Genomic DNA, 248,769 nt, shown 5'->3' with positions numbered 1-248,769 from the left:
ATTAGCAATATTGATAAATCTTGGGCACATTTTCCAATAATTATAAAAGTAATTGATAGACAGAGTGCAATACTATCGGAACAAGAAAAAAATACAGCATTTTTCTATGTAGAAAAGGTGCTACAAGGATTCATGATATCAGTGACATAAAATGCTCAGAATACCCACTAGTTCTGTGATGTCCTTGACCATCTCTCTTACATCCTTCTTCTAGTAGACATCAACATCTTCTCTGACATCAACAGAAGCAACCAGCAAAGTGAGTCTATCAACTTTCAGCACTCAAAAAACCCAAAATGAATTACCTTAAAGAAGCCCAGTAATTGTGGCAGAAACAAGAGGGATTGATTCCTCCTGGTCCTCCTGCTACCCTCATGACAGAGCTGCTTGGCAGCCTTAAATAGGACATGACATGTTGTCATCTTTCCTCCCCTATCCCTTTCAGGTCCTTCAGGGAATCTCAACACAAATGCCTTATTTTAAGAAAATAATTTTTTCTGCCTCTGGCAATTCTCTTTGCCTTTCATCTACTCATTGTTATTGTCACTTTTGCTCTTTTCATTGCGCTTGGGCAACGACATCTGTATTTCACACTACAGAGAACCTTCTCCAAACACATGGGGAAAAAGGGAAAAAAAGAAACCCTAGAGAACAGTCATTCCACTTGATGTAATGAATTTTTTCACCCATCACAGCTGAAATGATGAAAAAAGTGTCCTAGAAGACAGAACAATTTGTGTATGTTCCAGATATTCACACGTCTGTCTTGCACAGGAGTATTAAGAATGCAATATGACAGCAAAAAGTGACCCATGCAGAGTGTAGCAATAAACAATACATGACCTCATTAAAAATCATGGACTTGAAATAGCCAGTGTAACCTGGACCATGGCATATGGTGCTCTGTGCTCAGTGTTTTCTGCTGTAATAACACTGCCTACACTATGGAAGTTTACCCCAGATATGTCAGTTTTTGCCACTTATTAACAATGCCAACCTTCTTTTTCTTAGCAAGCTGTTAAAACAATGACAGAAGACCAGTTAAAAACATGACTCCTCTCACAGAACACTTCACTGCCACAGACCTGAGCAAGAAAACAACAGATACACAGCATTCATCTTCTCAAACTCCAGATCTAGGAGATGACATATGTGAGAACTTTCATTATGATTAATGTAGCTCTCACAGAAAACAGATACCCAGTTGGAATGCTTATTTATAGAGGATCAAAACCTTAGGGATTTGCAATGTCCTTCTTTGTTGTTCTTGTTTGGATTTGTTATTCTGCGACATTCAAATGTGTACAAACAAAATGGGAGATTAAAAGCCTAAAGACACAGTTTCTCACTTTCTGGCTCAGAGGTTATCTTTGATCTAACCCACGACAGATTACAAGGTTTAGGGACGCACACCACCTTAATTCATGCATACAGTGGTGAACAAATGATTTTTTTTCGTAGTCTAAAAGCTTGTTTTCTGATGTTATGTGCTAAGATTAGCATATGCTCTATAATTTCTCTATGTGCATTAATTCAGTCCAGGCAGCTCTGAATTGTGTCCACAACTTTCTATCTTGCAAAAAAAGACATGAACAAAAGCAACAGCCTTGAACTACACCATCTGTATTCTTCTTTGTCTGCTGGATCTGATGCACAGCTTCTTGCTTCTGGACAAAACAAAGGAGGTGTCAAATTCATCCTGTAGAATCTTTCCATGGCAGTTTCCATTTCTGCCAAGAGTGCCATTATCTGTGATATAATATCAAAGGTCCAAGGGAATCAGTGAATGCACTTGAGTCCTTCCTGATGGAAGACATTAACATAATATCAGTTGGTAAAATGCACACATGCACTTCCTCTATCATGTCTGGTTGTTTTTTGGATTTTTTTTTTATTGGGTTTTTTTTTAAAAACCCAGATTTCTTAATATTTTTTAATATTTAACATGCAAGCATAATCCAAACTGAAATACAATTGAGATGCACTGTCTACAAATATGGGTACATATTTCTGTTGCCAAGATGATATAGCAGAGGATGAAGACAAATTACAGACAAAATGGATATTGACTAGAAGATTTTAAAAAAGCAAAGTCTGCAATTGCAATATAATCTACTTTATCACAGAAGGTTCAGATGTGAATTGATCAGTCTGGTTCATATTTAGCAATATTTCTGTTTTATTTGTAAGATCACATCTATTACTGCTGTCCATCTTCCCCCTTTACCTAGATTTCCTGTTGCAGTGGACAATGACGTGGCAAGAGTTACTGCTCACACTGCCTCTTGGCTGAACTAGAGGAATGAATATAATTGGACATAAATCTTCCAGCACTTAGAAAAAATTAAATGCCATAAAACACTGCAGGCCTCTCCTCAAAAATACAGACAGCACATTTTCTGTAGTAAAACCCACCAAACCCACTATTAATGTTTACTTTGCAGAGAATTAAAAAATATAATTCAAGAACAGCCTGGCCTAGGAACCAAAATACCTAACTGCCCACATGAAAACTGATATCTGCAGTTGTTGTCCTCTGATACACAGTAACTTTTTTTAAAACCAGATCTCTACTAAAAAACCCTGTAGTGATAAAACAGACTGCATATATGTGGCTTTCTGAAGAAAAGGTGTTTAAGCTTGAACAGTGGTCATATTCAATGTACCACCCACAGAACACTGCAGATTTTGTGATGTTAAGATGATCAAGAAGATGATTCACATGCTAAGTATGCAAGCACTGGCTACTGATTGTTGGGAAAAAAATCTATAAATTCAAAATTCTCAAGATGCATTTTTCTTTGGACATAGTATAGGGCAATATTAATACTCTTACAGTTCCCTGATTAAAAAAAACAAACAAACCAAACCAAACCAAACAAAACAAAACAAACCAAAAAGAAAAAAAAAAACACAACAAAACAAAACAAAACAAAACAAAACAAAAAAAAAAAAACAAAAAAAAAACCCACAAAAAAAAACAAAAAAAAAAACCAAAAACAAGAGAAAAGGCCAAATCACTAAAGAAATAAATTTGCAACCCAATTCTAATAGGGTGTTCAAATAATGCTTGTAGCTCAGATCTGTGATTTGTAAAGAAACACTTTCTGTTCCTATATTGTAGCAATTTTTTTTGTGTGAATAGAGGACTTTTGAACAGCAGAAATTACTGTCACTGAGTATTCCCAGACCAGTTGAATTTCAGATTAATTTAAAAGCTTAACATCTTCTTTGTTAAATAAGTTCCTTCTTCTTCACTGAACAATGTCACTTATACAGTAGAAAAGAATGCACATGTCTAGAAATACTCAAATCAGTGTGAGAACTCAAATTTTGAAAATAAAAATATCAAGCTTAACTCTCAATGGCATGCATCAAGGCATGAAAGCTTGCTATTCAGAATAAAATTTACTTTGGTTCCAGTCTAAGGTAAGGTAGGAAGTAGGCTGAGGTAGATAAAGATATTAGAAATGGAGAGACTCTAAAAATATATAAATTAGTGTGCAAATACATATCAATATCACATGTAGAGATGCTGTGAAATGCCACTTAAAAAACAACCCTTTGTTTTGTTTGGTTCTGGACACAAACATGTATGAAATAATAACATTGGACCAGACAGCAATGTATAGTATGTGAAATGGTCAAATGTAGACAGGAGAACCAGATTTTGATGTTTAACAGAATTCTTCTGGTTCAATGCTGATATTTTTGATAATCAATTGCCTACCATTGGAATAGAGCTATATCCTAGCAATGCAAAGACAAAAAAAGAAGAAATACTAGTGAAAGGAATTCACAATACACTTTACAGTGCAAATTTAAAATGCAACTACTCATGCTTGCTTAAAATCAGTATATCGATTTAGGATTCTATTAATCCTACTGAAGCAATGTAAAACACACAATGTGCTATTGATTTGAACGAACTGTGCTTTTTAATTTTCAATGACCTAAAATGCGATTAATGAACATTACTTCCATGTCAATGGTGCCTTGAAATCTCAACTCCTATACACAAGTTCAGAGGTATATCATCTGGGATTGGCACACACAGTAAGATAAAGTGAAAATATGATAGGATACACTTTCCTTAAGTTACACTAACAACTATTTGCAATTCTCTCCCAGGATATTTACCATATAATAAAAAAAAGCTCAACTTTTGAATATTTGTATTCATAATGTATTTCTGAAAACTGGTAATAGCTTATATGAGAATTCTTTTGGGAAACTAATTTCTCTAATCTTCAGAGGAAACACAGTTTAGGAACTGCTTGTGTAAATCAGGTAGTAACCTTGAATTCCTAAGCTTTCTTATTTCAGGAATTCACAAAATTACTCATGCAGCTTTTTCTCCAGGTCCCCATACGTAATGCATATCACTTCCCGGCTCAGAATAATGAAAAGAGATAAGCAAACTGTTCTTCTTTTATGGTAAAGCAGAACTTGGCTCAGTTACACAGATATTGGAAGGAAAAAAAAAAAATCATGGTTTTATTTTTTTATATATTTTCTTCAATTTATTAATAATCTTTTATATTTGTTTATTTATGGCTTTGAGCAAAGACAAAAAAAATCTAACTCATCCCTGATCATACAATTATTGTAAGAACCAGATCTATAGTCTTCCCAGCAGCAGTAAGATCCAACCTTTTTCATGAATACATTTCATCTTGTACAGATGTGAGATTTCATACTTATGGGCCTACTTATGTACAGAGAAAATAGGTCACTTCTGAAACTAGCAATGGACCTTTATATTACAGGAATGTGAGTCATTTGTTTCTTAATCTAAGTATATATACATTCATACATACATATATATATATACGTATATAATTTTATACCCTGTACCATTTTTTTAAATTAACATACAAATCCTAGATATTGTCCACTCTATTACAAAGTCATTAAAAATTATTTATGGTTTCACTGAAAGACCATGTGAATTAATATTTCTTCATAGTGCTTAAAATAAAATAAAAATATATATAAAAATATTTTGCTACTAACCCCATTTCTCCTATTAAATGTAAACCTTAAACAGTTTTCAAGATCAGTATATGATCTTAATTAACTGACAGAATTTGTTAGCATTAAAATAATATAAGGGGTATTGTACTCATAAATAAATGGTCTTGCAGCGTATCCATAATGTTTGAGACACTTTTTTAAACAATCATTTCCCCATTTCCACTCCAGGTCACTTAAATTAATGGCAGCAGCATGTTAGTGGGTTAATTACATCAATCTTTACTGGTGAATGTGAGTCAGCAAAAAAAATGGAAGATTTTTAAAAATTTTATTTGATATACCACTTTAGTAAAAGGTATAACAGGCAGCACGGGTTCAAGCTCTGTTAGCTTTAGAGTATTTACTTGGCTCTCAAGTACATCTGGATTCACTGCATTACATAGTTTGTGATGTTATTTAATTTTTCCATGCATCATTAAACTCAGCATTGATGGGAAGAGAAGAACTCCTTTGCATCCACTTCCTTAACAGAGTCAGCTGGGTTTTAAGGAACAGAATATATGCTTGTATCATATCCATAATGCTGATTTTTCAGTGAGTTAAATTATGACACATTTAGTTTCAATCTCTATTTAATGTGACAAATCAGGCACAAAAGATTATGAATTTTTTTCTTTTTTCTTTTTTTTTTTTTTTTTTTTTTTTTTTGTGGATAAGATAATGTGAAGGTTTGAGCAAACAAAACGAAATGTTCACAAAACAGTATGCTTTAACCCTGCTTTCTGTCACCATTTCCTTTCTGTTTTGGAGACATAAAAAATAATAAACTTCATACCTATGGGCTATGTTTGACACTACATGCCTTAGGATATACTAACCATTTAATTACAATATACACAGAGCAAATCGTGCATTTCCAGACAAACTTGATGCTATATTATATTTATTTTTGTAAATTAACACCACAGTCAACTACAAAACTACAGTGAAGACACAGAAAGCACCTGAAGGTCTAAATCAAGCTGTGGTTTACAAATAATCCTTTAAATGAAAAACCTCACTTCTAGACTTAAACCAGAGATTCAAAGTCAGCATTATAGGAATTTTAAGGTAGACACAATTAATGAATGGTTATTATTTTCTAAGATACCGTAAAGCCTTTTCCTACTGACCAAACCTATTTTTATTGTCTTTTTTTTTTTTCCAAAGCATGCATGGAATATTCTCAGATGCTATTGAGGGCAAGAAGAAGAAAAGTGATGGTATTGGTGAAGTACAAGCGGTTTGCAGGATCAAGCGTACAATTTTGCATAAAACATTGCATGTAAAAGTAACACTGTAGGTTTAAGCCATTGCATTACAATTTAACAGTTGTGTTGCACTTAGCTTTAACAAATTTTAAAACTGTAAATTTTGAAGTGAAAAGCGGAACCTAAATTCCTAAACAAAGACCTTGCAATGGTACACCACACAGCAGCTATTTTTGCTTGGGTCTAAAAAGTTATTTACAATGGCAATATTTAGTCTTTGAAAAGTCTTTAGCAGTGTGAAGATCAAAGTCCACCCAATTCTCTTAGACAACAGAAGGGCTGACGTGCCATGAGGTTACAACCTATCCGGAGGAGTGCTAGTGCCTCCCTTTACACTGCAGGTGTTTGCAATATAATTCTTTCCCAATCTAAATTCCAATGGATGGTGCTAACATATGAAATGCAACGTGAAACAACAATCGAATTGTTCATGAGAAATTAAAAATGTACACGCAATAAATGAAGTAACAAAGGTTTCAGAATATCACTCAGTCAGTGCTATGTGTTAGTTAAACTGACGCTTTTTTTCTCTTTTTTTAAAATATACTTGTTTGAAGTTTGTTGTTGTGTTGACAATTTCCCCATGAAAACAGCCAATCTCATAAACAGAGAAATCTGTTAGGCTGATTTTAAAGTCAACACATTAAAATAGTAATATTAGCACTAAATTTAATCTTCTGTAATGGTTGTGAAAAAGGAAGACATGAACTCAAACAAGTTTTATTAGTTGATTATATATATATATATTTAGATATATATATATATATATATATATATAAAACTTTTACATTCGTTACATAGGGCAAAGCTGTCTAAATTATTTTTCTCATAGTAGACTGCTGGGGCACATTAGGAAACAGGCTAAAACAGTTCGGGGGATGGTGCTCGGTTTGTTGCAAGTCTGTTGCTCACAGTCACCAGGGATCATAAGTTTGAGGCGAACCGCGGTTTGTCTCCCTCGGGCTCTGTGCTTAAGACTGTGGAAGAATCCCTTTGGAGCGGGGCGGCGGGCGGCGCGGCCGCGCGGTGCGGGGGGATGGCTCCCGAGGACATCTGCCGGAACAGCGAGACCCGCTGCGGCACGCCGGCCCGCCCGCCCGGGGGCACGCCGGGGCCCGGCGCGGGCTGCGGCAGGGAGGCCAGCGACTCGCCCACCGTGGGGTGAGGCCTGGCGATCAGCGTGGAGATCTCGTGGGGCAGCGAGGGCTGCGAGGCGGAGAGCGGCCGCACCTCCCGCGTCAGGTTGGTGTTGTGGAGGGCCTGGGTGCTCTTGTGCACCTCGTTCTTCTGCGCGGCTCCCGGCGGCTGCTGCGCTGCCTGCGGCTGCTGCTGCTGCTGCTGCTGCTGCATGAGGGAGAGCTGCGAGGCGGTCGGCGAGGCGTACTGGAAAGTTCGGCCGGCCAGCGGGCTCTGCACCGGCGGGCTGCAGACGGCCGTGGTGTAGGAGCAGGGCGACAGGATGACGGCCTGCTGGGGCGGCTGCGTGCTGGGCGAGGGCGAGTGCAGGTTGGTGTGCGAGAGGCTGCTGGTGCTGTACACGGGCGGGGACTGCGTCCTGCCGCGCGACGAGGCCGCGGTGCTGGAGTTGAGGGCTGGCATCTGCTGCAGGCTCACCGGGGCGATGGTCTGCACCATCTCCCTGTCGTGCTTCACGATCTGCTTCAGGATCTCGTTCTCCTGGTTGTTGAAAACGCCGGTGTTGAGGTCTTTCTGGAACTTCTGCAGCAGGATCGAGTTCTTCTTCCCTTCAGAGAGAGGCAGAAGCGTTAGTGAGGGCGAAGCTCAGGGACAGAGCCCGCTCTAGCTCTGTGTTTCAGCACCCGTGGTTGACGATTGTGCTGGGAAAGCGTCAGCAGGCCCCGGGTGGCTGAGCGGGCACGGCCCGGCCTCCAGCCCGGGACTCGGGGGCTGTGCCCTATGGCCCTGCCGCAGCTCCCCTCGGCCGTGTCCGCACAGCCAGCCCGGGCTGTACCCTGCGGCCCTGCCGCAGCTCCCCTCGGCCGTGGCTGCACAGCCAGCCCGGGCTGTACCCTGTGGCCCTGCCTTAGCTCCCCTCGGCCGTGGCTGCACAGCCAGCCCGGGGCTCAGGGGCTGTGCCCTTATGGCCCTGCCGCAGCTCCCCTCGGCTGTGGCTGCACAGCCAGCCCGGGGCTCAGGGGCTGTGCCCTTATGGTCCTGCCGCAGCTCCCCTCGGCCGTGTCCGCACCGCGGTCCCCCCAGCACTGCCGCGCTCCGGCACCTGGCCTTTCCCTGCCTCTTCACTTGCAGTTCACTGCTATTACTACAATTACGTGTAACAACTGTAATTTCCTGTACAACTGTCAGAAAAAGGTTGTGCTCTGCATCTACATCATCTTTCTCTCGCAGTTGCAAAACTGTCTGAATTTCCACTAAACAGTTACGTGTTTTAAAAGTACACTTGCCATCTTGCACATTTCTGGGAACTAGTTACTAGGCACTAGTAACCAGTGTCTGTGAACTAGTAGGAATTCATGGATAGTGTGACACCTGCTTGCACAGTGAAGAGTGCTGTACATTGTGACCTGATGTCTGCTTGATGGCTCAGTGTCTCTAAGATGTAGACACTATTCTGTCTGAGTCATCAGATGCTCAGGAACACAATGGCACTCAACCGCTCTTTTTATTTTTTATTTTTTTTCCCCAATAAAACACTGCACTTCAGATGAGGTTGCTAGTCCAAGAACAGACCGGAATTTTACTGCTAATATTTTTGGAGCACATATTAGAGTTGGACTGCATTTCCAGAGAGTTTTGTGGGACAAACTGTAGGAGTTTAATGCATTGAGTTGATGTGGAGAAGTCCTCAGACTCAAATTTTCTTGTGAAGCTGAGGAAACACCACCAAGCAGGACAAGTGATTTTTTTTTTTTTTCCAGCTGTTTTTTAAAATTAGTAGTGATGATCAGGATGCAGTTCCCCTGACTGAAGACTTTATGCTTTGCCTACTATTGTTGGGAGGTCCCAAATACTGGAGCAGCAAGTTTACACCTCTTGTTTTGATAATCTGCCCTACCCTTCTGCCTTTTACTTGCATATTATTGGACTGCTTTTCTGATTGCAGGCAAATCTGAGCCAGTGTGCAGCCATCAAGGCTAACACCATGTTGTGAGGAAAATGAGAGCCCTGCTGCAAAGGATTAATTCACTTCAACAAACAACGGGTTTGTGAGTGCTGAGAGGCTTCAGCTTTTCTCAGCATTATGGATGTCATCTGTAAGCAATTTATTTTGGAAAATGTCATCTACTGCTCGTGACACAGCATAAATCCTATCAAGTGCTGAAGGCAGCAAAAGAAATCTGTAGGATTAATAAATAATACTAATTATAATTAAAGTATGAAAAAATAATCCTCAGAGGAGTACAAGAGCTTTCTAAAGCTCGGTGTTTTTTATTATTTAAAAGTAAGATTGCAAAATTCTTGTCTGCACACATGTGTTATTTATAGATCAAGAAAACATTTACTGCAGCATAACAGAAAAAAACTTTTAAAGTGGGGTATTTTATCATGCAGCTCAAGGGAAAGAAAATGCAGAAGGATTTTAAGAATTAATCATATGCAAAAAAATGAAATAAATACCTATCCTGTCAAGTCTATCAATCGCCACCGTTTCGAAGGCCCTTCTCATCATGGGGTACTCCTCCAGGACCTCGTTGAAGTTGTCCACTGAGAGGGAGTACAGGCGACAGTACGTGTCTGCTCGTACACTGGCAGTTCGACGGCCCTTGGTCAACAGGCAGATCTCTGGGGAGAGAAAAATTCAGCACACTGAAAACAAAGAAGTTACTCAACCATGTGAAACTTTAAAGTTAGAAATTGACTCCGCTCTAACAAGTAATAATTTAGTACTCAGCAGCAATTTTCCTATTTCTGCTTACATAAGGTTGCAGGGACAATTCTGAAGGTAGCTGATTCTATTTTTACTACTCTGAAAAAATAATTAATGTCCTTTAAGAGCCCTGCCTATAGGTTTTCTCCATATGAACTCTTGATTTTATCAAGCCTTTTTAAAATAGTGCTTCAAGTTCTAAGAAATGATCCATCAGCTGTCAAACACAGCTTGATGACTTTGATTAACCCAAGTGCTGAATTAACCCAAGTGATTCTATTGATTTTCTTTTAAATATACAGCTGCCATAGAAGACCAATCCCTTTAATCATTCACCAGATTTATTAAATTAATGAATACATGATATCATGATGTAATGATATTTGAATATAACAACTGTTCTGAAAAAGAAAAAAAACTCGAAGCATGAACATGCCTTCTCTTTCCTTGGTTCTAGGTAATTTGGGAGAGAAAACTTAAAACTTTTGACCTTTTTACTCATTAGATTAAAAAATGGGATTCATATGATTAGTCTAGTAGCCTTTCTCTGCAAAGTGCCCGCAACAAGAACTTGTTATTCTGGAACAGTGGAAACTGAAGCTATGTGCAGAGTCCAAAGAAACAGCCCCAAACTTCTGACTTCTAATTCTCCAGTCCATAGTATCAGAGTGACTGCACAGAGTCAATGTCTGAGCCTTGTAACAGCAAAATGTGGGTAGAATATATACATGTGGGGTAGATTAAAATACAGAAAATTAGGAAGCAATTTGCAAAAAGTACTATTTGAGTTGATCCCATTTTCAAACCAGGGACTAAGAACATGCTTAGAAATATCAAGAATTCTCGAGTTCAGGTAGGTGAGGGATAGTTTCCCTACTCAGTTCTAGCAGTCAAGGGTTACAAGTTCATGTATTTAAATACAAAAGTAGGAAACTGTCTCCTACCTTGTTTTTTTGTCCATTACATGCTCAATTTCAATCAAACTATCATTTTCAAGTATGGAAAATTAAATAACAAATAATTCTGAAGACTTCAATTCTACAGAGTACCAACCTGGTTCTTGGTTTGGTGGTTTTTTGCAGTATGCCTTTAAGAAATATATATTTTATTAATCTAGAATATGAAGAACCTTGATTTATTTTTTTTATCTCATACTTCTGTTGAGAAATTTCCACATGCTACCTAACCCTGAAGGCTTAGGGGCAAGATGCTTCAATTACAGTGGATAAATCAAAGTAAATGAACATTGGACCAGTACTAGCACAGAATGTACTTAAACCCCAACAGCTCTGGGGAGAATTTAAAGAGACTACAGGGAGAGCAGAGTAGAGAATTTATGGAGAATACAGGTAAGAGACTTGACCTAAAGTCCCTTGCAGAACTTGATGCCCATGAAATAAGGACAGTTTACTGTAAAGAACCAGCCAGGTATAACTGAAGTCAGTCCTTTCCTTTTGTCACTGCCTGACCTCTTCTCTTTAGATTGAACCCACTGCATTTTAGTTACAAGAGAAGGACATTTTGCCCAAAAGGAGCAGTTAAATGCAGTTAATACCTTTTCCATGTCCTAAGATAATCTTTAAGTCTCACAAAGAATAAAGTTTTACAATACGTTGTTGAATTTAGAGGAAACTATCTGGAAAGTGTGTATGACTAATGATCACCTCTTGATTTTCAGGTCTCTTCAATTAAAATTGCTGCAAACAATACAAGACATATAAATAGGTGTCTTCTGCTACTCTCAACAAACTTGAGTTTAAAAAGCATCAAATGGCCCCTCCCCCCCCAAAAAAAGAAGCATTTCCTAAATTCCCTAATTCCTAAATCTTCATTCTGAAGAGTGCAGAAAAAATAAGAGGAAGTACAGTTTTCATAATAATCTTGCTCACTGTTTTGTAGATTACTTAAAAAAGAAGGGTGGGAAGAAGCCATAAGAGACAGCATTAAGTTTCATCACAGGACAGTGGGACCGTAGAATTAATGGATGTTACTGTAACAAACAGAATTACTTTTTCTTCTTCTTTCATCTTCTATTATTTTTTGTCAAGTTAGGTGAAAGGAAAAAAATCAATGAAAACTATGATGTGCAGACTCTGTCAACCCACAGCTTCTGGTTGAAGAATACATGTCTGAACGGCTTTTAATATCTATAATTCTGCTAGTTAGATAATGTAATAAACAGTGGGTAAGAAAAAATACTACAAATGTGCCAGTGCCCAGAAACTGGTCAGGGAGTGGTGCTGTGGAGCCTGCCTGCTCAGTAAGCAAGGACAGCTTTGTGTTCTCAACTCCAGGTGAACGGTGTCATTGAAAAGATGAACTACAGTTTTCTTACAGAAAAAAATACTGTGAATGAATATCCACATACTGCATTTTCAGTGGTGTTTCTTGACTGATTAGAACTGTATTATAGTCACTGACACATCATCTATATTAGCTTGTTATGTGTATCAATTGTTATCTGTTCATAAAAGTAAAGTGTTTGCTAATTGTATGTGCTAATCTATCAAGTATTTCTTTGGATAGACCCTCAAGCATAATGAGAAATAATATATGAAGTCTTCCTTACCTGGACCAGAGAGGAAGAACACAGGATATTGAAATGTGTTCCCATTACAAACTTGTGTTTATTTAAATAAACTAAAGTGTTTGTTTTTCATGAAAAGAATAAAGTAATTAAAGTTGCCATGACATATTTAAAATGAGCCTTAGTGGCATCAAGTACACCAGGTGCCCTTAACAATTGTGCTTTTCTTGATGTTCAATTGATGTAAATAGACTAGGAAATACAGTAATAGCATAGGAGTGTGTAGTGAAACACAAAAGGCATAGACAATTTTAAAACAGCTTGGATAAACAGGGTTCCTTATTACCATAAAAATAAAGTGTTGGCAGCATATTACAAATATTACCATGTGCATTTGGCATTGCCTTCATGCTGACACTTCCAGTGTGTCAAATACTACTATCTTTCCTTTCCAAACAAAATAATATCTTCAGTTCCAATTAAGAGTTATGTATTAGGCTACAGTAACCTGTAATTCAGTTCTGAATGCAAATTTTACTTGAATTATTTAATTTTTGTGGACAGTTGTTACCTAGAACATTATGAAACAGATTTCAATCATTGCCCTAATTAAAAGTTACTGTTTTATTTGTTCTTACAGTCCATATTTAATGCAAATGTAATCAGTTCAATGGTGAAAATCATAATCTGTGGTCTGCTAGGATCAGGTTTTTCCCGCAGAAAAATAGAGCCCTCAAAAGAATATGGAAATGGGCTCAAATACAATGTACTTGCTGTGAAAACTCTAACTAAAAGTCAATGATAAAAGTTTAAAGCTAACCTTGTTCTGAAAGTTGCAATAACCAAAACCAATCACCAGCATACCAGTTGCACACATACGTAGGATGTGGCTTAGGGATGGAGTTGTTAGTGCTGGGTTAACAGTCGGACTCAATGATCTGAAGGTCTTTTCAGTCTGATTGGTTCTATCATTCTATGGAAGGATTTCAGCAAAAGCTGGATCAGGTTCAGTTTTTGGAACACTATGAATTTCTAAAGGAGCTTGCCCATATTGATTTCTCGTAAAACAGGGAATGCATATGTTGTATTTTACTATTGCATTAATGTGGCACAGAACTCTTCATAGAAAATTCTACATATCTGAAAGACAGCAATAAGGAAGGCTGACTTCAAGAAAATCTGAATGTGGTAAGGGGAGTGACATAGCCCACAGGATGAATTTTAAAGAATAGGATTAATAGGCCTTTTGTGAGGATCAAGTTTTGATCCCAGCTGAGACCAGGTTCATTGTTCTTATTAACTGTACTGACACTCCACTGTTAGTGATACTTTTTTCCCTCTCCTGTTGCTACATGATGCCTAAACACTTTTTTTCTTTGAGAAAATAAGTGCTGTGTATGGATGTGGTAGAGATTAATCACTAGTAGCATGTATGACGTTCATCTCTTCTTTAGTCTTTGCTGGATGGGTATGTATCTACTGGCCATTCTAGCAATAATTTCTGGTTTCCATTTTATACAGAAAATTTTTATATAGGAAAATTCCTTTTTTACTCTGAGAAGCAGTACAGTTTATGTGAGAGAGTATGCTTGTCCATTCATCATCTGTTCATTTTACATATAAATTATATTCCAGATGTAATTACTCAACCTTATATGTCACATTAACATCTGACTAGAGATTAAAGTCTGCAGAAATTTGAATATCAATATAAAGTTGCCTTACAGACAAAATATGCCCGACAAAATATGCCCAACAAAATATGCCAAACACAAAAGTGTGTTGATAAAGGTACAAGTTCAGTAGTTAGCAAGTTCACTGAAGGACACTAAACCAGTCCTGTCTTCATGGACCGTATTCCTTAGCTTAGGATGTGATATTGTATAAACAGAAGATTCATACAATGAATTATTATATGTGCATCTTTGTCTTGCAAGGACACAAGTTCACTCTACTAGGTGAAGAAATTTGTGTAGTAATGAATAAATTCTACTGTATTATAGTTATATAATGTGTATATTAAAAGTAATTAAAAACAACTAGCATTTTTTATTAATTTCTGTTCCCTTCCAAAGCTGTGTGGTTTCTCATCATCTGTTAGATGAAACATTACAGGATCTAGTGAGCTGTCTTTCCAGCTGACTACTGAGACAGCTGACTATGCTTCAGTTCCTCAACAGGAAACTTGTTCTTATTGTGGGCATATAGGTTGCTGTGCGTGTTGTCATCTGTTCAGGCTGATTACTTCCAGCAGCAGAAGAAAGATGGAAAATCAAAGCAATTCAAGAGCTTGGGTCAGTCAGCCTAACAGACTTGAGAATGTTACTTGAGAAGGGGACAGTGGATTAGAATATTGTGAATATGGTATATGGTTTATTTTATAGAGAACAATGAGTTACTAAACTACCATAGAAAAAACTTAAATGTCCAAGTGCTCTTTCAATCTACCCATCTTGTAAGACTTCAGAATAAACTTTCCATGTTTCCATGTTTAGGCTATTCTTATTTTCTGACAGCAACTCCTTGGCATGGTACAAAGATCAGTAGTTCTTTATTTCTTTCAAGTGGCTGAAGTTGTCCACTGAGGAGAAACTAGCTAATGGGCACTTTCTTGGTGTGGTAGTCACAGCAAGGGACATTCAGCTTGGGGCACTCTGTTCTCAGCTTTACAACACAGGACTTTTTCCCCTTAGGAAAGGGCTATATAAACTTAAAGCAATTAAAAAAAAAAAAAAAATCAGTAAGCTTCTAGGCATCCCATTCTTTCAGAAACTGAGTGATTTTCCAGTTCCATGTTGACTTAAGCATCTCCAGTACATAAAAGAGGGTGCAGCTGTTTCATATAATAACATGTTACTTTAACAGAAGCATCTGCACTTCTGTTTTCTTTATTTATCTCTGGAAAACATGAAATGCATTTATCTATAATTTTTCCTCATTTTTATGTTTCAGTATATTATTACTACTGTACACAATGGTAAACCCAGACATATGCTGCCTTTTTTACAGTTACTAAAATAACTACTACAGGTCTTACAATTACTCAGAATGTAGTTTCATGCAATTAAATGAATTTCAGTAATCTGTGTTCCAAAAAATTCAGTCCTATATTTAAGAAATCCTAAAATCTAGTCACTGCTTAAGAGGAACATCTCTGCAGCAAGGGAGAGAATTTAAGGAGAAAGAAAAAGGGAGCTAATGCCTGCCTTTTTGCAGGCAGATTTGTAATCTGGTCTATCCAAAATGAAGCTATGCAAAAATGGCAGCTTTTGCCACCATGTTTACACTAAACACAGAATTGCAGACAAGTCAGTCTGAGTTATGAGATACTGGCTGCACAACCTCTTCATTTAAGATATGACAGCAATAATTGTTTCTTGAGTTTCTTTCAGATATCTGGGTTCATCAGCTGGAGAGATGGGTCATAAAGCAGCCTTGATACATAACCAACCAAGTAGTTATTGTTTTGAAGAGAGACTGAAAATGGTTGATTAGAATTGAAAGCAACTTCTGTAATATCCCATCTCCAGTCTTTTGTATTTTTAAACTATTTATCTGAACGCATTTTAAATATATCTATTTGTAATTTGTGATAGCTGTTGCCCTTATTAGTAATCTTATTAAAAAATCCAACCAAACAAATAACAAAAAGTCCCCAAACCCACCAAACAAAAACTCACTCCATAGGTTAGATTAGCTAACATTTTTATTGCCTGTTTGTAATAATTTGAAGTTTCTTTCTCTGAAGACCAACACCTGAACTCGCCGCTTGTTCATTATTTAATTTATGGTATTTTGTTTAATTTAATGTAACAATAGCAAAAGAGAGAGCAAAAATTTACATTGGGAAAATCAGGCATTTGAAAAGAGCGGCCTACATTTAATTGACCCAAACTTTGATAGAATTTATAGACAAATAGTTGTTTAAAAAACCATTTTATTTCTTTAGGGTTTGCCAGCAACCCTGAAAGTATGTTCCTTTCTTTACCTATCTCCAGATGTGTCTTTTATGCTACATAGCTAGGAGAAACCACTTTCTCATCCTAATAAAAAGTGGCAAGTTATGTGAGCAGGGACTTGTTATTTTTCATCTTGACCTCTCTTTGCTTTTTTCCGTGTGCAGGTACTGAAAATAGCTGTGGCCAAGTTTTCTTGACTAGAGCAGACAAAAGCCAGTAACAGAAACACAGAATCGTTGAGGTTGGAAAAGACCTCTGAGATCATCAAGTCCAACCTTTAACTGAACACCACCCTGTCAGGCAGACCCTGGTACTGTGCCACATCTAGACTTGTGAACATTTCTTACATCCTGACTATTTTCCAGTGTTCAATCAAATTCTTCTAAGAAAGCTCTGTATGACAGGACAAAAGTTTAGGATAATTTTATAAAATAGAAATATTTTATCTTTAATGCTATTTATAACTGAACATCCATACATTTTTCTTCTAATTTATTAAAGTGTTCTTTCTACAAAGAGTGATCAAGATAGTCTATTTATTATCTTGTAAAAGCTCACAGCTTTACTGATAGTAATTTCATATGCCTTAATAATTAAAATTAGATTCTAAGATAATAAGCCTAAATACAGATTAAGTTTTCATACTTGTGTCAAAGGCCAAAAGTGATTTCATGTAATTCATTTACTCCTACCTTTATTCAGATGGATGCTTACAGCCTATTGAAAAAAGCCAGTTAGTTCCTTCTGTATTCAGTGGTGTGCACTTGTAATCTTGAGTTTGGCAAACAATAACAGTTACAAATTAAACTATTCAACTTGAGTTAAGGTTGGCTATAAAAATATTGTACTTCTTTTCTTTCCATTAAATTATTAAAAAAATTATCAGAGACTGTCAGTTCTGAATTAAATATTTAGATTAAATATTTAATCTAAACTCAAATATTTAGTTAAAATTCTACTGTGTGAAATTGAAGGTGCTTGGAATATCTTCTTCTGCTTTATCTGTGTTGACCACATTTGATTTTCAAGGCATATTATGTGATATTTTACTTCTTATATATTTATGTAAAGTTTAAATTAAAATTGTATACTGTTAATGAATTAGCAGAATTATAATTTATTTATGCTTTTAGATTACAAGAATTATTACTTGTGTTATTATTACTATTACATTTATATTTTTGTTTGCTAATTAATAAAACTTCTAAACCCAAATGAACTTCTACCTTTTAGCAGAAAAGAGTAAGTTATTTTAATTGTATATTCCTAAAAATTCTCTTGCACTTTAAAAAAAAATTACTGAGTTTGAATAGCAAGAAGTCCTTCTGACTGATTGTTATTTTCCATATAAAATATGGTGTCAAAACAACAACAACAATTTCTTGTCAACAAGAAATTATGCAATATTATGAGGACTATTGCATATTATGTTGCCTCAAAATGGCAGATTAGTCTGTGCCAAAAAAGCATTTAATTTTTAGACCCTCTTGCAGACAATATTTTTAGAAAAATGTTCTATACTGTTCGGCTGAAAAATGTTTTACAAACCAGTTGGCATGGAGATGGGGAGATCCTGCTCCCTTAAAGTATTTAATTATGTCCCTGCCATTAAGAATAGGAATAATCACACCTCAGTAGGGCTACTTATAATTAACTATCTGGATTATAGTATGAATATTGAAAGACCTAATCCACCACTACCTTGAATAAGGAATAGCCATATTCAGTATTTTTGCAAAATGTAAAATTATGTATCATATCATATCGTATTGTCCATGTGTAAAGCACTTCAACAGATTTTTTTTCTATTTATAATCAGTAGTATACTGCAAATCTTTTAAAAGGAAGCACCTAGAGTGTAACCAGAAAAAAATAAGTGGCAAAATATAATCTAAACTGACTCAACATTTCCCATGGTATTATTTTCCACTGCACTGGTCTAAAATATACTGACAGTTACTGTTCCGAAAGGGGGAAAAGCTCCATAAATAATAGGTAGGTCAAAGAAGTTCTGCCTAATTGGCCTTCTACAAGCTGAAGTAAATGCAAGTTAGAGTTTATTAGAATTTCAAGTGCAGAAGGATAAATGTTAAAACTGCATTAAATAATTTAAGTAAAATAAAACATTTAAAATTGGAAGTATTCCATGAACTACATGTTACAAAAAATAAACCAAAAAATACAAGATGCTATAATATGTCTCTGGGACATTGTCTGGGAAGATGGCAGTGAGAATCTGGTTTCTAGATAGATTTGCTAGATTAATGATGGCATGAAGCACAGATAGTGATATCTGCCTTTGAGTAAGTAAAATAAAACATGTATTTGTCTCTTATTACATTGCAAGAGGTAGGCCAATACAGTTTCATATTCACACACAGTAACTATCATATATACACATAAAATTTTTTTTTTTAAAAATCGCATTTATTTCTTCATGTTCAACATACATGAAGTTGATAGAATAAAAAATAGCAGTATGAGTTTTAATTAGTCTAAAAACTGATTTATCTACTGACTTCAAGTGGCATTGGTATTTTCAGTGGGGGGAAAACAATGGTGAGTGGGATCTGCAAAGGATACCTAAAAAATTGGACAGCATGAATTACTGCAGACTTATCTACTGGAATTAGGAAACTTCTTCAACTAACAAAACCCCAGGCCTAATTAATAAAAAAATACCTGCACTTCCTAAACAGTAAGATTGGATTTCCCTAGAAATGCTGGCATTCCTTCAGGTCTAACACAGTGTCTGTTAAAAACAGAAAAAAGGGGTTAAATTTCCTGGAGCATATGTCTGGGCTGCTGCATGAAGGAAAGCCTGTGTAAACACAGGTGGGAAAACAGATGGAGAAAGGAAAAGATAGCAGGGAGACCAGTCTTATCTTGTGTCCTTTGTGGTTGAGAGGAATTTTGCCAGTGACTACAGAAAAGAGGATGAGACCACAGTGAACAATCAGGCCTCTGTCCACCAGCGAGAAAGCAAATGAAGTAACAGCAGAGTCCTGGAACATGCTCCCAGAAAGGTTTATTCCTTCCTCCTCCTCTCTGTAGGCATGCCAGCCACACTCTAACACACCAGTTCATGGAGGCAGCTCAGCCACGGCTCACCTGAACCAGGAGTACCTGTCCTGAGTCCACAGGTAATCCTCTGATTCCACAGGGCAGGTGGCAGGAGAGGCACAGCACCTCGTGAAACCACTCCTGCTCGTCACAGTCCTCTGCCCTAGCTTTGGTGCAGCTTAAAACTTTTATTTTTGCAGGGGTAACAATGTCAGGTAAGTTATCAATGGTTGAAAGCTGCATTTCCACTTTGCTCTGCAAGCAGGAGCCTGCTGTCTGTAGCTGAGCACATGGGAACACCATCTGATTGAGTCTGGGGTGAGGGGTATGCAGAGAAGTGCAGGTCACAAGGTACCAGGGACAAAAAGGACTCTCCAGAAGGGAAGGAGAAGCTGCAGGGCCTGATCTTACTGTGATGACTGAAGCAGCCCTAAGACCTACCCACACATCTGAGTAAGTGGAGGGAGAAAATTGGAAAGGATTTATTTTATTGAAGCAAGAATCTCTTTAGTTTATTACACTACTGCATGTTTGATGTGATTAATTATCACAGATTCTGAATTACCAACTTCTGTAATATTTATATGGAGTGATTCTGAAACAATTTACCACAGCAAAAATCAGAATATTCACACAGCAGTAATAGTAGATCAGTTTCTATCAATATGTATTGTTATAGGTTAATTAAAAGTATTAGCCTCATTATATACGTTAATAATTCTGCTCTGAAAAGCCCCAGTAACTGATGAACTAATCTCTTCTATAAGCAAAAGATTCATTCTTGTGCTTCATCTCTAAAGATGTCAAAATCTTTGCATTTTGCTGATTTTGTAAGTATAGTGAAGAATTAATACTCAATCTGTTCAGTAATTCCTCCTATCACAAGAAGAGCAATTTCTAATTAAATCACCTGGTATTGAAAGGAGAAGGTTCAATAGGATTGAAACCTGGCAATTTCCTTCCTACCATTTATTACCGGGATGATATCATAAATGAGTTTGAACTACCAAGATATTAAAGAGAAAGACAAATATGCACTGAGACAGAGAAAAAAAAAAATGGGGGAGCTGTCGTTATCCACTGCTGTGTACTTCATATTTTCAATATTGTAAACTGTAGATACTGAGGACCAGGTACATGATCTCAAAAAAGTTAAGCCACTTCATAATCACAGCATCCTCAAAAGACAACTGCTTACATTTTTCACCTGCCTTCTGATTTTTATTCTCTATCCCAGGAAGCTGAGTCCAAGTGTGCTGATCTCAAGCTTTAAATTCAGCTTAACTGCCAACACGTGTGCAGTCAGGTTTTCCAACTCGCTATCCCAAAGGGATAGGTGTGAGCACCTTCCCATCTTTTCCTGCTTCTGGAAGTTGTTCAGATCTGTGCTTGCCACTTGCATTTTCTTCCCTTTCCCATCTGTCTCATGCCCATGATGTTCCTGCACTGTCAGCTGCCCTGTCTCCCATTTATTTGCACCTCTCACAACCTGGCTCCTACCCACAGAGTCCTCTCTCTGTTCATATCTATCTCGTTCCCCACACTCTTCCCTACAGTTTTGTCCTATGTGTTAACATAGTCCACATCATCCATTCATTCTCTCCTGACCTACATTCACATGTCACTAACCCTACAGAGGCATCCAGAAGGAGATCACAATTTCTTGGATAAAGAATTGGTTGTATGGTCACATCCAGAGGGTACTAGTCAATGGCTCAGAGTCCTGATGGATGTCATGACATGGATCCATACTAGGACTAGTCTTGTGTAGTGTCTTCATTAATGAAATAAATGAAGGAATTGAGTGCACCCTCAGCAAATTAGCAGATGACACCAAGCTGGGTGGTGCTGTTGACAGCATATGTCATTTTGGGATGCCATCCAAAGGGACCTGGGCAAGCTGGAGAAGTGTGTCCATGGGAATCTGATGAGGTTTAACAAGGCCGAGTGTGGTGCTGCCCCTGGGTCAGATCAACCCCTGATATCAGCACAGGCTGGGCATGAACAGCCCCAGCCCAGCCCTGCCCAGAAGGACTTGGGGGTGCTGTGGGTGAGAGGCTGGACATGCCCCAGCCATGGCACTCACAGGCCAGAGAGCCAAACGTGTCCTGGGCTGCATCCAGAGCCCCGTGGGCAGCAGGGCAGGGAGGGGATTCTGCCCCTCTGCTCTGCTCTGTGAGACCCACCTGGAGCACTGCAGCCAGAGCTGGGGTCTCCAAGAAAGGAACGGCTTGGACCTACTGGAACAAATCCAGAGGAGGCCAAGATGATCAAAAGGCTGGAGCACCTCTCCTATAAGGCAAGGCTGAGAGAATTGTGTTTTTCAGCCTGGAAAAGAGAAGGCTTAGAGGTGACCCAGTTGAAATCCTCTGGTACTTGAAGGGAGTCTCCAAGAAAGAGAGACTTTAGAAGAGCATGTGGTGAAAGGACAAGGAAGAATTGGCTTCAAACTGAAACAGGCTATATTTACATTAGATACTAGGAAAAATTCCTAACTGTGAGAGTGGTCAGGCAATGGCACGGGCTGCCCACAGAGGTTGTAGATGCCCTATCCCTGGAAGTGCTCAAGGATGAAGACTTGGATGGGGCTCTTAGCAACCTGGTCTAGTGAAAGGTGTCCCTGACCGTGGTGGGGGGAGCAGAACTAGATGATGTTAAACATCTCTTTCAACCCAAGCCATTTAATGTTTCTACGATTCTATGGTAATTTCTATTGAGGGCAACCTTATTTCCTCCCATATGAAAGCTGTGTGAGAGTCAGTGTGGGAAGTTTCTTTTGTACTTGTAAAAGATGTATCTATGACTATGCTGGTAGTGGCAGCAATTCCATTTCTAATAATATGGAACTAGGAGCAAAATTTCTAATAATGGGGAACTATTAGCAAACAGAGAGTAAAAATGAGGGAGGATATAAAAACAGCCACTGATGTTTCAAAGAAATAAGATAGATACAGTTCAATTAAAAATAAATATAATAAAAGCTGCTATAGAGTATTAAAATCCCAAGATTCTTCACTGGTAACTGTGGCTTACACCATTTCACTGATGTTGACTATATAACTGCACAGTATAATGGAAATTAGTTTTAGGTGTTCTTCCTTGTCTAATTCCTGTCCCTTTGATAAAAAATCATTTGAACTTACAATGTGAGTAGTGATTCTAAGGTGAGGCAGTAAAAAGTTACTGTTCTCTGCAAATGCCAGCAAAATGGTAGGGGGAATAAGGCCTATTGAAAAGGATAGCACCAGAAACTGCTTTCAAATTCCTACTGCACGTGGAGGAGATAGGTAGGATGGTAATGTCCTTCAACCAGCAGTCTGGAAAAAACCCACTTATTGGGATGGGCCTAAAAAATGCTCCTGCGTACAAAGTTCAAGAAGATTACATTTATGAACACACATCAAGGTCAAGGGACACAATGCTCTTCCCACAGAAATACCAAGGAATAAACCACAAGATCTTTGTGGTTACAATATTGCATTTCCTCCTTCTCTCCCAAAAGGAAAAACCAGTGTGCACAGTCAAGGAAGGAGGCACTCAGTACTCAAGCCCTGATCTTTCTGTTGTCACCACTTTGCATGTCCCTCAAAAATGAACAGAAAGTGTACTGCAGAGATATAGTCTGATTCATCTAGTCCACTGGTGGTTATCCAGGCATATTTTTTTTTGAGAAGAATTACCAACCAATTGTAAGGTTTATTTAGCTTCCTATTAGACCAGATCTAAGCATGTTTTTAATTAAAAATAAATATTAACAAGAGAATTTAAATGTCCAACATCAGTGCTCAAACCTCAAGATACTTCCTCTTTTTTACTGCAACTTTTGGTTTTGCAGGTTTTCATTCTCCCAGCAATCTCCATTCAGATCACTCCCAGAGAGACTGCTTTGCTTCCTCTTAAATCTTAGCTTTCACATTAATCTCTAGTTCTCCCAAACTTAAGGGACTTTTTTTATACTGGTAAGGCTTTTTACCTATATTTTTTTCCCTGATATAATGCTGGGACAGAAGTATTTTACATGTTAGGAGTGGTTTTCCAATCCAAGGTAGGATGCTGGTGAAACCTCCACTGTTCTGGAGGTGAGCCTACAAATCTCTCCAGAGCCAAGGTCCCCAGATAATTCAGCTCTGGAACACACCTGACAGATGTTAGCATCTCTGAGCCAGGACGAGGAACTTTCAAAACATAAGACATTTAAAAATTGAAAAATGATCTGTTTAAGCATGGCACCCTGTCACCTGTGTGACCTTTGTTTTGGGAGCACCGGTGTTTATATTGATGTATTTTGTCAGACCTGGGAGCTATACTGGTCTCTTGTTACAAGTAGCATCTTAAATATAGTGTCAAACTTCAGATTTATCATGCATCCATTAAACAACAAAAGGGTTATTTGTCCTAGGATTTGAATGCAGCCTTGATCTTCCAGTTTATTCTTTTATCACTATGCAATATTCCTTGTGCGTGCTTTGGTCAGGAAGCTTTACTCAGATTCTGATATGTGCTCCACAGAAAGCAGGCGCTCTCCAGAGAGATGAGAATTTTAGACCGCTGTTTTATTTTCTGCTTTGATAATCCAGACCTTTTCAATTCACAGATACCTGATTTGCAGTTTGTTTTCTCTCTTTTCAGCTGCAGTCATAGAATTATAAAGTCACAGAATGGTTTGAGTTATAATGGAGCTTAAGGATCACCTAGTTCCAAGCCCCTTGCCATAGGCTGGGATGCCATTCACTAGATCAGGTAGCCCAGGGCTCAGCCCAGACTGGCCTTGAACCTGTCTGTGGATAGGGCATCCACAGCTCCTCTGATCCAGACAGGTCTTTGTTCTCCCAGCTGGAAATACACTTCTGGAAATTCACAATGTTTTGCTACAGCAGATCTGAGCCACGCCACTCTGGGGCTTGGGGCATTTCCTCTCTCCAGTTCTCTCTCCCTGTGCACTTGCCTTTTTTCACCTCTCCTCACCCCTCCATGCTACAGCAGAAGTTATTTACCTTCTGTTTTCCCCAGCAGGCATTAACACCCATTTTTGCAACACCTGTCTCATCCCAGCTGCAGTTTGGATGAGCAAAAGTGCTTTGGTTTGCAGTGTAGTAAATTCCCGTAGTGTCTGGATATTGCAAGTAGCTTATTTTTTTTGTCTGCATTCCTGTTAAGAAGGGTAGCAGTTGAACAGGATGGGCTAAATAGTTGTTTGCACTGCAACAACAGGCTGACAGTTATGTAAAATACTTTCATGTGCAATCTCCTCTGATCCTCTGCTGGTTCAGAGGAGTATTATGGCCAGATTCAGCACGCAGGCTCTTGCAAACTCATTTTCATAAACTAGGGCACTGCTAAGCATAGAGGAGACCAAGAGCAAGGTTGCTCTGTTTCCTCATCCTCAGCATTTACCTTTTCTTTCTGCTTAATCTCCTGTCTTCAGCATCTACAGTTTAATCCTGTGGGATAAGCACAAGACCTCTTTACCCAAGTGCTTCTACAAATACTGGTGATACAAATCACCTTGCAGAGGCTACTTCAGAGTGACAAGGTCTTCTGGTCAATCAGTAGGAGTTGCTTTAGGGTATTATTCTAAAATGGGATTAGTTAAGTAACTCTACAGCCTAATTGAAACGCTGAGCCCAATTCACTTTTCTTAGCTTCCCCCTTCCGTGGCACTGATTAGGCACTCAATGGAGCATTTTCTGAAAGCCATTCAGGTCAGTTATGGGATCATTCATGGAATTCAACAGCAAATTAATACAATGTCCAGAAACCAAAACTCTCATGGGCAGCAGTGGTACACACACAAATATTCAAGCAGCTTCTGAAAACCAGCCTTTCTGCTGCTTGTGGAAGCAGACTCCAATTCTATTGCACAGAGATAATTTACAGTCACAGGCAGCAACTATTGTATATCATCAATTATTAATTATTATTGTAAGAAAAGCAATTGCTTTCATCAAAATATAGATACTCAGATGCCTTCATCTAAGCAAATAACTATTTTTCATTAGTATTACCAGATTAATTTAATTAGGATTAAAATTAATGCCTGATTTTTATTAATATACATCAGTTAGAGAGCTACCTAGTCAGACAGGAAGTCCCATTTCTTATAGTATATATTGGAAGGATAAACATTGATGTGTGCTAACATTCAGTGACAAAGCACTAATAACACCTTGAAGTATTAATGAACTACAAAATACCCCATGTAAAATAATGCCCCTTCTATTCATAGCTATTGTTGCAATTCTTACTGTGATTTTTACCTTTAGATTTTTGACTCAAAAAAGTGTATATTTTTTAATTATTAATTTTGCCTTTAAAAAGCTGTAAGTTTGCTACGCAAATTATTATATTTCTATTTAAATATTTTCTGCTAAATAACAGCAATCTTAATTTAAAATAACTTCAAAATTCTGGAGGGTCATACTGCATTTGTAATAGCTGTCCTCACAACAGTAAGCAGTTTTTTTCAGAAAAATTTTGCACACTTTTCACTGCATTTGAATTGTCTAGATAAGTGACTCTTAGGTAATTTATTCAGAAGTTTCTTTTTGTGTGTTATCTGTATGTGTTTTGTTCTACTGCATTCACTCCAGTGTTACCATTCATTTTTTTCCCACTCACCTCCAAAGTAAGAGCCATCTGTCAGCTTCAGCTCCTTGTTGGACTTGGTGATAACACCAGCAACACCATGTTGAATGAAATACATCTTCTTACCCACAGCCCCTTCTCGGATAATATAATCTCCAGGTTGGAACACCTCAAATCTCAGTTTGCTTAGCATGGCAGTCACAAAATTTGGGTCTGCATTAGCAAAAAGAGGCATTGTAGCCACCAGCTTCCGACAGTTGAAGTTGACAATCTCCTAAATGGAAAGGAGACAATAATAATAATAATAATGATCAACAAATATGTTCCATATAATTGGCATTGAAAAAAAGATGCTGTACTTTCTTAACAAAGAATTTCTTAGTGCTCATACTGGACTTTTCTCTGTCTCTGTGCTTGCTTTATAACATATTTTCATCAGTTTCTAGTGAAGTGATTGAAACAAAAGTGCAGTCTGACTTGTATTTCTAAGGTTAAAGGTTTTCTTCTTCTGGTGACTTTTCACATTTATTATTCCCATTGGAGTTTAAGGCAACAATGTGACAGAAAGGTAAAAATTAAATAGGATTAAATTAAATCAGATTGGCTGTTGCAATAACTATATGAAGTGATGAAATTATGCAAGTCCTGTGTTTCCAAGTATTACACCGGTAACATCTTTCTGTTTTGAACATAACCAGTGGTAATATAAATACATATTACAGTTAGCTAGTTGAAATCAATAGAAAAATTCCCAGCACAGTTTCTAATTAATTTCATTAACACAGAGACATACATTACTGCCCTTTAAAGAGCGTAGACTCCTATATGAAGAAAGCAGTGCTATTTTCCTAGGGCCTTAAGGATTTGTCCTCCCTGCATTCATATTTACAGAGAACACTATGAGCACATCTACATAAAAAGATTAGTACCAAAAAAAAATCTGTAAATGTCCTACTTGCTTTAAATTAAAAAAAAAAAACACCTAAAAAAACCCAAAACAAAACCCTATGAACAATTTATGAAATATTTTCAAGCTTATTCTTGCAGACCTTACATTATATTGAGACATCAACATGGTCAGTTGCCATTACAGATTTAACATTGTATTGAAAAACTGAGACTAATCAGTATTATACGTGGAGAGGGGCTCAGGCAGACAACATCTACTGAAGTAGCAAACCCAACATGACAGGAAGAGCAAATATAATCATCTGTATATAAATGCAAACAGAGCAAATACAAGAAAAATACAGCCAGCAGTCACTTAACTGCTTTGCCTTTATTGTCAGTGGAGTACCCCTAGCATTTCTTACACTAATCTAAGGTCTCAAGATTGATATAAAGGAGACATTCCACCTACCAGCGCTCTCCTTCCCATGACTGCATTCCTTCTGGAAGCAGATCTTTCAATTCCCTTTGCATCTGCTGTCTCATATATCTCATATGTGCCATGCAGACAACTCTGAGCATGAAGCTCAGATATCCAGAAGCTCAGATAATCCACTGATCAGACAAATTATTTTCCTCTCCTAGTCCTACAATGTAATGTCCTGCTTGTAGACATGTAGGGAAGTTCAGGTCATTTCACACCATAAGCAACAAAACCATAGTGTGTTCTTCAAATCAGTTCCCTTGCATCTTGGAAAGGTGTGGGAATGCCCCTCTGAAGGGAAGACATTTGCTACTGAACTAACAGGCAAGTGCATTAAGAGTGAGGAGAGTGAAGAAACAACCACCTTTCCCTGAGCAATCACAACAAATAAATCTAGTGGGATTTAGAAAAGTAAATTGGAACAAAATGTCTCACCAGGCACCCTATGAACTATGCAAAAAACATGGTGGATTTGATGCAAGATATCTTCTGTTTGCCTGAATCCATTATCTCAAGTTTGTGAACTGCCAGATAGGTGACATACAAATCTAGGAATACTGCTGAGTCAGTAGAGGGGTAATGCCAAGATACCCCTAAGTATATTTTTATGAGGCAGTAAGTATCATAATGAGATTCCAACTTTCTAAAGCATGAAGAGAAGTTTGTTTTCCTTCTTGTTTAAACTCCACATTTCCTAGTAAAGCTCCAGCCATCACCTCCCTCCCAAAGGAAAATTATTTGCTTCTCCCACTGCTAGCAGTATGGTGGGATCCCGGAGGAGCCCAGACTACATCCTCTGCTCCCTGTGAGACTGCCTTGCTGCCATCTCCACTGATGCTGGCAACAGCTATTACTTGTCTTGTCTTGCTGAGGGACTTTTCAGTAGGCTTGCTGCTTGTTTTCTGCTTCTGAGAGTCAATAGCTTGTCTCGCATGCCCAGGAGGCAGAGAAAGGAAATTACTAAAGAAAACAAAAATTGACTGGAAATTATATAGAAGCTGGTGGGGAAGCACAGAAAAGGCTGGGAGAGTAGAAAGCTCAGCTCCAGTCAAGATTAGGAAGAAAGAGTAGAATAGACTTAGGTGGAGTAGTACTACGAAAGAGAGAATGGGAGGAAAACAAAAAGAAGGAACACAAAGACCTAGAAAAAATAAACAGAAAAAAAAAAAAAAAAAAAAAAAAAAAAAAAAAAAAAAAAAAGGCAAGAAGCTTGACTTTAAAAACAGGTTGAGAAATGGAAATTGCTGAGAAGTGAGAACACAGGAACACAAAACCTAGAGAATAGGTGTCTGGAGTGAAAGCTGAGAAGTAGGACATATGAAATAAACAAAAGGGAAATTGGAAAAAAAAGAGAAGTTATCTGAAACATATCTTTAACAGTATGATAGGAGAGATTATGATATATAGAGAGGGGAGAATTGAGACCTGCATGACTCCTTTGTGCAGACTCAGTCCTACCCACCCAGAAAGAAATTAATCTCATCTTGGGAATCCCAACAAAACATACCCTTGAAAGAGGATTTCACCCTTGGAATCTCGTGTCCTCTTATGGCTCAATCTTCTGCCCACTTTTCTCTCACATTATGTAATCTGTATCTGGATATACCCATGTATACACACACATTATCCTGCTCAGCCTGAGCTGCCTAATGAAGGTACCAACATAGCTACAAAACCACCCTGCTGAGGTAATTTCAGCTGTTATTCCTAGTAATGCATTCATTTTGTTGATTAGTTTTCTGTGAAAGTTTGTGCTAAAGTACAAACTTCCCTTATTTAAGATGTTAGAAGGTGGAAAATTACCAAGGGAGAAAGAAATGTGTCATTTTTAAGTGCTTTGTTTTTCTTTAAAGTGTTCTTTTATTTAAATATGAGATCATTCAAAGCAAGTAAAATACATTTCCCTGAGTCTTAATCACAGGCAGTTCTGCAATTTCAGGTTCTTGTGTATTACTTTAAATATCATCCTGGGGAGAAAGAAACAGTAAAGATTATGAAAGTGTTTTATATAACTCAGAAAGTACTAGGAGAAAAAGTTCTGTGTTTTGAAAGAGAGGTAACACAAGAACACACTGACAAATTAAGGGTTGACATTTTGTACAGAGAAAAATCTTTCACTCATATTTTTCTTTTAATTCTTTGGAGCTAGACTGGAAACAGTCTATGCTGCCCAATATGATATCTTCATTAAATGAGATTTTGCCTCACCTCTATTTGAAGAAAATAACAAATGAAGCTTGAAGAAGGGATTAGGAGCACGTTATATAGCTGAAATGCTTAAAGAGCAAGAATGAATCAGACCTAGATTGAGCAAGTGTTGATATATTCCAATTGCTGGTCACTTACACAAGAATTAAGTCAGAGATGCAATGGTCTGCTATATACAAGAGATTGGTTAGGTAATTACACTGGCTTCTGCTCCTTTGTAGTATATTGGATTTATTACTCATCTCGAATTTCCTGGATTTTTTTTTCAAATTGATGTTAAAGCATCAGATATTATCATTTTGTGTGGGTTCAGTATTTCTTGATGGTTTCTCTGAAGCATCTCAAGATGTTACAGAAGCAGTCATAAGGCTGTCCCAGCTGTGACTGGAATTCTCTGATGGCATCTCTAAAAGTTTTTAGGACCACATTTCCAGAAGATTTTTAGACGGATTGTAGTGCTTTTAGTTAGACTGACTGGAAAATCCTGTTGCCACAAAAAAGGAAAAGTTATTGAATGATCTGTTTGCCTGAAAAGTTGTTTACTTTTTCTCAGTAACCCAGTTGAACTAATAAAAGGTACTACTTCCATCTACAAACTATGTTCTTCTTATGTGTAGGCCATTTAGAAAAATAGCTTAGCTTTTTAGGAGACTTCTACAAACTATTGCAAAAATCTTGCGTGCAACTGTAACAGAGCATTTTTTTTCAGTGTTCCTTTACGTTTTGCTTTCAAAGGACACAAAACTAAATCAGTCCTAATTTCTTGATCATTGGAAGGAGGAAATCACTTTACTGAGAAAATTATTTTTTTCTCTTAGAAATAACGTGCAAATGAAAAGTTACTGACCCATCATTAAGAGAGAACTACAGGAAAAGGCATTATGTTTATGGATTTGGGGTTGTTTGAGCAGGATAGATATATTTAAACCTGGTTTTAAGGAAATATATTCTGTATGTGTTCATGTTTTCCTGTAATTTTTTAACCCATTGGTCAATTATAGTCAAGTTTGGCAGAAAAGAGGCATCTCACTGATACTAAGTTCTCACAGGTTTTATGACAGCAGGCAGTCAGGAGGACTAGGATTAGTACCCCACTGAGGGAATGACTACATCATTATCTAACAACTTGTTAAATGCCAGAAAATCTACATGTGGCAATGGATGCAATATTCTTCATTTCTGGTGCACCTGAAATTGTTCAAATTGCTTTGACACATTCTGTTTAATCATTTTACTCAGTGTATGACGTAAAAAATAAATTTTGCTCAGAAGCCTTTCATTTAAGTAACAACAACTATGTATATTTTTCTCCTTGAATGGGATTGCCACAATTTTCCATTTTTCAATTACATTGATCAGTTTCAACGTAGAGAGCTCTGCTTAAGTTTTGCTTAGAACATGGTAACTCTTCCATAGTATGTCTAGAAATGTGTCAAGAATCATTATTCTTTTTCCTTCAGGACTTGGTGTTTTGTCATTTTGGCAATATAACTGGATATTCCTTGTGTCTGTTTTAGAAAAGCTCTTGTGTAGCCCCTTTGGTTATATATTTTAAAGGCCAAGAATGTCCTGGTTTGAGGTAACCAACATATCTGACCTACAGACAAAGCCAAAACCTGAATAAAGCCTCTGCTCTCTAAGGCAAAGAGAGTCCATGGAATCTCAATTGCCTTGAAAACCAGTGACCAGCTTGTCTATTTACATTTTCAAAGCCATCCAGTTCCCAAGATCCCCAGTAGACCTGGATAAAGTGTATCCACGTGCAGAAAATTTGCCATCCAGCTGTGAGATAAGCCTAGGCAAAATGAGGGAAGCAATACATAGGCTTTGCAGCAAGACAATGAATGAAATTCCAAGTCCACCAGCACTGACAGGACTGAATTAAAGAAGGGGTTTTTTTCTGTCTAGCTCTGCTCAACTCAGATTAAGACAAGTCAACCCTAAACAGAGCACGTTACTTGGTATTGCTGCCTTCTAAGAGAAAGCAATTTTTTTCATGCATTTGCAGTCAGGAGGGATGAAGATTTGACCAATTATATTTTCTTGGCATAGTTGACTAAATGTTGGCCTTCTGCATACTTTTGTGTCATTCCTTTCATGATTAGAATTTTCTATTCAACTCCTTATATGCATTTTTCATGCTTCAGTACTATTATTGCATTAAATTCAAATGCAGACAGAATAATCCTTTTGAGGCAATATGGTTCAACCAAACCTCCAATAAAGGTGAAAGATATCCATCTTCTTCACAGCTTGTTAATTGATTTAATGGAGCTTAAGAGAAACCAGTTCTGTGCATCTCAGGCTCCTCTTTGGATTGTCCATTATATTTGGAGATAAAAAAAGAGAAAAGGAAAGAAAAAAAATACACTATCCACTTGTCCATTCATCCAACTCTTATACATTTTCTAACTATTTTAAAAAGGAATTTAGCTTTCATCTCCTTCAATGTTCTGAAATGTTAAATGCTACTTAAGCTTGTTTTCCAGAGGGAAAAAGGATGAGAGGCTTTAAAATGGGAGCAGCAATACAGCCAATGTCTTAGGACAGTCTGTAAAAGAGAGATAGCCAGTCTAACTTCAAAACCCTGAGAAGTCCTGATAATTCAGAGAAGTACTTAAAGTTTGGGACATCTGAACAGTCTCTACTTCTTCAAGGTTTTACCTTTTGAGCCAGAACCCTTTGAATTCCACTGAACAAATTTTCTCTGTGTATGCTGTTTGGAAAAAACACCCACAGTTTATTACAGAAGGTAATGTAGAATTAGTGCTGTACCATAACACCAGTTGCTGTAGAGACTGTTCTGTCTTATTAACTGAATAAATAAACTGCAATTTTAAAAAGTATTTAACAATCACTATTTCAGTTTTCTGCCCCTGAGTAACTAAATATCTTCATTCCCATTTGTGTGTGTATACACTGGAATGTTAAAATTCTTAATCCTATACAGTTTTTTAAAAATAATATCTTGGGGGTGTAATTAGGGCTGAAATCTTTGTTTAGCAGGCATTTTAAATATTTCAGTCCATTATGTCAATGAGAATACAGATTTAAACACATGTACTTTAAAACTGTAGCAGAAAATGAATCCTAAGAGACATGAAGTTGAAAAAAATCTTATCAGCATCAATATCCTATTGGTATGCATATGATTATCCATAATTTGTGTTAGTGCATGGAAAAGTGGAACGAGTTAGACTTCATGTTTGCTTGATAATGAATGAAGAACCTCTCATGTTTTTCTAAATATCACTTTCAGTGATTAAGAAAGAGGAGAATGTTTTGCTAATAATCACAAAACTTTGTCCAGCCTGCTTGCTCACAGGTTAGTCTGTGAGGCAGCACTGCTTTTCCACTGCCTTTGGAGACTCCAGTCACCTCCTCCAGCTGGTGATCTGCTGCTTCTGGAAACTATTTTCACTATTATGCATTTGTACTGAAACTCCACTTGCCATCACCAATCAATATGTGGTTGACCTTGTATATCACCTGTGTGGCAGCTACTATTTTTTAATACTATATACTTCAAAATAACCAGTTCAATTGTGACTTACATCTTAGTTCAATAAAGGTTCTTATATCCACTAAAGTCAGTAAGTTTTAACCTGATCATCACAAGAAAAAGGGTTTTGTTTTAGAATAGTGCTGGAGAGAGTGCTGTTCTCAGGACAGTGCTTGATTCACCTGATAGCAAGGGATAGTAATTGTTCTTGAGAGAAAGAGAGAGAATGGAGCTTCACAAAGGCAGCCTGAGTTACATTTGTGTGAATTATTGGGTAAAATATATTGATTAGTGTGCTTTATTGTTTAAAACACACAGTTAGAATGCAGGACAACCTAAAGAGTTTCACTTGAGAAAGGGAAGACCATGAATAGGATAACTTGTAGATAAAAGCAGGGAGGAAGAAATCTGTGTTTGAAGCTGTCTGGGGTGACTGTCTGGGGCTAAAACAAAGTTTGAAGCAAAGAACTAGGTGGTGGGAAAACATAAACATACCTTAGAAGAAATGGAAAGCTATGGTTAGGATACAAATTTTTTGTGTTATTTCTGATTTGCACTTGTTTGATCAAGATCAGAAACTGAAGCTGTGAATGTTTTCATGGAAAGTTTATTGTGTGCTCTGAAACAGGAAAGGAATTCCTTCTGCCTTTCCAACTCTCCCTCTTTTTTCTCTCCACCCCTCTCCTGTCCCCCATGTACTGCAACCCAAATGGCCAAAACTGAGGAAGAACTGAGTTCTCAAGAGAATGTGCTTTATCTACACCCTTATGTGTATGGTTTAGTTGACACAGTAGCAACAACAACCAGGAAAACAGTTATTTAAAAATCAGTGGTGATTTGTTCACCGAGCTATTTTACAGCTCTTGAGCAGCTCTGAAATACTGTTATCCTGTTAATTGCTAGGTTAACACTTACTCTTCTTATAATGAATTAAAAGCCCATTGGTTCAAAGGCTCTCTCTATAAATTTATTAAGTGGCTTAAATTAAATCTTACTGATTATACTGGATAAATCCAGGTTAGCTGAACTTGAAATATCTGCACTGAAATTATGTTTAGTGTTTTTAAGTACAGTTAAGTTTGCATCTAATTTGATTTGTAACTATTCAATGAAGGCCTCCTCTACATTATGTGCAAGAAACATCAACCTCTTAACTCTACCTAAAACACAAAATTTAGACATTGTTAGACAATGTATATTCCACATTTTAAAGTGGAAAAAAAGAGCTTTTATAATGAATGAGAATTACTTATATTTCATAGGTAAATGTGTGACAGGACCCTGAATGCCTATATGTGTATGTGCTGGAATATTTACAATGCCAGCTATAGAGGTACAGATCTATATATAACAGAAGGATATAAAAAGAAAGATAAGGAGGATGCACAATCCCTTTCTAATTCTGAACTCGGCCTTCGTCACTGCTTTGCAATGGGAACTGGGACAAGATAATTGTAATACCATTTGAATTTGCCTTCTAAAGGAAACTACTGACGAGGGTGCTGGAGTGGGATCAGGTGCAACGGCTCAGTGATCATATGTTGTGAGTAGCAACTTGCAATATAGGTGTAAGAAGCCCATGACCCACATTCAGGCCCCTGCACCAGAGCCCAGGCAGGCAGAAGTAGAAAAATACTGAAAGTGCTGATTCTAGAGCCCTGGTTTACAGTGAAACATGAGGATGATGCTCAGTTGTAAGGGTGAGACATGGAGAGCTGGCTCCAGAAAAGTTAACAGCAGGTCATAAAAATGAAGATGAAGTTTCTGGGAATAATTTAGTAGAGTGTCAGCCAGACAGCCCTCAAGACAGAATTTTCTTGAGAGTACCACTTTGGCTAATATTGGTAGCTGCAGGGAAAATAGATTAATAGATGGCAAGGGAGTTGTGAAGAGTGGAAAAAATTCTGAGGAGGGCAAATGTTGACAGCAAAAACAGCCTCAATAGCAGATCATGTGGAGCAAAGAGAAGGCAATCTGGCAGGAGTAGACTAGTCAACGTGTATTAGTAATAACACTAGAGCAAAAGTCAGACTTTAAACATGTAATAGTCAGACACACTAAATAATGCCATGGCATTGGAGTAACCAGGAGCCAAATCATGGTCAAGACTTGACAGATCAAGGATGCACCAGGACATCCTCACAATTTCTACATCCTGAAAACTTATTCTATAGAACATGGAGAAGAGGCAGCTATGTAAATAATACACAAGAAGCCAGGGGGGATACCTATAGCCTTATGCTGTCTACATTTACTACTGTTGCTCTGTTTGTTCTTTGAATGCCACCACTGAGGCCTTAGATACTTGTACTTGTGCTTCCACTCCAGGACTGGACATGCACTAAAAGCAAAGGGGCCTGACGACAGCAGGGCACTCAGAAACCACCATGAGCATCTGTGCATGAACCCAGGCAGCCATGGGATTCAGTTCTTTACACAATTTTAATATTCTTTTTCAAAACAATTTCAATTCATCTGCTTGCCCAAAGTTCAAAATATATTTAATATTAGTAGCATTTAATTACATTATATACATATATATATATATATAATTTAATTGCACTCTTAGTGAATTAAATATAGACTGAGGTTTATTTCCATATGAAATATATTCCTCTAATTTATTCAGAAAGTTCTTCAAATTCTCTTTAGACTATATCTTAATCTCTACCTTTATGAATAAATTTATCTATATTGATTTTATATCATAGGAGGAACCCTAAACCCCTTGTAAGTACAATTCATTTTAAGGTACTATATTATAAATATAGTCTGGTGGTGTAGGACATATGTACTGAGAAATATGTAGAAAAAGAGAGACCATATCAGAGTACCTAATGCAATATATGCACTTAGTACTTTGCAAAGATATCAACAGAGTTTTACACAGCATTCTTCTCACACAGACATCCTGGACATGTGTTTGCATGTATGTGTCAGAATATATGTGTGTATGTATATGTATGTATGTATATATATACACACATATATATAAATGTATATAATATATACACATATGCATATATATGCTCTCCCACACATGTATTTATATGTGTACATGAACATACCTGTATGTCTACAGATGTACGTATTTGTACATAAAATGAAAAAAAAATTCAAAGTGTAACTAATTTATGTGTCCCGTTAGAACTGTATTTCAAATTAGATTTAGTTATCTAATTCAGAGGTTGATACAACTCACGTAAGAGTTTGTGCTTGTATAACCCAAGTTATAATCTCCAAGCAAAGAGGTGAGAGGAAAGAAGATTCTGCTCCAAGTCCCAATTATGTTCTTTGGAAATGAAATGTCCTGATGTTCTATATTCTTCAAGGACACATGATCTGAATCTATTTTCAGCGAACATCTTCTCACATGGTGGCCTAAAAATAGGCCAGCCATGAACTTTAAATAATGGCTCAGGAAGGGTATTAACCTCTTTCTCACATTCTAAGTTTGTCCCATTGCTCTAAGTATCAATATTATGAAGAACATATCTGGTGTTAGAGAATGACAAAGCAAGCTACGTACACTCCATTTCTGCTTCTCTGCAGATGTCTTTGCCTCTTAATTCCCTTCAAGGTCTGTTATATAAATTAAGCTGTCCACACACAATACTGACAGCATTTCTCTTTCTGTAAGTAGTGAATCTGTTTTCTGGCAGGTGTTGAAAAGCACAAACTATTTCATTTCCAACCATGCAGGGTGGGAGACTTACTAGTCTTGGTGAAATATGGATGATTGTGGAAACTCATATTTTCATAAATACACAAGTGTTTATTCAATGTATGGCAATGATTTGTACATTGAGTTACTCAGTTTTTGTTTTTGAACTGTGGATATTTGTATCAACTGCATTTCCCAAATAATCTATTAAAGCTCCCATAGCATAATGCAAATTTTTCAAATTTTTCTCAATAATTCTGCTCTTTTCTTACTTTTCTAAATAGAACACCAATACGTTGTTGCTTCCTGATTTTCAATTTAGTAAAAGAAAAAATCCTCACAATGAAGTAAACTTAAGTTTTTAATACATGTAAGGGATACTCATGAGATCACAAAAATAATAGTTTTCAGTTGCCTAGTGATCTAATGACAGCCATACAGGCTCAAGTGAAAACTGCTAATTACAAAGAATGTAGCTTTTCTTTAAACTGATATATTTATCACACAGGTATTAATTTTATCCACAAAATATTTTAGCGGCCTAGCAAAGCACCATCCAGTGCTTCAGTGAGTGCACAAACATGCAATGATCAGTTCATAAACTTGCAACTGTCCATGTTTTAGGGCACCTCATTTGTATCCTTTCAACCAACCACAGAGTTTTTTTTCTTTTCACAAGTGAGAGAAAAGAATAATGGATTTATTGAGAAGAAAATTAACATAGACTCCACAGAACAAGCTAGGAGATTAAAACCCTTTTCAGGGAACTCCTTGTCTACTTCTACCAAGGCTGGATCAGGACCCAGGGCTAGTCTGAGCCAGGACTGTGCAAAGGTATTGTGAAAATGGAGGTGGGGACAGATAAAAATATTGCCTTGATCTCGGGCCAGGAGCTACCAGGAAGTCTGTACCTGTACTCACAGTGTCAGACTCCACATTTTCCTCCAGCTTTTAATTTCACTCCTCTCTGAGACCCTCATTAATCACTAGAAGTATCACATATTAAGTTCTTTCAGTGTTCGACACTTATCTTTAAATGAAACAAGTGTAATTCAACACCTTGTGCATCCATATCTGTGCTATATTTCATTATCTGTCCATTTATAATAATTTCAGAATTTTTAATTCAATTTCCATTTCCATTTAATCCCTTACATAAAAATTAATAATCAAAAGAGATTAGATTTTAAAAATACTATTTTGGAGCTGTAGAGGAGACTACAGATTTTTCAGGTACAAAAAAAAATCAGTATTTCAAATTTGACTTATTGGCAATAAAATTTCTGGAGAAAAGTTATTCATTATTTGCCTACTGCATTGTCTAGGTAACAGTAACAATACAAAAATACAGATTAAGCAGTTTCCTGCAGGTTTCAAAGTAATGTACAACTTTTGTTTTTTTGTTTTTTTTTGTTTTTTTGTTTTTTTTTTTTTTCTCAAGTAGCACTAGAATGAAAGTAAAACAATGATTTAGCATTACCTTGAGGTGCAAAATTTAACTTGGATTATCTCCCACAGCTTTAACTAGGTTAACCATCCCAAATCATTGGTGGGAAATTAAGTTCATAAATGTGCGTTCAGGACAGATCTTGTGCTCTGTTGGTTTTTGGTCTCCTTGTCTTTGCCTTTGAGATCACATGCTTTTAAAGGCAACTACAGATTTATGCATGGGAAGTGCTGTGTACCCTTCTGTATGCTGTTACTACCATAATGTGCAACTGAGTGCATAAAAATAGGCACATGCATTTGCTTCTGCATCAAACAGTTCATGGCATATTTATTTCCTCTTGCTGGAGGTGAGTCACAACTGATCTTTATTTGTGGTGACTTTCATGGACAGTGGCACATTTAAAGGGTACCCCCTTCAACACAGAACCTTTTGTATTGCACCCCTGCCACAGCATTTTTACTGGTTTCAAACCAATGTGCTTCAAAAGCCTTTAACCTGCTTTCTGAATTTAAATTCCACAGTGCAAACTCAAGGAAAATATGTTCACTCTCACCCACCTCCATTAATGAGATTTACAGGAAAAGGATCTAGACATGTCTATACTGTGCATCCCTGTCTTGTCTGAAATATGTTTTCTACTGGAGTCTTGGCTGCATCCTGCCCTCTGCTTCTCCCTCCCCCGTCCCATGCTTTCATTATGGAATGCCATGACTTTTTATTGCAGAAGTCAATTAAGAAGAAATGGGGAACCCTGGTAGGTACCAGGGTGCCAGATCCTGCATCTCCTAATCTTGATTTAAGAGAGACAATGTAATTTCCAGGTCTGCATCAATAATTTTAATTTACTTATTTTTTCATTTACCTTCAGTTATTCTCTAAAGAGTTCAGAGGAACATATTTTAAATTCTGCTGTTTTATTGTAATGGATCCATAGTCGCAATTCAAGGATTAGAGCCAATTGTAGCTAAATAAAGCAAAATTTTCCACTACCAAAAAGGATGTGTTTACCTAAGAAGAACTATCTCAGGAGTTATTTGAAGTATGTTACTATTACTATTTTGACCTCAAATAGCAATACTATCTCTAATTGCAATAGCATATTCAGACCTTAGAGAAATGAACATGTTGTGGCAGGCACCAATTTATAGCAACCTCTTTTGGCTTTCACCAGAAACTACATGGAGATTTCAAAAAAGTGCTTGCTTCTTTCCATTCACTGCCCTAAGCAGCACCTTGGCATCAAGCAGCTGAGCAATTCCTTGGTCTGTTAAAAACTGAGACATGACAGACACTTGGAAGTGTGATCTTGGGATCTTGGGCAGAATAAAGCAATGGGTGAATTTTGTCTCTGCAGGACTGCTGCTATTCTCTCATTGTACTGGACCTGGTGCAGTACAATGATACAAAAATGTTTCTGATTCTGCTCTTCAGATGCCTGCCTGAACAGCACTTCCAACAGGAGCAGGCACAGACTGGATTTACAGAATCACAGAATCACTCAGTTGCAAGAGACCTTTAAGACCATCAAGTCCAACCCATGCCCTAAATCTCAACAGGACCATGGCCCCAAGAACCACATTCAGTCTATTTTTAAACACATCCAGGGATGGTGACTTCACCACCTCCCTGGGCAGACAATTCCTGTACCCAATCACTCTTTCTGTAAAACACTTTCTCCTAACATGCAACCTATATTTCCCTTGACGTGGCTTAAGACTGTGTCCTCTCGTGTTATCAGTTGCTGCTTGGTGAAAGAGACCAGGCAGTTGTGGAGAGTGATAAGGTCACCCCTGAGTCTCTTCTTCTCCAGGCTAAACATCCCCAGCTCCCTCAGTCATTCCTCACAGCGTTTGTGTTCCAAGCCCCTCACCAGCCTTGTTGCCTCCTCTGGACACACTCAAGTGGCTCAATGTCCTTCCTAATCTGAGGGGCCCAGAACTGGACACAGCAGTCAAGGTGTGGCCTCACCAGTGCTGAGAACAGGGCAATAATGACCTCCCTGCTCCTGCTGGTCACACTGTTCCTGATCCAGGCCAGGGCCATTGGCCTTTTTGGCCACCAAGGCACTCTGCTGGCTCATGTTCAGTCAGCTGCTGAGCAGCACCCCCAGGTCCCTTTCTTCCTGGGCACTGTCCAGCCACACCATCCCCAGCCCGTAACACTGCAGGGGGTTATTGGCTAAAATGCAGAACTCAACACTTGGACTTATTAAACTTCATCCTATTGGACTCTGCCCAGGCATCCAACCAGTCCAGGTCTCTGCAGAGCCCTCCCACCTTCCAACAGACTGACACATGCTCCCAGCTTAGTGTCATCTGCAAATTTACTGATGAAGGACTCAGCACCCTCATCCATGTCATCAAAGAAAATATTGAACAGGACTGGCCCCAGCACAGACCCCTGAGGGATAGCACTGGTGACTGATCCCAGCTGGATGCAGCACTGGTCACCTCCACTCTCTGGGCTTGGCCATCCAGCCAGTTCTTAACCCAGCATAGAGTGCTCCTGTCCAAGCCACGGGCTGCCAGCTTTTCCAGGAGTGTGCTGTGGGAGACAGTGTCAAAAACCTTATTTTTCTGTAACATGATTTCACCTCTCTCACGACATACAGTTTGCACCTAAATAGCTTGGAACTTTCATCAAATAACTTGCCTTGCTTTATATGAAAGACAACTACTGCACAAAGAATTGGGCATTTATTTGGATTAGTATATTTGAATAGCTCATGAAAGAACTGTCATGTCTGAAATATTTATTTAACAATTACAACAAAAGAATCTTGTAGGTGCAGTAACATGACTATTCAAAATCATAACTACTGAGAAGTACTGGTGTATAATTATCTGTATTGTTGGAAGCAGTTAGATCTGGGACTTGTCAAAGCATGTCTCAGCTCGGGGTAGATTTCCTAATAAAGCATGTCAAACACAGAAAGGACTGTGATCAAAGTTTCTTGAACATGTGGAACAGCAATGGAAGTGGTTGACAATTCCGCCGCAGCACGTAGCCTGTGAATGTGCACACATCAAAGGGCAAACACACTCCCCAGAGCTCAGCAAATCAAACCACATTGTCTCAGGGAAACAGCCTTGAGTGTGCACACCGTTTGTTATCATGTCACATCTGTGGTGGAAAGTCATTTTAAAGCACAATAATCAATTCACCTGGTGATTGTCTGCCACTTGCTACTATTTTCAATTTTAAAAACTTCATTGTAGTTGCTTCTAAGAACTTTTCTTTCAGCCTTGTATAATTGGACTGCAACTTAAACATAATTTACTCAGATATTTGAAAACCACCGATTTTCTTTTTCAGCATTAGTCAAGTAAATCATGCTGCAGTATATCAGCATTTATTCTACAAGACGGACATACTCCATAATTCATTTATAACTCAGTACTCCAGAATATAACAGTTATATTTTTTCTGTGCCTCTGAGAAAAACAAACGAACAAAAAACCCCTTTAATTCACTAGTTAAAGACAAGGAGATATTTAAGTGACTTCCAATGTGACTACATCTATAATAAGTTCCTCTCTTTAAGCTTCACACTAAGGATCACTGCATATTAAAATGTCAAAAAGTACAGTGGATTGCAATGAACTGGTTACCTGTCTTTCATGAGACAAATTTATGAACATAAGTTGTTAAGGAATCAAAATCTCCAAATATTTATATGATATTTTATTGTGTTTTAATTTTTAAAAAATTATTTTCTACCATTATTTTACTGTTTGAAAGTCCATAGCCCCAAATCATGATGACTACACTGTTAAAAAGGATCAAAGCATTCTGTAATCTAATCACACCCCATTTTGGCCTTATATTTTTACTCTGGAGATGATTAGTCTTTTGTGCATAGGACTGTAGTATTGTCTAAATAAGAATAAATTGCTTTGTGATTTATTGCTTTGTGATTTCTAAAGATAAATACTAAATAAAAATAAAGTTATTAAAAAAGGAGATAAATTTTATTAGAGAAAAGGAGAAGGTCAACAATTAGGAAAGAACACAAAGGTTACCAAATTGATAATTTTAAAACTGACTTTAAAAACACAAAATATTTCTATACAAAAATACCTAATTTGTCTAAAAATACCAAACCATCTGGTTTAGGTCCAATTTTCACTCATACAAAATATAAATTATAAATCCAGTAATGGGGGCTTTCCTGCACTTTATTATGAGAGTACTTTCTTACAAGAGCTGTCACAAAATGCCACTCCTGATGCAACACTAAGTACTGTGCATGGTGCTTCTTGGAACCTTACACCTGACTCATTAAGCTGTAAAAGGTACCACAATGTACCTACATTCACTATCCCTATGGGAACAACAAAGGTCAAGGACTTCACACAGATCTGCTCAGTTCCAGAAACAGCACCACGTAAAGGTGGAAAAGCTTGTTAAAAAGAAACTAAAAGAAGCTTCTTATGGTCTGAATGGAAGTTACTGGTGGGGAGAAATAATAAGTGATACCTAAATAAATACATGAAATAATGTATTCATTACCACTTAGAGTTAGGTTTTACCATTACAACTTAAAATAAAAAGAAAACTCAATGGTTGGCAGTGATTAACAAGCAAATTAACATTAAGAACTATTTGCAATATTATAGCACCAGTATTCTTGCTGCAGACCTGGTGCTTTCACCTCTAAAAGGCTGTAGTAGATCCAGGGAAAAAGAAAGAAAATGGAAAGAAGAATGATCTAGCTTCCAAGCAAAAAGAATTAATGAGAATATGCCTATTTATCATTAAAAAAATACAGTTTAAGGATGTTATCATGTAACTACATAAAATTGTAACTGGCATGCAAAGAGTCAGTAAAAATTGCCTGTACTATATAGTTTTTGCTACAAGAATTATGGCCATCAAAACCAAAAAACATTTGGAGCTGTGTTCACTCCCAAAAGAAGGTGGTGGTTTCTCATGCAGGAGGGGTCAGGTCTGTGCCCTTTGACAAAGGATGATGTGGTTGCAGAGAGTACCTTGAATAAAGAATGCAAATAAGTAATTGGAAGAAATGTGTATTAAGGATCACCCAGTAGTCAAATCACATCAGTCTCAGAGCATCCCTTGACCTGAAAATATTGTGAGTCTAAAGAGTCATTAAGGGCCACATCATACTTTCCCTGTTCTTGTTCTTCCATGGGCATCCACCCACAGCCACTGCAGGCAAGACTGATGGCTTAAACAAAGGTCAGACCTGAGTCACTTTGACTTATACTCAGTTACAAGATGGAATGAGCAATGTACATGAATTTCAACTTTTAAAACTCAGGTGTTCTTCTGGAATATATTTCTCTTAGGTGCATGTGGGTTTTGTCATGTTTGGGTTTTTTTAACTTTTTATCTGTAGTGTCTCCATTTCATGTCACGACAGTTACAGAGACCACTTTTGGGATTAAGGTCTTCTGAGGCCTAAGGATGTTCAAGCCTTGTAGGTGGTAAGAATTACAAGTTTAAAAATGTGAAGTTTAATATCTCTGTCTGCTGAAGAACTAGAGATGATATTTATATATTTATTTATATTTATATTAGAAACATGCTAATTGTTTCTAATCACCACCCCAAGAAATGAGGGAAAGAGACAATTAATTGCAAATCCTATTAAAGACAGAATTTATTTCACATATAAACTGCTGTTATAAGATGCAGCCTTTTTTCTAAGCTAGCCACTATGTTTTCTTTACTGTGAGAGCATGTGTGTGGGGGTGGTGTGTGCAGAGGGAGCCTGGTGATTATCTTAGACTTGTTGCAGAACTTGCATGGAGCTACAGATAGGTTTGATGAATCCACCCCTGCACGGCCTCTAAGAAACAATTTCAAATCTTTCTTCTCTACCAGAATTGTAACTGCCAGGAGTCTCTTGATTATCCTGTTCTTGAGAAGATCAGACACTTATTATCAGATAAGTCTAACTGTGAAAAAGGGGATATGCTTTCCGTTCAAGTGAAATTTCTAAATTCAATGAAAAAGAAAAACCCTTACCCTTTACTGTTGTCAGAGAGCATGTGTCCTTACAATCAGGTATGCACATAACATATTGCAACTTATGGTTAATTCACTTTGCGTGTGTAGAGCTAAGAGTATCCAATTAATTGCATTACTACTGGACTAATACACCCAAATTATGCAATTAACTGGGAGAATATAGAGCTTTTCAGTCTCATAAATGTTGCCTTAGTGCCTAGTCACCAAATGCAATCTCTGTTAATGCCAGATTATCCTTCAAGGATACAGGTCAGCCATTAGTTGCTTTACTCAGCTTTGAAGCACTTAGACAGAGCCTTGTACAGTTTAAAAAAGTTCAGGATACCTTTTTCCTTTTTTTTTTTTTTTTTAATGAAGTCTTATTTAATTCCCCACAATAAACATGACTCTATTTTTATTATCCAACCAAGTTAGGCATTCATACACATGCAACAAATCTTTTCTCATATTTTCATTACTTTAATTATCCAGTCTATGAACATTCCATAAATAATGTTCAGAAGCTCATTAAAATGAAAAACCATCTTCTTTTACAAAGAAAGTCTTAACCTCTGCTATCAAAGCAGATGTCCTGCTCTGCACTGGTGTGACCTCAGCTGGAGTCCTGTGTGCAGTTTTGGGTGCCACAGTATAAAAAAGACATTAAACTGTTAAAGTGAGGGTCACAAGGATGATGAAGGGCCTTAAGAGGAAGCCAAATCAGGAGTGGCTGAGGGCACTTGGTCTGTTCAGCCTGGAGGAGACTGAGGGGACACTCACTGCAGTTACAATTTCCTTGTGAGGGGAAGAGGGGCAGGCACTGATCTCTGTGTGACCAGTGACAGGACCCAAGGGAATGCCTGGAGTTATGTCAGGGGAGGGTTAGAAAAAGTTTGGCTATTAGAAAAAAGGTTTTCACCCAGAGGGTGATTGGGCACTGAACAGGCTCCCCAGGGCAGTGGTCACAGCACCAGCCTGACAGAGTTTAAGAAGCATTTGGACAATGCTCTCAGGCACATGGTGTGACATGGGGATGGTGCTGTGCAGGGCCAGGAGCTGGACTTGATGACCCTAATGAGTCCCTTCCAACTCAGCATATTCTATGATTCTATGATTCTATAAGCATATATAGCTTTATTACTAGTTTATTACTATACTAATGTATCATGTAAGAATTATACTAGATTTTATACTAGATTTTTGCTGCTAATTCTATGTACTTTAGCTATTTTAAATGGTTGAATGATCATTTATATAATGCATAATTATTTTCCTTCCTAAAAAAAACCCAAAATTTTAAAACCTGGACAAAAAAGGTCATCACTCTAAAGGAAAGCAAAGCTGTGGAAAATTTCAGCCCATACAGTAAATTTGAATGGCTGAGAACAAGAAGTAGTGAAAGATCTGCAATGTTTTTCATAACATTTCACAATGCTATAATTACGCAGCAGTTAGTATGGTTTCTTTTGTTCTGCTTACTACAAGTGAGGAAATAATGGTTTCAGATTAGTATCTTTGTCAGAAGCTAGTTTCATCAAGCTAAATATGTCCTGTAGAGACTCTGAATGTTTATTTTATGCTAAATTCCAAGTCTAATCAAATGCAGGATTAGTTAAAAACTTAAGAAATGCAGTAAATATTTATTCTGAAGTGATGCAACCAGGGTATCTGTGTTATTACCCATTATAGACATGTGCAGTTATTGGCATGTAAAATGGTAAAGTCCATCCAATATATGAACAGCTGTGTTCCACCTTGAAAAGACTCCAATTTATTATCCATTATTTACATCAAAAAGACACTACCTGCACTACTAAACTGCACATACTGAAGTGGTAGCTAAAACAGAATCTGAAACTATTAACTAAGCAAAATACCTAAGTGAAGTTTTCAGGCCACAGTGCATAAACCAGTTATCAGTTCTTCATTTTTCTCTTTCTTTTTTTTTGACCTTTCTCTGGAACACTTTTGTGTTTTTAGCAGGGCAGTGTGCAACTGGATTGTAGCTAATTTTTTGTTATATAATAGAAAGAACAAAGAAGACCTGCTAAGTACAGCATAACCACAGCAAAATCAGAAGCCACTCCTTCCATGAAATTTTATTCTTCCTTCATGTTTTTAGGCACTCATTAATTTTTGACATTTTGCATGCTTGATCTCTCACCAAAAGTGCTTTTTGTTTTTTATGGTTGACCAAATTTGCCTTTCTACTTCTAAGCTGTATGAAAAAAAAGGAGGGAAAGGGGACAGGGCAAGGGGAAGGAGGGTGGAAGGAATGAAACAAAAAGAGAGGCAGTGAAAGTGGAAAACACAATTAATTAGGGAGCTGCAATTGCAAATTGTTAGCAAAATAGTGTTCTGCAATGGAACAGTATTAGGGTTTACTTTTGGAGAAATGCTTTCTTTAGAAGTGGAAACAGATGAAACTGTGTCTGATCTCAGTGACTGATGTGTCTCTACATGCTTCTGTTCTCTTAACAAAACACAAACTCCACACTGGCCAAGATTCATATCTTGACTGCCACTGTAGCCTAGGGATAATTCCCATACTTTTCTTGTCCCACAAAGCAGATTTTTGAGATTTTTGTAGTACATTCTCCTCTTGACATTTCAAAACTTAGAGAGGGGAGCCACAGTGTAAACAAGGAAGAAGCCAGGGCTCTCTACCTGCATTCCAAAGCACAAACTCAAAATATAGGGAAAGGCCTCAGACTACACCTTTGTGGGGGAATTAAGTAAGTCCAGGATCTGGAACTCAGTCATGGGCTATTAAATTGTTAGAACAATCATGGTTTGGCCTGATTTTGACTTGAAGCATCTCGCATAGACCAACAATTTTGGGCAGCACTCACCATTGCCACTTGGGAGTTTGTAGGAGGGATGCCAATATGGGACTTTCACTACAGAGATGTGGATAAACTGTGACTTGGCAAGGCTTTGTGTCTTTATGACTATTTTAAATATGGAACTTGATTGATTTTGGCAATGGATTGTATGACATGTTTTCCCTTCCCAGCAAAGCACAGCATTCAGTAGTACAGACAATTTACCACAGACCTGCTTTCTCTTTATGCCTCAAAACTTGAACAAAACCTGACCAGCCATCACCTATCTTTCCAAAAGTCCAGATGTCATGCTGCTGGATGTTATGTACACGTTATACATAGCCACATCTATATATACACATATAGACACATAATCAGCACCACTCCTCCAAAACCAGAGGATATTAAAAGGCATTACTTGGTAGCACTGAAAATTACACGGATTTCATCACTGCTCCACCCTTACTCTTCTTGTTTCTTTTCTGTTTTCCCGGTTTATGCTCTCTTCTCTCTGAGTTTTTCAGCTTGGTTCTTGTCTGGGCTTTTTCCTCTCCTTTCACTCAAGGATATCAGCCAACATCCTTGAGCAGGTCAGGCATGAGCACAACCCAACAGAAGACATTTGGTTTATATTCCCATTAAGCAGCTACTTCTGCCACCCAAGATGAACATTGTCCTCATCCCATACTAGCAAAGAAAATTCCAAATGCTTCCACACATCACATAGCACAGCACAGCATAACCCCTGAAACTGAAATACAGACTGCAGTTTCAACAAAAAGAGATTTTTTTTAATGGCTTGTATATATAACATTCCAGCTTCCTCATCTCAAGTAAGACCACCTTTACCAATGATGCTACTTTACAAAATGGAAGAAAGTAATTCTCCCTTTGTGGTGACTTTTGGTGGTTTTATCTGGATAGATGTGTGGCTAGCAAGTAGGGAGAGTAGAAAAAGAATTTAATCCAGGATCATTTTAGTCCAGCCACTCTGTTTTAAAAAATGGCAGGAAAACAGGATTTTCAGACAACAGTAAGTGTGTGGTTTTACTCTTTGACAGGATTTTACCCCCTGATATCCTTATGCAGCAGTGATTGACAGACTGGTCCTGAATAGACAGTAGATCTGCTTATTTCTTTGTGCCAACCTAGTATAAATTTAATTATCCTGGTCATTCATTGACTATGGTAAAGAACATGAAATGTTATAGAATGGAAAGAGCATTTAAGCACAAGAACAGCAAAGACAATATTTTTTTTTTCACAGCTTGAAGAGCTATTCAAATACTTTAATCTTACCTCCCTGAGAGGATCATTGAGCTCATTCAAAATATTTTCTTCATCAAAGATCTTGCCTTGGTAGCGATGCTCATAGTAATCATGGATCTTCTGACGCATTTCAGCAGGCAACTTGTGGAATGACATGTACTGTTCCACTTGTTTGTACTGTCAGGATAAAAAAAATAAGGAAAAAAGCCTCAAATTTTTGCTGTCTAAAAGCACCTACAAAATACAAATTCATTCTTGTGTCCACTTAAGTTTTACATATTTTATAAAGATAGCATTTTTTCACATGTCAGAAAACCTCACACAAATATTAATTAATGTAATATTACTCACATGACAGCACCTCTATAAATTACAGAAACTACCTTTAGCAGAAATGCTAATATCCACATTAATATATAAGGTTTAGAAGCCAAACCCTCATACTTCTCATACATTTCTAAATTCCCAGCTGTACAGGAGCTGCAAAACTACACCAACACAATTTTTAGCTCATACAGTAGACAGGAAAGCTGTACACAGTTCTTAGTCTGTAGCACTGCATTTGGGGAGAGCTGAAGGTGTGAAATTTTAGAAACTGGCTATGTTCTATTACTAAGCAACATATTAATGTTGAGTATGCTTATGGAGTTAAAACCTGTGGAGATAATGAAGTAGAAAACACTCCTCAAGAGAGATGAAGGGAAGAGAAAGATAAACTAGAAAAATAGGTGTGGGATCAGAAAATATAAAATGAGGGAAGAAAAAGATACCAGGATCCAGAAGACTAAGAAGAGCTCACTTCATTTACCCTGTACATTTTGTTTTTTTGTTTTTACTAGTCCTCTGTCCTATATATTCTTGGAGTTTGTTGTTTGTTTTGCTGGGGTTTTTTTTGTTTGGTTTTTTTTTGTTTGGTTGTTTTTTTGTTTTTTTTTTTTTTTTTGATGTTGTTTCCCTTTTACAGAACCGTTTTTTCGTATAGTATAATTTTCAGAAAATAAATAAAGTCCCAAATCAACATAGTCATAGTTGTACTGTACTAAACTACATGATAATCTGAGACCCAAAATGGACAAGTTGTCTAAAGTGCAAAAGGACAAATCCACCAGAATAAGATTTTTGCCCCTCACAGCCCCATCCTTGTCTCAGCTGAAAAGGATAAGCACTAAGGCAGAGAAAGGTAAATCCAACCTCAGGCTAAAAGGTGAGTTAAAACTTGGCAGAAAGTTGATTCACGTAGGTAAACAGTCTTAATTTATTTTTTGTTAGTTATTTCATGCTTAATTAAGAAATTTAAACTGCTTTCAATGGAAAAGCCAATGAAGTCCTAATTAGGATTGGCACCTCTGTAGAACAATTAATCAAATGTACAATGTACATGCCCTCTTTGTGAACTGCAGCACATATCCTTTAACTTTTATAGCTGAAGACTGTTCTGTCTTCTGGAATTGAAATCAGCTTTAGCTTTGCAAAGTGGCAAAAGATTAGATGAGGCCATGTGTATAACACACATTCCAAAAACACGAGGAAAGTAATTTTGCGTGGGACTATTTAACAATCTATTATGACTATATTAGAGTGATTCAGCTCCTGCACAGTCATTTTGCCCCTCTGCAGTAACAATTCTTCACCCACATCCTTTAGGTCTGTGATTTAAATTTGCATGTTTGCCATTGGCTTCTTTTCTGATATGAAGAAATTTTTCCATACCTTGTGGGTTAGAGCCAGACATCACCATGGCCCCTAGGACAGAGGCTGCTCCCTCTACACAATCTTATTCACACACAAATGTGCTTAAGTAACACTAATAATGAATAATCCTTGCTAATAAAAGAAATGCATTCATTCTGATGCATATTGCAAGCAAGCTGCAAAGGACTTTTATACCAGAATGACCTTGAAATAGAGAAAATTCAAGCTACAAGGAAATTGCTTGGGCAGCAATTTCCACTGCTGCCTTTCATTAGTGCTGGTACTTGAATGGGGGCTTTCTCCTGCACCAGCAAGCTCTTTTCTTTAACAAGATTTATGCTTACACATGAGAATTTTAGGGAAAAAGAAAAAAATAAAACTAGCAGGGATGTACTGCTTGTCACTGGTGTGTCTCAAAGTATTTTCAAATTAGTAATACATGGAATAATAGGCACAGCTGAATATTAGCATCCTTTTCTTTAAAAATCTATGAAGAAATTAAAAGTAGTCCACAATTCCCAGAAGTTTTTAACCATCCAATATAAAATCAAGGTTTTACATATCTAAATATCTGAATCTGTGAGTGGGTAGTATACTATCACTAGCTCTTTAATCAATATTTTCCTAATATTTCTCAGTGTGTGATTTTGGCTCATTTTCTGCATCATTCACTGTTCTGCTACTCCCTTCTTGATGCTCTGTTCACATTACCTCAAAACAATTTTAAGTTGCCCTCTTGTTCAGTAACTGATATCTTTCATTAACTCAGCACAAGAAATAATTACTTTCTCAATTCCTCAGAATAATGTGGGCATTCTACATTAGTTGCCACTGTGGTGTGCCACATGCCAATTGCAAAAAACCCGTGCTGAAATGAAGATACAAAGAATGCAAGATTAATATGGTCTTGTTAATTTTATGTAATAAACCAGGAATTTGTCTAAATTAATTTTGAAGAGTATTTTCTTTGTGGATACTACAGATGCCAATAATGGTTAGAAATAAAGGTATTTTTCACTTTATGTAATTATACCAGATTTTGTTCCTGCGACTTCTTTATGCACTACAAAAATGCAAATAGCTCAAGAGAACTGAAATATTTTCTGGAAAAGATAAAAGGTAAAAAAGATTTAAAATTTTTTATTAGTGTTTCCAGTCTCTTAAAATATATGATAATTCAGTAGCTTCTTGATTTTTCTAAATATAATTGTAGATCTCAAGTGGATAAAATTGTCATTTAATTTAAATTTTGGTAATAAATGATCTTTAATCATATTAAAAATGGCTGTAACCAATCCTGAGCTACACGTATTTGAACCTGCACTTTAATATGCAAAAAAAAAATTGCTTTCTAATAACTCTTCTCGTTACATTGCATTCTCTATCTTTTCCACTTCAGACTTAAAATTTTGTTTTCCTTGATGTTTGTTTTGGGGTGGGATTTTTGCTATTTTATTTTGTTTTCTTCCTTGTTTGTTTTGGTTTATTCAGAAGGTAGATGTCTTATTCCCATATTCATAAAAACACCTCTGGTAATTATTACATTTATGCAAAAAAACTTTCATAATAAAGTCCCCTCAAGTTTCAGTAAGTCCTCTCAAGATTGACTTTCTTTTTTTTTTTTCTTTTATTTCTGGATTTTTGTATCTCATATGAGAAGCATCAGGCTACATTCAAACACAAAAGACTCTGCTAGCCCCCCGCTTTGCAATTTCTAATTGTCTTTTCATCCTTGCTCCTGCAGGTAGCACTTGATTTTCCAGGAAGGACTGTTTTAGTGAGGGACTCCACATGTGCACATCTAAAGGGATGTGCCATAACTGTTACAAGTATTTATCCTGGTATTTTCAATACCATTGAATGGAGTAAATAATGTGTTGTGACCACTCAACAACTATGTTTTTTTAAATTAATATTGAATTGTTTGTCCTAAAATGAATATGTATATCAATGTGATTTATATATTGCATTGCCATAATTTATATCTGTTTTATATTCATCAGGGAAATGGAAATGCCCACATATGCTACAAAATTATTGAAATAGGTAACAGTGAAGTGGATTTCAAAGTTTCCAAGTAACATTCCACATATTTTAATGCAAAACACCACCCAGTAATAATTGAATCTTGTTGTTTCAGACATAATCTTATTCACGGGCTCCTTGTATGTAGCAAAATTCTGCTAATGGGCTCCTCCAGCAAAAGGTGAAGAGTATGATATCAGTTATATGGGGTCCATAATGGAATTAGTTAGGAAATACATTTACCCTTAAAAAAAATAGGTATGGATAAAGGCAAAGGAGAGGAAGGACAATTTGCAACTGAAGCAGAGAAAATATTTTAAAATTAATATAAAGTTAAGTCACAATAGAGAAAAAATCCCAATGAAACCAGTAAAACAGAAACCTGAATGTTGTTCTTTCACAACGTATTTTAGTATATATGTTGAGGCCACCAGATCCTTTCTTGATAAAATTTTATAACTAACTAGTTGACGTTTTTAGCTGAAAAATTTCCTGGACTCCTAATAATCTTTACAGCTCAGCATTCTGTCTGTCATACAATAAGTGATATAAATATTTGAAAGGCATGAATAGTATCAGTTAAAAAACATGAAACAAATTACCTTCATGTACCTGGAACTGGTGCCACCTCAACTACCTGAATACTTTTCAAGCACAAGTGCCAGTCAGATTTTTCCAAAATATCAACTCAACAACTTCCATAACTGGCTAGTTTTTCAAAGAACCTAGGTCTCTGCACCATCAGTTGAAAGTCCAGCTTGAACAATAGGCCTTTTGCACTTCATACAATAATTTTGTCCTCAGCAATAGAGCCTCACTTCTAAGAAAGTTTCCTAAAAAAACTAAGCAACTATAAACAGCATTTTATTGAAATATATAGCCAGTCAAAGCCATATCCTTACAAATAAAAAGTTCAATGAAATGTGGGGGAAAAAAAAATTCTATATAATGATTGCAAATGTAAAAGAAAGTAAAGATCATTTGTGAAATCCTTCTACTGAATCAAGGAAGTTCTGTCCCACAATTTAGATGCAACAGATCTCTCAGTACTCTTCAAATGGATTGAAAATACTCGTGTTCCATGTACGAAAGAAGAATCTACGCAGCATTAAAATATGCAGAAGATTTAACTCACTGAGAAGAAGTAGAAAGACAAGAAGGGGAATTTGATAAGAAAAAGCCTTTCTAAATAACAAACTTACTGTTTCAAGTTCAGCAGTAGTAAATATAGTTCTGAACCTTATTTTAAATTTTGGTCTAAATATATTCAGATGCAGTTTAAAACAACTAATGTTAGTAAAAAATTATCTGTCAGTTTCAAAAGATTTTGTCTCTTACTATATCTTTCTGGAGTGTTTATAGTGAATTGTGTCTCTTCCCAGCCTCATGCAGGTAGTCAATTCTGCTTTTTGTTCAGACCACAGCAATTTTATTCAGAGCTGTTCTGGCCCTCTTCTCTTTCATCTGCTCATTTTTATCCAACTGCAATTACTAGAGTAGTACATAGTATTTTAGAGGAAGTATCACCTGTTTGTAGTTCATACTGATTTCTTTCCCACCTATTGGAAAACCAAGGCACATTGAAAATGTTGTTTGCAGCTATTTTATGAGCAGCTTCAGCACTCAGATTTCTCATTTTCTCCTTGCCACTTACACTTGCTGTGCTTTTCAGCTCCCAATCTGTAAGAGCAGCTTGTACTAGTACCTGAGTCCTTGGATTTTGAGTTTCTGAATTTCATCTTACTATTACTTCATTTACTATTACTTCAATTACTTCATCTCTTCGTTCTATTTTGATCTTTCTGTAATATTAGCATCTAAAGCTTTTTGCCATCCTAACCAACCTTTATACCTACCAAATCATTGTTCAGCACAAGCCTAATGGCAACATCATGCCTTTAGGTATTTTTCTACCACACAATCACAAATCAATTAGGTTGGAAAAGATCTCTGGGATCATCAAGTCCAACCTATGACTGAACACCACAGTGTCAACCAGACCATGGCACTGAGTGCCACATCCTTAAACACCACCAGGGACAGTGACTCCACCAACTTATTGGGCACCAGCCCATTCCAATGTTTAATCACCTCTTCTATGGAGAAATTTCTCCCAACGTCCAACCTGAAACTCCTGTGGCAAAGGTTGAGACTACATCCTCTCACTCCACCTTGGTATCTCAGAAACTTGCAATTGAGCCAAAATAACCAAACTGGGGTGTAGACTGGCAGTAGCACACGAGATAGCAAAGAGAATTTCTGTCCTTCACCAGATTTGCTTGTGGGAGAAGAATGAGGTCTACATAACCTAAAGCAAATCAGTTTTGTGTAGGTGGCATGTTATGATCTACATGGCAAACATCTACAGAGAAGAGATCCCAGAAACCTCCTGTGCATCCTAACACATAAATTATTTTCATTTTTTTAAATTTTCATCAACTACTATGTTCAAAAAACCAAGTGAATCTAAAGGCAACAAATTTGACTATCACCAAAAGTGGACTTTGAACAGAATATTTCAGAATTATAAAACTAAGACTATTCTCTTTCTCTGCTAAACAGCCTTTAAAACTGTGACTGACCACAAAAACTGAATACCTTGTTTAGCTTTCTCTAATTCCCTATTTTAAACCAGTTATCCTTACTGTCTCTAATATCCCAAGGGGTTATTAACCCCATTCAAAAACTCATTTATTTAAATTAATTTTTCTATAGCTATTCATGTAAATGGTCCAACAGATCCAGCTGAACTTTCAGGTTCCATTATTATTCTACAATTTTAGCCTTAAAGGAAGAAAGTGAATGTTACAGGGAGGCACTGCTGAATCTTTAGTTACAAAATGCCAGGTGAGGATTTTTATAGACTCGCAGAATGGTTTAGGTTGGAAGGGATCTTAAAGATTGTCTAGTTCCAACCCCTTCTGCCATGTATTTGAGATTTCTAATAGAAAAAAGGCAAGTGAGTGCTCTGTATTGAAGGGCAATAAATGAGGCTGGCCCTGGGTTGAAGTATGGGAAAGGTAATTGGTATGCCAACACATCAGTGAATAAAACTGACAAAATGCACAAAACTACAGAATGGTCTGATGTATAAAGGACTGCATTCTAATTAAAAAAAAAAAAATTAGAAAATTTCTGCCTTTAGAAGCTTTTAGTACTGATTGAACCCAGGATTCAGGTGACTGACAGTTACCAAACATTTTAAGAAACAACTGATCTTAACAGATTTTTCAAACAAACATTGAATAAAATGGACAGCCCAAATACTTTCACAGTATTCTAAGATCTTTTTAGTGGTATATTGTTTCTATAAACACAGTTTAAAATATTAAAAAACAATTTTCCAGTGTTTTTAATGCCTATGACAGCTTACTGATTTACACCTCAGAAACTATTCATATCAAAGTCCTTTTTCTCTGTGCTATTGTGCTATAAAGCCTTGAAACAAACTGAAGGAACTGAGGAGATTTGACTTGTCTCTTGTCCTTCACTTTGCTGAGCTCAAGGTTTTATTTTCTGATTACAGATTTTTATTTATTTTCCAGTGAAGGAAAGGGAGAAAATCTTTCTGAAGTAGTTCAGAAGGACTGGGAGGAGGATGGGGAAAAGGCTCAGGGAATTGTTTCAAAGCACATAAACACTCAGTTTAACAATTTGCATATTCATGGAGTTTTAGGCCTCTTATTCTCTGCAGGAGGTGGGTTTGTTCAAGGAGGACAGCCGAATTTTGAGGAAAAGAGGGAAGGTTCAACAGGGATCCCATGATACAGAACAGGAGGGGTGGCATTTGCAACAACTGTATAGCCAAACAGAGTGCAACACTGGAGCTACCCAAAACAAAAAGCAAAATTTTATAAGGTAAAATAACATTATGTTGAGGTATGTGTTTGTTTGTTTGTTTGTTTATTTGTTTTAATGAAGAAATCGTTTTCTTGGAGTGTATCAAAGTTAATGGTTTTCATGGAAATTTTTTTCTCTGTGGAAAGTGTGCTTGTTATTACAAATATCTGCCCCCCTCTCCAGCAGCACTAATGCTCAGCTCCAGAGATAGCACAAACTGTATGGACAGGGACAGAACTGAACAATGATCACATCTGCAAACTGCAGAAGGGGAGAAGCTTTGTCATATTAAAGGCATGAGAGGTTTTCTGCTTCTTTCTCAAAATTATTCAAATGCATGGTAGACTTGGAAAGCTAACAATCAGGGAATTGCACAAACCAATAAATATTCAGAAAACTTCAATTTCTAGTTAAACATTGAATATAAAAAATTTCTAGTTTACAGTTGACAGGAATGTCTACTACACTTACATTTGGCATTCAGCTGAGTGTTGTCTTTTCACTCAAATTACATTGAGGAAGAAATTAAAAAAAAATCCAAACTGAAGTTTCATCTGACTGAAAATTCACAGGCAATTAATTTTTAAGCATCATATCTATATTTCATTTCTTGAAATTTCTTTCTGCACAGAAGGATAACTGCAAGTGCAATGAATGACTACTGAAAAATTATAAAGGAGAATAGTTTTTCTCCATATGAAGAAGAAATAATATCACTTTTAAAAAACAATCTTTCAGCAAAATATGCTTTCTAAGACAAAAGAAGTAAGATTTGCAAAATACTGTACGAAGACACCAGAAAGAAATAATTTCCATTTAAACATATTATTTTGAAATTAAACATTGTGTATTTTCAGAGAACTACTTTGCTAAAACACTTTATAAGCTGTTTCAATTAAACTCCATTCTATTATGCAATGCTGTTAAAATGGTATATATAAATTACATTATTCCCCCCCAAAAGAATATGTCATTTCATATGGCACATATCTCCCTTTTCATGGTATCTTTCTCTCTCTCTCTCACGTATAAAATAGTGAATTAATTTGCTTTTTCACTCAATCATTTGAAAAATTTAAGGTATTAAAGATTGTATATAATCTTTTAAAACTATCTCAACCCAGTATTCAATAGTGCCAACTCCCTAGCTGAGTGCACAGTTGGGTGTCTGAATATCACATGATATTGCTTCAGTTTGTTAAATGAATAATCTGATCTGTATAAGTAAAAAAAAAATGTCTAGAAGAAAAAAACCAAAACTCTTAGGCTTCTCCCAGGGAGAATTTTAATAATATTAGACAATCATAGACATCAGGCTACACTTTTCTCTGTTTGCAGGAACTTCCAATCAAACATCATAAGTGGGTTCTGTGTTAAAATAATAATAAAAGACATTAAGTTGCAGATTAATGGGAAAGGAATGAGAATTGTATAACTTGTATTTATTAATGGCTATTTAACAGATTTTCAATTTTTCTTGACACATTCTGAGAACCTGGTATTTTTCACTTCTTTAACTCCTTAACATGTCACAAGCTACAAGCATTACTCCTGACACACAGTGGTGTAAATGAGGTAAAACCAGTATTCCTGCTAAAAAAGATTGGCAACCCACATTTCCAGCCCTGCCACTGATTGTGGGAATCTGGGGAGAGCCTGTAGCTACTGCAGGATATTGTTAGATGCTTCCTTGTCTGTCTGATACTGCAAACCATGCTATTTAATGAGCCTGTCATCTGGATGATATAAGGTCTCCAGAGTTATTATCTGTTCTCTGCAGTCACTGCCAGCCTCACAGTCCAAACCAGCTGCTGGTGCCTTGACTTGCAGTCAAGGAAGCACACAGCACAGACTGGGTCTGCTGCTCTCTGCTAGCTGTGCTGATGATCTGTGCTGGAGCTCAGACACCAGCAGCCAGAATAAAGGGGAGAACATAATCACTGGTCATCTCTCTTCTACCATAAGGGATTCCTGCCTCACTAATGAGGTAATCCTACCTTAATGAGGATTCCTTATTAATGCCAGGACCTCACGTTATGTAAACACAAGGACCTACTGCCCTTGGGTTAGAATCTGAAGGGTTTTTAGATTACTAGGGGACAGAAAGGAGACAAGGGCCAAGAACACCTTCCCAAGCTAGAAAGAATTCGGGATAAATGTCCCTTGAAGTGTTTAAGCTCAATGTCTGCTCAATTTCACGGCCATTTAAAAGCATGATCTTCAGGAAGAGCTAATAGGCATTTCCTCTTTGGGGTGTTTATTCTCTTACACAGAACAGCTTTTTCATCTGTGCAGAAGTGGAGTTGTTAATTCTGTCCTAATATTAAAAATAATCTCTTTAGGCTACTGCTGCATATGTGCTAGAGGGCTTCAGCCAGTTTTCAGGCACTTGGCCATAGGGTCTCTTGCTCTCTAATGGAAATTCAACCAGGAATCAGGAAACACTGCTGTGTCCCTTGCAAGGGTTACTCTAAGTCTGGTGTTTGTATAGTCCATACTTTTACATTCCTTTTCGTCCCTTCTTTGACTGGTATTGCTAAGAAAAGAAAGGACGGTTTTGCATGTTGAAATATCTCCATGCTTCAAATGAGGACAAGACTCCAATTCCTGTCCTTCTCTTGCATATTTCCCCAGCCACACTGGAAAAACAAGATATTTCCATTTCAGAGACACCTCTTGTTTATGTGTGGTCCTCTGGCACACAATGGCTATTTCATGAGCCAGCTGAATTTTCTACCTGACCACTTAAGGGCACTCTCTAAACAAATACTCAGTCAGACCTGAAGTTAGTACTAACTTTACCTCACAGGATTATTAACTGTGATGATAACTCCAAAATGAGTAAGCCCAGATGGATCTTAAATGACCAGAGATCTGGTTGCATTCAGAAAAGACACCAAGCAGTGCACATGCCAGTCAAAGATTTGATAATCTTTTTTTGGTACTGGCAAAGTAATAAGCTCAGCTGTCCATCCCACAGTCACTGAAAGCTGAATTTATTCGGGCTCAAGAAATATTTCCACAATCTGCTTTCCTTACTGCTACCTTTTTAATTATACAGATATTTGCATATAAAGAAAAAACAGTTTATAATCAAACACAGGTCAAAATAAAATTTAAGTATACCTACTGAATGGTATGTTAACAGTAAGTTAATTTTTATAGTTCTTTATCATGAGATGGAACTGAAGTGATTTGTTTAGCCTAAAAGCTATCATCTGTTTACCATCTATTTTTCCCTAATTACCCCCCAAAGAGTACTGTTGCTTACAAGAATGCTTTAAACTGTCATTTTACTTACAAGCAGTAATTAAACATTTCCTTTCAATTGCCACAAAATACACAATCTCTTATTATTGTTCCTTTCAATTAGTGTAATTGAGAAATTAATTAAGTTATAGGGAGATTTCTGAATAGGATTTGTTTTCTTAGACAGTTCTTTATCTTGCACAAATTTCCTTTATAGTGCTTTAAAAAGGGGAGTGAAGCAGCATGAAAACCAGTATCAATTCCTCTTCACAGAGGCAACGACAGGACTCTGATTTAATGAAACAACAATCAGGGCCCCAAGGCATAAGAAGAAAAACATCTCTCCTCCACGCCACTCTTGGTGAAACTGTATCAAGTCTAAGGCAAGATGATTTTCTTTCTTAATGAGATGACAACTTATTTAACTGTAAAGATGACAACTTATTTAAAAATATCAGATATGCTGAAATGGCCTCCTTAGAGTTGCCAGTTTTGAACTGAAATTTAATACCTATCCTGCCATGTTGTACAATTTTCCTTATCTTTTAAACAACTTGAATTTCTTTCTTTTTGTTTTTTTTCTTTGCCTTTTTTCAATTTACTGTGCCAGAACAAAAGAATATACATTAAAATAAGGGCCTAGAGGGGAGGATCAGGAAGCAAGAGGACTTATTCCCCAGATGAGCATCTAGGGAAGCAAAAGGGATCAGCTCACCTCTGCTGGCTCACTTCAGTTCAGTTCTGGGCACGAGCAGCAGCTTGTGCAGCTCCAGGATCCATGACAGGAGCATCTGGACTGGGCACTGAATGCTTGGGCACTTGTCAGTCACCTATTTCCATTCCAGTGTAAGTTTTTGGAGATGGAATTGGAGTTCAACTCCATTCCAATGGAGTTTTTTTTTAGTTTATGCTTATCAGAAGCACTGCTTTCCTCTGGCATGGGCTTCACCTCAACCCATTGATCCTGCCACACAGAAACATTGCATGATGCTAAATTCTGTGTGCCCCACAGCGCCTTCAGCTAAACTGCCAGGCTTAGTTGTGAGCATCCACACCCACAGGAAATCCAGTTATTTCAAGAAGCAAACTGAAGTAGCAATTTAGAAAAGTAATACAGAAAAATGTGTAATTAGGTTGAAATTATGTAACTGCATCTATTGTTTAATAGTTGCAATGAAAAGAAGAAGAAAGAAAGTTTTATTAACAGTGTAATTGTTACATCTGCTTGGTGTTGTGCCAACAGCTATGCTACTAGCAGCACCAGCACACACAAGACAGGAACACTGGCACAATACAGCTGCTGCTCCTGGTAATTTTATCTCTGATAAAACTTAATTATGGCTTCCCAGTTCCTTTGTAATAATTAGTGAAAAATGCCAATTCATCAGAAAGAATTTGCTTTTTTAATGCCCCCATTTTCACATTTTTCTTCTATGTCAAGATACTTGCACGGCAGTAAGTTTATCATGGGAAGGTCTGTTCAAAGCTAAAGGGAGAAACAAAGAGATTCTTCAGTAAGCAAAGTTGCTCAGTTAATGATGTATTGCTTCTCCTGACCTCTGATCAGAGACCCAACACTGAGGCCTTCCCTCATTTCCCATCAGTCTTAATGATGAGGAAATGGGTCCTCTAGGCTGGGCAGGGCATCTCCCAGTGTCTTTTCTACTTGTCTATTACATGTGTATCAAAATAAGGACAGAAAATTGTCTTGTTCCCCGTAAGGATAAAAATAGTGATGTAGATGATCACATTTCACCTGGCTTTTCCAAGAATGCATAATCACTTACACAGAACTAAGGTGGTGGGAAACACAAAGAGTCATCTCATGCAGATGCTTCTTGTGGGGAAGAAAAGCCTACACAGAGACATTGGCTGCAATTCATCCACTCCCTGCAGGCATTTCACATGTAAACACCTGAGTCAATGTCATACAAATGCAGTCTAAGATTTTTTGAGGCACAGAGGAATTAAAGAAGACCAGACAACCTCTGCTCCAAACTATTGTTTAATATCTGCAGTGTGAAACCTTGTGTATTTTATTTGAGCATACAGCTAGGTGCTGTAGCATGACACAGAGTCCTTCCACTTATAAATGAGACTTGAAGACTATAATTTATTTTTTAGATAATCTAAGACTCTTTGTCAAAATGTTCAGGTCTCCAACTTCATCTAAAAACTGAGTTTAACACACAGTGTCACACAATATTCATGCATTCTTCACCAATAACTGCAACATTCTTGACAAACTGCTCTTCAGCTTCATGTTCACATCATTCCTTCTTCTAAACTATCCATAATATTATTCTCCTTACATTACTTTTTTATAGTCTTGAAGTATACACACTTCAGAGACATTCTTAGGGAAATAAATTTATGGCATCTGAAGGCTTTTCTGATAAACAGCCATGGCAGGAAAGCAATACTCCAAGCAACCTTTTGTACTCTCCTGAAGAGCATCATTATAAACCTGACAATTCCAGAGGAATGACTGAGCAACAGGACGTATTCCTTTATATTCCAGAATTATGGAACTTATTCACTAGGTACAGGAAAAAATCTTTCAATTTTTAATGACTTAAAGATAATTTTTAAATTAGAATAAAAATGAGATATATATGAGATCTACACGCTCTATCAGGGATGGAAAAGCCAATGCAACATTCGGCAAAGAACAAATTTTAAGGCAATTTATAGCTTTCTTCAAAGAAATAGACTAATGATTCCTGTAATAGTTCTGGTTATGAAGACATAGTTCAATGCATCAACCATTTGACCATCCAAATGCATCAAACCTTACATAAAGAGTAGATCTTATTTTTTATTCTCCAAAACAATGCAAAAAGTTCTTAGTAACAATGGATTGCTTCCCAAATCTCTGTGGGGATTTAAGTCTCAAATTGATGTTGATTCTGTATTTCTGTGCTGAATCTTTCTGCAGAAACATTAGGGAAAGTCTTTTATTCAGTACAAAAGGGTTCATTTCAAGTGAAGTCACAGAGCTGTAACTCTGAAAAAGAATGGAGATTCTGTGAAATAATACCTTTATTTTCTTTTTCCCCTTCTTCCAGAACAAATAGAAGAAATAGAGAGAACTTTGAGGCAAAACAGCTCTAAGAAGCTATGGAAAAACCATGAAAGGAGTAAAAGGCTAAAAAAGGGCTCTTAATTCTACAAATGAATCTGAATACCTAGGGATTCCTCATAGTTTCTTTCACTTAAAGGAGTATGGTTTATAGAGTGTATTTAAGTATATTTATATTGGTATTTATTATATTTATAAAGTATATTTATTTCTTCACATCGTAAGTATTTTAGGACCACTTTGCTCAGCATCTGAAACTTAAGCAAAGTTTACCTTAGTTTTAGAGTCAAATAAAGGATCCTTTATTTCCAGGGCAAGAGAAGCAATTTGCACTCTAGAACCACTGGCTGTGAGTATGACAGTCTGCCATGAATACTGTTTTTCAGGGCCAATTGGTAATTCCCTTCCATTCTGAACTAGTGCCCCAGCACTGACAGCAGTGTCTCATGGAGAGGCTGCAGTGCAGGACCCCTGCTGAAGCTGAGAAGGCACCTGCACAGCCCTGCCAAGGAGGGCTCTTCCTGCTAGGCAATGCAAAATGCTCAGTTTTGTTAAAATAAAAAAAAAAAAAAAAAGAAAAAAAAGGTTTTGAAAGGGTGTTTTTATTTTTAATTTTTTTTTCCTTCAATTTTTAAAGCATGCAATAGATAAATAAAAGATCTCCAGGCCCCTTTTCATTCTTCCAGAGATATTTGGTCTAGACTGAATGAAACCTTGCAAAGAGAACAGCAGTGCACCCCCAATAGAGAAACTACACCTGGGCTATGTGAAAACCACATAGGTAACAAGGTGCTGAGGCAAGAAAAGCCTTTTCATTTGTATTTCTTTTTTAAATTTAATCTGAAAAAGAACTGGAAGGATTCAGAATGTCTTCCCAATAAATCAATAAATTTTGAAGCTGTTCAGACAGTGAAATTTTGAGTAGTCATAATCAAATATAGCACAAGGGCAGTGCTAATTCCTGAGGTGTACAGAAACAGAATATTGCTTCTACTAAAACTTCAGTGTTATGTAAGAACCTCACTATAAATAATAACTATGTAACAATTAGGTGGTAACCTAATGATTTTAAAGGCTAAAGCAGCAACCACTTCAAATATAAGCTGGCACTTCCTTCTGTTTTTCACAGCACAAATTGATGGCTAAAACAGAGAGGCTCTCAGCCACCCAGGAAGAGTATGTTAGAAATGGCATAAAATGTAAGCTATAATGTTGAACTTTGTTTTGAGCAATTTCCTGCCTTTAGCCCTGGTGTGCTGCAGAAATCCAGGATAACAGCTGAGGAATTGCCTTCAGCCTCTGCAGACAGAGACAGCTCATTTTCTCAGCCTGCCTGATTGATCCCTCCTATGCTCAGAACTGCACTGCAAATTTAAAAGCCACGTGCAGTGGGGCTTACACCTAATATTAATGGATATGCCACAGCACAGTGCTTTCATTATTCACTTCCCCCCCCCACCTTTTTTTCTCCTTTTCCACATTATTCTATGTAATTACATCACTGCACCCTCCTTAGGAAGCTGTAACTTTCTTGATGTTAAGTGATATTGAATCATATGGAAAATGAAAGCTTTATTTTCCTGCCATGGCAAGCATGGCATGATGAGCTCTCTAAACCACACAAAATAGACTGTTTTTGTGGTGGGTTTTGAGGGAGAAGAGGACAAATGGTCTCTGCCAGACGCAGAGACTGCCTTAGAAAGAAACATGGGGACTGGAGGGAGTTCTGGTAGACTGAGAAACTATGAAAGAAAATAAAGCTGAGGTAAAAACAAGGCTGAGTGAAGGTTTATGTCTGTCCCAAATAATTTCTGGTTTTGGGACTATTTACAAGGTTATACTGTTCTCTACCATCTTACATACATCATAAATTTTTCCAGAGCAAGAGCCTGTTTCTTAAATATTTTGCAGACAACTCTAAACTACAATCTTTCAGCAATAAAAATATCTTTTCATTTAATGAGTTATATATACTGTTGGTTTTATTGTGCTATTGCTTTTCATTCAGAGTTACTCTGACTGTTACAGCTTTGTTTTGAAATCAATGGACCAATATAGTTCATTACATTTTAAAATATGTTTTTTCTCTTTTTATACCAGTCCATTTACTTCCTTTCAGATTTTTTTCTAGCAACTGCTTAAAGAGTAAATACTGTTGCCTGCCTTACAGCTGCACCTGATGGAGCAGGGATTATCAAATGCTGTCTTGTCTCTGCCCATGCAACCCAAAACTTCCTGCCTGGCTGAACTGGGTAATGTGATATAGTAATCCAGGTAATCATTCCATTTATCATCCTCCCTTCAGTTCTCTTCTATTATTTTATTTGCACTGTCCACACACAGAAGCTGCTCTTCCAAGTGATGGGATATAGGTAGAAATAGAAGGCTGGTCTCTATCTCTTCGCCAAAAATTCAGTGTGTGTCAAATTCCTAATTTCTTTCAGATAATGTCATGTACTGCCCAGTGAGAGGTTCTTGCTTATCTATCAACAAATCCCTTAATACAAGCTCCTCTGTCGATCACAGCTCTTCCCTAAAACAAGTCAACATACTCTACCCACTGTTGTTTCCTTCATCCTCACTCCTGCCATTTCAAACTGGTTTTTCCTTGCAGGCATGTGATAGAAAAAGCCAGAGATGCCTTTCCACTACAGGAAAGGTCAGAATTACACTGACCATCTCCTGGGGCTCTCTGCCTCCATTTTCCATTAGCCTTTTGGGGTGCCTCTGGTGTCAGTGTACTCCTGGCTGAGGAGGGGCCATGTCCATCTTCTGATGCTGCCTGATGATGCCCAACGTGGGCTGAACAACATCTACTGCTGTGCAGGAATAAAGCAGCAACAAAGACAAAGGGGCTCTTCAGCCAGGTGATCACCCACTCCTCTCTCTTACTTACATTCCCTACAAAATCAGGGGAAACAAAAGCCTGTGCCTAAAATAACATTCAAAAATTAAAAAGGATTGGGAGGTACCCTATATAGGGGAATGAACTCCATATATTCTAGCTACAAGCCCCCTCATATGCCTAATAAGAAACACCCAAAGACCTCACTTCTCATTAAAAAAAAACCTCAGTGTTTTCCTCAAACCTTTATAAAATTAGTTTTACATATACATCAAATTCTGAAGGGAAGATTTGCCTGAAGCAGGCATCCAGTGCAGCCCATATTAAATGGCATCTGACTAACAAATATTTTGTCTAGAAGGAGATTGTATAGATACTTATCTGAAAATTACACGTTCCTAACCCCAACCTGTGAAAACATAACAGCATGAATTTTTATTTTAAAAGTCCTTTGATTATGCTTAAGTAACTAGCATTTAGAAAAACGTTTTCTGACCTTTTTTTCCTTTTTTATTCCCCTTTGGTAGCAGAAAATGTAAAAGGTAGGTCTAGTGTATTTTATGAAAACAAACAGATATAAAAGCATTCTACTTCTATATTTATTATTGCTTCTCTTTTCCAATAAAGTTTTCTTGAATTAGTATTACAATATTTTTTCAAGGTTATTAACCAGGGATTAAACCATTAATTTAGCACAGAAAAAAATACAAAGGGTTTTTAAAACATTCATTTGCAGAGGAAATGTTTTGTTCATCTTCCTATCCTCTGCACTCCAAAGCATTTATAAATATTGCATGTCTTATTTATAGAAATTATTATATTCTCATAGTATGCATGCATAGTGTAACATATACATAGTATAACATTCAAGTTAATTGCTTGAATATTGAGAAACAGGATGACGTTGAGAAAGAATTATGATTTAAAGGTCAATATAAAAATAAGTATTCCTTCTTTCTTCCTTTCTTCCCTTCTTCCCTAACCAGGTAAAGGGAAAAAACCCTAATCTTTCACAGAAAAGATTATTTTCTCACTCCTAATATTATATTAGAAAATATTGACTGCTATTTCCTTCTACCTGTATACAGGACATAAACTCAGTAATTCTAGTGCAGCTTGGATAATTGCTACCTGCTATACCTATCTGTTGTGAATCAGATTTTTCTCTTGCTAAATTTGTAACTTGTGCTGTATTTGAACAGAAAGTTTGAAGCTCAAAACTTAGTTCCTTGTTTTTTGTTTCTCTCCCTCTTTTTTTTTTTTTTTTTTTTTTTTTGATTTTTTTTCTGTGGTTGTTTTTTTTGTTTTTAATCTATTTAATGTGGGAATCTATGATATGATTATTTTGTGTGGTTTTTTCCTTGTTTTGTTTTTAATCTATTTAATGTGGGAATCTATGATAATTACTGTGGAAAGAAACAGGATTCTGTGTAAAATCTGACTCTGGAATAACTTCATGCCTTCACAGCTAATTTTATACAGTCATCATGAACATGTTTGCGATTGTAATGAGCTTGCTCTGCAGTTTCATATGGAAAACTGCTAGAAACCTAATCCATAATGCAAGACAGCAGAACACTTTATAGGTAAATTACCCACAACACAGCAATAAATCAAAGACAGTCCCATCTGTCATTTTAGAAGCAGTGGGAGTCTATTACAGCTTGGCACAGGTATGATGCAGCCGGTGGAGAGCACTTGGCTTGCCAGACCCTGCTGCCCGGAGGGACCAATCACCTTTTCAGAGATGAAAGGCAAAAATCACCAGCCCGATTAGCCCAGCAAGACTGGCCATAATGAGAAGCTGAAACACAATAATGAAGTATTAGGATAAAAGTGGAGAGCAGCCTAGTGAGAATGTTCTGACCAATTTACATTTCTCTCCAAAGTCTTGCCTTCAAACTAAACATAATATTCAGTTTAACTTGTAGAGAAAAAAAAAAACAAAAAGTTTATTCTTTTAATTTTTAATGTTTCATCACTAAAGGTTAGTAACTTCTGATTTTTGATTGGGAGAGGAAAACTTTTTTTCCCATACTTTTTGCAATGGTATCTATCATTGTTTCCCGTTTCAAAAATTGTGAAGATCAATGTCAATATCACAAGTACGTGTAGCAAAAATCCAGGTAATCATTATAAGTAAAAATCTGATAAAGAGAAGGCAAGTGATGGCAGTGAAGACCTTATCATGGCACAACAAATATTTTCATTCTCAGTGAATGAGCTTCTGCCAGCACAGAGCACACTGGTTCTCATGGCTGAGAATTTACATATTCATTTATATGTTAGTGGGCTGATTTAATGATGCCTTAATTATGCATCAAGTTAAAAGATGCATATAAATAAAAGAATTAATGTACCTACAAGTTCTATTATGTGCATGTTCTATCAAATAGCAGGATGCATCCTGTGAAATAAAGTATCTGAAAAGATTTTTTCTGAGATGCAGCTGTTTTTCCCCTTTCAGAATGCTTTGCTATTGAGCAATACCAAGCTTTTAATAGCTTGCTTTATTCTAATTAATCTCATTGCCTTCTGCAAGGACCAGTAAGACTCACAGAAACCAGGAATTTATCCATTTAGCATGTGACCTGCTGTATGCAAAAACAGCATAAGATGATTCAGAAATAATCCTAAACACAACACTTATAAACACTTTTCTAACTATAAGGCACCCTAGTCTTTAAAAAAAATAAAAAATCTGGGAATTATAGCTACCAGAAACAATCCACAAACACTGTCACTGAAGTGACTCTCAGTAATGCCTAAATATTTAGGGAATAATTAATTTTCTCATTCACAATACTGTGATGACTACATGGCTTTTGAAAAAATCAGCACTTAGTCCTGAGGTCCTGACATTGTACAAAACTGTTGGCAACTCTAGTACTTGATCGTTCATAAAACACTTTAAAAATTCTTTACCATTTAATATCCTGCACTATGGCAAACTGAATAGGATATACATCTGTGTAATCTGATGAGAATATTCTAAAAACTTGCAAAACTAGAGGCTGGGAAAGGTTTTGCTTTATTTTCCTGTTTTGTGTTTTGTCTTTGGTTTGGTTTTTTTTTTCCGGGGGGTGGGGAGGTTGTTGGTTTGTTTGTTTTTGTTTTGATTTTGGGTTTGGGTTTTTGTTTGTTTTTTCCAAGTAGGTATAACTCCATGATAAATTAAACTACCCCTCATTTTCCAAAATAAGTAATCCCTTTGGGGTGGCAAGTATGCTGTACCAGTGCTGCATAAAAAATACAAGATTCATCTTCCAAGTGCTCATCTTCTTCAGCAGTGACACGACAAGACTTATTGCTAAAATTATGCTTTATAAATGAAAACAGGCTATTTTTTAAGGAAAGAATCACAGAACATTTTTGTGTTAGTTGTGAACGAATTGTCAGACTTTTGAAAAACTACCATCAGCACCAGAAAAGCACGACTTCCATTTTTAAAAACCATGTGGAAACCATGAAAAGCTACTGAACTTAGAAACCAGTACTTTGCTGCTCAGATCAGACCAGATCCAGGAATAACATTCTGTAATTCCACTACTGAAAGTTCAGCTGTGTGTCTTCCTTATCGGTTTCACTCTATTTCATCTGACTCGAGTCCAGAATGGATATTTGTATTGAGTTTAATATATGTATTTAATGTATGTATTTAGTGTAACATATATTTATACCACAAGCTGGTGTAAGTCGAGTTAAATAGTGATGTGGTCTTGGCCTTGCCATAGCTCTTCCTTTCCATCATGACCAGAACAGCCCTTTCCCAGACTCACGTGGATATGCACAAATCCCTGATACTTACAGATGACAAAGTTACAAATACCCAAAAATTTCTACAAATTCTTCCTAAGAACTGTAGTTCTAAGTAGCACACCAAGAACTTGTTATTTTCCTTGTTCCAGTTTCAGTTTAACCTCTAATTGCTTGAAACTCAAGAAAACATGGAAGTGCTGTGTGCCATTCAGTGCCTGCCAAGCCTAGAGTTAATCCACTGCACCCTGAAACTGCTCAGAGAAGGAGGCTTGAAGAGGTGGCCCCCAGATTTGGAAGGGAGGGCCCCAGCTGTGTGGAGCACACACCCCAGCCTCCTGGAGGGGCAGGGAAGTGGGAGATCCCACACAGCACCCCAAGGCACTGCTACTACTTGGAGCATCGCCCCAGGACTGCGTGGGTAGTTTGGGTATCCAAACTGAGCTGAGAGGGACAGGCTTGAAAAGCTGGGGCAAGGCTTCATGCTGCAAATCTAAAGCTGCCCTAATTCTGTTACTCCTTTTTAAATGTTTCTTCTGATGCTTTAGAAATGAAAATTGGGCAATCTGAGCTTCAAATCCCAATGTTTCTTTACAAAAATGCATAATATCACATAATCGTGTAATAGTTGCTTATTACTTACAACTTACTGGTTGCTTTTAAATTAACTTTATATACAGTTACTGATTTCCCTCTGTTAAAAAGTACATTTAAGTTCTTTTCTTCTTTTGAACTAGACTGATTTAACTGAAGACATGCTAAAAGATCATAAATTAAGAGATGAAATAAAAGTGAAATATGGGGTTAGAAGATGTCCTTTGGGACACTGGAGATAGTTGTAATTTTTTCCATTTCCTATATGAATGAAATGGAATTAAACATTTTTATGTCTCTCATATTACTTGCAATTGGCAAAACTGGTCTGATTATTTCTTCTTTTTTTGACACATTGTGTGGTTTGAGTTCTATTAGAGAATAAACAAAATATGCAAAATGATAGGATAAGGAAAGTGGATCACTAAAATAAAATTAAATAATAACCTCCCCAGCTAATATCTGGTATTTTATCAAACCAATTTAACAATCTTTATGTTATGAGACAATCTGTATGCTACTACAAATCTTGCCTTTATTAGCTTGTTGTTCCTGGATATTTGTTACCTATGACAGAATGTAACAAAAAAAATATTACCCTATCTTCAACCATGAAAATTCTCTGACATTCACAGCATTAGGCAAACACCTTCCTGCTAGGAACTGCCAACATCTAAAGGAAGAAATATTTAACTAATGATCTTCACCTCCTTGTCAAGTGATTGTTCATTTTGCCTTCTTTGTTTCACACTATATTGTTAACAAGTTCAGCATATGCATGTCTGGCTCTTTCCAATAAATATTGTCTTTGCAAAGGCAAAAATCTTTGAGATGCTCTGACTTCTAGACATTTGAAAATGTCAAAGGTGTTGCCACGGAGAATACTGCTTTTAGTTATTACTGCATTTCTCTCTGACTTACACCAAAGTCAGAAAGCAGAGTGCTAAGATGACATTTATTTGTTGATTTTTTCAGCCCTTTTCTAAGGTAGAATGATCAAACTTTATTTTTTTACTGTAAAGAGAATATGGATTGAGTATACCTGACTCGGACATCCCTCTCCTTTGTCAGGTATAAGTCCTTCACTAACTGGTACCTGGAGCTGATGTATGTATTAAATCGGAGAGGTATCTTTTCTGTGAGAACAGTTCCACTCCTTCTGCAGAAAAAAGCCTGAACTTCATCAGACTGACCAGAATGTATCAATGCATTCTTTTGTGTACCATTTCTCAGTATACAAGTTTACATTGTCCACTCATTTTTTATCTGATCGCTTATAGAATTCTTAATTTTCTCTGATACATTTTGGTTTTGCCCATAAGAGTAAACCTGGAGCAATATTTGCTTCCTTACTATATTTTGGTTTCTCTGAGCATGAAATGCTTGGCACAGGCCAAATTCTTAGGTGGTGTTTGACGTTTGGCATAATGAAATATTGTCCTTCTCTTCCTGTGTGTAGTTCTTCCATTTTGAACTATGTTTGTTCTAGTTTCGGATACCTTGAGCTTTGGAAGGATCCAAATTAGGGACATTTCAGCAAATAATTTATTTCTGGCTGTTTTCTGTGTGAGAAAGACCAGAACTTTCTATTAATTAGTCACATTCCACAGATACATTTATGATGCTATTCAGAGAAGAATCAAGTAACATCCTCTTTCTTACCTCCACTATCATTCTATGTTGCCTAGCAATTCATGTTAATTTTATTATTTTACATAATTCTTACAAGGAAAAAATAGAGCCAATAAATATACAATCCTAGATATATATGTCTAAAACAAGAAATTGGTTCTAGCCCTTAAGCCCCAAAAAAACCCAAAAAAGTCTTACTCTCCTGATGCAAAAATGGATAATGGAGCATATTAAAACTCTAAAATTTGTAGCTAGAATTTCATCTAACTTTTTCTCAAGTGTCAGATACATGAAGTATAAACATTTTTATCTGCCAATATTTTAGAAAATATGACGACAAAATGGATACCATAAAATGGACTTTGAAATGCCTATTTATCTAGTTTGCAGAGTAAAGAAAAATATAAAATACTCTTTAAGAATTTTTAGTAATGACATATAATTCTTATGCCATAATCAAAGATTTATTTTAAAATATGATTAAACTATGATAAAGAAATGGCTAAGAATGTACAGACAAGTCTGTATAGTTGATAGAGCTGATAATAAGTATCAGGGTCCACGGTCTCAGAAATCAGTAGAAAAAATTCTTAATTCAAGACATCCTTTATCTCTGCCCTTAATAACCAGCATAAGAATAGCTTCCAGAAAATAAGAAGCATTTTTTCTAAAGCATAAAAATATGCAATTTCTGGCTCATTTCTTAAATTTCTGATTATCAATGTCATGCTCTTCTTCATCTCTGAAGTCAAGAAACAAGTAAGAAGTAAAAACAAAAGGAAAAAATGATTGTGTTGAGAATTGCAGGAGCTGAAGAATGCTGGATATTTCTATGCTAATGTTTATTAAAGTGTGTGCATAAAATCAGAGAAAAAAACCAAATAAACAAAAAATTTTGTTTGCTGTTGTGCAAAAAGATGAGAAATGCAATACTGCCTGACTGCTGCTGGGTTTTAATTTACAAAACAAGTGCAAATGAGACTGGCTTTGCTCAGAACAGTTTAAAATACATGGATATCTTTACACATGTACTATATTTCTGATGCTCAAAATATTGTGATATACAGCTGCAGCCAGGAAGGTCTGAGGATAATCATTAGGATAAGATTTCAGGTGAATAGTGACATTTCTTCTAATTTCTTAGATCTGCGTATATGTGTTTGTATATATGCTGACCCAAACCTGTAATGAAACTGCAGTCATACTTCATGCCCATGGTTATGATATTTCAGTCCCACAGCTTCCTAGAAATGTCTCATTTGGGAAAAATTACTTTCCTTTCTGTTCACAGAACAGACCCAATGAGCCAGTTGAGTTAGGTAACCTACAGGATTGCCCTTTGACATTATATTGAGATGAATAAGGGGGTTTCACATGGTCCCTGACAGAACTCATTTGGCTTTAATGATCATCTCTACTTTCTTTCTAAAACTCTTATTCTCACTTATATTTTATGACACTATAGTGTGTGAAATTTCTTGCTTGCAAACTTGTTTTGAACAGCTGTTTTGTCAGCCACAAGCTAATTTTTCTGTCACTTAACTTACGGCTCATCCCGTACCTCTTCCTGTCTCTCATACCTTGAACCCATGATCTTGTTGCAATTTGAGCTTAACAAAACTGTATATAAACCCTTCTTCACCCACACATTCTCATTTCCTCCCTCTTTGCTTCCTTATAAAGAAAATCCCCCAATCCATCCCATTTTTTTTCCCTCCCTCTTTCTTGCCCAGCAAATTCAGGTCACTCCCCTTCATCCTCAGCAGATGCCAGGGTCACCCTCTTGGCTATTCAGTCTCTGCCAGGTTTCTCCCTCAGGTCTGGGTTACTTCATACTGTGATTTCTGCCCTGTTTGCCTTTCTGGACCTTGTTATGGACACATGCCAAATACTATTGCTCAGGCTGTGTTTCTTATTTACTGATGTGAACTTTGATCATTCACTATTTTGCTCATCTGACCTCTCCCCTGGCATGGCTACTGCAGTTCCCCATTCTCTATAATAATGAATTTTGTCATCTTTTCAGTGTCTCAGTAATTTTTCACATTCTTTTTGTCCTTTCTTGAAGTTCATTCTGATCCTTTCTTCCTTATGCCATAATTCCTAGCTGTATTTTCCAGTTTCATGCCTTCATCCACACTTGTCTCTGATTTTTATTACACAACTGACAGTTTTAATTAGGACTTACTTCAGAAATATCCAACCCTGTACCTATTAATGTCTTTTTAATTCCAATCTTGCATGGAATAAAACAATCATTTACTTCCTGCTTCATAAAGAACTCTCTTCCACTAACATTTGTCTATTTTTCTTTGGCCACAAACCTTTTTGACCTTGGAGAGGTCACAGTTACTAGGCAAATGAAGACCTCTTGAGAGCATTTCTCTGAAGTTACAAACAAGACCAATTGGTTTGGTCTGGTCCTTATTTAAGGACCATTATTTTCAAGGGTGATCCCTGAAGTGCACTCCAAAGGAATGACAGGAAATTGTGAAGACATGCCCAAGGTCAATGCCCTTGTTCAGGCTACCTAGATCAAATACCTACAGAAGGCAGCAAAGGATACAAAGCAAGGGACAGAGTTCTCACAGAAGAATTTAATGGAAGTTGAACATCAAGAACTGACTGCTCTCTAAGCAAAGTAGGTTCCTACAAAAATATACTGAACTCATGGAGTGTTCTGAGCTCCTTGGTGTTCAATGACATTTACCACAGGATTCACACACTACTGGATTATTTCATGTGAAGTCGCACTGCCTTTTCCAGAGTTAAAACATCCCGTTAATCCGTTCCAGAACTCAGGGAGTCATGGGAAAACGAGTTACCTTCTCTTGGTACTGTCGTCGTGATGAATCCAGAGACTGAATGAGGGCAGTGGCGTGGCCAACAAACATGGCATAGCAAGTGGCCCCCACGATCATGCTCAGCATGGTTATCCAGAGGTCGGACATGCTGACGGGGGCGCGGGCTCCGTACCCGATGCACAGCATGTGGCTCATGGCTTTGAACAGGGCATAGGAGTACTGCTTTCCCCAGGAATCGTTCTGCAAGAAAAGAGACACGTGACTGAGCCTGCGAGCAGCTGGACAGAAAATTACTTTTGTACCTGTGTAGTGGGATCATAGACTGCTGCCTCTGAAAGAGTAGTCTGGTAATGTACCCTCTGTGTCTGAGCAGAGGAATTCCTTCTAAATTAACTGTTAGATAAAGTGTCAGAGATTCTGACAGATAATACCTATCACAGTGAGATGAATTAAAATTAACTTTTTTTATACATGATCATATTCTTAAATGTGGGTGCTATCCTAACTGTAAGAAGACTGAAGGTCAATTTTATTTTACAGCCCATGGCAGATGGATTAGAAAAAGCTGAGTACTCAGACTTATCAAGCACATTAAAGTGATATTTTGTTTTAATGTACATACTCCAATGGCCCTATTTCTTTCTTTTTGGAACTTTCAATTTTAACACATAACCATATTTACCTCACTAGCTTTCTTTCACTTTTCAAGGACAGAAAAAAAAACAAAACAAGTATTATGTATTGTAATGCCTGGTTATCCTGATTTTTTTTTTTTGTAATATTGTCTTTTTAACTGAGAATAATCTCAGTTGAAAAGAAGTCTGTTTATTCTGCATCATAGCAAACCTATGTTCAGAGTCACAGTCTGTGAAAGTGAGCTCAGAAAAAAAAAGGTGGTGCTTAGGTCCTGCATTTCTGATGTGCACATACTGCTTTCCAGTCTCTCTGGTAGATCAGAAGGACATAACTTCTTGCTCATAAGCTTTTAAAATTGCAAAGATGTTGGCAGTGTCCCCTCTTCAGTTTTACATAAAGACAGTCAAAGGGGCTGCTCCCAGCAAAAAGCAGATATCTTAACACACTCCAAAAAGCCCTGGGACTCCTTGTCAGATTTTTTCTGTTTTCCAAGACAAAAAACGAAACAAGAACAAGGAGACAAACAGTGCTTGCAGGCACACAGCACACATGAGAAAACACAGTATTTACCACAAAAAGAACTGACAACAAATTCAAAAATGAAGAAGTAAAGAAGGAGGAACTGGGATAATGGGAGAAAGATTAGTCAGTTGTACAGAAGAGTGTCTAATATACAGGACCAAAAGTAATAAACCTGTTAACATAGATCTTCAAATCAGCAGTAGCATTTATATATGAAGTTTATGTATGACGTAACAATATTTGTGTCTCTCTTCTACCGATACAAGCTGTACTCCAATGCTTTAATTTCTCAAAGAGCTGCAAGCTTGCTCTCTTGCCATTTAAATGCCAAGGTTACTAACTATCCTTGTGCTTCACATCTATTAAAATGCTTTTTCTAGACCTCCTATTAGCCTAAATAACTGGTAACAGAAAATAAGCTGCCAATTGTTGTATTGCAGATGACACAGTTAGTAGTTATTTAGCAATGTAATGATTTAAAAATTAATGGTTTCTCTGTACTTAACACTTGTATCATGTTGTAAGTCAAATCTTTTCAGATTTGTGAGCAGTTGGTTTTTCACAAGTTAAAATTTTGGGTCATAAAAATAGATCAGGAATAGGCTTTGAGTGTCTGTACTTAAAAAAAAAAAAAAAAAAAAAAAAGGAAAAAAAAGAAAAAAAAATAGAAAAAAGAAAAAATATCTTAGATAACTGGAAGCTAGGTAGGTTTCAGCAACCGATAAGGTTGTTTCAGGCCTTTAAAAAATATTCAAGAAATGAATGAATTGAAGAAGCTTCCCCAAAACTGTCCAGTTCAGGTTTCAACTACCTGGTTTGAGCACAGAAGCTCCTTGTTTCTGGGGTCACTACAAATACTCTAATGCAAATTCCCTATTTCTCAGGAAAGCAACTTAAAAAAATTACAGCAATCTTTATTTTGAAGACTTTTCCCTCCAGCTGTCATCAAAGTCCTTGTGCAGAAAAAACTAATTAGGAAATTTTTAGAGACCTGTATAAAAATTTTTGGCAGCTGTGCTTTATATAGATTATATTGGGAAAAACAATAAACTGCATGCTGGATGAAATATACCTAGAGTCTTTAAAATCTACAAGTAGTGTTATTAAAACCACAGTATTTACAAGGCTGTAACATCAAACCTCCAGTTCTTGTAGGGCTCCACAAAGTGGATCTTGCTCCTTAATTTATTAGCATAACTATCATAATTACTAAACAAAAACAAAAATTAATAATGATCCTGCCTAGGAATATTTTACATCATATCCTTGGTGTGATGAATTTCAATTAAAATACTTTTCTATAAAACTATAATTTTACACTAATGGATTTTATTTCTTGACTGAGATACTTTCCAGGTCTGTGAATCACAGTTTTAAGAAAAAACACCATTGTTTTAAGAAAGAATAAGAAAATGGAAAAGCAGCAATAAGAAACAAAATACAAAGAATATTTCCTACTAACAGAGTAACAGGATGAGTGAAAAATCAATTAAATACTAGTAAAGAGGTACTAGGAGAAGGAAATAAGTGGCAATAAGATGAAATAAATAAAAAAATAACTAAAAATTCACAACAAAATAAACAAACATACATTTAACTACATATCTACCTTTCAGATATATATAGATAGGTATTGATATAGATATAGATAGAGATAGATAGATATGCACCAAAGTGTGACCAACAGGTCAGTCACAACTGCACCTGAATCCAGAGTGGAGGTCATGGCCATCTCAAATGGCAATTTTTTTATACAAAGAGCATCAGCTTTTACTGTGTAACTTATTATAGACCATGTTAGAGGCTAGGCAGATTTCAGACATTTGTGAATATATGGTTCCAAGCAGCAGATCCTCAGACAGTAGAAACATTTTAAGAGGAAAAAAAAAAGACTGACAAAGCATCTGAATTCAGCTTGAATTTGTCTGAGGATTTAGTTGCCAAAAATAGCTTGCCAATGTGTTTTTGTTTCTTTTCTTTAGGAATGATGAGCTCATGTAAAATCAGGTGCAAAACTTGGTCTTTTTAGTTTTCATTTTTTAAAAATACTGGTCAGCAAATACCATTTGGAAGGGTGCAGATTTCAATACAGTTACTTGTGCTGTTCAATGATTTATTCCATATATAAACCACTTAAAAATAACATTGATTCTAATGTCAAATCCTATACATCATATATGTTACAGCCAATGTTACTAAATGAAATATTAATTATTTAATTATTGTCCTATTAGTGTTGCATAACCTAAGGGTTTGGCAGGAATAACACTAACTTTGTTTCATTGTGAAGGGTTGGAATTTTCCACAGCCTTGTTCCAACTCTTTCCTGTTAAAAAGCAAGGTGTGACCATTTCTCTGCTAGCCTACAGCAGTATTCTCTTTTAATAAGAAGTAATTTTGCACCTGCATCTTGAAATCTCTGAAAACATGTTCACAGATAGTATACCTGAGTTAATAAAAGACCATTCTATGAAACAGAAAATCCTGGTTTTATACAGGTGTCTTTCCTTTAATACAATCTTAGATAATAATATTTATATGATTACACATAAAATGTTTCCCAACATATTCTGTTTTTAATATATAGATTAGAAATCCCCAACAACAACAGCAAAACAAAAAACAAGCTGAGAAACTGCCTACCAATTAATAAAAAGGGCATTTAATTTCTGAGTTGACAATGGCTTGATCACTGTTTCCAGATTAGCAGTAATCGGTTTAAAAAGTTTTAAATTAAATGACATTAATTTGGATAAACTATTGAAGACTTTAATTGTGAAAAACACCAAAGCTGTTTATCCAAGGATTGATTACATAATCTAGCTGGATGACATTAAGAAATTGTCACTTTTGTGACAGGAATGGTCACTGATCATTTTCCATTAGTTTTGTAACTATATGCATTAAGTTCACAGTTGTACTGAAGAATACATTAATTCCAGGGCACTTCTGATCCCTAAAAATCTGTGTCCAAGCCTTTTCCTTCACCAAAGGATATGTTTGTCCATAATTTCAGATAAGACTGCTACAAATATCTTTTTGTAATATTAACTTTTCATCTCAAAAGAAAAAAAAATCACAGATAGGCCACATGGCACCTTCTAAGGATAACAATAAAAGTAAAATTATTTTTCTAATGGGATTAAAAAAGAGTTTCTATTTTACCATATAATCTGTGGAGATTTTCATCAGGAAATTTTGTTGTCATACGACAAATCCATTCCACTCCCATATTGTAGTAATTCCCTCAGGCACAGCTTATCTTCCCTCAGCCATATCCTTGCACTGACATATAAATTGATTTAGAAATCTCATACCAAGGAGACTATTGCACAGACAGTAACGGTTTCCTCATTTTTGCCTCAGTCCCTTTTTTCTTTCACGTCACAATTACTGCAGGTGACACAGAAATGGGTCTGTGACAATGTGCATGCTTTGCAATCATGGAGCAAAGACTGGCTTAATAATTAAGATAAATTGTTTCTACAAGGATTTTGAACTCATCCTCACTCTCCCTTCAAAACTGTAGCAGAAGTGGGGATGTAGCTCTCCCCTCTGAAAGAATTCGTCTCATCATTCACACCCCAGTCTTTTATGCTCACCAATGTCTCCAGGTTCTTCTGAAAGGAAGGACTATCTGAAGGAGGATCTTGACAGGACATAGACAGTCTCTATTCTAGTAGATTAAAAAGTATCAGAAAGCATTTCCAAGTTCTAGAAGTTGGTTCACACGGTTTCACTTTCAGAAATGCCCCTGGTCTATCACAGAACTCTCCCAGGGAACAGCAGCTGCACTTTGGAGCTGGTGTAGGTGAGGAACCCCTCCTTCCAGGCTGCTGTCACGAGCTTGTCCTGTGCTGAAACCCAAGAAATATTTATTCTATGGACACAGTAGGTAGCTCCTAAACCAGTCCTGCCCCAGTGCCCATCAAAATTTGGCACTTTAATCTAATTTATGACCATGGAGGCAGCTAGACAGCCCGTAAGTAAGCCCTCTTGTTTTAGCATTGTCACAGGAAGTCATTGCACAAAATGAATGTAAAATTAGGGTTTAAGAGGTTGAAGAAAGCATAAAGCATCCTTGTCTGCATGGTGGCAGAGACTGTGACACAACAGGGGCCCTGAGGAAACATCTGCCTAAAATCTGGGAGACATGAACTACTGCTGGTCAAATTTACTGTAAAAATAAGTCTTGTTCAACAGGACAATTAAACTGTGTTTATTTATGTCTTATATAGCCATATATGGTTATGCAAGTTGTAGCTATATACTTATTTGCAAGTCATTATTTTCAATTGTTTCTAGATGACTTCTTAAATTAAAGAGTTACTTGTAATTTAACTAATCAAAAAGGCGTGCTAAGAAAAGGCTATAGGTGCATGTTAACAAAATTTTTACCAGGTATGTCTGACATAGCTATAAAAAGGGCCATGTGATTATTTCCCTGTATCAACCAGCTATGTGCATAATATGACAATAGAACTATAGAACTGGGCTTCTGTATTGAATATATATATATATATATTTAGACTTATAGTTTGCATGCCCTTCCATCAGGAAGCTGCATAATTTCCTGCCTCTGGTATCATACAGTACATTAGAATTACACATTAGTTAAAATCTCAGACAGTAAATTGGAGCAAAGTATCATCTCAGCATTTCAGCTTTTAAAGAAATTTGAATTCACAATGAATAACAAAGTTGGGCAATGGGAAAAGTGTCCAATATTTACTGTTTCAAAGCTCATGCAATGGTGAATGCACTACCATGTAAAACCTCTAGTTCTTATCACAGCTATTGCTACTATGAATATCTTGTTTTCTAAAACTAGTAAACAAAGGCAAGGTGGCACAAGACTTGGAAGACTAAAAATTCCAGTGTTCTAAAATTCTTAAGTGCAAGGAAGAAGAGCCTATTTTAGGAAGTGTGCAAGTATGTATGATTTAAAACAGAGAAACCCTGAATTGGTAAGCTCAGTGAAATACGCAGATGTCTTCAGAAACTTCTGAACATTTCTCTCAGCTGATACGTGCACAGATAACAGATGGTGTAAGTGACTCAGCATATACTTTCAAGAGCAGTACTAGCAGGAAAAAAATTAGAAATTGTTTGGCATTGCATTCCACAGGAAAAGAAGTTTGTCTGGAGGAGCAATGACTAACTATTATATATTTACTCAGTTCAGAGTAGCTATATGACTTTGCTGTCATTACAGCTTGTTCATTTTTTGGTGCTCTGGCTTTGGCACTAGCCATCAAACAAAAACATGTAGCATGGCAGATCTTTCCTTTTATTTTGATTATTTTTCCTGATGCAGAAAATATCAAACATTTATCTGCTAATACACTTCTCGAGTGAACAAAGCCCTTACTGAGATTTATCAAATAAATTAAAAATCTGATTGAGGCAATTGGATTTTGTTTTTCTTTGTCATAATGCAGTCAAATTTTGATTATGTTCAAACTGCTCTGATTTTTTATCCTGAAATAAACTTAAGTGCCATTGTTTACAAGGGACTGACTGGAACAGATATACACTGCCTGGCAACAGGAAAAAACGTTCTAATCACAGTAAGTATTGTGTGGTCACAGTAAGTGATTACAAGTGTATCTACAGGTTTCTTCTGGGCAGACAATACACCTTAAAAAGAAACACTTTCTTACAGGAAAAGAAGAAAGAAAAAGCCAATAGAGTGGCATATCTAATAAGAGAATATATAAATCCTGCAAGGAAGCATTTTTGATGAGGAACTTTGTTCATAAAATAACTCGGCTCAGTAGAAGTAAAAATTCAGTTTGCATTAAAGACAAAGTATCTCTTTGTTCTGCTCCTTTCACTTGATGAAAGCAGCTGGATATAATGTAAAACAGTTTACTTAACAAACCTCAAGTATCGAATCAAACCATTTATGAAATGCTTTTACAATGCAATCACCAAGAAAAGCTTTGCATTTTTAACAGTAGCTATCTAGATAGTCAAGAATAGGCTGATGATAATGTGGTCTTAATATAGAGCAATTCTGGGAAACAGTTGAAGGAGTGAAGTGACATAAACCTGGCTCGTGACTCCATAGCTTTACTGAAAACTGTTAGGAAGAATCTACACCATCATGGACAATATTTGCAACCAATTTAGGAAAGGAAACTTGGTAGAAGGAACTCATCCTCTCTGCTACGTGAACAACTCAGACTAGACAGCAAATTATGTGAAGCATCCAATCCCAAATGAAATGACAAATGGAAATTATATGGTTTAGAAGTGGACACTGAGCTTTCTGAGTGCTGTCACCATACTCTATGAATCAAAGGAATTTCGAAGCCACATTTAAAAAGGCAGGAAACAACTAACATCACAAGTGGCAGAAAAAACCATCATTAGGAAGTATCTAGACAAACTTGATACACAATTTGGAAAGTACATAGACAGACATGCACAAAATAATAGCACTCCAATGGTTTCTCACTAAGAATATTTCAAAACATTCCAACATTTTCCAAGACACATTTTCCTCCTTGTTCTATTTATAGGCATACTATAGTTAAATACATTCCCTTCTGTAAATATTTTTAAGAATGTGCCCTAAGGGAAAAAAAAAATAAATAGTGGATTACAGTAAATTAAAATGATCTAATATGATCTACTCACCAAGAGTCTGAATATGTTTTAATCTGCTTAAAAATGAATTAAGGTGAACCAATGTTACTTTGACACACAGAATCAGCATAAGAGTGGGATTCAGACTTGTGACTTACTGAATTCAGTGCTTTAAAAAACAGGCTTTTTTCTCTAGTAAAATGGTGCTTGGTACCATATAGACTAATTCAAGTATTGTTCTGCTTAGACTAAGGATATAATTCTTACCATGTTTTATTTAAGTAATGTATTTTTTAAGGCAGAGGATCAGTGCTGGTTTTAAGTATTTTTTTTCACTTAGATGGTACTTTTCTTGTCAGTTTTTCAATAAATTTCCTAACCTGATGCCTTTGAGACTCTAGGTTGCATCTGGTTAGTTTGCGGTTCTTCAGAAAATTACCTTACTAAATATCTGAGCCCTCAAGAGGCTGATCTGCATTTTTGGTAAATCACAATCCTTCATCAAATACTACTCCTACAAAAAGCTGTGCATTATTTTATTAGGCAGTGACAGCAGGAAGCAAAATAGTTCTGCAGCTGAAAACCTATTTTGGCTCTATGAAAAGAACAAACCTCAGTGTCAAAGCAAGTAGGCTGAATCTAGGTCAGAGGCTTTTTTTTTTTTCTGAAAATATATCTGAGTTTCCTGATGACCTTTTCTTAAACTCAGATGCCTTAAAACTGCAGGTGCTTACTAGAATCTACAAGACTTTCAAGGTAATATAATATAAAGAAAAATTATTTAGCAGCCTAAACACCACCCACAAAATGATGTTTAGGCATTTAAAAAAAAAAGAAAGGCAGACTTAGTGACTCACAAAAATTTAATTTCCCTCCTCTAGCAGAGGGAGGTTGATCTAAACCATAGAGAAGAATATCGTGACCTTGAGGGTATGAACTCTGAGGGGAAGGAAGGGGAACATGCTCCTCTTTTGTCATCCCTGAGGGAGTTAACAGAGTGCTTGAGTGATCCTGTAGCATTCACCCAAGAGGTGTGGAGCACACAGGTCCCTGCTCCGGATGTAATGACAGGGATTCCCTTGTGCAGCCATCAGTCCATGCCCACCTGGTCACTCTGGGCTTTCTCAGGCACCACCACCCCAGAGTGGGTGCAGTGTCAAGGATAGGCATCAAGGTGAGCTTGGCACTGCAGTATGTGACAGCCTGCCAGAGCCATGGTCCTGTGACACCTGTGCTTCTGGACAGATAAGAACATGCAGTCCAAAAATGACAGGCCAGACTACTAGATGGAACACAGAGTGATTGCTGTTAAACACCTGGACACCAGCTCAGTCCCTCAATAGCAAATTTCTGAAAACTGAAGGAAACATCACTCCATGCTTGCTGTGGTTTGATCTTTCCTGGGCATCTTCCCTTGCCATCCTTGGAAATGAACAGGGAAACTGCAAGCAGACACTCTGCTGGTTCCACCTGAATGAACTCCCAATAGCTCAGCCATTAAGTGGGATACATTCAGTTTGTCTTTTTATTACTCTTGTTTCTCTGTCCAACTTTGTAGCTGGTTAAGCAAGTCCACAGGAAGCCCATAAAGATAATCAAAGAGATGAAGCATCTTTCCTATAAAAAACAGGCTGAGAGAGTTGGGATTCTTCAGCCTGCAGCAGCTCTGGAAAACCTTTTAGCAGCCTACCAATACTAAGAGAGGGCTTATGAAAATGAGGAAGAGCAACTTTTTACAAGGGTGTGTAGTGATAAGACAAAGAGAAGTAGGTTTAAACTAAAAAACAGTAGTTTTAGATTAGATATTAGGTATATAAAGAAATTCTTTACTGTGAGGATAGTGAGACAGTGGAAAAGTTTGCCCAGAGAATTTGTGGATATCCATGTGATCAAGGCCAGGTTGAATGGGGCTTTAAGAAGTCTGGTTTAGTGGAAGGTTTAACCTTTTTTTAGCCAACTTGCCCTCTCACAGTTCCATAAGAAGTATTTATGAAAAAAACTGTTTCATCCACAGAACAATGGTAACTAGAAATGCTTGGAAAGCCCATGGGATATTTTCATAGATACAACATTAAAAATAAAAAAGGCTCCTACTGCAATTAAGAGTTAACTACATGCTTTGATTACAGGAGGACCTGCCAAAATTATCCTGCAGAGCAACTAAAGTATCCACCTGGAGAGTAGCTCACAGGAGCCCAGGTTCTTCAGTGCAGATGCTGAGGATAAAACACTCTGACAGAAGTGGGTACAGCTGATGCAGATGGCCCAGGCCAGAGGACAAACCCTGGGGAGAGGCCAGGGATGTCTAGAACTGAGCTTGAGGGACAGGGGCACAGCAGGAGCACCACAGTCCTCAGGAATGGACAATGAACAGGAAGAATACAAGTGCATTGCAGTTTTTCATTGTTTATATGTGGATGCCTGCAGGACCATTTGTCCTGAGTTTTGTTTGTGAGACCCAGCATTAAGAGGGAAAGGATCCTAAAATTTCACTTCAGCTGACTTCAGGTACTTCACTTTGATAGCTAAGTGAGTTGGCAGGTCTCCCTAGGCTCCCCACACAGTCAGTAAAAATCAGACTTCTGCAGATGGTGATTCAGAGTAGAATGTTAATGCAGGTGTTCTTTATCACCTCCAGGGGAGAATTTCTCTTTCCATAAGCTGCCCAGGATCCTATTCAACTAAAGCTGCATCCATTATCTTCCTGAGCTTCCCTACTGGGCATACCTCTGTTTTCATGGACAGACTTGACACCCCATTTCTCCCTAGCTCAAATCTAGTGGAGAAAATAAAATTCCCTACAGCAGCCTCTTCCCTCAATCTCTGGTCTTATTTTATGATTTGTGTTTTTTCTCTTGCAATTGAACTTTGCAGTCAGATCAGGACATGAGTTTGCCCTTGCAAGTCTGACAAAAGTCAGAGGGGCTCTGTAAGAGGTGCTGTAGATTTGACTCAGTGAATTCTGTTCCAGCACACTGGATTTAATGTAAGCATACCACAGTGAGATGGTATCATAAACCACAGATAGGAGTAGGTGAGAGACAAAAAAAGATTCCAAATGAGAACAGAGGAACACTTAGAATGCAAAGATCATAATTATTTACTTATATGGATTAAGTTATACAGCGAGAACACGCAGTGAGAGAAAGAATTCTTGGATTCAGGGCACATATTTGTATATCCATTTAATGAAAGTATGACATTTACATTGCTTGTAAAAGGTTGGGAAGGATGATAAATTAGAAACATCTATAAGGACTCAGATTCTAAGGAAAATAGCATATATTTACTCAAAAATTATCTAACATGCAAACAGTTGGAAAGCTTTCTTAGCTAGAACATTCATGTTAACTGAGCACCTGCTACATTTCAAGATTGATTTTAAAAATCTGATAATTCACAGCATATCTATTTAATGTTAAGTAGAATCAAAAGAATAGCCCTTTTTTAGCTTTTTTTTTTTTTTTTTTTTTTTTTTTAGTTTGTCAAAACACAGTAATAGAGCCTCAGGCTCAGTCAAGCTTGTCTTAAAACCAGTACCATGACAATGTTTGAGTATTTTAATAAATCTAGCAAACCATGGCCCTCTGCACTCATTCTGAACAGTGACAAACAACAATCTTTTTTTTTTTTAATCACAACCATGATTTGCATCCTCCAAGCACATAGGTCAGACAAGTTTAAGCTGAGTTACAGGTAAGAGAAATTTCATAACTCCCCCGTAAACATTACAGAGGGAAGTTTTAGTTTCATTTAACAAATGTTTTTGTATATAATCTCTGAATCTAATTTCAGATCACATGGCTATTTCTTCCTTCTGAAGTTTACATTAAAAATCCCGTAATTTCTTTAAAAATTATATAAGAAAGTATTTTTCAAATCCAGCCTTTACAGTCAAAACTGTTAAAAGCAACAAGGTCACTCAGTGGAGGGAACGTCATCAGAGAATATATATCAAGGCAGATTTCATTCTTCAAAACAGTAAAATACCATGCTTTTTTAATTACCTCTTAAAATATAATTGACAGTCATTATTGATTAGAAACACACATTACATTGCATTTGGGTGTGTTTTTAATTGATAACATGCATATGTAGTTTCTAATTCAGATTTTGCATTCAGTGTCACCACCATAAGTGGCATTTTTTTGTCTTTAATTATTATTATTAATAAGAAAATTGTTAAGAGTATTTTCTAGATAGTCTCTGGGCAGATGTCCACATATTTACTGTATGAGTAAGCAGTGAGAACTTTCTTATTCCAAGTCTGAAAGATTTTAAAAGCAAAAGAGTAAAAACAATAAGCTTTGTTAAAGCCTAGAAACCCTTCATCTTTTATTTATCTGTACACATGCCAACTTTATGTTTCCTCAACTCATTTTGCAATGGTTGAGTGCAGTGCTCATGCTTAGAAAAAACCCAACCTCAGATGTTGTATTTCGATTTAAACTGCTGCATTCCTTCTTTCTCCTCCCCATGTCACTCTGTGTGGGTGGGAGGGTTTCCTTCACGAAAATTCAACAAGAGTGGCTTAGGTTTAGGATATTTTATTGATCTGCAAAACAGGTTTACTTAGGAGCAATACACTGTTAAGTGTAAAGTATAAAGGCACTTCCTCTCAGCATTTATCTTCTTTGCCAAGACTGCAAAGACGTATGGGAACCTCACCTTGCCTATTCATACAACTCAGAAATTAATTCTTGTCTCAAGTTTCATATGCACAAAAGTGTAGGTAGCAGCAGGATGGTTTTCCTGCAAGAGTAAAGCCATGACTATTAGAGAGCAACGAGAAGGTAAAAGCACATTTAAATATTCTGTATTCCATCTGTGTTTCATATACAGAGATAGTGGCACAGGACAGGCAGCATTTGGGTGAATAGCATAGGTTATGAGAGGTCATGTAGAGATATCTGCACAGGTCCAAACATTCCAGGGTCAAATCTGTCCTTACTTCTGGAAATGGAGCATGCCAACTCATTGCTCTTGAGTGTACACTTCCAGGGCGAGCTCTTGCATACTCTAATCACATAAACCTTAAGTTTTATTTTGGTTCCAGCAAATGTTTTTATCAAGGATGATGAACTTAATTTCTGAACACCTGGAAAAAGCTATTAAAATAGACAGGAAACTCCCACAAATATTCTTCTGTTAACATTGTTCTAGCAACATCTAGCTGAGGTAAGGTTTGCCATTTTACCTTTTCTACTTGTATCGTAGAGAAAAATTTAAAGTCCTTAACTATTAGAGATAAGCAAAGGGATATTACATACTACTGGAAAGAGTGACAAATGAGTGGTACACTGTCTTTATTCCTGACCAGTACCCAATTACTCTTTGTAAAACTGAACTAGCAGTCTGAGTGCACTCCACTTGAAAACATCACTACTAAGTAGCCAGCTGTTCAAAACCAATCATGTTAATTCCCTCCCTATCTATACCAATGTAGATAGTCCTGTTTTGATTATATGGACTATTGTCAAAGTGCAAGCTAACTTCATTGTCTTCCAAATATAAAAGATCAAACACAGTGACTAAAATGGTGAACGTGATGGATTGGAAAAGGAACATGAGTCATTTGTGAAGAATATGGGCATTATTTTCTTATCTCATTCAAATGCCAACTGCTGGCTTACAGAGAGATTGTTTCAAAGCAACTCCCTCATTTAAGCAGTACACCAAAATACAGGGAATATTGTGTTATTAAACAAGGCCCTATATTTTATATCTCTCTGTTCCAATCCACTTCACAGGAGACTGTAATGAATGCTTTGTAATAAACACCAGTGATTCAAAACAAAGAGAAAAAAATAAGGTAATGTTAATAATGCTTTTTTTGAAATTTAGGGGGAAATGGCTTTACTTTTGCAGCTAAATTAGATAGATTAGTACATTATTTATATCAAGTTTTTTTTGAGAAATACTAATAAGTTTTTAATGATAATATTGCTTCCCCTCACATGAGGAAAAGAAACCCAGTACAAATTATTAAATGTGCATACATCCAGAGGAAGTTTCACCATAGGGCTTGGTTCTTTTCCTTATGTCATCAATAATATCTCCTAAAGTATAAATGAACCTATATAAAAATCCAGATAGCAGAAAGAAAACAAATATATTTAAAGGGCATTCAATAGTTTAAGCTATTGATACTAAAAGTATTCACTGCTTGCTGCTACAATTAATATGTAAACATCTGTACACACATCTAGAAGACACTAAAAATTTACTCATAAGCAATAACATTAAATAAGATGCTGCGTATTTCAGAGAATATAAAGATTTTCCTACAAAAAATATTTTCCACAATTTCTATTAGATTAAATTTTCTGAAAGTTTTGGACCTCTATATGAATTAATTCAAGTTGAGTGTGCTCAAATAAGTATGTGTGCAGAAAGCAGGAAGAGCAGGAAAGCAGATGGATGAGAGCAATCTTAAAGAAAATTATTCTATATTTTTAAAAGAGGCAAAATACATCACCCAAATGAATTGTGTATATCCCTGGCTTATATGTATAAATAGAATGGGCAAACACATTTCAGATATGAAGGTAAATTTGTACATTAAAACAAATGGAAGAAAATATAATGCCATATATTTCCTGCTTTTCTCATGTTTTGCTAACCAGAAGTGAAGGCAAATTGAGACTTCCAGTTTTACAGGGAAGATTTTAGCTTTATTCATATTCAAATTAAAGTGAAAGCATGAAATATTGAAATTTCCATGGAGAGAGAAGTTCATAAATAACCAAATTTTAAAAAGAAGTATCATAAAACCCTCTTTCCTTCATCTGGAATTTTGGGAATCCATATTACAGATCCTACAGACTACTGACACAGGTCTGGTAAACACAGACCTGTATCTCAAGTTTCTGATGCATCAGAGTGACTTTGTTCAGAACTATGTGAACCAGAACAAGGTTTGATAAATGTAAGCACATTTAGAAATATGTGCAATTTCAGATGGCCATTTTTTCATGTCTAATTGCATCCCAGTAGAGACTTCTCTCCAGATGCACTTTAAATATTGGAATGAGTCAGATGTTGAATAGCTGTGTGAAGAAAATTCAGATTTGACATGGCAAAACCCATCAGGTAAAAGCAGTAGCATCAGTGCTCTTGAGAAAATCTGATTGTGATAATGACCCCTTGACAAAAATATGCACCTTGTGCAAACCACATTTTTGTGCAGCCTTAAATCATATGGATCAAGAACAAGGCTGTGCATTTTAATTAAGGTTTGCAGTGAAAAAAAAGGGAAGATTTGCTGAAGAACAGCTGTATATGAATGGTATTCATCTGGATATATCTGCACTGGGTTTATTCTGGGAAACCTGGTCTGGCATAAATATTCCAAGAATTCAGTTTTTGGATACTCCAATCACAAGAGAAAAGGCCACCCATGGAGAGCTACTTCAAAGTAATTTTTTCACATTTATATTCCAGTTCAGTCCAGAGTAGCACTACATGCAGATAAATATTTTAAATTTACAGAGCAAAGTAGGCTGATCCAGTCCCCCCAGAACAAAGAGAACACTCCCTTCTACAAGAGAGAATCTGCTTTTGGCCATGTGGTTCTTATAACACCTCCTGAATATTTACTCCAGGGCAAATGTGGGATACAAGGCCCTGAAACATGATAGATCCAATTTATGTTTTCATTTTAGTTCACATGTTTTTTACTAAAGAAATGTCATAGGGCACACTTTCTGAAGTCTGTTATTTTTCCCTTGAATAACTATCAAACACAACACTAGGCTTTACAATACAATATGCAATTTCTTCTATTCTTTCCAGTGTAAGGCTTACATAAAATATTTTGTAGTTTACAGTTAGCAGAAATCCTTTCACAATATACTGCAGCATAAGCATTTATAAGTTGTGATGATTCTTGAGGGAGAAACATGAAAACTAAATTTTGATGACAAATAAGCAAGTTTTTCCTTGCATCTGCTCCTTGACATATTTCTACCAGCTCTTTCAAAAACACAGAAAAAGTGTGGAAGTAAGTTAGTATCTTTGCTTTGGTATGCTCCATCTAAATAATTGTTTCATTATTCTCATCCCCTATAGGGGAGCTTTCCATCTCAAAGAAACAGAAGCTGCAAGGCAGCCAACTAATTCATTACAGAATTTACTCTTTAGCACCTATTATCACATCAGCAACACAGTGCTACAATCAACACTTGCCCACGGGTCCTAATTTGGATCCTTCCTCTCGGTTGCATTAAACACCAGTATCTGCTGAAACAACTATCACCAGCAGCATTAAATAATTACATCCCTACCAAAGCATTTTAGGGAGAGTAAGGTAAGGTGGCAGGGCTCATGACAATAGTTGAGTTTGCAATGCTAAACGATTTTCAGAGTTGGTGAAGGTGGGAATACTTTATTTGAATTACTATTTTCCCTTTTGAAGCAGTTATAATCCAGATATTGAAGTATAACTTTCCCTATTGTTAAACTTTTAAAAAATTTTAAACCTCACTGTAATTGATTTAGCACCTTTATTTTTCAGTTCTTAAGGGTCTACATTTGAATTAGCTCATGGTGTTGAGACAATAAACTAAAATTTATAATCTGAGAAGACATTAATGGGAGAAAGAATATACAGAAAGAAAAAGAAATCTCAATAACTGTAAGGCTGGGGAAATCTAATAACTGTTTTTATCTAAGCACATCAATCAATCTACTGTCAAAAATATGGCCCAAAATATATGAGACATAAAAAAATATATAGAATATTACACCAAAGAGGTTGGAAGGAAACAAGGAGTTTGGAAAGAAAAATTATTAAAATTATTTCTACTTTACATTCTAGGCCTGCAAAAGCAGACTACCTGCTAACCTGTCAGAACAAAGCTTAAGTCAAAACCTGTGTGGGCTTCCCAGATCTTCAGCAATTGTGGTAAAAATGAGAACCTGATTTGTTTTCCTCTTCATTGATCACGACACACTGAATTAAATCAACAGTGTCCTCGGATACCCTGTTTCTCTAGTCCCCCCTAGCTTGGCAGAAATTTTTGGTATTGCAGTTAATGCACATCCTCAGTCTAGATTAAACCTACCTTGTCATTTGGCACTGCACATCCACAAAATTTTCCTCTGCAGTTTCTTTTACTTGTGTCAAATCACAGAAATTAATATCTTTTCCTGAGCTAATATATTTTTAGGCCTATCACTTCATGCCAGACCAGGGAAACAGGTCATTACTTCATCATCTTAATGCAGGAAGAAGCAGACAGACCTCAGTGACTAGGTCAGTGCTGAGGGCAGGAGAGACCAGGAACTGAATTCTGAACAGCTGCACATAACAGAAGCAATAGAATTACTCACTGTAGATATAAAATTATGTGTGTCTTAGTCCTAAGAACGTCAGTTATATATTGTTATTACCAATACCATCATATTTCCAAACTGTGTTGTAAACAGAGTATCTGACTTGAGCAAACCCACTAATTTGGATCACAGTCCATCTCTGATTTGTAATTTCACACTTTTATCAGTTCCAAGAAGCACAGCACTAACTAAATAGACACATATTAATATAAATATATGACTAAAAATACATTAGAATAGAAGTATACCTCATCAGATCCTCAGTGCCTCCAGGAATCAGATGATTCCCACATAGTTCATACCTTTCAAGCACACAGTATAAGATTTGATTTATATAAGTATTTATTGCTCAGGATGGCAAATGAAATCAGAGGAATCTAATGCTTTAAATATGGCTCTAGAATATTTCATAATAATAAAAATGTACTCAAAAACATTTGTGAAGCTCTAACGGATGACTATCACATAATGATCAAATGCAGAAAAATCTCATGAGAAAATTAGATTTCCTAACTGCCAGCTATAGGGAAGAAGGTGCTAAGCTGATGCATTATAAAAAGACAAAATCTAATGGATAATAACACATTAAAATGACGGTAATGAAGTACTTGAGCTCCACTAAGTAAAGCAGTACTAGAAAAAGAAAGTGATTGTGCAATTGGAAATGGTGCTCATTAGTAAGGAATGTTGGGAATTAAAATTATAGTGTTGGATGGTATACTAAATAGCTTTTTTATATATTACATATATGTTAGCATAGTTCTTAGGGCATTATAAATCCTAACCAACCTCTTTGAATTTCTCTATCAAATATTCATCTAAGTAATTCATTTTATAATGAGAGAGACTTCCAGATTCTACAGCAGAAATTCCCAAATTCTTTTACTAGCAATGCTGATATCATCAGGGATTTGATATCTGCTTTACTTTGCCCCTCAGGAAATTATGAGACACAAATGGGCCTCAATACAATGCAAAATCCCAGGTTACTAAATACATCCTAGAACACCCCAAGAGCTACAAACATTCCAACTGCAAGGACAGAAAGGAAAAGACATAACAAAATAAATCAGAGTACCTGAAGGGCTCTTGCTGAGCAAACATCGGCTGACTGCCAGGGGAAATGCCAGAAAAGTAAGGCCTTTCCAAAAGCTTTACAATCTCTTTTGGCTTTTAAAAAACTCACCATTCGAGTTAAATTCTATACCACTCTGCTATTCTTTTATCTCAGAAAGGGAACATTATAAACAAAAGATCTGTAAAGCCCAGGTAAGTACCTTCCTAACCATACAACTAATTATTGCAAATACAGACAGGAAAATATAGGTTGGGAATCTTCAGGTGCTGTTAATTATCTGCTGCAAGGTAGGCTTTATTACAGGCTGTGATGTTTAGATGGCCAGATGGCATCAGTGGCAAGAGTGACATCTCTCATGTGCACTTGCCTATTAACCCTTCCCATATAAGACATGACTAGGTGAGTTCACCAGCTGGGACCCACACACTGGTTTTGCAATTACTGTGCCTGAAAGTGAATGCAGAAGCTTGTTTTCCATAGACTGACTGTAGCAGAAGACCTCTGTGCTTTTCTGCTTTTGTGTGTACCTATTTTTATCTACAAGTTTTACTCTTAATTTTCTAAGGAACTTCTGGCTCAAACTCTGAGGCATGACAAAAATGTTTGGTATATCAGTCATTATGGAAGTACACTAGTCTAAAGCAATGCAGACCAGAAAGCTGAGGATAAATTACAGAGGGAGCTGCAGATAATAGGCTCTCTGAGCCAAGGAGAAATTAGGCACCATTACTAAGAAAGTCTGTGAAACTTCTTCAGAAAAGACCTTCTTTAGGAACTGAAAAATCCTGGTGTTGAAAAAACTAAAATGGCATTGAAGAGCTGCATTCCCTCCTATAAGTAATTTACTGTTGTTTTGTCTGTAATGGATGGGCTGGAATGTGACATAAAAGGTGGGGTGGAGGAAAACAGCTGCTACTGACTTTCATATTACATTTACCAGTGTTCTTAATTTTAATGACCAGTACACCAATATTCTTGAGGATGTCAGCTCTGGCAGTCAATTCATTGCAAGGTGAGGGCCTATGTTAGGAACTAACAAGAGGTTCAAGCTGAGAGTACAGATATAATATGGGCCCAGAATTATTTTTATGGCAAAGAGTATATCAGTGGGATCTGAACAATTTTGTTGAACTACTTAGGCTGTAAGTTGGTACAGTGTTAACCAGTGGTGATCTTATCCCCTTTTTACAGAGAGGGATTTCCATTTTATAGTCTCCTTCATGTTGCATTAGGAGGTTTCTATTAACCTTTCAAAGACAAAAATCCAATTAATTTATTTCGTTTTAATTGCATCCAGTCACATTGTTCAAAGACGTAGTAAGCAACTTGCAACCTGGATTCATTTTTCTCTTTCTCTGTGACATTAAATTTAATCAAGGTTATTTTCCTTTACAGTATTTATATATTAAAACCATGAGCATCCTAAGGCATTTGGATACTTAAGTGTATCAGTTCAAACAGAGGAAACAGCTTTCAAGACAAGGCTTTTAAAAGTTCTTGCACTTTGCAGCCTAAAGCAACTAATGTGCAAGACAGAATGGAACCAGGGACTGGAAGAGTAGGCTTGGCTGTGTCAGCTGAGGAGATGCCATGTCACCCTTCTGACTTCCTCACTTCCTTTATTAACAGATGAGCTGCAAAAGCTTTGACTCACCACTGACTCACGTTTTGGAAAAACTGACTTTTTCTGGCTAAGCACACATTGGCTTGAATAAGTCTTCAAGCCAGTGATCACAATTAATAAGTTTAAAATTTCACTTTGCATCCAAACCCCAGTACCACGTGCTGTCATCTCAGTAACAAAAGTTAAAATTCAGAGTAGATTAAACTGTTATACGCTACAGTATACATAAAAGTAAGGTTTCCCTCTTGAGAAAATTATTGCAGTATAGGAACATGAAACCCTTTCAAACTCCAAAGTCACTCCAAAAATAAAATAATGTCAGTTAGACTCTGAATACACCACAAAAGCAGATAACCACTATCATGATCACCTCTTTCTGTTTCTGCTATCATTTTAGAGGACTGATATTCCATGATGACTTCACTGTCTTTTTTAGTGTTAAAGAATTAATTCCCAGAGACTAGAAAACAACTAGAAAATGTCATGTAATGCTATGACATGTATAGAAGTCACTATTTCCCTAATACCAGTTTTAAATATGCTCCTGATTCCAGGCTGACAGCCCACCATTCCTTCTCTTGCCACTGGCCTAAACACTGCCTATGCTGTGAACTTTATATTCAAATTTCTCCACAATGTTCATTCAACATAAACAATTCAGTTGCTGATTAAAAAAAAGAGAAAAGATTAATTCTGCAACTTTCAGAAAGTATCTTTCCAAGTTTATGTGGACAGCAGAGAGAGAATATTGTTTACATAAAAAATAACCCTGAATGTGGGTAGGCAGAAAGAAGGGTCTAAGCATGCCCATAGAGTGTACAACTTTCTTAAGATTGAATGTAGCTCTTAAGGAGCAGAGAGAATTTCATGGTTTAGTGTTTTCTAAAAGTTGAGTACTTCAATTAAGTGTAATCCAAGACCTCCTTTCATTTGCTAGCATGATTTTCATCCAGATCTTTAAAAAGATGGTAGAAAATTTATGCTTTGTAAATGTGACTGGAAGATGTTAGAAAGCAGAACACAGAATACAGGAGAATGGAAGGATGTGCCAGTCAGCACTGTGGTGACCTACTTTTATTGCAGCAATCCCATTTTTGAAGATATGTCAGTATTTTTTTTAGAAAAGCAGGCACAGTGAGGTGTCAGCAAACATGCTGGTTATCAGTAAAGATGTTGTCTGATGACTGCAAATACTCTGATGACTGACAGTCTTAGCCAAGGAGCTCCCACATTAATGAGCAGTATCATGTTTCTAAAGGAACAAATACTGTTATGGTTCTACAGTAGGAACATGTGACACTGAGCAAGATGCCCATCTACAGTAAAGGTAATGTTTTAGGGATCCTAAGATTACAAAAACTGGAGAGACACATATTTTCAGATTATCAGTGAGAGAGCTGCTAGGGGACTTTTCTTTTGGCTATAGGCCCTTTCCAACAATTTCACTGTATCTCCTATAAAAATGCTCTATATACTGCCACATTATCTGACTTGATAAAAAAAAATAAATATATATATATATATTTTTCACATCCAGTGTCCTTTAAATAGAAAATCATTACCTGTCTTTATAAATAACACACAATCACATTCTGTCCTTGAACATTCTGTTCCTACACAGAAAACCACCATACAACTGAGACTATTTATCTTATTTTACTTATAAAAATCTTGATCTGTGTGTTAGGAACAATGGATCATTACATGACTCAGAAGTTTACAAACTGAGGATAACATTGTATGAAACTAACACCAATAATCTACCTTCAGTGGCATTCTGAAACTATGGCCTAAACTGAAAGCAGTGGTGAACTGAGTGTTTCCATATTTCTTTTGGTAGCTTTTTTTAGGGAACAAGGGTTAATAAACTGGAATGACTTTAAATCTAAAAGTATTTTCTGGCTCATTTACTGACAACAAGTCAATATCATTTTATTGACCATGAGGTCAATACAAAACAAACTTTAGTTCATTAGCAAGTGAGCCAACAAAATATAGAAGTAATCTTGAATAAATTGCAGGGCAGTATATTACTAGGCATGTGTTTTTACACTAAATTCTGAAGCTAACTGTTTAGGAAAGTAATGTTTAGAAAGCACAATGAAAAATGAACAATACTTACAACCATACCGTTTAGGGACACCCAGCAATCTGGTGGGAAATCCTGGAGTAATGGTACTAAAAACTGTAGACAACCATCCCAGTGGCACAGCAGAAGCATCATTCCAATCAGATTAAAGATTCTCACCACTGCACTGGCCAGATCATACGTCATGTGGAAAATCTGCAGACAAAAATTACAGGTGATGCACATGTTGAAAATCAGAAATGAAACTCATTTAATTCTCATCAGGCAGGTTTAAGGAAAAGACATGTCATCCTGAACTTCTAAAAAAGCTGAGGCAGGATCATTAATTTGAGCACATTAATTTCAGCAAAGAACCATACTGACACACCTGACCCTTGGTTGTAATATGCATAATTATCACTATGCAGGAGTTATATTTAGAAGCTGAAGAATGTCCAGTTGGTGTTTCAAGGAATTTTAAGTATAAAATACTCTTTAATAGTGTGGCTAGACATAGAAACTAGAGGATTTAGGGCTGAAAACATCAGATTGCTAGAGATATATGAGCACATTGGTACATGACATTTTGCATTTTTAAATAAAAAAATTCGCACATAAAGGATGAAAATTTGTGCCTTAACTTTTACATATCTAAACTTATAGCAGAGATGAAGTACCCACATTGCAAACGAGAGCAAATACAAATATGGAGAGCACATTATGGTGTCTTTAACTTTCTGTTCATGGGAGTTGGTTGTTGTTTGAAAATGGCAGTCTTTATTCTGAATCACAAAACTCAAACCCTGCATATCAGAAACATATCTTGGACACTAACACTACGTACAAAACGTGATTTTCAGTCTAGGGGATTTAAAGAGAACGTATTCCAAATTCCAGTCCAGCAGTCACTGGAAATAGAAGGTAGTAACATAAAGCCTATCCAAATACCATCTAGCTGCTGTCAAAATTGAGAAGATAACACTGATAATATATAGGAGATACTATAGATGGAAATAAAGTGTCACTATTACACATGTTTCTTGCTAAGCAATGCATTTATATTACAGCTATTTCAATAGCTTCGGTTTCAGTAGCTGTTATGAACCAAAATAGTGGATGTGTGCACTGAAATTATTTTATTTTGAAAATCTGGGAAAAATAGCAAGGATTACTACTGGTTTGGAACATTAGCTGTCATTTAGGTTGTACTTCCTCTACATGGTTCCTATATTGCAACTGCAAAGAGCAGATAATTTCTGATCACATGAAAAGTGTGGGAAGTTTTCCCTCAAGTTTCCCATTAGGCTTCACTGTAAGAGAACCAGGGCAAGCCCTGACTGGCAAAACTCTCCAGAGTCCAAAGCCTAGCAGTCTCTTATACCCAAGGCTCCCAAATCCTCATCCTGCTGCTGCAACTATGGGCTTAGGCACTGTGGTGCTGGGTTTAGGCCTCTCAAGGACTATTTTATCACTGTTATCTTCAAAGCCTTTGCATTATCAATGTGCCTCTGCCAAAATGGTCACATACTGCAAGAATGTTGGAAACCTTGTACAAATCCAAATCCATCAAAGGAAATGACTGCCAACAGTCCGTGTGCACCACTGCAAACTTCCGTAATTTCTGGAACTGTTTGCTCCAGAAATAGCTTCTATGAAGCTTAGTGTTCAATGTTAAAAATGCTTGAACATATCCAGGATATAATCTGCACTGCACAATGTGGTAACTTTTTATCAACTTTTAAGCATTCTATTATTTTATCACTTACCTGTTGCCTATATAGACTAATATTTGTGTAGTCTATCCTAATAATTGTGGTGCCTCTGTGTTAAAGAAGGTAACTTCAACAGAAAAATCTTAAGCAAATGTTGGAAAAACATTCTAAAAAATCTCTGCATATCCACTCTCCAGCAAGTAACAAGTGACATTTTTTTTTTTTAAAAAGAACTTCTGGAAATAGGTGTTTGGTTGGAAAAAAAAATTAAATACAGCAAGCATACATTGTACAATGTAAACAATATTTGCCTGTAGTGTTGCATTGACATATTTACACCTGGGAGGTGCGAGGGGTGGGATGTGTTGATTTTTTTAACTAATAGCCAAAATGCTGTGTAGACTGAAGTCATATATTGCATGTTTAATGTTCTTCCATTTAGGAATTGATTGTGATACAAGGAAACAAGAGCAGTAACAGAAGCCATATTTTTATAGCTCTTTTAATGTAATCACAAATTACAATTCCTATATTGCTATATATAATGAGCTTCATTAAAACTCCTAAGAAATATATGAGGTGTAGCTTTCTCAGAGATAAACTGGAGGACAGGAAACTAATGCCATTCACTTGAGGAAATGGTGACTTGCCCATCAGCCCCTCCAGGTCCTTCAGTGGAATAGAAAGAAATATAAGACCACAAATCAATTTACCTTCATTTTGCAGAGCCACTGTGGGTGCTCAAATCTCTCTGTTTCAGCAATTTTTTTAACAAGATACTATTCAGAACAAAAATCATTCAAACATTAGCACACAACTAAATTTAAGCCCCTAAGCCCCTCACTCATATAATTAAATATAAATGCTTGGTCATCATTAAACATTTACTATGCAAAAATGCCATGTAAATAAGAGGAAATTACAACTGTAAAATACATTTAGAAATATAGCCACTTGATATAGATTCCTAATTTCATACCTAAATATTCAGTTTAACCAGAAAGTGTGTAAGTTTTGGACAACACATTTCTAAAAAAACTACTAGAATTACTTAAGATTACTACACATGACAAAAAAATTATAATTTTCCTGAGAACTAACTCTTCCTAGAGTTTTGTTTCACGTAATAGGAAAGATTTCATACATATTTCACCTTTTTCGTTACTACTCAGCTTCATTTCAATAACACATCATAGTTTTTGTTATGTTTGTCTGTGTTTTTTACAGCACTGCCAATTTCCATCGTTTCCATATACTTAAAAATGTTTAATAAAATATTTAGTCTGTGAAGTCACTTTTAAAAACTCATAGTCTCTTTATTAATTTTACAAGCTTTTATCAATAGCCTGGAAACCTTAAATTTTTTCCTGAATAACTGACAATGCATCTGGCAATGGCTGAAATGAAACCACAGATTAACAGTTTCCATTATTGTGGCATATTGCTCACAGAGAACAAGAAATTGCAGAAGAAGTGAGACTTCACATGTTTTTTCCCAGTTTTCACTCACACTTTATTAATGACTCTTTTTATTCCCACATGAGAAGCAAAAGCAGACTATTCCTTCCTCACATTTATAATGGAGTATATACATGAAACTGGTCCTGCTAACTTTGATTTCTGAGCCTGAGGTGGAAAAACTGTTCCAGTCTTACCAGCCCACATGCATTAATAACATTTGAAGGCTGTCATATTAAGTTAATAGCACATGTATATTTTAACCAAGTGAACACAAAAGCTGCTGTCATGGAATGCACAGATTACCTCTTCTGATAATTGGTATGTAATATTTGTTCAGCTGTGATTTTTAGTTTAGTTCAGAATCATGCTATCATAGAAGCATGAAAAAGTTGGAAAAAGCCTCCAAGATCAGAAAGTCTAAATTTTCATTGAACACTACTTTGCCACCTAGTCCATGGCAGTAAGTGCCACATCCATTGCTTCTTGAACACTTCCAGGGATGGTTATTCCTCTGCCTTTGATTTTTAGGTTCAGTTTATATAAAAATTAATTTATATAAATCATCAGAATTTAATTCTGACTAAATGGAGGAAAAAACTTCAGAATCTTCTAGAAAAATGTATCTAAATGTCCCATCATTCAGTTCATGCAGACACTTCTTCCACTTCTCGGAAGTACTACAGGTGCTTAGCATCACAAAACTATATTGGGTTTAGTCCTCAAGTGGAGATCTGCAACAGGCCTTGGACAACATGAAATGGCACTTGCACCAGGTGAGCTGTGTGGAGTCTGGAATGTTAAACAGCCACAGTGAGGAAAACAAGAGAGCTGCACGTGTGCAGCAGTGGAACCCCAAGCTAGACTGCAGGGCGAAATAACAGTTATAAAAGTGACTAGGGTTTTATTGATTGAGTCTCTGTGTCAACCTAAAATTATTAGGTTTATCCCCCAGAGCACCAACCAAACAGAGATTATAAACCATAGGACCTGAATTATCCTATCTGAATGTTTACTTTTAAGATAGTAGTTGCAGCAAAGCTACCCTGGAAATTAAATAATACAAAAGGAAGACCACAGTGCCTCTTTTTGAGCATCCATCTCTTGATCTTCTGTAAACAATGAAAGCCAACCATAGGCTTTTGTCTTTATCTCTTTCATATTCGACAAATTGACTTCAAAAGGTATTCTTCATAAATATCACTTAGGATACCACCAGTCTGATTCAACTCCTACCAAAGCCAGTTTCTCTAAAGGCTGCAGGTTATCTACACTGAAAATACGTCTGCACAAGCAGATGTAAACACACATTGATTGAAATGCCTGGGTATGCCCTCAGGGTAACATTTTACACTCAACTGACTCCTGATATGTGTGGTTATTTTATGATAAATAATTCATCATTGATAATTCAGTAGTGGGAAAAGGTATATAGCATTATCTAATCCAATTGTATATGTGATCTTAAGCTGGCAACAAGTGCAAAGATCTGCTTCTGCTTTAGTTGGCCCTGAAGGGAAAACACCAGTGATTTAATAAACAGAGCAAACTATTTTTAATCAAACATACTCAGAAAAAAAGAGCTGAGAATGGCCTATTTTATGTGACCTTTAAAATTTGTTACTTTCTAGATGGAGTCAGTCTGACATTAGGTTTTATAATACAAGTCCCATTTATTCCAATTCAAGGAAATGTACAAATAGAAGCCAGCTTCTGCTGATCAAAAAGAGCAGCACAAAAAGCCAGAAATGTGACAGGTTAAACCTGAAAGGATTAATATAACTACTTTACTGAAGGAACATTTAGGCAAGACTTGAAAAGGTCACAAATAACCAGGAAGTAATATTTATTTACCATATATATAAATTCTGCAATATTTATTTACCATATATAAATTCTGAAATAAATTCTGAAAGTACATATTTAAATTCTGTAAATTGGCCAATGCCATACTAAATATTAACTCTCACACAGAGGGCATGACTTCACTCTCAGAATGTGTGGTTTTTATCATTTCCTGATAAATGTGTGGGACCTGTCTTGACATCTAAATAGAGAGGAGCAGTCACTTAATCTCTACAACAAAAAAAGCAAGCAAGTGACAAAGGAGTCAGGATTCAGAAATAAAATCACCACTGCTAATTCTCACTTGTTTCTACAGAGGTGGAGGTCTCATTCATGACTTACACTAGTGACACAAGGTACCTTATTAGACTAAGCATTTATCTTAAGTGAAGCAAAGTAAAAACAAACCAAAAACATTTCACAGCTGTCTGAAAGACATAAACACAGAACATGAACAGCCTGCCTCTGTGACAAAGTTCAGCTGTATCTCTTCTCCTTAAGTCATAGTACCAAAATGAGTGTGACCTGATGGCAAATAACAATGGAACTGTACATGAACAAAGAGACTGAGTTTGGCAGCTTGAAGGGTTGGTCTGTTCCCACTTCAGCATTTTATTATCAGCATCACCTGAAGCTCAAGCTTCTTGATGGGTCAAATATTTCCACTGACAGCATCACTGAACTCAAACTGGAGACCTCTGAGTGTGGAGCTGAGCTAGCAGGGACATTTATCTTTCATAATTGTTTATATCTTAAAAAGAAGGTAAGTAGGAGATATAGCCAGTCTCTAAATGGCTCAAAATATCATATAAGATTTTTCTCACTAGCTGAGCAAGAGGAACTGTTTCTTTTATTAAAGGGAAGATGTACTTTGACAGCAACAAGAGAAGAGAAATAACTGATTCCCCTTCAGTCTTTGCCAAGGCAGGGATTCCCAATATTCTAAAAAGGCAGTTGAACAAGCAATGCGAATCCTAAAAAATATCACTGCCTACAGCTTTTCAAATAGCAGATACCTGCATTTTTATAAATTAATACCAGAGTCTGAAGTATATGTTCCCCAGTTTTAACACATTTAAACAAGCAGTTTTCATCCTTAGTGAATCTAAAGCAAGCAATAAATACCAGACTTAATTTACCAAAAAATCTGCAACAAAAATATATCTAAATGCCAAGACAATGGAGGGAGAACCTTAGGAAATACCAAAGTCTTCACAAAGAAATGTATGCCTGATAAAATTATTCCACAATATTTTTGATCATTCAAGTCTCTCAAACCCTGAACCCATTTTTATTTTCATTTTTAATGCGTAACTTTGATGGCAATTGCACTCTACCCTCAGCACACTAGGTCTTTTCCTCAGAGACAGGTATTTAGGAGAGAGAACAGAGCAGTGCCCTGACTGTACCTTACACTCAAATGGGTGGGAAATGACCCAGTCCTCAGGCCCCTGGATCAAACAGTGCAATTCAATCAAAATGAATAAACACAAAGCAGCTACAATGCTTTTTATCATCTATAAATACTTCTGCAATCATCATTGTACAAATGGACACATGGAACCGACTTCTTTCAATCTCAGTATTTTCCTGACCTTCTTTTAAATTTTTTTTAGGGTAGTAATATTTTTATCTTCCCATCTCTGTGAATACCAAATGAAATCAGATATTTTTTCATAGTAGATGAAGTGCCAAAAGATTGGATGTACACAGAAACTTGGAATTTTTCACATTCACAAAAATGTATCTTGTATGAAACTATTGTTTTTCACTAGATCTGTATGTCACATGTCTCAGCAGATGTGGGTTTGGGAAGCAAAGGAAAGTGTGTGTAGAAAAGCCATAAAAAGTTTTCTCTTGTATGATCCCAACTCCTCCTAAAAGCATCACTTTGAGATTCAAGGGGATGGTTCATTAACCACAGCTCTTTTTACATGATGCCTTCTCCCCAGCTCACATTGCCACATAGCTGAGCTTCAAATCAATTGTCCTAATTGCAATATGGCAGTGTAATGATCTCATTGGAAACAGCAGAAATAATGAAGAATATTTTTTCTGGGGAATTAAAGCTGGTGTCTTTCTGAAGCTGATGAGGTTAATCTTCCAAACATGGTAATAATGGTAAGGCATTGAAAATTAAAGTAATCACGTTAAATTTCCTGTGAAATAAAAGTTCTGAGATGAAACTGCTTCTAAATGCTTTCTTTTGATAGCATGCCATACCTTTCTTTTAAGAAGCTCAAGAAATATTGCTTTATGAGGCACAGTTGTTTCAATGTTTATAGATTTGGGTTGCTAAGAATAGATTTAAGCTGTAACTAAAATAAATAAAATTCCATACCATATTGGAATTTGAATTTTACTTTTGATAGTTATTTAATTGAAGAGATCATAGGCCAATAGTTTCAAGCCTCCAACACTATCAGCACAATTTAAGATTGTTGATTATTGCACAATATTGTGTGAAATATGGAACTGTTCATCAGTTGAATGCTTAAGGCTCTAAATGAAATCCATTTGTTCCTATGAAGTTCTTGTAATAGCAAATACATTTAATTTGCTTATATATCATACTAACACAGAGGCATAAAAATCCAGGAAATAAAATCTAAAAGTACATATGTAAATAAATTATTCTTCCAGGAAGGAATCAGTAATTTGTGATCTAAGTCAATGCTTCATAATATTGACAAAGTATTCTAAAAATTATATGGTGAATTGAATGAAATTAATTATAGAAAACCTTTTTTGTGGGAGGTGCAAATGAAGTCTATAGTTTAAATCTTCCTGCCACTCAAAATCACAGACAGGACATCTTTTAGAGTTGTAAAGGTTTATTTAAAAAAAAAAAAAAAAAAATTCCTGGGCAGATACAAAGAACACACCAGAATCATAATCTTAAGAATTTGCCTCAAAAATCACCAGCAGAATTTAAGAATTCAGTTGCCTGATAAAAACCAACATACAGCAAAAAAAAAAAAAAAAACCAAAACAAAACAAAACAAAAAACAACAACAACAACAAAAAAAAACAACCAACATTTTAAAGAAATTGCTCTGGAAATTCGTATATGATAATTTCTCTTCAAAGATATTACGATTATTTAGTTTGGTACAGTACATAAAACTTCTTTGAGCTGAATTATTCATGTGCTGAATTATCCTATTTTTCTGTGTTCAACAACTGATAAATACATGGCTATAATCATTAGAAAAATTGAGATTATGCTTGCATGCACACAAGCATGTTTTGCTCACAGCCCTTAATACTCAAAAAGTCTCTACAGATATCCTGTGAGCTTAAAAAGTGAGAGATTGAGAAAAAAAAAAAAAGAAAAATAGATATACATGTTACCTATTTTTTATCTATTGCAAATTGACACTTGCTAAAATTTTTCTGCATTCAACACAGAACCAACTTAGATTTTACATTTTAATGCTATCAGCTTTAACAATGAAAGGCTGATGAGGGGCCATTGTATCTAGACTTTTTCCATTGTTTTTTGATAAAATAAGTTAATATCAAATAATTAAAATTTTTAACGTGCTTATTTTATTATTCTGAGGTGTTTTGAAAAAGAAAACTGTATGAAAAGGAAAACTGTTAGTGTATAGCAAGCCTAATGTGTAAGTTCTTCTCATGGTGTTGATATAATACAATATCTCAAAGAAAAGTTCAAATTTAGTAACTTTTTTTTTTTTTTTAACTAGTTAACCTCATTAAGCACAATGCCTAATGGGAATAATGGAAAAAGACATATCCACTAAGCTGCACTTTCCAAAAGCTGACTCTGGTTCCCTACCAGAGCTCTTGCTGACACTGGAGTCACTCCAGTTAATCTGAGGTGCCTCTACAGAGACTTGGTCTGAACATTTCATTCCAGTCAGATTTTATGTGACAACCAAGTCTTGAGTGATCTGTCATCAAACACTACACAAATAAACATCTTTTGCACAACTAAGGCTGCTTCAATGTATGCTTTCAGTTGGCCATTTATGTTGTACAACCACACCATTGCTTCTCCCAGGAAAACCTCTGCCTTCTCAATTATTTTAATTTCATGTATCAACATTTTCACTGATCATTTCTAGATTTTGTTGCCAGATCTCCTACAGATCAGTATTTAAGTCCAGCCTGCACTTGTTAACAGGAACAACCTTCTATGCACTCATTCCCTGTGCTCTTGCACGGATCTACTGCCAGGGATTGTCTGTGGGATTGACTGCAGCTTTTCCCAGTGGATCCACATGGACATCAGAAAAATCAGCTGTGTGTTGCTCCACAGAACTACCTGCTCCATCCTGTGTTCTGCAAACCTTACAGGTTCAGCAACCAACAAAAAACAGTGAGCTCTTTTTGGTAGATATCCTACCCCGACCACAACACTGAAGGCTCAGCAATTTAGGCTGTTTTCTTACAGCTTATTATCTACAAAAGTGACAGAATTTCATCTGCTTTCAGGAGCCACTCATGCAGCCTTTAACCCTCTGGCCCCCACCTCCAGTTCCAGCTTGTTTCAAGAGCAGCAGCAATTAAATCAGCCTCAGTGGGGGCTGGTGCTGGTGCTGGCTCTCCCTGGGCACCGCGGGTCAGCGCTGTGCCGAAACACCGAGCACAGACCAAACCACCTCTCACTGCACACTCCTTTTCAACCAAAGGCATTCCACTTTTGGCTTCAGAGGGGGATTAGCATGCTAACCCCCGCACAGCCATTTTGCAGTGGCCTGTTTCTTCTTTCTCTGCTGTCTCCAAAGCCCAGCTGGGATCACACTGGCTCGTGAGCAGCAGCAGAACTCACACGCGATGGTTTGGCAGCCAAGGGAGAAGATGTGGTGAAGCAAAACTGCAGACTGAGAACATGAAGTAAACATACTCTTCTTCCTTGAATTATCCCATGTGCCCCTTCTTTTTTAATTCTTCCTCAAACAGAAGGAACACTTTTGAACATTTCCTTTGGGATATTTGATAGTTTTATCTTCAATTCCACTTCCATTGCTGTTACAACAACTTTCTTCCTGCTGATTGAATGCATTCCTCTACAATACAGGCTGCAATCAACTTTTTTCCTTCTCCATCAGTTGGTTTCTGTCTAGTCCTTATATTTTATAGCTCTAAGCATCTTGATGTTTTCTTTTTCTGGTTTCTCTATATTGCTTACATTTAAAAGAAAAAAAAGATTGCTGAAAAAGTAGAACATAATTATCTTAAAGAAAAGAGTATTCTTACTTTTTTTTGGTCAATTATAAGCAATTCCAAATTAGTGTTGAGATTACTGTATTTTTAAAGGCAGACTTTTCTGGTACTAAACATCTGGAGGGAAACTATTTCCTTTCAGTAAGTAGATGAGAATTTCTGCCTGATTTCTGTGCTTTCTCTTATTCTTGTTCCCCAGAGCATCCCTGCAGTACAATTTCAGTTCATCTATTCCATGTTCTACTTTTTCTAAACCCTGTCCCTGTGCCATACCCTCTTTTTTCTTCTATACACTCCAATGGAGAACATGAATATTATATCACAAAATATTCATAAAAGATTCTCCAGTTCAGAAAAAGTAACTCTTCCACCCTTTTTTTAGAATTACTGTACCCAATGGCTACCATGAAAAGCTCAGTAGTTCAACTACCACATTGTAGCAACACTGCCAAATCCAAGCCAGTATTACTGTGATTTAGGTAACCCTAAAAAACCTGTGATTCACTTTGGGCTGTTCATATTTGCATGCCTATCAAGCTTCCCTCAGAAATTGGTGGTTAAAATAGCTATTTAAAAAAAAAAAAAATGAAAGGAGTAATAAGTCTGAGATATTTGCAAAATCACTCAACTCCAGGAAATAGGACACAGAAAGAAAAGCATTATTTTAAGACCTACAATAAAAATGGCAGAGTTTCCAAGTTTTCAATGATATTTCAATCATCTTCTTTTTACTAACTTAATCCTAAATTACAGAATTCCTTTGTTTCCAGAGGGGTAAATCCTGGAGCCGTTTATGCTGTGTGCTCCCTGTCCTGCAGATCACATCTCTGTGACTGTCTGTGATGGAGACTAGCAAGAAGAAGAATAGCAAGAACAGTATTGACACAACTGCAGGGTGACAGTGGGATGGAGAGGTATTTATATCATTGCATTTGGCAGCACCTGCACTAGGTGCTTCAAGTGTTTCCAAAGGTACAGCTAATAGCCCAGGAAGAGAACAACAGAGAACACAGAGGTGGCAGGAGGGAGGAGAACCAATAAATGTAAAACCAGCTCATCATGCATGGAAATGGGCTAAGATTGAGCACAGCTGGGGCAGTGCCACCAGGAGCACTGGTGACAGCACCTCAGGTTGACAAGGATGGAACAAGCAGCACTGGGGCACATCCCAGAGCAACAGGGGTGGGGAGTGCCAGAGGAGCCTGGCCTGCTGCCAGCAGGGCTGCCCTTCCTGACATTGTCCATGCTGTAACAGAGCCAGGAGATTTGCATTTGCTCTTTGTTTTTTCTAGCTGGCTGGGTTTGCCCATGTGCTATGATCAAGTGTGTAAGCTGAACACTTCATAAAGAGAGTCAGAGTGTCTTGAAGTATTTTGTGGGAATGATGGTAGACCCTCTTATTTATCAGCCTCTCTTATTTCTAATGAGGTGGTGAAAAAAAAGAGGAGTTTCCAAGCAACCCCATCCCACAAGACAGATAATGTTTTATCTCCCAAATACTTTTCCAGCTGCATAACTGCTGTGTGTCTGTGGGGTATGCATGTGTGTAGCATCACTTTTGGAAGGAAATGGAGCAGGTCATGGTTTTACAGAGCTACAGAAACTATTTGTCTACACAGCTCTTGTCCTGTATAGATGCTCTATAAGCAATGAAAACAGACTGCAGGGAGTTTTTGAAAGACTCTTGGATGTGGAGTAGTACTTACTCAATTCTTTACCAGGCAGTATTCCCTGAAGTGCAATTTTGAAACTACTCTGGACAATTTATCACCTGCCCAAATAACCCTGTCACTTGGTAAGTCCATCTGCATGGAACTTGCTCTAATATTCCCAGCCACAGAAGCAGCAATAAACAATGACCTTTTTTTTTTTTTTTTTTTTTTTAAATAAATCAACCTGCCAAATACAATTCTTTCTCCTCTGATGCCCAGAAGAACAAAATAATATTAATTCCCGGGTCCCCCACGTTTTCTAGACATTAAAATATCATAGTTTTAGTTGCTAAATAAAATTGAAAAAAACCATCCCAACCCACAGTCGCGATCATTCTGGGAAATCCTTTGTGGTTTGACTGGCTACCATCTGACTTCTATTTCTGAAATAAACACATTAAAAATAAATAAAGAAGTTGTCTTACTTTTTAAACATGCCTCATGTTAAATATTCAAACTGTGTTCTGCACAAGTCTGCCCTTATTCTGCTCATTTGTACTTCTTTACAACGTGAGGTGCAGAACAGCTTATTGTTGAGAATCCAGAGACATGGATGCTATGGCTCATCCCTGGCTCTCTACTGGCAATCTGGACAAAAAGTGACAGAAGATGGACGACTCTTCTGGGGTTGCTATCCTATTTCTTGTGCTCCCAGCATATGGAGGTCATATATTTCTCACATATAGTTTCAACAAATAATGCTCATGCCTTGTACACCCCTGGGATTATGCAGTGGGAGCAATCAGTTTCTTTACACAAGGAGAAACAATGAAAAATATTATTAATGTTAAGAAAACCTAAATAATTAATTTTTTTCCCCAAAAAATCAAAGTAGTCCATTGTGCCATGGTAACAATAAAGTGAACATTATCTCTGAAAGTCAAAACAAAACAATTAAAGAAAGTACATCATTATGTTCAAAAGATGGAAAAGATTATGTAATCACAGACTAAATTTTCTCTAAATCACAGTCATGACTCTTCAACATCTTCGTTTCAAACTTTTTATTTTTCCTTTCAATTGGCCTTCCCTTTCCACTTCACTGATTATTGATTCCTCCTTTCTGAAGGAGCACAATTCTAAAACAATTATCTGCTCTCTTAGTATTTCCCTCTTAGCTACAAGCACAATGTTATTCCATTAGTGTACTGTTAGTTCTTTTCTCTTCATTAAAGCACAACTGTTAAAATGGGAAAACAGGGTACAATTTGTTTCCTAACAATGGATATAATGTACTAACATAGAAGGGATATCATTTACCTTAGCTACACCCCTCAACAGTGTTTCACTACCAAAAGCATCATTTCTCTGCATAAAGGCAACCCCAAACAATGCCACACTCCACATGCAATTTCCTGCTCCATCTCTTCTTTGATTTCAAAAAGATCTTTTCTTAAGAATGTAACTGAGTTCTTTTCAGGGATGTATGTACCCCAGGGGAATCCTTTTTCCCAAAAGTCAGTAAGAGTTTGGGATTGTCTTCAGTGGATGCAGCATTTAATTTGATTTTCTCTGTTCTTTTGTGGCTGAGTAAAATTAAATGGCAGTCTGTGCCAACCACAAGAGGAGAAAGGTTTGGGGAGGCATGTCTTCAAGAGGGAGAGACAGCTGTTTGGCAAAGACAGCCGAAACACAAGAGCTCTTGTTCATATGGATTTGAGTTCATTTCAACCATTAATCCCTGTTTTACCAGATATTGCACATTTTGATTTTATGTCTGAAATAGCTAAAGGATCCATTAATATTTCCTTACATGTATCTACATAAAAATGTATGTGAGTTCAAGTTTTATTTCTGTGTCTATACTCCAGGCACTGAGAACACACACGTCTCTATTATCAACAAACAGCAATGTTGTAAGAGTCTGCACTAAATGTTCTTGAATTCTTTGTATCTTTAGCAATAAAATTCGCCTTACTGATGTACATGCTCTTTTCTGAAATGCAACTAATTTGTAGATTTGAGTATTTGGAAATTTACACAGGACACTGAGACGAACTGAAGAATGTCATGTTGGCATTTACTACTCTTGTATATTTCTCTGATGACCTATGAGAAAACATTCTGATACTGCTTTATATGTTTTGTAGCCTCAAACACTATTTAGCAGGAAAGAGCCATTACTGTGTTAAGTCAGGACACATAAATATAAACTCTAGCCCAAGTCACCAAGCACTGAAATCTAAGACAGAGAACATACACAGACCATATAGTCTCCTTGCTATTCCTATTACTTATTTTATACCAGCTCTAAAAAAAGTAAAAAACCTGTCCTGCTATGCAACATTACCTAGACATGGCTAATCCTGGCCTAGGATTCAGAAAAAATACCATGCAGTTTAATGCATGCAATGAAACCCAGGATATCTCAACATGGTCCCTCTCTACACTGCCCTGGTGTAGATCTCAAGTACTATCTGCAATTTTGGGTGTCTCGATAGAAGAAAGGCATTGAATTATTAGAGTGTGTGCAGAGGAGAGGGATCAAGAAGAAGGTGAAAAGCCTCAAGGGCAAGACTAAGTGAGGTCACTTGGCCTGCTCAGCTTGGAGAAGAGGAGGCTGAGGGGGGACCTGGCAGTGAGGTACACTCACCTGTGGGGGCAGAGGAAGGAAGGTGCTGATCTCCTCTCCCTGGGGACCAGAGGCAGGACATAACTAATTGGAATGCAGTTGCACTGGGGAAGCTCAGGTTTGACATTAGGAAAAGATTCTTTACTAAGAAGACAGTTGGTCCTGGAAGAGGCTTCCTATAGCATCAAGCCTCTAAGAGCTCAAGGAATATCTGAAGGATGCTCTTCATCCTGAGGTTTATTTCCAATAGTCATGTGATCAAACAGTTTTATCCTGTGATCCTTGTTCGTTCTTTCCAGTTTGAAATTCTATGACTGTTCAATGCCATCATCTTGCTCTTCTCCAATACATGGTCTCTTTCATTTTAATCCAGTAGGCTTCTAGGTGTCTAACACTTCATTAGTTATAAAGCTGCTTTGTGACTAATATTAATTTAGGACACAGCTTAAGGTTCTTTTGTGCTTTTCAGCTTTGGTTACTTCAGTTCTTCTTCACCAGATGTTCCAGAAACAGTTGTGCTAAAGCCAACAGGGCTGAAGCCATCATCCCCTATGCTACTTCAGCAATGGCACAGATGTTACCCTAAGTGCTGACTCCTGACAAAAGTCTCACAGATATTCCTCTCTGGTATCATAGCAGCTCAGCTGTCATGCTTTACCTTTTGAAGCTTATTAATACAGTCAATATTTGTGATCACACTGAAGTCTACACATAAATAGATACAAACCTACACATGTACATACAATATACCAGTTGGAGCCCAGCAAAAATGGTGATTGATATGGAGGGCACCCCTGTATAAAAGGCAAAACAAGAACCAGAGAAAACTCCTCTCTTATCACACATGCAGACCAACTCAGAGCCCCCTGCCTTTCTCAATAAATGAGCCACCAAGTACATTCTGTGGAAAAACCCTCCAGTGCTGCTTGAGCAGTTCATCTGGATAATGAAAATGCAAAAGACACCTGGGAAGACTCACATCTTAGTCTCAGCCCCTAAATAAGCTTTCAGAGGGTTTTCTAGGTTGTTTTACTTCAGTAGTTTGGGTTTTGGTCTCTACTTTCTAAGGGCATTTGTTTCCCAGATTAAGAGATCCAAAAGAGAGCTGAACCAACATGACAGAGCTTTTCTTCCTGGTTTGGAGAAGGAAGAGAGTAGGAAGTAACAGCTGTAGCTCCTCTGCTCTTTTGACAACTCTTTTGACAACCAAACCCTACACAACCAAGATGAGAGCAATGAGCCAGCCTGGGTGCTCATGCAGCTCTGCCCCAGTCCTGCATTGCCCTGTGTTTGCATCACATTAAAAGCTGACCTTGTCTCATGGGGGGTCTTCTGTCTTCACACAAACCCATGGAAGAGTCATCTCAAGATTTTGCAGCCAACAGATGAAAAAGAAGAACATAATAATTTACATGCTGCAACACTTACTGGTCACCAGAATGGATTAATTCACACACACAAGAGAGCCTTCAGTCTTATGAAACAGATCAGTCTCTGAGATGCAGTGCACTCCTGTTTGTCCCCTCTGTGCCTGTTGGCATGGCTTTACCAGGGAAGTATTCAAACATGTTAAAATCCAAATTAAAATATAATTTTATACATATGATTAAAATTCCTTTCTTAAAGAAAACTCTGTATTCAAGTCCTTGTATATATTTTTCACAAAATTCTAAAAAATACCTTAGTAGGATATCACTCAATCCTCAGACAAGATTTTATTTCATGAGTTATTGTACTGGTTTCAGATGGGACAAAATTATTTTTTTCTTACTAGCTGGTACAGTGCCATGTTTTGTATGCAGTAAGAGAATCATGCTGGTGACTCAGAGATGTTTGGGATGTTGCTCAGTGGTGCTCACCCTAAATCCAGGACATTTCAGTGTCCTGTGCTCTGCAGGGATCAGGTGCCCTGGGGGAGCATGGAAGAGGAGAGCTGACCTGACCTGGCCAAAGGGATATTCGAAACACAGACTGACATAAACACTGGGAATTACCTCAAAGCAGACAATCAGGGTTCAAGGACAGGATTTGACATCTGTCAGTGGGTGGTGAGAAATTTGTTCTGCATCACTAGTCTTGGGTTTTATCTCCCTCTCTCCCTCTCCTTTTTATTACAATTATTATTAGTAGTATTAGCATTACAATTACTGTGATTAGTATTGCTGTTGCTGCTATTATTATTTTATTTGTTGTTATTATTATAATCTTTTGCTTTGTTTCAGTTATTAAACTGTTCTTATGTCAACGCATGAGTTCCATTTTCTTTTCTTTCCTTTATCTTCTCCCTATTCCACTGATGAGAGGAAGGGGAAGGGGAAGTGGGAGAGCAGCTCTGTGGTACTTAGCTGCCAACTGGGGTTAAACCATGACAGTTGTTTAAAAAAAAGGTTGCTAGTCATCTTTATTGGAGAAAATATGGAATGTATTCACCACGAATATTAAGCTATTATGATTTTGCTTTTATTTACATAAAAAATATTTGATTATTTTTTAGCAGGAAAAGCATGTAGTGCCACCTAGGGGGTACTCATAAGCTTATGAATTTGAATTTTTGATATCTCAAATATTTTGGATTAGATTTGTTCTTCACAGCTGCATTCCTAGGGAAAAAAAAATGCAGTAAAGGAAGTATATGAAATATTGTTTTGTCAGCCTGACAATAGGGGCATATGCTAATTCTAAAAACATCATGAAATTATTTTTTTTCTCTGTATCAGCCAATAGCAATAAAATAAACAACTCTCACAGAAAATTGCAAAATAAATAATCTTTATACCAGAAAGAAATAAATAATAAGGAAAAAAACCCTTCTCCTGACTCAAAACTCCTACATTACTAAAAGAGTGGAAAACTAAAAATCACATTATTTGGCTGTCTCAGATGTGTGAAACTCCATTTCACATGCTTGAGTTTGCATTTGATTTCTTCCAGTTCAGCATGAGCTGGGCCAGGGGGAGGATTCCTCAGCAGCAGCATGAAGCTGAATATCATTTCAGCCACAGCATCTATTTATTCACTTTAGCTTTTATTTCTTGCATTTATTTGTTTTCCTTTGTTTCATTTTCTCCCTTGCTTGATAGTTTGTGTCAATAAAGGATATTTGCTGCTATTTTGGAGTGATTATGGACAGGAAAATGGATTAATTTACCATAGGCTACCTTCAGACACAGTTCATTGATAAAGAGTGCACTGCTTCCAAAACAAGCGTTTTTATGCACCATACTGATTACAGATACATTTGTCAAGACATTTTTTATAGAAAATAACACAGCAAATATAAAATATAGTGTTGGAGAACTAATCCTTCCTATTTTACATGACAAACTCAGAATGACCCAACTGACCACAACCATGGAAACATTTCAATCAGGCTGCCTCAGCAGTAGAAATTTCTCACCACCTTCCATCTACATGGTATAGACCTCCCTTACAACAGTACCTCAGCATCTGACCAAACAAGAACTTTATACATTAGTTTGCTCAAAAACAAATATGCATCTGCAGGTGATGCAGCATCAGCATTTTCTGCCTAACCCAGGAAAGCACTTAGCAAGTACTTTATGTTAAGGGCATGAGCAAGTGCTTTGATTCAGGGGGGAAAAAAAACAACAACCACCCAATCAGGGCTTTGTCCATCATTTTAACTTTGTGTAGGAAGGTTGGCATCAATGGAAAGCAGAGTTATTTGTCTCTCTCTCTCTCTTTCTGCCTCTTGTCAGACATCAAAGGGAGGAGCTTTGCTCTCCATCCAGTCTGCCTCTGCCCTTGTGGTAATATCCTGATACTATTTTCACAAATACCACTGCAGCAAGAAGAGATGATTTTATTATTTTGAATTGATTTTTTATTAACATTCAGTCTACCTGATTTTTTAGATTATTGAATCATACTGTCATAGTAATAATTCTGTTGTACTGGATACAGGCTAAAAAACCTCACATAAGTGCAGAAGTGGTAGAATCTGTTCAGTGCAAACTGTAAGAAAGCCAGACAAGCCATTTAACAAACAATCTCTGTTCCACATAGCAGGGTTTTTTCTACAGCTTCCTCCTCTCTATCAAGCCCACCCACTCATCTCCATACCCAAGTAATTCAAAGATGTTACCAGAATGTCTGTGAGGTTTGAAGAACCTGTGAAATTGTATGGATTATTTAGAAAGCACAGTTCAGAAACACTGTATTATAATGGATTTCTCCAAATAAATTGTTCAACATTTCCCTTAGAAATCTGCAGAATTAGCAACAGAAGCACAGGAGAAAGGATTTAACTCTCAAAGTAGTAATGTCAGTGCAACGGGCTTCATACTCAATTTGTAAACAGTTGGGTAATAAGGGATACAATAACATTTACACAATAAGACTCTATCAAACCCAATAATGATAAAAAGAGAGAAAGGAAAAAATAAAGGATAGCAAAATGATAGTCACTAGAAATACAGGATTTTTCATAGACAACATGGGAGATCAGTTCTGCAAAATTATGTGAATATTCCATGTCCCAAACCAGGACAGCACTTAGCAAGTACCTTATTTTAATCATATGACCAGTTGCTTTGATGCAATGGGGAAAAAAACCCAAACCAACCAAACAGGAGTCTGTCCATCATTTTGATGTTGTATATTAAGGTTGGCATCACTAGAAAGTTATCTTTTCACCTGTCTAAATGTAGATTAATTCTGGTTCAAAATCACTCCATTTTATTTGAAGAGTCTGCTTTACTTCAGCCTGCAGACCAGAGAGCCTCCTCAATCACATTATTTCTTTCCTCCTAAGTTAGTGTTTCTGCATGCAGATCCTGCAAATCCTACTGCATCATTCTACAAGGGTTTTTGCATGAAATTCACCAAAGTAATAGCATTTTTATAGCTGCATTTCATTGCAATCTAATTTGATTTTTTAGTGCAATGCTCTAGTCATCTACTTGGAAATAACCCCTCCTCTCTTCTGTGTTCTCTGAGGCTACTGTTCTGCTGCCTGGAAGGAGAACAGTTATGGACAATTAAAATTACTCTAAGTGATAAAGGGAAATTATGAAATGTGAAATAAGGTTCAATAACTAAGTTCTTTTTTGAGGTGACCTCTCTGCCTTACAAGAAGGCCTATTAATACAAAACAAACAAGAACCTTTCTCTCTTATTCTTACTTTAAAAATTGGTTAGAGGTTATTGGATTTTTTTCCCTTATGACTTACTGCCTTCATTTACCTAAAGTTAATTTTTTATGAGTCAAGGACAACCTAGGCCAGTTTATCTCCATCACATTCCCAACCTGTTACATTTTTCATTCTTCAGAGAAACTTTTACAAGGGTCTCAGTTAAATCCATGTTCTGTGACAGATCTGCTTAATACACTGTCTGCCCCTTCTTCTGCTCTGTAGAGGTGACGTGCAAACTAAGGAATGGGTTCTGAAATTGTGCTTTCTGCCAATTCCCCTTCCTTTCTGATGTTTGTTTGAGACATCTTATGCATTTATTTGTTTAGTCCTTCATCACCTGCACTCTGAGATCACATGGCAATGATCACACAAGAAACTCAAACTGGGATTTTTCCTCCACATAAAAACAGAAAAAAACCACTAAGCTTTGTTATAAGCTTGGTGAGCTCACTTAGATGAACCTTTATGACTCTCAAGGGGAACCACACTCAAACTGAGAACAAAAGACAGTGCAAAAGAGCATAGTAAAACCAGTTCAGTAACACAGGATGGGGTAGCATAGGTGAGGAGTCAAGAAAATGCACTCAAATAAGACCTCAAAGGATTGGTGATAGAATCACCAATTGGCAGAGAGTTGGCAGAGACATTCAGCAATATCAGTATACTTTCTGACTGGGAAAGGGAGTATCAGAGGACAGAGGTAAAAATAGCTTTTCTTAATTCTTCCTGTAGAGCTCATGAAGAGTTAGTGAGCATGTGGCATCCTACCTGAACACCATCCAAAACCTCAGATCTAGACTGGTCTGTACTACACTGCTCCTGAGGTACCTAAAAACCTCCTGAGACACAATGCTCAGCATGCAAAGGTATTCAATGCTTGATACCTGGCTCAATATCTATTTTGCTGTTTTAGGAATTTAGCTGTAACAGTTCTAGTGTTCTCTGCTCAAAACAACTGCTCTGGCTCTAAGTTTCAACCAAATACTGCTTCTCTGCATCTCACATAGAGATTCAGGCTGTCCCGGCCAGTCACAAGGCAGAACAAGTACTTTATTCACTCCTGGCCAGTTGTAAAGAGTCCTCTTTGCATGGTTCCAGGCACTAGAGCCCAGCCAGTCTCTGGGTGACCAGTTCCCCCTGTCTCAGGTGGAGAGGAAATAGGACTGCACAATAGCATTTCACCTCCATGTCCCTGCAGAGACAAATCTGAAACATGAAGTGAACTGCAATTCTCAGTTTCATTTTCACAGCCTGGGCAAATGCTTTGGGAGGCTCTATTCTCAAATACAGTATCTAACTGCAGCTTTAACATCTGAATTTGGACTCATAGGTCATCTGAAGGTTTTAATGGATAAATCTCATACACACTTATGTAAACATACAGAGATGGGCCTATCTATTCAGACTCTGGCAAGTTTTCAGAAAAAAATACAAATCAATTCAATTCACACATTGACGCTGGGGATCAGATGGTGGAAAATGGCACTGAATCCTGCTATTCAGTTCTAATAAAGTTAACAAAGTACAAATCTCAGAATTAAAGTGAAAGGAAAAATAATTGGCTGCTTTTGGTTTTTAGCTCATTATTGCTACAGTTAAATTGGCCTGTCATTACTTAGGAAGTTTTCTTCACAAATTCATACTGCCTGTGTCCAAAAATTATTCAGAAATCTAATCCCTACATTTCTTTCTTGCACTCCACATGGACAATTGCAATGCTTTCTCAGCAGGTCTACCCGTAAAGCCGATTAGTAGATGCCAAGCAATTCAAAATCCAGCTGCAAGACACACAGCTAGAAAGAAAAGAATATTTCTCAACTGTAACCCCAGCATAAATCTTTCAAACAGACTTTTAGTGTGCACTTGAAAATGCATCACTTCGCACAGAACACAAAAAGGTACCGAAATTACCTCACTAAGTTGCTCATCATGTACTTCATTCTCTCCTCACTTTCCCTTTGGTAATATGGAAAACAAGATATCAAACGATCTGCTACCCCAACACAGTAGGTTATTATAAACTGAATTATCACAGAACCCCACTTCAGTACATTACTCAGAATAAACTGATCCAGAATGTTCACTCTTTGACAGGGCAAATAATAGCCATGGAGTAGAGCACAGAGACAAATATAGAACTTCTCTTATCCTGCAAGGAAATAGGCAACAGCAAGAGAATCCCTCAAATTATCCCCATCCAAGTCACGCAAGCAGCAGTGCTGCTACTGCTCCCTCTGGAGCAGACAGAGCAGGGAAGGGAGAGCAGCAGAGGGCTCTGGGGAGGCACCACAGCCCTCCAGGCAGCTGTGCCCAGCTGTGGGATGCAGCTCTGACAGCAGAACAGGGCTCACAGCCTGTGCTTCCTACACAATGCACCACCACAGGAAATGCTCCCCAGGCAGGGAGATGCACAAAATTAGCGCTGGACTTACTTCTTACCTTTCCTGACCATGATGCTGTGAAACAGACTAATGGCTAATGGCTTTTAAACAAGCACACACATCCTACACGACAGAGCAAACCAATCTGAGAGGGGATTGGAAACATCTGCTGCACTTTTTAGACTCTCTAACATTTTCTGCAGCAGAAGTTGTAGTTACAGGGTAAAGTTTATTTCTAAGGTAGGAGAATCTGCATTCCAACCTACAGAAATTAAGACTATCAGGAAAATGAAAATACTTAACATACTAAATTTTGCTATTCCTTATCTGCAATCCAAGATTACATACACAACTACTTCCACTTGAACAATGGCTTTCTGATATTTTATGTTCTGCCTTCCTCCAAGTCCCCTCCAAGAGCTGAAAATGATAATTTTTTCGATGTCTCATTATTCTGAACTCACAGTCAGCTCATGTTAAGACACCAAAATTATTACACCACTATCGTCTTTGTGTACAGAAGAGATAATTTTTTACTAAAACCTGACTGTAATTTATTCATGCTTGGCGTTACGGTACTAACTAATGGAGTCCAATTTCTCAGAAAAACAACACGAATAATATTACAATAATTCATTAGAAACATTATTTACTAAAATCCAATTTTGAATATATTTACATTATTATTAATTGAATATTCTGAGGAGTTTTCTTCTGCGTGGCTATTTGACATTTCTCAGTTCAGTTACACAATCCCCTGCTTCCTCTTTCCACTTATCAGAGCAGAGGATAAGAAGATTCCTCCTGACACCCATTCATTACCATCCTTGGTAAAGCTGCAGAGGACACCGTGACAATGAGGAAAGACACAGGCACGTTTTGCTGACATTTGTGTATTTGTGAAGAAGTTATCTGTAAGGGTAAAGCACAAGAAAGGAAACATCCTCCTCACGTTTTAGTGACCACCAGGTTAAGCGGATGGGCTAGAGAAATCTGTTTTATTCTTGCATATTCCCAAGAGGCCAACTGAGAAAGCAGGTAAATATTCTCCCACTACTGTTGGGAATTCCTCAAAAATTCCCGAGTGTCCAGATCCCAGCTGCTGGTGGAATCCACGTTCCATATGTAGATATTTATTTATACACATCTATGTTTTGCAGTACATGGGAATGGGCAGATTGTTTTTGTGCAAGTACCATGTTCTCTGCCTGGACTAATCAATGTGGCTGTATATTCATATATATATGTATATATAATATATGCATGTATAACCTACTGGTAACACATGTTCAGCCTCCCTACTGGCTGGACCTGGAGCTGCAATAGCCTTGAAGTTTTTGGGCTACCATACCTGGCAACTTCTAACAAACATCACTGTCACAAATGTAGATACTCAAAACACAATCAGGCCCTACTCAAATACAATTAAATGAGTTTAATATATCTGTAGCTGTAAATGTGCTACAATATATGATGATACAAGAATTATAAGGCTTGCAGAGTAACAAACAACTGGAAAGGGACACGAGCTTTTGGGCATGTGGTTCTGTCATTATATATTCTTGTAATTCTTAATAAAACGGCAATGTCTACACAGAAAACCTGTTTCTCCAGGTAATACATACCAGAAACAAGTAAAGCTGTCAATGTGACACAGAAACTAATTGCAGTCCGGGACAAGTATTACTGCTGACGACAACAGCAGCAACAGAGAGGCTTAGGAAGGCTAAGCACAGAGAACAGATTTGCTGCAGGAAAGCCAGAGGAACCAAGTATCTATGTGGTCTGGAAGCATTTTGTGAAATGACAATAAATCCTCATTAACAATCATTAAATCTAAAAATGGTTACAAGTCCTAAGATTAATCTAAACTGCCAGGATCTTTCAACTGTGAAGATATATATACCTTCCTCTCAGTTAACCCCACCAGAAATGATTTGGGTATTTTAACTTTGCTTTTATACGACTAACATCCCAAGGTGTATTGGAGCAGTTAAGTGAGATCACATGAAAAGTGCAAAAGTTCCTACATCTCTCTTGTGATTCCATGTCCTTTCATTTCCCAGGCTACCCACTGCTGCTGTCCCAGAGGCAGCATCCATTGGGATGCTCCCTCCAGAACAGGGCATTCCACCACTTGAGCACATCTGCTTAGTACCAAGATCAGTGCCTCTCACCACAGAAATGAAAAGGCCCCTTGCTGTTCTGGATGAGGAAAGGAGCAGCAGCTCTCCACAAAGTGTGGGAAGAAGGCAAGGCAAATGAATCTTAAACCAGCAAGGAGTTAACATTCTTTCTCAGACGGGCAAGAGCCCACCAACTTCCATAAATACCCTGGGGTATTGGGAACACCAGAGTCTTTGGAGATGTTGAGGTCTTTGAATAGAGTTCAGGGAGGTTATATGAAATTTATCACCTAATTGTTTCATTATTAATAACTTACATTATTACTATCCATCCTGGTCTTACTTTTTCCAGAAATTACTCTGTATTTTGCCCATTAAAACATATTACCCATTAGATATACCTAAAATACTGCCTGAATATTTCTAAGTTCCAAAGTATATTGAACTACAATAAACCATATCTTCAACTTCTTCTAAACCAGTGAATTTCCCTTTACTTCCTTGAAGTTCACAAATTTATATCAGTCAAAGGAGGGATGCCATGGTTAAAATGCATTTACATTTCTGAATATGACACTATCACTGGCAAAAGTAAAGAACTCAGAACCTTAAAGTAAGGTGAACCTCACTGTTATTTTTAACATCCTACTTTGAAGGGTTGCTTTGTTTTGTTTCAAATCTGAGTGTACTTCAGAGACATTGATTAAATGATCCAAAATCACTTTTACAGTTAAGCCCATATTAATCTGTATGCTCAGAAAAGATTTGCAATTCAATCTCAAAATTTGCCTCCTGCTAAAAGAAAAGAATCATTTTCCATACTTGCCCTAAATTCCATCCAATTTTAACAATTTTTTATCAAAACATCAGCTCTAGAATTGTGTGATAACATAATAATCAAATTTCACCTTAGCTCAATTTCTTGAACAAGAACAACAAAGTAGTATTTTCCTCTCTGAATCTCATAGGGCCCCTTTGCCACCACACTTCTAAACATCCAACAGAAGGGAACATAAAGCTAGGTTTTACCATTCATTCTCAGGAAAATAAGCTAGCTGTAAAGAGAAGACAGATCACCTTCTCCCTTCCATCTCTCTTCCTCATCAAAGAAAAAGGCCACAAAGCTCAAACAATATTAGATACTAGCAGATCCATGAGAAGTCCTCACCCCAAAAGAAGTTCACAGATTACACCTTATTAAACATAGGAGGATCAACATAGAACAAAGCCATAGGAAAACAGATTGAAAATACCACCATTACCCAATCTACAACCTGATAATACAAGTCACTAACTCTCAGGATTTCTCAAAAAAAGCTAACAAATTAAGAACCTGGGCGCTTGCAAATCTGACATAGAACCCAAATGTTTTCTTCTTGCAATCTCAAAATCACAACAGAAAAATAATAATTTCTAATGCTTCAGCTTGTTTTCAGATTCTGGAATCAATTATATGAGTTTTCATACAGTTGTGTAACCACAAATAAAATCTGTTCTGAAGGCTCTGAATGTTTTCCTTGGGAGGATGCTAATGGCACGGCTGAAATTAGTTCCTCTGGATGCTGTGAGCTTTGCAAAAGCCTCTAACCATATTATCTGGCAGAGCTTTTATTGTGATAACAGATCATAATTCTTTTCTGCTTTGCAGCATACTTGAGCAAAAAATGTAAAACTGCTATATATTCTGTAAAAAAAGGTGGAAAATGGAAATACTTTTAAAGGAAGGTTGCTTTCATGATCTTGTAGAAAGTAGGAGAGTTGGTGAGTGGGTATTTGTCTACTAATGAATTTCAGCATATATTTTTCTGTTGGAAATTAGAAGGAAAAAACAAATCTGTACACGTTTTTTCTCCTGGCAGCTTTTTTGTGTCTTTATCCTATATCTGAGTTTTATTTTGTTACAACTTTCATTCCAAGACAGTAACTACATTTGCACATGCACAGGAGTAGCTGTATGCTTTGCTTTGTTTTCTTAATACAAAACAGAGTAAATACTGAAGAGAAGATTCTACTCCAGTGGACACTTGCTTTAAAAGATTTTATTTTTTTTATAGTGACAGGGTAATAAGTACTCAGAAATATTTCTGGCTTCTTTTCATTACAATTGTTTCTTCATTACCCTTCTTAGCCTTTCCTACAGCAGGGACCCAGATATCAAAAGGAGGAAGATGGTATATGGTCTTAGAGCCAGGTTTTTCAAAATTGGGTGCCATATTTAGGCGCCTATATATAAATGGCCTGGTTTTCAAAAGAACTGAGCACTCATCAGTTCCCATTGATTTCAATAGGACCTAGAATTGATCACACCTCTGCAAATCAGGCCACTTCTATTTAGGCCCAGGCATGTGAAAATACTAGAACCACTTTGAGCATCTGGTTAAAAAGCAACAGCCAAACGTTTGTTCTATTATAGATTTTTTAGATAAACATTGTAATCTCTAAATGAACTCTCAAAAGCACAAGAGTTTAAACAGAGGCATCTGAGCTATGACACTTCTTGTTGCCTAAATGGAGCTGGTGAGAATTTTGCTGCAGAGCAGCTGTTCTTCAGAGCTCTTCTAAAAACTTTTCTATTTGTAAATAAAGTGGATCTGAATAATCTCATATATCCATTTTCTTTACCAACTAAAATAACCCAGTTCTCAGTTTCCATTTCACTAGCTGCCTGCTGTGACACTAAAAATTATGTTAGTTATGTAACAACATGCTCTTTGTAGCTGCAGAATAAGAGAATAGTGACAGGGACTGGGACAGCGAAGTCCCCATGATATTTCAGCTTTAGCTGCTTAATGACAGCAGGTTGCAAATGCACTTTGCTGAGCTGGAAGGCATTTGCTCCTTTATCTGACAGAACTAGACGGCTTCAAGAAAAAAAGGCATAAAAATGGCATAAACAAGGGGCATGAACTTAATTTTTAAACATTGTATTTGTTGGATATTAAGATACCACACACAAATGAATTGTATATGCAATTTCAGGGACAGATAAGCAAAAAGACAAATTTCATCATTTCACAGAAAATGTCAGATTGTCGTAAAAACCATAAAAATGAAATATTGTGACGCAAACTGCTCTCCCTAAAGTTTCTGTTTCTTTAAAGGTGCTCTTTTACAGATCTCCCTAAATGCACAGGCAGAAAGATCTTCACAGCAGCCTTGACTCAGGCCCAGTGAATTCACAGAATGCTGAGCTGTGCTGTGCAAACACAGAAGCTTTCACATGGAAGCAACACACGTTTGTGATGCTGCACCCAACCGCACACATCCTTGTCAGGATACCTGATAAAAGCTGCACAACCTCAAAGCAGCACAAAGGGCTGCAGGGGGAGGAGGCAGGAGAAGAGTGTGGAAAATCCAAATAACTGAAATAACACCAGGCTGCTTCCAGGGCTGTCCCCAGGGCAGTCTCAGCCCCAGTGTGCAGGCATGAAAATCATAAGCTGAGTCAACACAACCTCTGCTTTTGGCTGAGGGGGTGACTGCCAAGGGGGCACAGAACCCATCATGGAGTGCAGAGGAAAAGCCAGCTCAGAAACCTCTGCATCACTGCCCTCTGCAAATCTAATCTCAACATGACTCTGCAATTTGATAGCCTTGCAATCAGGATAGGTGAGATGGGTATGAAAATAGCTGCCAGTGATGAGCTCACAGCAAGCACTTTCACATGTAAGTTTGTAAATACAAACCCTCTCAGCACAGAAATTACCAAACTGCCTTTAGCTCCTAAGGGACCACATCTAACCTCTAGCAATGGAGCATTCTGCAGTCTCACATTTGCTCTTCAGAGACTCTGATGGGTATCCTTCATCACTGCTCTCTCCCCACTTCAGAGGCATGTTTGCATCAAATCTCTTCTTTCTCACATATTTTGATGCATTCTTTTTTTTGACAGTTATATATTAATATATAATATATAATATATAATATATAATATATAATATATAATATATAATATATAATATATAATATATAATATATAATATATAATATATATTGTGTATATTATATATATATTTATATATTAAATTAATTTTTGTAACATTTGTTTTTCCTATCACAAGCTCACTTAATTTTAATGCCTTTGCAATAAACAAGCCTTATAAATTGAGGAAAGGAACAGGGTTCAGGAATGAAGCTGTCTTGTTTCAAGCTGGCAGCTAGCATGGACACTGCAGCTCTTTAGGGGAGTGTTCTGGGAGGCATGTCACTGAGGTGACAGTGACAGAGAAGCTGCAACAGGAGAAAGTTGTCTTCTGACCCTGGAACATTGATTTGGAAGTTTACATTAAGAACACAGAAAGGTATTATACCTCAATGACACATTAAAGAAGCGGCTAAAAGCTCGATGAAGCTTCATTGTGAATGAATGGGAGAGAAAAACAGGCATCTGTGATGGTAAATTGATCTGCTCCTGTTCACTGAATTCATGCTGTAATGGGCACTTCTAAAAAGGGCAAGGGAGATTCTGCAACCTGAGACCCTACTCCTGCTTGTAATGCTGCAATTTCTTATTCTAAGTTAAAGGGTGCCAGGGATACTTTCTCTCTGTCATAGGGAAAGAGATTTCACTGAGAGGCAGAACATGATGTACATAAGCACAAAAAGCTGAAGTGTAAAAAATTTAAGCAGTAAGAGTGTTGGGGAAGATGTAGCCTGGTTCCACTTTGAGGTGAGACTGAAATACAAACTGCTGAGACAGCTCGTTGACTTCCACCAGAACAGAACTAAATGTCCATGAACATACAGAAACCTTTCCAGAAGAGTACAAAACATACATATCCTTGCATTGGCCCACCAAAAAAAAAAAAAAAAAATAAAGGTATATTTCAGAAGCTTGAGACAAAACAGTGAATCTATTCAGGCTAACAGCTGTTGGGAGATGGGGGGAAGTTAGGAATTTTTTGTTTTTAATGGACAATGTATAGCTCATGTAAATTCTGTTTTTCTTTCTTACCTACTTTTATTAACAGATATTCCCTTGTTAGACCTAATTGACAGCACTTTCACATACGCCTAGAAAAGGGCTGTGGCATCATGTTTCTATTTTGAGGCTCCATTGCACTTTCGACTCGCACAAATTGCTGCCTTTGTGATTGTTCTACTTATAAATAATTTCTGTGTTATTGCATACATACAGAGGGAAACTCTTGATCACATTATTCTAAACTTCCAAGTCTAAGGAGAAAAAAATATAATAATTAAACAAGATGCTAATCCTGATGTTCTGAAAGAAATGTGGTTCATAAATAATGGAATAAGAAAAAAATTAATGATGCATCCACAATTGAGGCTGATACCAACAAGATACCCATCTATCAAAACAGATTTATTTAGACCTTCTTATCAGTACTCAGCTATCTGAAATTTTTATTCAATTCCTGCCCTTTTTTTTTCCTATTCATGTACATATTTACCATTATTATACGTGTATAATCGATTTTATACCTTCTTTTGATGGGAATGTTTTCTGACCAGGATCAGAAAAAGAAACAAGTCAGAAAGAGATATTACAGATGCATCGAACCCTGAGCATAATGACTTTTATTTAAGGAAAAATTGAAAGGAAGAAATATACAATTGCAAAGACAAACTATTAACCAAAGACTTCTCAACACTCAAGAAATTTTCCCTTCCTTTCCTGCACTGGGCTGTACAATGTAAGTAGAGGGCTTTTTACAAAAATTACATGCTCTCTCTTGTTTGTTTTTCTTTCAAGACAACTAGGAGGCATTGCCACATAATTAACTGGGGTAATTATTAAATTAACTGGGGTTACAAAAATAAAGATAGAAAATTCTACTTTGGTTTTGAGTTCAGATCTTCTCCCTGATCTGCCTTACAGAGTAGACCTGACAAACACCCACACTAGTGCAACAAAAGGGGTAAATTCAGATAAAAGAGATCGAGAGAGTCACTTCAGCTTTTCTAATAAAGCATGTTCTCTGAACTGCTCTCTGAGCTACAGCTTTTGAGAAGTTCTTCCATAATGCAGAGGTATAGCCTGTGCTCTTTGTCTGTTGTAAGGACTGTTACATTCCTTAATGAGGATTAAAATGATCAGTTTTATGTCACAATGAAGTTTTGTGACAAGTGAAGGTATTATGTTTTCATTCAAGCTGCTGATAAATGTCTTAGTTATATTATTTTTTGGTTGTTTTTTTTTCTTTTTTTCTTTAATTTGCAGTTTGTAGTCAGCCTGTTTAGGCCTACTAACCTTGGTCTCTTTAGCCCTCTCCATCTGTTCCTAGATACCTGACTTGACAGGTATTATTCAATACTTTTGGGGTTTTTATTTCCATACTTACTAGAAACATGTATGTATCACTGACTTTGTATCTCCTTTTCATCTGGGTGGTTTCTGATCAATTCAGGCCTGAATATGGATCTATACATTTTTGGACAATCAAGAGAATGTCCTTGAGCTGTTGTTTTTTGCTTTTTTTTTTTATATTTTAAGACAATCTAACTTCAATGTATAGTCCTGTTCAGTATAGTTAGAGCATTTTGGAATGCCAGTCTCAGACAGGTCTAAATTCTGAATATCTCATTTGCATATGGAAAATATAGCTAAATGATAATCACTGCAATCTGCACAGTTACTGAATGGTTTTCAGCTTCCATAATTCACTGCTTTGAACAACATCCAACTCTGGATTTGAGCTTTTTCACACAGGACTTTCTGTTAGAGAAAGTCCTAAAAAGTTATTCTAACTTCTGAAAAGCTCTTAGAATGTTTTCTTTGGTTCTGAATTAATCAGAAAACTGCTGAGGTGGGATGGAACCTTTGGAGATCACCAAACTCACCCCTAGCTCTAAGCTGAGTTGCCCACATGAAGCTGCTCAGGGCTGTTTTTCAGTCAAATTTTTTTGTATCTTCAAGGATGGAAAGGCCATTGCCTTTCTAGGCAAACTGATAAACATACTAACAGTCATTAACAGAAGTTAGATTGCTAATTTACTGCATTACGATCTCTGCAGCACCCAATGCATGGAACTCTTTTTTCTTTTTATTTTTGCAAAAAATTAGATAGAATACATTTTTTCCTGATCAGTTTTAATTTGGAATTTCAGGCCAGCCAACATCAGCCCAGGTGAGATGGATCACAACCAATGTAAAAGTTTGACAGAGAATAAAGGCAAGACGCTGCTCCTTTAAGTTTAAGAATTGCCATTCATAACCATAGCTGTGAAAAATAATTCAAAGCTATCTACTCAGCTGATAATCCTTGGTACACAACATGGAACTGCTACTGACATAGTAAGACTAAAGATCTAGATTTTGGTGTTGAACTTGTTTAGCCAAGATGTTTGAGTTTAATGATTTGGACCCTCAATTGCCCATAACAGGTAGGAATGAAATATGCCTTTCCTACAAGATTTCAAATATAACTTTTAATTTTCCATTAAAACAAGAAACTGAAACCTCCTTCCTTAAAGGTGTAACTAGCCCTCCTAACTCTTCTTTGTTAAAATAATATCAAGATGTATAGCTGTACTTTCAAAATGAGGAAGCATCAAGCCTGAATGCTAAAGGACACTCCTTTTGCTCTGATGGCATAATTCTCTGCCATAATGTAGATTATTGACAATTATATTTTCATTCAGTAACTCAAAGATTGTTAGGAAAGTTGGCCACTACAGATTTAAGCTGTAACAAAAGTCTCTTCGGGTTTATGCTGAAAAGCTTGATAACAGCTGTTTGTCTTGTAGATTTCAAATGGAAAACAAATCACAAAGCAGCCAATATTTAACGTGGACAGTTGCTAATTTGTCTTTTCCCCATGCTTTTCCCAAATCTGACAGTATTCAAGAGACAGTGTATAAAACTATAAAGCAGGTGACGTTGCTAGAAGGCAGACTGCAAGGAAAAAAAGTGATTACCAAATCAAATAAGGAGACATTCATTATGAGTTTAATTCCCCTTTCTTTGACATTTCTTCCTCAATTTAATTAGTCTCTCCTGAGGCTCACAGTCTTAGAGGTCTTCCTATGCAAAAGAAAACTTGCTTGCCAAGGAAAATAAGTCCAACACTGTCCCAACTCTGCGTCAGTGAGACTGGATTCTATAAATAACCACCACAAAATCTACCACATTCTCAGCCTGCAAAGTCAAATTATTAAACCTGACATCTCCATCACATCCAGCTGTGGCACAATTCCTCTCTTCTTTCTGAAATCTGCTCCTGAACCTTGCAGACACAGAGGCACTGCGGGTGTGGACAGCTAGTGCTCCCCATGAGAGACTCAAAGGTATGATGAGTTGATGCTCAATACAAGCTGGCAACGTGCACTTTAGTCCCAGGTAGCCACCCTGGCTTTGATGGATCCTGGGCTGCATGCAGAGCAGAGTGGAGGGAGGTGATTGTGGCTGTCTGCTCTGCCCTCCTGAGAGCACACCTGGAGCACTGCACCCAGCTCTGGATGCACGAGGAGGACACAGACCTGCTGAAGAAAATCCACAAGAGGATACGAGGATGAACAGAGGGCTGGAGCACCTCTGTTATGGAAACAGGCTGAGAAAGTTGGCTGCTCAGCCTGGAGAAGAGGAGGCTCCTGGGACAACCTACAGAACCCCCCAGTGCCTAAATCAGGCCCAAAAGAAAGCTGAAGAAGTACTTTTTAAAAGGTCATGCAGTAACTAGATAAGGGGTAATGGCTTCAGATTGAAGAGGAGAGATTTGGATTAGATACTAGGGATAAATTCTTTGCTGGGAGGATGGTACAGGAACAAGCTGCCCAGAGGAGTTCTGGGTGCCCTGGAAAGGTCCAAGGCCAGGCTGAACAGGGCTTTGAGCAACCTGGACTAGCTGAAGGTGTTCCTTCAAGGCAGGGGATTGGAACCAGATGACCTTTTAGGTCCCTTCTAACCTAAATCATTTCAAAAGTCTATACTATCTTCTGTTTCTAGAAGATCATAAAACTTATGATTTAAAAGTTTAAATATATTCATAATAATAACATGGTACTTCATCAGCTTACTGCTTGTCAGTAATGATGATGAAAAAGAGAAGACAGTGAAGTTAATCAAGCTTGTTAAGGGCCTGATTCTGCAGACCTGCTCCTGAAGAACTTTGCATTAAGTCAAATGCAAGTAAAAAAAAAAAAAAATCACTGTTAGTCTAATAGTTTCTGAATTTTTAACTCTCATATCCTAACAGGATACCCTGGAAGTGTCTCTTTTTAATGTCTCAATTTCTACAGAGATTAGAAAAACCTTGAAAAATACTAGTCTCAGACTGATCATAAAAATCTAAACACAACCCTTTTTTTCTCAAGCAAAGTGCTATGATCTCTGAGGGACGTAACTCCTGAATTTTGAACTCCTGGCAATCCTTTTATACATTGAGCCATGCAGTCATGTTGGCTTTCATCAGATACTTTTGTAATTTATAAAAAGATTTATAAACTCAGCCTTTGATGACATTTTTCTAAAACAGAGATAGAGAAATATGAGCCAGTTATTACTGCCCTGAATGTTCTCAGTTTTACACAAGGTAACCAGATGTAAAATGTTGTTGCTGCTTCTAAAATCAGGATGCTGCTTTGCTTACATTAATATATTCAGCTCACCTGTCTGTCCAATTTTATCTGCAATATTTTTTCAATGCAATTTTAGTTATGTTCAGTAGTTTATAACTGTAGCTGTATTACCAGTCTTTTTTGTAAGGCACTTTCTGTGGTCCACACTTAAAAATGTGCTGGTTTTTTCTTTCTGCTTTCCCTCCATGTTGCATAACAAAACAGTAAGCAGAAACAGCAGTGAACGAATAAGGACTTATTCTAAAACTGAATTATATTGTCTTTTTGTATTGACCTTAGAGGAACAAGGGGAGTACTCAATTTTCTCTTTCTTGACTGAAAAAGGAACAGAATATTATATCTGATGACAAACTAGTAATGAAAGAGTCTGCAGCAGTAATTGATCTTTCCACTTTACTTCTCCATATGGCTTTGTCCTAAGCATCAAAAAGCTTTCAAGTATTTTGTAACAACTTCTCCACTGAACAGTTCATTAGTTCTGTAAGCAAGCAAAAAAAATCAGCTAACTCTCCCTTACTGCAATCTTCTCAAAGTGCCCAGAATACTCACAGTCACAGTTACACATTCCTCTCAGTGTGTTTATCTATGGATGGATGTGGATGTCTATGGATGCTAATGCTGCAGGCACTTGAGCAGTTTACTAAGAAAACAGCCTATGACTTTGGGCATTTCCCTAGAATTCCATTATGTCATGGCCAGTTAGATGTTCTTTGGGTCTGCTCTTAAATTGTTCACAGAACTTTCTATTTTGCTTGAATCCTCACTCATGCAGCTTATTTGTGTCTCTGCAGGAAAATTCTCCTAGCTCAAGTAAGAATTTTCTGTCTCACAGCAGCGCTTTATGTATCACACCTAGAGACCACCCAGAACACTTGCACAAAGAGGAGTCTCTCAAAACCAAATCCTTTTGGATTATTTGGATTCATGACAAATTTGAAAACAGGGATGCTGTCCACATCACTCCCCTTTTCCAGCCACAAGGTGGAAGATGTTTAGCGGCAGGCAAGGAATTCTGTATTCCCACCAAACCCCATAATCATTCTGGAAAGAAACATAGGTTCAACATGGTGTTTTCTTTTACTGCTATTTTACTATCCAGACAGAGGCAGAAGGAGAAGCCATCAATCTTTCTGCTACTTGCTTCTGTCAGTAACTCTGATGCACAATCTTTCCATTTCCAGACTTTCATGCAAACAGTATATCATAGCATTGTTCATATTGATTTGCCTTTTAACAGTTTACAAATATCTGCAGAAAGAACAAAGCACAGATCCAGAAATTACTTTTTTTCTTTGGTATCATCCTTAGTGTAGCTGGTCCCAAGTATTTGCAAACAAAAGTATTTCTGTTTATGCACAAACTATACAGAGCATAGTTTAATTCATTTATCATTTTAGAACCCTAACTGATTTTAGGAGGAATTCCTTTTTCAACAGTATATACTGAAAAAATTCTTCTGATAAATGGAAATATTTTGAGAATATGTTCATCCAAATTGTTACCAGTGTGTGAGAAAAAAAAAAAAAAAAAAAAAGTGGTTTTAGATACATAATCTTGAATTGAAGAAATAATGACTTTTGACATACTGTCTGCCTTTCTGTGAACAAAGTAGAGAAAAAAAAATTATATTTACATAATTATGCTAGCTTTACACACACAAAAGTAACTGTACTGTTCTACAGCATAAAAAAGAAACTGCAGTTTTCTTAAGTAGTCAGATCCTTTTTGCAGTGAACAGATGCTTTGGACTGAAATTCAAGTCTAAAACTTTCAGCATCCTTTAGTCTTTCATGGCTTCATTGAAGGTGTTGCTCACCTTCTCCAGGAGGCAGGCTGATGTAGAATCCCAGGTCTGAAAAGGCTTTCCTGTATGGTACAGGTCAGCTAAGCACACAGCTTACCCAGACATAAACCATATCTCTGGCCTCTGTGTCAGCAAAAAGGTTTGGAGCTTTCTTCTGTCATACCAACTGCATCTCTTCTGCTCTTCACTGCTCTACAGAAATTGGGCAGAAATTATAATCTTTGCCTCTTTTTTGCCTTTGTATTCTTTTCTTCTTTGTGCTTTATCCCTGCCTACAGAAGTTGGCTGAAGTGTATCAGCTTGGTTGGGCCATGTATCCAAGAAGTGAGAAAATCCAGTTACAACAAACTGACTGAATTACTTTCTAGTAGCATTTTCAGCAAAATTTATGGGGCTGTTTGTCTTCAGAAATATGTCTTAATCCTCTTTTCCTAATTTTCATTTGCATATTGGAAAGTCAGATAGACCTAAAGAGTTTTCCAATTTGTCAATCAGCGACATTATTTCTTGACCTGTATTACTGCTGTGATGACAAATGAAATCATCAACAGTAATATACAAGAGTGAAAAATTTGAAAAGTTCACAACCTCAGGAATACGAATTACAAACCAGACCCCTGAGATACAATTTTCTTTTGCCGTTACCACTCCCTTCTCCCTTTTAGCAACCATGTTTTTTGTTTTGGCATAGATTTTCTTTCTTTCACTGTCACTTTTCAAATTCTGTCAGTTAGCAGCCTCTTTGGCTAACTTCATAGTCTCTACCAGTACTGGGTTTGTTTCAAGGTTAGCCAAAATAACCTGTGCAGTGGTTAAGAAGCCTTTGCATTTTTCAAAATTTTCATCAAAGTGACTACACTGACAGCTCATTTTTTGTGTTCCTTGAGATAAAAGGAATGTAATTCACTCTGGATTAAAGAAGTGATCAGGAAATTCCTGATCTTGAAGTATTTGTATTTTAAAAACCTAAAAAAAAAAGTTTAGACTCCTAAGAATTTTGTTTGTTTAAGGCAGGAGGACAACAGTATACAAGAAGCCAGAATTCAACAATTCAACGGAATTCAAGTTGGGATCTATATATTAAACAGTATAGAAGGAAAAAAATTAAAACCAAACAAAATAAAACCCCCTAAAACCCCAAACTTTCAGCCAAAGATACCTATAATGACATGTCTCCAGCAAATTTCAGCCATAAGTCATCTGTCATGATACCTCACCAGCAGATTCAGCATTTTCTAATTGTAATCTGTTTTGGAATGCATTCCAACAATAATTGAAATTATATATAATTCTCTTATGAAACAGTCTTTAACATCAAAATATTGAGTGGTTTTTTTCTCACCAAAGCACTCAAGTAATAGAAAGTAGTAATTCTTGACACCTACAATTCTCTTTAAAGATTATTATTTGATAACAAGTAAGATTTTGGAAATGTTTTTCAATTACCTTCTGTAAATCACCAAATCAACATATTATTGCCACATATCTACTGCACTCAGAAAAAAATTCTATTTACAGCATCTTACAGCTTGACAACCTTGAATGCTAGCTTAAAACATGATTTAAATTGGTCAGCTGGATCAAAAAATCCATCTTGACCCCTGTTGCTTCAAAACTTCACATTTTTAGGTAGACTAAAGTCAGGATTTGAACGTGTGTGACAAGGATTATTCCATTTTACTTCTTCAGGGCATGCATTATTTCTAATTTTTGTATAATTTATCTTTATATCAGCTAACTATGAAAGGATGAGAATGACAAGAAACTCCATGACACCATGCAACTGCTCTTTCAGTGCAGAGCAGGAGAAAGTGCTGTTTTCATTTTCCCTCTTCTGACATGAGTACCAAGATGTCTCCCTCACTTTTCTCCTTTCCACAGAAGAAAATGGAAAACTAAAGATGATTCATGCAAGAATTAAATGTACAGATATGGAAGGTGGTGGTGGAGTTTCTCTGTTAGAAAATATTTGAGCTATTTCAGCATCTTTTGTATGTTGATTTCTTATCTTTGAGCTTCTGAGTAATTTAGGATATAAACTTTCCTTAATCTTGTTTGAGTAAATTCTTAATCTGTAAATTTGTATTGTCAAATGCTGCTTGTTTAACTTTCCTTTCCAATTTTGACTTATATTCTGACCTCACTGAAATCATTAGCAAAGTCACTTGCAACATCTGCGGAGCTGTGATTTTATTCTTCATTAGTTGTTTATTCTTCTTTAGTTGTTACTGTTAAATTAGTAAGTTAGTTTGCATATTAAGCTCCATTAAATCCACTAGGAAGTATATGTTTCATTTGTGGGACAATTTCTCATCTTCAGCAGTAAGCTGCTGCTCTTATTTTCACTATAGTAACTAAAAAGGTTGGACCTAAACAAAGCCAATTGCATGCTTAAGTTGTACATGTCTCAGCCTGACAGGATCAGGGCCCTAAATCCTGGCAGTCCCAAGTATGAAACATACTATGCTGTCAAAATCTCCTTCTATTATCTGATTTTGACAGATCTTACTAAATAAATCCAAACAAATACTTGGCATCAGGAACAAGTGTGAATATTATTTTTGTAGAAACTCATTATAGTATTGATAGACAATGGAGTTTGACATTAAACTGCCATTTTTTCCAAGCACTTTTTTCAAGACATTTCAATAAATATTGCTTAAAATGAAAATGCATGTATCATTTGATAAATGTTTTTCAGCTAATGCCTAGTTATGAAAATCTTTATACAGTTGCATGTTTAGCAACTGGATTTATGTTAACATTGTGTAAATAAATATAAAATAGTCATCAACAATAGGTCATTTTGTAGCTTCGTGAGATTGAGGATTTCTGAAGAGTAGCTGAGGAGAAAAGAGGCTGCATTGTGACTTCACCAGTCATTAGCAGAACACCCACTGACTACGATGACCATAGAATTCACCACAGGAATACAAATTTAAATTTGAGGTGACATGTGCAACAAGGGCATTCGAGTGAGGAGCAAAAATGGCAATGTTTCTCATTTTAGACTGTAACTATCTCACTCTAAAAAACAAATAAGCAAAGCAAAACAAAATCTAAAAACCTAACAAACAAAAACAGAATATGTAATGTGATTCTCAGTTTTTGATCTTTAGGTAGTTAATTATACTCTGTCAGCACTGAAGAAGAAATATTCAAGAATTCAACAACCCTATTATGAAGTCTTTACAGAGATTTTTAAACAGAGTGAGTTTCAAGTAAATGGTTGGTCTCTACAATTTTTTTTTTTTCCTTGTGAGCACGTGTATGCATATATCCCTTATACTGGACAAATTTAACGTGAGTTCTCAAAATCCTGGGAAGCACTAAAGACAGAAAGGCCAAGTTTCTTTTAAAATAAGAGAGATGAGACATATTTAGTCTGGGGCAAGGAACAAAACAGAAGAAATAAAGGATGGGCTGGTATCAAATAAACATGGGACAGATTCACTTAAAGATGCTATTAGGTTGTCTTTGGAAAATAAGGGACAGCGGAGAAATGAATATGAATATGTGGGATCTAGGGCACCTTTATAACTGCTTTCACTTAAATCTCCTATTTAAAATAAACTATTCAATACATCCTACATTATGGCCCATGTATTGTTTCTGTCACATGCCTTGTACCCTGGCCGAGACATCGATCTAAGGGCAGTCCAGCTTGCCCCTTGGCAAGCTCTACTGAAAATGCAAATAGCATCTCTACAGGCAGCTGAATATTAGACACTGGAGCTCCCACTGCAAATTGAATGATCGTATCAAGATACAATGCATAGTACAAAAACTTTCTTTAAGACATGATCCTATCAAAAAAGTAACTTACATAGTATCTGACTCTCTGTCCTAGTTGTGCTGACTCATTTCCCAAATATATTTGAGGGTCAGCCTAAATGCAGCTGGGGATGTCTTGTATTTTTTTTCCATTAGGATTCTCATACAAAGCTAAATTCCATTACAGCTTAAATCAGTTTATTTTCCAATTCAGGCTACATTATATTTGCTTTTATCTTAAGTATTTTTTCTAGCCATTACGAGATACTGTAACTGCTGCAACACTGCTCATTTCCACTACACTCCTGATCTTTGATTTATCCTGGACTGCTTGCTAAAATATCTTCAATTAGGTGTTCCAAATTTGCATGGTTAGCACTGAAAGAGTTCTGGAGCAGTCACATGAGCCCTTCCTATCACACTGAAGAAGTGCAGAATTTCCTCAGTGTGGTGAAAGATGCAGGGGTTGTGTATCACTTCACCTGAAAACTCCTCTCCTCAGTCTTCTGGAAGAACAGTTTCAATAGAATCACAAGTTATACTTGGTGCAACATGTGCATACTATTTTGTTAACTACTAAAGTATTTTAATTATTTTGATTTTGAGCATGCTTTCTGCTATATATGAGGGACCAGGGAGGAGTTTTGGACAGAACCACCTCAGTTCTGGTTTGACAAATCATCACTTTTGTATGCTCCTGCTTTCACTCTCTCAGATGCAGTGACTGACACTTTAATGATACATGCAAAAGAAGTCCTCTTTAGGTTTACTCTTTTGACAGATGCTATATATACAAACAAATACATTTACTTACTGTAACAACTTTAGAGGAGTTGTGACCTACTGCAATCTTAGCTCAATACTACCACATTTAGATAATCAGTTAAGGTAAAAAAAATAATATCCTAGAATACTTTCTTCTCATTTTGCAATGGTTCTAGTTAAGGAAGGGAGCAGTGGTAAAAATAAGGTTTTTTGTCGAGGTGTTTGTTTCTAAAAACAAAATACATGCACTGCTTTCCATTTTAAGAAGCACATTATAATACAGGTAGACAACCTGATAAAAAATGAAACAAAATTCTCAGTGAGGGAAATAATAGGTGAAGCTATCCAAGTATAATTTTTTCTGGGCCATGCACATGCATATACATGCTCTATCAAATTACCTGAGAAGAGACATTATATTGTAAAGAGAGGTCTTTTTTTTCACCATTGTAAATACAAATATATGAAAACAAATAATTTTTCAGCACATTTAAATATTGGAAGTGATGAGGTTAAACATATCAGCATGTAAAGCTTTCAAAAATCAGAGGAGGGTTGTTGATTTTTATAAAACAGTAAACAGTCCTCAAGCTGGAGAGGGTTGGGAAGCAAGATTGTCAACAACCAATGACATTTTGTGGTTGCAGAATTTTTAAGCTTTTATATGGCATCCTTAACAGCCAAACAAAAAACTAAACAAGCAAACAAGATAATAAAAAAAGAGAAGCCATAACTAGAGTATGCTTGTATTTAAAAGGCAGCTCTGCTCGTGAAAAGTGGCATTCGAACTATGAAGAACCAGGCATTGGCATATGGCTGAAATGCATTTATGAGCACAGCTGTGCTTGCCCACCAAAAAAACCTGAAATTGCATGCTGTTTTCTATGATAGAGATGTGTCATGCCAGCCACAGGAAACAGCATGAGAAAGAAGGGCTGGGGACAAGGCTTTGAAGGCTGCTGGGGAGAAGCTGGCTCTGTGCAGAGATAGGACAGCCAGTTCAGAAGCCTGAAAAGCAGTAAAGCATTTATCTTGCAACAAACAAACTTGAGAAATATTAAAATAAATGAAAAAGCAGTATTTTTAACAGAATCTGTGAGTGCTGGTGTCAAGGAGGCACTAAGGGTGATGAGCAAAAGACAAAACCAGATCACAGAGGGCAGCTGGCAAGGATGCAGCTAACAAATTAGTGTGCATTTTATAACAAATAGTGTTTTAAGTCAGCTCTGCTTTCACATATTTCAACATCTGTATCGGATCAGCAAGGATCAGCTACTCTTCCAATCCTATCTTACTTATTTATGATGTATTTTCGAAAGAGGATGCTTTTTAAAGCTTTTTATAAGAAGAGCTTAAATTAATACTCTATATCGGAAAGAAGTAATTACCAATGGGCTTGAGGTATTTTGTGGCAATATGGGGACAGAAGCTTGTGAAAGGTATTATCCTAACCACAGACACCTCAGTTTCACAGAAATTTGATCTCCTAATTAGCACAAACGTTAAATCATGTACAAATAATAAAGCAGACATAAAAAGGCACTTTAACAGTCAGTCTACTGTTTTCTCATTATTTCCTAATAGCTTTGCCTATCCCCAGTTCAGAACCACTTTGCTTCCCACCTTTATCCTTCATTTCAAGCAGCTTTCATATACTGGATTTTTAAGCTTTTTAAGCTTTTTGAGCTTTTTAAGACTCAGATATCCTAAATACATATCTTTTTATACTGCCTAAACTAAGAACTGGATCAATTTTGCATCACCCTCGAGGATTGCTATAGCACAAAGTATTGCTGTTACTTGTGGCTGGAAAACAGTATACAAGCATCAAGAAAATGTGGAATTTTTCTGCTTTGCAATTGTGGAACACTTCCAAATGTTTAAGTGATACTCATGAGAGGATGAAGAAGAAATTTCATGGCATTTTGACATATTCTCAGTCCTGTCATAAGCATTCACAAAAAAGTTAATTAATCTCAATTATCATATTTAAAACAAAAAAAAGTGGTGAAAGGGATTAATCGATCCTTGAGGAAAAAAAGACCAATCCTAGTCATCCCTAACTCTGTACATGGAGACACAGCTTTTCATAGCTCGGTGACAACAATGACATAAAATCCAGATGCATTCTCAAAGAACTTGCATATTAATTTTTTTATAAATAAAAGTAACAGTTTTCCTATATTATATACATATACATATACATATACATATACATATACATATACATATACATATACATATACATATACATATACATATACATATACATATACATATACATATACATATACATATACATATACATATACATATATGTATGTCCAGCAATCCATAACAGGAACAGAAGTTGTGAAGGTCATTATTTCAGATTTGAATTCCCAAAGCTAAACCACACAATAAAATTAAATCAAAATGAACATTAGGCAGAATTGGTAACACTGCATTTAATGTATTTAATTAATCCTTCTGTAGGCTGGGAGCATACTGTTCTGAGAAGTGACAGTCATCAGCATGGCCCTCATTAGACCTTAAGGAACATCTGCCTGATTCCAGGTGGGATCTTGAGCCCCACTAGGCTGTTGGTCAAGGGTCCCAGCAGCACAGTCACATCTATATTCCTTCTGAATATGCCATTCAGTCTACAAGCTGATCCGTGTCCTCTCTCTTGTCTGTAGTCTCAGAGACTGAGGAGGGATCATTCCATACCTCAATTATTATTTCCCAAACTTGTTTATTCTATATCTGATCTAGACAGAAAAATATTAAAATTAAAAGGAAGTAGCAGCAACTCTACGGTCAAGACTAACCAGTGATTTTTCTACTCTTATTAACCTTCAGTCAACAATACAGTTTGCTTCTGAGTCCATTAAATCAACTGTTCAGCTTTTACTTTTTGTATTGCAGTTAGGAGACATTTTACATGCAATTTTATTTGAAATGAAAGCTTAGAGATCATCAGAAAATTGAGACATATGCTTAATCTTTTTGCACTGTATCTGTGTTATTTTGTCTTTGCTGAATAAATTACTTTGGTTATTTCATTTTCAGAATTCAGGGCATAGAACGTACTCTCAAACAGCAGTAAGTCAAAATGCAAAGCATTAAATAATTATACAAATTTACCAATACATATAATAGTACGTGTTTGATATTTAAATGGTGATTTTCACATCTTAATGAGATATGTAGGTGTTCTAAGACTCTGAAACCATGCTTTGGAATCTTAATAGCAATATGATAATACAGTCTACTGCTTCAGGCTTTACTTCCCACACAGAGTAGCCCTCCTTCCCTTGAGCAATATTTTATAGAACTTTTATACTCTGTGATTTGTAGAAGAAGTGAGATTTCAGGGAAGGGAAGAAATTATAATAATTTATTGGCCCATCCTTTAAGCTGAATAAGCAAGAAAAATTAGAAGAACATATAGATCCATGAGTGTTTTGCCCTGTGTAAGAACCCACATGGGAACACTCCTGAATATTCAAAGGGATATTCTGATCTCATACAAATACATTTCTAAGTTGCATCAGCTAACTCTCTGTGGTGTCCTGTCTAAGGCACCCCTCAAGTGCAGAGGAAAACAACGGGGAGAAAAGTATTCTTTAGAAATCTCTAAAGCTGCTATACACCAGAGACAGGGAAAACAGTTGTGAACAGCTGTGTCCTCTGCTATTTATTCCCTAGGGCTCCAGATAAGGGAAGTGGAATTTCATTATTCGTGACAATCCTACTAAAGGCAGACATTTGTATTTGTTATTTCATTTGGCACTATTGCTTAACCAAACATACAATTTCTGTAGCTAAGTGAGGCTGAGCACCCAATCCTATCTCATCCTGATACGCAAAAGATAAAGTTCATAGCTTGGAAACACAAGTGTTCTTCTTTCCAGGAGCCAATATGAAATTTTCCTCAGTTTTTTTGATTCAGTAACTTGTAGGAACATCAATATTAGAGGAAAGCCCTAAAACCCTTCTCAAAGCTTAACTAAAGTGAGCTAGAACACTTTATTTTCTCACAGCAACAAAATACAAATAACAACTATTTAATAATTAATCTTTTCTCCATAAGACTGTCATCATTCTCAATTTCTCAGCACAATTCTTCTATATTTTGTATTTTCATTATGAAATAAACAGAGCTTTTCAGAATAAGAGAAGAAGTACTGAACATATGTTTGTGATTATAATATAGGAATGTATCTATTACATGAAAAGAAGACTCTAAATGCAGCCCCATCTCAGAACTGCACTGCTTTGATGCTTTGATATTCCCTTCAACTGTCAGCTGGAAGAGTTACTGCAGATTTCTAATAAATTTCATTTGAAATGGTCAAAGTAGCATCAGGAATTTTCAAAAAGTTTCTGTACAATAACAAAAAAAAGAGGAACTCATTTTAGAAAAGTGTGCAATGTGTAAGTGAAAAATTCTGAAATGGTGAAATGCAATAAAAAACATGAAAGAAAACAGCTGACTATTAACAGAGAAAATGCAGTAGACATAATGTCTAAAACAATCAATGCTTATTTATCCTCAAAGCATTATTGTGTGAAGAATGAAAATGAAGTAACATTCAAAATGAATTTTTAAAACCATATTATTCACATTAATCAACCATTAAAATAATATTATCTTGATTAGAGGCAATTTTTCATTATTATATTCTCCAATTTACTACATCAGTAAACCAGTACCTCATAGCTGTTATCATAATTAAGCTTAATTTCTATCCAGTGGTTAGAAAATGGTCTTGAAAAATAAAATCTGTGTAGAAATATTAACAGAGCCTAAGCAGGTTCCTTCCCCAAAGGCCCACATCAGCAGAGGTAAGCAATGCTGATGGCTGGGCTGATCCAGTGAGGCAGCGATGGAACGAGGGTCCCTCTCCCTGGAGAGCAGTGTCCTGCTGCAGACAGGACATGCAGGGGGTTTGAGTCTGTGAACTCGGTGAACACAGCAATTCCTGCTGTGGGACTCGGGCAGGGCAGGGCAAGGCAGAAATAAAGGCAGGGGATGAGAGACAGGGGCAGGCACACTGCCAACAAGGGTGGCAATTGCACATCTGTTTGAAGAGCAGATTGAACCGTAGGGTTGAAATATTTTAGAAAAGCTTTGGTTCAAAATATACCAAATGAGCACAAATTGAAGAGCAAAGAAAGACACAAACAGATTGGTTTTCTTTTTCTGCAACCAACCTTGATAAAAACACTTGTCCCCTTACATAACAAGATCCGTGGCAGCTGAAATTCAAGTAATATATTGCACAATGGTAGTGAAATATGAATGGTAATACAATGCAGTCTAATCAGTTCTGGTTTTAGTCAAAAGTATTGCTGTGGCATCACCACGGTAACAAAGTCCTGCTTGTTCAAAAGCTGAGCTCAGGGCAGTACTGACTGTTCTGAACACCAATGCTGAATTGCTGTTGTGGAAATATCTGACAAGTATCACTTTACAATGGTTATTTCCATGCCATAGTTTAAAACAAAACATAATGAAGGCATCCAAGCACTGGATATGCAAAGAACATATCATATGCCATATACCCTTTTCTTTGCTACACATGTTCTGGTCTCAAGTAACTTGTTATTTGTAGCTGTATATCCTTTATTGCAACATGAATCTGACACAAATAAATTTTTTATCATGATCAGTGGAAAAAAAAGGCTTTTCCTTAATGCACATGACTGCTTATTAATACTTTCATCCAAGTTTGAAGCTTGCTTTCTGTCATGATATTTATTAACACCTTCAAATAGAATTCTGAAATTTGGAAAACTAAAATATATTCAGATTATAAAGACCTCTTCTTTGTTTATGGACTTGATGCATTTAGAGGGGGCTTTTTTGAAGCCTGTTGAAATGCTAACAGTGCCACAATTATCATTTATCTCAATGTTCCTCTGTAACATAAAGAACTAAACCTCGAGAAATAAAATTAAGCTTTTGTGGACTACGAAAACCAACATTTCTACACCACGATGAACATAAAGAGAACATGAAAAGTTTATCATTAATTAGATGTGAACAGGTACATGAATGCAGAACTGATACAACCCTCTCATAAATAGAAGTGAGGAAAATGTGTTAAAAGCTGAAGACTTGGTGTGGCCTGAAATAACAATGAAGAATATTATATTTAATAGAAAATATTGAGATCTGAAAAAAATGCTTTGATTTTACATTGCAATTGCACCTTGGGTAGTAAAACAACAACAACAACAAAATACCATGGAAAACTTAGAAAATAAAATAAAACTAATATGCTTTTGCATATTGAGGACATATTTAATTATCCTAGTGCTATCTGTCTTGTACCTGAAATGATAAAGAAACCAGATTGTGCAGGCCAGTAGGTGCAGTGATGGACACTGGATTAGTCAGCCATTTCGAGCTGCATCCATTTTCAACACTGACTTCAGAAAACTATCAACACAATTTCTCTTTAAAGCTACAACTGCAACAGAAACCAGCAAACGTGGGACATAAAGAAAAACATTTGCCAGTAGCCATTTCTGATCATAATAATGTTTCTCATAATTTTAAATTCACTCAGGAAGAGAAGCCAAAATAAAGCTGAATAGAGACAGAACTAAAGAGACATTTGAAATACACTGCACTCAGCATAAAATATAAAATGTGATCAATACACTTCCTTAAAGAGAATGCAAAAGGAATGGGAACATAAAGGACTTTATGATTAGTTAAAGGGTGAACAAATCCAGCATATTTTTGAAGGACTGGGGGAGAGGAGGCTTGTGATATGTGGGCAGTGTTCGACATAAATAACATTTCAAAGAATCCAAAGGAATAAGAGAGAAAAGTCTCTGGAATCCAATGCTGAATTTTGTCCAAAACCATACAACTGCATACACAGTTGTGATGAACAACACAGTATTAAAATTATGCTTATCTCACATGAAAAGGTGTAAGAAATGGAACAAATAATGCTTTGTGAATTTTCTAGGCAGGCACAAATTTCATCATGCGCCATAATGTTGTCTGTTGCAGTAGTGAAGATAGATTGCTATTAGTCTGACAGTAAGAAAAAATAATTTTAAATTGAAAAGAGATGCAAAAGCAAGTCTCTTGCCAAGACAAATTTAACTGGATTTTAAGGCTCTGAATAGGTAAAATTCTGAGAAAATTCTAAAAGCACATTCATGAAAAACACAGTTCATAAAATAAAGTTCATAAAATCACATCAGTTGGAAAGTACTTCTAGAGGCTGTCTGGTCAAACTCTTTCCTCAAAGAAAAGTTACCTTTTATCACCTGGAACCCTGTTCCAGAATTTCACCAGTCTCCTAGTGAAAAGAGATTTATCTGAAACAAGTCACTCACTTCTGAGAAGTACCTTCATTCTGCCATGAATCCTCATACTATGTATCTCTCTACAGTGCAAGCATTAGTATTTTGAAATCTTTGGATTCAAATACAAGGGCACCTAGTTTCCCTTTGTTTTTTTGGTCTCAGGATACCACACTTAGTGCAGGCATTTGTCCTGTACCTTTGAAAGCAACGTATTCTCATTCCCTGGAGAAAACAGAAATTTTTATGAAATTGAGCTTGCACGTAAAGAAAGGTTTATAGTTTAGTGATGTACTTGATCTTTTCTAGCCTAGGGGATACTGTGATTCTATTATAGGCAATCTAAGTTTGTTACTGCAATTCATGTCCACTAAATGTCCTCTGATTTGGCACCTGAGAAAAGCCTAACCACATCTTCCCAAAGACTGACAGAAGTTAGGCAGCTGTAGACAGTAATCAGGTCCTGCAAAGCCTTAAATGAGCCTTAAATGGTGCCTCAGCTCCTTCTTTTACTTTTTTGCCCCAGACCCTCAACCATCTTGATGGCCATCTTCTGCTTTTTGCTCCAGTATGACATCTGTCTTGTCTGGCACTGGGGAACCCAAAGATAGGCTCAGCACCCTAGGTTTGGTCTCAAAGCTCCCTAGATGTGGAGTCAAACAGGACAAGGATTACTTCCCTCCATCTGCTGGTTGTGCCTTTGCCCCTACAGCACTAGATGCTGCTGTCTTTCACAGGTGCCAGCCCCAGGGTGGCTCCTGTGCAGCTCACCTGTGTGCCTCAGCCACAAAGCTGCTGCCCCAGCAGGCAGTGCCTGGCTGGGCTTCTCCTAACAACACCTAGATACCACTGCACTCACACTAAATGGCAAGATTAAACAACTGAGGGAGAAGTTTAACTACACCTTGCAATGTGTAAAGACTCTGCCAACAGAGGAGCAGCACATTTCCAAATTAACAGATTCAGCAGCTGAAAGATCAGAACTGTATCAACACCAGCAATATTAGAGGTGAAACCATAGCTAATGAACAGGCCCAATTGAAAAGGAAGATATTTTTGGAGAGAAATGAAGCAAAGATCAATAGATTTGGAGAACAAATATTTACTTCTATGAGCCAATGAAGCAAGTTCAAGAGTAAAACAGAGCAAACATTTGTGCTGCATTAACCCCTTCTGCAGACAACACTCTTCTTGAAGCTGTGACTGCCAGCTGAGGTCCTCAGCTGGGCTGGGAGCAGAACCTGACTAGCAAGAGGCTCAGCAGGATGGCTAAGGGTTTACTGTTTCCAGGTTTGTTTGCTGCAATGAACACATTGAGAGAGTTCATTTTTTATTCCTGGCATCCTTTACTTTTACATTTGTAAAACACTTGTGTGTTCACTATTCAGATTGTACCAGCTGTTAGGAGACCCAGCAGGAAAATGACCCTCTGGAACCTGCTGTGTGTCTCCAAGATCATGTTCAGAGGCAAACTGCCAGAGAGGAATGGTTTGCCATACGTATACAGTGACACCTTGAATTGGACTGGGTACAAAACTATCTTAATTTTAAGTTTGAACTGAAAGTATTAAAGCACTACTCTTGACCACACCTAAAAACCCACAGCCACATCCTCCTTTTACTTGGAGATAAAATTCTGAAAATATTTTCTTTGCACAAAGGATGGCAAAATTGCTTCCAAATATAGCTCAAGTAATGTTTTCTCTCTTCATTTATTTTCTACATGCTAAGTAGACAGAACAGAGTGTACTACATGTTAGCTCAAATATTTCTCTGTCAAGCTTGAGCCTAATATCAACTGTTTTGCTAAAAAGAATCAAGTGTAAACACCACGTTGAATGTCTATAAGTCTAAGCCTGAGGCATCCTTAACATTGCTGAAAACTATATGAGCTCCAAGTCAGGTTCTTCCTTCTGCTTGTTACTACCCTAAATAATTTAGCCAAAACTAAAATTCAACTACACTCTTGTAGTAATTTTGCATTTGGTGTCATTTATTTGACAGATTCAGACCAACAATGATTAAAATTTTTAATTCACCTATCTGAGTCTCTTTGCATATGCAGAATAAAATATTAAAAAAATCTCTAGCCATGTGATTTGGGAACAAAGACCTCCCTTTTCTTCTTTTTTTTTTTTTTTTATTCATTATTTTCCACTTAAATCTGCAGTAAGAAAAAAGTGTGTTTGTGTATATTCTGGGTAGCTTTCAGATTCATGATGACACATTTTACCACGTGTTTCCAAGACTGAAAATCCCCAGGATATCTACACTAATTATTAACAATTTTAGCAATTAATATTAATGTGTTTCAAAAATTACCTGCTGTCTTGCTGTGCTGACAGGTTAAAAAAAGTTATTCTGGCTTATCAATAGTCCACAACATTGTATTTTATCTCTATGAAATCTACAGCATCTCCTCAAGCTTCAGATAATGTCATGGTATTATTTTTCAACTTTAAAAATTATTACCAAACAACCCCCCAAAACTGAATTAATAAACACAATTTCTTTTTTTTTTTTTTTTTTTTTTAAGTCTTATCTCAATCTGTCATATGCTGCCTCATGTTCAGCTTTTTTTCCCTTTTCACTGGAGGGCTACTTTCCACTCAGCCAGTTTTACAGTTCTAACAGAGGAAAAGCTCTCACACCCAGACAAGAAGCAGTAGGATCACATTTGCAAGTTTCAAGTTCAGTTTTCATCAGAATTTTATTTAGTCTTCACGGAGATGCATAATAAAGAGATAATAAAGCCAGAAAATCTCTGGAACACCTGAATAACTTTCTAAGGAACTGGAGACTGTGCTGAAGCCTTTAAACCCTTATTGGTACATGTCCTGCAAAATACAGCCTGCTAAAAATACCACAGGAAAATGCTTTGGTCTAATTACTGAAATATTTCTTACAGTTTCACATCAGAAATAAACCACCCTGATATGCAGAAAAATATAAATTTATCTTTTTTAAGGGCATCAAGAACAACATTGCTTCAAATCAATCAGTTTGGGCAAAGTTGACACTAGAACAATTTTAAAAGCAGCAAGAGAGTTGAAGTATTTTCAGTCTTTGAGGAAGGGAAAATAAATTAAAGCATAGAGTTAAGGAGAAAAACAAGTGCATTTTAAATACTTTGCAATCATGCATCAAAATACTAAACCAAGACCTGCTAGTTTGTCAGTATGATGATGTTAAAAAAAAAATTGACCAGGAACCCTTTTGGAAATGTCAACCACTTCACATCAAGGTATTCTTCAATCAAAAATGCTGTAAAGAGCTATATTATAGCTCTATTATTGTTGTAAACAAAAAAAAGAAAAGAAGAACTGTCATACATGTAAGATCACAAATTAAACAACTGTACAATGTTCTCTTTTCACTAAGAGGTCTAAGATACTTGGTTGTTTTACGTTTATTGCTCTGAAATGGAGCTAATAAGAAGTATAGGAGGGAAAAAGATGTTTCAGATTCAGTCTCAATGTAAAAAGACTGACTCAGCTCCCTTGATTGCATTTGATTTCAATTCACTTGTCTCTATATGAAATAATCCCAATATTCTTAAAAGAAATTATAATTATATCATTAGTCTTTATCCAGCAGATAATTCAACAGTGACTATTTTTTCAAACATAAAGTTTCAGAAGCTCCCTCTTTCCAGGAAGGTTAATTACTCTAATGTGTTTATCTAGTTCTCTATCAGTAATGCCCTATGTCACATGGCAATATCACTTTAAAAATAGGGCAGATTAAACAAATCTCTTTACTTGTCCTGTAAAAATATTGGTTGTGGTTTAAAATGCAGTTTCATAAGTATGCCATTAATGGCTTGTCTTCTAAAACATTAAGGCATATGTAACTATAGTATTATGTTCTTCATAAACCCTGAGGCAATGTTGAAAGAAGATAAACAGCAACTTAATTCCAACTGCTATTGGCTTAGTCTAAACGTGCTCTGAACAGATAAGATCAAAATTAAGCAATACTCAAATCTGCCTATGCAAAACAACATGCACTTGCTAAATTCTACCACAGATTATATCTGCAGATTTCATGTTTAACATTTTTAAACAGGAAACAAAGCTTACAGGTATGAAAAGGAAAACAATTTATACCACATTTTAAACATTTACCTTTGTTGTGCATAGTGCTACATGGTCTTATTGTAACAGAAGACAGTTTCTTGCAGGATCAAGCCCAGATCTAACATCTAAATCAGCCAGTGCTTAACATGCATGCCCAGCTTTTGCTTCAGCGTCTTGAAGCTGAATTGAAATGATTAATGTGCATAATTTTAAGCACAGTGCTGGGCTCAGGAGGGGATTGCCCACCACACCAGCACCATCACCTTCTTGAGAGAAATGCTCAGTTGTGACAGTGGAGAGAGGCTACCATCTCTGCTGGCACAGTGCTTGTCCCCATGATGAACAGTTTGGAAAGGGGGTAAGAATGTTTGATGTTAATAGTAAGTTAGGGCAATAAGGACAACCATCTTAGAAGAACTACAAAAAGACATTGACATGAGCTAGAAAATAAAGAGTATAATTTCTATTTCGTCTAAAGTAACATGCAAGGTTAAAAAAACTCCTTACCTTTATATCCAAGATGATGAACACTCAGCTAGCTATTGCACGGAGGCAAGGTCTTGGGTGATGGTAGCCATAGAAGCATAGAATCAACAAGGCTTAAAAAAAGACCTTCAAGATCATCCAGTCCATCCATCTCCCCAGCACTGCCCCTGCAACCCCTAAACCACTGAACACATCACACAGTACCAGAGCCAGAAATCCCCTGAACACCTCCAGGGATGGTTACTCCAGCACCTCCCTGAGTTACCAATTCCAATGCCTGACCAGCCAATGGTGAAAATACTTTTTCTGGGATCTAATTTGAATCTCCCCTGTCTCAGCTTAAGGCCATTTTCTCTTTTTCTCTCACTATAGGCACAGTAAAAGAGTCTGCCCCCCACCTCACTACACCTTCCCTTCAGGTAGTTGTTGAGAGTGATGACGTCCCCCCCAAGACTCCTCCTGAGACTAAACACTCTTAGCTCCCTCAGCCATTCCTCATAAGACACGTTTTCTAGGCCTTTACCAGTCCCACTGCCCTTCTCTGGACACAGTCCATCACATCAAACTCCTTCTGGAAGTGAGCGGCCCAAAAGTGAATGCAATACTCTAGGAGCACCCCACCAATGCTAAATACCAGGGGAATGATCACTTCTAGTCCTGCTGGCCACACTACTCCTGCCATTTTTCTTCCTGGTCTCCTGGACACACCTTGTCTCATGTTCAGCCAGCTGCCAACCAGTACCCTCAAGTCACTTTCTGCCAATGAAAAGAACAGCCTGATACTCAGCTCTGGTCAAAAAAATCTACAATATGTTTTACTTTACTAAGAAAGAGACCAAAACAAAGGTTGCTGCTCTGTAGTATAACTTGAAGCTTTCTTGCATTTTAGATTTTTTTACCTAAATTGGAGACAGAACGTTCAGGATGCAAAAAGTTGGTTTCTATTACCCACTGTCCACAATTATTCATAACCAGAACAGTTAGTCTTGCAAAACAGAATACTGGACTGCTATTAGCAACAGGAAAAAAAGCAAAAATGAGCGTCTCAATGAAAAATTGTTTTGAAAATTAGTATCTTTACCTTAAACACTCAGTGATTATAATAGTTATATTTTTCATTTTCTATGGCAACTTTCATTAGTTTTCTTTCAGAAATAACTGAATTTAAATAAATGTTCTTATGAAAAGTGAATAGAAGTTATTATTACAAAAAAGACCAGTAAATGAAAATTACTGTCTTGTCCCTTGGACAAGGGACAAACAGCAAGATTTCAAACATTTTACTATGATAACTTTATAGAAGGCGAATGGTTTTCAAGAAGTAAACATCCACATATCTTCAGATGAATTTTATTGCATGTGTCCATGCAATTTTGATCTTGTCTTGGGTCTCTAGGCACTAAGAGAAATAGAAAACAAATAATAATGACCTTGGAGCTTACAGTGATATCTCAGTGGGTGAGCTACTGGAATGCAGATCAAGTTATTAATAGCAGTTATTAATTATATTATGGTAGTCACTGCAAAATCTAGCTGAACTCCACAACTATGCTGGCATATTACAGACAAAGAAAACGGTCCCTGTTGTAGAAGAATTCAAGATTGAAAATGTAGGTAAAGCAGAAAAATGGTCAGTTTAGACTTGTTGAATCAGAAGTGAACCATAATGATGTCAGCAATAAAACATGGAGTTTAGCAGAGTGTGTGGAGATTCATGTTTCTACCTCCATAAAGAAACTAGAAAATAGAAAAACTATTGGGGTACTGGAGTCAAAACCAAATAAAAGATGGTGATTATCCCATTCCTGAAAACCTGGGTGCTCTCCAGTGGTACCAGTAGCCTTCTGCACACAGATTGCTGTCATTTTCCCCCAGCTGCCTCAAGACATCTTAGCAACAGCCTCCTCAGCACCACAGAATGTTTCCAGGTATGATGCTGCAGCAAGAGAAGTACAGATTACTACAGGATTCCCCAAATATCCTCCTTTGCAACCAGTTTTTATGCTCTTACTCATGATTTCAAATACTGAAGTGACTCTGAAAAGACTGGTTAAGTGACTACATTGAAATGGTATCACAGGGACTAAAAAGACAAGCACAGATAAATCCTGCAGGAAGAACATTATGCCTTTAAGAAGGTGAATACTGACAAATCATTTCAGGGAGTATTAACCTTGCTTTTCTGACAAATACATTGCACTTCTATTCACAGCCATCTCTTTGCATTGCACGAATAATTTGCCAGAACAGGGTATTTTAAATTCATACTAGAGAACGCTAGAAAACAGAATTGTTATTTATAGCTAGGAGTACTTGTACCAGAAATATGACTGATTTTTTTTTGGCCAGGAAACACGACAGCACGTGACACATTTATTCAGTAAAAAGTCAGCTGAAATTTGAAGACAAGCTTTACATTCTCTTCCAGAAGATGAATATTTAAAAAAAAAATAAAAAAATAATCCAGCAAATAGTTTCTGGTTAATAAACTTGGAGAAATGCCACATAAATAGTGAACATGGAAAATTAGTTTTGACTAATTTTGACTGCTTAATACTAATCTACAGGAAAAAATGACTAATCTGTGTGTCAGGATCTTTAAGGAAGCGGACATGGTTACACTATAACAAGACTGTTCCTCAAATTGCAGCAGGTCCCATTTTGTCTAGTTGTGGATCGTGCTAACTCCAAATTTGCACTGCAGTATAACCAAGCCCAGTCAGGCATTAAATAAGGAAACTAGCATTTCTGGAATCATTTATAGATGGGGAAATTAGTACTTCTAGAACAAGCTACATTTAGTTGAGGAAGCAGTAAAGAACCCATGAATTATTCCACGTGAAAAGAGAGCTTCTAATAAAATGCATCTGAGGTAATAATAGTCTACACTGTAACAACACAACGGTAGGCATGAAAACTATTGTAGAGTTTTATAGCTTCAAAATCTCTGCTGCTGCTCCCAAGACAGTGTAAATCCCTAAGTATGGCTGGAAGAGGAGTTTTGGCTTGCCTCAGACAGAGGAAAGCAGATGGACACCCCACAGGGTTCTCTCTACATCTTGTGCAGCTTTCTCCCTTGATATGAACAAGCATATTCCTCATCTTTTTTAATTATAAACTCAGCATTGTTTAGAAAATTACCTAAGCCTACTTTCAAAAACCTAAAGATGTGTTTCCTTTCTCAGAATAAAACACTGTACGTTTCAGCCATGTATTTGTTGCTCATGGTAAATGCAAAATTAAATAAGCAATACTATAAGTTCACATGTGATTTGCAATTTTGATTAATAAAAGCATACATAAAAAGTGCATACATTATAAAAACTGAAAGTGTTAAGCAATATTCTAAGATAAAATGTATGTATTTATGCATTCTGGATGGAGCCTATACTATTTGTACAGTTACACAAAATAATAGCAGCTTAATTTTGTAAATTCAAATGTTCCATAGATTAGATTTGTGTTAGACAGGCTTATTTAACAAAACTTTTGCCAACAGAGTGAAACCTACGTTTTCCTTTTCCTCTGCCTTCTAAGAAAATCACAGCAGTTCCTGTCTTAAAAATAAGTGAACAGTTGCAGTCATACTCCTTATGTTTCTTTTGCTGTTAGTCAAGAAAAACAGAAGTCTACATTTTTCTTACATTATAGTGTTGGAAGTATTGGTGCAAAACCAAAAAAACTCTGACACAGGATAAATTACTGGCACTACTCCCTCAAAGATGTTGCCAGAACCTAATCTTGCTTTTCTTATAACTTACTAAAAATGTGCCTACAATTAGTGCATAATTTCCCTATTTTCACTGAGAGGCTGTAAACCTTATCAGTGCCATTCCATTGACCCTACAAGTAAAATTACTAGGAAGCATGTATTTCAGCTGTGGGTACACTGGGATATGTTTTCTGTTAATTGCTCTGTACTGCTTTACAATTATGCTCAGTTTACTTAGATTTGCTTGTAATTAGTAATTTTTATTAGGCCAGATTATTCAGTCTAGCCCGTAATGCTATATAAAAATAGAAATAAGTGTATTAGGGAAATACTTTGGGTGTGCTGAAGAGCCTGTTTAGAGTGAAGTGATAAGGTTACCCTCAGTTTGCCTCTCTAGCAGGTACCAATCCTGCTGCACCTGGAGCAATGTGACTTCGTGTTATCCGATTAGTGAGACATGCCTCCACAGGAATTAAGGTGCAAACAAGGCCACAGGCTGAAGTAAACAATATGGATTTTATTTAACTATGATTGTGAGGTAGAGAGAGAGGAGGAGATGGAAAGGAAAGAGAAAGGGGCAGAGGGAGCACTTCAGCATCAAATAAACTAATTTCAGGTAGGACTATAGTGCAATTAATGAATACAGAACACCATTTGATGCAAGATTCCTTAAGAACTTGTCAAAGGATTGTGTAATAAGTTAATATCTATGTCCTACTTAGTGGAGACAAGGGCAGAGACTGCATTATCATTTATAATACAAAAACTGAAGCAAGTCTTTGTTGCCTGCACTAGCAATTTTAATGTCCTGCTTGTGATATTGGCTTTTTTCATCTTGCAGTCTTGTGATACTGTGTTTTAAAACCATTATTAGACTAGAATTCATCATCTGGGTCTTAGATTTTGTTGAACTATTTGAATTAGACAATATAAAAAACCTAGATTTGATTATCTCCAATGTCAATGTTTTTGTTACTTCTGTGCAAATACTGAAAAATATTGAAAAACCATATGAATGTATGTTCAGTTTACTCATATCCATTTCACTTGCTCCTCCATAAGATTGATTTACTCCATTTATTGGAAAACTGATGAATGATGAAGCTCACAAGTCAAGTAACAGATGTGACAAAATTTCAACTTGCAACATTAGGTGCCTAAAAACTGTTTACTATGAAGAAACCAGGACAACATATTTTACCCAAAGTTTTCATGTTGCTTTCTCATGAAGACATTTTTTTTTTAAAGTGGTTCAGGACTAGTTTTGTTGCTTAACACAGAAGTGAATGGATCTCAATGTTAAATGAAGATAGACATTAAAAAAAAAATCTTACAGCCTGGTCCATTTTACAAAAATTCTTTATAGACACAGTCAAAGAGGCTTACCCTCGCTCACTGATTTGGTAGTTTTAAGCAAAAGATCATCTACTTCCACCCAGAGCCTCATGGTAGAAGGCAGCCAAGGAATGGGCCAAAGTAGCTCCTATCCTCCAGTGCAATGGAAATCACTGTGAAAGTGAATGAGGCAGTAGAGAGGACAAAAAAAATAGGAGAAAAAACTAGCATTGTATAAAAACAATAGAAGTCTTATTCCTGAAGTAATATTGAAACAAAGAAAACTAAATAAGAGTATGAAGACTCAAAACCAACCTCGCATTGGCAAAGAGAGTTAAAGAGATAAAAGAAAGCTCAGGTTGAATTCTCAGTATGTCCCTAGAAGCATGGTCTGGAAAAACTCCAAGAGATCAGACAGTCTGAAGGTAGGATTACCTACACCTACAGCATTCACCTGACCTGGATCGTGTGCAATACCTCTGGTTATTTATGTCTGAAGCACTATTTATTTCCTAAAGTCTTTTTTTCTTTTTCCAGACTGTTTAGTTCCCATATGACCATACTTCACTTACATAATAGTTTGACCTCCATGAAAACAAAGTGTACTCAAATACAATCTAAAGTACAACATAAAATAATACCCAGATGATGATACCCAATATCAAGCAAAACACAAGAAAGTAGAAATCGACTTAATTTGAAGCATGGTGTATATTAGTGAATACATCAGTAAATACATTACATTAAATACATATATACGGGAAATACATTAGTAAATACATTTAGCCTTAACTGAATTACTGTATTTAGTTTTTCAACTTTTTGTCATTTTCAGTGTTACTTGCCATCAAGTCAAAACTAAAAACTGAGTACAGAGCATGTTCCAGCATGCCCCAGAAATACCACACAATCATCCCCTGGTGGCAGGGATATAGTCACCTAACAAGAAATAAAATTTGGTATGGTTATGAAGATCATATAAAGCCTAAACTGCAGGATTAGTTTATAAAGGCTGAAGTCCTATTAAAGCTGCTTTCTTTCTCCTTAGGTTCTTAGAAGGTGATAACAAAACATCAAGGTGTGTAGGGTTTTGTGACAGCCCATACAGTTTTATTCTTTCTACTTGAAACAGTTTTTTAAAACTGTATTTTTAAAAAATGCTATCTGCCTCTTCTCCTGATTCTCTGAAAACTACTCTGGTAGGTCTTCTCAAAGCAGCCTAATGCAAATCACCAGGAATCAATGTCTCACAGAATTAGAGTCACACATCACAGAATAATGGGAGCTGGAAACAACCATCAATCCCAACTCCCAGCTCTGCACAGGACAACCCCAAAAAATCACACCATGGTTTAAGAAGGGACTATTAGTGGCACTAGCTTTGACAACAATATCACTAGCTTCTATATGATTGTTTAGGAAATTGGTTGGTTCATGATGATGAAGGGGGACCCTTGTTTTGGGCTGTGCCACAGGACGTGTGTGAGTCACCATGGCACAGTCCATGCTAAACAGCAAAACCCTACACTTCTCTGGCCTCTGTTTTATATTGGCTGCCCAACCACATCTGGCTCAAACAAATGTACACACTTGGGGCACAGCATTTGGAATTATTTTGAATCCAGTTTTGAAAACAAAATCCTTGTCAAAATTAACAACATAAATATTATGCATCACAAGTTTTCCCCAATTATTATCTTCATGATAATTTTTATATGATAGTTTTTTATTCTTGAAAAAAGCAGAGAAGGTATGAAGACCTTAAGAAGAGAAAAACTGCTAAATAATGTATGCTGCAATTGAAAAGTCAATCCAGACAATATCAAGTGTTCCAGGCAGTATAATGGCTTTATCTGTTCCTGAAAATGAGTCATTCTATTTCAGCAAATGCATGGTCGCCAGTCTTAGTCTGCACAAAAATCTGTTATGATTTTGTGTAACTAAGTAGTAGATTTGATATAAAAAATATATATGTTTCAGATTGGGGAGCACATTTATTTCAAAATAAAAGAATACCATTTCTTCCAATATTTTTTGGAGAAGGAGCAAGGAAGAAATTAAGGACTTGACAAAGTTGAAATATCCCATCTCTCAATTAAAATTAAAATTAAAATTTATATACAATAGTGTAAATGAAAAATAAAGGGGAAATCAAATGTTGATTTTGTCATGCTAGAAGGATCTAGTTTAATTGAAGAATATTCTTTTTGTTTCCTCTTTCTTGTAGACTTGACATTATTGAATTTTGTTCTTTATTGAAGCAAACACAGATCTCAAAATCACAAATTATGTCAAAAAACAAAAATGCTGAACAAGAGACTGCCACACAAACCCAACTGCTGTCGCTTAAAGTAGCATCCTGAATTGTGTCCCTTCATTCACTGAGATGTCTTTGTCATCATCTTCTAAATGACTAAAAAATCCCAAAACCTTCATTTAGAAATACTGAAATAATAAATAATCACAAATCTGCCTTAAGAAAATAATCACTATAAAAAGTCATAAATAACTTCTTCCTATATTGTCCTCCCTCATGATTGGATTGCACTCTGAATCTAATGTGCATATATGTCTTTTACCTGTGGATACATAAAGATAAATAGGTTCTGCTAATTTATTTTTCCAAACGAATAAATATACCTTCCAGAGTAGAAGTGACAAAAATGAGCTTTGGGCTAACAAAATAACATTGCTTTTTATAGGGGAGGAGGAGTGGGGGGTAATCAAACATTTCATGCAACACATATCAAAAATCATGAGCACTTCATAGAGTTGAATAATAACAGACAGAAACAGAATTATTACAGTGTATTGGCATTGACCATTTTCTCAGCAAAGAGCAGCTGTTAATAATAACTTTTTCATGAGCTGCCAGCACTGACATTTTAAAAGCAATTCTGTCACCGGTGGCTATAAACACCTTAGAATAATGTGACAACTGCCAAGGCTCAGGAAGGCAAATAGAGAAAAGTTGTTTTTCAATGGCTCTAAGATTAAAAAAAAAAAAAAAAAAAAAAAAAAAAAAGAAAGGCAGAAGAGTTAATAAACATATTCATTTCAATTTGATACTGAAATTTTGAAATTTTAAACTTTATGCAGCCATACCATCTGCCTATCTTTAGGAATGAGCCAGAAAGTCATCCTCATCCCAAAAAGCCTCTACAGCTGCAAAAAAAACACAGAAATGTCAATGTACACTGCTAACAGGTCCAAGACATTTCTGCAGTGTAATAAAAAACAAATACTGAGGTATTTCTCCTGTGGAGCCTCAAGGCCAGACCACTTATCTGAGATAAGAAATAGATGAATTATTTCCTAAGAACAAAATGGAACCACTTGATCAAAAAGGGAGTACGTAGTCATCTGATAATTGGGACCACTCAGCAGGGGGCATAGAAGTGTATCCAGGCAGGGACTTTATCTGATTTTCTGTGCTCAAAATGAGTTATCTCATTTACTGAACATTATTCTTTTTGGCATCTCTCTCTCTCTCTCTTTCCCTTTTCCCCCTCACATTGATGAAAAATATTCAGATCTGAGGTTTTTCCACACTAAAGAGCTGTCATCTGGAGCATCACTCTTCGTTTTTTTTTTAAATTATTATTATTATTTTTGGCAACATGAATTGGCATCGGCTGTGAAAGCTCACAATTTGCAGAAAATGCCAGCTCTAATTATCCTAGAGCCTTAACTTATCACTGCCAGAATGAAGGCAAGATTGGCATGCCACTTGGGTGTGTTACAACACAAGGTCAGACATTGCTATTGCTGTTACTGGAATTATCTACAGTGCATAAAAATAGCAGAACAAGAAAAGAAAATCCCTACTAATGGATAAGGCATATTCAATGATCTAACAGTGGAATTTTCCCTTCATTGGTTACCTCCCTACTACCTTCTCCCAAAGAAAATAAATGTATGGACACAGTAACATCCAAGCCTAAGCAAGTTACATACATGGAACACAAAATTCACAACAGATAAAAAATATTACTAATTTTAAGTATGTTTTTCCAAGAACTGAAGCTTGCTGGCCTTGCATTACCCAGCAGAGCTGATATCATTATTTTTGATATTTTCGTATCAATCATGGAATTGAAAAGAAAAACTAATTATGAAGCATCTTCAAGGAAATTTACAGCATAAAGACCCTCTGGGAGTTTCCCAGTGTCTCTTCCCTCCCCACACACTTATTCATGGGATTCCCTCCTAATTGTATCTTGCATACAAACAGTCAATTGAGACATTATTTAAAAAAATTACTCAGACCAACAAAACTTATCTTGTTTTTGAAACTCTGAGAAAGCTCTTTATAAAATAGTACCTGGTAGGTGATATGTCACTCCAGAAATATAGACTGTTACAAGCACTTGAAGCCTGTCTTCTATTTAGAATTTAATATATTCAGATTCAAGTATTCAAACTATGTTCACAGTATGCCATGTTTCAGCAGAACTGAACATTTCACAACTTCATTAAAACTTGCATTTCTTTAAAAATTCTTTAACAAATTAAGAAACCTCATCCATGAATAAAAGAAATAATTTTAAATCATACTCTGAAAGAAAAATAAATAAAATCAAACAAATAAATTTCAAGGAGCTTCAGAAATCAGACTTATGAAACAATATTGACTCGCCTGGCATTAAACAGTTCTTACAGAAAAATAATAGAAAGATGATCTGAGGCACACAGCAGCTCCCTAACAGCTGCAGCAAAGGCAATCAGGGACAAATCTACTTGCCTAAGAACTGCAGCAGTCTCAAAGCAATATAAATGGGCATGTTTAACACTGGACTTGATGTGGGCACAAGGGAGCAAGACCAGCAGAGCATCAAGAGCTTGTCTCTAAGAGCCTATTCAAGTTCTTAAAAACCTGCACCCTGGTAGGTACAGAGGTTGCTGTAACCCCATTGATCTTACAGAAATAAACAGGATAAAAGGATAAAGACATGTGAATACTGGTGGATCAGGATCTGTGATAGCTAATCTGCACTACAAAGAGAAAGAACATTTTAGTGATCCTTTTTGGTGACTGCTGAGTCTCACAACCTCTTATCAATGGCACACCTAAAAAGGCATAGAACAAAGTGAATTTGTAACATTCATTAAGAATGGTGCTATAGCATCAGGGAAATCACTGACAACAATTAAATGTAAGCACTGGTATATATTTAATATCATTCTGAATTGCTGTCAACTATGTCAAGGTTATAAACCAATCTGTGTTACCCTGCCAAACCCCAACTGGATCCCAATTTAAAAAGTGTTGACTGTCTAGAAATTAGCTGAGACAGGACAATATAACCTTGTACCTTACAATGCATTTTTATATGCCAAGGACACCATAGCAAACAAGAAAAAGGGGGATCTTCAGCTGCCTAATTTTAGGAATCTCAGATTTGGAATTCCACAGATAATTCATATTCTGCTCCTTCAAGGAATGAGGGAAAAATGTGGCAAATCAAGAACCCTAAATAGATGTCACTTTGGGAAAAAAAGTCCTTAAAAGTTATTGATGGTTCATGGAACAAGCAAAAACGCCTAATTGTCACAGGAGAAGTGCACAATCACAATGCACTTCTGCACTGAAACTAGATTTCAGTTGAAGAAATTGTAAACTTTGAAATAAACATTAACTTAGAACAGATAGAATAGCAGTCTTTATTGATGCTGGTGCACTTAGCATGACAAAAAGCTTGCGTGCAATGTCTTTACATGCCAGCAAAGACAGTACTATGAATTACAAAGATGCTATTTAGGGTAGAAACACATTTGAAGAATAGTAGAAAATAAAAGATATGTCACGTCAGGCATTTCTCTGAAGGTATGCAGATTTTTTACTTGAGTCTTTTTAATGCCATGCTCCATTTTCTTGAGCCATTTTGGCTCACTGTTTCTTCTTATACTGATTAGATATAAGAGCAGCAGATCTGTGTCCATTTTAGACCACCTTTTATCACTTTTCAGCTACCAATAGTTTATCTCATCACACTTTCAATCAGTAAGTACATTAAGTCACCAAGCTCCTACAGAAACATGCCAATTTTATGCATTATAATAAAACTTCACAATGAGCAGTCAAAAACAAAAGGTTCATTAAAATTCCCTTTTTCCATTTGATTTTTTTTTCTAAAGCAGTCATAGTAAGTAGAAGATTGAGATTCTAGCAGTGGGCCAAATCATCTGATGCTTCTGAAGTACCTCTATACACTTAAGAGTTACTATAGTTATTTTGCTCTACCTACATAGTGGTTTTCATCAACACTTGTAGCTGAACACTTCTGAACACTGAATACTCAACAAATACATGAGGATTCTTTCAAAAAGCATAACAATACAAAAAAAATATAAGAATACAAAACTCTATTTCATGTACAAATACTTGATCTGCAGTGGGAAACATTGGGAAGAGTTAGAATCAGTCTTTCCCTGCTAATCTAGAAACAGTCTGAGAATATAATTTAACTGAATGCTAGCAGTAATGTTGCAAAGCTCTGGCACAATCATGGAACATGTTCTACACTTAAACTAAACAGCAGCTTTAAAATAAAAGTTTAAAAGGGCATATTTGTTCTTCTGTTCCACACTTAAAAGAGATTTTCAGCAGACCTATCTATTTTTCCACTTGCAAAAGAAATGAGTAACCAAACCAAGTCTTAAGAAGACTCCAGACATTTCACTAGTAAAATAGAAAATTCTCAAACTTTCACTGGTCCCACCTCACTGAATTCAGCTGAGCTGTAAAGATGGGTTCACTGAATTCACAACATTAAAACATAAAACTAAAGGAGCTCCAATTTTCCATTCTCTTCAGGGCATGCACCTTATTTCTCTCATAGACAAATAAATTCCATGCTGTCATTGGCCAGGGCTTCAGAGTAGCTCTAATAGCCAAGCCTAAGGAAGTCCTGATTTTGAAGTGTTTGCTTTCCAAAGATTAAAGGGTGCTTGTGCTCCCTGCCCAGTCGTTGGAAAGAGATGGACATTTCAGGATGTAACAGGGATGCGCATCTGCTGACAGCCATGGGAATGGGAGCGCCAGGGCTGCCCTTTCTCCATGTCATGGAACAGCCACGCCAGGGCTGCCCTTTCTCCATGTCATGGAACAGCCATTCCACAAAACCCACAGGCAGCCTTGCTGCCTCTCCATTGGAACCAGCACTCCCACCCACTCCATTAGGTGCTCAGTCTGGCACAAGGAACCAAAGCAGGTCAGGCAGGGCCGTGTGCCAGTGCCAACTGCATCCCATGCCAACCCTGCCTGAAGCCCTTCAGACCAAGGAAGGAAAGGATTATCTTCTTCAAGACATTAGTGGATGATACAGTGCACTTCTTTGGGTTTGTTTCCTTTCATAAATTAAAACACTCTACTATTGGGGAAAAATTGTAACAAGGAATAAACTTCATGAGTAGAACAATTCTACATCCTTTAGCTCTCAGCTTGAATAGCTTGTGAGAAACCTCACTTAACTCAGCAAAGACAAGTTAGGAAAACCAGTTTTCTCTCTTGTTTGCAAGTGTAAGAAAAAACATGGAGTACAAGTCCTCTTGGCATGCTAATCTGTACTAGCCTAAGTAAAAACTGTCACTAAAACCTCTCATGTTTTCCATCTTCTGTTAGACTAGAGGGACATAGAGATACTAATCCAGCAGCAGGCTCTAATGCCTGATAGCACAGAGCACAGGCTGTGTGTCTTTCCAAGACAACAACATAAAGGAAGAGGTGTGGGACTGAAAAGATATTGTGGGACAAATGTTTTAGGGCATATTTTTCAGCTGGAGGTCACTCAAGTGAATCTGTAGCTCAATTTATAAATAAAATACAATTGGATAAGCTTTATCCATTTCACATCAGAAATGTCAAAATTCTGAAAGATATTTTACAGATTTATAGATCAGCATTCTTAAATCATATTTTCAAGTTTAAGTCATTCAGTGAAAAGAAAAATATCAGGTCCCAAAATTTCACCTCTCTACCGTGGTAACATACTGAATACCAATACATGCAAATGGAGAGGGGGAATGGTGCAAATACTGCACTTGCAACACTTCAGTCCCAAGTGTGGAGATCACAACAGCCCACCCCAGCTGCTGCTTACTCCTGCCTGATGGCATCTGTGTGTGTCTGACCCTACTGATCTACCTACCTTTAGGTAGCTGGGAACCTGCTTCTGTACCCATCCCAAACTGCCCTAAGAGTCCAGACTACTAAAGACTCATGAGCACTCCAGTATTAGAAGAAGGCAATTGACCATGATTCATAAGCACCAAGAATATTAATTTTTAATAATTATTACTAATTATTCAATTATTACATGATAATAATTCTACCAGAAACCTGGAGATGCCTGTCAAAACTGGAATCCCAAAACATTAACACAGATTAAAAGATGGTCACTGTTGAGAAAACAAAAGAAAAGAACAAAAAACAACAAAAAACTAAACAAAAATAAACAAAAACAAAAAAATTTGAAAACAAAACTAAGACTAGGTGAAGACTACGAAGCCATCAAGAAGTCATTATAGAAAACACCAGACATTGCAATTTCCAATCAAAATTCCTTTAGTGCTCTAAACTGCCCAAACTGTGCAGACATAGGTAAGATTTCTGGAAAAATCTGCCATTTTTTACTTAAAAACAAGTATAAAAATATAGTCAAACAAAAATATTTACATATGAAACTAATAAAAGTACTGTTCAAGAGACTGAGTAGAAATTACACTGAACAGAGTTTCTGTCTTAGAAATTCAGAGAGATATTTTCTTGTGAGGTGCCACCTTCTTTCTCACCACACTGATTCTGCTGAGTACTTGCAATGACAAGAACACAGGAGAGAAGCAAATTGAGTATTCAGTTCCCAGTGAACAGAGTGGGTATCACAGTAGTGGAAGAAATTCGACTGGGTCTGTGATATATCACCAATCCTATCACTTGCATATTTTCACATAGCTTAAAATAAAATATGATAGTCACGGAAGGTATGACAGATGAGCCTTTTGATACTGGTTTTCTAGACAGCAGCAGGTAACAACGACCAGTTATAAAGTAAAAATGGGCATGAGATTTGCCCTCTCTTGCCAGACTCTTCTCTTTCCCCTGTCCTCTCATCTTCCCTAGCTGTAAGACACATAAGGATTAATATAGTATTAAAATTTTGAAGTATATTCAGCACTGGAACACAAAGCTAGAAGTGATTGCTGCTTCAAGAACCTTAGGTCAAAAGATCAAAAAAGATGAAGTAAAGGAAGACTCCTCAAGTATGTATAATAACCCTGCAATTCCAACTTTAAAAATCTCATACCTCTGTTATGACTCAGGAAAAAAATAACTGTTTTTTTTAATTGGTGGGGAATTATTTTGCACTACTCAGATGAAAATCCACCACTGGGATAAATTTTCTAATTCTACATGAGCTTATAATCACTGCTTCGAGAGACCATTATGATATTCATCACATCAGGAAAAAACAACAACAACGAAAAAAACAACAGAAAAAAAATCAAACATTTAAAGAAAGAGGAAAGAAACTCATGGGACTATGATTGTGACTCATGTGGAACCTTTTAAATCAGGAGAGAAACAGAGTTCTGTAGTCAATTAATTCACAAAGAAATAAAAACTTTAACTATATATGCTTCCTTTTGTATTTCAGTGCTGAATTCATGAACCAAATATTGAACTGATAATTTTTCTTTCATTTTGTGTTCAAATCTATGAGAAAGAAATTGATTCACTACATCAGGCTGAGAGCTTAAATAAAAATATTGTGTCTACAATAAATAATGCCCTAATGTACTCTCACAACGATTTTAAATTTAGCTCTAATTAGGTTAATACAGACATGTGTAATTTTAGAATTAAAATTTAGCTGTAGACTTCATGTCTTCAGCTGTTTTTCAGAGTCACGTTCACTTTACACAAAGTGTAAAGATACCCATAGACAACTTCCATAGGAGTAAAAATGGGAAAGTAAAATTAAAAGGAAGAATGCACCTGAAATTCTATTGGAATTCGTTTTGCAATTATTTTTAAAATAAGATATCTCTTCATGGATTTACTTCAATTGAAAAGGTTACTGTGTTGATGTTAAATACAAAGCTCTGACACTCTCATTTATTGTGCCTTGCAGTTACAATACCCATCAAGAATGCCCCAAAAAAGACTGACTTTTTAAAAATTATTTTTAAAAGACCAGGAAATATATGTATTTGTGATATAAATAGATAACCAAAATGGGCTAAGCTGTATATTAAGTTACCAAAATATACACATAGGAAAAAGGAAAAAACCACCTTTATGATAGAGGTTGATTTTGTCCTGGGCAAAATGACTAAATGATAGGAAAAAAAGTGTTCATAGGACTGATTCTGGAGAAAAAACAGTGTTTTGCTTAATTAATCTGAAAGTCCTTGCAAGAATTCAAGTTACTTGTTTGGGTTCAGTATTTTAAAACTTCTTGGTAAACAAAACAAGACAGAGTTTTAGAATGTACTTCTTACTACATTTCAGATGATTTTTTTTTTTCATTTCCTTTTTAAAACATATCTGAAATTATTCTTCCCCAGCTGGGAAACAATTCTCATGTGGGAAGACTAGCTACTTTTGAGACAGATGAAGACATAATTCATGTCTTTGGTTAAAAGAAAAATCGATCATCCTCATCGATTTGGTTTTCAATAATGCGCTTTGGAAATCCCACAGGAAGGTACTCCTGGAAAGAGATTCATTTTAAATTATGCACAGCAATATTTGCTCTCCAGGTTCAAGTTTTGGCCGTAAATTATGTATGCCATTATCTTTACAGTATGAGCATACGTATCAACTCAACTTTCAGGTTTTAGTTGAGATAAGGGACTTCCTGTTTGTCATGAATCTTTGAATACTGGCAGTCACTTAAGGTAAACTACTACATGATGCATAAAGAATTAACCCAGAGAGATAAAATTTGTAAATAGGTTCATTTTCTTTTCAGAGTTACAGAGTGAAGTGTTTTGATAGAAAGGTGCAGTGAAGTTAGGAACCTTCATCTTTGAAGACGTATTCACAGAAATGTGTACATGCACATTTGTCTGAACTAACATTGTTCTGAACTATTTGTTCTCTCATGTTCTGGGTTTGTGTTGTTTCTTGGGATTTTTCTCTATTTTGTTTTTGTTTGGTTGGGGTTTGGTTGATTTTTGGTTGGGATTTTTTTTGCAGGGAGGGGAGGGCTGGTTGAACAAGGTCCATGGTTCTGGCAAAGATTACAGCACTTATATGATAATTAGCCTTCAGACACTTTCATTTTTTCAGAGATGGGTTTCTCTCATGCATATACAGGGCTCCACTCCCACAGATGCTCACCTGGAACGATCCACTTGGATTCGAAGCAGGATCTCAGGTATTGCATACCATTTGCATACCATTGCCTACCCTCCATACCAGACACAGCCCCAAGAATGAAATGACACCAAATACACCATATGGCAGCAGCTTCTGCCAGGTCAATAACCTGCTGGAGCATTTACTGGAAAGAAAGGAAGTGCAACTACAAGACAGTGTACTAAGTTAAGCAGATGTATTGTTAAGCCTATTGGTTCTGAAAGAGAGGAGGGGGGAAAAAAAGATGTGTATTAAGATAAAAAAGCAACAAAGAAAATTCTATGAGCTTAAATGCATGGAAAGATCACAGCAAAACACTTGCCTGGGTTAAGAAAGGAGAAAATGGTGAGAAATAAAGCATCTTTCTGGTGCAGTGTGGAAAGGAGAGATTAACCGTTCAACCACAGCCTTCATTTCTGCTTAGAAACAAAAAACTCTGACAATCTCTGAATTAGGCAATTTCCCTCTTTTTTCACAACTACATTTCAATCATACACATGTGGGATAATACCTGTTATTTGGAATAAACTCCATGAGATTCAGGTTAGAAATAACTCATTAAATATAATGTGCAAATGGTACAGACACTTCTATGGCATCTCAGATCCTCAACCCTCTCTAAATAGGTTTGTACAGTTGCATCTTACTCTCTTAATGGTAAATTCAGGCCATTTCACCCTTTCAAAACAGACTCTTTTTTCCTAATTAACTCTTAAAAAGCCTCAATGGGAGCCATAGGACAAAAACCTACTTAAAGGAGTTGTGTCACTGGTATTTTACTGTATTAGAAGTTTGTCAAATTTGATCAAAATCAGAACATGACTCACTACCTATTGACATGCAGTGAATTCTGCATCATTTCCATCCTGATTTATTCAATAGAATGCCCATGTGAGCTCCGGGACATGACTCACTGGGAGAATAAATAAATAAAAGCAACAATGCATGGATGGTCTAACCAGCACAGCCCAGCACAAGTTCTCCAGACATCACCATTTTCTACCCCTCAGACCTTTCTGAGATTACCAGACCTCTGCTACAAAATCCCACAGAATTTCACCGGCACAATGATCTGTACATAACAGAAACAAGAGAATACAATGGCAGGCCTGGAAATTCTTTTAAAACAAGCTGTTCTCTTAAACTGACAATTTTCTTCTCAAAGTAGAACACAGAATTATATTAAATTGAAATCTAATGAATTATCTTTTCATTCTTTAATAAATGATTACTTAATTTAAAAATTAAAATCCCCCTTTGTAGGCAAATGTTAGGAAAATGTTAAAATTTTTCATATCCCCTTTTCACACATACAATTTCCTAATTAATTTTTTTACTGTATAATTTATTCGGCAGCTTTCAAAGAGTAATGATGCACTGTAAGGACATCTTGTTGCTTTCTTTAATAGACATATCAACACATTGTATTAAGAATTATTAACTGTATTAGGAATTATTACAGTGGATTATATGTCTCCCATTTCAGCTGCTAGATGGCCATATTTCACCATGTGCACTAGCAACCTGGCTTCAAACGTGTGTTTCAAAAGTTTATTTTAAATGTAAGTATTTTTAAGGAAGCATAAAATTACCACAAAATATCCCTAACTATTTCTTCCCTAGCAGCTACATAAATGACTTCTTTACTCGCAAAGATCTGTAGGTATTATTAAAAAAAAAAAAAAGAAGAAGAAGAAGAAAGAAAGGATTCTACAAGGCATTAGTGACAAGGTGAGAATATTTTTTAGTTCAATTACTGTTGCTGAATAATTTAAGAATGATTCTACACTGGTCACTATTAATACAAACCGAAAATGCAGAGATACCTGAATGAATTGTGTTTAGCCTGCAAGGAACAAAACAACAATTGTCATTCTTGTGAAATTTGCACCGTTTTTAACTTTTAAAACATACATTGGAAGAGGAGAGCCCCATTCCCATGTCCCTGCCTGTCTCATCAGGAGGAGCCAAGGCAGCTGCGCCCCGCAGCACGGCAGTGTCCGAGCGGTGAACCCCCTGGTGCTGCAGACCTTGGCTGCCCAAGCAGCTCCCTGGCTGTCACCACCTCCTCTGACAGCTCCTCACTCCAGCAAGGCAGCAGGACACCGTGGGGAGCAGCTAGCAGCTCCGTCTTGCAAGAGGACTGAACATTCCTGACCTCCCCCTTGCCCGAAATGGGGTGTAACCAGCAGTGTAATGGCTTCTTTCTGCTTCTGCTAAGAGTTTAAGATGGAAGAAAAAGGATTTTTTTTTTTTTCTTTTTTTTTTTTTTTAACAAATCTGCAGCCATGGATAGTATGTGCAGGCTCTATCAAGTGCAAGCTCTAGGAAGTGCAAAAAAATAACTTTATTGCCAAAAATGCATAATAATAGTGAAAAATTAATTAGACTTTAAAAAGAAATCTGGTATAACCCTGTGCTATACTTAAGTGTCAAAGACATGCTGACACTGCACTGATAATTTTCAAAACTGATTGACTGGCATTATCTATAAATGTTACTGCAAGGGTAAACCCACCTTCTTGGGTCTACAGCCAACATTACCATAGAAGCCAGGCAAACACTTACATAAAGAAGAAAACATTATCATCTAGTTCAGGGAAATTTATCTCAGGCTATGTTCTACATTTCCCTGGTTTATCTCCCAGGGAAAGCATCACCACCACACAATTACTCTCCTGGCATAGGCACAGAAGAAAGGCAGCTCAGCCTGCACAGTCTTAAAAGGGGGTAGAATGATGAAGCAAGAAACTTTACACTCATTACACTTCCTATTTACTCTCTAGGGGAATGCATTATTCTTTCTATGAAAGTGATTATGCCTAGAACATAAAGTAGGAAATTAAAAACCAGAATACTCAGTGTCTTGCTTGCATTTCAGTAATTGCCTTCTTTACAAATGTGCTGTTCTTTTTCAACAGTTAGTATGCTATTATTAGGACACCATGGATAATAATGCCTTTAAATTGTCTCTATCCATTATTTGTATTTCCCTACAGTTGCACAGAATTCAAAAGAGTGACAAATAAAAAACTTGAGTTTTTGTCAGTGATGTTCATGGATGTATGCTTTATCTGCAGTTATACATACATTTCTCAAACAAATAATTTAACTTGATATTTTTCTTTAAAAAATATTGCACAATTGAACACAATTTATCCATCTAATGTTAAAATGTGCATGATTTCATGTAAACAAAAATGTTTACATTATATTAGATCCATCATAATTTCCCATTTGGAACGCTATCACTTTTGCATAGATTGTATTAAGTGCCCTGTTCAGCAAAACACAGAAAATAGCCTTGTAAGTTACATGTCAAAGAAGAAAAAATTAAGTGGTGGCTTACATATGTGTGGCTAAAATCATATATGTATGGGACTGATGAAAAATATTTTTATTCACACGTTCATTTATATTGTGCAACACTTTATGATAGAATTTAGGTATCTTACCTTCTTATTTATGTGAGTTACCTTCGTTTCTATCCATATGTGCAAATTCTATTTAGCAAACCAAAACTACTACTATCAAGACATAGGAACATCAGCCTCAAAGTCTCAAGAAACTGCCTTTACACTCTAATTTTAAGTGGGGAGAAAAGGACTAGTCCAGTTCTGGCTCTGTGCAGATAAAACACCTTGCTGTCATAGAGACAGACCACCCATGGGCCAACATCCCAATCAAATGAGGGAGGAACACCAGCACTGCAGGTCTCACCCAGGAACAAACTGGCAGCTAGCACAACACATCTCCTCAGTGGGCCAGGGCTGAGCAGCCCTCTGCTCTGACAAAGCTGCAGAGCTCATCTACTTCAGCAATGCTGAGCAAGGAGAGCTCTGCAATTCAAAATGCAACCAAACAGAGTCTGGGCTTTTTTCCCCTGTAGATGAAATAGAGATGGTGCTGGTCAGCACATGCCAAGCACTTATTGACCAGGATTAGTCATCATGATATGATAGGGAAGACTGCAGAACAAAGAGGAACCCTCAAGCAAACCTGGATGTGACCCCAGCCGTGGGCTTCGTGTGGGAGAACACATCACTAATTCATATGTGTGGCATTTTCCAGGCATAACATTCCAGAAAGGGAAAAAAAAAAAAAAAAAAAAAGGCAATGCTTGTGTTTAACTTCCTCGAGAAATGGGGATTTTCTCCCACCTCCTACTTCCATCTTCTTAAATGTCAGGAAGGCAGAAGACATCAATACAGAGGCTTTGTTGCAGAATTCACAGACTTTGTGCCACTAAAAGAAAGTGGACTTTCCTACACCTTCTTTTGCCTTGAGTTACTTAACAAATATCCTCCCCTCACTCCTTAAGAGACAGACAACTTGTATTTGGTTCATATATCTCTAAAAGACCATAAAAAAGTGTCCTACTTTCAGCTAATCTACTTCAAAATTGCCACTCAACTTGTACTGGTGTGCTTATTTGCAGTAACTAACTAATTGACAATTATACATAACAACTATGTATGGACTAGAAAATGTACTTTAAAATACTGCATTGGATGGCAGGAGTTAAAACTGAATAAAAAGAAAGCAAAATATGTCACTTCCCATTTCCATAAGGCTAACAGTTTAAAAAAGTTAAACTGTAAAATATCATCATTGATAGGAAAACCCCATGTCTCGTAGACAGAATCCTGTTAAAATACAATAATTAAATTAATAATCCAATCAGTAAAGACAAGTGTTTTCATCCAACACTACCAAGTACCCACCTAACTCATCATCTCTCCCTCCCACAAAACTCCCCAGTCAGTGATCAAGAGGAGAGATAAAAACTTTGAATTCTCACCTGGCTTAAGGTGAGAGAAAAAGTTGATTGTTTTTTTTGTAGGGCATAAAAGTCATCTGTGTACCTACCATAGAAACAGAAGGCTACTGAAGTAGGAGTTTTCTTCTGTTGCCTGGATAAGTCTTCTTTTACCAAAATTTTATTTAGGAAATAATAATGATTCGACATCCCAGAGACACATAATGTGTGTTTTTGTACGTTGGCAATAAACAGAACAAGGAGAGGACACCTAGTGGTGGTCTGTGATAATCAGGGCTGGCAGCATGGGAGCAACAGATGAAATCTTTGATGCAGGACCTGATTCGGCAAAGCTCTCACACATTTAATTTTTAATCACTTTAGTAAGACCTAGCAAGCTTTTATTTATGCACCTTTCTGAACCTGCATTACTGTGATTATCAGAAATAAACCAGCAAATTTGGAATATGGTATGTCCATACTGGAATATGGATGTTCCATTAAACATCAGAGCTTTATCAGCTGGAGTGGACATCAGCATTTATGTAGGTTCATGAAACACAAAAAGTTTTGGCAAATGGAAAACCAGATTTCAGTACAAGTTAAACCAAAATAAGACATGGCTGCAATTCACAATTTTTTCACATTTTGCCATGTGATCTTTTGCAGAACATAACCTTGATTACATAACTTGCAATAAGCATTATTCTCTTTTAAAATGGTTCTAGTTCTACATAATCAGACATCTTAGGAAAAAAATACTAATTTTTGGAAGAACCACTTCTATTTATGTAGATTTACTAGGTCTTGTCTGTGTTTAGAAAAGCTGTAAGCAAAGCTATTGAAGTCTGGGTTTTACACAGCTTTTGGAAAATATTGTTATTTTAAAGAACTAGTAAACTAGTATCTCATAAGAAAACGTAAACAAAGTGGCAAATCAATAATTGTCATTTATGTAGCTGCTAGGGAAGAAATAGTTAGGGATATTTTGTGGTAATTTTATGCTTCCTTAAAAATACTTACATTTAAAATAAACTTTTAATTGTTCGTGTCTTTTATTTTAATTGTTCACTGATCTATGAGCATATTTAACTAATAATCTACTAGCTGCATGTAAGCCTATACAAAAAAAACATTCAAGAGTCAGAAGTTTAGGTAGTCTCATAAAACTTAAAGGAAATAAGAATTAGGTCCAGGGCCTCCTGTTCAGTACTTTTAGGAACGTAAATTAAAAAAAAAAATTCAAAACAGGGTCCCTATCAGATATTACTTCAAAATTATAATTTCTGTAATCCCCAATTTAAATTTTTTTTTTCTTGCATTTAATTTCGTTTAAGTAAATATACGGTATCAATATCTGAGTCTAAAGGACTGGAATATTAGAATTTGTAGATAAAAAGCAGTTTCAGGGAAGTGTGAATTTGCATATTCAGTAAATTATTTCCTGCCCACACATCTCCTGTCCCTTTCTTGAAGTGTTTCTTCCCATTTCTACTGAGCCATTCATTTGGGTAAGTAATTAACATCAGACTGATATGAATATATCAATCAGTTTTCATATATATTCCACCACAGGCTATAGCTGTTCCATAACACTTAATGAGGAGAAAGTCTCTGCAATGCATATATTATTTACCTCAATATTACTTTAGGTTGCTGCTGGCAGCTTGATCTTATTTTAAGCGACTTAAATGGTGTGGAAATAAATAAAAAAAAGGAACCATGTTTCACCAGTATCATGTCAGAATCTTTTAAATTTTTGCTTGCTCATCTTAAAGTTCAGGATATCAACCACCTGAATGATCAACCAGATATGTGATATCCAAAAAAGAGAAGCTCAAACAGTGTCAGCCTGCCTTTCTTCTGTGAGGATGTAGAAATTATCACACAACTTGGTTTGTTCATCAGTTATCCATGAATAACAGTTATCCAAGTATTCTCTTGGCATATTATGAAGAATGAGTTTGTTGGCTGTCCTCTCAATACTTTTGACATTATGCTTGTTATTCTGGAACCAAATACATATATTTCAGATTAATCTGCACCACATTTGAAAGCAACGTGTCAGCTCATACGCAAAAACTATTAAATCCTTTAAACCACGCACAAACGGGCTCCAGCACCGTGCCATAAAAATTAGTTAACAGTTGCTCCTTGCTGTCCACGTGCAAACACACTCATACAGAGAACATTAATATCAACAGCAGTCTCGCTGACTACCCCGTGGGATCATCCAGTTATTGCTTCCCAGTAATCAGCTAATGTCATCCCTAGCCAGTTGTTTTGTCTGTTTTAAAACACTAAGATATTGTAACACACATTTTCCATGAAGCCACATATGAAAATCCATGACCTTCTGCATTTCTGATCTCTGCAAAACACTAAACAAAAATAAAAACAAACAAACAAACAAACAAGACACAGCTTTCTTCTTTCACAAATTTCATTTTGGGATTTATCAGAGCCTGATTCAGACTATATATTTCTCTCTGCCCACGCATGTGAGAATTATTTTCAACATTAGCCAATGAACTTTTGCTGCATTATTACAGACTCAAAATAACCCCCAAAAAAGAAAAAAATCCCTACCTTTAGATTATTTTTTACCTTCCTGTGAACATATTTCACAAATTTTACTAGTGGAATTACGGGTGAAGTTGCAATCAAGCAGCCATTAGCTAAAGATAAATGGACCAAACAGCAACTACTGCTGATTTGGACCACATACTCTGGTCACTTTTAGCCTCACTTAGTGACCAATTCAACTATTTTTATTTAGAATATCTGATTTCTGTTTGACAATCAACAGAAGGGAGGGGAATAAAAGGAATTAATTTCTCTGCCTAGTAGGCCTTTATAGAGGCAAGCAACTAACTCAAGCTGCCAGAAAATAATATCATTGAATTCATTTCAGAAGGTTGTCCCTCTGTGAAGCACAGAGGAGACAAAAGCAGCTTTATGGTAGAATTGCAAAATATGCTTAATCATTTGCCTTAGTTGAATTGAGTACAAAACTACAGTGCTCTATTTCTGTGTAAAAATATCTTTGCAGTGCTTTACAGAGACAAAAAGAAGTAGCTTTACCAAATAAAGTAATAAAAAATAATGGCCTATTTCAGGGGCTTTTTGAGAAACTACTATAATTTTTTTAGACTTTTTATATTTAGCATCATCCAGCATTATGCAATTTTAAATTATAATCTGATTTTATTCAAGATGGCTCTGCTTTTAGGTTTCTCTTCAACCAGAAAATGCATATTATACTAGAGATAACCAGCACAAAAAGTACCACAACTGGTACCAAATAGTCCTTCAATATTAATTTAGTGAAATAAATCTTTATCACATATGTAAATAAATTTATGCAAATCAATTTTAATACTGCTTCTGTGATAATATTTTACAAAATAATTCTCCTTATACTTACTGCAAGAAAGGTTTAGAAAACAGCAGTTATTTTCCCTATAGCTTTAGCATTTCTGTTTAAAACACCTGATGATATACAGAACTACAGAAATGAGGACAGGCAAGAAGCAAAATGGTGGTGTGTGCCAATGCAGTGAACATTTCCTAACCATGAGTATGCCACAGTGGGGCATGCCATAATTTTCTGGAAAATTACTATGCCAAATTGACAGGCAGCATAACACCATGTCTGGAAACAGTGAAGTTGACAGTTTAGAAGACAGTGACTCCAAATTTGAACTGCCCACTTTTCGTAAAGGCCAGTATTTATGATATTCAGCCTATATACAGCCTTCAAACAGTGGGCATTCTAGGAAATCTACTCAATGGTAAGTGGTTTCAATTTCTTCTAAAATAGAAAAATGCAAACAAATTTAAGTTCTCTGTGACTACAAGAGTATTAATAAATTTAAGTGCTAATCATCAAACTCTAGCGCAGGTTTAGGTAGTTAAAATTTCTAGTATTCCTTTCTAGAGCCTTATTCTGATATTTTGAACATTTGATAACATCATTAGGAGTCCATCCATGTGAATTGTACCAAAGCCAAACATATTTTGGTCTCTGCCATTAGCAAAGAGAAGATGGTTACTCTGTACTAGCTGTTTCTGAAAAGACCTTGCCACTAGCACCTGTTTGTAATTACACCAGGTAGTGAGGAAAAGATGTATTACATTCTTGCTCTGGTGTAGCTCTTCTCCGAGATTGACTATGAATGTAGTTACAACCATACAAATCTTACCTCTTCCCACTGGTGTATGTATCTAATCAGTCTGGAAAGGCGCAATAAACGTAACAGGCTGAGGATTTTTGTAAATCTCACAATACGAAGCGCTCTTGCTGTCTTGTAAACCTCTGAATCCATTCCTTTTTCTACAATGAGAAAGATATAATCCACTGGTATTGATGAGATGAAGTCAACCACAAACCAGCTTTTTAAGTAATTCATCTTAATGATTTTAGGGTCCAGTATTATCTCAGAGCTGTCTTCATTTACAGTCCCAGTTCTAAAATTCATGATCAAGTCCAATAGAAAAACAGTGTCTGATGCCACATTGAAAATAATCCATGGTGTTGTTGTTTGCTCCGTGAAGAATGTGATTCCGACTGGTATGATGACAAGGTTTCCAACCATCATTATGAGCATGATTAAGTCCCAGTAAAACCTAGGAAAAAAGGAAGAAAGAGAATGGTGGATGTCATGCGGTAAAACATTACAAAACAAGTCTCTACCATTCCACCAACTTCACCACCAGATTTGTTATTCCTAAGGAAGTTCTTACTGCTTTAACTCATTCAGCATATTCGTGGTCAATGAAGACAATGTAATTAAAACACTTCATTATGTGCCTTCCTTCTCAAAAATATGCATGTAGAATAAAGTGCTATGGCTTATCACTCCATGGTCTATCACATACTGGCACGTGTGGCACTGATCAGATTTATCCACGCTCCTGGCAAAACATCTTTGTGCTTTTATATAGATAAAAATAATGTCTTGTGCCAATCAAAAGTGCTCTAGCAATGCAACAGTTTTCCAAAGATTTCTGTCCAAATGGAAAGCCAAATACCTAATAGATATATTAAATGTCAGTATCTCTTTTCAAATGTACTGATACCATTACAGTGCTGGAATAAAATTACAGGAAGAGGAAAAAAGCACCGAAGCAAAAAATAGAAACAATAATTAGATAACATAAAAACCTTCATCCACTTTTACAACCTTAATTGAACTTTCATGCATTTTTACAACCTCACAGTCTATCTTCTTTCAGAGCTAGCTAAGAAATGTTAGAAAAAATAGCTGCAATTTGCATTGTAATAGAGAGGGGTACTGCATTTCATCATTTTGCTCTGGAAGAATCTAAAGGCTCCCCTCTATCACTGTGGGAATACTAACTATGCTTGGTACAATGTGGTAGAGAGATGGCCTCCTACCTCTAGCATCTGTGATGGAAATGCTGAGTAAATGCACCCATTACATAGAATATCTATCCTGATGGAAAATTTCCAGGGGACAGCAGTATATACCAGATTTTAAGAAAATTATGATAAATTCTAAATGTTAAATAGTCAAAGAAACCTATTCTTATGCAGTAAAAACAAAAGAAATGGAACACAAGAAAGCCTGAACCCAATGCATAATCTCTTACTCTGTTCAAGAACATGATCTGGTCAACCAAAATGGATTTGGAGAGGTACAGAAACCAATCAGCAACAGTTGCCCACGAGCTCATCAGAGTTTCTCAAAGACTTGAGGCAGCAGTGGCTCCACAACAATCCCTGTGCTCTGTCCCTTTGTCACAGCAGGGTCGGTGCAGGGGACATGTCCTGGACACACCACCAGAACATCATTTCAGCGCTGCCTTCCAGGCCACTTCCATCACACTGACACCAGCCTCCTGACATGCAACACACCCTCATCTTGGCCAAGCTTCAGGGCAATCAGCAAAAATAATAGTTTATCTGGCCACAAAAAACATTTCGGAACCACCAGGCTAATTTTTGCTAGACTTGCACAGAGAGTATGGATTACATTAGATTTCAGAGACTGCTTCTGAAAGTTTTATTACCAAATCATCATAAAATTACCAAATTATCATAAATTACCAAATTATCATAAAATCATAGATTGGTTTGGGTTGAAAGGGACATCAGAGATCATCCACTTCCAACTCCTGTGCCATAGGCAGGGACATCTTCCACTAGACCAGGCCCCTCAGAGCTCTACCCAGCCTGGCCTTAAACACTTCCAGGGATGGGGCATCTCCACGGCTTTTCTGGGCAAACAGTTCAAGAGCCAAACCACCTTCACAGTAAAAATATTTTTGTAACATCTAATCTAAACCTCTTTCAGTCTGAAACCATTCTACCTTGTCCTGTCAATACATGCCCTTGAAAATATCCATCTTTCCTGTAGGCTCCCTTCAGGTACTAAAAGGACACAGTCAGGTCACACCAAAATCCTTCTTTCTCCAAACTGAACAATCACAAAGATAACACTTTAAAAATTCCCCTTTTTCCTGTCTACCTTGGAAGCAAATGCTTTTAAGTTTACAGAGTGATCATCAGAGATAATCAATTAATATCTGTAACTGTAGAACATGCTAAAGGAAAAACAGCATAGGATTGAGAACAGCATGAGAATTCCCAGTTTCAAAACTATTTATTCCAAGATACACCTGGAGAGATTAGATTTAACTATCATTTGAGAGAAGAGTGCAGTTGGCAATGTACCTCTAACTGGTACTCAGAAACTCCACGAAGTACACTATAAAATTATTCCCTGTGCACTACAATGTGATTTGTGTCTTATACATTTTCAGTCTTGCAATAAATGTGATAATAATAAATTTTAGCACTAACTGCTAAAAATGTTCTGTTTTATTCAGGCTGTATGTATTTTTGTGCAGCATATGATGGTATTTAGAAGATCTGGCAAAAATTTCCCAATTTCTCCTGTCTTTTTTAATTCCTGTAGTATTTCTCATTATGCTAGATTCCTTTTCAGTAATCTGGAATTTCTTTTCAGTAATGTGGAATTACCACAAGGAACCAATAAATTCATACATCTGTGATCTACACTGTGATCTACAAGTAAAACAAACACATTTAAAATGCTATCAACCAAAGTACTTCACAAAAGTGCACTGGGAGAATTAACATCTTCAAGGAATTCTTAAAGTTAGTAGAAAACAAATAGGGAACAATCACAAGAGGTGTCCTCGCATTTGCGGCTCAGACCTAAGCAATTCAGATTGACCTTTATATTTCTCTAGCACAGGGAGCAGTTATGCAACAAAGGCTAACCAAAGCCTCACAACAACCAGCCAACATAGGAGATAATACAGAACCAGGTGTTTTTAACCTACGGTAATCCGCGGTTTAAAGGATCATCGCATGCTGTGATTATGCAAAACACACTGGTGTTCCTGGTGCTGAATGTCAGCCAAAGTGGTAGCATCAGGGCTAAAATAATGTTGCCTGCTAAGGACTTCTGTATTTTAGCCCACAATATAATATAAGCGGATTAGTTGGTAAGAAAAACCCTTACTATTTTTCATTTAGAAACAAGTCAGACATTTTCTTTTAGGAAAATGTTTCCAAATGCCTTTCTGTTGGCCGTGTTTTATTTTATTTCAGGTGAGAAAACCTAGAGGCAATTGCCTGTATTGCCCTTCTTTGACCTGTGCAGGGAAAGTAATACAATGCGTTCCTTGCCCACAGTTCAGAACACCGCAAAATTCATCTAACACGACACAGTGCAATGAGCTGCCATTGACACACTCAGATAGCCCTCTGCTTCTAACTACTTTTAGGATTTTTTTCCTACTTCCCCTGTCCCAGTGAGGATGGTTACAAATCTACAATTTACAATCTCAAGAGTTCCACGTTTATGTAAGATATTATAGAACGTTGACGAAGAGCAAGGAAGAGGTAGGCTTATGACACAAAATTTTCAAGAATGAGGAAAAAGAGCAGGAGTCTAGGGGTAATGAGATCTTCCAAAGCCCAAAATGATAAGCAATAACTGACCTCAGCCCCACAGCAAACAGCTATAGAATTTATTGCTCAGCTTAAGCTAAATAAGTGAAGCTACTACTAGATGCCATAACAGAGGGTGCAGAGGTCATCACTGTACTGCACTGAACTATTCCTGAAGCTTTTTAAACGCTTCTAAGTGTCTCAGAGATACAATATTTTTACAATTTTTCTTTTCCTCTAAACAAAAATAAAGTCAGGTATTAAAGTATAAACCCCAATCTTGAGACACATTATTTCAAAATTTTAAAAAATTATTTTATACAGAAATCTTAAGACAACCTCATACTAATTACTACTTCGGAATTCTCAGAGTGGATTCATAGGCCTCTTTCGGTGATCTTTTCACTCATAATTTATTTACTATATTTTTTTATATTACAGTAATAACAGTGCTTTTCAGCTCTGAAATATTATGCTAAAATGTTGTTTTATTCACTGCCACAAGCTGTCCTGGACAGGATGAACAGCCTGTTTAAAATGAGTGCCTACCCAGGCAGCGAGAAAGAGTTACTTAGTATTAATTAATCACTGTTTGTATTAGGCTGAATAATGTAAGACACTATGAATTCTAACAGGCATTTTATTTTCCACCTTATATCCCCAACCCAGAGAAAAGTGATCCTTAAGGAAGGAAATTTCATCTCTGAGTTAATGCACTGCATAATTTGCTGTACATACAAATTCAGATTTGCTTGCTGTATTATTTCCTTTTTCTGCCCATCAACAGCAGAGTCTCAATTTCCTTGAATCAGCGTAGTTTGAGATATGATTACCCTTACAGTACACCCAGACTGAACTAGCAGAGGCTGCCAGTGGTCTCACAAACCACACAGCGGAGCACGCAGCATCTCTCAGGCATTGTGGTGGGAATGGGGGCTGCAGAGCAGCCAGGGCTTCACTGCAAATCAGTTAAGCTTTGCTTAAGTTTACATTTTCCCAGTTTCAAGAAAGATAGTAAAAATTCTGATCTTTAATTAAAAAGGAGCAAATCGTGTCAGTGAAACTTCAGGAAATTCAGTCTAGACACTGAAAACAAACACTCATCCACATTATAAACTAAAAGGCCGTTGAAAAAGATACAAGTCAGATTGCTTGTAAAATACATCTGAAGCAAAACCTGATGCATCACAGATTAGGTTTTCTGATCTCATATGCAGTATAATTTCACTCTACACATTCAGAGAATCAAGAGCCATAAAAAATTTCTCAAGCTTTCCTAGAAAACTTGTTTCTTCTTTAGCTAAACATTGTGATTGACTAGCATATGCTCAGTGAAATGAACACACTGACTTTCCTTTTTGTGCTTTTTTTTGGTTTTTTTAATCTCACCTTCAAACACAGCTTTATTTCCCTTGCTATCATAGATCACTGGCTCACCTAACAGAGCAATCAATGTCCTATATAAAACAGAACAATCTTAGCAGAAATAACAGTAATTTTAAATTTCATTGTACTGTATGCTAGTGAATACTAAATTTGGTATTATTCGTATTAGAATTTCATTCTCATAGGACATATTATCATTCTCTGGTTGTGCAACTCTATTGTTCTACTGAGAGGGAACAAGGATAGACATGCCTGAAAACATCTGAAAAATACAGATAATTACTGGGACGCATTGAAGGACAGGAGAAGGAAGAAGGGACTGTTTTCGTCAGAGAACTCAATTCTTTCAATTGCACAGGTTTTTTTACTATCTTAAAATGAGGATATCCCCTTCTGCCCATCTGTTTCTCTCTTACAAGTACACACATACACCTAGAGGAAACAAGCTTGTTCTGGGAAAAAAAAGCATGCAAAGTAAATACTAAATTCATTCTATTTTAGCAAGAAATATTGCATTCAACATCCTCCATAGAGCAAAATCTGTTTAAATGTTGCCAATCCATACTGGATTGCTTCGGTGATTTTGGGTCAGCAGCAATTTTTTTTGTTTTAAAATTTACAACCTTAGAATTCAGTGTAATCTATCTCTGTGATTAATACAAAGGCATTAAAATTACCAGTGAAGTGCCACTATTTTATGATGGCCTGTTTTTCATGAGCAAACAGGTCACTTCTACAGTTGTGTCATCCTCTGCATGGATAAAATTTTCCTCATCTGAATGTACTTCATTTCTCAAAGCTTTAGGAAGACAAAACTTTGGGGCTGGTATTTTGTTTTGTTTTTAAAGAATAAACTGCTCTCCTGAAATTGTCAATTTAGATTTTTTATGCTACTCTATTTCCACTTTGACAACTTTAAGCTTATATTAAGTAAACACAACTAAGGAAACTTGGCAATGCTGAAATAAAATCTCTTTTGTGGCTCACCTCCTTTGATTGAAAAGCACACGTCACAGTAGAATTCTAACAGTATATCCTACACATCCAGTGGTGATGCTGAAGGGCAGAGATATGATTAAGTGACACTTTCTCAGGTGAAAATTTCATCAACATTTCCTATTCTTTTTCACTTTAAAGCATATCACAATCTTAATGAACATTCATTGACTTAGCAAGGTAACCTGCTAGAGCAGCAGAAAGGCTTTCTCTGCCTGAGACTAGTCAGAGAGGCAGAGGCAGATGTTCTGAAAACTGTGTTTTCCTGGTTGAGCAGTGCTGGACTTGGGAATCTTCCAGCCTAATATTTTCATTCTGAGGGAGACTAAAAGAGATTAAAAAATAACCTAATAATGAAGTTTTAAGACCACCAGAAATCTTAATTTGATTTCAGAATAATACTGGAGTCCATTACTTCAAGGTTAGTCATATATACTTAAGGGATCCAATGTATGTCCCTTGCTGGGTTTTTTTTTTTTTAATATTGATACAATTTCCTACCTCAAAAAGATATTACTAAAGTTCTGAGTCTTCTTTTTATATAACCATAGAATGTATCTAACATTACAGACTTCCACAATTCCAAAAAGATTTAATGATTTTTATCTCTTTAAACCCACTTAGCAGTGGCAATTTGCAATTTGTTTCTCAGCTGTGATTATATGCACAAGGCAGATGATTAGATAAATGCATCTCTCAGGAGACCTGATCAGAGCCCAGTGAAGAGCAATTTACTACTTTCACAAGTCTTTGGTTACATAGTTTGGCCAGGTTTAAAGCTTGAGTGCTTTGAATACTAGAAAAGAAAATCGCAGTACTGACTATGGAAGGGGACTACAAAACTAATTAACTTACATTTTTATTTATTTATTTATTTATGCATGCATGCATGCATGCATGCATGCATGTATGTATGTGTGCATTTACATTTTCAATACATTTTCAACCAATATTTAGTCCAGCAGACATTTCATCAAAAGATAATTGGGTCTTGCTATGCGTTCAGCAGCTTCCATCTGAAGATTTCATAGTATTTTACATACAATAACAAATTCAGTCTCAGCTTTTTGAGAAACAAAGCTACAGTAAGGAGAAGTAAGGTTGCACTCACTGCATACAGGAGGAAAAGATAGAGAGGACAAAGAGAAATGTATATAATATGGCAATATTATTTAAAAATTAGACTCTTAGATTTAGCCAATAATCCCCTAATACAACTGACTGAATATCACTGATATTTGCAGTTGCTTTTCCTCCACAGAAACTTATTAAACAGCAGTAGAAAGAATTAAAGCCTGACTTCCACTTAACCTTGGGCAAGAACAATGCACCACTGTCGGTGGAGCTCTGATAGTGCTTTTGCTCTCCCTCATCTTCTCATAACTCCTGCTTCCTGAGAAACTTGATCTAGTGGGTTGCATCCCCACCATGGCAGGGGCATTGGAACATGAGCTGCAAGGACCCTTCCAACCCGTTCTATGATTCTAAGATTCTTCAGCCCCACTCCTCATTAAAAAAATCTGGGTAGTGCCCCTCTCCAGATAGCTACCCAATGGGAAAAAGGTGCTGATGAAGAGTCAGGGCCCACAAATCTGTTTTCTCATAGCAAACACTGATTCTGTCTTTGCTTATCTGATTGAATGGATATATTTCACATCATCAAGACTGCTTCTGCATCAACACATGTCACAGCACAAGCACAACAGCTTCCTCCAATCCACCCCCTCATTCAAGCTAGACCACTGCTCTGAGAATCAGGAAACATTTTGTGTAGGGTCTGTAACTGATTTCTTTCAGTTTATTTTATCAGCCCTTAAATCAAGTGAAAAATGCCACATATTGGTTATCTAAGTAAATGTCAGCAAATTTCTGTAGTGGATCACTGTAAAATACACATTCACGTTCTCAAATTAGAAATGACCACTTTAAAGGGATGAAAAAAATTTGAAAGAGACAGATCTAAAAATATTTCAGCTGCAAAATAATCTTGTATCTCATGTTGGAACATTTGCATTAATTAAAAATTTTGTAGTGACAGTAATTTTAAGAGTGCCATTTAGAAACATGACATTTAGGATGCCTCCATACTAAAAATTCAGAGGCTAAAATTGGAAGAAGCCTTCTGTAATTCTTCTCAACAAAGAATCAAATGAAAAGGAACGTAACTTCCCAACACCTTTCCAAAAATTAGAAAGCCAATCAGTATCACCTAGTATTTTCCTTTAATAGATTTTTTCCTAACCAATTCAATATCTCAGTTATCAGTATAATTTTTAAGTTTCTGCTGATCAGGGAAATTCTATTTTCTCTTCTTCAGAGAAAGAGATGACAGGGAAGACGTCACTCAGTAGCTATTGATAGATCTCAGGCACAGGGTTCACTGAGGAGACCAGACATGACCACCAAATGAGGTGGGACAATTAATTTTTTCAGTTTAATATCTCTGATTACAAAAAAACCAACCAACCAACCGACCAAATTAAAAAAAAAAACAAAAAACAACAAAAAACAACAACAACAAAAAAAAAAAAAAAAAAAAAAAAAAAAAAAAAAAAAACATCAAATAAACAAACAAACCAAGGCTAGGACCATCAACAGATTTGACATTTTGGCATATATACTACTACTAACAATTTTATTCTGAAAATCAGAGGTAAAACTGGCTTTGTGTGTAGATGAAAAATGATACAGTATGTTCAGAAGAGCAGCTTCAAAGTAGGACTTGGTGTATCATTTCTTGACAAAGTGCATTGAAGGCAATAATGGGCACTATTTTCAAACTGAAGGGAAAAAAGAGCCAGTCTTCAAATTTCATGAAGGGAAAAATTAGAGATGTGAAAAAGCATGAAAGAACTATAGATAGATATGAAACAAGCTGATGTACTCCCACATCATAAATGAAAACAAATATACATGACTGAATATTTACAGTCATTCTGTGCATCTACACAGATGTGCAAGATTCTAGTGCAAGACTGGGTAATCAAGTATATTGCATATATATATCAAGTTTAATTATTATTCCCTTTTACAACTATTTATAGCTGACTTTTGGCTACAAAGCCTATGCTTCCTTGAATATAAAAATAAGTACTGACTTCAACCCTTTCAATCAATGAAAATACACTTAAGAATAAGTAAGGTTTTTTATTATAATCCATTAATATCACAGTGCAGTAAATAATTTGCTTCAAATTGTAATAGATCTAAATTATATCTTTTAAAAATATATTAATAACTTGTTTGTTCTGAAAAGAGCATCTAAAATGACAAATCCATGTCCAAATCAAATTTAAATCATAATTTTACTAAATTTTATTTATACATTGATGAAAAAGATCCAAATATATTTCAGACAATTTTTAGGGAAGCAAAGGAAAAAGAAAGATCAGGTTCATGGCAGAGCAACATGGTAAGTAATTATTCATGCCACATGAATCCCCCTTTCAAAAAAACAACTTAATACCTAGAGCTTTCATCAAAACCTGTGAACATCCATTGGATTTCCCCATCTATCTGTAGGCAGCTGAGCCCAGGGTCTCCCACTCCTCAGCAAGTTCACTTTCCCCTTTCACTGTACCTCCTGAAGTGAGGTATGCTGCTGACATGTTCTCTCTCCCTAAACAAATATAAACCGGAGCATGAACAAAATCGTGTTCCCAAGGAAGGCAACGACGAGACAGGAGAGGCGTCCTCAGTCCTTTGTTCCACCGAAGCAGAACAACTCTGAGAGGTGATATTCTTATTGGAAGTGTCCATACCAGACTCTACTATACAGTCATGCACAGGTTCAAGTTCTCTCCAGCAGAGGAAAAAAAATATTCTGCAGTTTCAACACCTATGCTGAACGATTTTAATTCCTAAGCAGATAAAGGGGACATTTAGGTAGGCACTCAAATACACTGAAAATTGTAAGATTATGGAATTGTTATTTTAATAATTTTATTAACTGAATTAATCATATCAGTTTATCCAAAACATCAACTAATTGAAAATACAGTGTGCACAACATGTAAGAAATGAAAGGACTAATCTTTCACAAGCTTGATTATACCTTTCCCCATGTATATTTATTAACACGTTTTTACAGAGGGACGCACCCCACTTTTCTAATTACTAAGCTTGTATTCATATCTCTCTGCTAGCTATTTGCCTTCCACAGTATTTAAGCAGATACAATGTTAATTTTAACATTTCTTTGAAACTTCCCAATTTGCATACTGCACATCCCAGTGTTACCATCCTTTTGACAGCGTAGCGCTCTGCCTGCATTGCCAAAACAAATCAGCGCATTATGCAGCTAGACAGAGCAGTGATCAGATAGACCCAGTATTCACTTATTTAAAACAAAAAGGAAAACCCAGAAGAGCAAGCAAAGTAAAGGAAGAGCATACATTATGCTCAGAGATGCTCTAGTTACTGGCCTAAGTAACCAAGACCTTGCCAGCTCTGCCTCTGCTCCCCTCCTCGACTTTTCATGCTGCTCACCCTCTGAAGCTCCAGGAAGCTCCACGCAAGCTGGGCTGAGCAAAGCCTCATGTGCTGCTGCTGACAGCAGCTCAGCCAGGGGTGGGGGTTTACAATACAAACCAAATTTCTGGGGATGTAAAATCCATCTCTGACATTTATGAGCATTGGTCAGTGTAATGGAATGCAATTGCTGAATGGCTCTTCTGCAGTTTAATCCAATATAAGGAAATAAAGAGGGGTTTTATTTTTTTATGGCATTACTTCAGTTATTCTTAAAAAAGGAAACAAACAAATTCTTTCCAAAAAAGCCAAACCAGCATATGTCAACGTAATATTTGAATAGATTTTTGATTTAAAAAACAGGAGATAGCCCAGAATATCAAGGACCAGGAGATGACTTTACATGAATTGATGCTTTTTCCCCTTCTGGCACACCTTTGCCAGCAGTACAGGAGGTCATTTCCATTGCTCATTGCAATTGAAGATGTTGCAATTAAACATGAGGGTTTACTACATTTTATCACAGGTATATACGATAATGATACACATGACTGAGCTCCTAAAACCAGTATGTATTAAATTTACTAACTATGTGTAGAAAGTATTTATTGAATTGCAGCAGATTTTTCGCTTTAAATACATTTGTTAAGTATTTTGTTTTAATTTAGTCATAAGAACTTGATATTGTACCACTGGAAGGTACATTTTACCAAGACCTAGATTAATTTAAAATTCTGTTCTATTTTCATTGAGACAGACTCCATCTAAAGTGGAGTTGTTATACAAAATACATACACTACATAAAAGTTTTTTTTCCCTCCATGCTGCCTTTATTCATTTTTGGAAGAGAGCAAGTCACTTTAGGCATCAGAATAACATGCCAGTTTTTAAACTGAAAAATGAAAGATTGCTGAAGGTATTAAGATTTGAAAATTTATTCAAACTTAACTACAGGCTTTGTTATATGCCTCACCTATAAATATTTATCAGAAAAAAATATAAAAGGGAATTATTTAATAATTTGCTTCTCCCCTTTATACTTTGGTAGAGTGACTTTGGCAGGTGACTTTGAAGTCTCTTCATGCAAAAATTCTTTCTCCAATATTCAGATCTTCAAACAAAACAGTCTGTATTCCTTAACAATGGGCTGGTCCTGACATCAGACACCCACTGCAGGTTAGGGGTTGCACAGGGAAGTGTTTGGGCCCAAGTAAAGTTGCCTATAATTGTAGCCACTGATAAGCTGCTCTAAAATAAGCACTCAAAAAAACTTTGGTCAGGGACCCATGACCTGAACTATAAACAACCACAAAAATACCAAGGAAGCTCTTTACTTCCATGCTGATAGATGACTCTTGTTTTGACACAGCAAAACAAAATGAGTTGCCCTTTCTGTGGTGAATAAAACACCAGATGTTCATCTTTATCTTCCATCCATATTCTCCCAAAATGCAGTTGTCTAAATATAATAAATAGGTTTCTGCCTTTCAGCAAATGAAAACATTTTACTTTGGAGATCTCATAAGAGGTTTTAGCCACAAGCCAATATTCCTCAGAAAGACAAAATCTAATTTAGCCAAATATTTATGTTTCATTTTTTGGAGGACAGTGAGTTATGAACTAATCAAATGTGTTTAAACTAAAGATGTGTGATAATTAAAACTGCCAAATAGATATTAATAATTTATTGGTGAAGAACAGCAAGAAATTGAGAGAGAAAAAATTATTAATAGAGATTTTCCTCACAGTTTTAGAATATACATTCAACCGTAAATTGCAAATCAAAATATACGATACAACAAAAATAGAAGCTGAAACATACTTGCATTATTCTGACACACTAGCTCTGCAAAATGCACAGCACTGATGGGCAATGTTTTCTGAAAATCAGGTTTACCATTTTGGGCTCCTTACGACTGTAATTCTGAAAGAGTTCAGGCATGGAGTCCAGATGCTTACAAGTATCTAGGTCCTGAAATCCAAAGACAGATGGGCTCCCGACTTCCATCTCAGATCTTCATCTAACATCCTATAGATTTGCACACTGTGCAGAGCACTGGGTAAAACTGACACTTTCAAAGCCGTTCCAGAAATGGCAAAATTTGTACGGGAAATATGAAACCAAGTCAAATACCACGTTCCACTTGCTCATTTGCCAGTGGCACAAAATCAGCGTGCACATTCAACACAGACGAACTGCTACTCAGTGACACTTCAGGAACCACGAGTCAGCAGCCCCAGCAGGAACATCTGCCACCATTTGAGGCAGATTCATGGTACCTGCACTCCCAGGCTACAAAGCCAGCTCTCCTTCCCTGAAGGAAGCCTAGACTCTGTCGTGCTATGAGGAACAAGTGTGGGAGTGGAAGTTCACTGCAGCTCTCCCATCCCTTCCACAGAAAGATAAATTTGGTCTAGCTTGTGGAGAATGTAAAAGTTGGCTGCAGCTTAGAAATTACAGGAACAACCATAGTCACATCGAGCAGTGCTCATCCAGTCCTGGGGAATGAGGGGGATGGTGGCGGAAACTGCTGAATAACACTGACTGATTGTATAATACTGACAGAGTATTCCTCAGACCTGTCTTAATGAGAATCATCTCTTGGCAAAAGAAAATTGGCGTGCATGTGAATGACACTGTGCAACACACGGGCAGACTACAGAAAAATCTAACTCCCAGAAACAAGAATAGAGAACAGTTTAAAGCGGAACATGAAGTTTTAAACTCACAGTTAGTGCCTCTAAATAGCAATGTAAAACCACAGACATTTAATTGGATTCAGTCACAATTTATGTTGTACTTAATTCACATCTAGAGAAATAATATGTATATGAAATAATAAAATAATAAAATTATTACACACTGGATTTAATTATTTTCAACACAAAAACCTTGAAAGGATTTTTAGACTTCTTTTTCCATTACAGAGAGATGAGCCATCATAATAAATTCATTACATCAATAAATAAACAGTAAGAACATGTACAAATCCTACTGAACACCAAGCAATATATCACTGGATGTAATATTCTGTTCCAAATTTCAAAACCACATTTAATTTAGCAAAAACAAGTTATTTCATATAATACTGTCAGAATGCATGGAACTAAAAGTCTGTTTGGTCATGTGGGCACCTCATGCTTAGGTTACTCATCTCTCACTTTTCCCACACATTCAACATCTACTGCTTAATAAGCCATCAGATTTCAGACATTTTCAATTCTGACCCTTTTTAAACGCTCTGATAGATTGCCTACCATCTGGCAGTGCTTACTCTTGGTACCACACTCCCTTTGCATTACAAAACTGTGCTTCTGATAATTATATCTTTAATGTGGTAGATGTATGCAAGACTTGAATTCCCATGCTGGCAATACACAAGCTGAAGGGATAATTTCGGAGAAGTGCCTGTGTATCAGTGTATGGTAACAGTATGTTCAACTGCATCACGCAGCAATTATCAACAGAGAGCTGCTAACCTGTCCAAGTCAAGGGAAATGGAAAACATACATGAAGTTGTCTTTTTTAATTACTGCAAGGCATTTTACAAATTGCAAGAAGCTATGAAGAATATCTAAACTAACTTCTCCCTGCTAGTTTGAGCTAACAGCTCAGTAACCTCTAGCTAACAGACTGAGTAAAAATGGAAAACTACACAGCAGAACGAATAATTTTTTTCAAAAATCAGTGCATTATTTCCATTTATTTAAAGGAATGCATTATATCTTCAGAAAGAGATGTAGGAGGACAAAGATAAGGCAGAATGAGGGGGAAAAGGAAGTTGTTTCCAAAGCAATACTCTTTCAGAGATTATATCCACGTGCTCCTAGGAACTTTTGAATGCAAGTTCACTATAGCACGATTTCATTAACTAAAAATTTGACCATAATAAATGCTATAAATAAAAGAAAAAGCAAGATTCAGTACTTAGGCAGTTATCTAGATAAGAGTTTCCATGAACACTGGACACATAGCTCTGAAAAACAGCTCTTAAGAACACTTGGTAAAATGGGTATATGAGAAAAGTATCCAAGTCACGCCTGAAGTTTGAGGTATATGCTTGATTTATTTTGCTTCTTTTGTTTTGTTTGCAAGTTTCAACCTACCAGACTAATCCTGAGCTGGAAAAGCAATTCTTTTTGTTACCACCAGGCTTGTCTGGCACTAAACACAAGGTGAACCAGAGCAACAGACAAGCTTGGCTCTTACCTTCACTGAAAAATCAAGTGCAAACAAGCCCATACGCAGCTATCCCAAGGACCCTGTAGCCCTGGATGTGTTTGGGGAACCCAGAAGCTTGCAAGTGTCTACTGCCAGGCAGTAATAAGATTTTCAGGGAGTACCAGCACCTGATACAGGTTTCATAGCAATTTCTCTGCCAGATCTAAATAATATGTCCTCCTGGAATGAACAAGTAGACAGAAACCATTCAAGAGTCTGATGGAAAACTTCTCACTAGCTGTGTGAAAGCTTGCATTTTTATGGTTTTCTAGCCATGCTTTTATTCCATCTCCTGGGTAGAGCTGGATAGATCTTACTCTATGTATCTTATAAGAGTTCTGTGCATTTTCCACAGCTTTTTCCTAGAAAAAGATAGAACAATTATTTATTATTGGGGTCTCGTTATATATTACTCTAAATTTACTGCAATCCACATATTTGCATTAAAGTGAGATTTCATCACCGCACTGTCTATTGCTGTAGTCATGCCACGAAGAGAGGTGGTTCTTGGAGGATCTGATAAATTACTGGAAGATGTAATGGAACCAACTCAGGAAACATCAGTATTTCCACACCTTAGTTTTCAGATATGAGAGGACAAGAAAGCTGGAGGCAACCAGAGCACAATATGTATTTGATACTGTGAGGACACAATTTATTTCTGTGGGGCTTTTTATATACTGGAGCCTTAGTGCAAATGTGAGATTTGGTGATTTTCCTTCAGAATTGGATGAAAAAGAGTAGTATCATTAAAACCCCTCCCCAGTATTAAAAACATTTTTTAATGTATATTGGTTATTTTCAAGTCATTTTAAAAGAACAAACTCACCCAAAAAAAAATTAAAAAACAGAACCGACATAGTTTTGACTGTGAGCATAAAACAGCTGCTTTTTCAGTTGAAAACAAAATACCTTAATATCAATTTTTAATAGTATGACTTTTTAGAAACTTAATAGCATTAGCACACTAAATTCCAATAGTGTATCAAAATATTTATTAAATTACATGCTTAATTAGATAATATACACACACAAGCAACATCAAAGACAATTTAATAAAAACAAAATCCTATTCTGAGCTATATAATGTAACTTAAGTTTTGGGTACTTCACTAGCAAAAATGAGAATAGCTTTAGGGTTAGTTTTGGGTCTTTTCAGATATGCAATGGAAACAGTATGCAGCTCTTCTGTAATTAAATGAACATTTTCTAAACATAAGTTTATTCCAGACTTATTCCAGTTGCATCGTGCTACAAGGCAATAAGATTATTGAAAAATACCATGCAGCTTGCCTGGATCTGACTATCATCAGATTAAAAAATATTAGCAGAGATTTTACAGAAGCTAAATGACAGTGTCCTTGAGGTAGTACTGACATTGACACCAGCTGATACAGTTTTTGGTTATTAACATACCTTACTATGTGTCTAGAACAAGCTCGCCAATAATTAGAGCTGAATACACTATGATTTTTAAAATTAAATCATGCCTCTGGGAAAGAATCAGGAAATAGACAGCTAAAGGACTTTCAAGCAATTAACAAGAACTTTACTGTCAGGTTAAAAATTAAACATTGTAAAGTAGGTTAAAAGTTTCCTCTCTCAAAAAAATGTATATTGACATAGAAAACAGTTCTCAGGCTTGGTGTTGAGTGAAAGCAAATGTGAGAATAGATACTTCCTATTTATGATCAAATTAAGTAAATTTCATTTTTTCATATTTTACACTCATCTCTAAAAATATTTTTTTGCCTTTTAACTTCAAATTGAATCTCTCAAAAAAGCTGACGAAGTTTAATTAAATATTACAGTGCCACTGATCCTAGGTAGGCAGGCAGAAATGAAGCACTAAAGATTCATACTTTTTGGGTGTCCTCTGAATTTATACATCTCTATTTCTGCTACTCCAGGCTGAATAATCAGAAACTGAGCCACTCAAATTTTGATTTCATTATATAAATGCCCTCCCTATACACCTAAGAAAGCCTAAAGCAACTTATCAAACCCTATGCATCTTTCAATTAGCTGTTGTAGTCACCAAACACCCAATCAAATTATAAATCTAGACTTTTGTATATTACTTGATGCTTTTACACAGTATTCCAATTCACAGTTCCCTTCATAAACCCAAGTCTGAGAACCTAAGATAAAGAAAAAACTTTTACTGACTCAATTACAAGCATCACTTATTTTGACGTGCTAACAAATTTTAAAATGTTAAAATGCTAAAACAATTGGAATACCAGAATCAGTACATTTTCCCTCAGGCCCAAGCATGATGATGATCTTATGAAACCTAATTTTTATATCTTTATTAGATTTATATAAATAAATCTTTAAATCTTTATATAGATTTATTAAGCACTTTTTTCTCATTGCAGTCAAAACAAAAAAAATCAGAAAACTGAAGAAGAAGTCTCATGATACTGACTGTCCCAGGTTATATTTTAAAGATTCACATATAACATCCAGAAAATATCATCTTTTACTTAAATGTTACAGAATTATTTACAGGAATTCTGTAACATTTGAGGTTTATTTTTTTTTATTGCGTTTTTTTTCTAAACTTATCTCAAAATCATGACGAGCATATTTGCCTTTACATAGATTGTGTTGAACGGCAACATTGTAAAAGCAAGCATCTTGCAGAAAAAAATGTACTTTTCTATATATTCATAGGTGCTGCCAGTGTTCTTCAATATGACCCAAGTTAAATTAAAAGCAACTCAGGGAACTGAGGAACTGAGTTACATTTGTTCAGCTTTTTCTCTCCCAAAAACTTTATTCATTGTTCAAGTAAGTGACACGACAAGAATGTGAAAGAAAATGCAGTGAATAGACTGCTATTCCAGAACTAGAATGAAGATAATGAAAACTGGCAAATGTTCAACACGTAAGTGAGCTCAAACTATGCATTAGTATTCTACATACCCAGAGACAGAGGGATGTCTTAATAAAATGAATCACTTTGCCTGAACAAACAAGGGCATACGGCTTCCCACATGCCCTAGAGGTCTGGAAGGCGAGTGGCTGCTGCACCAGCCTTGGGTGGACTCCACTGCCTTGCTTTAGTAGCTCTTGAAGAAAATCTCTAAGCAGACAAGAGTACATGGCCCTCATGAGTCCAAAAGGACGAAATGCACCTCTCTATCCCTGTTTTCCCTTACACGCTCCTGCTTACAGCTGGTACAAAAGTCAGTAGCTAGCTTTAGTCAACTAGATTTCATAACAAATGAAAAAAACGTGATAACCAATTCTGTCACATCCAATCTGTGATAACCAATGATGAGACATTACTCAGTGCAAAAAATAATAGGAAATGGAGGTGAAAAACAACCTAATGCATTTCTGGCCTATATTTCACGTCAGAACATTTCCAATAGAATATTCTGTTGCTTATTTTTGGTCCTGCCTCCTAAGCATCTAATTTAGATATTTGTTGCTGCAATTTCACTCCATTACTTCAATGTAATTTCCTTCCTCTTCATAGCATCCATTTATGCATTTGAGGACCATTACTGTATTTCTCTTCAGCCTGCCTTTATGAGAGTTGCACTTTACCTCGGTAACTATTGTGCAGCTTAATATACAACTTGATGTCAGAGAGAATTGTCAAACATTTTAAATGCATTATTTAGATTAATGCTACAATTCTGTAATTTTATTTTTTTAGGGCATTTACAGAAGGGCAAAAATTGTTGGAATGCAGCAAATAAAAACCCAAACGCTATTAACAATCTTTTTAAAACTTATGGTTCTCAATGTTTAGCCAAATGTAAGGACTGGACATCTAGCAACAGGAATAGTTTATCAGTACAGTTTTTATCAAGTAGAACTAAAAATTATGGTCACAACAATAGTATTTGAAAATTATATATGAAAGATATTTTCAGCTGAATATATGCTTCATTCATAAAAACATAATTTTTTTTAGTAATTGCTTGCACAAGGAATGTAAAGTATATAGTACAAATCCAGGATTACGATTTTATTAGTGAATTTAGAAGTGCCAATTATGTAATAGAATCTCAAGACAAATCCTATGCAACAATAAATTACTACTTTGAGAATACAAAACTATGGCCATTTCATATTCCTACACTATCAGTGACATAATGTATCCATTAAAACCCATGAAATTTGTATCTGAGCTATTTAATATAGACCAATATAAACATGAGTTATATTTCACTTTGAATACATATACCTCTATCAATTACATTTAAGTATAATACAATACATTTTGTCTTCATTGCATGTAGCATTATCTTCCAACTCTAATGGTCTATATAAACCTAAGTATGTAACAGCTCACAAAAATATAAATCTCATTAGCTTCAAGAGAGACATTAAAAACATGTGACAAAAGAGAAGCACAAAGTGCTTATCCTAAGCTTCTTAAGACACAACTTAAGATAGGTATGACACATAGAGTGAAGACTGGTCCCAAAAAGCAGGTTTTAAACCAAAGCATGTATAAATTTCAGAATGTGATTGTGAGCCACATATACAACATGCACTGTCTATGATGTTAGGGCCAACGCTGGCAATCAAAGATAGGTCCAAAAGACAGATGAAAATTTTAAAAAAATCGATTCATAATGCAAATATAAGTCCAAATGTTTGTTTTTTTTAAAGTATGACTTAAAAACCATGAGGCACACTAAACCATGGCAATTGTGACTTGTTTGGCACACTTACCTGAAAATTGAAGCTGTACGTGTATATGACAACATGGTTGGATTGCATAAAACTGTGCAATATAACAGAATGGTTTTTAACAATAGAGGCAAATTCTTCTGTAACTACCCAGATGTACACATGCAAATATTATGTCTTTCACTCTGATTAAAACTCATTGAAATCTGACAATAAATTAGTTAGAAGGTATTATCAATAGGGCCTTCAATGATTTCTAAAGGTTTCTATGATCTATCTCAAATATTCACATGATGCCTTAAATATGTATACAAAAAGGTTTTGAAACTGGAACGGCACACAAGCTAAAAAAACGACTGGCAAATCTTTACTATTCATTACACTCTTAAATTTTCTGTTCCAATTTTGGAAATAATTCTGCTTTCACTTTACTGTTATCATTAAAATAAGGCTTTGAGTTTCTTGAATAAATGAGAAGCTACCCAGAGAGATAAAACGTCAACTTTTTTTCCTAGTGTTGCCAATTACTTTATACTTTGTATTATTTACACAGGGGAAAAAGATCCTCGGCACTGCATCTCTTTACCTGCTACTCTGACAGAGAGCACTACATCACAGTCTTATTTCATCTAGAAGCCAGCTAAAATTTTTGTCCCCACTTCCAGACAAAGGCAGTTCCTGAGCATCAAGCTGACTGTAACCATCAGAGTGTGAAGGCTACATTTACACATACATGTATTATTTCCACTCAGTCTGTCTCATACACTGCTATTTCTAGTCAAAAAGATGCCACTCCGGTAGCAACTCTTTTCTTTATAGACTGCTGACTACAGATGCCCTAGCCAATGTGGATAAACCCAAAATTTCCTTGACAGAGTGAGTTTCTCTGTGTGGGTGAAGGAAGGGAGATGCTACAGGGCTAGATGAGCAGCCCAGGTATGTGCAAGCCAGCCCTCTGAACTTTAAAGAATCTCCTTTACATGCCAAAGAACATGGAATAATTAATCATCTAAAAATCAGTCATGTACATTTACATCAATACCAGAAGGCTGTAACATATAAAAGTCAACAAAAGCCCATGTCCACCACAACTCTCCTATAAAATAAATGAAATGTGTGTAGCAGCAGCACAACCATGTGCAGTTGCTCCCATATCCTGTCAGCTTTGTCTTGCTCTCATCCAGTGTCTGGGAGGCCACAGGGCTGGACCAGTGATGCTCTCCTGAAGGCTCATTCCTCCACATATGAGAATGGACAGCTGGAGGCACTCAGTATCTCACAGAACCCACACAGGACTTCAGCAAACTCTCACTGATAAATTCACTTTTGTGACTCATGCAATTACATAGAATTGTTGTCCAGCTTTAGAGATACAATAACCACAGATGCAAAGTGATAAACAGAGGACTTGTGCTGGGTTTGATGTGCATTAGGTGCTCGGTTTATATAACAGCTTCCAAATTACACATTAACCTCAGAAGACTGGGAAAAGACAACCAGGATCAAAATGGTGCCCTTGTGGAAAAATTATGTAATGCTTATTGAATGTAATCCTCCAAGGGTATATCTGCCTGACGAAAAGACAGTTCTTCTGTGAAACACATACAGGATGGAGAGCTATAAAACTAAAGACCAAGCCCACAAGGCTGAAAGTAACTACAGAGCACTGAGTTTAGAGACAGCTTCCACTCCTTGCTCATACCAAAACAAGGGGCTGGTGGGCACCAGGATGCTGCCCACTCCTCCAAATATCACAACAAAATACTGCTTGGTGTAAATACTGTTTGACAAAAAAAAAAAAAGTGAGAATGAGATCTAGAAATATAATGAAACACATCAAACCATCTCAGGAAATGCATACAAGCATGCAGAACTAGGAAAAGAATAAAATAGTCTTCAGAAGCCTATACCAAAATTTTCCCACACTTTACATGGTTAACCCAATATTTTCTTAAGTGTGTCTACATTTAAAGCTATTTTCATATGTGCCACAAATATCCTAATAAGAGCTGCATTTAAAAACGCATTATACGTCTTCCCGTTCGGATACCATAAAATACTTAGCTTTTTACTTTTGTCTTGTTCTTTTGGTAGAAAATTTAGTTCTTTTCTCTGATGCTATCAATATCGACACAGCAGCATAGGAATACCTGAGTCCCTTTGGATGCTATAAGGCTTGTCTGCACACAAACATTACATTGTTACAAATAACATCCAAAAATAAATCAAGATATTTATTCCTTACATCCTTAAACATGAATTCATTCTGGTACAGTGACACTCTTAGATGGCACTGAAAGGTGCTGTAGTAATTCCCAAATAAGGTGAATATACTGTATAGTACAACTTCTTCACACATTTTGCACTGCCACCCAAAAAGCGTTGCACTACACAGCTGCAATTGTTTTGGGAGAAACAACATGCACATTCCATATTTCTCACTGAAACAGTCCTACTGGCTAGAAAACTGGGTCTGGAGCAGGCCACACCATCCCAATACTAATGAAAGACTATGAATTTTATTTAAAAACCAAACACTTACTCTAATAAAATGAAAACTTTCCAAAACCACCAGAAATTAACAATTAATTTAAGAATGTGCAGACAATAGGCTTGAAAAGGATGCAGTGTTGTTCACTCTTATTGGAAAAAAAAAGGGAAACTTCCTATGATCTCTAAACCTCACTCAAAGAATTAAGACACAATTAGAAGATATTTCTGTAATGAAACAGAATGAATATGCTTATCACCTATTTCACAGAAGAGGTTAAAAAGTTACATGCTTGCAAAATACGACAAATAAGCTCCTATCGCCCAAAACATTGTTTGGGTGTGCACCTCACTCAGAAACCAAGCTTAAAACAGAACAAGGAAAATTATTCACCAGAACAACCTCATTCATTTCAACAGAATCCTCGCGTGAATAAAGTTACTCATGCACACACACAGATAAGGAAGAGGCTGTCAGACCCCCTATGCATGCTACTACAGCACCAGATGTGACTTGCTCATCCCTCCCTAGCTGGTAGAAAGGGAGTGGGTAGGTGCTTGGCTCTGTCTCCCCTCTTAATGCACCTGCTAATGCAGCTGAGCTGACATGCAAGGAGGGAAAATACTCCAGGAAAAGAACGAGCGCAGTTTGCTGAGTTCAGGGAACCAGGAAGAAAAGCAGGGATTTGAAGCACGACTTCAAGTCATAAGTGAGTGCTGCCATGCTCCTCCAGTGCTGTAAGCTGTACTGCTCTCAGGCTCAGCTGCAAGGTGCTAGCACAGCTCACTGTGAAACACCTCACCGAACAGTCCCGAAGAAACTTGGACTTTGTATTTTCTCCTGTTCTCACTGAAAGAATGTTCTGTTTAATCAATTTTTTTTCTTTGAGGGTCTGGATTTTCTTTTTTTAAACACAGTCTCCAGTGCAATTCACTTATCATATAGATGTAGGTTGTTCAATTCAAGCTGTTGATTAAATACACTTAACGACATCAATAGTTCTCAGAAAATATCATAGAGAGTGTTACATTTATAAAGGCATACAGCCAGCTGGCACGGAGTTTGGATGGAAATAATCTTACACTTTAAATGTAATTTTAAAGGGAACTATAACTTCTTGGGCATTTATTTGCACTGCTTTCTGTATGAATATTCCGATCCAGCACCCATGCAGCTTACTGTGAAAGCAATGCTAATCTGCCATCACTTTTACCTGTCTCCCTATGAAAACATAGTTTTCCACACCTTTATCACCTGGATAAACTTATTTTACTGTAACTCTGACAGAGACGCACTTCCTTCTCGCAGCCCCTGGAACAAGTGTTCACACCGGGTGCTCGGGGAAGGGCAGGCGTGTGCAGACATGGGGATTTTAGTGATGCTGATGCAGCTGTGCAGCCCCGGGCGAGCTGCCATCCCCCCGGGGCGGAGCGGTGCCCGGCGCAGGCAGACCGGGACGGCGGGATGGAGAGCCCAGAGCTCAGCACCGCGGGCCGCGGGCGGCGCGGGGCCTGCGGGGCCGTCCCGGGGCCTGCGGGGCCGTCCCGGGGCCTGCGGGGCCGTCCCGGCTGCAGCACGCTGGAGAGCGCCGGGCCGAGCCGCGCCAGCCCCGGCCCCGCCGCCCGCTCCGAAGTTTGCCCGGGCGAGGTGCGAGGCGCCGGGGCCACCCCTCTCCCGCCCGCCGCGAGCCCCGCGCTAACCTGAAGTCGCTGTAGGGGTGGATGATCCAGAACCCCGCAGTTTTAACCCTTTCTTGCTCCTTCTCCACCGCCTTCTGGCTGCCGAACATGCGGAGGGAGAATTTGTTGACCCCCGGCTGCAGCATGGAGGTGAACTGCCGCTGCATGAAGCCGTACTGCCGGCGGGGTCCCTCGGCATCCTCGAAGCCCACCACGGGCTCCTCGCCCCCGCCGCCGTCCACTTTGAAGCACACCGAGTTGCCATGCTCCTTCACGCCGCCGCTGCCGGGGCTGCTCTGGGCTTTCTCCGCCGAGGCCGCCGGCTTGGCTGGGAACGAGTTAGCGCTGCCATCGTCCCGGCTGCCGGCGGAGGAGCTGCGCTTCCCAGCCTCCATGCTGCGGGGCGGGCGCACCCCAGCCGCGGGAGAGCGCGGGGAAGCCTCGCCGCCGCCGGTGCCCTTCAGCGGCGCGGCTGGGCTGTGCCGCCCTGGGCTGGGCTGGGCTGGGCTGGGCTGGGCTGGGCAAGGCTGGGCAGGGCTGGGCTGGGCTGGGCTGGGCTCCGCGCCGCCGCGCCGCCCGGATCAGCAGCGCCGCCGGCTCGGAGCGCGCTCCGCGCAGGGCGGGCACCGCCGCCCCTCGGCCGCCCCCTGCCGGCGGCCCCGCGCCCCGACAGCGGGCGCAGAGTCCTTGAGAGAGCCCGGAGCGAGCGGGGGGGCGAGCGGGACACGGACAGGGACAGGGGATAAGGGCCAGGGACAGGGGATAGGGACAGGGACAGGGACAGGGGATAAGGGACAGGGACGGGGACAGGAACAGGGGATAAAGGCCAGGGACAGGGGATCAGGGACAGGGACAGAGACAGGGACAGGGACAGGGGATAAGGGACAGGGACGGGGACAGGAACAGGGGATAAGGGCCAGGGACAGGGGATCAGGGACAGGGACAGAGACAGGGACAGGGGATAAGGGACAGGGACAGAGACAGGGACAGGGAGGGGGACAGAGATAGGGACAGGGGACAGGGGACAGGGGACAGGGGAGGGTGACAGGGGACAGGGATAGGGACAGGGGACAGGGACAGGGGACAGGGGAGGGTGACAGGGGACAGGGACTGGGACTGGGACTGGGATCAGGGAGGGACAGCGACCGGGGACAGGGGAGGGTGACAGGGGATCAGGGATCAGGGACAGGGACAGGGGACAGGGGAGGGTGACAGGGGACAGGGAATGGGGGTCAGGGGTCCCCCGAGCGCCGGCACCGCGCCTCCGCAGGCGCACAGGAACACGCCTGGGTGGATGTTTCACCCTGGGCAAAGCAAGGGGCACTGCGTGGGGTGGTAGCGTGGCTGTACAGCCCGAGCGAGAAACTGGCTTGGAGTGATGCAGTGGGGCGTTTCCACGGGAAAACGGTCCCTTGGGAAGCCTCTGTTGCTCCTCGTGGAGCAGGCGAACTTGGGGAGAACAGGAGGCCGGAGTCTGCCTGGCCATGGGGTCGAGGGGCGGCACTGGAAGTCGCGGAGGAGTTTCGAGTTCATCCTGCTCCAGCGCAGTGTGTGCGCGGACAGGGGAACATCGGCGGAGTGTGAGCGAGCTGGGAAGGCGAGCTGCTGGGGGGCGTTCGTTTGCACAGACGAAACACATCAGCCCGGTTCGGTTCGACCCTCCCGCCGGCGGCTCTCCCCGGTCCCTTCGCCTCCAGCCGGCTGAAAACGGGGCCGAGCTCATGAGAGATGCGGCGAGCACGGCTGGACCACCAGGGATGCCGCTCCCGTCGGGAGGGCTGTGCTGCCACGGGCACCTGCCTTTTCTCCCAGAAAGGTGTAAAATGGCACAGTGCCTAGACAACCTTTTCATGTATGCCAAGAGGTGACTTGGCCTTTGTTTGCACGTCAGTAGGAAACTGGAGTCCACATTAAGTTTGCTCCACTTGATATTTAAGTACATAAATTACAATTTAGGACCCTCTGAAAAGCCAGGAAAACTGTCAGACAGAAAGGAAACAGTGGGTATTTCTAGCTCCCAGTACTCCACGTACACTCGAAGGAAATACAGTATATACTGCCTTCAGTATCTCTACACACAGTGTCCTAGTGATTGCAGGTTGTAACTCGGGAGCTATGGGGTGAGGTAGGAGCTGAGAAAGCAGATGATAAAAAGCTGTTTACAAACAGGAGGAGGGCCTTAGTCTCTGCTCTGAAAAATGAAAGATGTTGATACTTGCCCCAAAAGCTATGTGGCTTTGGGTTACAGGATGATAGAGGATCAATATCTGCAGATATTATTACAGGAGTTCTAGCATTATGTCTTCCTGCAAAAAGATATATTACAGTATATACATGTAGGTCCTGGCTTTCCATTTAGAAAAGGTTTGACACAGGTTTGTTTTTCACACATTCTTGACACATTTTTCATTCTGCACATTAACAAGTAGAGTAGGTAAAAATTAGTAAAGCTTCACAAGCTTGATTCTGGTATTTTCAATGGCTTTTCCACTTCATTTTTACCCACTTTGTCCTTTACAGAACAGGTGCTTAAAGCTAGGAGAGAAACCGATGTGCCAATCTGCACACCACCGTTTGCACTCTGTCAATCTGGTGTATGGGGGGGCTGTATTTCAAAGGGGGGATCTGAGGGCTTTCCTCAGCAATCTCAGCTCTAACAGAATGTTAATGCCCAGTGCACACAAACACGCCAGGTTCTGTTGATTTTGATGTCTTTAGTGGGGAAGATGTTAACATCATGCCAGTGTGGAAGAAGTTGACGCACCAGGATGGATTGCTGAAGGCTGGGCAGTGACCAGCATAGGAGGGAATATGCTCATAGAGTGATTGATTGAGGCCTGACACACATAAACCTTCCCCATCTGGAGTGATACTTTTCTGTAGGACTTTATCCTAAAACAGTGAAGAGTGTGTGCACAGCTGCTAATGTCTCATGCACAGCTGCTGATGGACAAAAATCTTGTAGTGTTTTATCCCCAAATGATGTCCGCCTCCTTCCCTCATCCAATGTCTGTCACCAAATGATAAATAAAAAGTAAGAAATTATTACTGTTTTGCAGCTTCCTAAAAGCATTAACTCACATCATATTTGACAGAAACCTGCTAAGACAAGGGGTGAAAAGGACTCCCAGAGTGCTTTTCCACACACTCAGACAGCGTACCATATCATGGGCAGTGGAACTGACAATTTCCATGTCAGTCCAATAAATGTTGCAACCTCAGAATTTTTTGCTACTTTTTCTTCCTCACAACTTATTCCACAGGACTTTTGCATTCAGTCCTTGACCTGAATGGTCTCTCCCAGCATAACTTAGGAGAGCAACCAGTCATGTACAGCACAAAAATAGACTTGTGGAGTAAATCAGAGCAGTGAAATGGAGACATTTACAGCTGTAGTAAGCAGATTCTGATGTAGGTTTTTTTAATTGGAGAAGGAGCACTTGTCCTTCATTTATGGATGAGGAAAATTGTGCACAGCAAGAACATTCAATTTCTTCTTTCACAAAACTTGCTTTCACTTGTATTTAATTTCTCATTTGCCAGTATTTATCCTGACTTAGCATGGACTGCAGACATACCAAAATGACCAACACTGCCTACCTTCCCTTCTTCCTACAACAGAAGAATCTGAAAATGTTCTATTTCCCTTGGTGGCATTATATAGATATTACAGGGGTTTGTTACATCAAAATGCCATATAACTTAGGAGAAGTTCTTAATGAAAGAAAATAACCTGCATTACTTGTAACATATGACTTTATGGATGCTTTTCAAACACACCATAAAACACACAGGTACATATCTCATAGTAAAATTGAGATTTTGGTATTTTCTGCTTCCTGTGATCAAACATTATTTTTCTAAATTTGTGTCCTTTTTTTAATTTTTTTTTTCTTTGTAGAAGAAATGTATACTTTTTTTGTACATGCCTGAGTGATATTTGTCCTAAGTATTTGTGTGGCCTAATTGACCTTAACAACTCAACATCTTGCAATTTTTAATAAATTTTTAATAAATTTTAAATAAATTTTAATACATTTTTAATAAATTTTTAATAAAAATGCTGAAATGTTAGAATGAGAAAGCATTTTCTTAACCTGTAGTTTTTCTTTGGGAGAATGGATTCTTCCAAATAATGTTGTTTTCAGACAGAATATTGAACTCTCCTGAGACCCACTATGTTAGCTTAGATGAGAGAATTTTGGTTCACTTAAGCAGAAATAATAGTGCATGGTGTGTGTGAATAGTCCTGAAGACTGCACCAGGGCTGAAAATGGTTGAAAGGTTTTGGACTCATTTTAGCTGAAGGAATAACTTGTTCTCTGTCATGTTTTATTTTGATTTTGTTGTCATGTTAGGAAACACCCAGAAAAATGAAATTTATACATGAATTTTCCAAGAAATCAGTGCTAGAAGAACAAAAGGAGCAAAAAATTTATTTCGCATCTCTTTGCTATGTCCTAGATTAATCTATCCCTACTAAAAATTTAGTAGGCTGTTTTACTTGTCTGTATTAAATTATTTTTATTACTTACTCAACTTCATCAAAGTGCTGTGACATCATTAGTTTCAGTGTTTTATATGACTCTGTAATACTAATGTATACTAAGATTCATATAAAGAAAATTAATTTTCTTCTCTTCTGCCTAACATAGTAAATTTTTATACCTATAGTAAGTACATTCATTCCTCCTTCTCTTTATTTTCTCATTTTGATATAACTTGAACACATGCAGAACAATTCAGCTGTAGAAATAAAAAAAAAAAAAAGCAGCCCATGTATAGAGGCATATGTATTTGTTCAGTGAAGAAACTGAGCCACAGACAAGTAACAAGACTTCTATGAGATGACCCAGTAAGATGCACTCGACTTGAGAACAAAGCTGTTGCCTCTCAAGTTAAGGTTTCATGCCCTGTGAGGTATTTTTGAGATTATTTTTCAACAGAAAGTCACCATTAAGTTAAATGGCAACCAGGGCTAGCAAGGAAGGAAAATAGAAGTTATATTTTCAATTATATAACTATGTCTGCCAGCTTAATTGAGGATTGATCCAGATTTGTAATATGTGCTGCTTTCCATATTTTCCATTGAAGTTTCCAATAAAATAATTTTTATTTGGTCCCACCCTACTTGTGTTACTTTCCTTGCATATTTACTTACACATACTTTCTGGCAACAAAAGTTAGTGTTTATGAAGCAGGAAGGATCTTACTTTAGCAACCATTAGCATCCTTTGAAGAAAACATATCACAAAGCAATTGGAACTTCAAGCATGAATGTTACATGGCAGCTGTCCATATAGTTACTCAATTTTTTTTTTTTTAAATTTTTTTCTTTACTCTGTGGTACCGTTTGAATATCCCCTGTGAGTCCTGTTCAATATGTAAATATGATTTTGGTGATTTCTGTTCTGGCCTGGTGCTGAGTGCTGGAAGTCCTGCGGCAACATCTCATTGCCATTCTTCAGAGCTGGTGCAGTTCTGGGACAGGAAGGTAAAATTAAATCAGAGACTATTCCTACTGGCTCTTGCCAGCTCTCTGAAGTGTCTTTTATTTATGTAAATCACTCTTTAAATGTAATAGAATATTTGTGTGTTTTGAGTGCCTATCTTTTTTGAAGAAAAGTATTTTAATGCCAGTGTTTATTATCTGTTTAATGACCTGCCAGATCTTTATTCAACCCTTATGGAAATACCATTATCACAAAAAAAAAAAAAGCAAAAAGTGAAAAACAGATTCTAATTTGATTTTTCTTAGTTGTATGTGCATTATTGTTTATTATTTTTTGCTAATGTCTGCATTGTTGGGTACCTGAAGTGGTTTAGAAATAAAGAAATTACTTTCTCTGACAAATGTTCAGCTGACAAAGTGACTATGACAAGGCACTTCAAGTTTTTGCCATATTAAAAATATCTTTTCTTAAATTTTATTCTAAATGCAAATGTACCCCAAATAAATTTTATTAAAATAATATTCTTAAAAGTAAATATCTTTTGACTGCATTGGCTTGAAGAACTATGATTTGAGACTACAAAGATGTAGACATTTCTGAATAATTTTTGTATGAAACATGATACTTGTTTCATACAATGCCTAATCCTGTGAACATTTCTAAAATTAGTGCATACAGGTGTGAAAGATCATCTGTTACTATTCAGAGTGCTATATACTATACTAGGCTATGCTACACTAGGCTCAAGTATTTGCAAGCTTTTATCCCTCCTTTGTAATATGAGAAAAATATAGTTTCTATAAAAATGGAAATACCATTAAGTTAACATTAACAATAGCTTTTTTTCTCCTGTTGCACACAGCGCTCCTACATAATTGCATAATCAATCCACAAAACCAAGTTCTTGTGATTTAAAAATCTCTCCCTTCTAGAACTTCCAGAGACAAAGAAGTGCTTTTTAAAACTTGTGTATTTCAATAATGTGTGAATATCAGCATTAAACAGAATGACCTAATTGCCACCTTCCACTACCTAAAGGGAGTCTACAAGAAGGACAGAAAAGGATTTTTTACAGGAGCATGTAATGTCAGGATGAGGGAAAATGGCTTCAAACTGGAAGAAAGTGGGTTTAGATTAGATATTAGGAAGAAATTCTTTCCTTTGAGAGTGGTGAGGCACTGGAACAGATTATCCAGAGAAGCTGTGGATGCCCCCCACCCCTGGGAATCGCTCAAGGCTGGGTTAGACGGGGCTCTGAACAACCTGATCCAGTGAAAGGTGTCCCTGCCCCTGTCAGGGGGATTGGAACCAATTGATCTTTCAACCCAAACCATTGTATGATTCTGTGATAGATCTCTCTCTACCTTTTAAACTCTTGTCTTTTCATGGCCCTGATTTTTTTAGAGCTCAACCATCTTTTTCATCTTTTTCTCCTAATTTTTCTCACTTCATCAGAAATGGTAGGATGCTTTTAGAGAAAGTGCCATCTTGGTGACTTAGTTCATTAGTGGAAGTTTGAATAGCTGTCAGATTTAATCCTGCAAGCTGTTCTCCTGTGTTCCTTGGCTTAGTTTAAGTACTTAAGATCTCTCACTTCACAATCATATTTTAATGATCACAATCATATTTTATACTAGAAACAAGCAATATGCCTGAGTTGTATTTTCTATTCAATTCCTTATACAAAGCCATGTCTTGCAGGACTAATATCTGTCTTTGATATAATATTCATTAAGTTGTGTATATTGTTTCAGTGTTCCAGTTGTTTCTAAATTATAGGTAGATCTTTGAGTTATTATCAAGGAATTTCACATATTAACCAGCAATGAGGAAGAAAAACTGAAACTGAAGACTTTTGAAATGGTTGTTTAAGTCTACTTCTTTCTACAACTTTCTCAAATAGTTTTTTAAAATTCTAAATATGAAAAAGTGCTTGTATTTTAATAAATACTTTTGTAAGAGCACTGTGAAGGTGTAACTCCTTTAATGTTGATCTAAACATTCAGTCTTACCACTAAATAAAATGAGGTCCAGAGGAGTCCAGAGACTGTACAATCTAATCCAGAGCTGTGTCTCACCGTCTTTAAGGTACTTTAAAGTGTTCATTTCAGATTGTTGAGAGGTACTTTTTATCACTTCTAGCTGTCTGTGCTGGCAAAAGGCACACTTCAATTACTAGCATGTATAATGAGAAGAACACACAGCACTATTCCCTGCTGATTGCACTGCCTCAGAGATGATGTCTAGATGGTGACATTGAACACACAGCTCCGGAAGGATTGTCCCAGTTTTTGCTGTCAGACTTTTGTTCCTCAGTTCACATGGGCAACTTTCTTTCAGCTGAAGAAATCTGTTGCAGAGAAGAGGAATAAGCTGTCACAGCTGGCAGAGGCAAACAGTACAACATGCACAGCTGAACAAATCTAACATCCTGAATTGCCATAAATACTTGGAGGCAAGAGCTGCTACAGAAGACAAGACACTAGCTGTTTAAGTTTGAAAGCAGGTTCCCACAGTCTGCCTTCTTCTACTTGGAATGTAGATTAATTTTTGATTATAAAGAAATTCCACCTCTCAGATGATTTTTCCCCTATCCGGATGTGATACCAATAACTGAGAAAATGGTAACTGTCAAAATGGAGACATTCCTATTATAGGCTTAGTGTCCTATTATTAAAGAGAAACATCAATAAAATAACAAATAATTGGCAAAAAGAATGCAAAATAAAAAGTGGGTTTTCTCTCTAGCCCACTACTGGGTGAAAATATGCATGACCTTTGATACACTTCCTTAAATTAGACATTTGGATTGCTGATGGGAAATGGACTATGGCAGGTACTGAAAGATGGCTGTGTGGTTGGTAGATGTAGGGAGAGGGGATATGGATAGTCTTTGTAATGCTCTGTAAATGAATTGTCAGGTATCTGTTTTATGCCTATGGCAGCCTTACAAGCTGTAAGAGACCTTGTGTGTCTGTGACAAGTTCATGTCTTCTGAAAAAGTAAGACTTACTGGAAGAAACCCAACTTCTATTGACTGAAGTTACTCAGTTCCTAGGGCTGCTACAGTGGAAGCATTAGGAGCATGGAGCATAAGGAGGCTTAACCAGTAACATTCAACCATCTCACAGGACTATGAACTTTAATGCTGGCAGTAATTATCAATATTCATTAAATTAAACTATTGCTGAACTAGCAGTGGCAACTGTAGAGAATTAAGGGATAACAAACATTCCCTCTAAGTGATATCAGAAAAATATACAAAGACTTTGTTATTTTAAAATAAAAATAAGGAGCAATAAATGCATATAAGTTTTAACTTTTTTGAAAGTATATGCATAGTAGGTATCATCAGCAGTAAAGCAGGGAAAACATACCTAAAACTTCAGTTAACAAAGACACTTTCAATATTTATTTCCTATAGCCTATTAATATATTTTTATTTTTTAAAAGAATTAATATTTTAAAATTACTCTGTTATCCATGTGACTTTCAGTTTAGCTACAATTACTGCTGAAGACTACTTTGCATAGAAGCTGGATAAACACAAACACAGATGGAATTGCCATGCAACCATTCATCTTTGTACCTACTCATTCACAGAGACAGGAGAAGGTGTTTGACACATTGAATAGTGGAGATTATTGTACATTTCTAAGGCATGTTGTTCATTTTCCTAACTAATGGAAGAACTGGACTCAAAGGTTAAGCAGAAAAAATACAAACAAATAAACAAAACCCCACAGTATATGGTCAGTCTTTCTAAAGCATTTAATTTTAGCAAAACTCAGAGGATTTTTTTTTTTTTTTGTGGTGGTAGGGAAATGAGAGGGCAGTTCTTTAGCACCAAACAATCTCTATTTGAAAATAACGTGATGCAAGAGAAATAAAATAAGAAAGAACCCACATTTGTCTTCAAAACTTACCTGAAAAATTCTGGATCTTTCTTAGGAATTAAAAATCAGACAAATTTAAGCATCAGTGGAAGCAAGATATTATAGAAAGGATGAAAAATTGTAAATGTCTTCAGAGAAATAGGGATAGCAGTCTGGACAAAATGCAATCTTTCAAAGTGGTTGTAAAAACAAGATAGTACTTGATATAAAAGGAGCATAAATTGAAGGCAAAGAATATCCTCAAATACTTTCAAAGCTTGTGTGAAAATACATCTTATGGATCAATCACGGACACCAGAGAAAATGGGGATCTGGCATTTTATTAATGGAGTTCTCCTATCTCACTTGTTTGTAACAGCATTCAAAAGCACAACATCCTTCCCTGACAGTGATGCTCAACAGGTGGTAGATGATGTTGACATGAGATGTTAGAAAGTTATTTCAATTCCTTTTGTAAGAAAGATTGGAATTTCAAAGTGTAATATGGCAAGCTGGAAAGTCAGATCTGATAAGCAGAAGACTGTAACACAACTGGAAACAGGTGGTGGTAGTAATAGAAAGGAGATCAGGAAATCTCTGTATCTAAAACTTGCTTTTCTGAATTGCTTGAATAACGTTTTTTATACACTAGATGGCAAGTTGCAAAGGGAATGAATGATTTGTGATGACCTGTAATGTCCTAAACTTGGCCTTCTTGGCCCCCTGAGCACACCCTGGCTCATGTTCAGCTGCTGGCACCAGCACCCCCACGTCCTTTCCAGCCACTCTGTCCCAGCCTGTGGCACTGCCTGGGGTTGTTGTGACCCAAGGGCAGGACCCAGCACTGGGCCCTGTTGAACCTCACACCATTGGCCTCAGCCATGATCCAGCCTGTGCAGATCCCTCTGCAGAGCCTTCCTGCCCAACAGCAGATCAACACTCCCACACAGCCTGGTGTCATCTGGTGCTAGATGAAGAGGACAGGCATTTTGCTAATGGACTTATTAAATATTTCCTGACAGCAGAACTAGTGGGTTCCATTCCTGACTCTGGACTCTTTAACTAAAAGATTTTGCATGAGCATTTGGAAGAAAGTCCTGGGATTCTTTCTTGCCAAAGAGCACTTCAGCAAGTGTGATGTTTTTCCTTAACATCTTGGATGTTCTGGAAATTATTTTAAGAATTACCCCTACTGGATATAAGAGAAATAGATTTTGTTTTGTCTAACCCTTAAAAAAAAAAATCTTCTGTTTAGTGCATCTGTTAAAAATCAGCCTAAGGCAGATTCCTGGCTCAGGCAAAATATAAAATTTTATATCTGTGGATTTGTGCAGCTGGCATAATTTCTTCCCCCTTTTTTCAGTAATTCAAATGGATTTCACTGTTAGACAATATTATTAAAAGAAAGAGGTGTTAGTCCAATTTACAACATGATTATGTTGTCACTACTGTTGTCTGATAAAACACCAGCAGCATGTTTTCTGGTGAGAGAAAAAGTAAGAAAGAGCATGATAACAGTGCTGAGTTGGACCTTCACTTTTATTTGCTCAGCCACCTGCCGCTTCAGATCTATATTAGGAATATGCCTGCCCTGCAGCCAGCAGAGAACTACAGAGATAGTCCAGCTATCCACACAGTTGGGCTTGTTTATATCAAGCAATCTGGTAGCAGCAGCATGGAGCCCTCTGTGAGTCAAGGTATTCGGGTGAGAAATGAGAGTTGATTAGCTCATGCACTGATGCTTTTAGACCTCTTCCAGTGCTTCTGTTCTCTCTTTTAAAAGGGGTTTGTGCATTCCTCTACTAAGCTGTAGGCACACTTTGAAAGGAGATGTTATTACACTGACAAATTAAATTTACAATTTATAATATTTTCCAGATATGTTTTTATTAAAATATTTTACATTTCTTGTTTTCTGTGTTCAAGTATTCAAGGACTAAAATCATTACAGTGTTTGTGTTTTATATGCCATAAATATCTGGGCTATGCAAGCAGAAAAGATAATATTTATTTACAATGATCATGCTTTTTTTTCCCCCCCATGTTTCTCAGTTTCTAAGTCACTGAAGAGTTTACTCTTATCCTAATCAACTGTATTTTGTAGAGATACTTTTTCATTGACAGAGAGACAGATTGTCTTTTCCTCAGCACTGCAGCCCACTCCAAGCAGATGACTAAAGAACCATGGAGAGCATATGCTCGGCTATGACAGTGAGTGCTACTCAAGCATTTTTCCTACTGTTGTGAAATGTGGCTGTTAACATCTCTCCATTTTTCTCAGTACACTCAAAGACTTATTCAGTTGCTAATGCTGTTTGAGTCATGGAATATCTTTGCCTACCACATGGAAATAGGAGGAAAAACATGGAACATATGCTTTTATAAGGAGGTTCTAAGAGAATATACAAATAGCAATGGTGTAATTCTAGCAATACCCGTAGAACTATGGGAGAAATCTTTCAGAGGGGAAAAATTATCATTATCTAACTTTTAGAGTTCAAATTATATACACTACAGTTCGAAATTTAGTTTATGGAAACAATCTAATGGATTTGAAATTCTACTTTTAATTACTGAAGGATTTATATAATCCTGTCTTTGAAACACACTGTCTTTAAAAATGTAGGTTCATTAACTTTGCATAGAGACTTGGATATTTGCTTATGGGGAGTCATGTATGCTGCTTTTACTTTGAAATATGATGGTGATTTAGGACTACATATATAGAAATGCTGAGTGAATAGATTGTATCTCAGAAAATAGTAGAAACTCATCATTTAAAGTTGTGAATATGTATTAGCAGTTGATAATCCTTAAGGATGAACATTATTAATATGGAAGTCATGCAGACTATGTAGTGTAAGCACTGAGAGATGACATTGCTCTGTATTACTCACATGATCCAGTGATCCTTAGAAATAAGGCAAAGACATGGTTAACTGTAAATTTAGAGCAGGTCTGGATGTCATCTTAGGACAGAAAATAACCTGGCAACATTTTTAACCGTATTTAAGAATTCTGCTGTGATAAAATTAATTTATTTCAGCTGTTTAAGTGAGATTGCACTAATTCAGTTCTATATAATCTATATAATCTATCTAATTCAGGATACAATAGATATGAATTCTATATAGGTCTGATAATCTTTCCTAAGAAAATCTGTGTGGTTCCCTGACCCCGAGTGTCTAACAGAACAGACATCAGAAGAAAATCACCTTTGTGGGGTGCAGTGGGCATCAAGGCAGCTGTTTGACCACTGACCTGTTTGGTAGTGCTTTTTGTACTGTAAATCCGATTCATCTTTTATCATAGGATGCCTTGATCCGTGGTCATTGGGATAAAAAGTGATTTTTTTTTTTTTTTTTTTTTTTTTTTTTTTTTTTTTTTTTTTTCTTTTGTGAAACTCTTAGAGAGAGGGCAGTCATGCAGGTCACCTCACTTTCAGTCATAAATCAAACAAAGCATTCTGTGACAAAAATTAAAAAAAAAAATCTCATACTGCTCAAGATTATTTACTCTGCTTATACAAGATAATCAATTCCAACCTCAGAGGGAGGTCACTGCCTGTGGTCATACTTTTAAAGATATTATACTGGCGTCTAGCAGGAGCATGTAACACTGCAGAGTTTGCAGGATTATTTCTGTAACATTTAGAAAAAGCAATAGAGCCCATTTTAACCATGTTATTTTAAAACTAATTTTGGAACCTAATAAATGATTAAAGCCTAATCTATCTGCACTGGTAGGCAGTTTCCTGAAACTTTCAGGTGATTATCACATACTTAATATTGCCTACCTACAGTATTTTACTGTGTGATTCAGCAAAATAATTAAGCCTATGTAGTTGTGTAGATTTCACAAGATCATGCACATTCTTAGGATTTGATATACATCTTGTTAACTTGGGGAACTGAGATCCAAATATTAGTCTTACAGGATTGCACCCATCCCGATGGATCTTGGATTTGAGTTAGTCTTCTTAGTACAGGCACTTTGGCATAGCTTTCACCACAGGATCAATCTTAGAGATATGTCCTGAGGTGACTTTTTATGAAAAAGTTGCAATTTAAGAACTTCTATTCAACAAAAGAAATAAAATCAAACTAGGAACCCATTTTCAGAAAATTACATTCACATCAGGATACAATGAAATCTATGCAATATATTCAATGCCAGTGAGTTCTGGCAATTCCTGCCATTCCTGCTCCCCAAACTATTTTTTCTAAAGCCTGGAAGGTGAAATGATGGGCAGAATGATGTCTGCTTACCACAGAACTACTTTCAAAAAAGTAGCACAAAAGAGCTAGTTTTCTGAGTTTGGTCTGAGTGTTATTTTAGATAAATACACAGCCTATTAATCATAGTAACCTGTCTCTGTATACCCTGACACCTATTGTATAGATTTATTTTCAGTCTCCTACTTTCCAAAATTCCTTCCAAAATTTTGTTCAGTGTGTTAAATTGTAGTTTTAATATAAATTAATACTCCTCTTTTAAGAGCATTGATAGAAATATTTGAAAATGAGGACTGCATTTTCCTTTGCAGAATGGGGCTACTCATGTAGTCATCTTGTCTCATGCAACCTGGATCAAAAGCAGCTAATAATCTGCCAAAGTGTTGATAGCAATGAATTGATGAACTCACTGCTGAGACTTTAAATTTTCACTTTTCTCAACTAACTTGGTGCACCTCACTGACTAATCTGAAAGCATGATTATATACTAAACAGTACAATTTTAAGGTTATGCTAAATGTATCAGCCACAAATCCAGAGTTTCTCTTTCACTATTTGTAATATTAAACATGCAATATAATTTAAATGTCTATATATATTAGGAATTATTGTACTGAAATGATCTATCTTTAATACATGTAGCAGCAGAATCTAATTCTGACATTTTAATGTAATTTCTATTCTATATTTTCAATTTTTTCTCTGAGATGTATCTCACTTAAATTTTGAAAAGTAGAGAGTCAAACTCAAATGGCTAGTAAATTCTTTGCGGTAATTCTTATAAATAAACTATGAGGATGAAAATATTTGAGCTAGTAATCTTCTATGCAAATTGAATTCAATCTAGGCAGAATAGCCCTCTCAAAAACCCTGTAGAGAAATACTGAAGTCTTTAAGTTTCAATCTTTACTAATAAGATTGAAAGCGGCTTGGTGGTTTTTTTGTTGTTTCATTGCTTTACAGGAGATAATTTAATTGTCACTGAATTTTTTTTGGGTTATGAATAATAATAACATTTGCATCATTTATCTGTAGTAGCCTTAATAGGTCTTCCTATTAATTAATTAATTAATTAATTGCCACTTACACGTCTCCTGTCATGAAAAAAAAAAAGCCTTACAACTTTCAATCTTACTTGACTAAAACTGTGACAAAACATGAAGAAAATCCCCTGAAATCTTTCTGTCTTATCCAGTAAGTCCCAAATCACAGTTCAGTGGGTTCCTTGTTCTCACATCAGTGACAGCAGAATATGTGTGATGATTACAGGAGCAGTAAAGGGCTCATTGTATAGAGTTCACAGCCTTATGTATGTTCACAGCTTTTTGTATGTTCTTCAGTATAATGAAACTGGATGTAGCTGAGGGCATTGCCTTGAGAATGAGCTCCTAAAGAGACTGACCACAGCCGTTTGTCTGAGGCCTCTCATACCCTGAATAAATAATTTTGCTTTTCCCAGGCCTCTCTGGCAAAGTATTTCCTGGAGGATAAATGGCAGCTGATGTGCCAGTTGGCATTTAGGTTCTGATACGAATAAAACACTACCTAGTTTTCTTTAACATCTTCTAGTCTGTTTTATCAACTGCCAGCAAACATTTCAAATTAGCATGTCACATTCTATAGACAAATGAGAGACAAATTCTCTCAAACACAGTATATTAGGCTAAATAATGTAACATATTGTTTGAAAAATAATAGATCAAAGTAAGTGGGTTTGGTGTTTCACAGATCCAAAGAAAAAGTACATTATAAATCAAATTAAGCACTAAAACTCTGTGAAAAAAGTTCACCACATAACAGTAATTACTCATTTACTTGCTTCGTCCTCCCTTGCCAGTATTTCCTATTTGAAGATTATGTCATCAAGAAATAATGCTGATGGCTGTTTTCAAAAGCTTTTTGTCACAACTACTTTATAAATCTAAGCAAACTGGAAAAATCACAGGAAGTGAACAGCAGCACCTTTCTAAAATCAAAGTATAAAAAAAAGATAACTTATAGGTATGCTATTTTTCAATGAAGTGTGTACTCTTCTTACAGCAAGAGGTATTCAAGATTTATTGCATAATTTAAAAAAATTGCAATATTTAAAAAATATATTTAAAACATAAGAAAATTGCAGTGTCATCTGCATTTCACCAGAAATGCCTATTGAGAAGGGGTTGAATTCACCATCAGCGATGTTCACCAGCAGAAGATTTCCATTCCCTAAGCAAGGTTTTTTCCTCAGAACTACCTCACTGAGGATGACTCCACCCTGTGATGAGATCTTCGATGAGGATGTGATTTATGTGCAGACCTTGGACTACTGTCAAGAAAGCTTTTCGGATTTCCTAGGTATTAAATTAATTGAGTTGTAAAAATCCACAGGAAAACTAGTAATAAAACAATTGAGAATATGGAGATTAAATTAATTAAAAGAAAGGATTGAGCTCCCACTCTTCAGTTTCTTCATGGAAAATTAGCCAGGTCTTATTGGAAGTATAATACTAGAAGGTCAGTGGATGAAATAAGGGCCCAGTTCTGTGAATAATAATGGGACACAAATACATTTTTCTCCCTTAGGAATGACAGCTCAAATCAGAGATTTCCAGCTTCTTCCTTTCCAGCTTAATAAATCTTAAGTAACTTTTTTGGAAAATGGGATTTGCTATCCTCCTGAGCAGGCAGGGAGTAGATCTAATAGATTTAATACCTCATCAGGCTGAGAAATTCATATTTCATTTTATTATGAAAAGTCGATATCATTCCATTTGCTGACCAGTCATACATAGAAACAAAATTGTTTGATGAAAGATGAAACATAATTGTATTCCAAGAATGAATACACTCTGTTGAAACTCTTGAGTTGAGTAGAATTCTAGAAGACCTTCTAAAATCTATTTCACAAATCTGGATTTTTAAGATCTGGCCAGCCTCTGCAGCCAATCAGGCATGGAGAGGGCATTGCCTGGAGCAGCATGAGAGATCTAAATGGCTCCAGGGAGCACCAAGAACAGGAGCTGGCAAATAGGACTTGGTGTGTCAGAAGAATGTGACATGGTAGTGTGCACAGTACTTCCCACAGGAAGGGGGAGAAGGAAAGACACAGCCACCCTCCCAGCTCCTGAGTGGGGTGTTTGGTTTTGTCCTAACTTGCTCAACATGAACTGCCCACAGTTGAAAGCTATTCTACTAGGAGCGTGGCAATCCAGACAAACCTCCCCTCAGGCAGGAAAAGGAGACCTGAAAGATGGCAGAGAATGGCAATGGGTCCCTGCTAAGGGAGATAGAAGAATCCCCTCACAGAACAGATATGGAGCCCTGTATCTTGAGGGCTGGACACATGACAGTGAAGAAGGAGGTACATCTGCCCAGATCAACCCAGTCAACCAGATGGAACACAATTTCAAGTATTAAAATAGAAGGAAGGGTAGTTGTAGTGGGTGACTTACTTCTGAGGGGAACAAAGGGCTCCGTATGCCAACCAGACCCATCCCCCAGGGATGTCTGCTGCCTTCCTGGGGCCTGGGTAAGGGATATTACCAGGAGACTCCCCACACTAATCTGGTCCAATAATTACTACTTGATGCTGGTTGTCCAGGTCAGCAGTAATGAGGCTGATAAGAGAAGCAGCAGAGTAACCAAAAAGGACCTCGAGGCACCCGTTGCCTGGTTGAAGGGACAGAAGCAGTTGGTATTCTCCTCAATTTCTTCAAGGATTCCAGCAGGGATGAACCCCAAAGGGAACAGGAAAACCCATATGATCAATAAGTGGCCTAAAGGTTGGTGCTACAAGTTGAATTTTGGGGGTATAGATCATGGGGCAGTTTGTATGGCACCAGGCCTTCTGGAGACAAGATGGGTTTACTTACCTAACAAAGAGAAAAAATTCTAGCCCATGAGTTGGCAGGGCTGCCTCTGTTTGTTTTTTGGGAAAGCTTTTGTTTATTTTTCAGAAAACTTTTGTTTGAAGGTGGAAGGAGACAAAACCAGTCCCAGGGGTAGCATGCCAGAGTCAGAAGTGAAATCATCAGCCCAGCTGAAGTACATTAATGCACAAAGTGGGAAATAAACAGGAGGAAGTCGTTGTGCAGCAGGAGAATTATGACATAGTCACCATCACGGAAACGTGGGGGTGTAACTCACATGGCTGGAGTGCTCAATGGATGGCTGCTTGCTCTTCAGAAGGGACAGGCAAGGAAGGAGAGGTGGTGGGGTTTCCGTATATTGGGGAGACTTTTAACCGTATAGAGCTAGAGGACAGTGATGAGTGGTTGAGATATGGTTGAGTGTTCATGGGTGGGGACCAGGGAGAAGGCTAGTGTGGCAGACAGGGTCAGAGGCCTATTCAGGGCACTGAGTCAGTAAGTTGGAAAGCAGCCTTTGAAAACAAAAGGGCCCATGAAGGCTGGACATATTTCAAGAAAGAAATCTTGATGGTGCAGAAACAGGCTGTCCCTAAGTGCCAAGAGATGAGCCAGTGGGGAAGACCAGCCTGGCTGAGCAGGTATCCTGAACAGGAAGACAGGTAGAAAACGAGGATGCATCACCTTTGGAAAAAGAGACAAGCAATATAGGAAGTGTTTCAGGATGTCATTTGGCCATGCAGAAAGAAAATTAGAGAGGCAAAAGCTCAGAACTTAATCTGGCTATTTCTGTATAGGATAATAAGTCTTTTTATAAATATATTAATAACAAAGGGAGGGGCAAGGAAAATCTCCTTTCTTTATTGAATGTGGGGGAGAAATATATACCAAAGATTAAGAAAAAGGCTGAGGTACTTAAATCCCTCTTTTCATCAGTCTTCTACTCTAAGACTGATGATCCTTAGATCCAGCTGGCCTCTTGATCTGGTAGACAGGTACAGGGAGCAGAATGGACCTGTAGGAGGCTAATGATCTTCTGAACTCCTTAGATGCTCACAAACCTATGAGACCAGATAGGATTTGTGCTCGAGTAATGAGGAAGCTGCCACAATAACTTGCCAAGCTACTTTCTGTAATTTGTCATTAGTCCTGGCCAACCTAGAAAACCCAATTAACTGGGGGCTGGCCAATGTCGCATCCATCCACAAAAAGGGCCAGAAGAAGGATTCAGGGAACAGCATGACCTAAGTGCTGGGGAAGGTTATGAAACAGATCACCTTGAGTGCAATCACACAGCACATGCAGGGCAACCAGGGAAACAGGTTATACACCTGGTGGATGCAGAAACGTGGTGGATGTTGTCTACTGGTCCTCAGCATCCTCCTGGAAAAGCTTGGACAGGTTCACCTTTTCCTGGGTTAAGAACTGGCTGGATGGCCAGGCCCAGGGAGTGGTGGTGAACAGTGCTGCATCCAGCTGGTGGCCAGTCCCAGTGGTGTTCCTCAGGGGTCAGCGCTGGGGCCAGTCCTGTTTGATATCTTTACTGATGACAAGGATGTGGGTATTGAGTTTACTATTAGCAAATCCATGAATGACACTAAGTTGGGCAGCAGTGTTGATCTGCTGTTGGGCAGGAAGGCTCTGCAGAGGGATCTGCACAGGCTGGATCATGGCTGAGGCCAATGGTGTGAGGTTCAACAAGGCCCAGTGCTGGGTCCTGCCCTTGGGTCACAACAACCCCAGGCAGTGCCACAGGCTGGGACAGAGTGGCTGGAAAGGACGTGGGGGTGCTGGTGCCAGCAGCTGAACATGAGCCAGGGTGTGCCCAGGGGGCCAAGAAGGCCAATGGCATCCTGGCCTGGATCAGCAATGGTGTGGGCAGCAGGAGCAGGGCAGGGATTGTCCCCCTGTCCTGGGCACTGCTGAGGCCACACCTCGAGTGCTGTGTCCAGCTCTGGGCCCTGAGTGCAAGAAAGGCACTGAGGGGCTGGAGTGAGTGCAGAGAAGTGTGGTTGGTGAATATCAACATACACCTAGAGACAGTTTAACTAAGAATCATTATTTTGTTGTAAGTCAAAATTGCAGACAATAAAAATATAGTTTCATATCATGATATCACATTCCCTATTGACAGTGTAAAAAGCAGTTCAGAGTGCAATGTGAAGCACACTAAAGACTTAGAAGAATGAGGAAAACAAAGTATTTTTTAAAAGTAAAACCTACTTTGGTTTAAGCTCAGTTTGCAATCATAGACTATGAATAAAAATTGATCTCGAAGAAATGTCCTTCTAAAATTTTGCTAAATTTTTAAATTTTGATAAGCTTTCAATTTTCCCTAGGCTTGTTTTATTTAGGAAGCAATACATACTGTGAACTAGTTAGGGATAGTAACATATACCATGAAATAAAATTCAGATTTATTTAATAAACATGCTGAGTGTGGAAACTAATTACGGATTTTGTTAGGGGAAAAGAATATTTACAGACAGATTATATTGCTGTTTTAAAGTGTTAAAAATTAGCATATTGAAGGACACCTGCACATGTAACTCCCCCTTACTCCCATACATTAATGTTTATTTCAAGTCTTGGGCATTACCAGCTCGGGTATAACCCTAAAATGCTGTCAGGTTGTAGCATCTTTTGTTCATCTTGCCCTGCTCACCGAATAGAGTGAATTAAGTCAGTGGAGCTGTTCACAGGATTTTATTCAAGGGACAACAAAATCCAGCTACATTTTTGGTGTGACACATTTTTTCCATTCTTATCCATAATTCATTTGTGCAAGTGGGCTTTTTTACATTTTAATAAACAACATGAAAGAAAGAGCTATTCTCATGACATTTGCACAGCAACAAAGAAGTGTTGAAATGTGTACAGTAGCCCTTTCTTTTGATATGTTTAGGCTGATTTCTCTGATTAAGGTGTTTAGTCACACAGTAAACACAATTATTTAATGTTACAACAGTCTTGGGTTTTTTATTGTCTAGGAAACCAAAATATGAAGAAAATATTTTATCAGGATACCATTTGAGTTGGGGATTATTTTTAATTGTTTGTGCACATTTCACAATGAAATGTCACAAGGAAAGTGACAAGGTCTTTATTGTCCAGGAATTCTTTCCCATCTGAAAAGTGATGTTTGTACAAAACAAGAGTAAGAAAAGAGAGCAGCTACTCTATTGCAGAAATAAACCTATGTTGAATCCATACCACTGAATCATTTTGCAAAAAAATTGTTGTAAATAAATTTCAAAAGCAACTAACATTTTAAGAGTATCTGTTCAAAATTTTCTTGCAGGAATATTGACCACTAAATCTAAGATTTTTTTTTAGGGTTTTTTTTGTAATTGTGCTGCATCTGATGTACCTCTTTCAACAAAACTAAGTAAACCTAAAGAGAACAGAAAAATTCTTAAGCAGCATGAATCAACAGGGATATATTTGTGCACTAGGTGATGTACCAAGCACAGCTCTAGAGACCACTTAATAATGAATGCATAGTACATCTGCTACCTCCCAGTGGTTAGGAATGGGAAGTGCCTCACTAATGAGCACTGACATGAAGGTATGCTTCAAAATCAAGGGCTAAAAAATTATTTGAACTTGTTAATATTTATAAAAGCACCACTTTTATTTTTACTGTAATTGATAGGACTTGAAGATATGGAGGTGGGAATACTTTTTTATTGCAAGATATATCAATAAAATTTAATATTTCTGTCTGTTTAAATGCAAATAACTAAAGGCAATCTGTCTATTGCCACTTGCTTAATGGAAATTACCTCCAAATTAGTCAATCATATTTTGCACTCTGTCTCCAGTCCTCACCTGCCCTTTGGACTCTCCTGAAAACTGGAAGAGTTCAATGTGCAAATTAGTCCAGGGTCATGAAAGCAATTAGAAATATTGAAACCAGTGGCTCTTTTAATTGCTTGGAGGTACTTGATCACCCACCTCTCTTTTTTTCCTCTCAAAAATAATTAGGAGGTATTAACTGACTCAAAGAATGACAGAGTAAGCCGAGTTGGTGAGGACCCACAGGGATCATCAAACACAACTCTTGGTCCTTCAAAGTACCATCCCCAAGAGTTACACCATGTGCCCGAGTGTTGTACAAATGCTTCTTGAGCTCTGTCAGGCTTGGTGCTGTGACCACTGCCCTGGGGAGCCTGTTCCAGTGCCCAAACACCCTCTAGGGGAAGAAACTTTTCCTGATATCCCACCTCAACCTCCCCTGACACAACTTCAGGGCATTGCCTTGTGTCTGTCACTGGTCACACAGAGCAGAGATCAGTGCCTGCCTGTCCTCTCCCCTCACAAGGAAACTATAACTGCAGTGAGGTCTCCCTTGCATCTCCTCTCCTCCAGGCTGAACAGACCAAGTGACCTCAGCTGCTCTCATATAGTTTCTTCTCAAGGCCCTTCACCTTCTTTGTTGCCCTCCTTTGGATACCCTCTAAAAGCTTTATACCTTTTTCATATTGTGTATTTTATATTTTGTACCAAAACTGCCCCCAGCACTGGAGGTGAGGCTGCCCCAGTGCAGAGCAGAGCAGGACAATCCCCTCCCTTGCCTGGCTGGTGATGCTGTCCCTGATGTCCCCAGGACACTCTTGGCCCTCCTGGCTGCCAGGGCACTGCTGGCTCATGTTCAGCTTGCCATGGACCAGAACCCCAGGGCCCTTTCCATGGCACTGCTCTGCAGCCTCTCATTCCCCAGTCTGTCTGTACATCCAGGGCTGCCCCATCCCAGGTGCAGAATCTGGCACCAGCCCTTGGTGAATTTCATGCAGTTGCTGATTTTAATTTGCTGAGGTCTCTCTGCAGGGCCTCTCTACCCTCAAGGGAGTCAACAGTTCCTATCAAAAATCAAATGAGAGAGGTTTTACAATGGTATCAGCCAGCTCTTTGAGGATTCTTGTATGAATCCCATCATAGATCTCTAGGGATCCAGCTCTAGCAGCTAACACCACACAGTTTCAATGTCAGCTGGAAGCTGCTTATTCTCACAGTCATGATCCTTCACCTCAGGGTGCTGAGACCCCCTCGTTCCATCATTCATGTTGAAGACAGACAAAAAGAATATGTTAAGAGAAGGAATGGGATGTTTTTCAAAGTGTGCTTGTCATTTACATTGTCACAGTGGAAACTGAATATCCAGATGCAAAAGGAAAAAGTGCGATTCATAAATAAACATAAAAGTCCATGTTCATTGTAAAATTATTTTAGATCATAAAGATCCAAGATGTGGACATAGTAACATTTTCATTATGCTATTGGAACTTAGGTGTTCTGTAGTCTTGAAATGCAATTGCTAGATGCTCAAGAAGTTTTCCTAGCTTCAAGTAAATTCCTAGTATTAACATGTAATTTTGCATAAACAAGCCTGTCTCACACAGCTGATCATTTTAGCACAGGAATAATGCATCAATTGTTACTGTGGATAAACAAAATTCCACTTTGCTTTTGTTGTCAACTTTATGAATAGTAAACATACATGATTTAGCTAGTTGAAATGAGTCTTTGAGATACAGCAATAAATTACTTCTATTGTGCACTACTTCTAGTACCATGCTTCTTTCTGAATGTGCCTTTAATCTCCACCTTTGGCATGAGAAAGTGATTACACGACAGTTTTCAGTGTGGCTTTGAGTTAAGGTTTGGGCCTGTTTAGCTGTGGTTAGCTAAATTCTGTTTGGGCCCAGCTTGGGTTTGTTTTGGTGCCCATCCCCACCCACCACCCCAGTTTGTTCTGTTTTGCTTTGTTTTCCTCTTTCTGTGTTTTTGGGAGGTTTTGCTTTTCAAAATCCTTTTTGTCCAGAAAACTACAAATGCATTTCAGACAAAAATATACAATTTAAGGCAGTCACAGGCAGCTTAAGTTTGGTACCTTTGAACATAGCTTTTCAGGCTCAAAAAGTAATAAATTAATAAAAGTAACTTAGCAACTAATAAAAAACAAGTTATTTCTAATCGTGCTGACTACTGCTCTTACAGTGCTTGCACTAAATAACTTTATGGTGGGTCTCTGCCTGATACTCAAAAGAATAAACATAAAAATTACATAAATGAGAGAAAAACACATATTATTTCCTGGGTTTTTTTCAGGCCCAAGCTGCAGTCTTGAAAACACTGGACAGTGAATCTTTTGGTAAGCTCACCTTCTGCCACTTTTCTCTATACTAGAAACTCTATGTGAGATATATAAATGCTAGCCTCTTTTAATTGAATACTTATTCTTCAAATGCAACATAATATCATGAGCTGAGTATTTATGTTATAATACCTCTTCCCTTTCTACAGCCCAGATTTTTATAATTTGTGAACTTGCTTATCCAAATTTCCAGAGGGAAAATCCTGTCTACCTTCTGTGCTTGGAACGTATTGTGCATGATATTAATATTCTTAAAGATCGTTAATTAACAGTGAAAAAAATTTTGAAACACATGCAGGACTAGCATCTGACATTTCACAATTTGAGGATAAAAACATGTCCAAATCACAGAAATTATTATGGTAGACTAAAATAATAAGCAAATTAAGGTCTAGAGCATTGAACCTTAGAACTGAGGAGAATGTTTAATTGTTTGTATAGCAATTATCCAAAACTTCACTGAATCAAGCAAATGCTGTTAGTGAAATAATGCACAAAAACCCAAATTAGCTCATGGAAGAACAAACCAACAGACAGACTTTTTTACTGCATGAGCACAGAACAGCAATTTCAGAGAAATTAATATTCTTATGGCAAGGTGTTAGTGAGACAGTAATATCCCTACAAATTTTTTGCTTTGATATCTTACTCTGCTAATATAGATTTCATGCACTTTTGCTATTCTTATCACTTAAGCTTGAGTGCCTTAAAGTAATGCATTAAGGAAATTGATTACCATCTTTACATGCTTATCCTTTCTTTTTTTTTTCCCCCTGAGAGGGAAGCTCATGCAGTTGGAAAATGTCTACTGTACTTTTATGTACGTTTGATTTACACAAATAGAGATATCAATCTGATTGATCTATATGTCAGTCCATTTGATAGGAAGCCAGATTGTGGGAGCACATTTTTGCAGTTGGAAAAGGAAATTGAGAGGTTTGTGACAGCCAGTAGTTCCCATGGACCTCTCCTCCATAGTCATGGGCCAGTCTGTGGGAGTGCATTATCCTCTGAAAGCACAAGTTCTGAAAAAACAAGTTCTGCCTTTAATTCTAGCATTTATCGTGCTATCAGAATGAAGCTGTTGAGTGTGGTCCTTATGAGGACCTCATGAAAATAAGTTTAAATCAGTGAAATATCAAAAAATTCAAAGTTGCAAATATGACTTAGAGGTCAGTGTCCAAATGAAGATATTTTATAAAACTAAAGACTGTATTTTGTTTTTTGGATGCTGGGAACTTAATATAAATGTATTATATTAATTGTATTTATATTGATTTCTAGATCTGTATTTCTAAATCAGAGTATAGACATGCAGCTGGGATTCATGCATTTAAATGGAGGATTAATTCATTTACTATTAGTACTATATTTTGCCACTCAATTGAATTACTAATATTGTAAAATTATTGCAAGTTTTAAGTTCTTATACTTTGTGAAAGAAGAACAAGGTGTTTATATATTTCAAGCCACTTCTATTTCTCTAAGTACATCTTCCCATTTCTATTCTGCCTTGAAACATAAGGCTAGAAATTCCTGATACTCTGGTGCAATTGTCCCAAACATTCTTACCTAATGAAACTAGTTAAAATAAGTGAAGCTAAAATACAAATGTTTTCTACCTGATTTTTTTTTTGAGTGAAGAAAACAGGTGCAAGTGGTTGAATGTTATCATCCCATTCTTACATTGGTAATTTTATACAAAGATTTATTTTATATTTATTAGCCCCTCATCTCTAGTTCTGTGTATCTACCATGCTGACTGTCATAACAGTGTAAATGAAAAAACATGAAAATGCGTGTCATAAAACTGGTAAAATCACATTAATTACTTGAAGTAAAATGTTGTGTTTAATGTTTGATCAACATCTCCTCATCACATTTATGATCATATCTTTAAATAATTAAAACATTTTTGTTTGAACCTGACATATATTGGAATGCCAAAAATTAAAAGTGAATAGCATCAAATAGAAGACACCTCTTAAGAAATGCATTAAATTATAGTTGGAGGCAACCTTTCCCTGAAGTACATCATAACAATAAGGATGAAAGAAGTTAAGCCTGATGGTATTATTTTTTGCTGAGGCAGAAATTGGCAGAAGATGTAAACCATTTATACCATGCGTAGAGATATAGCCTACAGCCAGATCATGCCCCAGTACAATCCTTCCTTTGTATTTTACTGTATTTTCCTTTCTGATGTGTTGGATTTCTATACTGAGGTGACCACTCACTGGGATTCTTGTTCAGTCAAGCACTGTGACGATGGTGGCCAGGTGGGAGGTTCATGCAGTGCTCTCACTGAGTCAAGTTGAATTCACAGAGTCACAGGATAGGTCAGGTTGGAAGGGACCACACTGGGTCATCTGGTCCAACCTCCCTGCTTATTCCAGGGCACATGGCACAGAATTGTGTCCAGATAGCTCTTGAACATCTTCCATGACTTCAATCCTTACCAGACAAACTGTTCCAGTGCTCGGTCACTGCGCAGTAAAGAAGTTCTTCCTCACATTCAGGTGTAACTTCCTGTCCATCATCTTCTGCCTGTTGCCTCTTGTCCTATTGCTCAGCAATACCTATCTGTTGACATTGATAAGATCCTCTCTCAGTTGCCTCTTCTCAAGAAGAACAGGCTGAACTCTGTCAACCTTTCCTTTTAAGAAAGATGCTCACTCCCCTAATCATCTTGTTTTGTCCTCCTCTTTTGCCAGTGATGATTTGATCATGTCATCTTCCCTTCTTGTTAGTATAGGTCATGAAGACCAATTTTGTTTAATCAATCCTTTTATGGATGATTTTTTCTTGTCTTTGATCATCCTTTTTGCCTCTCTGCCTTTGTTTCTCTGTTCCATTGTAATATTCTTCAGGCAGAAGAACCAACCCACAGGCATCACTTTCAGGTGCTATACAGATTTATGTCATACCATAATGATGTTTTCTGTTCTATTTTTTATTCTTTCTTGACTAGTCGTAACATTTTGTTTGCTTTTTCACTTCTGCTGCACACTGAGCTGATTTCTTTATGAACTTTTCATAAAATTACTTTCTTTAGTAAGTCTTTAATTATTCATAAATTTATTTTCTGAGTGATTTTATCTATGTAATAAACCTATCACTGGGTCATACCCTAGCTTGCCTTTGTCATGGTACACACATAACTTTGAAGAAAACAATGTCCCTGGTGATACACTAATTAACTAGATCGACTACCTTGCCATGCTGCTGACAAGAAGACTGTTAGAACTCTATCCCTTAAATGAGTAATGGCAAAAAAAATGGTGCAATCACGGTAAATTGGATCTTGATCTATGGGGCAGGGCAGCTCAGAACCCTCTCCTTAATCAGCACTGCCCTCTGATGATACCTTAGCAAGTTACTAAGCCTGTCAGTCATGATTAGAGACAGATTTCCTCCCACACCAGCCTAAAGCCCCACCTTGTATGTAATGCTTGGTCTCCATGATTTGCAGTTGCAAATTGCAATGGAGAATAGATGTAAACACAAATAACTCCAGATGTAAACGCAAAATACTCTTATTGCAGGAAAGAAATTTACAAACAAAGGAGCCAGAAATAATGAATCCTTCTTTACAGGGAAGAGGCTTCATGAATCCTCTCTTACTGACTGCTGGATGTCCTATTTTTGAAACGAAACTGTTCTTTGTTTATTATGAAATGAAATCATTTGACAGACAGATGATAGGCATACTGTGTACCAGAAGAACAGCTGTTTGCAATATCATTAAAAATTCTGGCAAACCCAAGGATATTGAAAGCAGCTGCTAAATACTTTTTATTATTATGTTTCTATACCAATTCTTGGGAGTGCAATTAAATTTCTTAATAGTAAGTTTTTGAATTTTATTTCAGGGCAGTTGAATTAGCCTCCTACTTCTTAACTGACTTGTAAGAAAATCTTCATTTTTCTGTGAATTTAGAAAATTATACCAAGTCCCAAAAATTTATTAGCTAGTCAATTATAATATCCCAATGCCTTTTTTTTACAAAAACCTGAAAAAACAACAAAAAATGCAAACCAAAGGAAAAAAAAAAAACTAAAACAAAACCCAAAAATCCCCTAGTGTGTACTTTAGAGCTAATTTAATATATTTTTTGTTTGTCTGCTTGCTGAAGGTGTTTCTCATTAATAACAAAACAGATTTTGTGTACTTATGTACTTTGTGTACGGATTCCTTGAGATGGCTGTGTGATTAGTAGAAAGGTACCTTTTCAGCTTTGTTAGAAAAGTGATGGTGTACTTAATACCTCATTATAAAAGACATGAAACAGAAGTTAATGAAAAGATTCTAAAGATTCCAAAAGGAAAAGTCATTTAAATGTTGCATGTACGTGGTAACTATATAATGCTAAGAGGATAAATACAAATGGGAGGTGGAGTTTGATGCATCTAGGATTATCTTTACATCTTTCTAGAAAAAGAAAAGCAGGCCCCTATTCAAGATACCTTTAACCAACCCTTCAACTCTGACTGGTTGACTTTTTTTCACATGTTCGGCTGGATATTTTTCCCCCAGAGTTCTATGCTTAGCTGTAGTTGGGATGTGGGTCAGTAATTCAACTTCTACTTAGCTCATTTTACCTTTCAACTTATCTCTTCTGCCAAGCTATTTTCTCTAGCTTGGCATCACATTAACCATCCTTCCCTGACTGCCCTGAAGTTGGCTCACTTCTGCTTACACCAGGTTGTAAAAGACTGTCTTAAGTGGTCTGACCTTGAAATCTAGTTCTTTCCATGGATGTCATGTTGCACTTGCAAAAGACTGTATTCATGATTATTCATGGGGTTACACTTGCCAACTTTCTATATAGTTTAACAAATCAACGTGCCTGTGAAATCTCTGCCACAGTTTGCCTTCTTAAGAGAGCACCTGCAAAGCACAACTTCGATCTTTATCATCACCTCAAATCCTCCTCATTTTCTTTTTCATTTTCACTTCATGGATTTTTTTCTTCCCTTATTTTACCCTTGAAGTGGATCTTTGGTTTGTCTAGGCTCCCTTAGAGATGTTATGGCCCACATTCCAAAGCAGGTAGAATTATCTCTGGATGTACCTTTCCCAGTGACTAAAGAGGAAGAGAGTCTGGGTAACCAGCTTACACTAACTACATCTCTATTGTGTAGACAGCGAAGGAAATGAGAGACAAAGTCCGCACTTCAAATTTATAGCTAAACGTCCTTTCCAATGGATAAATACTTTGATTTTGACCATCTCTTTACGCTGGTTCACAATGTTACTTTTCTGGATTTTTATATCAAGGAGGTATAGTAGTCTGCTTTGTGTACTGATTACTGAGAAGCCACATGAAAGCTTCCTTCCAAATCCACCTCTTTCTGAAGACTTTTTCCAAGGCTTGCAGACCTTGTTGCAATGTGAGTGAGATAAGTGAGACAGTTGGAAGTACCCCAATACAGTTTAACAGCTTTTGATTGCTGTGAGACTGAAATGGTTCACCTCTACTAAGAAGATAAATTATAATGTAAACCTGTTACCACATGAATAAAAAAACACTTAAGTTAAAATATCTAGTTATCACATAATCCTATGCTTAGTTAATACAATCTACAGAATGACCTATGGTGCAGTCCCACAACTACTGTGGGAGACAATAGCATAACCTCTGGTGGTTTTCCTTTTTCTAAAATGCTGGAGTGCTTCAAAATGATATTTAGGATTACATCAAGCTGCTGACCAGTGAAGAGTACGAACTCTGCCTGGACTGTAAACTCATAAATTCATGAAAAGCAGCATTGAAATTCTTTATACAGTTTGATGTTCTCATCATAATTTTTTCAGAGAAAACATAGATACTATATAAAGATATACATATATATATGCTATATGAACATATTTATATATATATATATATATATGTATATATAAATATTTATACATATATAAATGTTATAGAAATCCTGTATAAATAAAATCATTCTATTGGATTCCTGTATTAGATAACTTCTAGCAGCACATAAGAAATGAGAGAGAGAATGTTTTATTCATGTGATGTATTCATGTGATGTATGCAGATGTATGAGAAACAGCAAGGAGAAAAAATGGTAAAACCTTCCTCTGTTTCCAAAGTGAACATGTGGATGAAGACAATTCTTGCTGCAATGAAGGAGTTTCAAACTCCTCATATTACTTAAAAGCCATGGGAAAAAAAAAAACCCAAAACAAACCAACAAAAAACAAAAAAACAACAACAACAACAAAAAAAAAAACATAAGAAAAATGTCCTTTTTGCTTTTTTAGCACATGAACTGTTTACTAAAGGAGTATCAATGACTCTACAGGTGAGAGAAGGGAGTAATAATTTTGCTAAATTTGTTTCTGGATTCAGTGGTTTAAAGTAACTGACTGTTCCCTGGCTTCTGGCAAAACACATTTTTTACTGCAACTTCTTTTTTATGCTGTTTTCAAATGAGCAACAGAATCAAACTGAGTACCAAAAGCTGGCAGAGCTTTTGCATATCTCTCCCTCTTGCACTATGACAACAGACTTTTTAAAGGAATTTCAAGGAAGTGAATTCAAATCTTATAGAAAGCAAGAGAAATTCTTCTCCCAACAGATTGTCTGTCTTGGTTGCCTGTCTGTCTATGGAGCTCCATTCATACTCTTCATATTTGAATTGCAAATTTCAATTTCTTTTGCATTATCGCAGTAATGGTGGGTAATGTGCTCTTCACAGCTTTTTCAACCTTCTGGTCCACTTGCAATTTAAACTAAAATAATTTGTTTGAGGTATTAACCAGACCACTGTGCCTGTTTGATACTTGCTAATGAAAATCAAAGTTGTGGCCTTTTTGTCTATATAGGGATCCCTAAAATAATATAAAATTTGGTTAAAATGACAGGATATTGGACCTTACTTGTCCAAGCAGGACTATCTTCAGAGCTGTATCACCTTGCTCAAAGCCTTGCCCATGGGAGATTTGATAAACTCCAAGGGACAAAATTACAGAAATCTTGGAGTACACTTTTCTAACTTCTAGGCTACCATCCTAGAGAAAAATTTGTTTTTCTGATACCCAAAATGAGCCTTCCAAGCAACAGTTTGTGCCCATCATCCCCTTTTAGCTCATCTGGCATTATCAAGAAAGACATTGTCTCTGACATCTTTGCAAGTATCTCTAAAATAGGTTCAGAAACCTATATGATTTACAATAAGCCAAAATGCTAAGAGGTTATATATAATTTTACATCCAAAAATAATTACAGAAATTAAAAAACAAAAATAATAAATGTGGAAAGATGCACCATTACTTTTAAAGGTAACTACATTGATTAAATTTTTGTTCAAAGGGATATCTGCAACACCATATAGAGATTCCTTTGTCTCATGGAATAAAACTAATTAGAGTTACATAACTACAGCTAAAAATAGATAAATGTTACTTCTTGAATGTTGGCTTTCATTACAGGTAGGTATTATATTTATTTTATTCATAGCAATCATGTACCACATAAACTTAACATATTATAAGGAATATTTTCAGAGTGTACTGTAGTTAATGACATGCTCCTGAGTAAAGGGGAATAAGGTATAAAATTGAGGCCAAAGTTAAAAGAAAGTGACTGCTCTGAATGCTATTTAAAGGAATTTAGAGTGATGAAGGCAACTGAACATTTTATATTGCTGAGTGCCAAGGATGCTATTTTTAGTGTGCTCTGGTGAGTTGGTGTGAAACTCATGGCATCTGATACTAATTGTAATGAAAAAATACTCGTAAAGTGGTAGGGGGTGCAGCTGTGTATGCAATTCATTGTTGGAATTCATGGAGAAGAGTCACCTCAGGGAAGTTATGAAGTAAATGCTGTTCATGAAGAATAAAAATACTCAGCCCTTGGAAGGCAGATGAATGACCTCAGTGAGTTAAATATATATAACAGCATGGAAATCAGTGTCTAAAAAAAAGGTCGTTGCTATTTTCAGACTGCAAAACCACAAAGTATTATGGCATTAAGCCATTTGAACATATATCCAGCTCTAAGATCTTCATTTTTCTTAAACAGATCCCTTTTACAGGTTTTGCTTGAATGGAGTGAATAGTTACAACTTAGACATCCTGAATTCTAAAATGTTATTATTTTTTAAATCAAGTTTTGATTGGGATTTTTTTGTGTATTACCTTTGGCATGTACTTCAACAAAGTGCTACCAGAGCCAAAATTCCATGCATGTGAGACCTCCAAATGGAATTATTTAAAGTTTAGTTGGAATTTACATTTGTACTCTGCTGCAAATCTTAAAAGTGAAATATAATATGCTACATTTATCTAAAAGACCTACGATCCTGTAACTTCTGCTACAATAATGAAATATGATTACAGCTTTCCTTCATAACAATGATTTTTCTTAAAATCACAGTATGAAATCTGTGCATAATATAATTTGGTCTCATAAGATCCAATTGCTCTCTCATTCAGACAAAGAGTGCTTAAACAAGAGGAGAACTTGAAAAGGATGCATCAGTTGCCTAATGCTTACATTTCCAGTTATGAGAAAGCACAGCTGAAAATCAGAGTGAAATTGCCCACTGAAAATGTTTATATTTTGATCATTTTTGTGCTGATTTTTCAAGACCCAAGTATCTTGAAGAATTAAACATGTATAAGTGCAGTATAGGATGAAAAAGCCACCTCAAAGCAATGAGCTATCTGGCTGCACATGAGGCCACATCTTCAAGATCTTTCCAAATATGTGAAAACTACAATGAAGGCAACACTGCTGGCTTATTGCCTGCTCCAGCAACAAGCATTTAATTTCAAAATCCTGTCAGCTGCAGACTCACAGAGGATCCCCCCTTATAGTGCACCAAGAGGGAATCTGATCCTTCTGGAAATAACTGACACTTTTACTGCTTATACCACATATTGCATAAACACAGATATAAAGCAAAACAGGACAGAATAGTAGTGGATTATCTTCTTGCACTCAGGATGAATAAATGCCTGTAAGAGGATGAACTGTAACTTAGGGCTGGAGAATATTCTTAGTGGAGTAGGACCCTCAGAGTCCATCAGTGGTTTGGTTTCTAATGAGGTAAAGACCTGTTTGGCTAGGTATGATAAGAAGCGTTAACTTGGACATTTGGGATGAGGCTGAGGGAATCAAGCTTGTCCTAAACTGTTGAGCTAATGTGTTGAAAATCTTGATGGTCTCTATGAGAAGACACCTCATTTGTTCATTTCCTAGAACATATAATCCTGGAAGGTCCTCTAGGCTCCTGCCCATGGCAGTATAGATACTGATAAAATAAAGCTGAAATACTGCTGGTGTACAAACTGAAGCAGTATGTTGTTATCTCACAACCCAGCTGCTGTTTTAGTGTGTCTCTTCAGTGTCCTGGATGTGATCAGGATGCAACAGTGGCTGAAATGCGAAAGAAAGATTCATTAGAGCTGCTGCAGAAACCCTCAGTGAGTGTGCTACAAAAGGTGGCAGTTACAGAAAGAAATGCATAAGCTTTGGAGAACCAAGTCAGTTTTCCTTCAGTCACTGGAGCTGGCAGATGTCACTGTGGCATGGGAGTTTTGTTAGTTTTCTCTTAAAATCATAGAACAGCCTTAAAATATCATACCACTGCATTGAAGACTGGTGTCTCTAGAGCAAGACTCAAGAACACATAATTTTTCCCCATTCCAGTTTTGTAAAAAATAACTATGGGTGTTTATATTGACAGTTCAGTACAGAATGTTTCAGGAGGCATATATTCCCAGTTAACTCTAGTTAACCTCTGAGATTGGCTCTAACAGACAAAAAACAGTCAGCAGTCTGTATACAATCTATGTTAATTTCAGGTTGAGAGATTCTCAGAAGGGATTTACGTGTTGGTTTCCATGGGCCTGTGGTCAACAAGTCTCCTGATTCTTGCACATATTTGCTCAGTAAAATGCAGGCTTTCTGCCATGACATCTGCAAGAAAAAAAGTTGTGAGCTGGGGAAACTTCTTTTTTCTGAAAAAGGGAAAGTCCATTTTTTTATCATAAAATTCTTAGAAGACAAAGCATTTGGATTAGCTTCACAGATTCAGCCTAACTCGTGGGGAATATGTGTCTGACAGGACAGAAGAGAGCTGTGAGGTCAATTTAATTCAACACCTATGAAATTTTGTTCACAAATCTTGAACACAGTAATTTGAAACAAACCCTGTAAAACAATTTATGCCATGCAGAATGAAGTGTGTAATTTTCATCCACAGAAGAAATGCTTTAAAAACAAGTAATTTAAATTATGGCTGTCAGTAATTTATAAGATGAAAACATACCATTTATTTAGTAGCATAGTAGCTTGGATATTCTTCTCATAATAAAAAATTTAGTTGGTATTTGAGGTCTTTCATGTGCTGTATGTCAGAGAGACTTCCTTTGTCATGATGCAGAATATTAATAGTTCCATCTAGACCAAATTTGCTCCACAAATTTCATTAAGTATGTGATGTATGAAATGGAAATTTAACTACTAAAGCTATATAAATGAAATGTAGATTATGTAGCATGATTATGAAGCTCTCAGATGCATTATGATTCAATATTAGCTCACAGCAGTAAAAATAGATTTTATCCCACAGTATTTTACTGAAGTAAATTTTAGAGGTTCTGACTTGTCTGCATTACTTGAGTACCAATGATTTTCGATGTGTGTTGGTTCTTAGCTATTTAAGTTATATATCATAACTGAGTAAGCACAAAGGATCCTAAGAACATGGGGCTTTGGATGTAAGCAGGTCTGGAATTAATCAGTCTCTGGTCATTTGGAGAATTTTGCTTATGACACAGTCTCTAGTTATGTGATTAAATGCTGAAAGCTAGATTATAAGAAGAGATAAATGATTTAACGCTCCTATAAAAATCACAGGCTCAGTCTCACCATAACCTGAAACTTACAAGTAATAATACTGTGGTTCCTGAGGCCATAACAATGCACTACTGATACTTTATTCTTGACTAGAAGTATTGACCTTAGTTTTCTAGAGAATTGCTAGCCACAACTCCTGTAAAGCAGGAGTTTGAATTTTTAAATTCTTAACCCATCTTCAAATTAATGTTCACCTTTTGTTTTTCATAATTTTGATATTTTCTGCTTCATATACCTTCAAAAATGTTTCCTAAAGTTTCAGACCAGCAAACTTTAAATCCTTGACTTGAAACACTTTCTAGCAGTTCTCAGTGAAAATATTTTCACTCAGTACAAGCAATTACTTTTTTTCAAAACACCTTTTACAGACTTTTTTTCTGTATGTCTAACAAATCTCAGTACACACACAGACTTTATGGAAGGAAGAAATACTTTGAAATGCTGCTTCTATAATTTGATTATTATTTGCAACTAGAGAATGCATCAAAAATGAGGTCTGAATTTCACATTTGTCAGCATAGTAATATTAACTTATATGTGTTTTGATATATATGATATTGGCTAGAGATAGCAGCTCATGCTGCTGCACAGATGGACTGCACAGTCCATACAAATCACATTTTAAATTTGGAAGACCCAGATGTAGATAAGTAACTGTCTATGTGTGAAACCATATTTTCAACTTCATATTTTTTCCTAAGGTTCACCTTGTTGGTTTTGCTCACTCTTGTATTGATTGCTGTGGTAGCAGAAAATATTTGTAGACACAACAATAGCAGAATTATCTGAATTGACCTTCTGTGCATTTTTCAGAGTCAAATCAGATCATGTAATTGCTTTTTAAGCTTCCTTCTCAGTTGTTTCCCGTCACACTTGATTTTGCAGTGGATTCAGAAAAGACCACTGCAGTTTCCTGGCATTGTCCTATAAAGTTGATTTGAGGCCATATTCTACTGCTTGTCAGAATAAATCTTAGTAATGCTTGCTTCATGTTTGCATTTGCTGAATGTGGTGAAATCCACTGAAGCTTTTTTGCCTTTATGAGTAGATGTTTGCAAATATGGTCTTGCATTTAAGATCTCTGAAAGTCAGGTTTTGTCTGTTAATTCCCTAAACTGTGTGTTCAGTCCTCTTTCAGCCTCTGCACTGCAAGAGAACACAGATAAAACTTGAGAAAAATACTTGATGAGAAAATCTCTTTAGACTCTTTACTCTGCCATCAGCATTTAATGTTTGTTAATACCTCTCACTTCTCATTTTACTTCATATGCTCAATGAAAACACTTATCATAAAAACTAATACCACTGCAAGGGTTTTGTATATATACAGAAAACGGTATTTTGCTGTAATATAGTGAACTTAATTGTAATTTTGACAAAACTAAGTGGTAACCAAGATCTCAAGAAAAAAGTTCATTGCATCCATGATACTTCTGTTTGCTCATGTATTATACTTTGAGGCTATTTAAAATAAATATTTTGGTCCCAAGGAACTACATGAAATTAATAATAGACTAAGGTAGTCTCCTCTAAGCCTATGAACACTAAATGTTATGTTTCTCTCTATACTTTTATAATACTCAGACTGCAAATATTCAAAATACTCTTGACATCCAGTCCATAATCAATTCAGACTACCTGTCATATAGTGCTCCAGTCAAAAGCATCTTTTCATAGTTAGAAGAATATCCATAATTGGATGTGTGGACCATTTGCAGGCCAGCTGATCAGCTTTTAAGTTCTTGTTTTGAAGTAGGAGTTGCTCTATGTAGATATTACAGAAGCATTATTCTCACCTTTTAAATTATTTGAGAAATATTGTAGTAATTTTTATTCTGAATTCTGGAAATCTCAATTTTTAGCTTGTCCTATCTCACATAAAGATGCTTTATATTGATCTAATGGTAATTTTTCATTTGTCAGTAGCATCAGAGAAAATGGTTCCTAGGAGTTATGTGGCTTGAGCAATGATTTAATTTGATCTATTGCCTATGCTTTTGTTGTATTTGAGGGGTGTTGAGTGTGATAAAATGGACTAGTGTTTTCCAGATGTATTTAAAAGACTATTCAAATATAAGAAAAAAATCAAGAAATTGTCGTGTCATTAATCCATAAATCACCTGCCTACTAATGTCAAATCTTTGTCTTAGAATAGTTGGAAACCCTCTCTTGGTGATTTAACAATCTCACAGAGGAGAATTTCAAGATATTTAGATTCATAGAATTTTTCTTCTGCTGGCAAAAATTCTATTACAAAATATTTCCAAAAAACTGTTATACATATATCTCAATTTTGAGTAAGAAGCCCCAAAGGATGAAATGGGGGTTTTGACATAGCTTCCTACAATGCTGCTATTTGTGTTATTATCTAGTTTAGCAAAAAGTCAAGTCGTTGTCTTGAGTGAAATTGAAACAGCTGTGTAAATTATCCAGACACAAATTTGAACATTTTCAAGCAAATACAATGAACTAGGATTATGTCTGTTGTACTAACCACACTGATTTTATGACATAAAATCTGTGTGAAAGGGAATTTCTCAGTGTCTTGGTCTCCTACCTTGTGAGGTTAATGACCTCTGGTGCTCTTGGCACCAACTTCGTCAGGTTATCTTCTTAAATGAGCGAAGCAACTAATAGCTGCTAAAAATTTATTTATTGCAGAAGCACATCAGTCTCAAAAGGCACAGTCACAGACTTCAAAGTCTATGCTAAGTTTTGGTATAAAGTCCCAAACAGAAGTAGAAGCTGCTATTGTTAAAGGTCCTGGGAAGCTGATGTTGCTGTGGCAGCTCCTATCGTCTTCTTGGGTGTTGACTGATGATGGTGAGCAAAAGCAAAAGGAAAAGCAATGGCAAGAAAAGTAGGAAAAGCAAAAAAGCAATGGCAAAAGCCCCAGCTCTCCCCAGTACAAACTTAGAAAGGATCATCTCAACAAGCTGGGCACACAAACTCAGACCACCACTCCTTAACCTATTAGAATTCTAGTTCCTTAACCCGCCAGGTTACATACAGACTACACACACAACCTATCTTGTTCTATCTGAAAAATGTAAGCAATATTCTTACTATAGCTCTATTGTGTCTAAGCACTGTCTAAAACTACGGTCCTGGAGCCTCCACAGAAAACATTAGCATATTTTTTAACCTCCACTAGAACTCGCACTTCTACTTTAGCATTTGAACCTTTCACTTACTGAAAGCATTAAAGCTCATATTAAAACTTACTGACTCACTAACTTACCCTAAAACTTAAACTTACACCTCTGCCTTATGTGTGAGTGACTTAATATACTTCAATCCATCCACAGGCTTTAATTCAATCCCTACACTCTGATTTCTCTCTGAAGAATTCAGAGACCCCCAACTCACTGACTCCAACACTACCTAATCAGTTTGGTGCTTTCTAGTTCTTTATGATTCTTCATGATTTTATGGAATTTTATCGTTTTCCTCCTTGATAACCTCTTGTAAAATGAAAAACCCTGTTCTCTCTTGGAATGGAACACATTCTATACCCCTGAAGCCATTCTCTGAAGATTTCCACTTATGCTTCGTCTTTCATGTGATGAGAGTTAGAAGCATTGCACATTAATAGCTGTGAAAAATATTTATTTTCGTTAGAATTTTTTCCTTATTCAGTGAGGCTGTTTCATTTGTGGGTTTGTTTTTGGGGTTTTTTATTTGTTTTAAGTGACTGAATATCAAGATGGTACATGATAATATCTGAAATCTTCTTTGACTGACAGACTAACGCTCATTAACTGTGTCCTATTCAAACTTCATACACGCTTCTGGGAGAAAAATGTTTTATGTTGAAATAATTTGATCTTGGAAAGGCTGGCTTAATATATGGAATTTGAAGCATTGGCATAATGATGTGACTTTGCTCACAAAATTCAAGTATAAACCATACAGATAATTAGGACACCTAACTAACTGACATTTAAAATGCCATCTGTTTGTTCATAATCATATCATGCATCTCGAGACATTTTTTTTCCTTTTCTGAGGAGGTCTCATCCTCTTATCTTGCTAACCCTCAATATGCATATACAGAACAAGAAATAAATTTTTCTTTTTTGTTTCTTTTTTGTACAATTACTTTCCTGAATGTATCTGTAATAAAACATAATGTTCCATTTCAGACATTTTATTATCTGGAGGTTTTTTTATGAAGTTGTAGAACTTAAATACTTCTCTCCTAAATTTCTTTTTTTATCTGTGCCTTTAGTTATTTTGTTCTGATTAGGGGAGATAGACACATATTTTAACATACAGAAGAGGTAATTTAATTGCCATATTTCAGAGAAACTTGATATATTAAATACAGTACAGGTCTTGGAATGTCCAGGGTAAATTATATATCTCTTTCGGAGGAGTAACATGAAATACTATCTATTTTTAGTTATGTATTCATAGATTTCTATAGACTACTTAGGCTCAGAGTGAAGAATTCTAGAGCAGGATTATTGAATACATTAAAGTAAGCCGAATCATTCTGAACATTAGCTGCTGAAGATGGCAGCACAATCTCTGAAAGCATGGGAATTGGATGATTGGATGATTGGAGATATATATATATATACACACATATATATAACTTAAGTTTCAGCACTCTTTTGGAAAAAGTGTGTTCTATTTTTATTCAGTCTGAGTCCACAATAGCAGTCTTACATGGACTGGGTGTGCTCCTGAAAATATCACTTAACTATTTCCTCTGCTTATAAGCCTCATAAACTCTTGGTATGCCTTTTATTTGTTATCTCAAAAGGATTTGCTTTATCCTTTTTATTTTTTTAATGCTATTTTGAAACGAGCAGGTAGTCCTGGCAGAGCATGTCTGACAGGACATCAGCTTGTAGGTAGTGAAATGCTACCTTATACCTCTGAATTCCTGGATTGCAGCAACCCTTTCAGAAAGCCCTCATCTTGAATGACTCAAAAATTTGGTAATTTGACTTAGTTGCCTGAAGTGAAAGCTATTTAAGGACTTAGATCCATATAAATTTAGGTTTTGATAAAAGCATTGCATATTTGCCCAACACCTTCATCCCTCTGCCCATCCACTATTTACAGTCTTCTTCATGGATAGTGTAGGTGCAGTCGGGCAGATGAATATTGTAAAGCCCGTTTGGCTGGGTGTTTTTTTCCTTTCTGTTCTTGAGAAGAACAGTACTTTATTTTTATTGCTTAAGTGACGTTTATGGATATTGAGTCACAGAGTATAAATCGAAGTCTTCCCCAGAAAATGTGTGTAGGAGACGTTGTTCCTGTCTGGAGAGCAGCTGAGCTTACTCGTGGAGTAGGGGAGGTTGGCAGGTAACTGCAGTGCAGAGGTGGGAGACTGCAGGGAGAAAACAGCCAGGCTTCAGAGGCAAAGGGATAGGAGGAACGCTCCAGCTCTGAAAAGTACAGAGGAGTTTCTTACTACTTGCTTACTGATTTAACCTTGGAAAAGCTTGAAAGGGAAGCTCAGCCTGCAGGAGTGTAACAAGTAGGAAGATTACTTGGCTTCTTGGAAACTTAGATTTCAGCCCTGAGCAGGCAGAGTAGTTCCTGTAAGCCAAATCTCTTATCCTCCCAGGAGACTGGCCATGGCTTCTTTTGAGTGTGAGATGTTCCTTCAACCTGGCTCCCCCTTTCACATCATGAGGCCATGTGAAGGTTTTGAGCTCAGTAAACACAGCTGAAAACAGAGACTGATACTTCATGTAAAACAGCTTCTTGGCCACCACTTGGCTTCCTCAGCACTGGGTCATCTTCTTGAAGTTCTCCTGATGTTGATTTTCTTTTTTGACAGAGATGTTTTTGCTACAAATCATGGACTTCAATCAGTAAGTACCTGACACCATAGTGGCCTACTGCTAGCCTTTAGCCTTTTAAACAGTGAGAGTTGAAGCTGAGGAAAGGAAGTAATAAAATTACAGATGTCAGTTAAAACAAAGGATTTAGTAGCTCTGTAAGTTAACAGTGAGCCATAGGCTGAGATTCAAGGCTGATGTAACAGATTCTAATAACACTGAGACTTTCTACCAGTTGTCTAGTACTGAACTGAAGTATTGTAGCCCTTGAGCTTTTTCAAGGTGGTTGGATTGGTCTGTATCTGAAATCTACTGTTGAAACATTCCTCTGGCTTACCAAGTATCTTAGATTTTTTATTCAGCAATAACTATCACTAGATGAATGGATGAATGTATATGAGAAACGCTAGCACAAACCCAAGATGATTCTGTTGATTTCAGAATGCTCAGTAAAGCCAAATATTGGAAGATAAATACAATTTATTGTCTAGTAATTTGGACCATGCTGTATTTTTAAATTAAAAATCTTAAGGTCTTGTTAATTATTAGAAAAAAGATTCCCATTGAAATGAAACATTCTATAAAATCTAAAATAAGTTGTGCTTTAATTTATTGAACATAGGTGTTTTGACTTTTCACAGTTAATATTGAAACTTTTTTCTGATGTAGCTCAGGTATATTTTTCTAAAACTATAGCATACCTATATACCCGTGTATCTATTCTTTATAGATATAGATATGTATTCTCTACATATGTTTGAATCTGATATTTAAATATTTTACATAGATGAATGTCTACATATATATATATATCTGTATGTGTATATATATATATGCAATCTATATATACACATGTATATTTAAATAGATATGTCTAGATATAATTACAGATCTCTATATAGAAAAATAAATGTACAATATATTAATTTCTATATTTCTATACATATCTACTATACATGTCTATATTTCTACTACATATCTACTGATAATCTTTATATTTGGATACCACTGTATTCATGTATCAATATATCTATGTATTTTCTGTTTATATTTATCTATACAGTGATAAAAATACTATCTAAACATGAATACGTATATAGATAGTTTTTTATGTATTTTGTTTTCAGCACATAAAATTGATCTTTCAGTTAGCAATGTGTCACATAGAAACACATGCTGCCATATGAGCTACATTTATCACCAGACAGCCAGAGGCAATGGAGAAGTCTGTGCCCAAACCTATGTTATCTCAAATTGGGGCTTACACTTTCTACACATTCTCAGTGCTACAAGCTAGCATGGAGCTACTAGTGCACCAGGTAGTACTGGCATGAATTGTATGAATAGAATAATGTTGAAGATTACTTACCTTGGGCAGAGAAAAAACAGGCCAGGAATTTATAAAGGGTTAAATATTGTGGCTAGGAAAAGTTTATTTTATTTAAACAAAACTCTTGTTTCTTCCTTCAGAAAGATGACTGATTTAGCTTGGCTTATTCTAGTGATGAAAGCAGTCAAGACCAACCAAGAAAAATACACTTCTGATGTTGGGATGCCATATTTAGGATTGTTCTGTCACTTACTCAAGAAGGCTTTGTGTAAATTTTCCAGCATGTAGCTTCTCCAAGTTGTGACATGTCAAAGATGCGAAAAAATGTTTGATAATCTCTTCCATTGGTGATCTGCTCCTTATTCTTAGCCTTTCTGAAGGGTTGGATGTAGATGAATTGGGCTTTTCTTATTTTCCAGGCCTGACAGAGCAGGCTCTTTCTTATCTTTTAGATTCTTATAGAAGAACGCTGGAAGGATAAAACAATGGGAAAATCAGTGAGTCACAATCTATAATTTAAACATAATTCACCATGACTCATTCATGAGAAGCTTTTGCAGTTTCATGTGACAAAACAATAACCATAAGCATAATCATCACTGCCTACTCAATCTTCTCTTTACAACTACGCAACTCTGCGATTCAAATGATTTTGGAGAGTTTTTGGAGATATAAATCGTCACAAAACATCAGAAGCAAGATAACTCAATGACTTAGAGCAGCTGTGTGGTCATACTTTTTAAGGATTCAGCTGGCACCAACAGCTTCAGTTGTTACACAAGACCCCTTTCCACTTCTTAGGAAAGAAGGTGGTGAGAGTAAATGTTCCAGAGCAGGCAGCCTAACCCAGACTACTCTCTCAGGACCTGACTCTGTGCTTCCAGAAGGTAACAGACTCCCTGTAGTGTCACTCAGCACTGCAGCCAGAGTTTTCCTTCTTACTCCAGAGGCAGATTTGCCCTGGAACAAGGTCTGTGAGTCTGCCTGTTAATAGTTGTGGCTTCACTGAGGTTTGCAGAATAAATAGCAGTCACACAGCTCTTTTAATGAGTGTGTCCTTTGTTATAAGGCCTTGATTTGGTGCTTCGTGTTCTCTGTGTTTCTTGCATGACCTAGCTTAAAACACAAAAAGGAAACTCACAAAGCTGGATAAACTGTCGTTCAGTAAGGGAGTGTTGGAAGGGATTAAAATAATTATATCAATGTTTCCACGAAATTAAAGAAGCTACAGCAAATTACTGCATTACAAAGTTTCAAGTAAAAAAGAATGTAGGAAAGAAATATGGAATTTTAATCAAAATCCAGTTTTCCAGAAGAGTCCAAGGTAAAGGCCTTCTGCAAAAGTGAAGTGGCTTTTTTTGTCACCGGAAAGGGAGCACATAATATTTTTCTCATTACCTACCATAAATCCAAAATGCTTGACATTGGACAGAGCCTTCTCAATAGTTGTTAGCAGTGATGTCCTTGTAAAGGAAATTTGCATATTGTGTCCTGGATTAGCAATATGATTTATTCAATCATCGACACCAATATATTGCAATATATTAAATGGCACACAATCAATCTTGATTCTCAACATCTGTCACATTAAGAACTTCATCAATTATAGAAAGCAGCCTTCCCAGAAGGAGATTTTTCAATTGACACTGAATGATAAAATGAATCTAACTTTAAAGATGAATTTTTTTTTTCTAACAGGTTTTGTGTGACCTTTCAAATTTTTTCAGAACATCTTTGGCAAGTTAACTTTGCATCTTAAACTTACCTTGTGCACCAAATAGCAAACAGAAAATGTGACTCTCTACTTCTTCTGAATATAATGTGTTGCAAAATAATATAGTGAGGTCTGGGATTGGTGCCATTGGTTGAGGGTTTTGGTGATATTGCATCTTTCATAATCCAGTTAAAAGCACAGTTTCTTTCGAAATGGCCTATGAACTTTTAAAGTGCATTTATTCTCATATCTGACTAGCATAACTCATTAGACTGCATTATTTTGTATTTATTGCTGTTTATAACATTATTTATTCAGCTAATTGTATAATCAGACATTAACAGAGGACAAATATGTTAAACAGAGTGCTATCAAAAATTTAATATTTAGATTATAAAATTTATTCCAGACATTAAACATAATATGCCATCAGAAGATAAACCTAATTTTCAATCATTGACTAAAAGGGATCCTAGAAACTTGTCTAATACGCCCATTCCCAACACCAGTGCTAAATAATTCTCTCTCAATACCTGTGAAGCATCTGTGGTATTTAAGAAATTGTGGCTATTCCACAAAATCCATAGGCAGTCTGTGCCTGACATCTGTCTTGAAAGAAGCATTTCTACTATCTAGCCTGAATATTTTTAACTAAAATCTATTATTACTTTTTGTCATCCTGTGACCATGAACTGATTGCTTCCTGTATTTAGATGCATAAAAACGTTCTAAAAGAGGCTTATGTAAGCTTTGAATAGCCCAGGATAACTCATCTAAAGAAGGGAATAATCTTTGATACTGGATGGGCATTGGTCCCTGGTCACTCTTCCTACTTTTGTCCTGTTCTGTCCTACACTTGAAATTACAATGGAGGTCTGACTCATGCTGGGTAAATCAGTAAACTTAGGTAAACATAGGTAAACTTGTGTGTATTTCAGGTAGTGATTGTGGTCTTTTCACTCTGGCAAATTTATTCTTACTAAGAAACTGAAAGAGAAAATGTTTTGTTGTTTTTTATTTGCATAATATACTTATTCCAATACACTTCTCCAGCTAAAAAAAGATAACATAAGTATTGCATTATATATCACATTATATAATTTTTTATAATTAATATATATGATATACTGTACAATTAATATATATCTTGTATTTTATATATTATCATATATCACATTAATATATGTGACCAGTGTAAAATACTAGTTTTCAAACTTTTAATTTCAAATAAAAAAAATAAAAAAATCCTTTTTTTCTGTAGTTGTTGGGGTTTTTCTTACTTTTTAAAGAAAATTAAGTTTATGATAGTCTTGGTTATGCCATCTTTACTGATTTTTTAAATATTTTAGTTCTGAAAGATTTTATGGAGACCATGTCACAAGAAATGCAAGCATAGTTACATATTGTCTCTGCAACTTAAGCCATCCTGTAACTACTAGACATTTTGATTGTGAGAACTATAAAAATTATTTTTCCTTAAATCCTTCTTCATTTCCTCCAGTTTATTTGTGTTGCTTTCTCCTCAGCATTTTGCAGTGTCCCATACGTGGTATCAAATCACTCTCCAGAGGAAACCCAAAAATTAGTCCTGGAAAAGATGACATTCCTGAAGGAAAGAGAAAATAAGCACAAGGTTTTCTGAGGTGCACTAGGTTAATTGGTTTCTCTGAAAATTAGGCTGTAAGTGGATATTGTTTCAGTTAGAAAATAGATTGGGTTTATGAGGCAGTTCTTTTTATATGATTAAATTAACTCTAAGCTTCTTTATGAGCTATTTATATTGATGCACAAATCTTCTACTAGCAAAAAGAAAATACTTTCTGAGGATGTAATTAATTTGTTTTAATCTATTCTGTAGTTTAAATTGAAAGACAGCATATAAGCATCCCACTTGAATAGCGTGCTAAGACATTATCTGATTTGATTAATAGTCCTCTGGATCAAATGTCAGCCTTTCTTCCTAAATAAAATAAATTTAAATTGCTATCTTAATATAGAAATACAAAATATATGTGGCGTGCTTCAAAATGACCCCTTAGGTGCAGCTTGCAGTAGCAGGAAGGAAAGGTCCCAGCTGTTCTAAGTTCAACCATAAGGCAGTGCCTTAGCAGTGCAATCAGTTTGTCCTGGATTCCTTCCAGCACAGTTCAGGATGCTCTCTGACAAGCATACGTAATCCTCTGAGAAGCTCTGTGTTGTGAAGTCCTCTTTTAGATGAAATTTTAAATAGATTAGGATTATTTTTTTAAGCTTTAACTTCCAGGACTTTAGATGCATAAAATGAGAAATTATGCCAGAAAATATGAATTTTCTGTTACTTACACAAAGTTAGTTTGGCCTTGTTTACATTTTATGCAGCTGTAATATACACAGCTGTTTATGTTAGAGTTGTATCTTACAGTTGTCATGCAGCTTTTCCTGAGGGAAAAATAAGATCCTGAAGAAGTCACTTAAATGACTAAAAGAGTTAGGGTTTGCTAGTCTGTGTGAAACTTTAGAATTTGTATATCACTCCTCTATTTTACAACAACTGTATGGACGTGTCTTCTCTATTTGAGAACAGGTTTCCATTTCTTATGCTGATTGGACTTTGTAGGTTTTTCTTGTCCAGCAATTAATGCTATGTTACTTGATGTTAGTCTTCATATAATCATTCATTAACTACCTTTTGTATTCCTGAAATGTCACACCCCATAGTGTTGTCTGGCCAGCAAAATTTCAGTTCACAGAATATACTGCCTACAGGAAGTACTAGTCTTCTTTCATTTCATTTAATAATTACTTGGGTAGTCCCACTTGAAAGGTTTAAAGGTTTTTTTCCAATTTTCTGTTTTTCCCACTCTAGTCACCATCAATCATAATTGGAGTCACGGTGTTCAGAGCACATTTTAGATTTGGAATATCTGGTAATGAGGTGAGGCTGCCCCAGTGCAGAGCACAGCAGGACAATCCCCTCCCTTGCCTGGCTGGTGATGCTGTCCCTGATGCCCCCAGGACACTCTTGGCCCTCCTGGCTGCCAGGGCACTGCTGGCTCATGTTCAGCTTGCCATGGACCAGAACCCCAGGGCCCTTTCCATGGCACTGCTCTGCAGCCTCTCATTCCCCAGTCTGTCTGTACATCCAGGGCTGCCCCATCCCAGGTGCAGAATCTGGCACCAGCCCTTGGTGAACTTCACACAGCTGATGACTGCCCATCTCTCTAATCTCTCTGCAGGGCCTCCCTCCCTCTGAGGGTGTCAACAGCTCCTCCCAGATGTGTGTTGTCTGTGAACCTGCTCAGTGTCCCTTCCAGGCCTACATCCAAGTAATTTACAGAGAAATTGAAGGCCACAGGGCCTAAGATGGAACCCTGTGGAGCCCCACAGTGACAGGTCACCAGTTTGATGTCATCCCAGTCACTGTAACCCTGTGAGCCAGCTGCTCACTAACCACAGGATGTGTTTATTCAGCTGTGGGCTGGACATTCTCTCCACAAGGGCACATTGTGAGACAATATCAAAAGCTTTACTGAAATCCAAAAGATTGCATCAGCTGGATCCCCTTGATCAACTGGGTGGGTTACTTTGTCTTAAAAGGAAATCAGGTTTGATAACAGGACTTTCATGAAGCTGTGCTGGTTGTGACCAATGACTGGATTGTCTTTCAGATATTTTTCAATCTCCCCCACAAAAATCTTCTCCACATTTAACAGACGCTGAAAAGAGACTGACAGGCCTGTATTTCCTCAATCCTCTTTCTTGTCCCTCTTGAAAATCAACTTTCAGAGTTGGGAGTGCTCAGGATTCCCAAGACCACTGAAAAATCATTGAGAGAGGTTTTGCAATGACATCAGCCAGTTCTTTGAGGATTCCCATATGAATCCTTTTAGGCCCACAGATTTGTAGGGATCCAGCTGCAGAGGCTAATACTGCTCAGTTTCAGGGTTGATGGGTTGATGTTTTTGCACAGTCGTGGTCATCCAGCTCAGGGCATTGAGAGCCTCTTGTTCCATCATCCGTGCTGAAAACCAAGGCAAATGATGTGTTAAACACCTCTGCCTTTCCATGCCTGTTAGTGAGGTGTGGGGTGACCATCCTCATACTTTAATGGGTTGCTGTGATTTTTTCGTTACCTATTGCCATGAATATATATTTTTAAACTTTTTTTTTATTCTCCCCCACATTTCTAGCCAGACTCAGCTCCAGTTCAGCTTTGGTCACACAAATTTTCTCCATACAGTGAAGTGCAGCATCTCTGTGTTTTTCTCGTGTCACATAACCTTGTTTCCACCCTACAATACATCTTCCTTTTTTGCCTCATTTCCAAGAGAAGAGTCCTGTTCTGGCCTTCAGCCTCCCCTGCTTGACTTCCAGCATCTGGGAATTGCCTGTTCCTGTACCCTTAGGAGGTGATTTTAAAAAACTGACAAGCACTGATGGATCCCAGCACCTACAAAAATATTTTCCCAGTGATTTTACTTAATAAATTCCTGTTGGGGGTTGAGTGTTTTTCTATTACTGTGTCAATTTAAAGAGTTTTTCCCATTGTCATGCCAATGGAGCTGCCGGGTACACCGCGGATCTTTGATGGCTCTGGACAAAAGGGGTGGGTGGGATCGGCTTGGAGAGGGGCTCTCGTGCTTCCGGAGGGGTCTTTGTGTTTCCGGGGGCGGGGAGGAGGATCCTCTCGGTCTTGGAGCCACGCGGCCGAAGGCAGGAGAGCCAGACCCTCTGCCATCACCTGCCCTGCATCTGCCCTGCTCCAGCCTCCAGTCTCTGCGGACACAGCTGAGCACCAGAACCCGAACGGTGAGCGAGGAGCTGCCCGCTCCAGCCCGTTCCCACCTGAGACCGGCGCGGCCGCGGCCGCCCCTTCCCGCCTCCGCTCCCGCCGAGAGAGAGCGTGCTCACAGCTAAAGAAAGGACTGGAACCGAGTAATCTGTCCTGTTAGAAATTGTAACAACTGCTGTTGTTTCTGCTGGTACTGTTAGATATATTAGTAAAAGAGCTGTTATTCCTACCCCCTTATCTCTGCCTCAGAGTCTCTGTTTCAAACACTTATAATACTTGGGGGGAGTGGAATTAAAGTCTCTATTTCAAAGGAAAACTAATGCCTTCATCGGCAGACACCTGTCCTTCAAACCAGGACAATTCCTGAACAGCCCGAACGGAGAAGTCAGTTCTCCTCATGCCCAGAGTTGAGGATTTGCTGGCACATTTTTTCCTGTCAACAGAAATTTTAAGCTTGATCACTTTGTGGTTACTGAGGCCAAGAAAGACACCAATCTCCACTTCTCTGATGAAATCCATTCAGTTGACAAGCAGTAGATAAGAGGGCATCTTTTTGAGTCAGCTCTTCTCTCCCTCATGCTTTCCAGCAGCAGCTCTTTGTGATAAAACACCATGCTTCATGGTAAAAAGACTGAAAACTTCAAAACCTATTTTTTACATTTAATTGCCTATACACAGCGTTTAGGGCAGGAGCTGGTTAATAGTGCACTTCCACTCTGTCTGTGCTCTTTCCTGCACAGGTGAATGATAGTAAGTTTGTAACTTTAGCTGCCAAAAATTTAAGCCATATGTCTTCTCTCTTCTACTGCAGAGAGCTGTCCCAGAAATACAATGACTTGGAAATCACTGTGATGAATGGATTAATCTTTTAAAAAATATATATTATTTTGTAAATTAGTTACTGTAAAAGTTAGAAATTTTATACTGACTTTCTTTCCAGATCTTCATAGTCATTGCAAAGAAACTTTTAAGTAAGCAATGATTCATGGGCTAAAAATGCTTTGATCTTTTCCAGAATCTGCAGTAACCGTCCTTTTTCATGACTAATTCAACCCATATTTGTGGTATTACCGCTTAAGCCAATGTAATTTACATTGTTGCTAAACTTGTTTTATTTGCCCTGTACCAGACTCCAATGTAATTATGAAGTTGTTGCATAACATCTTTTTGACTGAAGAGAGAGATCTTTAATACTGGATGTAGTCCACCTTCTTTTACATCAAGTAAAGAACCAAATATTTGTGAACATAGTAAGTAGGAGAAAAACAACCAAGAAAAACCATATCACAGAATCACAGAATCACAGAATGAACTAGGCTGGAAAAGACCTTTGAGATCACTAAGTCCAACCTATGACCTAACACCTCGTTATCAGCTAAACCATGGCTCTGAATGCCACATCTGATCTTTTTTAAACACTTCCAGGGACATCATCTCCCTGGGCAGACAATTCCTGTACCCAATCACTCTCAGTGAAGAATTTTTTTCCTGGTGTCTAACCTAAACTCCCCCTGATGCAGCTTAAGACCATGTCCTCTGCTTCTGTCAGTTGCTGTCTGGGAGAAGAGACCAATCCCCACCTGACCAAAACCGCCTTTCAGGCAGTTGTGGAGAGTGATAAGGTCACCCCTGAGTCTCCTTTTCTCCAGGCTAAACACCCCCAGCTCCCTCAGTCATTGCTCACAGGGTTTGTGTTCCAAGCCCCTCACCAGCCTTGTTGCCTCCTCTGGACACGCTCAAGCAGCTCAATGTCCTTCCTAAACTGAGGGGACAGAACTGGACACAGCAGTCAAGGTGTGGCCTCACCAGTGCCCAGAACATGAAATGCCTCAGGTTCTTAGTAACAAGAAGACATTCCTAATGGCAAAATAAGCTATTCAAGAATATAGGTTGCCCAAAAAATTATTCTGATTCACCTGCAGAATGACACCTGAAATGAAAACTGAAAGTTCTGCCCACTGTCTGCTGCTTGTTAACAACTGAAAAATATGAGGCATCATAAAATGTTCAAAACTTAAAAGGAAGCTGAAGACATCAATCTCAGGGCTTTTTAAGACAGCATAATTGTGTATCAGTAGTAAATGTAGCAGAAATAAAGATTTTGATATGAAGTCACTTTTTATTGTATTTCATCCATACAACTATCCTCAAAAGTACTTTAGATGAAGAATAAAGATTAAATAGATGTTCATTGTGGCTCCATAGCAACAAAAGTTGAAGTCATCTAAAAATTTCAGCAGGCTTCTAATGTCTTTTGTACCTTAAGGCTTGTGACCATTTTGGACAACTATGATTTTTTCTTGTAATTCCCCTGTTTTGCAATATGATCATGGAATGAGTGTCTGTTATTTCTTTTGTTCTAGAGCAAAGGTGAGTGTGATTACATGTCTAAGCATTTTCCTAGATACAGGAATTTCCTTCTATTTCTGAGACCTTTCTATTAATCCGTCTCGTCTGTTTGAATTTATTTAAGATGTTGGGTTTTGTTGTATATTTTGTTTGGTTTGGTTTGGTTTTTTCAAAATAAACTGATCCAATTTTCTGTACCAGTTCATGACAATCTGAGCAAACCATCACCCTTATTTTGTGGGCAGGCATACCCACAGCTTAACAAAATCAGTAATTACTTCTGAGAAGTTAATGTGTATGTGACAAGTTACTCACTGTAGAATTATAACACCAGTCTCTGAATCTTGTGCTGTAAAGACCAAACTCTTAAAGAGCAGTAATGACATGTGGATGCTCTTGTAGCTGTCACTGCTAACAAAGCTCCCTTCACCAGCCTTGTGCAGGCTGTTATCTCTCTCGTTGGCGCTCACTGTTTGTGTGATTCTGCCCTATGTTTCTGAAGTGACAGGCTCCATTTATGAATGGATAACTATCACAGTAAACAAGCAGTTGATTATTTTTTTACTTTATACTTTTTCTGTATATAGAGGAGTGCAGCTGGCTCATCCCTGACACCCCGTGGTGCTCAGAACTAGAGGATGATGGTGATGGCAGTGGAACAAAGCCAAGGCGCTTGGAAACTTCATTGTTTTTAAACCTCAAATGAATAGGAAGGTTTAGCATCTGAACTAGGGAAAAATATACAAAATAAGGTAGGACTGTAAAGATCTTTTCAGCTATCTGTAGTATTCTATTACAATGCGAAAATGTGATAGAAATAAAGTACATACTTCTTCATACTAACCATTTGGGAAAAAAAATCAGAAAAAAATCTTTTTCTCTCCCCCTCTTCAGAATGTTTTGATAGCATTTAGCTCATTTGATTAGATGATATGAAATCATTTGTGAATATTGGAGAGAAAAAGCTATGAAGAACTGGAGGAGCATAACAAAGTTAAGTGCCTGGGAGGGAGAATGACAGAAGAGATTGTCTTTTGTCAGTGCAAGCAAGTGCACAATAAAAGGGATAATTGTAACTACAAACATACCTTGGGGGGATGGTCTAAATTAACTGTACCTTTCAGGAAAAAGGATCTGTGCATAAGTCCATGAAATTAGTTGCCTAAAACATAGTTGTGCACTAGGAAAACAAATAAGAAAATAAGGATGGAAGGAGAGATAATAAGGATTCCTGTAATTATCTTAACCCTTATGTAATGGGGATTAGAATGAAATATTAAATAAGTATACTACCTATAAAACTTTATTATTATCTTATATATCTGACACCGATTATCCAATTTAGAAAGAGAATATATATGTAGCAAAGGAACATGGTTTTCATTTAGGCTTAAATTTGCATATATAATTTATATGAATTAAGTAGAACCTTTTATAGCTGAACAACCATCATTTTTAAAATAGCTGTTTTGTACTGATTAAACAGTACTTACTCATTTGCAG

At 37.0% G+C, this 248,769-nt stretch overlaps 1 protein-coding gene across 1 annotated transcript; it reads right to left on the bottom strand.

Moving 5' to 3' along the window:
- Nucleotides 1-6,201: 6,201 nt before the first annotated feature.
- On the bottom strand, nt 6,202-197,276 carry HCN1 (hyperpolarization activated cyclic nucleotide gated potassium channel 1). The gene is made up of 8 exons (XM_056513653.1): nt 196,872-197,276; nt 173,205-173,628; nt 95,966-96,127; nt 74,075-74,293; nt 48,565-48,711; nt 26,302-26,542; nt 9,885-10,049; nt 6,202-8,032 (listed from the first exon to the last, which is right to left on the bottom strand). Exons 1-8 carry the CDS (start codon nt 197,243-197,245, stop codon nt 7,212-7,214), a joined length of 2,553 nt encoding a protein of 850 aa, XP_056369628.1. The 5' UTR covers nt 197,246-197,276; the 3' UTR covers nt 6,202-7,211.
- Nucleotides 197,277-248,769: the final 51,493 nt, after the last annotated feature.

Source organism: Oenanthe melanoleuca, chromosome Z (genome assembly GCF_029582105.1).
Source record: "Oenanthe melanoleuca isolate GR-GAL-2019-014 chromosome Z, OMel1.0, whole genome shotgun sequence".
NCBI classification, from domain to species: Eukaryota; Metazoa; Chordata; class Aves; order Passeriformes; family Muscicapidae; genus Oenanthe; species Oenanthe melanoleuca.
Note: the sequence above shows the minus strand (reverse complement) of the source record. Positions and strands in the feature narration are given on the sequence as shown.

Coding starts and splice junctions, on each gene's coding strand:
- HCN1 (XM_056513653.1), bottom strand. CDS start 197,245: ATGGAGGCTGGGAAGCGCAGCTCCTCCGCCGGCAGCCGGGACGATGGC. Junction 96,128..173,204: donor ACATACACCAGTGGGAAGAG/GTAAGATTTGTA, acceptor TTTTGTCTGCAG/ATTTTCCACATGACGTATGA. Junction 74,294..95,965: donor TGTCCCTAAACGGTATGGTT/GTAAGTATTGTT, acceptor CTTTTCTTGCAG/AACGATTCCTGGGGAAAGCA.